The sequence below is a fragment of the Parasteatoda tepidariorum genome, chromosome 1 (assembly GCF_982258835.1).
Source record: "Parasteatoda tepidariorum strain Cologne lab strain chromosome 1, Ptep-v5.0, whole genome shotgun sequence".
Taxonomy (NCBI): domain Eukaryota; kingdom Metazoa; phylum Arthropoda; class Arachnida; order Araneae; family Theridiidae; genus Parasteatoda; species Parasteatoda tepidariorum.
In genome coordinates, this window is record NC_141755.1 from 72849450 (window position 1) to 73110619 (window position 261170).

The 261170-nt window shown below is 30.0% G+C and overlaps 2 protein-coding genes across 3 annotated transcripts; both read left to right on the top strand.

Moving 5' to 3' along the window:
• Window positions 1-46290: 46290 nt before the first annotated feature.
• On the top strand, window positions 46291-164496 carry tnc (tenectin). Of its 2 annotated transcripts, none has more exons than XM_087166577.1 (17): window positions 46291-46380; window positions 101833-101938; window positions 115415-115459; window positions 116663-116857; window positions 119522-119566; window positions 123165-123353; window positions 130503-130559; window positions 131438-131623; window positions 134091-134531; window positions 136647-136847; window positions 139177-146700; window positions 147479-147667; window positions 148221-154175; window positions 154957-154989; window positions 156159-156338; window positions 158809-158925; window positions 163975-164496. In XM_087166577.1, exons 2-17 carry the CDS (start codon window positions 101854-101856, stop codon window positions 164148-164150), a joined length of 15618 nt encoding a protein of 5205 aa, XP_087022703.1. In that variant the 5' UTR covers window positions 46291-46380; window positions 101833-101853; the 3' UTR covers window positions 164151-164496. The 2 variants fall into 2 exon arrangements, with proteins under 2 accessions (XP_087022703.1, XP_087022700.1); XM_087166574.1 differs by lacking the exon at window positions 46291-46380 and adding an exon at window positions 54604-55004.
• Window positions 164497-199792: 35296 nt separating this feature from the next.
• Window positions 199793-239972, top strand: LOC107436700 (uncharacterized). Its single transcript, XM_071179642.2, has 12 exons — window positions 199793-200071; window positions 213502-213585; window positions 219643-219831; window positions 221108-221419; window positions 223155-223343; window positions 226231-226314; window positions 227312-227500; window positions 228607-231468; window positions 233328-233513; window positions 234194-234619; window positions 236049-236555; window positions 239078-239972. The coding sequence occupies exons 1-12, from the start codon at window positions 200005-200007 to the stop codon at window positions 239191-239193; spliced, it is 5211 nt and encodes a 1736-aa protein (XP_071035743.2). The 5' UTR covers window positions 199793-200004; the 3' UTR covers window positions 239194-239972.
• The last annotated feature ends 21198 nt before the right edge of the window (window positions 239973-261170 follow it).

Here is a 261170-nt window from a genome sequence, read left to right on the forward strand (position 1 = left end):
ATGTTTCTAACTACATATAATAGAAAGTAGTGGTCATCTTTGTGAAGATTTTCAGAATCTTGTAATTTTAAAGTAAACTAAGATGATAAGGAATTTCAAAACTAGGCAGCAAGCGAAAATATAGCGATAGAAAGCATCCGTCACTTTTTTATGAGGTGTGGTTAGCTACACCTCATAAAAAAAGTAACGGATATCTTGATCTAGTGGTGATTTCCATAATCTTGTAATATGAAATTAAACTCAGATGAGAATAAAACTCATGATAAGATTAAAAATATATTGATTCTAAAGATGAACCATTATTCAAGATATCTAAGCTAGTGAAGTTTTCTTTTGTTTTGTGATGTTATTTATTTTATTTACAGTACATCTTAACTATTCTATGGCAATAATTCGGGGCATACGGTGCCCTGAAGTAAAACACAAAATTTAAAAGCAAGTGCAAGTATTATTACTCTCATAATATAAAAGTATAAAAACATGAAATAATTCATTTTAATAAATTATTTTTAAATTTTTTCCGGTAAATTTTATCAATTCCAACACATTAGACCCCACTTGGGCTAGGGTTCGTCCCCTGGAAAAGGGTTTCCGGGGAAATTAGACTCATGATAAATTTTTCAGAAATTTTTTTTACTACTTTTAAACCAACGTTTAGTTTAGTTATCAAGAAAAAAAATATAAAGAATAACAGTGATCTGTCCACTCCTGCTAGCTTTGTGAGTATTAATTGTCAAATTTTTTGATTTTCTCTTTTAATTCTTGTTTTCGTCAACTGGGAATTTCAGTTTGTTCAGTTTTTCTCTTCGAATTTTTTACTAGGTAATGATAAAATATAGTTTAAAGCATTTTAGCTTACTAATTTCTTTGTTTAGTCATCAAAGGCCGAGCCAGCCTTTATTCGATGTATATTTCGGGCTCTAAATGATCCAAAATATATCGAGGCCCGGATTAAAATTCTTCGGGATCGAGCCTCCAAAAGCAAGCCCGAACTCATCTCTACTATTGCATAGAGGTGTTCGTATAGAGAAAAAAGTTTTAACTTTGTATAATTATTAATCAATTAATTAGTTTGTTTTCAGAAATTATTTTATTCAATGAAATAGTATATATATATTCTTTAAATTTCTCTTTATTTTAAAATTCAAAACTAGTTTTACATTTCTATTGGGTTAAAATATTTAGATTTTTTTCAAATAAAAAAAAGGAGTTTACCACTGGAATTTATTTTAGTATTTTTCCAGTTTATTTCGTGATCATTTACATTAATATATGTACTGTTATTTTTAAATAAGGAATAACCCTATTTGGAATTAGGTGTAAATTCTAAGATTAAGAGTTAGTGTCGGAATGCATTTAAAAATATTGGCAAAGGTCAATTAATTTATTTTTATGTTTTTAATACCATAATTTGATAAAACACTAAAACACAACAATGATCATTAAGATCGTATAGAAAAAAATTAAATGAACAACTTTTCTAGTTCCAAATGGAGTTATTTCACTTTCAAAAATAATGACTCATATATTCGACGAATTTTTTTTTGTTCCTGTTAAAGAACTTACATAAGTTTTGAATTGATTTTTTAAAAATAATTTTATTCAAAAAAATATTAATTTCAAGAAACTTTTCTTAGATTTTAAGACTATCTTTGTAGGTTCTCAATTGCTTGGATCACACAGGAGAAAACAAATCGAAAAATAAGTTTATATTTTTAGAGAAGTTCATATAATTTTATATTTTAAGATCAAAATAAGTTCAAAATTTAAGAGTTTTCTGAAGACTCCATTTTTAAACCTATCGATGAATATAATTTTTATTTAAAAAAAAACTGTAATAATTCTTAATTTTTATCGAAATGTTGCACATTTCTTTCAGAATCAATCGACTATATAGGACGAAGTAATTTTTTTTTTCTGAATATTTTTTCATCTCTCGTTTTTTTAATTTAATTTACAAGATAAAAAGTTATTTTAGTTAAGTTGATACTAAAATGAATTTTAATTTCGTAAGTTTATAAAGCTGAATAACATTAAATATTCTGGAATAATTCTATCCCTTGACTTTATATTAAATAACAAACTAAATTAATCTCAACTGTCGAAATGGGACGAAAAAAAGTAAAAAAGAGAAAACACAATTCAAATGAATGGAATTTATAATTTCACTCTTTTTGTCTACATCACGATTATTCCAACAAGGTATCACATTGTGTTATTGCATATTCTCACGCACAGTTTTTCGTCATAAATAGCAATAAATTATCTTCATTTCTGATAATTAAACTATATTTCAAACTGTCGTAGCTAATTCCGTGACAAAATGACTAATCATAATCGAAATGAAATCTCGCAATCGATAAAAGACATAAAATCCATAACGTCATCAAAATATACCAGCATCAACGAATTTCAAAGAAGAAAAAAAAAATGAATTGTGAAATTTTAAATACCAGTTATTGTGTAGTAAAAATACGCCAATAAAGAGGCATTTTTAATGACGTCATTATGATGAAATTGCATGATTGGCGAATGATCTCACCTTCGCAGTGTGTGTCTTCTGCGTCCTTTAGTGGAATATCTGCTGGATGATCATGGCAGCACCATAGCGTATAGGTCAACGACAAAAAAATCATATTTATTGTTTGACAGTATTAAACTTCGAAAATGAATAGATAAATTGTTTAAATCGCTTGCAAGGAATCTTGACACATCCTTCAAAGAAGAGTGACATACTTTTACTCTTTCGATTCACAAATCGTTGTCAGGTTTAAAAATAACCCGTTTCGTACACATCGTTCGTATTCTCTTACAAAAGTTTGAAACGTTATGGCGAGATTTCAGTAGCTTGTAAACTTTTTGAACACTTTTTAATGTTTCATGTCACATTTATTTTTATTTTGAAATTTTTTTTCAGCTTTTAGAATCAATTCACCAAAAATATAAGTTTGTGCACTAAACATACTTTTACTCTTTTGATTCACAAATCGTTGTCAGGTTTAAAAATAACCCGTTTCGACCGCATCGTTCGTATTCTCTTACAAAAGTTTGAAACATTGTGGCAAGATTTCAGTAGATTGCAAACTTTTTGAACACTTTTTAATGTTTCATGTCACATTTATTTCTATTTTGAAATTTTTCTTCCAGCTACTGAAATGGATTCAATTCACCAAAAATATAAGTTTGTGCACTAAACATACTTTTACTCTTTCGATTCACAAATCGTTGTCAGATTTAAAAATCACCCGTTTCATACGCATCGTTCGTATTCTCTTACAAAAGCTTGAAACATCGTGGCAAGATTTCAGTAGCTTGTAAACTTTTTGAACACTTTTTAATGCTTCATGTCACATTTAATTTTATTTTGAAAATTGTTTTTTCAGCTTATAGATTCAATTCACCAAAAATATAAGTTTATGCCCTAAAAATATTAAAAATGTTTGATGAAAAAAATTGCATACTTTATTTATTAACTTTTAGTTTTTTTTTTCTTAAATGAGTTTTAAGTTATACACTATTATTAGAGTAAATATTTTTGAAAAACTAAAGCGTAACTTTCAAAGAATATTTTATTTTTAAGTATTTTATGTGCATGAAATTTCACATATCAAAACTAACATATTACAGAAAGAGATCTCTGAAATTACTAAAACTTTCTTGAAAGATTTAAATTTTTTATACAATCATGAGTTATTTTATACATATAAGGAAAACAAATATTGGAGTAAGGATTTGTTTTTGGAATAAACTTAGTATAGTTAATTTGGAAGAATTTAAGATGCGTGCATGAATATATATCTATATATATATATATATATATGCACGCAATTTTTACATTACTTTTCTAAATAGGTACACGAGTTACAAGCAAATTTCGTGATTTAATATTTGTTATAAGCGCTTACCCCATTGAAATCTATGCAGCATTGCCTGATAATTTTTAACATTTGTGTTCTGAGAATTGGAAAAAAAATATGAAAACCAAATACAAAAAATTATTAATTTTAAACCGAAAAACAACATAAATAAAGCACAAATAAAGTACAGAAATGAACTATAGTGCTTGTATCGAGTAGTATATATTAAGCATTTAATGCCCATTTCTGTACTTTATTGGTGCTTTATTCACGTTGTTTTAAGCATACACTATCCTTTTTTATGAATCATTCGCACTTCTTCTTCAAAAAAAGTATATGAATCCAGTATTTCTCTGACCGTCGTTGCTTCCAAAACTCCTTTAACAAAGAAAGATTAGGCAAATTTCTCATTAAAAGATTTTTCATAATTTTTTCAAACTGTGTGAATTGCCTTATGTACCAACACACAGGGTGTAAATAAAGCTCGAAGTAGTAAATAAAGTAATAAAGGGTGTAAATAAAATAGAATCGGAAATAGAAAGCATTCAGTATTTTCTTATAAGCTATCCAATGATCCAAAACGCAATTATTCTCCTCCACCACTGGAAGCAAAAGGGGGGGGTAACTTTGAAGTTTTAGACATGAACCCTTATTTTTTAATGAAGATTCTGATTCTCCAGGAAAAAGTAAATCAATTTGACTCATAGGTTGATGCATTTTGCTTTACAGGTGGCGCTGTAGCCGAGAAAATTAGAGTAGAGTTGTTTAACACTAGAAAGACTGAAATACCTATATTGCCCAAAAGCAGTCAAAATGACTGCATTGTGAAAGAATAACTAATGTATAAAGAAATTTGTTCAAAATTAATTTTTAATATTTTTGATGCTATTTTCAGTTATATAACAAGTTATTAGTAAACATAAACAATGAAAATACACTCTATAACAAAAACATCGACGCACCAAGAGGGAGTAGTCCAATTGAAACGAAAATTAGTGGATAGGAAGACAATGTACAGAAAAGTAAATTTCAGAACAATTGAATAATTTATTGTAGAGTTACAGTAACAAGTTCAATAAGGTGTTGACCCGCCTCTAGCCTGGATACAAGCTGCCACACGGCGTGGCAAAGACCGATAAAGCTCCCGGATGGTCTCTTGCTGTATTTCCTGCTAAATTCGATCCAATTGTCGAATGAGGTCATCAACATTCCGTGCCAGATGCAATCGCCTTCCCATCATATCCCAGAATGCTCGATGGGAGAGAGATCTGGTGATCTGGCAGGCCAAGGAAGAGTTTGACAAGCTTACAGACAGTTCATAGCAACACGTGCCGTATGCGGTTTGGCATTGTTCTGCTGAAAAACCAGCCCAGGGTGCTGCAAAAGGAACGGTAGCAAAACAGGTCTTAGAATGTCGTCAACGTACCGCTGTGCAGTAAGTGTACCTATAATGACGACCAAAGGGGTCCGGCTGTCAAAGAAAATGGCACCACAGACCATAATGCCTTGTTGAGGGCCGGTGTGGCGTGCAATAGTGAAGGCAGGATCCCCCCTCTGCCCTGTGCGTCTCCAAACACGTCTTCGATGATCGTCAGGACACAGTTGGAAGCGGGATTCGTCGCTAAAGACTATACGTCCCCAGTCGGCATCATTCCAGCCTGATCTGTTCAAAACATTCATGCATACGAAATTTCAAAGCAATCGGATGATTGCTTCTTGGTGCGTCGATTTTTTTTTAATAGAGTGTAATTATAAAAGTCACAAAATTCTAAGAAATTGTGTCATTATATACATCATTATTTTTGCAATTGAAATTTAAAAGCAGTCAAAATGACTTCCTTGGGCAATCCTTGGGTTAAGATGGTGGTATATCGAGATTCATCTGATTGAAAAAGAAAACAATAAAAATAAAAATGTTTAGGTATTTTTTTTTCTTCAAAATACTTAAAGAAAAAAAATCGCTAAATAATTTGAAACATTGTCGATTTTCATATTCTTAATGCAATAGATCTTGAGATTCCACAATTTAAACAGTTTGTACCCAATTTTACCCTAGTCATTTGACTGTATCCAAACTTTTTTTAATACCCTGTATATGTTCCATTTTTTAATTTTTCATAGTAACAGTTATTTACTAGTATTTTAAAACGAGAATCTTATGATTTAACGATTGCCATCAAGAAGTTGACTTCATAAGTTGTTTTCAGTTTGAAAAAATGGTGGACAAAGTTACTTCAGTTGTAATGGCAACATTGAAAACTAATTTTTTTTGCAGAAATTTTACTGAAGATGAAAGCAATTAAAATGTATCTAAACACCATGTGTCAATTCTTTAAGCCAAGAACCTAGTCAAGAGATTATTTTTTCTATGAAACTGGTAGAGAAGTACACAAACTATTTACTAGAAATTTCTAACTGCACGTTTTAAAAATCATATAATTTTCAGATTGATAACCTGTCGTACAAGATGAATGGCCGTCGATAAGGCACCGTAAAGGCAAGGAAACATTTCAAAGATTTAAAAAGATAGATGATTATTTTATCTTTGTATTTTATACATAAAGATAGATGACCACATAAGGAATTTAACAAACATTTCAATAAATTAAATTTCGGAATTGTTGACCTAATACTGATTCAAAATAAATAAATGAATAATAATAATGCGACTAAAATAATGATGATTGTTTTAAGTTTTATCATATGAAGCATCAGAATCATGAGATAAAATATCAGACGCTTAAATATGTAAATTACTCGATAAAATAAATTAACTTCGGAACAAAAATAATAAATTTATTGAAGAGAAAAAAAAAATTTGAACTGCTATCTAAACTAATTGAATAGTTTTCAAAATTCAATTTTCAAGAACAACTTTTATTTCATTTATTTATTTTAACTTAATTTTTTTAAATTTTGTGTTAAAAATGAGTTTAAATTGCGTTCTTGGCTATTTTGCGCTGTTTATCTAGATTGTTGAAATTAGCAAAATTTTCCAAAACCCTAAGAGAGCTACAGTAAAAGGATATGCTATTGAATATGAATGGAAATGAGTTTAAGGGAACAAATATTAAAATCTTTAACCCAACTTAATACCATATAGCTCTCACTTTCCAATGAGGGGACCCAGGCTCGAATCCCAGCAATGACATGTTGATATGAATTCTGCTACCCGTTAGCACCGACCACAATAATACGTAAAATACCATAAGTGGTAGACGAATCATGTGTTAGAATCCCATCTTCTTTGGGCTAACCGTGGGAGATTTTCGCGTTCATCTCCATGTCACACAAATGTGGGTAAGTTTCATCAAAAAGTCTTAAACAAAAGTTAGTTCGTCCCAATGCTTGATCAAGGGATTCTATTTTATTTTAATTTTATAACCTTTGTTGAACAGCCGCCCTAATTTTTGGGTTTACGCCTACTAATGCTCAACTCCGTAGCCTTGCAATTTTGAACCCTATCCGGAAGACGAGGGAACTCATGGATCATGTATTAGGGAAATTTTGCTTTCGTGGAGGACTTTCCGATGGAACTAACCCGCCTTTGCGTTTTATGGAGAGGAAAACCACGAGAACCTCCCGCGGTTAGCCTGACGGCAAGGGGACTCTAACCTATGATCCGTCTACCACTAAAGATACTTTACGTTAGCACTGGTCAGTGCGAGCCGGATGCGGAATTCGTATCGACCAGCTATCTCTGAGATTCGAACACGGTTCACCTCATTGGAAGGCCAACACTCTATCCCCTGAGCAATCACGGCTCTTCAGGGGTTCTATTTCATTTTATTTTTATAACCGCCATTGAACAGCCGACCCAATTCTTTTGGGTTTACGACTAGTAATGTTTAACTACGTAGCCTTGTAATTTTGAACCCAATGCAGAAGACAAGGGAACTCCTGGATTAAGTACTGGGAGAAATTTGTCTTCATGGAGGACTTTTTAAAGGAGCTAACCTGCATTTGAGTTACACGGAGAGGAAGACCACGAGAATCTCCCATGGTTAGCCTGACGGCAAGGGGACTCTAACCCATGATCCGTCTACCGCTGAGGATATTTCACGTCAGCACTGTGGTTGGTGCAAGCCGGATGCGGAATTCATATCGACTGGGATTCGAACCCGGTTCACCTGATTAAAAGGCGAACGCTCTATCCTCTGAGTCATCGCGGCTGTCAGGGGTTCTATTGTCTTCCGGGTTTGATTCAAAGATTACAGAGCTGAAGAATGATAATTGTAAACAAAAAAATGGGTCACCGCCGGTTATAAAATAAAATATTTCTCTTCGATTTGCGATATTTATTACCATCCATGATGTATTACAATGCGAGATACGTTCCAATCTTGTCAATGGCTAATCAATTCAAATGCTGTTCATCCGTCTTACCGAACACAGGGCAGACGAAAAATGTATTCAGTGGTAAACGCATCGTGGGTCAAAGTCCATCTGTTATCTAGCGGGTTTACTTAGTTTTTCTTTCCACTAACATTACTGCATGTTATTTACTCGAAAAATCTGCTACGAAGGCGAGTTAGATCAAAAGCTTCATCCAAGTGTTCTTTTGTCTCCCGTGCTGGATTCCAAACAACAAGGCTACGGAGTTGAATATTGACTAAGCCACAAATCCGATATGAATCGGCAGTTCAACGACTAAGATAAAATAAGATATATTTCTCGCCGTAGTTTCAATTACATAATTATCACTCTCAACAAATTAAAAACAAAGTTAAAAAAAATACAGGAAACTTCCATATTACATTATCCGAATAACTCTGTGGTGTGACAAACTAGGATAAGAGAATTTCGCGCATTATCAGTAAAACGGTAATACAATATTTCCTGTTTGTTTAAACATAACTTCTTACTTTGAAATCGACTTTTTTTTCACGATATTTATCAATACTGAACAGGAATTTTTCGTCGATCAAAATATAAATGAGAAATGACGTGAGATACTTGTTTAAAGTATTGGTGAACATTGTTTACTCATATCTCGACCCGCCTTATTCAAGGGCACACGAGAGTAGAACATACATTCTACATACAAAGCATAGATTAAACATACATAAAACACAAATAATGTTGAAAAATTTTGAAACATACCAATAATGTAAAGAAGAAAAATAATAAGTTTTTCAGAGGTCAGAAGAGTCAAAAACTTTTTTTCGAAAGTCAAAGCTTTGGGAAATTTCGAAAGTCTGAAAAGTTAAAGAATAAAATTTGTAATTCTGAAAAGGCAAAGTTAGTGCTCAATTGTATTTGGAATGTGATTTGAGATTGGTGAACATATAAAACGAAAGTGCTCTTGCTCACTAGATCAAATATCATGTGGGCAAAATACTACGAGATAGATCCAGACACACAAAATATCGTGTAACGAAATCTTGCGCTGTGTGATAATTTGCTATGTAAAAGTAAGTAAGTATATAAAAGGTTTTTTCCCATCACTAGATTTCGGATAACTGTAAAGTAAAATATGCGGATAATTCATCACAACTTTTTCTCTAAGTTCCTTGGATGTCAAAATTTTTCTTTTAGAAGTAAAATATATTTAAGCCATGATGCAAGAATATTGTGCGGCCATTCATTTAGTGGGTAGCCAGTTAGTCATTAAAATTAATAATACAAATCATATTTGAAAAGTAAACATTAAACATTGCATATTTATTCCTTTTAGTTTCACTTATTCTAAAATCTATATGTATGAAGCAAAAATCCGGCTAGTAGTCCTCTATGATTGCTGTTGTCTTATATTGCCAAAACAGACCAGTCATTTGCGAAAAAAAAGCGTAAAATTTTTAGTGTTGTAAGAAAAACAACGTCTGTCAAATTTTGTACAATCCTGAAATTTATAATCGATATAAACAATCAGACACGGTCAAAGTTACCAAACCGAGCCGTATAAGGTAATTAGGATGCTTAGATCAGAGCAAACCCTCTAAGCTTTTAACTTTCGACAAGATAGGTGTCTCAAAAAAACGGGGAAAACCGCTACTCAGAAAACATTAAAGGTTACGAATTTATGCGTCTGATAGACTGATGGAAAAAATTTGTTGGGATGGTCCTGACCAGCTCTGAGCTGTCAGTTTAAGCTAATTAAGAAGAATTTTTTTATGGATTTCTTATCCAAGTAATCAACTTTTGTCCATAATGTAGTCTTGTGATTCTTGCAATTAGTAGTCTTGCGATTTTAATCCATCTTACGTTAATATAAAACTTTTCATTAGTATTGGATCAAACTAAATTTTGACAGTTGCATTGCGTGAGAGGAACCACGAAAACCTTCCTTGGTTAGTCTGACGGTAAATGAAATGTAACCGATCTATCATAGGGGATGATGTCTTAGATTAACCCTGAGCAAGATTATGTAAATCAACAAGCTACAACTGACAATCTAAGCTGGGTCAAAAGAGTCTTCCACATCCATTTGAATGATTCCGATTTGTATACGTTAATTGCAAATATGAGTAACAAAAATATTTTTACCGCATTACCAAAATTTCACTGCAATCAAAACTCACAATTGTTGAGTGGACAATCTGAAACAGCTCTTTCCATTCTAATAACAACTTTTTTAATTGATACGTCAAATATTGATTGATAAATTGAATCATTAATGTTATGGATAATTGTGAAATTAAATTTTTTTTTTACAACGTTTAAAATATTCTGTACTCAGATTCATTCATGGCAGCATTCCTTCTTTACTTAATTCATTAGCTTACATTTTTCGACCTTAAGTAATCAACATGTGAAATCGAAAGTAAGTCCTGTGGTCGGTTACTGAACATGGGTACATATATTTGGAGAAAATTTCCTTTTCCTTCAGATCCATATCTAAATTGAGGAAGTGGCTTTCCGAATAAATGGTGCAGCCATCTGTCCGTTGGGCTCTGAGCTGAGACGTACTTTTACACTTGCGGTATTCTCTTGTCAAGCGAAAAGAGCACCTTACTAACTTAATTCTCAAAAGGCTAATGGCAATGGCTGGTGAGCTTGGACTAATTAAGTGTCGTTCGAAACAACAGCAGTGTAGAAATTGGTACTATGGTAGGCCTAATGAAAGCTTCACCCAATGAAAAAACATTTGACTTATGGAACTATTGGGCACTTATTATACCATTGAATTGTGTAAAACATTATGGGATGTTCTAAGTTTATGGACATCGTATCGTAATGTTTCACTATATGGGATTATTGAACTACCCATGGATGTCTCACACTACGAAAGTACGAATCATGTTGTGAAGTTATGTGATACATTTTATGATACGAAACACTATAAAACTATGGATCAAGCTGTAAAGTTATGAGGCACATTTCATGATTCATAATATTATAAAAAATATGGAACATACTCTGAAATTATGACACACATTTCATGGCACATAACACTATAAAACATACCGAAGACTTATGCGTCACACTTCATGATTCATAACACTATAAAACGAAGGGACATACTAAGAAATTATGCGACACATTTCATGATACACTACAAAACTATCAAATATGCTGAAAAGTTGACCCATAACATGATCACAGGACACACTATGGTTCTACAAAATTAAAAAAAAATATTTTCCAGATTAGATCAAAAACTATCAGTAGATTACCTTTCCTGCAATAAAAAGTCAAACTTGGCAAACAAAATCAAACAGATAAAAATAATTGCATTTTAATGACTTCGTTTAGTTAACATTTTACATCTAATACATTTTCATCAGCCTGCTTGTCTTACTCGCTATTTTAGGAATAAGGCGCGCCAATCCGACGAAACCGTTAAAAGCACCTTCAGGGTACAAGAAGTCAAAGTAATTAATTTAATTACCAAAGAAACTTCGCACTTTTAACGTGAGTAAAATGTTTATGAAATGATCAAACTCCCGTCGATTAAACTCACTTAAATTAATTTCCTTTCAGTGGCAACAACAGTCTGTCTTTAACAAATTCTTAAGCGTCTCGCAGATCGTCACCGATGGTAGCCTAATGGTTACTCGGTCAGGTCATAGACCCCATGCATTGACAGGGGGTCGCCTAGCTCGCCAAAAGTGAACGCAACTGGATTTTCTGACTGATCTTCACTGTCATAAAGTTTGCATAGAATTTTTTCTTTACTGTTCTCACACGGAATGGCTTTTTTAGCTGAGTGGGAGTTGACTTGACTTCTCAGATCGCCATTTCAGACCACCCAAATTTATAACTTAATGGCCGAATCCAAGATAACATAGTCCTCAGGTGACTATCACTAAAGATACTGTTTAAAGTTGTTCCACTAAAGATTTTGCCTTTATATACATATATATATATATATATATATATATATATATATATATATATATATATATATATATATATATATATATATATATATATATATATATATATATATATATATATATATATATATATATATATATATATATATATATACAACAAAATGAATAAATACAAAAAAGAAACACGAGGAAAATTAAGAACAACAATAAGTTTCATTTACTGCCCATAAGTTGCAAGTAAACTGAACTACATATGAAACAGACATATGAAAAAAAGGGGGGAGTGGAAAGAAAAATAATAATAATAAAAAAATAGAAAACAACAGGGGAAAAAAAGAATAAAATTTTTTTTTAAAAATCAGGAAAATAACTTATATAATCTTTTTATCAGCCCACACAATTATATCCGCAAAAAAGCCGATATAATCGTGTGGGCTGATGAAAAGATTATATATTTTATTTTCCGGATTTAAAAAAAAAAATTTATCCTTTTTTTTCCCCTCCCAGTTTTTTTTTTTTTTTTATTATTATTTTTCTTCCCCCCCTTTGTTCAGATGTCTTTAATTTTCCTTTGTTTTATCTTCTTTTTGAACTTATATATATATACATATAACGGTTGTAATTTGGTCGTTCGGTAGTAGCAATTTATTACAGTTAAGTTGAGTTTTATCCGTCTTTTCTAATTACTGTCCTCTGTACTACTGCTAACAAAATAATGTGAAAAGTTCCTTAGAGTTATATATTTAAAAAAAAAATATTAAATTTGCGATTAATTTTGAAATAGGTAAAAATTTACGTCAGGTTCCACTATTTTCGTTTGTAAAAGTATGCCGAAAATATTAATTAATTTTATATATATATATATATATATATATATATATATATATATATATATATATATATATATATATATATATATATATATATATATATAAGTTCAAAATGAAGAATAAAACAAAGAAAAATTATAGACATATGAAAAAAAAGGGGGGGGGGAAATAAGTTAAAAATAACAAACAACAGTTTATATATATATATATAAATAAATAAAAAAAAAAATGAAATTTTATAAAAAAACGGAAAAAAAGACGGAAAAAAAAGATATAATCTTTTCTTCAGCCCACACGATTGTATCCGCAAAACAGAGTGCTTTCTGATATTGTATCAATGAAGCCAAAGCAAAATATATTAATACAATATTGTGAGGAACACTCAAAATTTTTTTTAATAAGAATAACAATAAATAAAATAGATCACAAAAAGTAAAAATAACATGTAAAAACAGAAAATAAAATGAAATAAAAAGAAAAAACATTAAAAAGGGGCTATAAAGCGAGTAGCAAAATCAGATCAACTTACATGGACGAAAAAATTTTTCAAGAATGATTTAAAAATGTTTTCGCAGAAAGATTGCCAGATTACAAAATATGAAAACAAAAGCGCAAATTGAGTGTAACAAGAGGGTTTTAAAGTGTCGTTCTTACTGCACTGCTGAAGTGATTTATTAATATATTTTGCCTTGGCTTTATTGATACAATATCAGAAAGCCCTCTGTTTTGCGGATATAATCGTGTGGGCTGAGGAAAAGATTATATCTTTTTTTTCCGGCTTTTTTTCCGGTTTTTTAAATAAAATTTCATGCTTTTTCTTTTTTTACTTTTTTTATTTTTTTTTTTATTTTTATTTATATATATATATGTAAACTGTTGTTTGTTATTTTTTACTTATTATTCCCCCCCTTTTTTTCATATGTCTATAATTTTTCTTTGTTTTATTCTTCATTTTGAACTTATCTAATGAGTTCTGTTTACTTGCAGCTTAAGCGCAATAAATGAAACTTATTGTTTTTCTTAACTTTCTTCGTGTTTTCTTTTATTTATTTATGTATATATATATATATATTTATATATATACAAAATGAATACAAAATGAAGATAAAACAAAGGAAAATTACAGACATATGAAAAAATGGGGGGAAAAGAAAAATAATAATAAAAAAAATAATAAAAAAATAGCAAATCTAATGAGTTCTGTTTACTTGCAGCTTATGCGTAATAAATGAAACTTATTGTTTTTCTTCGTGTTTTTTGCATTTATTTATTTTGTTATATATATATATTTATTGAAATAGTTAAATATAAAATGAGAACTTCATTAGTTTTCATTGTGATACGGTAACTTCGTTCCTTACTCAACTAGAGCTTCCCTTCATACAATGTAATCTTCATGTAACGTAATGCTACTTCATGCTCTCCTTCATGTAATTTAAGTCTCTTTCATGTTCTCCTTCGTGTAATGTAATTCCACTTCGAGTTCTCCTTTAAGTAATGTAATCTTCCTTTATGTTTTCGTTCATGTAACTTCCTCTTCTTCTCATTGGCCCGACAGCCCAGGATGGGCCTTGGCCTTCTCAACAAGCCTATGCCAAGACATTCTTCCCTTAGCCAAGGTTCTCCAGTTAATTATCTTTAAAATTTGTAGGTCCTTTTCAAGGCAGTCTAAAAATCTTAGGTTTGGTCGTCCTCTTTTTCTTGTACCTGTTGGCCTGGCACAGAAAACTTTTTTGGTTGTCCTGCTATTCTCCATTCTTATAATTTGGCCTGCCCATTTAATCCTTTGAATTTTGATAAATTTAATGACATGAGGTTCTTTATATGCTTTGTAAAGTTCCGTGTTTGATCTTCTAAACCAGGTACATTCATGTAACTTAACACTTGTAATTTTCAAGTGTATTGAACCATCTCATAAATGAAGAGCTTAAAAGGTAAAAATGTATTAAGAATGGTATTGTATAAAATTTGTAAATTTCAATAAAATGGCTCTAAAATGTATATAAACATCAGAAAAATCACATCTTTTGACAAACATCACATCATTTGATTAAATCCACGCCTAAAAAGCATGAATTTAATCAAAACTTGTTTGTGGCTACTTTTCTATTTAGAGGAATTATTCTCGCCAAATTAGTTTTTCAGTAAGTAGGAAAAGTAACATTTAAGACGAAGAACATTAATCACAACATAAGTGTTAAAAAGTAGAAATAAGTGCTCTAAGAAAGCGTTTCAAAATTTCGTTTATACGAAATTTTTTGAAAAGCTTTCTTAGAGCACTTATTTCTACTTTTTAACACTTATGTTGTGATTAGCGTTCTTCATCTTGGATGTAACTGTGATTAGCGTTCTTCTTCTTGGATGTTACTGTGATTAGCGTTCCACTATGTAAATAGTGGCTTTGCTAAAATTTCTGGATGCAAGGGGCAAACTACTTAATTAGATGCTCTTGAAAAAAGGAAGACAAAAAGAAAAAAAATCAATCTTATCTATAAAAATTTTTTTTAGAAAAATTTCTTTTGAAAAATTTAATTTCACATCTTAAATTAACCTTTAAGTAAATGCAAGAGAAAATTATTCTATAAAAAATTACTACTTGCAACAATTTTTTAAATTAGGTGCAAAGAATATTTACAGCTCAATGACCTAAATCTTAATGATTAAATTTGTTTCAAAATAACATTTTATTCTTCATAAAAAATTTTTCTTCAACTAAAATTTATCTGCTAAGAACTTCTAATTTCTTAATAAAAATAAGAGTTGTTGATTTAAAATTACAGTGTCCAATCGTTGAATGAATGCCATTGCATTATTCCTGGTATTATTAAGGAGATAATACCATTCGTATCATTCAAAATCTTGATAACTTTGCCGGATCTTAATAACTTGCGGCACTGAATACGAGTACGTTGTTTATTATAAGGACACCTAAATGATTCCTAAACTATCCGTGGAGCACTTAGATCAACCGGAAATAATCAATAAAGTAATAAAATAGCGTATTTAATGAAATTGAAAATAAAACTAAGAGTAGCCAACTCTGATTCGGGCAATGAGTGAGTCAGCTGTTTCAATAAATAATCTTGATTCATTCACATTTATTCTCCTTCCTCCCCCCCAAAAAAACTGCATCTGAAAGATTTAACTGTATCTAAAGGATTTAAACTGTATCAAAAGAATTTAAATTGTATCAAAAAGAGTAGGCACCATTAAGCCGGCAAGCAAAATCAATGACCGAAATTATACTAACATAAATATTCCACTAGCAGCAATAATTAGCAGAACAGAAACAACACATTTATCAATGAAAAGTGGATATCGATGTGTAAAAATATAAAAAGAACACCAGTTTTTGGACATGGCTGACTAAGAACGTGAGAAAAAAAAGAGGAGAGATAAAGATTAAATAAAGATACTATTTTTTCGAGTTTCGCCTGCCACAGACAGTTAAATTACGATCAACTCATTTGACGGTTAGTTAGAATTACTATTAAAATCAATCAAAAGTAAACCACTTCATTACCAGCCGCCCTTTTTTTCCTGATAGCAGCAGATAAAAACAATACAATGAAACTTCTCATTGACAGATGAAATCAATTGCTGAAAGAAGTTGCAAATCAACTGACCCCCAATGACCCTCAGTGGCGCAAAAGGAAACTGGGAATTCCGCTCGCTGAATCTGCTGAAAGAACTTTCGTTGTGGAGGACTCGGGGAGATAAGTCACAGATTCTTATCAAATCTATTTCGATTCCACAAGATGTCTATTAGACGTGACAATTGGAAATTCGCCCACAACTAGACTTGTTCTTGTCGGGCATTGGTGTGTAATGGCGTCGACTAATGTTTGCGTTATGTATCAATCCTACAAATCCGCCTTAGAAGCGATTATGTTTTTATTATTCAGAGATCCTTTGATTTATTTTTTCTTTATGTTTGTTATCTGCGCAGACGTATATTTATAACGACTGATATGGACACGTAGGTCGCCCTATGTAAAACTGTCACAGTCAAAAAGTATTAAATAAAGTGGGATTATACCCATGCTGTTTCAGTCATTCACCCATAACAGTTTGGTAAGTATATTGGAGAACCAAAGGGTTGGAAAAAAGAGAAAAGTATGAATTTATAGGCATATAGATAAACACTATGCATATTTTTGAATCCAAAAATAATTAAATAAGTTTAATGGTAAATCAGTTCTAGAATAAGTTATAGTATACTAAAACAACATAGGTATAGGCAGGATCATGCCCTGTTTTTAACTAAATATAAATTTTATTTTTATACTAGAAACAAAATAAGAATAAATTTAAATTCTTGACAAATTCTTCAACGAAAAAATAATAACGGAAATGAAAATGAGAAAATCGACAAAGAGTGGACAGTCATCAGGAGATTGCTTTGCTATCCACTTAATCCCAAAAGCAGTTTCTGCAGATTGGTCAGTTACAAAGCTAATACGATCCATGTTCATGATGGGCTCTAATAAACACAATTCTTTAAAAAAATTGACGTTATTTTTAAAGAAAAAATGCAATAGCCACTTTTTTATATTAAAGAACTATTTACATTCACCGTTGCCAGGTTCAACTCTAGTATTGATCACAATAAAACGCAAGCGAGTAACTAAGAGCAAAAAGAAAGCTACAAAAATTCTTAAGTCATCGACTGCTTTGAAATTAAGTGAATGAGAAAGCAGTAAGCACTCAAAAAGAGATTTTTTCGAAATAAGAGGAAGCATCCTAAGTGAGAGTGAAAAGAAATGAGACTAAGTATATATTTTAATGTTCATATTGTCTCATGAAGCTCTCCGGTAGAGCAGTCTGTCACACAACTTATGGAAAGCTGATGGTGTCGTGAGTTCGATCCTGATAGCCGATAAAACAGCCCACGTGTAAAAGCAGCAATGTGCGCGATTGTGGCGTGGAAGTTTGTAGAGGGGAGTACCAGCCCAGGCGCTGTCCACGTCGTTTAAGAGAGTGAAAATTATGTAGCATTCCTAAAATTGTTTTTAAAAGCTAAAGCCGTGAAAAATAAGTTGATGATTATTATAGTCATATGTGTAGGTTAGGCCATGTTGGGATTTTAGAACTTCATAATAATTTTAAACTAGTATTTAATACTTTTTTCGCTGCTGAAATATAAGATTGTTTACTTTATATCATGTTTAATTTATACTTTTAGAATTAACTCACCAAAAAAAAATCTATAGCATAGCTGTAATTTAGAACTAAGAATTCCTAAATCATTTTAACCACTCAAATATAAAGTTGCCCGACAACTTAAATAACTGAGACTAAAAATTGACATTAACTGTTCGTCTGATCATGGTCCGCAGATGTTGATCTATTTATTTTTTGCGATCTTTGAACATGAAACCTATTTGAACAATTACTTTTCTTGGATTACTTTGGAGTTACCAACTGTGAATTATTTCGTACATCATGTCGAACTTTCTCATTAATGATTATCTAACTACATCAGCTGTCTCTTTTGAAATTCGAAAAGTTTTAGACCAACAATGCCAATGAATTACTCTTCACTTTTCAGCAACTGGATGCGACATTGGTCTAATATATACAAAACAAGAACAGTTTGACGTGTGAGTCGCTTGAACATTGTTGAAAACATGATATTGTATTTTATATTGTTACATTTTAATTAATTATAATCAATACTCATACTCAGCCTTTGAAGTGCAGAGAAATTTAGACCAAAATTTCAGACAAAAAGAGCCATGAAAATTGTGATCGAGTATGGGCACAAAAATTAGAAGATTCACACATTTCTATATTTTAAAAATTTGAAATTAAAAAGAAGTTGTTAAGCGAGACAAAAACTGTTGCAATTTTAGTGCTTTATATTATGAAAAGAAAAAGTGTAGAATCAATACCTCTGTAAGGAGTTAAAACTTTCATATAAGAGTTGATCCATTAATAATATTTTTTCAATAAGGCAATCTTTTTTAAATAACGTTTTGATTGTCTTCAGAATCCAATTTCATAACTTCACATTAGCATATTTTCTTTTATATACTGATAAACCCTTTAGTAGAATTTTACAGAGTGAATCTGCGGAATCTGCCCGGTGGCTGAACGGTAGCGCTTCGCGCTGTGGTGCTCAGGTTCCTGGTTTGATCCTCGGGCCGGGCAAGGTAGACTCAGCCTTTCATCCCTTCAGTGGGTCGATGAATGAGTACCAAGCATGCTTGGGAACTAAACACTGGGGGTTCCGCGTTCGGCTGACCACCTGACCGGAACATCTGCTCCTGCACCCCAGAGCCCAAGGTCAAGAAAACTGAGATGGGCACAGTAGGTTTTGGCCCTCTATGGGCTGTCGTGCCGCGGAGTTTTTAGAATCTGCGGTTATAAATCTAAATTTGTCTGCGACTTCAACGAAGTCAGTCAGATATTATTATTGCAAACGTTCAGCTTAATATAACTAACATGTAGCAAAATCACAAATATCAGGGCTTTAAAAATTATACATAAAAATTTTGCGATTTTTAAACTTAAGTTGAATTTTATGCAATGATACTAAAATAAATGATAAGTCCCGTTAATCTCTAGCAACAATTTTACCTTGTCCCCGATTGGGCTTAAAATTGGCTCAATATGGGTCCTATAAGAACATACAAGGAGGGACCAACATTGGGTTGTCTAAATTTTTTAACATTGGTCCAAGTTAATTATTAACAACAATTTTACCTTGGCCCCGATTGAGCTCAAAATTGATTCAATATGGGTCCTATAAGAACATGCACCGAGGGACCAACATTGGGTTGTCTAAATTTTTTAACATTGGTCCAAGTTAATTATTAACAACAATTTTACCTTGGCCCCGATTGAGCTCAAAATTGATTCAATATGGGTCCTATAAGAACATGCACCGAGGGACCAACATTGGGATGTCTAAATTCTTTAACATTGGTCCAAGTTAATTATTAACAACAATTTTACCTTGGCCCCGATTGAGCTCAAAATTGATTCAATATGGGTCCTATAAGAACATGCACCGAGGGACCAACATTGGGTTGTCTAAATTTTTTAACATTGGTCCAAGTTAATTATTAACAACAATTTTACCTTGGCCCCGATTGAGCTCAAAATTGATTCAATATGGGTCCTATAAGAACATGCACCGAGGGACCAACATTGGGATGTCTAAATTTTTTAACATTGGTCCAAATTAATTATTAACAACAATTTTACCTTGGCCCCGATTGAGCTCAAAATTGATTCAATATGGGTCCTATAAGAACATGCACCGAGGGACCAACATTGGGATGTCTAAATTTTTTAACATTGGTCCAAGAATGGCTTTTAATATCGGGTAATAACAATTCTATATAGGACCAATATTGATTGAAAAGTGGCTGAAAAATATCGTATGAAATGGACAATTCTGTATATGACCTATATTGACTGAATAATGGATATAAAATATTAGGTTAATCTAACAATTCTATATAGAGTCAGTATTGGCTCTTTTAACCCTTATTGAGTCAAGATTAATAAATATTGGTCCAATGAGAGGACCAATTTATTTTGCTGATAGATATGTTCCTGTAATCAAGAAACCAAAAAAAAAAAAAGAGTTCTTCACTTTTTGTTGTGTTCTCTTGATTCAGATTTCTAATTTTCATAGGAATTAAGTTTAAAGATGTTTAAAAAAAGTCTCAGAAATTTTTACCCACGTGTTTATTTGCTTTTTAAAGATGAAAAAAAAAACTTATGTAGGAAACGGCAGAATCAGCAAAAAAATCTAAGGCACCCACAGCCGTGTTGGAGGATTTCTGCTACCAGCCCGATAGTTAATACAATCCATAAACTTTTTACATGATTTTCATAAACTAATGAATGAATGAAATAATGAATAACTCCACATTTCTGTTAGATATCGTATCAACTTATAGATACAAGTCACAATCTATATTTTATTAAAAACAAATTAGGAAATAAATATATAAATATCAGGAGGAGAATTCTTACTTCTTACCATTTTAATTCTCTATAGATGTTCTTAACAGAGGCCCTATTTAAATACATGATAAAGTTAGAGACTTATTTTGACAAAAAGTAATATTTTATTAAACTGTCTAGAGTAGTAAGTTAAATAATTATATTAATTTATCAAACAAAAAAATTTCTATATTAATCCTGGATATTCGTTTTTAGCTGATTAATTCATCATAGAGTAAATATGATTAGTTAATAAATCATAGAGCAAAGCATATAAAAATTTTTTTGAGTTCCTTTAAAGATTAAACGTGCAAAACCTATGAGTATTACAGCTTAACTTTTCCTCCCACTTCTCAATAAATCCGTATAAATCGTGTAACTTAAAGAAGAAATGCAACAATGATTTATATATTTAAATCTAAATCTATCTGTCTCAGAACTGGGGAAAATTTATCTATATTATATAAAACACTGATTCGTTTGTACTATATTGTGAGAAAACCGACATTTCTTTTTCGTGTTGGCAACAAAGAACTGGAAAGTGAAATATCAAGTGATTGAACTGTTGTAAGTATGGACGCTTAAGCTTGCTTGTTTACAAATTTAAAAAAAAACTGCTTTATTTTGAGGGATATAGAAAATTTGAACAAACTCAGCTAAAAGTTGAGCAGAAATGAAAGATTAAAAAGGAACAATTCATAAAAGTTATACTGTTCTATTTTTTGTTTTTGGTTACTCAGATTTAAGAATGATTTAAAGTTATACTTTAATTTTAATGATGCTTCATTATTAGAGAGAGAGGGAGGAAGAGGGTGGGAAGGAGAGAGGGGGAGGGAGAGAGAGAGGGAGAGAGAGGGGGAGGGAGAGAGAGGGAAAGAGAGAGAGAGGGAAAGAGAGAGAGGAGGAAAGAGAATGGAAGAGAGAGAGAGAGAGGAGAGAGAGAGAGAGAGAGAGAGAGAGAGAGAGAGAGAGAGTGAGAGTGAGAGAGAGAGAGAGAGAGAGTGTGTGTGTGCGTGAGAGAGAGAGAGAGAGTGTGTGTGTGAGAGAGAGAGTGTGTGTGAGAGAGAGAGAGAGGAAGAGAGAGAGAGTGTGTGAGAGAGAGGAAGAGAGAGAGAGAGTAAGAGACAGAGGCAGAAAGAGAATGGAAGAGAGAGAGTGTGTGAGAGAGAGAGAGAGTGTGTGTGTGAGAGAGAGTGTGTGTGAGAGAGAGAGTGTGTGTGAGAGAGAGTGTGTGAGAGAGAGAGTGTGTGAAAGTGAGAGGAAGAGAGTCTGTGAGAGAGAAAGAGTGTGTGTGTGAGAGAGAGTGTGAGAGAGAGAGAGAGTGTGTGAAAGAGAGAGGAAGAGAGTGAATGAGAGAGAGGGGGTGTTTTTACTTTCATTTTCTAATCTTTTTCTAAGAGCTTCATATATTTCATGAGTTTACGTTAGAACAAAGTTTATACAGAGTAAACAAAATTAAAAAAAAAGCAAGATTAGCTTTAAACAAAGTTATGCGTATTTTTAACTCGTTATGAAAAGAAAAACGTCTTTTCATAAAAAGGTTTGGTCGATCCCTTCCTTTTCAACTCAAAAGGATTTTTTTTAAAGTTTCAATGTATTAATATGATTTGAATTATAATACATACTTAAATAAAAATTAAAATGTCTAAATTAAGTAACATGAAATGAAGGTCCAAGTTAGGCAGTTAAATTCAGTTTTATTTTATTAATTATTTGTCTTTTAGACACTAAATGTTTTCTTTTTCATATTTAGAAAAAAATAGAAAAGACTGCAAAGAAAATGAATTGCAAAATGCATGAATACATAGACTTTTTATTTTTTATTTTTCTCCGAATTAAAATATTAACGATCGTAACAACGAAAACTTGAAGAGTGTTTCTTATTAAGTCCAGATTAACCCCATAATTATTGTAGCACTCAATCAATTATAAGAATGCTGATTATTATCTATGTACGCATTTCTATTATGTGGCATCATAATCTTAGGTAACTGTTTATTAGTAACCCTGTAATTACTATTTTATTTTGTTATTTTGTCTAAAGTAATAATTTAAGTAGCTGAAAAAATTAGCTTTTCGTTAAATAATTATTTGGATTTATTTTGTTTGGCTGGCTTAAGTAATAATTTAAGTAGTGTTGAATAGTTAGTCATGCGTTACATATTTATTTAGAATAAATTTTAATTTTTATAAATATAAAAACTTTGCTACAAAGAGTAAATATTTAGATTGATTTTCGATCCTTGCTATGGTGCCGCATATTGTCATACCAATTATTGGTGACGGAGCTATATATATATATGTAAAATTGCATTACAATTTACAAATTTTGAAAAAATTACTGAAGCATTTAAAATATTTAGAAGCCTTTTCGTAGGGCATTTAAAAAAAATACAAATTTAGAATGGAATAAGTCAAATAGCTTTCAAGAAATGAAAGCCAAAAAATGCGACTTTTCTGAAGTTTAATTTCTCAGAAATTATTCGACAATTTTCGTTCAAACTTTGGATTTTGTCACTTAAAATCACATAATTTAAAATTGTATAAAAATTTGTACTAAGTACAACTCTGATTTTATTTGATTAATATTAAACTATTTATTTAAAAATAATTGAAAATAAGTACAAAAAATATTTTAATGAAAATTTCTTTAGGAATACTGTATCTCCAAAATTCGTGTGCAATAAAAGTTTAAAAAAACAACCGACTCAATTTTATTTCTTTAAATTTAAAAAAAAAATCGAAAGAAAATCTGAGTTATCAACAGTTATGTGCTTTTTCTCTCGAACTGAAAATGCTGTGCCTTTAATTCCAACCTTTTTTTGAAATATGAGATGGTAGAGAACATTGCTTAAAAAAGCGAAAACTTTGATCAAAAATAACATGTGTTTTATTATTTTATTACTAGAGTAATACATTAAGTCTTTTTCTGAACTTTCAGTTTCGTTGTTGCCAGAAGTATAATAAACAACAGCATTTATATTCACGTCGCCTCATAATTCAATGCCGTGGTAAACAAACCATATAAGAACATGATCAATTTTGATAAAAGACCATAAGTGAATATTTTTTTAGAATGTCGTGCCCTTTCGTTGAAAAGCATAAATAACGAATTAAACCCTGGCAATGATACTTATCAAAACGTTCAGTGTCAAGAGCCCAGAATGTAATTTAGAATGTTTTGTACGCTCCTCACGTTATCTAAGAAAAACTTTCACCCTTGCATTCTGTCACGGGATTTGTAACTCTTAAAAATTCTTCGATGGTAAAGTACAGAACAGACTCTAATGTATTAATGCGCCCACTCGCACAAAGTGCATTGATTGTTTTGATTAAAGTTTATGTGATAAATGAAGGTAATGCACTAACATATCTTCTGTAGGAAGACTTCCTAGGATTTATATCTTCGAACTTGGTACAAGCGAGCTGCAAGTCAACACCCAGTGACCGTGTATTTGGATGCAGAGCATTTTGAACCAAGTTTTTCAGACGATTTTTTCCACGGCGTAGGCAGACGATATGTTTATTTGAATTTAAGTTTTTTCCAATAAGTCTCAAACTAAATCGGAAGTGAAGAGGTGGTCTCATTATTTAACGGACATACTGACATATATTTGGTTTTAGAACAAGTTATGGAAATCGAAAGTGTCTTTTAGTGGACACACCCAACGTTATAGTCTGCAACTTGAGTCAATGGATGTAATGAACTTATGGATGAGACACATGAAGTTGGAAAAAAAAAAACCATTGGCAGTGAACATAAATAAATGACTTTACCTTGAAAAACCTCTTCAAGGTAAGGCAATGGCACATTACTTTTAGATAAATGATCGAAATGAATTTATTTATAGAGGTAAATATTATGCATAATATCTTAGTTCATTAAATAAATAACCAAATAAAAATATTAATCATCATTATGTAAAGTAAAGCATTGTTTTTAGTTTTTTGAAGTAATTAAGAGTACGGCATTTCCTTTAATAATTCCTAAGAATAAGTATTTCCTTTTTTTTTTCAAATAGTTTTTTTTATAAATAGTACAGTTAATATTTCTTAATGACTCCCTATAATAGAATAAAATATGCAATACGTATTGTGACATCGCGGCTATGTTCCTTTTTGTCTTGATCGTAATGTCGAATGTATAAAAATTGTTATGTTTTACATAAAACCTTAATAACTTCTAAATTATTAATCTTATTGTTGTGGGATTAGATTTTATTAGATTTAGCGCATGAATATGTTCAAAAACTATACCTCATTTGTCTAGTTGACAAAGTTTAAATTTTATCCCTTTTGACACTGCCAGCTTCAGTAAACTCGAGATGACAGATAAAACTCACCTCTGCGAAAGAGATTAACTTCAAATATTCATACAGGAGCTAAGCTGAATCTTTTAAAAATAATTACTGACTTTTCTCTAATAATTACCTTTTTCTTTTACCCAGAAACTGGTCTATTTACGTAAGATTTATTTTTGAAAATGATATTATGTAGGAGAAAGTTTTTCAACAACTTTTACGTAAAATATAGTTTTGAAAATTACGCTTTGTGCACGAAGCATATGTGTTCAAGAAGCATTCGATAGCATTTCTTTCGATAGCAATCTTATAAGTTCAGTTCCTTGGCAAGAAGTTGTAATTTAATAATAACTGTTTTTATGTAATATGCATTTTTGAAGACTGCGTGAAAATATTTCGATAGCCTTTGCTCTGACTTATTAATCATAGAAGTTATATTTCCCTAAGTCTTATTCTTAAATAAAATGGCTGTTGGAAATTTCGATTTATACAATTTTTTAATTTTTTTTACTTAAAATACTCTTTGATAATAATGACGAGTATTTTAATAACTTTTATTCTTCCGTAAAATGCATTTCAGAAAATTACTCTTCATGAGTAGAAATTATAGCTCTAATTTTTTTCCAAATTTTTTTACTTTCACGGTGAAAGTAACTCAAACACAGCTGGTTGTGAATGAGTATTTATGAAAATGTAGCCAAACGATATCATTGAATAAATCAGCTTTAGTCATTTATATGCAAATTTTAAACAAATCGTCTGCATAACTGTCGGAAAGTTGTATTTTTATAGTAACTATTTTTATGTAATATACATTTTTGAGAATTACGTAAAGATCTTTTAATAATCTTTATTCTTTCGTTATGGATCATTGAAGTTCTATTTCCATAACTCTAATTTTTAAGTAAAATGCATTGCCAAAAAATTACGATTTATACACTTTTTTAATTTTTTTCATGCAAAATACTCCTTGATAATAATGACGAATATTTCAATAACTTTTATTATTCGGTATAAAATTACTCTTCATGAGTAGAAATCATAACTTACTCTCACAGTGAAAGTAAATCAAACACAGCTGGTTGTGAATGAGTATTTATGAAAATGTAGCCAAACGATATCATTGAATAAATCAGCTTCAGCTAATAACATGTAAATTTTAAATAAATCGTTTGCATAACTGTGAGAAACGTCAGTTCTTTTCTGATGGCTGGTAGAACAAAATGGGGAAGGAGAGAGAAGATATTTGCAGAAACTCTTCATCAAACATTGTCTTCTGCATTTTAGAAAGGAAGGGATGGAGTAGCCAAGAGGTTGTTGAGAAGAAGTGAACCTGTTCACAATGCGTAGGTGGACAGTTTTGAACAGCAACGAATGACGAGGAAAAACCAGAAAAGATGCGATCATATTTTTTTAGTTTTGGTCACTATAAAATTGTTTACATTTTGATTAAGGATCGCGGAGTTGATGACCGCATCTTCAAGAAAAACGCCAAGGTAGATTGTGGTTGTTTTGTTTCAGACAGAAGCTCCAAAGCGATGAATAATAAACAGCTTATAGCTGCAGACGATCATAACTAGGAAAAGACACCAAGAAAATTGGAAGAAAAAAAAGTTTCTTAGAATAAAATGATCCTTCTGACCGCTGAGTTTATCAGCGGAGAAAAAGGTTTCCTTCATTTTTGTATTCTTGGGCCGAGTTCATGGACGTCATGATATCATCTTTCGAAAATAATATTTGTTTTGTTTTGTGGCGAAAAAGAATTACAAGCATACGGAAATAAAATGTCTAAAAATTGCTAAGAATTACTTCGGTTGTGTGAAACTATACATTGGTTAATAATTGGCAATATATGAATCATTAGTTTTCTAAACTGTGAATTATCCACGGCATCATACTTATTTTGCTTCAGATGATTTAAAATTTTATTTAAATTTTAAAATTAAAGGAAGTTGTTAGTGTTTGAATTTTAATTTTTTGTATTTTTAGATTAATTTATTCTTTCCTGGTATTGAGAATAGAAATGTTTAATTTGCCGAATTTTTCTAGAAACAAAATATATATTTATCTACATTTATATTGCAATTTTCATGGAAAGACTAAGCATTAGACATAATATAAATAATTAGATATTTTACAGCAAATAACAAAACTTTTTTGGCAATAAAAAGCCAAAATTTGGAAACAGTTATTTTTAGCTTAGCTGAAAAATATTAAATAATAGTTTAATCATTTAGTCTGTAGTCTATTCTCGAGACATTGTATTGAAAGATTCATGCAAAATTTCAAGTAATTCGAACTAAACTATTTTGAAATATTGGATTTAAAATGAAGGAAAATAACCCCAAAAAATTAGTTTTGAGTAAAAGGACAAAAAAAATGGCACAATTATCATTGTAATAACCAAAATAAATGCTTTTCTTTATATATCATCATAACTTCTGCTTGATTTATCACAGAAACAAATCTCAAATGGTTTTGGAAAGTGAAAATATCTTACTGAATAATAGCTTATACTGATTACAACAAACAGAAAAAAAAATTTCTGTCGAAATCGGCTTAAAAAAGGTATAATTGGATACTCTTAAATTTAATTTTAAAAAAAATGCCGAACTAAAAAGAAACTTACTTTCAGTTTTATAATATATAATTAAAAAAATGTCCTCATACTTCATACCATTTCAAAGATTTTCATTGGTTACTGTAGAATAATCAGGATTTATAATCAAATTTTATTGTATATATAATTTGTTTCAATTTAAGCGTGAGGTAGAAAAAGGTTTTAGTGTTAGGCTTAACATCTAAGCATAGTTTTATAATTGTTTTGGAAATGCTTAGTTTTCATAATTGTTTTCGGAAATGGTTTTATGCTTGGTTTTTAGGATGGATATAATTTTAACATTAATGTATGTTAGTTACATATTATATTTAACTAAAGATTAACTATTTTAAACCAAATTGTTACAATACAATAAAAGCAAATAAAAACTGAAAGTCATTCTTTTTAATGGTGAACGTTCTTTTTTAAAAACGAAAACCCTTCAATTCGTTTGCTGGACATCTTTCAAATAGTTTCAGTAAAACCTTTTATTCCCGAATTAGAGTTCAATTTGTATATTAAATGTAGAGAAAATTGATGGACAATACTTTTAAAATCTACATACATTTATAAAGGTCCTGGGAAAGAATCGGGCGTGTTTACAAATTCAGCATCATTCAATATAAACTAATTACTGTTATCAATCACTGAATAGCTGTAATAACTTCCAGATAAACATTTTAAAGCTATTTTTTCCCCATATAACGTCAATTTCGAGAGGAAATCAAAGTAATTTAGAATATTCCGTTGAAGTAAACTACGTGTGTGTTCTACAATTACATCACGCCCGGTAAAGGCGAGAGCTGAGAAGATATTTGAAAGCGATAAATTGAATTAAGAAAAAAAAATTGAAAATAGTCTTTATTCCGTATTATAGTTTTTGGGCTTTCTGCAATTATAGTTTATGCGTAACAAAATAAAATGTAATGTAAATTTAAGAGACCCCTCCCTTCTCGTCCGAACTCAACTGCCAAAGGGGTGCTGGAAGGGAGGAAAAATTCTAAATATGTTTTTAATCCTCTTTATGTGCTTTTAATCCTTTCACAAATAAACTGATGCATGATATTTACTCTACAATCTCTCGATCCATGTAAATAACAAGGTCGCCACCCCATCACAATTTAAGATATGAAGCGTACGGTGTTTTAGATTCTCTATCAATTTTTAGTGACAAAATTATGGCAATTCAATTTTGCAATCGACATTTTTTGATAGATAACTTTGAACTCTTTGGCCCTCATTGCGCCAATATTGATGAATCTTAGCTTAGTGAGGATTCAAAGAGCTTTTATTTTTCCGATATTGTCCCTAGATAGAATTTTCCGATATTTTACAGCCACTTTACAACCAATATCGATCCTATATAGAATTGTCAGATTCACCCGATATATTGTATCCATTAATTAGCCAATGTAGGTTCCATATTGGCCATTCTGGGACCAATATTTAAAAATCTAGACATTCCAATATTGGTTTCTCGGTGCATATTTTTATCGGACCCATATCGAGCTAATTTTGAACTCAACTGTGGCTAAGATAAAATTGTTTCTAGGGTGGTTAAGTAGTATAAGTTGATTGCTTTTGGATTTTTTTATAAGTATCTTTGTTTTTATACAGTTAACGTTAAGTGAATTTTTTTAGCGTCATCCAGATCTATCCTTACAGTAATAAAATTGTATTTTAAACATTTATACTGATAAACGTGTAGTTTTAAATTATTCGAAACCATAAATCGCATCATTTCATTGCCTTAAGAGTTTTGAAGAAAATTTCGTGGAAGTTCTAAAAATTATCATCAACCGTTATCTTCTCACAATCTAATAAAGCGACACCTTTATTTTCTATATTTTCTTAAAATATATTGTGCTGTCTAATAATACAATATTACCAAAAATGTTCCAAGTAGAAAAATACTGAGAATAAAAATTTTACGTAAAATCCAAGATGGCGTGCATAGAAGCCTCTTGTCTAAAACAGCGAAGTACAATTTTTTAATGTAGAGAGAAAATTTTTTAAATTCTGTAGATTTTTCTTGCGAAAAGTGTCTGCTTATGCCCATTTAATATTTTATAAAGGAAAAATCATACAATTTCTCTAACAGTTTCAAGAAAAAATAATTTTCAGGCGGACAGCAAAAGCATCGAATTACAAAAACAGGGTGCGTAGCCAAATTATTCACCAGAAAATAAACACCTTTTAAGCACTTTTCAAGTACTCAAAAAATATTTTTAAGCACTTTAAAAAATATCATAATTTGGCAGGGTTGGAAATTTTTGACAATTGACGTTTTTATCTTGTTTTAACAGTCATGTCAAAAAAAAAAAAACCCTTTTGGCATTGTTTTTGAAAATTATTAAAAATTATGGAATTTTGAATCATGTTAAACCAATGGCGTTTTCATACGCTACGGACTGACAATATGCCGAAATAGATTGGGGTTGAATAAATTGTGAAAACGTTGAATAGAACAATATGAACTGTGTCTTTTAGCATAATTCGAAGAGAAAATCAACATAGTAAAGGAAAAATCTCATTTTAAAAAAGGGAAAAATTAAGCACTTTTTAAAAGCACCCAATGAAAAAAGCACCTTTAAGGGCTTTTAAAAAACGAAAATCGAAAATAAGCACCTTTAAGCACTTTTTAAAAACGCTACGCATCCTGAAAAATATTCTTCGTAAAATTCACAGTAAAAAAAAACCCTCTTAATTCTATTATTTTAAAATATCTGAAGCAGTGATAAAAACCAATCGTCAAATTTACGACATTCGAAATTTAATTTTCTTCAATATAAAAACTCAAATCTATGACTTAAAAAAAAAAGGAGGAACTCAAATTAGTATAACAATGAAACTAACGCTAGTTTTATTTTCCTGCAAAGCATTTGATCATCGGGCAACAATTTCCCTCACCGAAATCAAAAATAATAAAATAAAAAATTCCTCATAGGGAAAACCTTCGGTCGAAAGACAGAAGCAAAGAGTGAAATCAGTATCCGAATATAGCCTATGAAGACCCCCTTTTCCTTCCTCAAAAAAACAACCTTTTGTAATTTTTTGAGTGTTTTACGGGCTTCGGTTTGCGACGTGAATTCGATGGAAGGAGACCTTGACGGCTGGCTGCTTATCCTGATAGCCTTGAAGAAGAAAAAGAGTGATCTATCAGTCGTCCTAAGCAGCATCTTTAAGTGAAAGTGCGTTTTTCATTAACAGCAAGCAACTCTTCTGCCGTATTTAACTTACCGTGATGAATATTATTATGATTCGAACGAACCGGAAAGTTATGTCTTCTTCTCTCGCACTTATCAAGAACAAAGACTCCCGAGTATTATGAGACACCTTATTACTTTCACTGATAGTTCTGTTGCTTCTTTTATTATCTAATCTGAATTGCAATTTGGAGTGCCTCTTTTTTCACATTTTTAGTCGCCTTTCCACTTAGATTGTATTAGAGATGTTTGTTAAAAGTATAATTAGTAACGTAACATCAAATAATGAAGAACAAATATTCCGAATATTATGAACCACCTTTTTTTCCACTGATATTTGCGATGTTTCCTCTTTTATTATATAAACTGAATTGAAGTTAGCGCGCCCATCTTCAAATTTCAGTCTCATCTTGAGCTTCCCACTTATTTCGTAATAGAGATGTGTGTTAAACGTATAATTAGTAGTTTCATCTGTAGTTCAGTTTTATCAAATTATATCCAATTCGCTAAAGGAAAATGTCATAAATCATAAACAGAGATGTCGCATAATTACAACAATCATATAGTTTTAAAATTATTGCCAAAATTAAATCGTAAAATTAATTACATTAGGGAACAAAACATTTAAGCGAGGGGAAAACAGAAATAGCTTATAAAATTTGACGAATCACTTCTGAGGAAAGCAGGATCTGTTGTATCAAAACCTGTTTGATAATCGGTTCGTACAGAGAGGGGTAGTGAGGCGGTTATAAGTAGGTAAAATTTCATATTTAATTTATCTTGATGAATATTGTGAATTGAAAGTGGAGGAATATTAAGTTCTTTTTCGAATTGTGAAGAACAAATATTTTGAATATTAAGTGTCACCTTTTTTTTCACTGATATATGCTATATTCCTTTTTTTATTTAATAAACTGAATTTAAGTTAGAGCTTCCATTTTCAATTTTTAGAAAAATCTTAACTATTAAAATGAAAAGTAATTTTAGTAGAAAACACCAACGAGAGTGTACTAATGTTACACTGTAAAAAAAAGAGTTTCTCTAAAATGAGCAAAAAGGTCTCAAAATTGTATCGAAAAACATAACAGTTGAATTTGAAAACCTCATGTATTCAAAATTGAAACAGCATGATATTCATCTTTCAGTAAAATGCATAGTCTTAAATGTGAAGTTTGAAAGGTGTATAATATAGAATGTAGAATAGAATGTAGAGAAGAATATAAAATTCGTCACTTAAGAGAATTGATTCTTGATGGGCTTGGCCTACTCGAAATAGAATGGAAAGAACAGTTGCTAGTGTAAACGAATGCCCAGCTTTAACGGCCAATCAGGATCAAGATAGTCGCACTGCGTCACTTGCAAGTATCCCATTGTGTGCAAATTTTTTTAAATTCACTTAAAAAGTTCTAACTATATGGTGAAATACACAAAAAGTAAAATTAACATTAATTGGTTTAAACTCTGGACATCTCTCCTGACGAAAGTAGCATATTTCCAAGATTGCAGCTATCCCCTGTATTTTGGGGGTTAAAAATCCATATACGTTGAAAAAAAGTTATGTTGATTCCGAGAAAGTACGTGTTTGTGTCTGATTTCGTAACTTAAAATATCGGCTGCATTAATTAAGTAGCATATTCGAGGTCAACCCCCCTCGAACCATCGAGATTGAGTCCTAGAACGTGAAAATCCGATCATTCGATCAAAAGTTATTTAGGTTGGTCTCTCTTTTTTTTTTTTTTGCTTTTTTGCCCTATGGTGGTTAGAGCATGGAGCATTTTACTACGAACTCAGAGGTCCTTGGCTCGAATCCCGCCGGAAGCCGACAGACAACAGTTCCACACATTTCTCCCTCCCCCTCAATTTTGAGACTGAATTTTGCTTAAAAATTAGTATGTGTTATTCCAATTTTGAATAATACATGGTGTTTTCAAATTCGACTATTAGTAATTTTTGAGCTATTTTGACGATATATTATATATAGTTAAAATAAATATATATATATATATATATATATATATATGTTGATTCCGATATATATATATGATGTATATATATATATATATATATATATATATATATATATATATATATATATATATATATTCAAAATTATTTCGAGGTATAGCTCCGAACGAAAAAAAATAGTCGAATTTTAAAACCTCACGTTTTCTACTTTGAAACGAAACTTATACTCATTTTGTAGCAAAATGCACCGTCTTTAAAGTAATGCTGAGAGAGTAATGAATGACGAAGATGTTTGCTAGCTGCCGGCTGTATTCCAACCGATGCTGTTATCAGCATAGTTGTGCAGTCCGCAAAAAAAAAAAAAAAAAAAGATACCCTGAATAACTTTCGTTCTAATGATCGGATTTTTACGTTCAATCTCAATGGTTTCTGGCGGTGATGCTGCAAATTATTTAGTGCTAACTATTAATTAAGTTGCGAAATCAGAGACACAAAAACGTACTTTTTCTGAATAAACATACATATTTTTTCACATATTTGGATTCTTAACCTTCAAAATATAGGGGGTAGCCGCAATCTGGGAAATATGGTCCCCATAGTTTGGTCAGGAGAGTGATCCAAAGTTCAAACCCCTTAATGTTATTTTCACTTTTTGTGTTTTGGGTCATATTTTAAAAACTAATTAAGCAATTTAAAAAAAAAATTTGCACTTACTTATAAAACTTATATACTCAAAGATAATTTCATGCAAAAAATATTTTTTAATAATTATTTATTATTTTTTATTACTTAATTTTATTGTGGATGAAAAAATTTTGAATTATGAGGTATAATTTTTTTTATACCATATTAATCTACGTATTTTTCTATTGCAAAATCTAAAATTTTGACAGATTTATTTGATAGAAGCCGAGAAAAATCAAAATTAATTATTTTTAAGAAAATAATTTGGTGACAATGAATAAATATTTAAATGGGGCGATTAATCTTTAAATGTGGTTAACTTTCGAGAGAGAGAGGAACTTGACTTACTAGCGCTTAGAGTAAGATTTCATTCATATTTTTTTCGCTGTTAACTGATTGCTAATCCTTTTTTCAAATTATAAAATTATTCGTAATTTAATAAAGAGATTTGAATAAAACATTTTGTTGAATAAGAATATTTCATTAACGAATGTCGAGTTGTATAACAGCATGTTTCGGATAGAATGTGGTTATACATCAGCTTTTTTTTAAATTTCATTTGTTAGTTTGTTCTTTCAATAATTCACACAATTTCAATAATATACAAACGTATGCAGAGATTTGGAATAATATGTTTATCAATTTCTTCAATTATTTTATAATTATTAATACGAATATGTAGTCAACATTTTTTACATCATCTTATATATCGTCTTAATCATTTGTTATTACCTGTCTGCGCGTGTTTCGCAGAATTAGTTTGCCAACTATTTATTTAAATTTTAACATTTCTCAAAATCTTATTCTTTACGCTACCACGTATATTATTTTCCATTATAAACTAATCATTTGTTTTAGTACTTTAATTTATGTTTTCCTTTAAAATAAAAGTTCTTTTTAAATTATTGTTAAGTTTTTATTGGAAGAAAACTTAGAATTACTGCCAGCTACCAGAGAATTAAATCTCGATAGGAAATTAAAAATATTCTGCTGATCAAAATTATTTGATGCAGATCAGCTGACTATTTACTAAGTATACTATTGTTTTCGAAAAATGGAGATAAATTATTGATTGTCTTTTTTTCTTATTTGTTTAAATAATGAAAAGTAAATGCATATGTGTGCACAGCAAAAAAATACAACAGTTTGCTTTGTTCTATTAAATGAACAAAAGACTATGGACATACAATTTTATTTTGACGTTCAAAGTTATTCTTGCCCGCTAACTTTAAGAAAGTTGCCCTTTTCCTTAAAAAGTTGAAAATATTTGCTTAAAAAGATGTTAATATTATTTCTCAACTTTAGCACAATTCAAAAAAATATTGTTATATCAGAAAAATGCTCCATATGCCTCGTTTTGATAAACAGCTACAAAAATAATAAAAAAAATTGTAAAAAGATTCCAAAACCATACTATTTTTAGAATCATCATCTCAAAAATTGTTCTTTTTCTAACATTAGGATTTTTTATACTTAAATAACCTATAATAACAGTTTTAAAACACGTTTTGAAGAAATTATGAATAAAAATTTTGATCTAATATTTCATAATAAGGAAACAAGAATATTAATGATTCATTGATAATTGTTTTATTGAACCGAAGTAGTTAATTTTTTTCGAAGCAATAGGCCTTGCAACTATTTAACTTTGATTCCTTGAACTAGGGGTCATCTCATGCATGTCATTCGACTTTAAAATTTCAAGTGTAGAATGCAAAAATTACAAGAATGCTTAAGCTGGCTTTATCTAATAATAAAAAATTGACAAAATCGTCTCGCAAAAGAAAATATCTAATGAGAAGAATGTCAGAGTTAAAAATCGTAACAATTGTTACTATTGTTTTATTAGGGGTATCATAAACCTAAATTTTCCTTTTTTAATTTTTTAAATTATATTTTTTAATAAATTAACAAAATTAGTGTGTAAATAATATCCATTCTTTTTACTGCAAACCAAGTTTATTTCGTATCATTCGCAAATCGTATAAAGTGTAAATTCTTGAGCTCCCGTGTAAAGTAGTAGGATATTTTTTGCAATATCAATAGTTTCAAGAGTGAACTCTTATAACTAAGGTAATAACTTCTTTAAAAATTCTAATTCAAAAAATTACTTATTATTTTACAAATGTTACAAAGCATATGCATTTTTTAAATGGTTATTTATATAATTTTCACATTGACTATCAGTTTTTCCTTGATGAAGCAAAAACCATGACCCTAGTAAGCAGCCGAAAACTAAATTATAAATTATTATCTTTTAACTTTTTTTAAAAAAATTCTCCAACCTTGCTATTTGAACTCTATCCTCTGCAATATGTTTTGTTTGAGTCAAAATATTGACATTTTTTATATTTTTTACCATTAACACACATCAACATAGTTTAAGAAATTAACATTTTTAACGATTTGTAATCATTTTTTAAGAACAATACAATACTTCGGCGAATCATAAAAAAATAACTTAGCACAATTCATGAGTTAGTTTATCCTCTACATACCCCCCACCCTCATTTTGAAATTCGTTAATAAAATTGATGAGTTTTCGTAAAAAGTAACAGTTACAAACCAACTGAAATAAAAGAACTGATCGGAAAAGATGCATATAAGTTTGCTACACTACACTAAATAAATTATATTCGATTAAACAATCAAAATATAAATTTACAAAACATTTATTTGCTTTATATAATTTTTAAATTTAAAAATGAGTAGTTTTATGGTATTTAGCTAATTTATGTTTTACAATATTTGCAAATTTCAAAATGCTTAAAAGGTATCCACTTAAATCCTATAGGAAGAAATTCAAACATTTTGATTCTATTTATAGTTTTCTACTAGTTAAGCCACAGATTATTAAACCAATGAGATCATCCCCAGGAACCATTAAGATTGACACTTAGTTCGTGAAATTGTGATCATTAGAACGGAAGTTATTCAGGGTGATATATATATATATATATTTTTTTGCAGACTGCACATCCCAGTCCAGGGAGAGTTAGGAAGCTTTGTATAGTGACCACTACATTGACACATCATAACACACTAATTTTACTGATTTCCAATTTTAATGGCACAAAAGTTTGCATTTCGGAAAATATGGTCCCAATAGCTTATCAAGAGACTATTCATTTTAATTTCACTCTTTGATATTTCGCTTCATCTTGAAAAATTTTAAGCGAATGAAAATGTGTTTCATGATGTGTCTACTATAGTATAAAAGCTGCCAAACTCTCCCTATTCTCAGGTGTACTTACTTAAAATGAATGAGTTAATTCCCCTTCCAAAAAAGAGTAAATTTTTCTTAACTCAACTTAAGTTGTTGCACCTCTGTTTGAGTCAAATATTTGCTTTTCGTTAAATAGAACTTGAGGTGCAGATATTTAAGCAATACTTGAGTCACTTTTGCTCATTTGGTGACTAGCAACATATTAGTTCGTAGTGACTGTTACAAGTTTATTCATTATTTAATTGTGTGTGAGCTATAAGCTAGAATTTGTCTCGTTTTATTTTAAAAAGCAAACAATGCGGATTTCAGGTTGCTGTGACAATATGATTGAACAACTTGAGTAAAAAAAAAGTGTCATGTTTTCTTTTATAAAATGAAGTCAGAATTTTTACTTCATTTTAGTTGAGAATGACAGAATATTAAACTTAGTGATAGAGTCTCGCAACTGAGTTACGTTTTATTGGATATTTATATCTTTACTTGCGAATGTGTCTTTGAATTTTTGAATAAAGAAGAATTGAAAGATCGTCTGAATAGAAGTGGTATTTCTGAAGAAAATGCTTTTTGTTTAAGTTGATATATTTCGTTGTTCTTATTTTCAAAATACTGTTATTTACAATATGTAATATGGGTGATTCTTACGAAATATGACAATTCACTGTCCCTTGCTTCAAGATCTAATACTATAATACTAAAAGAACTTTTTCTTAAAAAAATCAATGAATAGCATTGCTGTTAGCATTTTAAAATGACTTTGCACTAGCATTGACTGTTTTGTATAGTTAAAAAATTTAATTGAACTTCAAAATGTCATTTTCCTGGTATGTCTCAAACAATGTTTCCAATAATAACTAGCTTCAAAACTTCCCATAGATTTTTCAATGTCTAATTTTTTTCATCTCAACCGGTGTAAGCTTTTCTAGAATATACGTAGAGGGTATTATTTACAAAAACTTCGTTTAAAATAATTTTTTCTGTCAATAATTTGTTTGTCCCAAGAAAATCTGTCATTTCCCCGGCTACTTTTATTTAATAGATAGAGCCAGCAATCAATATCTTACGTTAATAGATTGGTTAGATGCCGTCCTATATGAACATGTCTTGTTGCATGAATAAGAAACCAATTTTCTGGTTCAAAATCCATTTCAAAAATTTTTTCAAGGTGAGCAGGTCTTTGTGTTGTCATTTTCCTGGCTTCTTTAAATCATTAATAACATAAACTACATAGATTTATCTGAGTTATTTTAAGAAATCCTGTTGTTTTCTGCAGAACATAAACGCCTTAGACCAAAATATTAAATTAAAGTTAAAGTTATATGCTATAAAATGGCGAATTTCCCACTATCCTGGCTGTCATTTTCCTGGCTTATGAATGTCAGGACATTGAAATGTTACCAGAATTTTGTTTTAACGAATTTTTTTTGTTCCCTCGAATTTTGAATTAGGAGGGAAAGCAAATATTAACCTAATACCAAGTTTATGTATGATTGTAATATGCTTGGATGCAATCAAAGTTATTTATTTATTTAATGATTGATTATTATACACAATTTTATTCTGTACATATCAGCAACGAAAATTTTTTTGATTATTTCTACAGTGGATAAAAATAATTAATTTAAGCAATTTATGGTCCATTTAACATAAAGGCTTAAGTTGAGTTACTTACTATTAACTTGAAATGACTGTTTTTTAAATGACTGGGTTAGTTTCATCTAAAAATCCACCACGAAGGCAAAATTTCTCCCAATACTTTATCTAAGAGTTCCCTTGTCTTCTGGATTTGGTTCAAAATTGCAAGGCTTTGGAGTTGAACAGTTGTTATCGTAAACTCTAAAAATTAGGTCGACTTTTCAACGACTGTTATATAAAAAACGCTAAAAGTATATTTTGAAAGTGATTAATACGTTTTGCAAGCCGGAACAAGTTTTTTCTGAGTGTTATATATGGAAGTAAAGTATGCAGGTACAAAAGTAAAATGTAACAACCTCAAGAAATCTTCCTTGAATCCACAACATGTATTTGAAAGCTTAATTTACAGCTTTGATTGGTTTGTTTTATAAAATATTTCTACATCGACCCTCAATATATTATATCGACCCTTGTTTTAAAAATTATCCGACAGAATTAAAGTACTTATCGTTTTTTAAACTAATCCGAATTGCATATTTATTTCTGATACTTATAAAATCTCCAAATATATTGTTACACAGTTCTTAAATAAGCAAATTCGAACATCAGCTAACAGATATGCAATGTGTCTACTTCGCGGTGCGTGCACCATTCAGTGGCGCCACTTCAGCTGAGCGGACTACCGTAACGAAAGGGTTAAGGGGTGATTACCCTGAAAGTATTCTATTACTCTGACAAGTTTTATCCCAAACTGAATTTCCTCTCTTTATAAAAGTGAAATAGACGAAAAAAATGCTTATGATTACGATTTAAACCACTGGAATTAAAAGTTTTATTCAGAAGTATGTACTGACAATCACTTAAATACCGTTCCGATGTATACAAGGCGTAAAAAAAAAAAATAGTTATTTTTATATCGTCTGTAACGCACATGAGAAAGAAAAAATAGTTTAAAATATTTAAAATTATAATAATCTAATGTTTATGAGTGAGGTATTATATTGGAAAGAAGTTTTTCGTAGTTTTCAAACGTATTAAATTTTTTTAATGTATATCTAATGAATAAAAATATTTTTTAGAATTTTCATACATTTTCTAAGAAAACGTTTCATAATTCATATGATTCAATAGAATCTGTATTTGCTGGTTACCACCTTTTTCTTAAAACAAGATTAAAAACAATATTAATGCGAACTATTCTGCAGTGGTGGCGCATTACGTAATTGTGGTATAAGCCTCTTTTTACCACTTTTATCGTCAGTTACTCATCTGTGGTAGAAAAAATAGTTTGAAATATTTAAAATCATTAGTTATCTACTATTTTTGAGTAATAGTTATCTAATATTTTTGAGTGAGGTTTAAGTTGTAAAGAAATTTTTCGCAGTCTCGAATTTATAAAATTTTTTATTGTATTCTTATAGAATAAAAAGATTTTAAAGCATTTTCACATACTTTCTAATAGAACTCTTCCTAATTTATATCATTCCTATCAATAGAATTTATATTTGCTTGTTATTTCCCTTTATAATAAGATTAAAATCAATATTAATGCGAACTATTCTACAGTGGCTGACCATTAAATAATCGTTGTGTATAAACAATGCTTATAGGTTAAGTTCAATCTTTTAATTCCATTATTCATAAAGAGTGTATTTCAGTAATCATTAAAATTAAGATTAATAAATCCTTATTCAATCATTAGAATCAAATCATTAACATTAAAATCGAGACAAGGGGAACGTGATGTAAAATTAATTTATTAATAAATTAAAAACAAAGCTTCCTCAAGAAAAAAAAAATAAATTGAAAAAGAAAAAAAAAACGAAATTATGTTTTCTCAAATTCCGTTTTTCTTTGCTCACTAATATATTAATTTAATTTCTACTAAGTAGTTAAATATCGCGATATATCTTACGCCATTGTATTTGTGTTGGTTAAAACTTGAAAACTTTTTGCTTTGCCACATAAATGGCTTTACAATAAGGCGTTTCAGAAAGGTTAAACAAAAATGTTAAAAACAGTTTGAGGAGCATGTTTTAAAGAGAAATTAATAAAGTTTCAGATAAATATATTCAAAATATATAGAAAAATTTTGTGGTAATGGAAAAAAGCCTCTTAGAATTCGAAAACGGTATACTTATACATATTTCTTGTGATTTTCCTTTTATAAATTATAAAGATGTCAAAATAAATTTCTTCCTTTTATTCTTTATTTTTAATACAATTCCTCTATTAAAAAATCGCTGCGTTATTTTTTTTTTAAATATAGATTTATAAACGTATGTAAATCTGGAGAGAAATAATCTTGATTCTAAACTACGTCATTTAAAGACGTAATTCATTTAATATTTTACGCAGCGTTGGCGCCCATTCGGCGCCTTGAATACGACATTTTGAAATGCTTTCTTTAATAATTTTACGTATTTTTTAAACTTTTCTCCAGAATGTTTTTATGGTAGTTTATTTTTAATCTAAAAAACACATTATTGCATAAAAACTTCATAATATAACATTAAAAGAAGAAAGAAAAAGAAAGCCATTCGGTGAATAAAAGAATAGAGGAATTATGTATTCAGTATAATATTGAATCGACGAATTATCGTTATGGGTTTTTAGTGAATCAGAGAATTGGCGAAATAGTTCATAAATATGTAAAGAAAGTGTACGTCTCAATTTTTTAGAATGACAGTCAAAAACAATAATTTTCCCGTTTTCTTTTTACCCTTTCTAATTAAGTAAATAAAAGATTCACTTAATCGAGGAGAATAAACTTATTACCGTCATTCGGAGCTTTTCAAATTACCGTGATGCATAACGAATCAACTTTAATTCACTTTCTCTGTTGTCAAAAGTCAAAAGCCACGCCATTAGCCAAGTTTTTACACGTCTAAGTGATGCCAACCACGCATAAAAAAATTGTTACTCAACGGATCAGAAAATAAGACAACTTTCAAACGATGTTTCATTAAATGCTTCACTTACTTCTCCCACAAATTATTTCAATTCATTCAGAAAAGAAGTGAAGTGAGATTTTTCATTTAATAAAAGAAATGCATTCGTATTAGGCATGATGAGCACGAACTATAACACTTAAGAATGATCCACTCTGACGCCATAACGACGTTTTTCTTGATGTTTCTCTTGGCCACACTGGCTTCAGCGCCCTCTAGCAACACTTAAAGTAAACAGTTAGTTAATTAAGTACGTGTGTATAGTTGACGCACTAAGGTATATTTTGTAGTGTATCGGTCATATTTTTATTTATTTCTTTACGGTCATATTTATCGACTCCTCTTCTTTATTAGAATTGCAGCCCAGGCAATGCCCAGGCAGCCTGTACAATGTTTCTCTAGACAGCTGTGTTCCTGACCATCATCTTCCAGTTCCATAAAGTGTTTAAATCATTGAAAACTTCCTCCATTAACTTTTTCTTTGGTCTGTCTTTTGGTCCATTATTGTGCACATGGGTTTCCGATGCACGATCTTTACCACTTTGTCAGGTGATCTCTCAATATGACCAAACCATGAATGCCTCTGTGTTTTGATGAATTTTAATACTTGATAAGAGGTCCCAGTTCATAATTTGTTCTTATTTTCCAATATTTATTAGTTAGCTGTATTTGGCCATAAACTTATTCGCATTTTTTGTCCAAAAATTAGAAAATTATTTATCTCTTTTCCAAGTCTCAAAGCCATATGTTACCATGGGACGGAGGATTGTTACGTAAGTTCTTAGTTTAATTTCTTTCGGGATCAATAAATTTTTTAGCAGATGATGATTCGAAAAATAGCATCCGTTCGCTTTCAGGATTCTGCAATTAGTTTCTTCTGAAATTGTACTTGAATTGTTTATAATTCAGCATAGATATGGAAACCTATCCACGGTTTCAAATTTAAAGTTATCAACTATCAAATAATCATTGTAATAGATGGCAAGTTTAGTTTTTTTCCACACATTTTTTGTTTTGTTCATTAAGCAAAAGACCAGCTATGCTTGCTGCTTCTATCAGTTTTTTTTGTCGATGCAATTAAAGCATTTCCGTTTCAACTCAGTATTACTATGTCATAAGCAAATGCACAAATTTGAGTTGTTTTACTAGTAATCAAGCCTCTGAGATGTGATTTTTTAATGAGTTATTCAAGTACTAAATTAAAATGTAGATAATGCATCTCCTTGTCGAAGACCCACCCACATTGATGTCAAAAGATTCTGAATATTTAAATATTACTGAATATCACGGTCATATGTATCGGTGGTTGTTGACTTTCACCGATGAATGTCGACAAACACCAAATACGTCGGTGAAAGATCGAATATTTCATTACATTCTTGTACATTCGGACCCTCACCGGTGTATGTCGACAATCACAGATATGCTTTGGTGAATGTCCGAAATATATATTACATTCGATTTGATATGAATTTATTCGTGGATATAATTACATTTATTCGATATTTTAACCCTAGACTGATGTTTTATTAAGGTTAAGTGCCCCTGCCCGGTATAAATTTTTCTGTTATACCCTACACTGATGTTTTTTTAAGATTAAGTGCCGCTGCCCGGTATACATTTGCCCGGTTTACCCTACACTGATGTTTTTTTAAGGTCAAGGGCCATTGCCCGGTATACATTTGCCCGATACTCCAAACACTGATGTTTCTTCTAATCTATCGTCAGTAAGTATTTAAATATAGAATAAATATAAATATATCAAATAAATATAATAATATTAACGAATAAATTAATATAAAATTGGATATAACAAATATTTCGGATATTCACCAAAGCGACTATGTGTTTGTTGACATTCACCGGTGAGAGTCAGAAATAAGGGTATTTAGCAAATAATTCGGACATACACAAAGCGACTACGTGAATGTTGACATTCACCGATGAATGTCGGCTTTATCCAGATTTCGGTGTTTCATCGTAACACACACACACACACACACACACACACACACACACACACACACACACACACACACACACACACACACACACACACACACACACACACACACATATATATATATATATATATATATATATATATATATATATATATATATATATATATATATATATATATATATATATATATATATATATATATATATATATATATATGGGTGATTCTCACGAAATATGACAATTCATTTCCTCCAAGATCTAATACTACTATAAAACTAAAAGAACTTTTTTTTGAAAGAAATTAATAAATAGCATTGCTGTTAGCATTTTAAAATGACTTTGCACTAGCATTGACTGTTTTGTATAGTTAAAAAGTTTAATTGAACTTCAAAATGTCATTTTCCTGGCACGTCCCAAACCATGTTTCCAATGATAACTGGCCTCAAAACTTCCCATAAATTTTTCACTATCTAATTTTTTTTATCTCAACCGGTGTAAGCATTTTTCGAATACACGCAGAGGGTATTATTTACAAAAACTTCGTTTAAAATAATTTTTTCTGTCAATAATTTGTTTGTCAAAAGAAAATCTGCCATTTTCCTGGCTACTTTTATTTAGTGGTTTATAACCAAAACAGATAGAGCCAGCAATCAATATCTTATGTTAATAGAATGATGAGATACCCTCCTATATGAACATGTCTTGTTGCATGAATAAAGAACCAATTTTTTGGTTCAAAATCTATTTCAAAAAATTTTTCAAGGTGAGTAGGTTTTTGTGTTGTCATTTTCCTGGCTTCTTAAAATCATTAATAAAATAAACTACATATATTTATCGGAGTTATTTTAAGAAATCGAGTTGTTTTCTGCAGAATATAAACGTCTTAGGCCAAAATATTAAATTAAAGTAAAGTTATATGCTATAAAATGACGAATTTGTCATTATCCTGGCTGTCATTTTCCTGGCTTATAAATGCCAGGACACTGAAGTGTTACCAGAAATTTTTTTTAAATGCTAATACTGTAAGGAGGGAAAGCAAATATTAACTTAATACCAAGTTTATGTGTGATTGTAATATGCTTGGATGTAATCAAAGTTATTTATTTATTTAATGATTGATTATTAGACACAATTTTATTCTGTACATATCAGCAACAAAAATTTTTTTGATTCTTTCTACAGTGGATAAAAATAATTAATTTAAGCAATTTATAGTCCATTTAACATAAAGGCTTAAGTTGAGTTACTTACTATTAACTTAAAATGACTGTTTTTTAAACTTCTAAGCTAATATGTCATTTTTCAGGCATTCATGGTTTGGTAAATTTCTATTTTATTTTTTTTCTCGAGCAAATGTCAATAAACTACACTGCTGTCTATAAGATATTAATAAGTGTAACTAAAGAAGTATACAAAAAAAAAATTAGATTATTCTGAAGACTTTAAATTTGAAGAAATTTTTGGTCCGAATTGTCATATTTAAAAATAATCACCCATATATATATATGTTTGTTGAAAATTTTTACCACATTACTCCATCTATGTAGTAGCATAATCAACTTCATATCTTTGATTTTAAATTTTAGTTCTATTATTCATAAAAACTGTTTCTGTCAAATTTTTATTTATTCTTGTTGTTTTGTTTATTTCATTCTGTGATATGATAAATTCTATTTTATGCAGAAAAAAGAAAAACTCTACTTTACTAACAATTTTTCATATCCATTCTTCTATTAAATTAAGAAGATTAATGATGCTTGTCTCATCATATAAATATGCATCCTATTCAAAGCAAAAATAAATATAAAAACTAGAAAAATAGTGAGAAATTAAAATAAACTTCATTTATTTAGTAAAATAGTTAATATTATGAACTTTTAATGGAATTTTTTTGATCGTTTTGTGTTTTCAATCATAATCTATTATAGAACTGTTTCATTTTTTCATTGTCGCATGTAGTTCAAAATCAAACTCGGTGAAGTTTGATATTACTTCTTTTGCTTTTATTTTTCTTCGCACACTGTAGAAATTTATGATAAATATTTCCCTCTAAATTTATGTAAATTCATTCTTATTAACTCTTCCTTTTCTTTTAATAAAAATGCATCAGATTAGGCCTCCAGAACGACTTTATTTACGCTATAAAAACTTCGTTGCCAAGCCTAACTGGGGGGCAAACGGGGGAAATATTTTCTACAATTAAGCTTCTTGTTTCGGAAAAAAAATTGGGTGTGTTGGAAGTGGATGTCTGAAGGTTTACCACCGGAAAAAGGAGGTATTTCGACGTATTTTACATACACCCAAAGTGCAGATATGCCCAATTTGGTCTCGAATTTTTTACAGAGTCGGAAAATAAAAATATTAAATATTGTTTCTTTCCTCCCCCCTTGTTCCATTATAGGTATACAAACAAACACAAACAAATTTACTTTTTTGTTTACTTAAAAAATATGGTGAAAATTTCATAATTACGTTAAAAAACGAGTAAAAAAAAAAACATACACCCAAAGTGCAGATATATCCAATTTGATATGGAATTTTCTATAGGGTAAGAAAATAAAATTATTAAATTTTGTTTCATTTCCCCCCTTGTTTCCTTATAGGTATACAAACAAGCATAAACAAATTGACTTTTTTGTTTACTTAAAAAATATGGTGAAGATCTTATGATTACGTTAAAAGACGAGTAGGAAAAAATAACTTTTCCCTATTCAGTGACCGTTAAAATTTATTCTTATTTACACGTATTTCAAACAATGACACGCGGCGGCAACAACAACAGGAAAAAGTTTCATAATATCATTTAAAAAATTTTCCCTCGCGATGGAAATTCATGTTGAACAAGCTTTCATTTCACTTGTGGTTGTTACAAACAATTGTTTAGAATCATTGGAATAACAAATACAGTCACAGTTATACTCGTGTAAGTAATTGATTTACATTAGTTTTATTGTTCTTAAATATCGTCTGGTTTTAATCATTTCATGACTTTTTTTTTTTAATTCGAAAAAAATGTAAGATAGAAAATTTGTTTTTGTTTGAATTTTCCTAAAGTAAAACATTTTTCTGAAAACTTGTTTGGAATGAAGGAATAATTTTGTATTCTCATAAATAAATAAATGTTTCTCTGAAAATGTGTTAAAAAGGAAACATTTATTTGAATTTGTCCATAAAAGTATATTTCACTGAAATTATATAAAAAATGCAAGATTTTGTTTGAATTTATCTGAATAAATACATTTTTCAGAAAATGCTAGAAGGAAATAATATGCACATTTAGTATGCAATTACATCAAGTATGCACATTTCTCAGAAAACTTGTCAGAAAGAAAATAATTTTTTGAATGAGGGCATCACTTACTAATAAGTAAATTTCTCTGAAAATATTTTAAAAATAAATAAGTTAGTTTGAATTGGTCTGAATGATACACATTTAACTTAAAACACGTTGAAAAAGAAATTCAATGTTTTTTTTTTCTTTTTTTAAATAAGTAGATAATTGGAATCTGCGAATCTGATCAAATAATTTCTCGCTGAATAGCATAAAAACTTGTATTTCTAAATTTTAATTTCTAAACTATTTGACCAATTTCGTTCTAATCTTAGATGTTTTCATTTAAAATTACGTCATTAAAAAGGATTTAAAAATTTCCTTAACTTATATTTTAAATTTTTTGCCACTATTAAAATAAATAATAAAAATATTAAATAGTTATAAATAAGTATTTTTTAATTGTAAAATTATCTTTGGATAATTGAGCTCCATAACTGTGTGATACAATTATTTGATTGTTTTCACTAGTTCTGTGATATATTTAAATATGTTAATATTGAAAACAACAATCAGGGGCCAAAATGTTCAATTATTCTTAGTCCTAAATTAACTAATCTAAACTTAAAGGTTTATTTGCTTATATTTGATAATTTTGAAATTAACTCGGAAAACAACCTATACTGAGAAAAAAGGTACATTTAAAATTACCAGAATACGGTAAAAATTACCTTATTTCTGACTCTATGGAAGCAATAACAGTAATTTTTACTGAAACGCTTTGGTAATAATTTTGGAAAATTAGCAATTAAATATGGTTTTATAACATGTTTTTGGTTTTATAATTTTAGAATATTTAAATTAATTTTAAATACAGAAACATTAAATCATTAATTCAATGTATATACAGTTGGACCCCGATTTAACGAATTCATAGGGACTGAAAATATTATTTGCTTCATTGGGGATAGTTCGTAATATCGGGAGCAAAATGAAAAAAAAAATGACTAACCTTATGAAATATTCAAGCATCTTTGACAAGCAAATATTCAAATAAATATAAATCTTACACTTTTAATTCAGGAACTTGAAATACAGCGAATGATTAAGCGCTGACTAGTTTGAAATTTTAAAGCATTTCGTGAGAAAGGTTGGCTTATTTCCTTGATTTATTACTTTAAAAAGTTCTTTTTCGACGTTATGACGAGAAGAAAATACTACTTCACTTGCATCTTGTTGTTTTTGGCAAGTTTTCACTGTTTCCAAACAGTACAAAACATCAGAAAAAGTACCAGTTTTCTCTGGAGATTCATTATCATCGACTTCTGAGTCACTATTCTTGTTTTCTATAAATCTACTTCATTAAAGGCCTGGTTTCTTAGGACAGGACGCCGTCAGCTTGAAATCAGCGCTTACCTCTGATTGGTCCATTTGTGAGTTTGATAGTATACGTCATCGAACGCTCATCTTGAACTACAATTGCCGTCCAACTCAACTGCAGTTGGATTACAACGTGACGTTAACCACAGAAGCAATGGCGGAAAGCATCCAACAGCACATTAAAATCAGCCAAGATTTTGATTTTGACATTAAACATAGCTTCTTCATTAAACATAGCACTCTTCATTTAGCTCAGCTATAATGTGTTTTTTCTTGGACAAAGTCATTATTTGTTCTCTAAAACACTGGTCGACAATAACAAAATCAATACAAATTCAAAATAAATATTTGTTTACGTTATTAACGCATGCGCAATGAGAGATAATGTCTGCGTTGGACCGACTGCTCACGCTGAGCTAACAAAAAAGTCTTTTTTTGGCGTCAGATCTACGTCAACTTTCCGCTGACGCCCAGATAAGGCGCTAGTTCTAAGAAACCAGGCCTTGAGCTAACAAACCAGTATTTTGTTGGCGTCAGCGTGACGTTGACGTCCCGCTGACGCCCAGATAAGGCGCTTGTCCTAAGAAACCAGACCTTAACTTCATAAAATTCATCAAATTGCGAAATTCGCTAAATAGGGGTTCGTTAAACCGAGGTTCAATTGCATTATTATTAATACTTAGATCATTATTAAATAAAACGTATGTTTTTTTTAACAGATCTTCTTCATTACTTCTTAAAATTCATTAAATTGCGAAATTCGCTAAATAGGGGTTCATTAAACCAGGGTTCGTCTGTATTATTATTAATACTTATAGCATTATTAACTAAAAAGCATGTTTTGTAACAGAGCTAATGAGAAGAAGAAATTAATTTTACTTTTGTATCGCTTATTACAAAAAACGGACGGAAGAAATTTCATTTTTCTTTCGCTTCTAGTACAGGGGATGGACAAAATAATGGAAACACTTTATAATTTCAGAATTGTTTAGAATATGCTACTTCCCATGCATGTCAATGATGTTTAAAGCTTTCAGAGGTTTTAGGGACCAGCAATAAATTACAAACCGAAAATAATGTTTTTGAACACCCTATTGCAAAACATATAGCAAGAGTGATGGTTATTTATAATATTATATTAAATATTTACACGAAATTTCATAAACCTTGCTTAAATATTTATGAATATATTCGCATTTTTATAAAAAGATCTAATTTTTTTTGTCTTACATTTTTTGATATGACTTTAAAAATATTCAACAAAACTTTTAAAGCAGCTTAAAATTAATTGCAAACCTTTCGGATTAAAATTTTAAAAAATTGGTTGAAAACTGCGCAAGATATGAGTAATTAAAGTAGTTGTTTTATGCTTCGCATGCACGGGAAAAATTAAAAAAAAAAAAAAAAAAAATTCTTAATTTTGTTGTAAATCGTATTTGGCAGTCCGACTTCAATATTTCAAAAATTGAAAAGGTTTCAACCAATTTTCTAATTAGTTTTCGTAATCGTTAATTTTTAAAAGAATGCTCAACATAATAAGGGGTTTTCCACATATTTTACTTTGTACTATTAAACAAGATTTAATAAAAATGACATTGGCATTGTTGGGGATCATCCCCCATAAAATTATCTTTTTTTGCGCCTATTTTCTTTCCTTATTAAATCAAATTTCGGTGTATGAACGTTTATTGTAAGATATTATTTTGTGTTATTTAACTCTGTATTATGATATAAAATAATATTAGTAGAAAATCATTATCATTTTAAGTTTCTATTGTTTTTGAACTTTTTAAGTACAAAAACTACTTTGAAAATTGCTTGAAACTTTTTACATTTTTAATATATTCAAATCAGACTTTCTTCGTTAGTTGCCAAATACGATTCTTTATAAATTTAAGAACTTTTTGCCTAATTTTTCCCGCACATGCGCAGTATAAAAAACTATTTTAATTACTCGTATCTTGCGTCATGGTTTTAAATGACTTTGCTGTGACCATGACGTCATGGTTTGCGTCATGGTCACAGTTTTAAATGAATTTTTTTTCTTCGAATTTTAAACCAAAAATATTGTTATTAATTTTGAATTGCTCTAAAAATTTTGTTCAATTTTATAGAATATTTCTGAGGTTACAGCGAAAAAACACAAGACAAAAAAAATTAGCTTCCGTAAAAATATCCATATCTCCATAAATATTTAAGCTAGGCTTACGAATTTTCGTGTAAATATTGCATATATTGACCAAAATAACAGTCACAAGTTACAAATATATTGCTAAATAGTTTGGAATTCTGTGTTTCAAAGAAATTTTTCCGTTGGTAATTTATTGTTGGTCCCTCAAACCTCTAAAAGTGTCAAACTTCATTAATAAATTTAAGAAATCGCATAATATCAGAATTCTTTAGTTATAAAATTATTCTTTAAGTATTTCTGGAGAAATGCGAAAAAAATGTATTAGTACAGAAGTGTTTCCATTATTTTGTCCACCCTCTGTATTTGTTTACGTGCTAATGCTAATAAGTGGTTAAAATTTCAAATTTTATTAATTTCTATTTGGCGATAATATTGTGATAAATTCGCGTATAACAAGCGATTGATGCGTTTATTATTATTAGCCGCGCAGTTATATACCGAGAAAAAAAAAGTATGGTCAAAATTACAAGAATATGATGAAATTTACCGTGTTTCTGGCTCTATGGGAACACTAATATCGGTAATTTTTATCGAAGTGCTAGGGTTATGGTTTTGGTAAAATTAACAATAAAATATAGTTTTATAATATGATATAGAATTCGGTAATTTTATCCTGATACCATAGAGCATTGCAGAAAAACCATCCATTCAGTTAAATTTACTTTTCGGTTTTTTATTTTCTGCTAAATTGCGTGGTAATAAGAACTATAATTTTAAAAACCAAAAACCTTTCCGTTAATCCGTTAACATATGAACTGAAAAATTACCCCAAAATAAATGGTTTAATACCGTATTGTATTGGTTTTTTATTACAAGAAATATTTTTTTTTTTTTTACGAGGAATGTCATTGCCCTACAGTACAGGTTTTTTTTTTATGGTTGAGACAATTATGATGTAATTTACACTGTTAGAATTTTCATACCAAAATTGCGATATAATGACAGACAACAATCTGTTTATCTAATTAACCGTAAAGTTCACACTTAAGAACATTATTTTACGGTCTTTTAACCATTTACAACCAGCATGTTTTCGCCCCGTAAAAAATTTACTTGTACATGTAAGTTAAATGTGGTTTAATTAGTTCATAAGTGTTTGGTAATGCAATTTCTCCATATCAATATTAAAAAAAAACCCGGTTTATATCTGTTTCTTATTGATTATGAACCGAAAAAGGATTTGTAAAGATGGTACGAAAAACGTCAGTTTTCATAATTGTTTATTTATAGCTTTTTTAAAGATCATTTTCTATTCTGTTTTATTTTGATCGTTGAGAAATTTAATATAAACACTGTTAGAATTTTTATTCTGAAATTACGGTAAAACAACTGGCAGCTGTCTGTCTATCCGATTAAGCATAAATTTTACGGTTAAGAGCATTGTTTTTCTACCTTTACGGTTTTAAAAACCGTTTACAACTGGTACGATTAAAAAACCGGGAATTGGTTGAAAATCGTTGAAAAACCGTACGGTAGCAAAAAACTATACTGTTTTGTAACCGTAGTTTTTAAACCATAAAAATGAAACTTAACGGACGTTGGAGTTTTGTGGGTGCTGCGCCATTTATGAGCAAATGATAGTTCGGTATTCTTAATAGTTTAGGATCACCGAATTAAGAGGGGAGGACCTATAAATCCTATTTATTCCGTTAAATTTACTTTAAAAATTTGTATTATTTACTAAATGTTTGGTAATAAGAACAATAATTTTGAAAACCATGCAGTCTGGTAATTTTCCCAGAATTTTTTTCTACGTGTAGAAATCAGTGTAATGTATATAACAGAGTAAAAGTTATGGTGGCGAGACATATTTTTTAATGGCGCTATTTCATTTTATAACTGGTTTTGAACATTTAGATCCCTTTTTGGGTTTACAACTATATTTGGGCTTATTCTAAACTCCGTAGCCTTGTAATTTTGAACCTACTCAGAAGACAAGGAAACTTTTGGCTCAAGTATGAGGACAAACTAACCTCTGTAGAGGATTTTCTGTTTTCTTCTTTCTTTTGATGAAGTGAAAAACCACAAAAATCTCTAACAGTTAGTCCGATAGAAAGACCCATGATCCGTCTACCACTGAGGATATTTTACGCCAGCACTCGGGAGCAGAATTCGCATCAACCAGAAATCACAGAGATTCGATGGGCCAAGTTGCTGTGGGATCGATGACAATTTGCTAACTCGATATTTTCAACGATATTACCAACAGTTTGCTTCGCCAATATGATAATTTCTATTTTTATCGCATTCTGATAACTGAAACTTTACAGGGTTATTAGATTTGAAAACTTTATAATTTTTCCACATGGGTAAGGTTAAGATTTTTCTTCATAAAATGGCTTTTCGAAAAGTTTGATTTTCTAATCAGATTACAATTTTAAAGAAAACATTAATATTTTTTTTTATTATTATTTATACATTAAATATCTTAAATGAACTAATTAATAATGTTAAAATTTTATCTACTCAGAATCATTTATTTTACAAAAATTTTTCAATTTGGGGTAATTTAAAAGAGAAATTAAATTTATTTTCAACAGTTGATTATAATGCTTGAAAGATTATTATTTATTCAGAAATGTGGATAAAAAATAAGTACTGATATTCTTCGGAGTAATAGCAATTAACCTATTAAACAATTATATAATTAAATAATAGAATGGATTTCACAGACTCTGAAAATCCTTCCCGATTTATTTAACAGAAAAGAATAGGAAAAAAAGCACACATTACTGATGAAAATATTCAAATTGGAAAATAAGAAAAAATTGAGGAAAAGTCATAGGTTGAAATATTACTCAATCAAAAATGTGTGAAAGAAATGAAAACAGAACTTAATTGGTACACGCAAAATAAGTAAATTAGTTAATAGGATATATATTGACTAATTTCAAAACGCAAAATAAAGAAATCGAATTTTTTTTTTTTTAAATTTTGAGTTTTCAAAGGAAAAAAAAATAAATAAAATACCGAAGTTAAAAACAGAAGCAAATTTATATTACTTCTGTTTTGAAATGCGGATAAAAGTTATCAAAAACGTTTCTTCGGAAAATAATACGTTTTCGGAGAGCATTAATGAGAGTTAAAGCATCCCAAATATGTGATATTGAGATTCTGGTAAATACGTGCAACAATTAAATAAATAAGTGTATTAAAAATAAGAAAGGAAATAAGACAACGAGAAAAATAATGACAGTTTTGAGACTACGATTAAAAATAAATAACTAGAAAAAAAAACATTAAAAGGAGAAAATAATAACAATAGGAAACCTACAGACTCTTAAAAGCCGGATCAAAAATATGTAAAAAAGAATGAAAAGAAAAATGAAAATAAGAAAATGTAGAAAGTTCCCAAACATTTAAAATCCCGACCTAAAATATAAAGACAAAAAAAAAAATATGTATGTGCCCTTTGAAATCACAGACTCTTGAGATTTCAATAAAAATAAGTAAGAATTAATAACTATAATTTTTTTGTTTTATCTTCATATTGAACTATATATATATATATATATAAGGAAAGAGAAGGAAATCCACAAATCTTTGAGAGTCCGATTCAAAATATGCAAAAAAATTCGCAGACTCTTGAAACCAAAATAGGCAAAAAAAAAAAAAAAAAAAAAAAAAGAATGAGAGGGTAGACGAAGGAAGGGAATCCACAGACCTTTGAGACTTGAATCCAAAATATGTAAACAAAATTCGCAGACTCTTGAAACCAAAATAGACAATAAAAAAAAGAAGGGGAAGGAAGGGAATCCACAGACCTTTGAGACTTCATCCAAAATATGCAAACAAAATTCGCAGACTCTTAAAAGCAAAGTAGGCAAAAGAAAAAAAAAAGAATGCGAAGGAAGAAGCGGGATGAGAATCCCCAGACCTTTGAGACTCCGATTTCAAATGTACAAATATAAATGAAAAAACAAAGAACTAAACTAACAAAACTCATAGACTATTAAAACCTCAATAAAAATAGGTAAAAAAGAATGGGAAAAAAAAAGCGAAAATAAATTCCAAGAAATTTGAGACTCTGATCCTAAATATTTAAAAATGAAAAAAAAAAAAAAAAAAAAAAAAAAAAAAAAAAAAAAAACAGGAAACTAGAAAAGAAACGGAAGGAAGAAATTCTTAGACTCTCGAAATCTCCCTAAAATATGCAAAAAGGAATGAAGAAGGAAAAAAGTCGGAAGGAAATTCGCAGACCTTTGAGACTCCGATCCCAAATATGCAAAAATGAATAAAAAACAAACAAAAAACGGAAGGAAGAAATTCTCTTGAAAATCCCGATCCAAAAAAAGAATAGGCCCAGAAGAGAGAGAGAGAAAATAAAAATCAACAGGTCCCCATCGAGTAAAAGAAAAGTCTCATCCGACCCTGACGTTTCTTGCCCTTTGAGAAACCATCTCAGACACATCTCATCCAATAGAGAAGCCAGAAGCCGAAGGCGGGTTTGCTTGCTATTTAAACCTGAATCTTACATCTCGTCATAGTTTTGGCCCTCTTCTTTTCTTCATGCGAGTCGAAGATGAACTTACTCTCGCTCTTCGCTTTCCTGACCCCCGTGTCATCTTTTCAGTGATTCAAGTGTGCCATATCTTTAATTAATAGAAGATAATTAAGTGCCAATTCTTTTAGAGGACCGTGATATCTCAAGGACTTTACCAATACAGTTTGAATACTTATTATCCAATTTTTTGATTCCAATTCCGTGAGTATAGATTTATATATAATTAGAAAGTAATTTATTGTGTTGAATCGATTTCATTCGAAGAAAGCTTCTCTCTTGCATTGATTTAATTTAAAAATTGTCTCATCATATTAAATGAGTTTGACTGTTTTATATACTGTGATTTTCTTTTAAAACTCCTATGTGGTTTAATTCAAAAGTAAGTTCATCAGAAATAATTTCTTTTGATATAAAAAAAAAATATATCCAATATCATTTTGTTTAAAAATAAGTTTTTAAGAAGGGAATAATATCTATAGATTAGAAGAAAAAAATTTAATATGATTTTAATAAAAAGTGAGTTTTTTAGGAATGCAATAATTTCCTTTGAGAAGAAAAAATGTATATGCTATATGATTTTATTTCAAGATGAGTTCTTAGGAATGATATAATTTATTTTGATTTGAACAAAAAATATACTTCGTAATTTATTCAATCGAAAATGTTATGATTTATCGTAATTATTGAATGTTATACATTTAGAAATGATTTTTAAGGAACGAAAGAATTTCTTTTAATAAGGAAAAATGTCATTTGGTTTCATTTAAAAACGAGCCTTTAGGGATGAAATAATTTATTTTGATAAGAAAATAATATATCCTATAGGATTTTTAAAAGTGAAAATTTTGAAATGAAATCATCTCTTTTGAAAAGAAAAAATGCATATCCTATGTGGTTTTATTTCAAAATGAGTTTTTAGGAATGAATAATTTATTTCGATTTGAAAAAATATATTTCGTTATTTATTTCATTTAAAAAGGATATGATTTATTACAATTATTGTATGTAGAAATATGTTTTAAAGAACGATATAATTTCGAACTTTTTATGATTAAAAATTAAAAAAAAGCTTTTAGGAAAGCAATAATTTTTTTATAAGAAAAACACATATCCTATATGGTTTTATTAAAAAAGGACGTATTTGGAAAGAAATAACTTTTTTTGATTAAAATAAGCAAATCATTTACGGTTTTATTTAGTACGGAGTTTTGAGGAATGAAATAATTTATATTGGTTTAAAAAGTACGTTTTATAAAGGAGACGTTAAAAAGGAGAGGATTTATCGTAATGACTGGATTTATTACTATATGACTAGAAAAAAACTCATAGTGTTACATTGGTTTTATTGAAAATTGTTTGTATTGTATTAAAAAAATTCTAACCTGTTAAAAATTTAATGCAAAAGTAATGTTTGCTGGCCAGTCAATATATATAGAACAGTTATAGGCATTGGTTTTCATGTATATAACTAAAAATATGTAGAGATATTTTGCTGATAGAATTACTATGCGTGTCATATAGTCATTTTAATTAGATTCAATTTTTTAAAAATTAAAATTGAGAATATGACATTTTGAAAAATATTTCTTAATAATTAGCAATATTATATTATTTTCTGTTATTTAAAAATGAAACTTCTCTTTAAAAAATCCGGTAAAAATTAAAGGCGTTAAAGTAATAGTGTTTATTAAGAATTAGAAAAAAACTAATGTATGATGTAAAAATTAATTTTTCTCTGCATATTGTCTTAGTCTTTAATTTTGTAACCTTTAGAAACGGTTTTTTTCTGTTTTTGAAATTATTTTCAGTATTAAAACAAGCTTTAAATATTTAACTTTTAACATATTCTGTGCACTATTTCTACAATATATAAATATTTTTAATTTTTTTAAGAACCGTAATTTAATGCAAGTTTTTAAAATTTAAACATTTAAAGTGGTGAAAGCAAAATCTATCTTTAAAAATGTCTGCATTGTTAGATTAACTGTTTATACTGCGTATGAAATAATGTTGATTATAAAAGATCTACGAGGCACTCAGAGAGGATTAATCACGGGACTAAAAATGAGATTTGCGAGAAAATAATATTTCATTAGCGGCAATTATGCCAAGTATAATATTCTGGAAGCTCTATAATTTTTGCAAAGAGCTTAAGCCAAATCCTATTAAATTTCATCGGTAAAGTAGTTTTGAAGGTTAAAACTATAAAATATTAAGCCAAAATAAATTTAGGTTCATTCTAAGTATGCTACAGATTTAGTTCATACACTGTAAAAAATTCAGGATCAAATTACGTACCGGCACTTTGACTGCATCATTCGTAAAATCTATTTTTATCTTAAAATATAATATTTTTACAGTAATATTTATTTAGTTAAAGTGTTTCAGTGATTTCCTGATAATTATTAATGCAAAAATTACTGTATAACAGATTTTTTGCTCCTTAACATGTTCCGGTAAAAATGAATTTTACGGTAAAAAGTATCGTAATTTGATCCGGAATTTTAGTTATAGCGTAGTGTTTTCCATTTATAATTTTTTCATGGTTTATCTCATACATAGCTTTTCTCATAATTTGTAAATACAAAGCTTAGGTATTATTTAGTCATATGTACGGATGCCATTTACCTTTTTTAAGAAAGTCAAAATTATTAATTAGCTAATTAAGTATGTTACAGTTTTTTTTCATAATTTGTAAATAAGAAGTTCACGTGTCCAATATATGGATTCCATTTAACTTCTCCGAGACAAACACTGATTAAGTATTGTTACCGTTTTTTTCATAGTTTTTTTTCATAATTGTTTCATAATTTATAAATGCAAATTTCCCCTAACATTTCATCCTCTGTGTGAATTCCATTTCTTTTTTACCCAAAATTATTTGCTGCTTATTAATATTTTTTTATTTAATATTTTTTTAATCAATGCCGACGACTAAATTATAAAATTACCAGTAAAATAAAAGTTTGTTTGGCAACAACAAGTTATAAAAAAATAGTGACGATTTGCGATATATATTAATGTAATGTAACTAAAATGCTTACAGAGCCAACTTGCTTTACATTCGAAATTCTTCCTGAAGCGTTGAAAAAAAAACACATCCTTTTGTTTTCACGCCTTGATATTTTATACCCGATGGAAATTACGGTATAAAATAAAAATTTGAATAAGTCTGAAGGTTTCTTTTTTGCTCGCAGAATTTCACCACTTTTCCAGTGTTATCTTTCACCTAATTATTTCAAAAATATTTCCTCTGACATGTGAATACAATATTATGTCCCGAAAGAAATAGTTTACGGCAGTTAACACACTTAAAAAAAGAGGGTCTTTGGCGTGTCTCTATTTTATAGGTTTCTCTCAATCCGAAAGTCGTTGTATTAGAATAAGAGACAGCTCAGATATGGACGGAATTATGATGTTAAATTTAATAAAACATTTAAACTGGATCTAAGTTCATTCGATCTAACCACTAGGAGGAGAAAAGTGGTACAGATCAGCTGAAGATAAATGGCTTCCTGTCCATCTAGTCAGAGGGAGGATGGATCTCGAGAGCTGAACTTGACAACAAATCATCGAGAAAAAAAATGGTCATGAATCCAGCTGAGAAGGCTACTTTACTCAATAAGTTTCGAAAAAAATATTATTAGCACTATTTTTTAATGAGGTAACCGAGAAAAAAGTGAAACTAAGGATTTCATGAATCATTATTTTTCCAAACATGCCCGATTTCCTTAATTACCCTATTAACCAGTATGAGCAATCAGAAAAATCGAAAAGAAAACGAAACTTTTTCGTAATGAAATTCTCCATCTGAAAGAAGTTCTATTGAAAAAGAGACATCTTAGATATGGACGGAAATATGATGTAAAATGAAATTAAACATTTAAATTGAATCTAAGTTCATTCGATCTAACCACTATGTGGAGAAAAGTGGCACAGATCAGCTGAAGATGAATGGCTTTCTTCAATGCTTCCTGTCCATCCATTCAGCTGGAAGGATGGACCTTCGAGAGTTGAACTTGACCACAAATCATTTAAAGAAATGGTAATGAATCCGGCAAAGAAAGCTACTTTACTCAACAAGTTTCAGAAAAGAAAAGATTATTAGCAATAGTATTTAAAGAGGTAACCGAGAAAAAAGTGAGTCTAAAGATTTCATGGAACATTATTTTTCCATGCATGCCCGATTCCCTTAATTACCCAGCTATCAACCTGGATAACCAATTAGAAAAATCAAATAAAATTAAAATTCTGAAGAGGAAATTCTTAATCTAAAAAAGTTCTATTGAAAAAGAGAGAGCTAAGATATGGACAGAATTATGATGTGAAATTAAATAAAACAGTTAAACTGGATCTAAGTTCATTCGATCAAACTACTATGAGAAGAAAAGTGGTACAGATCAGCCGTAGATGAATGGCTTTCTTCCTGCTTCCTATCCATCCATTCAGCTGAAAGGATGGATCTCGAGAGTTGAACTTGACCGCAAATCATCTAATGGTAATGAAGCCGGCAGAGAAAGTTACTTTACTCCGCAAGTTTCCAAAGATTATTAACAGCTAATTTTCAACGAGGTGATCGAGAAAAAAGTGAAACTGGGGATATAGAGGACCATTATTTTTCTAAACGAATCCAATTCCCCTAATTACCCGGTTGTTAACCTGGATGAGTTAATCAGAAGAATCGAATAAAATGAAACTTTCATTGATGAAATTTTCAACCTCAAAGAAGTTCGTCAGAAAAAAAAAGTCAGCTCAAATTCAGACGGAATCATGATGTTAAACGAAATTAAACATTTAAACTGGATCTAAGTTCATCCGATCTAGCGACTGTAAGAGGAAAAGTGGTACAGATCCGCTGAAGATGAATGGCTTTCTTCCTGCTTCCTGTCCATCCATTCAGCTGGAGGATGGATCTCGAGAGTTGAACTTGACCGCAAATCGTCTCACAAAATGATAATGAAGCCGGCAGAGAAAGGTACTTTACTCAACAAGTTCTGAAGAAGAAAAGAGCTACATTATCAGCACTAGTTCTTTAACGAGGTAATCGAGAAAAAGTGAAACTAAGCATTTCATGAATCATTCTTTTCACGAACATGCCCGAAATCCCCAATTACACGCCTATATATCTTAAAAGAAATATCAAAAAATTGAATAAAATAGAAACATTTACTGCATTATAAATTATATGCATGAAAGAAACTGATTTCAGAAATGTAATGTGTATTTAAGTTTTTTTTTTTAATTTAAAAATATACATGACAGTTGTGATGTTATTTTCTTTCATGCAATTCAAGCTTCTTTTTTTTTTTTTTGATAAACTTATGATTACTACTTTTAGGTTAATATAAATTTTCCTTTATCTAAACTTGACGTTGGTTTCCAATTTCTTTGTACTGAATTCCAATTAATCTCGAACGCAGTTATTGTTTGTGAATACTTTTTTATGTTTTCTGGAATTGAAAACGATGTATCTCAAAAATTATGAGGTATAACTTTTTGAAATTTGAAGTATATAACTATATATTACTTTATTTTGTTTTAAACTGTAAATGAAAAAATATTTTTCGAATTTGATTGAAAAAAAAAATAGGAAAGAAACAGAAAAGTGCAAATTATGCAATTTTGAATTCAGACATTTTTTAGAATTTGTCAGAAAAGTCTGAATAATAAGTAGTTCGAAATACAAATTAAAGTATGGATATTCCTTTTAAATTTATACAAAGAATCCATACTTTTAAAACATAAAATTACATAACAATCTTTTTTTAAATTTTCTTAATTTTTTCAGTGATTTGTAAAAAGTATGTGACCATTTTTTCTATATTTTCTAAACTGTACAATGTCTCAAAACATTCAAATGTTTGAATGCATTTATCAAATATTTTTCTAGCACCCATTTAAATAGAATAAGTGAATAAACTTGAACAAAATACATATTTATTAACATGGTTTTGTATTATTATTACTCATTGTTTGAATTCAGCATTTCATAATCATTTAAATAATCAACTTGAGGATTCTATGTTTCTCTACTTCAGGATAATATCTAGTTTTTGCTTAATCGAAATAGTATGTCACGTGCTCATCGCGGTAGATATTTTTCAAACCTAATTTGAGTCTAAATTTCTGTGGATAGTTGCCAAAAGTATTATTCAACAAGTGATTGTAGAATTATAGATAACGTAATTTTTTGGGTTTATGTTTTTTTGGTACAGAACAAGAAATACCAGAGTGGCCAAGAGGGGCAAATCAGAGTAAAATGTATTTCCAAGCGTTATGGAGAGGTGGCGAGGAACTGATGTTGTAAACAAGGGAATTGGCACTGATATGGATTCAATCATAAGATTCAATGACATCAATATGAACCGATGTAACTGGGGTGGAAATAATTTTGGCTTTATTGAAAATGAATTTATGGCCAAGATTCCAACAACGTGCAGCAATTGATGATTTTCGAATTCCTGATTGTTTACCTTGCAAAGTATAAAGATTGGATTTCACGTTCCTCTGCTTTGATTGATGTGTTGTTCGGTGAAACATGCCGGTCATCAGCCATTAACCTGAACTTGGTTACAATTGTATCAGGTTGAGCCATGAATGTGGTAAAATCACTTCATGGTAACTTCGAGTCATTTTTGATTAAACGGAAACCTTCGTGAAATCGCTATGCGACTCTTTGCTCGTCTCAGCTTTCACGGATTTTTTCGGTGAAGCGTTTATTTAATATTTTTCTTTTTAACAGTGTAAGATCGGAGCCCATATTTATGATTTTTCTTTTTTGAAATTTTTGAACTCTTCAATAATTCAGAGCCAAAACGTTTAAAGCTGACAAATTGTATTTTAATTTTAAAAGCTAATTAGTTTTATATAGCGTCGTAAGTTACTCTGATTAGCAAGATGTTAACAATAGGATAAAATACAAAACCAGGCAAAAATTCCAAAAAAATAAATAAATAAATAAATAAAATTTTTTATTTGGACCTATAATGTTTTAGTGTTAAGCAAAAAATTTAAAATACTTTGTTCTCTTGCAAATTACGAAAAATGTATGCATTAATACTGCAAATTATTGGTTTTATGTTCTTTAAGAAATGAAAAACGGACAAGAAATTTTATTATATGTATTTTTGAAGATTTACTCAGAAAAACATGATTTGAACTCTTAGTAATACTCTCAAGTTTTTTTTTTTTAATTCCATAGAACCGTTTTTAAGCTACGCAACTCATGATTTACAAAAGATTTTTTTTAATAAAATAAATAAGTATTTTTTTAAATACTAACGACAATTATTCAACGAGAAAAATTTTAAAAACAAACAAACAAAAGAATAACTAAAGGTTCAATACCCTGACGTATTTTCACACATTTTTAGACTTTTATGCCAATACTTAGTAGGAAAAACATTATATCTTAAAAAAAAAAAAATCAAGTTGAAGGTCAGTCAGAGATAAGTTTAAATTTTTTTCCGTATGAAAAAAAGGTTATTCAATACACGAATAAATGAACAACGAATAAATTTGCAACGAATAAAACGAGTCATAAACTAGAATAATCATAAGCGAATAAATTTGTAAATTTTTGTAAAGGAGTTTCAGAGTTAATACTGCGTTTTCTATGTATTATATTCTATTTAAAAAAAATTATGCTCACAAATAAATTACTGATCTATGGAAGTGTTAAAGATTGCTTAAAAAATTTTTTTAAGGAATTATTGGCAGGTGTTAAAACATTGGTGAAAATTTTTGAATTAGAGCATTTAAAATTATGGTGGGTATAGAAGCACATAACAATTTTAGATGCAAATAAGCTAAGAAAACTATTTATTTAGTTGTAATTAAATGAGTAAGTTTAGTTAATAATTCAATTAATAATTAATTGAGTAAGTTTAAATAATAATTTAGTTAATAATTAATTGATAACAGTTAATAAGTGTTGGTTTCAGAAAGTAATGAGACAGAAAGGTACGATGCTTTTTTTAATTTTGATGCACAAAAACAATTTACTGATCTACTAAAAAAGTGGGCATTGCTTAAGAAGCATTGCTTTCGGATTTTTGACAAGTAGTGTATATCATTAAGCTATTATTGGAAAAATCTAAATTAGAGCTTTTTAAACAATAGCGTGCATCAAACTCAACTCGATACAAATAAGTTTAAAAAAAAACTTTTTATTTTGGAGAATAGTTAATAATAAAGTAAAGTTTTTTTTTTTAAATGTAATCAAAAATTTACCCATCCTTTTTTTTCTTCCTTTTTTGATGCACAAAAACAAATTACTGATGTATTGAAAAATTGAATATTGTTTAAAAAGCATCCTTCAAATTTTCGACAAGTAGTGTATACCATTAAGCTATTTCTGGAAAAATCTAACTTGAAACTTTTAAATGTAGTAGTGTGCATCAAATTATACTAGATGCAAATAAGTTAAAGATCTTTTTATTTTAGAGAATAGTTAATACTAAAGTAAAGGTTTTACGAAAGTAAACAGTCAAAAATGAACCCATCATTTTTTTGTTTTTTGTTTTCTTGCACAAAACCAAATTACCGATGCATTGAAAATTTGAACATTGTTTAAAAAGTATGTTTTCGAACTCTTGACAAGTAATGTACATCATTAAACTATTTATGGAAGAATCTAAACTAGAACTATTAAAACAATGGTGTCGAACTACTCTAGATGCAAATAAGTTTTTCTTTTTTTAAAAAAAAACTATTTATTTTGCAGAATAGTTAATAATAAAGTGAAGGTTTTCCGAAAGTAATCAGACAAAAATGTAGCCATCCTTAACAATCTTATCAATCTTAATCCCAAACGGCATACCTCATAAAAAAGAAACCCTTTGAATTGGCTGTCACTCAAAATACAAGGAAAGGACACGTAATATCCTGCAGATAACACACAAGAAAAGAACACACAAGAAAAGATAACACATTAGAAAAGAAAACTCATTTGCGTGAACGCAATTCGGTCAATAGCAAAATTTCACTTTTCAATGCGTTCAAGCAAAGAATAAAAAAGAAAAATCTTACCTTATCAGAGGAATGAAAAAAAAAATGCTTCAAAGACGACGCGAAATTAAATTTAATCATCACAATTTTGTCGCCGTTTCTATCTAAGATTTTTGTTTATTTCCTTTCTCTCTTTTTTTAAAATCTACAATTCCCTAGCAAGTGAGAAATAAATAATTTTGGAAAAGAGCCAAGACTAAAAAAATATGTTTGTTCTTAGTTCAGTCAATGATTGTTTTTAATTCAAATCCTTTCAAAGTACGTCTTTGTACTATGTCACAATAATTAAATGAATGGATTCAAAATGCAATTATATTTCACTTAATCAGTGATGGAAAATAATATGGTAAAAAAAAAAAGAGTGTCACGCATTTAATTATTGAAATTATAATTCAGTCTTCTTCTTTTAGTGATAAAAACACTAATTTGAAAAAAAGTTCTTCGACTCATATGTATGAAATTATATTATCAACTCAAATGTATGAATATCATATGTACGATATTTTGTTTCGTTACTGAAGAATAAATAATATTTAAAAAAAAGAGAATTTATTCACTTAAGTTATGGCAAAATAATGAAACTTTATTTTGATATTAAAAAATATGTAAAAAAAGATATTTTTCCGCAGAAATAAATATAGAATAATAAAAATTTAATTCCATTTTATCTAATCATTGAGGAACTATATATATATATATATATATATATATATATATATATATATATATATATATATATATATATATATATATATATATATATATATATATATATATATATATATATATATATATATATATATATATATATTATTTAAACATATGTAAAATGTATATGACAAAGTCTTAAGTCAAAAATTATGATTCATTGATGAAGATAATTATTCAGAATACAAGTGACAAATACATTAAAACCTAGAATACAAGAGTAACTTCTTATTGAGCTTTTATTACATCATTTTTCAAATTTATCGAATGGGGAAATTAAAGAGCTAGAATAAAAGTGTGCTTAACCAGCTCAGAAAGCATAATTTAACAATCGAATATAAAACATTTACGCTAAAAATATCTCAGGTATTTTTTAAAATCATTTTTTTTTTGCTAGAATCAACGAAGCAATGAAGTTAATTTTAAGATACACCTTTTAGTAAAGCATCGGACTGAAACAATGATGACCTTGCAGTCGATTACCGAAAATCTTCGTCCAAGTATTTTAATAAAATTTATGGCAATGACTTCTCAATTTATTTTTTCAAAGCCATAAATTTCTTCCCCTTGTTTCCAATTGTAAGCTATCGATACATTATAACTTACGTCGGGTTTTTAATCCCTTTTTCACACCACGATACTAAAAATCTTTGATAAAAGCCTTTCTACGCTGACCTTCTCTAAGCAAAGTCAAGGTTTTCTCACGGCTAGCCTATCGAGTTAAAAAGCCAGACGGACTCTTCTTTTGGGCCCTCATCCTGTTGTGGCGAAATAAAATAAAAATATAAAGATTCATCGCTCCGAGGGGGACATCTATAGTTACAGCTATGCAAACAAATTTCAAACAATACCCCGAATAAGAAAAATAAAATATAAAATAAAACATACCTCGGTAAAGAAAAACAACTTTAAAAAATAAACAAAAAGTGCAAAAATACATTTTTTTATTTCTTATTTTTAAAGAGATGGAGGTTTTTATTTCGACAATTCATAGTCCGGCAGCCGTAGTAGGGGTGGGGGTGGGGATTGAAATGATCACAGGGCAAGATTCAGAAACAGAGGTCACGGTTGATAACGCCCACGATTCCGAAAGGTAAGATCACGGGCAAATGGGGAACTCAGTTGGAGAGAGCCGTGACCACATTCACCTGTGGAATTCATTCTCTCTTCTGCTCTTTCTCTCTCTCTGAGATGAAATTAGAATTCATATTTTCTTTTTTTTTCATTTTCCATTTTCTTCTCGGTGACTGTCTGTCTCTGCAATATATATATATATATATATATATATATATATATATATATATATATATATATATATATATATATATATATATATATATATATATATATATATATATATATATATATATATATATAAAGAAAACGAAAGTAAGTTAATAGATAATATCAAGCGCTAAAGCTGCTTTAAATATGATCACTATAACATAGCACAATAAAAACAAAGAGAAAAACGAAGAAAGTTAATAAGTTTTATTAACTGCGCATAAGCTGCAAGTATATTGAACTCATAAAATAAGCTAAAATATTGAGAAAATATGGAAAATGATAAAATAAAAATAAAATGACAAGAGAAGAAAATTATCAAAAATAATTTTTCAAAAGTATTTTAAAAAAATATAATTTTTGAAATTTAGAGAAAAAAAAAATTCAAAATCCGGAAAACAAAACAAAGAAAATATATAATCTCTTCATCAGCCCACACGATTATATCCAAAAAAGGAGTGCTTTCTAATATAGTATTAATATAGCCAAAGCAAAATATATATCAATACAATAGTGTGAGGAGCACTCAAAAAAATTGAAACGAAATTAGAACACATTAAGTAAAAAATATATACGAAAAAACAAACAAATATATCGAGTAAAAAACAGAAAATAAAATGTAAAGAGATTAGAGAACAGTACACGAAAGGAAATTTACATAGTGAGGAGCGAATAAAATGAACTTACGCGTACCGGAATCTTTCAAGAATGATTTAAAATATTTTCGTAATAAGATTGCCAGATCACAAAATATGAAAACAGAAGCATAAATAAAGTGATATCTTATGGCGCATTCTTACTGCAATACTGAAGAGCGTCTAATTTGTTAGTTACCTAAAGAGAAAAAGAAAATTATTTAAATAAAATAACATAAGTTTTCTTCCAAAAATCTTGAAAAGAAAAGAATATATTGATACAATATTAGAAAGCACTCCTTTTTGCGAATATAATTGTGTGAGCTGATGAAGAGATTATATTTTTTTCCAGATATTTATAAAACTTCTTTTTATTTTTTTAATGTTATTTAATAATTTTCTTCTTCTCTTTTCATTATTCTGCGACATTTTCCATGTTTTTCTATATTTCTACATTTTGAACTTATATATATATTAATTTATATGATTAAATTTAAAAAAAAAATTTTATTTATTAGAATCGTTTAGGAATGTAAAAGTGCATTTAACCAAAGTTTATAATAACAGTAAATATTTTAACCCACTGACGGTTCTGCACGTAAAAAGTTGCATTTTAACCTGCAGTCTTCTCTGCATAGCAAAACCGGTTTTCCCATGTTAACTGATAGGGGATCTGTGTGTAGGGGAGAAACATTCTCCCTATTTTGCCCATTTCCTTAACCGCCAGTGGACCTTCATAAGCAAAAACATTTTGTAACGTGAACAATTAATTAAATAATATTATGCATTTCATTTATTCACTGATATTATTAAATAATTATAATAGTTTACTATTAGCTACGCTATTATTATTAGATAATGTGATTAAACTAAAAAATATGTTTCTCTTTTAAAATCATTGAGGAATGTAAAAACACAATTACACAAAGTTGATAATAACAGCAAAGATTTGTTTTTGAACTTATTTTTTTTTAACAATTCATGAATAAAAACATTTCTTAATGCGAACATTGAATTAAAATAATATTACTTACTTCGTTTATTTACTGATACTATTAGATATTATTAATGACAGTGAATTTTTTATTTATTAGCATCAGCTGTTTCTTTCTTCAAGTACAGTTATTTCTTTATTTCATTGATCAGACATTTATTTTATTTACCATTATTAGCAACTGCTTCTTTAATTTACTGATATATGCTATTCAACTTTAGGTAACAAAATATTTGCCTAGTAGGCTAACGAGCCCAGCTAGCTTTACGAAATCAAGATGTTACCCTAGACAACATTTAATTGTTAAATATCTGCTAAAATCGGAAAAATTAGCCTTTAGAATATTTCCACGATTGCAAAAATAGTATGATAATGCGTCATGCTAACGTGTTTGCAATAAATAAAAAATGTGCAAATACAAATACTACAGTCAATGAGTCGAATGACCAGACCAGCACGTATTTCTGTATAACAAAATTATAAACAAAAACATTTTTCAAAGTTCCATCCGCATCAAAATAGCAACTTGATCGGTTTTCGATCGAATATGCACCTTTGCAATCAGCAAAAAATAAGTAAGTAAAAAAAAGAATTGCTCAACTATTCGGTATTAGTTAACATCGCATCGAATTCGGAATTCGACCTTTCATTTCCTCAATGAAAACACGCGACACGGCAGTCCTTAACTATTAATCGAGAATTTACTCAGTTTGATTTCTTTTTTCGGTGCTTTGAACTTCTTCCCTATTCGACGTTTCCTCATCAAAATTTTTCAAGAATAACAAAAAATTCATAAAAAATTATTCGATCGGTGAGAATATACTCGACTTCCTTGCATAATTTATGGGCTGAATCCGATGTTTACTACTATTGTCTCTCGAAGGGTCATGCGGAAATCTTATTTTCAAGGCGAAAGGACCAATCTGTTTTTTGTTTTTACTTTTCCTTATGCGTTGATCTTCTTCTCCGAGCAAGTCTGTCTCCTCCTGTTTGCAAAGGGTCAGGCAGAACATACCAAGCGATTTTTTTTTCTTGGAAACTTGGGCGACTCAAGACCTCAAGAAGTCGGGCAAGGTATAATTTGCCGCTGAGAAGGTAGAGTTAGAAAGAAGAAAAAAAGGAAAGAAAAATTCTTCGTAACACTATTCACTCTTTTAGTCCCGTTTTCGGCAGCGGTTTTCGTTTCGTATACTCGACCTTTAGTTCAAGTTCAAAAACGAAAAGACTATCTCTTCACTGTATCTTTGTCGGACAATGTTGTACTTGTATCAGTGTTTGATTGTTGAACTTATTTTTTAACAAATGAGGTTGCTGTTTGTGGATCTAACAAGAATTCATTCCTTTCTCCGGAATGAAGCATTTCATGAGTCGTTTATTTTCAACCCCCATCTCATTAGTTCTAAACAGACATCACGTGATATCGGAAAAGCGAATCTGAAAGACAATCAACCGTTAATTCTTGGGATTAACTTGTCTTGTAAAAATTCCACAGGCTTTTATTCTTTTTTTTTTCTCTTTACTTCTTATTATTCTATTACAATGCTGGGTGAAGTTCAATCCTGACTTACTTAGATTTTTGACCTTGCGACATTTCATTTGTTTAAACAATCATTCAGTACAACTTAATAAAACTTGCAAGAAATTGTTTATTTAGTAGTATTTTTTCACTTCACGTTTATTACACATTTTTTCATCTAAAATACTCAACAGTATATATATATATATATATATATATATATATATATATATATATATATATATATATATATATATATATATATATATATATATATATATATATATATATATATATATATATATATATATATTCCGCCAAGAAAGAAAAGGATACGCTCCAATTAAATATATTGAATTAAATAACTATTTGAAGAACAAATTTACGTTAATCTATTTGGTAATTTGGTAAGAACTAATTAAATAATTTGAAAATTAAAGCGATTTTTTGATACATATAGTAACAGAGTATTAAAAACAACTTTTAAGTACTTTTATACTCGATAATATATGCGGTCTTTCATAAATTGATCATTTTTAAAATACTATAAATACAAAAATATACCTTATTTCCTGAAAAAGCTAATTAATATATAACTTGTTTGCAGCGTTACAAAAGAACTGAGAAATTCCATCATTACACGCGTTTTTGCTTTTAAGAATTTTTATTTGATGTAAAAATAACTATTTCAAAGCTTTTATCTCTCAAATATTATTTAATATTTCTAGAAATATTAAGCTCTTAAAAGAATGTTTAGAGTAATATAATAAAGAAATAATCATGAATTTAAAATAAACAATTTCTTGTACTTTAAACAAAAAAATAATAAATATATGCAAATGAAATATTGTTTTGGCAAAAATTTTGATAATTGCTGAATCATTCGCAATATCTAAGAAAATGAAGAATGCGAAGAGTAATATTTAGAAGAATTGGAGTAGACTTAGAATAATACTAAGAGTAATACAATAAAGAAATATTCATGATTTTAAAATAACCAATATCTTATTACACTCAAAGTAAAAAATTATAAATATATACAAATAAATAATTGTTTTGGCTAAATTTTGATAATTGCTAAATTATTTGCAATATTTAAGAAAATTAAATACATAAAACATATAGCCTATAGTACTATATAGCCTATAGTATAGTATTATTATATATAGCCTATGGCATAGTATTATTATATATAGCCTGCAGTATAGTACTATTATATATAGCCTATAGTATAGTATTATTATATATAGCTTATAGTTATGTACTTATAAATGTATACTACCTAAGTTAATTAAATTTATATTAGGCAGTAATTCATTTATATTTAAAATATAACTAAACAGCATATACAGTAAATTACAATTTGTTTCAAAAAACAAATATTTCTAAAAAAATTATATATTATTTTCTTACCTTCTACGAACAAGAATGAAATTTAAAAAGATTTTGTTACATTTAAAATTTATGAAATTGAATTTTAATTTTAAACTAAATGTCAATTTAAAATGAATTTTTTTAACTATTGTCAGAATTCAATTTACTTTACATAGTATAGCTATTTTACATAGTATTAAATGGTTGTGGATTACGTTTGGAATGTTAAAATGCATTAATGGTAACATTTACAATGGAAAAAATAGTTTTTTCTGTTGTTCGCTCTTGAAATGGTTTTGAATGATAACTCCATAAAAACGGTTATTTCTTTTAACAAAAGAACACTTCGTGTTGTTTTATTAATGCATCAGTATAATTTAACATCTCTTTAGCAAGACAAAATGGTCACGGATTTAGGCTTTATGAACACTTGCAGCTTTATAATTACTCAAGTTTAGTTTTCAAGATAGTAACTTAAAAATTTAATTATCTTATTTAAGTATTGTATTTCAATATAGATGTTTTCTACATTTAGTAATATAATAATTTATGAATTATAATACAATTTAAAAGTTATATTATTACATTAAATTATATTATTATAAATAATATAGTTTAAATAATATAATTTAAGTATTTTATCCCATTATAAATGCTTTCTACTTCTGCAAACATATTTTGTATAATGAAAATTAATTAGATCACTTAACTAAAATTTTGAAATTTCATTATATATATATATATATATATATATATATATATATATATATATATATATATATATATATATATATATATATATATATATATATATATATATATATATATATATATATATATATATATATATATATATATATATATATATATATATATATATATATATATATATATATATATATTTGAGACAATTAAGCAAAGAACAAGTAAAATTCATAGATCTTGAAAACTCCAATCCAAAATATGCAAATATTCTCAGACTCTTCTTGAAACTAAAATAGGCAAAAAAAGGAGAATAAGGAAGAGGGAAGGAAATCCACAAATCTTTAAGACTCCGGCTCAAAATATGCAAACGAAATTCGCAAACTCTTAAAGCCAAAATAGGCAATAAAAAAAAGAATCAGAAGGAAGGGAATCCACAGACGTATCCAAAATATGCAAACAAAGTAAGCAGACTCTTAAACGAAAAATAGGCGGAAAAAAATGAATGAGAAGGAAGAAGCAGGATGAGAATCCCCAGACCTTTGAGACTGCGACTTATATATATATATATATATATATATATATATATATATATATATATATATATATATATATATATATATATATATATATATATATATATATATATATATATATATCGAATATAAGAGTTAATGGTCTTAAGAATTTCTTGAAAGTTCTTTCTTTAATAATTCTTACATCTAAAAACAGTCACGCAGTTTTTTTAAAAAAATTTTATATGATGACGTCACATGGAATTTTGTCATTTGCATGCTGACGACCTTCGAGTGTCCTCCACCCACGCATATCAATATAAAAAATAAAAGGGGGTGAAAAGCATGTACGCCCCCTTCTCTCCCAATTGAGAAAACGTGACCGATGACAATTACACCCTGAATACTCAGAAAAGGTAAGCAGTAGGTTTACCGACAGTGGTCATTAGGGATAAATTATCCATCATAGCAAATCAGCAGACGACGCAGAATGGGTTGTTCCAACATTTTCCATCCGAATTATAATCCTAACCTGTGTTCCATCTACATCCTTTCTGGGCTATAATGTATTACATTATATTTTGTAACAAATTTATTTGAATTTGCAATTTTTTTCTTTTCCTTTCCTACTATTGAAATGAAAACTTAGCGTACAGAATTCGACTTTTTAAAGTTATTGTTTTCCACACAATAAGTATTTAAAAAACTGATTTAAATATAATGAACAAATATGTTGAAAATACGACGAAGCTTACGAGTTTCGTATAAGTATTAAGATCGTTATTGTTAAAAAAAACTTTAGCTTATGCTCTATTCGTAAAATTAACTTCAAAATGGGAGATATTTAAATTATTTAATATGAAAATCTTTCATTTTAAAAATATTTTTTAAAGAAAAATGGGAATTATAGTAGGGGAATTTTTTTTGTTGCTCACTTTTTATCTGATAAATTATGCGTCATAAGGTCTGCTAGATAAACAATAAATAATAAAACATTCACACAACAGCCCTAAAAAATGATTAGACATGCCAGCATATTGTTGTGCGGAAATATAATACTATTTTCACAAAGGGAAATTTTTGTAAATAAATACAAGAAAAATAACGCTTACATATTTATTTATTTCTCTTTAAAATGGTATCACACAAACTCAGCGACGGTAGTCGTTTCACGAAGAATCGTACAACGGAGGAAACAGTAAATAAATATTCTTGGAAAAAAAATCAAAACCTTATTGGAAGCTGTTAGAAATTTTCAGTCGAAATATTGACGCATTAAGTTGCAAAAAAAAAAAAAAAAATCAGCAAAAAAATTTTAATACAGCCGTATTGTAAGTGCGAATATAAGTGTTATGTAAAAAAATGGGTTCTGAGTAAAAATATAATTCATGGTAAAGAGATTTGTATAAAGTATTAAAAGTGGTCTCACGCAAAAGCATAACCTTAGGAAGATGAGTCTTAAATCTCAAAAGGGACCTAAGTAAAGGTATAATGCATGAAAAATAAGTAAACAACAATAAATAAAAAAAACAGCAACATCAGATTATTAATAATAACTTTATAGAAAAAAACTAAAAAAGTAAGAAAGTGGTAAAAAGAAAAAAACCATATACATTTTAAAATAAACATCAAGAGTTAAGTATTTATTCCACAGTAACTAAAAAAAAACTCAAAAATAAATCTGCCAACAAGATTCCTACTAAATAGAAGAAAAAAAAAGCATAAATAAATGTCTCAGACAAACGGCGATTGCCCTTTCTTCCTTTCTAAAAAGAAAATAGTAATAAAGAAAGGTAGATAGAAATCCTATTTTTCTTCACTCTGATGCATGTATTTAAAGCGGATGGTCAAGCATGGAGAGAGAACGCTCAAAAGAAAGTGAAACCACACCATCCTCAGTTGTGTGCTTTCTCCATTGTTATGCTATACTAGGCTAAGAGAGGCGTAAAAATAATGGAGCACTGGTTTATTGGGCTCCGTTTAAGCAGGAGGGAGAATTGTTAATTTACATCAGGATGGGCGAGAACTTTGATTCCTAACTTCGATTGTGGCATCACAGTTCACGAGTTTTGATCTTTTTTAATATATGCCGGCCATGAAAACGGGGTAACTGGATCTTGTTAATTCAGGAACAGTCTTTTTAAAAGCAGCGAGACACCTGAATTAATTTGAAAATTTATCTTTTAAGCATCTATTAGAACGTATATTGTACAATTTGTTATTAGAATGCAAGACTAAACTATCTTTGATAGGCTTAAAAACTTCTAACCCCTTAATATTGTATACTATACTATACTATACTATACTATACTATACTATACTATACTATACTATACTATACTATATTGTTTTATAACTTGACTCTAATTTTAAGAACCATTGAACACAATAGTAGGTTTTAAAATTAATTGCTTCATCGTTGCTCGAACCTGAATTAAGTGTAGCCTGTTAAGGGATGAAAATTTGCCTTCTAAGCACTTATTAGAACGTATAATGTACAATTTATTATTAAAATGCAAACTTAAACTATCTTTGATAGGTTTAAAAACTTCTAATCAGTTATGTTGAATTTTTTTAATACATTACGAAATTGAAATTAATTTATTTAGCTCATGCAATTTCTAAATACCAATTAAAAAAAACATTTACAATTTTACACTTGAAAAACAAAACAAAGAAGAAAAAAAAACAATTTTAACGTTTTTATTTTCCATTTTTTGTTGTATGTTTGCAATGTAATTGTTAATTTTATTTTGGTTTAAGGTATACTTTTGTCTGGTTAAATATATAATTATTTATTTTTTGTCAAATTTATAAGAATTTAATTTTATCCGTAAACATATGCATTTTTCTCTAGTGGAAGATTCCATCATAACACACTAACAATTATAGACAAAAAAAAATTGCATGATTTCGTTAAAAATGGCTCTATTTAGTATGGGACTTCAGAATTCATGCAAATGTATTTATAATCAATAGAAGTAATTTTTTTTATAATTATGATAGAAGAGATGCTGCTGTAGAACACAATCAGAATTGTTTGCTTTGTTTTGTATACATATTTAAGCATATTACTCATAAAAAATTCATATTTTATTGTAAAATTAATATATTTTATTAAATAAGAAATCAAAATTATTATTTTTCATGGAATTCAATTCATGCTACTATTTAAATAAAAGAAATGATAATTCTTTCCTGTAATAGACTAACAAATGGTAAAACAAATTTTTACCGAAGTTTCTAGTAATTTTGCACATTATAACTGATTTAATGTCATTTACTTTATTTGTTACTTGAGGAATTAACTTTGTCAGTTAATAATGAATTTTCATATCAAAATTTACGACCATACGACTATTAGATATTTTTATGAAAATTAAGAAGAAAAAAAAACGTTACATCGGTGTTTACCATATTGGGGTTATTTTTGTTAAATGTTTATTTCTGCAAAAGGTACCGACACTCTGAGTACTGGTAATTTTTCACAGAGTATCGACGTTTTTTTTTAAAAAAAATACTAAATTAAGGTCAGCTGATGGTACAATTAATTTTAATATTCTGCACGTGTATGATGTTGCAATAATTAACTTTAATATTTTGTACTGGCATTTTAGATTCGATATACTAGTTGTGTGCGTTGTTGTCCCGCATTGGACTGAAAGTTAGGACACGGTTCCCAGCAGATCGCCGAAGTCAAGCATCACTGGCTACGGTCAGTGTGCGGGTGGGTGACCACTTGGATCAGTCTGCGTAGGGACCGAGAGTGTGCGGTATTGGTCCTCGTTAAACTATTCTACCGTAAAATGCTCGACTTCGCGTGCAGATCGATGGGCTACCGAAGCGAGAGTGCCATCCCCTCTGCAGAGGATCAAAAATGTGATGGCATGTCTTCGGATCATCCTCGGGGATGTTTCCTAGACCGTCGCCAATAGCCCATTGTGCAGCTCTAGTGCGACGTAAATGAACTACAACAACATCGTGTGCGTTGTTATTACCATTAAAAATTCTTCAGTTTCCTAGAAACGTCTAATGGCATTCCAAGGTAGTTAAGGAAGTCAATGGCATTGATCTCAGTTCATCTGAAAATTAAAAAAAATATAAAATAATAATATCTGTATTGAAAAAAAGAAAAAAATACTGTTAACTATTTCTTTTCTTCGCGGAATATCCAGAACATTTAAATATATATTTATAAATAGAACAGCATAATAAATTTTTCTTTTGGAAAACATATTCTCCTAATTAAATCTACGATTGGGTTTAATCGGGAACTATAAAATGTGAAAGTGCGTGATAACCCCACTACTATTTAAACTAAAACTGCAGCGAAAAACAAGGAGTTTATTTCATACCACTTTTCCATGTAATTTGCCAGTCTGACAGTCTTGCTTTCTGGTCTCCGCTATAAACTTCTTATTTATCATTATCTTAAGGAACGCTGAAGGAAAAAGAGAAAATTAGCGAATTAATCGATGATTCGCAACCTCGAACTCATGACCCTCTATCGTGCAGTGGCTGTGTTGAACTATCTCGCATACTTGAAGGTGGGTGGGCTGTAATTTATATGGCTGCCGTTTTTGTCAATATCTGAATTAATGAAATAGGGGAAAACCATCTTTTGCTGATTAAAGAATAATAAAAAATATTGCATTCTTTTACAAATCGTATTTAATGCAACGCAAACGATTTTTTGGGGGAGTTTTTATAAAAGTGCTCTTTTAAATCAATGTAAAACTAAATTTATAAAAATGTAATTTTCTAACTTTGTATTCATATTTTTAAAAGGAAAATCTGTTTAGATTGCATTGAGAGAAAAAAGTATGGTCAAAGATAACAGAATATGGTGAGATTTACCATGTTTCTGGCTCTATGGGGACACCAAAAACTCGGTTATTTTTACCAAGTGCTGTATTACTCTTTTTCAAATTTTAAGTTGTTAATTATTTCTTTTCAACATTTAAATTATTCATTTTGAAATGTTTATTTTTCACTTTTAATTGCTCATTGCTCTTCTTACTCACTTGCGGTGCAGTCAACTATGATGCAGTGAACTAATTATGGATTAATTTCCAAATAAGCCATATGTAACATACTCTGAGTAATGAAAATTTAAAAGGTTAAAAAAGCTCAGTCAAAAATTTATGTATTTAAATTATTATATTTCTATAGTTATATATTTCTCGAAACTCTTGACTTTCTTTCATTCAAAATTCCGTATTTTGTCGTTTGAAATTTCAATTTTTAAAAATTTGTATCTCCCACAGTTCAAAATAATACACTGTCTTAAAATTTACTTTTTGCTTGTAACTATCTTAGAATAAATGGGTTTTGTAATTGTGTACAAATATTCTTTGATTGATTAAAGTTGTCTCAGAGATATGTCAAAGTAAAAAGAAAAATGTTGCCCAGTCGCTTTTCCTTATCAGTTCCATATATATCTCCATATTATATACTTAAATCCGTAGCAACAAAGGCTCATTTAAGCAGAAAAAGTACGTTTTTGTAGCATATCGGATCATTCATACAACGTTTTTGTAACATATCGGATCATTCGCGGTAAAAAATCGGATCATTTGATCAAAAGTTATTTCGGTGTTCCGTTTTTTGTTTTGCCACATTATATATTAATAAAAAGCTCTTCACACATGTTCTTATGTCAGTGTTCTTATGTCTTGCTCACGTCATGGTCTATACAGTGGTAAGTTTGGATACAATTCTACTAACAAAAGTCATATCCAGTTAAATGCTCTAAATCAATGTTTATATTTGCATTTTTCTGGCGAATTTTCTGGTATTTACTTTAAAAGACCTTATTTATGGCACTTATTTAACTATAATATATAACTTTAACTTTATTTATAATATTATAACTTATTATGTAAAATTAATAAAAATAAATAGAACAATATGCCGGCCAGGTGGCCGAGCGGTTAGCGTGCCTGACTGCGAAGCCATAGGCTGCGGTTCGAATCCCGCTCTGGGCATGGATGTTCCTCTCTCTCTCTCTTTGTGTTGTCCTCTGTTGTGTGTGTATGATGTGTGAATGTGGCCCACCCTATAAACGGGTTTGTGGCAGTGTGGCGTGGGCAATGTTGCTCGCCTCCGTGACTTTGGCTCACAGGTGCCCACTGGGTAACGCGAAATGAGCAACAATTCTGGCATAGTACAGGCAAAGATACAAATTCAGTGCCTGCCATTGGAAAAAAAAATAGAACAATAGGCAAAATTAAATAAATAAATAAATAATAAAAAAATAAAAATGAACAGATTACTATATTCATAAAAATATAGCTCTTTTTTTAAAATAAAAAGAGAAGTAGTACAAAGAAATTAAATAAATAAAAAAAAAGAATAAAACTTTGTCAACAAAAGTAAAATTCGTTTTGTAAATTAAAAAAAAGAAGACTAGAGTAAATAAATAATAATAAAAATTTTATATTCACGTTTTAAATTAACATTTTTTGATTATTTTATGTGACTGTTTCTAATGATAATAAATCACCAATCTCTTATGATTTGTTTCTGTAAAAAAACTAAAGGTAAGAGAGGCAAAATGGTCTTTTGAGTATACGTCAATTTACAGTGTCTTCAAAGTCATAGATACTTAACTTTGGCGATTAAACTTTTCTATTTTTAACATGTAATGCTAATAAAACCAGCATAATAACGATTTCTTTTATTTCCATCGCAATCTTTTGCTTATTTTGATCTTTCTCATTAATAAATCGGATGAGTTAAATTCAATACAAGTATATCACGAAAAAACATGACTTATGATTCACAGCCTTAAGTCCAGTCCAACTGACCGCTCACCCACATCCTTTCCATGTTTGTATAGGTCAGTACCCCTTTTTTTTGCAGAATTTCACTTTCTCTCCTTTCTTTTGAGCGAAAGCGTGGAAGTGTTTCCTGTGGAAAAACTCCGTAACCGTGACCGCCAAATACATTTAATTTTTTTTCTATCCATCTTTTAATGCTCCTCCTTTTCTATTTTTCATACAACCACCAACCAAGTCTGATTGACAGATTAGTTGGGTTATTTATATATAAAAAAACGCATTTCCCCCAAATACATTAGGAGAAATCTTTTCCGATGTCTATAAAAATAATATAAATCGTTCAATAACTTTTACTGTCCTTAAAAGTCTTACGATTATTCTATATAATTCCGAGTATTCTTTAAGTCACTCCTTTATAGAAATTATTTAAAGCGTACAATCGTTTTCATTCATTGGCTCTAAAAATCTTCTGTTGATTGTATGAATTCCTTTCACTTTCTATTATTCTATGTTTCTTTTATTTTCTATTATTCTATGTTTCTTTTACTTTCTATTATTCTATCGTTTGATTTATAAATATAAATATCGTTTGATTTATAAATATAAATATCATTTGATTTATAAATATGAGTATCGTTTGAATTATAAATATAAGTATCGTTTGAATTATAAATATAAATATCGTTTATAAATATAAATATCGTTTGATTTATAAATATAAATATCGTTTATAAATATAAATATCGTTTATAAATATAAATATCGTTTGATTTATAAATATAAATATCGTTTATAAATATAAATATCGTTTGATTTATAAATTTCTTCTAACATTGCATAGAACTGTTTTCTCAATTTCTCTAATTTATTGAATCGTTTTTTTTTTTTGTAAATATAAGAGATATTCTATTTATTATGATACTATAATTCTCAAAGAAAATTTACAATCGTTTTCATAGTTTCCAAAAATCTTTAGCTTATTGTATAAATTCTTTGTTTTCTATTATACTAAATATAATTATTTTGATTTCTAAATATTACGTTTCGCATAGATTTTCTCAGTTTCTTAGATTCTGATATTTTTTAATGTTTTGTTATTATTATTAATATTCCATTTACTTTATGACACGGTAATTCTATTTATTTATATAACGTGAATCATTTTCACTTTTTCTAAAAATCTTCCGTTCATTGAAAGAATTCTATTTATTCCTGTTTTTTTCTTTCTTCTTCTATTTGTTTGTGTTTCTTATGTTTAATTCTTTGTGTTTTCTATTATTCTATGAATCTTTTGGCTGATAAGCATTATGTATCACGTAGAACAGTTTTCTTAGATTCGTGAAATATGCAATTTATTGAATAATTTTTTTTATTATTACCGATGCTATATTTCTTACGATATATATAATTATTATATAATTACATATATATCATAAAAATACATATAATATATTATAATTCTATTTATTTTATAAGAATCATTTAAAACGTACAATCATTTTCATTGTTTTTAAAAATCTTTAACAGATAGTGTAAATTCATTGTATTAATCACACTTATTTTCTAATTTTATCAATTTAAAAAAAATTATGCGCAATAGATTTATACCTTATTTCTTGAAAAAAAATATATGTTGTCGTTATTGCTACTGCCACTTGACGAATACCAGCAAGCCTGTTCTCAATTTTTCTCACGCTTACCAAATATTATCACATATTATAAAATCATATTGTTATTAATGTTAAAACACAAACTAATACTGATTAACTGATTAAAAACACAACTGAAATATTAAAGCACGAACCTGAACATAATTAAAACTCAACTCTGTTTGAAAAAACTACTAATACTAGCGTTAAAAACGTAACAACTTTTAATTAATCTTAAACATAACAGTTCTACCAAATAATAAACGTCATACTCAAGAACAAATCAAAAACTGAAAAAACATCGGTGGCGTAACTGGATCACTCAAAATATACAACAATAACGAAGGCGCAATTAGATCACCCATCGTTTTGTAATTTATTATCGTTTTCAGATTCCAGAAAAATAAATTATCCAGTTCATCGCTTTTAACGTCTACTAAACTACTTTGTTACTAGTCATAACAAAGTTTGTTTATCTTTAGTGAAATCAGTTCTAATGCGTTTCGTTCAATTAAATAGTTCGTGTGGCATCGTCAATGTATTACATGCATTGAAAGAAATGAGCCAAATTCTTGAAAAAAAATGTGTTTCAATACAATTTTTATTCTTAATTTTAATGGACAATTAAGAATTAATGGACAATTTAATTTTAATGGACAATTTAATTTGAAATGGAAAAAAAAGTATATTTTATATGAATTTATAAAATGTCATAAGAGAATTTATAAAATGCTATGCAGGTCTGTAAGCTCGGTGAAATTTAAAATCTATTTTGTATTGTGCAACGTTTCTCATACTTAAGTTTGTTAATGCATAGTGAAGGAGACGATAAGGAAATTAATGTTAATCGGGCATTGAAAGAAAGGATCTAACACATTGACAAAAAAATATTCATGTATGTAAAATTTTATTCTTAAATTTTATTTTTAACTGGAAAAATGCATGAAAGTGCATTTTATGCTATAAAAAGTCGTACAAAAAGTTATGCATGTCAGTAAGTTCTGTGAAATTAAAAATCTATTCTAAATTACGTAACGTTTTCTTATATAAAAGTTTGTTTATGTATAGCGAAATCAGCCCTTATGCGCTTCGTTCATTTAAATAGCTCGCGCAGCATGGTCAAATCCACGAGGTTCAGAGACGATAAGGAAATCAATGTTAATCGTGCGATTGAAAGAAATAACCTAAGACCTTGACAAAGACAAGTGAGAGTTCTTCAAGGCTTGCTTGAAGGAAATCGAGGCGATATAGGTAAATTTTAATTTCTGACTCAACCTCGCTCTTCCACTACAAAGAGAATAAAATAGAAATAACAGCGGTTGACCTGAGACGTCATCAAGCCAATGCAAGCAGATGGTGAAAGTATGAGGAAGAGGGCTCTTCCAAGCAAACATCGCCGCCGGTTAATTGAAATTAAAAGGAATCCGTTAATTTTAGTCCAGGGAAGAAGATTTTTTTGTTTGCTCTTCATTTGTGGAAGCGAATACTTAATAAGGAAATGAATTAGGCGAAAAAATATAATAGTTTGTGCACTGCAAAAAATTTTAGATCAAAATACGGTAAAAACTACTGGCATTCAAGGTGACGGTACTTTTTACCGTAAAATCCATTTTCTCTGCAACATGATGACGAGTTGCAATTTAAAATATTTGGGCTGATATAAATGAAATGACAACGCTTTTCCGGCAAACAAATTTATAAGACCGAGGGTCACCTCGAAATATAGAACAGCCTGAATTTCTTACTCAAATATATATTTATAAGACTCTTAACAAATTTTATGGCTAGAGTCTATTATTAAAGTAGGATTACATTATAAATAATTTTAAAAAAACAATAATCAATGTTAATTTTTCCCTAATAAACAAAGTAAAAAAATTAAACAAAACGGAAAATAATATTATAAACCTATACATTTAACATAATTCAAATGATTATACGATGTAAAAAATTCCGGTAAAAAGTACCGGCACTCAGAATGCCTGTCCATTTTTTTAATCGTAAAATCCATTTTTACCGGAATATGGTACGGTACGAAAAACCTGATATACCGTAATTGTTACAGTAATTACCGTAAAATCAATGAATCACTATGAAATATCACTGTAAAATTACGGTAAAAAGGGATTTTATGGTGAAAAGGAATTTTACGGTAAAATGGATTTTTCGGATAATGAACCCAAAGTGCTGGTACTCTATACCGTAATTTGATCCCAAATTTTTCACGGTCTCGTAGAAGCATTCAACATTTTTTTAAAAGATGGATTCATTAGAATTAAATTCTAAACTAAAAATCTGCAGTCAGGAGTGTCGTGTGAGAATTCATAAGAAGAATTGCGGAAAGAATTTACAGGAAAATTGCAAGGAATTAATAATTGAAAAGTTTTGAAAAAATACGGAATAATTTTCACAGAAAATTCAATAATTTTCAAAAATTAAGTTTAAAAAAAACTTTTTAAATTACTTCTAAGATTTCAGATATTAATCTTTTAACGGCTAAGAATAAAAAATGAATTATAAACCGAACCATTTAAATGTGATCGAAACAAGTATATAATCTAAAGCTCTCCGTATTTTAAAATCTTCAAAATTCGCAATTCAATTATTCGCAAGAAGCAAGATCCCAAAGGGCTATGTTTTAAGATTATATATATTACCTAAATACTTATAATATTTTAAAACTAAATATTAAAGCATAAGTTATAAAAATAAATATTAAAAGTATTTCAATTTTTATTTTAGAGTCAATCTAGGTCTAAAGACGTAACAAAATTTGTAATAAATCAAATTTAGTTAACAGGTCAAAATACGCTATTTTTGATAAATATGTGTATTTTACGTGAGTGTTGCTCCTACGGTAACAAAAAAAAAAAAAAAATGTCTCACAATGGTCTCCCTTTTTTTTTCTTGACTTATCAAAGAGAGAGAAAAGGAATATTTCGTTGCGTTAAATTCTAAATTGTTTTGAGTTTCAATTGAAAGGTATTTTTCTTACGTGGAAAGGCATTTTTCTTGCAATTTAAAAGAAAAGCTAAAGTTGCTGTCCGTAAATACAACTTAGCTTTTTAACATTCGTAAGATTTTCCAAATTTAATCAACTGTCCACTTCACGCTTAAGATCTTCTAAATATTATTATTTTTAGAAAATGATTATTACTGATACGAATTTCAAATCTATTTTTCATTGCTTGTTTATATTTATAACAGAGTATTATCCTTCCCTTTGTTTTGTTGATTTGATTTTTGTTTTTAACAAACTGTATTAAATGTGTAATCAAGTGTTAAAGCATTTTGTTGGTTCGCGAAATCAGTGAAAGAAAAGAAAGACTTTAACAAAATAAAATATATTATTATTAGCTAAGCCATGAATTCTCATGGTTTCCATAAATAAGGGAAACTCCACTGTTTTCCAACATTTTACCAGCAATATAAATTCAAGCAGTTCACAGTTCAAAAGAGCATCCGGTAAGTGTAATTCCCCCCCCTCCTTTTCCTAGGGGTTGGAGGGGGTCATGGAATTCAAACACCCCTAGTACCGCCATTACCGTCGGCGCCCACAAAAAATGCTTCTTAGAACACTTGAAGGTGTAAATAGTACACCGGTGAGTACTGCCGACTAAAGAACCCTCACAAGAAGAGGGCTGGGAATATATTGAATGAGTGTGCAACTAGTTCGTCTGTAATTTTTAGACGAAATCTTAAACAAATTACAGAGGAACTAGACAAATCATCATGATTTATAATGATTTGTAGAAATTCCTAGGTCTTTTATTTATTTATTTTTTCATTTACTCTTAGAACTTTATGCTTTGTACATTTTTTTAAAAAAAAAAACCCAAAGGGGAATGATTTCTAAAAACGCAAAGCTTTTTGTACTCATATCACTATGCATTTGAGTTTTATTTTATCATTCCAGTAAATGCTGCAAATAAAAAAGAATTATTATAATTTATTAAAAAATATTAAATCATAAATTTTACAAATTATAAAAAAATAATTGATGAATTGTATTGAAAAAGGTTTGAATCATAAATGTTTGAAAAATTTAAAGGGATTTATCATATTTCTTAAAAATAACTTCGAAGCTTAGATTAGACAGACTATAAATAATTACTTTTAATATTTTACGGCTCTAAAACAGTTGAGAATATTATATAAAACAGAAGACGAAATTATATGAAAAATTCGAAAAGAGTATCAACGAAAATAATAAGATTTGAAACTAGTAAGTTCAATAAAATGCTTTTTGAAACCATGCATTTTCATTTTATAATACAAAAAAAAAAATTCTCATGAAGTTTTAAAAAAATATTTGCATTTTATGTACTGTACACCGTAAAAAATTCTGGACCAAATTACGCTTTAATATACGGTACGGGTTCATTATGCATGCATACTGAGTAAAATCCATTTTAAAGTAAAATACATTTATACCGTAAAATATTGTCCCATAGTTTTTGCAGTTATATTTATTTAATGAGAGTGATTCAGCGATTTTATAGTAATTATTACTGGAAAAATTACAGTTTTTTAGATAAAAAGGAATTCCGGTAAAAAGGAATTTTACGGTAAAAAGTGTGGCTGAGTGACACTGAGTGTCGGTACTTTTTACCGTAAGTAGATCCGGATTTTTTCACAATGTATAAAGAACCGAACAGTTCTTAAGGCTCATAATATTTCGTTTTTTAAATATGATAGTCAAAGGAGGAATAATAATTTTAAAATCATTTGATATCACTATTAAAGGATTTTAATTTAAAAAGCCTTGAATAACTGGGTTATATTTGATTTTGAAATGATCTTTAATTATTTATAAACTCTAAGTTCAGATACAATATGATTCAACAGTGGAAAAGCTACAACAAAATCAAAAAACTGAAAATTTGCCAAGAAATATTTTATCGACAATCGAAAAGAGCAAATGAAAAGCATTTTTTTCGTGATGAGGTAAAGCCTTAATTTTCAAAACACATAACATTTTCAGCTTTAAAAAAAACTTTTTAAAATAGCATTTAATAACCCCAGGCCTAATCTATAAATACATAATGCGCGTCGTGGTAGTTTTGTTAGTCTTTATCTTGGCCAAGGTCTTTATATATATATATGTTTATTTGTTAACAAAACCTATAATAATTATAAAAACATCGCAGTGGAAACTTTAAGGTAAATCTAAAGACTTATCAATTTGTTTTCATCGCTGTTATAAAATAAATTAAATCTTTTATATGACTCCGGCCTCTAATAAACGCCATCAAAGAACTACATCATAAAATAACTGTATGGATTGACAGGTGACGAGCTGCTGTCAATTTTGTGAAAAAGGAAGGAAGAAGGAGACGGGAGGAAAAAAAAGCGCATGACAAACCCAATATCCCTCTAATCAAAAAACGAACTTGAAAATAAGAACGAGTTATTTGTAAGGTTGATGACACAGTGAGATAGCAACACTTAAGCTTCATCAGAAGAATAAGATACTAGACAATGCCCGAAGGAAGCACATGCCTTCTCTTTAACCTCACTTTCCATTTATTAACGAGATTAAATAACTCCTTAAATCATTAAACAATTTTGATTAAATCGCTTATTAATTCTCTTAATTGTTATTATATTTGTTATATAGTTTACGAAAAGGAATTCTTGAATTTTTATCTCGCTTTATAATTTTCAATAGTATCGTTTGCTTCCCATTCACAGAAATTATCTTTTGCTTCAAGTTTTTGAATTTTTCTCTTGCTTTACATTTTTAAAATATTTTTCTTGCTATTTTCATTTTTCAAATATATAAATCTTTTGCAATATGTCTTTGGAGTCTTTCTATTAGTTTATTATTTTTGAATATAGATCTTAGCGATATTTTTTTAAATGTATGTCTAAACTTCTCGAAAATGTGTCTCACAAGATATTGCAAAAGTTCTTAAACTGTTTTAATTAATTGTTATGAGTTCTGAGAGTAAACCATTAAACTTAACTTGATTTGAGTCTGAAGGTTGAGATTTATTACAGCAATCTACTTTTCTGTACCATTTTCTTAGTTAGATGTTACTTTTTTAAATTTAAAACAAAAAATTTACAATATAAATTTCTCCAATTTGTGTTACTATAAATAGTTATATTGTTAATTCTAGCGAAACTCTAGAAAGGGAAAAACTCAAAATGTATTTATGTTATAATGTATCAAAATGTAAAAAGGTGAAATATGACTTTTGACATGGATATAAATTTTTCAATTTTTTAAACAATTTTTAGATATTGTTAGTAAAATTATCTAAGAAGTACATCATAATTCATTTAAGAAATAATATTGCACAAATAAATAATTAAAACTTTCAAAAGGGCACATATTTGGTAAGATTTTCATTAAGAATTAAAGACCTTTTGTTGAAATTCACATAAGTAATAACTTTTTCAGTTTGAAAACACAATAATGTTTACAACATCAAATAATGAAAGCAAAAGCAAAGGGAATCTAATTTTAATTTTACTGAAATAAGAAAAAAAGTTTTCAATACCTCAAATTTTAAGTTTCCTGTAAAGCTTACATAAATTTTTTTTCTAATTCCTCTTTGTACATTATTGCGTTACCTTTCTTGAAATTTTTCGTAATTTGCAATTTTTACTTGTACGTTTTCATATTGACAAGGGGGCTCCGCCTCCTACTCACTCTGCTCACCAAACCCTGTAATTGATTTTTAAAATCTTCGTTTTTTCTCTCTCATAAATTCATGTTGTTGTTTTTTTTAAATAAAAAAATATGATTTTGCCATTGAAATATGTAATTATTATATTTTATAATTAGAAGAATATAGATGTACGAGTAAATCTCGTACGTAATTTTTATTACAAGCTTAATAATTAATAGTTCTAGAACTAATTATTGAATACAATTTTTTCAATCCATCATACATTTTTCTATTGTATTTTCAAACTTCTAAGTCTTATAATGTAAAGCAAGGTTAAACGCCCAAAACAGTTGTGGCGACATTTAGTATTTTTTATTATAGAGAACGAAAAATACTTTGTATCTTAATCTAAAAATCGTTTTCTTTTTATTCATTATTTCATTTGAATTGAGTAATAAATTTCGAAATTTCCATAGTTTCCGTGCAATTAGGAAAATAATAGCATAAAATTGAACAAAAATCGTTTGGAAATGTATAAAATCCTTCTCACGTGCTTCATTTGAATGAAATCTTGAAGAAAATTTTTTTTTCTAACTTGAAATTCCAGGTATATTATTTACTTTAAACCAAAGAATCAGTTACCTAAATTGCTGAAGGGGGATAATTTCCATTGCATTCAGATAAAAAAAAAAAAGCCGTTCGTTGAGTTATCCATTCGAAACCATCATACATTTTCTCTTTTTTTTTTTAATAAAAAAAACTCTTAAGCAATGTGTAAATGATTGCTCTAGGTTCTCAAATCTAGAAAGGTCAAAATTCCAGCGCTTCATTATATTTTTGACATTCTATCCAAAAACTTATATGTCCCTAGGATATTTAATGAAACATCGTGTGCGTTAGTTCACTTTTTTTTTTTACTTATGTTTATCTAAAAATGAGAATTCAAAAAATAAAAGAAAGGAAATTTATTTTTAAAATGGCGAAATTGTTCTAGGCAGTTTATTGTATGTATGTTTATTTTACAGAAATGATAGATGTGATGTGATCATCACGATGCTAGAAAAGAAGATGATCGTATTTTTAACATCAAGAAACGCGCTCCCATCAACTTTCTCTCCTCCCTAAAGTTTTAAGTTGAAATTAATGAAAATATTACAAAAAACTGTTTTGCCTAAATTTTATTTTTTGTTTAAATTTGTTATAATTTTATTTTTGTTTATAGAACATAAATGTTTATTTTAGTATCGTCTATTCCATAAAGTCTCGATTTATCGAGTAAAAATCTATAGCAATTGAAACAAATCCATTGGCATTGGAATTTAATTTCATAATGATTCTATTCTTTCCGAAATTCTATTTAAAAAAAAACGCTTTTGATTGAATTTAACAATTTTATAAGACGATGTATAAAATGGAACAATAAGAAATGATATCGGAAAAAAACAACATAATTTAAAGTAAAATTATAATTTTATGAAAAAAAAATTTAAAGCGAAGTACTAGGCAAAAAATGAAAAAGTGACCACTCATTATTTTAAATTTCAATAAAAACAACGCTTAAATAAACAACGCTTTTTAATTCTTTTCTTCTTTATTGTGTTACGTATACGTATATTTGATCAATAACTGTAAACAAATTTCCCATTCAATTTTTATCTCAAAGCCTATTATTTTTCTTTGAAAATTTTACACGATCAAATGATAAACTGTAAGTGCATTATTTATCAAAGTGAAATTAAAAGTAACAAAAAGAAGCAGAATTATAATAAATTAAGTCAATACTCTATTTAGTCAATTCATTTTTAATGTTGAACGAAAACCAGCGAATAATTTTCTTTCGTGTGATGGTTTCATAAATGTCTGTGTGTTAAAAAAAAAAAGAAAAGAAAGAAAAAAAAAGAAAAAAAGAAGAAAAAAAAACAGATTTAGAGGTTACTTGAGCTGACATAACTTAAAGTTGAATCTTGTATTAAGACAATAACTTTTAAGTATTTGTGCAAGAGCAATACTCCTTAAAATATTAAACAATATAATGTTTAGCTACTTGATGTAAAAAATGTATCTAATTTATATAGAGAAGAAATGTTTGGAATTATAAACATTCATATAGTTTTTAAATATTGCCAATAAGCATGAAACTATATCAAATTGAGCAAAATATTCAAATTGGTACTCAAATATATTAAAATTCTTCCTGAAACGGGTTATTGCAATTTAAGTATACAAATGAATTTAAAACACTACGTAAATTATTTTAAAACAAAATTTAAACAAAGAATATCAATAAGTTTCATCATAACAAGCGAAATTTAAAAACTAAAACTAAGAAAAATACACAAATAAATTCTCATCTACCGTTCGCTATATAAAAATATTATTGTAATAAATAAAATCTTAACACCATTTAATGGCGTTTCCGGTACCAACCTTGTACAGTTCAAATTACTCGTAATACAAATAAGAGAAACACGAACTGCAGAAAAACAAACTGCAATAAAATAATTCAATCCATGGAATTTTCTACGATAAAATTAAATAAATTTCATATCAATATTAAACAAAAACTTGTAAATTATCTACTTCCGTGTGATGTTTTCTTAAGTGTTCGAATAAGAAACTGTTAAAAAGGTGCTTTTGTTTTCTCGACTTTGAGTCATTATGATGAACGGTATTATTTAATCACTGGCTGAAATCAATAGATGCCACTTTAACATCTTAAATGATAAAGTCTTTTCCGATATCTATTGTTTCATCCGAAGTTTATTACGGGGTTCAGAAAACTGGTAAGTGCCGAAATGATAATTATGGAGGTCGTTTTTTCAAACACAACTTGACAATTATTGTCAAAAAGAAGAAGAAGAAAAAAGAAGAATTCATTGAAACTCTAAAGAATTTGCTATGGTTTTTCGGAATTTATAAACAATGCAACTAAAGAAGCTTTTAATTAAACGGAAATAATGCGCAATTGTTTAACAGGTAATTCCAGATAGTTCAACCAACTTTATGCTTCATATTTATATATATATTTTTTTTAAATAAAACTTACCGCTGAAAAAGTGCAGTTTCGAAAAGTATTAAGGTATTGCTAAGCCTGTCAAATGTTCTATAAGTAAAAAATAAAATTAAAAAAAAAAAAAAAAAAAAAACACGTACTGACATGCAAGGTGAAGGACCGTGCGACATATAAGGGATAAAAAGACAATGGCGTTTTATCCAATGGAGCTCCATTTCATCATCACCAGCAGTAGTCAACTCTGTAATTATGCAAAGAATGGGAATCTCAGTCTCATACCTCAATTTATTTTAAGCAAAGAAAAACAAAAATTCTAAAAAAAGAAAAAAAAAGCCGCCAATTTTTTTTATGTATATTTTTCGTCGAGTATTTACTTCTCGGTTGCTTTTGCCTTGCCGCTGGACATGGCGGTCTTTTAAGGGTGTGAGACAGGAGCCGTCCTTTTAAAAGAAACTCTGTAATTTAAAGGCAAATGTTAGTTGTTTTCAAGTTGTGGGAGAATGCAATATTCTTAAGGTCGTTTACCTATGTCGCCTTTTGATTGATTCTCACGGTGCTCCATACACTTCGAACTTGATAGACAACTAAACACTACTTGAAATTTAACCGCTAAGTCTTTATATACATTTTCTATACAATGATTCAGAAGAAGTGGACAAAATGGCGAAGGTGGAACAAATCGTTGCAGGATTCGGTGAATAAAAGGACGAAAGCAAATTTTGAGTGTTTCTGATAAATTAATGAGTTTAATACGCATATAAGCAATACTTGAAATTTACTCGCTAAATCTTCATATACATTTTTTAAACAATATGGTTTAGAAGAAGCCAACAAAATGACGACGATGGAACAAATCGTTAAAGGATTCCATGAATAGAAAACGAAAGCAAATTTGGAGTATTTCCGTTAGTTAAACGCTTTTAATAGGCATAAAATGATCTGTTTAAATAAACGCATTGTATGATGTAGTATGATAAATTCATATGCAGACATATGTAATAAAATTAATAAAATGATTACAGCTAAAGTGTTAAAAATGATAATATAACAGCTTTTTTGTGTGTGTTTTTAGCATATTAAATATGTAGTGCAGAAGTTTTATCTTGATTAAACTATTTTATTATGAATTCCTTAAATTGAAACAAGAAAGAACGTACTAGTAAAAAAATAACAATTTGTTGTAGTTTTATATGAATTTTTTTAAAATTAATTTGAACATAAAGTTTATGAGGACACTAGATTACGAAAATGATGAGAATACTAGATTATGAGGTTTTTTAAAGCTATACATTTGCTAGGACACTTCATTTAAGGGAACACTGTACACTGTATGTCAGGCTGTAGATTTCATAAAAAGATAATATTTTTGTAAAAAAATATTTGAAAAACAATCTCATTTTTAGCTCATTTAATTCGTTTTGTCAAGACAATACAAAATAGCCTTAAATTAATATTAAATTAATATTTGCGCTATATATTTCAGATTTTGTCTCGAAATTTAGAGGTATTATCATTTCTGTAGTTGAGATTTTTTTTCTTCGATTTTCAATTTGATGCTCTCTTTTTTTTATATATATTTTCTTTGGCGATAAGTCTTTCAAAAAACAGAAATAATTGTTGACACCCCATCGGAGATCTCTTGTAGTATCTTTCAAGGGGAAAAAACACGGTTTTCTTTATAGGAACTCGACGGGAGATTTCCAAACAAACCCTCATTAGTGTTTCGAATTATTTAAGAATACTGTAAATCACAAAATTTTGATATTCGTAAACTACTTACCGGTAATTTAATTGGAATTCCAACCAATTAACGGATCAAACAAAAAGCAATGTTTCCTATTCCTGAGAAATGCTACAATAGGACAGTAAAATGCTACATTTACAGTAGACCTCAATTATTAGAGAAGACCCAACAGTCATTCTTGAGAACTTTTTTTAAATCTCACGCGTAATGGTAGAAAAAAGTTAAAGAGTAACCATTTTTTTTTAATACAATAGGCAATTATTTTTTATTTTTATACTTGTTTAGATTATATTATACAAAACTTTGAGCTTTGAATTAATGCCGCTTATTTTGCTGTTTATTTACTAAATATATCTACAGTGTAAACTTTGCGGTGTTTTCAAGAACGATATAATTTTCTTGTTATTTCCCGAAACTATTAAATTCTATTTGTTACAATATTACCCTACCTTTTTCTTTACCTACTATCTATGCCTTGTCTGTATGTCGTTAAAAAAATGTAAATGTTATGGCTTACTATATAAACAACGAACAGATAAAGCATTTTTATTTATTCAGATGGATAAATATGTTTTATATTGGATGAAATAATGCAATTAGAGACAATTACTTTACTGTTTCTGTTTCATTATCATTAAAGAACAAAAATTCAAAAATGAGCATTCATTTTGCGACAAGTAATTTTATTTTTTAAAAAAGAATTAATGATGTCTCCAATAGGAATAATTTTTTTTAACAAAATATAATGTATGAATCTATATCTAAATTGCTTAAAAGAATTTGTATTTTGTAAAATAAAGTTTAAACATGCGTTAAAACTATAAGACTAAGTTAATTTTGAAGAATGTAGCAATAAATTTATACTCATTGTGTCGTTGAAAATAGTTAAATATTTGCTATAAAGTGTTTTGTTGATTAATATCATAATAGACTGATTTCCAAGTTCAATGGTATAAAGGACTGCAATTTCGTAAATATGGCCCCAAAAGCTTAGTCTGGAGAGCCATAATTTTAATTAAGTTTTTGCATATTATGCTTTAAATTCAAAACTTTTAAGTGAATGGAATGTAAGTCATGATGCATAAATGTGGCAAGTGCGTGGTTAGAGCATCTTACTACAAGCCAGAAGGTCCCTGATTCGGATCCAGCCCTCTCTTACACCTTTCTCCCTCCATATTACTTTCCAAACAGCATTTTGCTCAAAAACGAGTAGATATGCTGTTTCAATTTTGAATACATGTGGATTTCAAATTCGATTCTTATTTATTTTGACATATTTTTCCTCAATTTAGAGAAAGCCACTATGATACAATGTGAACATCTTTGTCCGATTGCACCAAAAATTTACAATATTATGATTTGAGGTATCAATAACCGATGACCTCAGCCAATGTCCGATTTTTCTAAAATAGTAATAAACTTTAAGACACTCTTAGTTTTTCCGAAGTCTTATTTGCTAAAAAATATATCATAAAGTGCATCAAAGTTTACTGTTTACACGCTATGATCGATGCGTTTTCACAGTCACTTACACGATTTACAGTGCTGTTGTTTGAATACATATCTCAATTGCAAATTTGAAGAATAAGCTCTATTTTTTGTACAAATGAAGAAAAAGAATTTGAACATGACAAAGAAGAATTGAAAGTTTAAAATCGTCAATATTTTAGTTATTTTTAAGCTACAGCTTATTCGTGACATGGTCTCACGAATCCCAGGAAGTGATTTTTACTATTTTTCGACTAGATTCTACTGTCTAGACATTAGTTTTTATGGTTAAGACACTAGTTTTCGTTTCGACACCAAATAATACTATTCCCACACTGTATAACGTTAATAAGGTTGTAATGTTCACGCTATTTATTTCGAATCTGAAATTATTTCCCTGCTAATATAGAAATAACTCTCAAAATACATATACATTACTCGTTTTAGTATCAGTATAACTTTTTTTTTCCAGATACCTTTTCACAAAATAAATGTAAACAAAAATTTTATACTTACTTTTTTTCCATTAATTGTATCGTTGCTGTTAGATAGTTGATGTCTCCACTGATAAATCATACATTCATGTACGATGTACGCGTTACTTTTGCTTATATCAAAACTGTCAGCGTAATTATTTAAGTAAGGCTTAGATATATAGTTTGTATACATGTTTATTTAAACTAGGAATAATTTTTAACACACAAAAAAATTTAGTAAAACGAATGCCAGAAATATTACTTTCCTTAATATCACTTTACTATTCCAGAAAATGAAACTATTACTTCTTATACTTTCCTTCTATTCATCAAGTAACGTAAAGTATCATATATGATAGGTACTTATTATTGTAAAATTTATTTTTTCGTGTAAAATTTTATAGATTAAAAATCTGATAATCCGTAACTTTTACAGTAATACAGCAAAATCACTGAACCTCTGCAATTAAATAATTATTACTGAAAAATATAAGGTATAAAATTTCACGTTGAAAATGATTTTCACAGTAAAATTAAATTTAACGAGTGATGCACCCAGGGAGGGTAATGGTACTTTTTACTGTAATTCGATTCGGAATTTTGTACAGTGTGGGGGTTAAGGAAAAAAAAACGCTTACAAATCATAAGTTTTTGAGGAGTTAAAGACATGTTGATTGTAATATCTCGTAATATAGTTGTAATAATAGTCCTTATATAATTCTGAAGTTCTTAAAACAAATCAGTGAAGTTTAGCAAATCCCCTTTTGCAATTCAATTTTTAGATGATAAAAAGAGCTTAGAAAAAAATCGAATCATTAATGAATGAAAGAAATGCACCTGCCAAACTTTTGTATCTCATCCCCGTGACCCTCAACAGCCTTGATAAATCAAAGAATAAAGTGAGAAAAATATTTTTTAATCATCGGCACTTTTATACCATTAGTAGCCTCGGCTACAGCACGCTTGTCAATAAATTTTGAAGTTGAAACATCACAAGATTTCGTCATTGAATAGAAAGGTGTTTATTTTTTCCTTTGTCTCTTCTAAAAATAACTTTTTAAAAAGTATGTTTAAAAATAATTAGTTTTCGATGATACATTTCAAATAATTTAAAAATGAAAAAATAACTTTTTTTTAAATTTTTCTATCATTGAATTTAAGTCTGAACTATAAAATAAAATATTTTGTAGCGATTTATTTTCAATCTATAAAAAAAAAACTATTGATGTTAGTTATTTTTGAACAGTTTCTTAAATATTTTTTATTAATAAATGAATATTTTTTTTTAAATTTTTGATTATTAATAAATAAATACATTTTTCTTAAATTTTTGATTAATTATTAATTTATTAATTTTTCAAATAATAAATGAATAAAATAAAAAAATATATAGAGATGTAAAATACACTTTTAAACTTTATGGAAAAGATTTGCATACAGAGAAAATCCAGAAAACGTTTGAGATAATTATTACAGACTTGGTGTCAATTCAATACAATTCAAAGTTAGCGGCAAATTATACAGAAAAAGTTGCTCGCTATCTAAATCCAATGCTATATTTCCATAAAATGCCTCCTTAATAGAGAATTATTCTAACTTCCTGACGAATGAAACGTAACCAGAGTCATTAAAATGTCCTTCGTTTCTATGATGACTATTCATTTTATATTTAATATACCAAGTGATATCTACACACAAGAAAGTTCTTGATCAAAAGTCATTCAATGTTTTCGGCCTTCGTGTTTTCTGTTACCGTTTGGATTTTATTAGGCTTTAAAAAGTACACTGTACCATTCAGAACAGGCAAAATTTTGTATGCTTTATGCTAGATTACAGATAGACTGCATTTCTAATAATACACCACCAATATAATCGGTAGATTCTTGTACTATAGTAACTTCTATTCTTGTACTAAAAAGATAATAAACTGTAAGTTGACATGCTTTTAGTAAAACTACTAGAGAATATGAACTAGTGATAATTAATAGCATCAGAGGCATTTAGATATGTGCGGATGCCCAGGCAAAACTCTTTCTTAGATATCCCTGATAAGAGGAATAAAATCATTGAAGGAGGCTAAGTCAAAGCCAATTCAACTAAAAAAGACCAAATTTAAGATATATGTACCAAAAAATTTAATCGCCTATTTTAAATTCATTTTTATTTAAAGCTGAAATAAGTTAAACTAGAGAATTTCTTTTTTAAGTAAAAATGGGCATAATTTTTTCTAATTTTAAAGAATATTTAAAACTTCATTATTAAATTTATATGTTGAAAAATTAATTTCATAAAAATCATAGCAAAAGATTTATTGAAAGAAATACGCCTTTGATGGAATGCATGAAGCCCTTCGCTTTCCCCTCTGCAAGTCATTAAATTAAATTCAATTATCCTAAACTAATTCTCAGAAAAATTCGGCCCATGTTGAATCATGATATTGATACAAAATCATAAATTCTCTGTAACCTTATTAAGGTGAAAGATTAAACGTAAAAAATAAAATATCACGTACGATAATATGATTCAAATGAGCTCCATGTTAAAATTGTAACAAATTGGATTGATCTTATGCTTCAACACGATCCAATATTTCAAACACTTTACATTTTACTCGGAATATAGTGACATTAAATGCAATAACAAATGCTCTTATGTTATGCTTCAACACTATCAATATTACGAACTATCTGCATTTTACTCTCAGTATAGTGACATTGCATACAATAACAAATGCTTTTATTATATTAGGTTTCAACACGGTCCAATAATGCGAACAACTCATATATTTACTCGCAATCTAGTGACATTGTATTCAATGACAAATGCTCTTCATACATGCTTGAACACGATACAATATTTTGAACAGTTCACATTTTGTTCGCAATATAGTGACATGGTATAATTCTTCAATTTTTTCAGTAATACACTCAGAAATATTTGTAATTCTCTTATTGCTTTCCTTGCTTAACAAATATTGCTAAGTTGATGGCCGAAGAAAAACAGCCTTTTTTCATTCAATATATTAGATTTTTTTTACGAAACTCAAATTTTAACTTACCCAGCTATTCTACAGTCCTCTAGGATAATATTCGATTTGAAAAAAAACTTCAGCCAAAGACAGTGGTTCTTTTAAACTCAAAAAATGATATAGGGAATACCGGGCAATGACCGACACATCACTGCTTAATTAGGTTATTATACTATCGTGATTATTAAAAATGTATGCTTTTACATTTTAGAAAGCTAACTATAAAATAATATGAACCTAGTTGGAGCACCAAGTAATATCTTTCAACTAATACTAATAAATTACAATCATAATTATTAAAAGTGAGGGATAATCATGTTTCATACTTAGCAAGTTTCTTATTTGACATTACTTATTCGCAATCTAGTCAATGTGAGTAGTGTTAAATTATTTCATATTTTGATGGTCAATTTTTGGCATTGCATTTCCTGATTTGGCGGTAACACATAAAATATTAAAATGCAAATGTTTTAAAAAAAGTAAATAACAACGATGAATAGCGAAAAGGAGATCGTTGGTGAGTTTTTATTTCGTTTTTATTCTTGAAAGAAACTTATTTAAGTATTCAAAGCTCATAACATTTTTCTTCTTCTTAAGATAACATTCGAAATATTTTTGGATACTTTTTCTTTCAGTTTTGATGTAAGTTGATGATGAAGGGTGCGTTCAACCTAACCTAGGTAACAACCACTCCCCTCCAAATAAGAGGGTATGGTCAAGTCACCCAGGAAGCCCTGAAATTTCTTTTTTTTTTTTCTCTTTGAAGACCCGGGATCGTTAACCTATGGTGACCTTCTTATGGGGGCAGAGGTTAAGGCCAGTAAAAAAGGAGTTTTTTTTTTCTGTTGGACGATGAAGTAGCCTAAAATACTATATACTTGACATACGAATGACTTGTGAAAAATAAATAAATAAAAAAGTCCAGACTTGTGGTTACAGTTTTTAGACGCGAAGATATAGTAGTGAGTTGTAGTCAGCAACCTATGGCCCGTTGACTTTATCTTTACGGAGTGCGGGAGTATAAATTAAAATTCTGATGCATAAAAAATGGTGAAGTAAATAATAAAAATATTTGTTTTAATTATCCTTATTTTATTGATGCTTTTTTGCTGACTTTGATGACTACGTAAAAAAAATTTTTAAGTAAATAATGACTGAACAAACACTACAATCAGTCAATGAATTCGTAATTTGAGAAAAAAAATATTTAAGTAAATAATGACTGAATTAACACTAAAATAAGTCCATAAATTCGTAATTTGTAAAAAAAAAATTTTTTACGTAAATAATGACTGAATTACACTAAAATCCCATAAATTCGTAATTTGTAAAGAAGAAAATGCTTAAGTAAATAATGACTGAATAAACACTAAAATCAGTCCATGAATTCGTAATTTAAAAAAAAAAATGAAATGATATGAAAGCAATATTTCATTGGTGATTTCTTATGTACTTTAGTAATAACATATTTATATAGCAAAAAGAAATATTAAAATAATTTAATTTCTTTTCAGCATTTTAATAATAGTATCGTTATCTAAAATAATTATGGCAATATTCGTTAAATATTTTTTTAAAAAAAATTAGTCTTCAGGGGCATAATTTGTAAAAGTTTATCGTTATAAAAAATAACATTATCAGAAATAAATTATTCTATTTCATAGTTTCGGATATTTTAATAATGGCATATTTAAGTTATACAAATGAAATGGAAAATAAATTGAATTAACTTAGAATTCACCTTAGAAAACAATCCACTTATAACATTTTGTAAATATTTAAAAAAAAGGAATTTATCTATTAGAAAAATATTTATATATTTTTTTAAAGAAAATTTTAAACAATTTATTTAATTTAAATTTTAAAAATTTTACTTTTTCTTAATTTTAAAAAAATTTAAATTTTAAAATTTAAAATTTTTTTTAAAAATTTTATTAAATTTATCAATATTTTGATAGTCATTTTATTCGAATAATCAAAATACACTGTAAAATTTTTGTTTATTCTTAAGTAACAATATAATTTCTAATTACAGTAAGATAAATACATATAAGTAAAGTTACTTTTTCAATGCTATATAAAACAAGAATCATTTATTTAAGAGGTATCTATACAATATTTCGTAAAATAAAATTAGTTTTTTAATCACTTGATGATATGATTTAGACACAATATGAATTAGAACAAAATTGAAATGAATAGAAGTTAAATATTATAAAATTATTTTATACGATTGTTAGACTTATGTCAATTTTATATGAGAACATAAATATCTTTATTATACAACTAAAAACAAACATGCATTTTATAACAACTTGAATAAAATAAAAAAAAGTAAATTTTTCTATGCAAATATGCAGTATACAATTTGCTATTCAAATTTGGTAACTGCATACACTAATTATCTCTTTCAAATTTTGAGAAAAATCAACAATCGTTCTAAAAGTTATCAAGCCAAATCTTAAAATATATCGTTTTAATCATTTATATCATTTTAAAAATATATCGTTTTAAAGTTATCATATTGTTGAACGATACAGCATCAGAAGTTAGTTAAAAACAAAAACGCATCGAAAAATGAAATAGAGATCTAAACAGATAAGTTTTTAAAATTTTAATGATTGTGTATGAAAAAGTTTATTTCGTACCAGACATTCTAATATATTTACGAACGAATTAACCAGTCTTATATTGCGTTTGTAGATTACAAGTATAGAATTTTAATTAACACCATGATTTAAAAAAAGGTAAATTTTCACCCCAATTATTTTAAATATATATTCACAAGTCCTACTCTTATGGATTAATCATTTAATAAAATAAATACCCACTTTAATCTATTTTTTTTTACTATTTGTTTCTTTAATAATCCCTTAAAATAAATGTTTACAGTTAAATTTTTAAAAAAAACTCATCTCGTAAATTTTTTATTCTCAGCAGCAAATGCTTCTCACGTTTCAAAGAAAATTGCTTATTTTTTTTCTCCATCGCCTTCTAATTCTATAGCTTTTATTTTAAGAAAACATTTCTGTAATTCAACAGCGTTTCAGGGGTTAAGGTTATTATTTCGAAATAAGAAATTACATACGCTTTGTTATATGTTTTCATTTATATCATGAACTGACTTTTTCGTTCAGGCACGGGGTTTGGCTGGCGACCCTCTTCGTTTTAAGTGCCATATAATAGATAAGTAATCTTCGCATCGCCAAAGGGTAATAGAATGTTTCTAACGCTAAGAAAAATAATCAGTATTCCATTGTTTTTATGTCTTTTGAACAAGTTAACGTCTGTAAAAGAAAGTCATAAAATACTATTTTATCTCTTTATTCTATATCTCATACTAAACGAGAAATATTTTAATATAGTTTATTATTACATTTATATTTCAACACATCGAATTCAGTTTTATTTTTTATAGTCAATTTTAAAATGTTTTCGTGTTTTAACTACTAGTTTGTGCTAATTAGATTGTTTACTTTCTTAAAAGCGTAATTTTAGATTTTTTATATGTCAAAAATTAGTAATTTTTGCTCCTTAATTTGCTTGATATCAACTTTGATGAAATTACTTTTTACCAAAGTTATGGTGTTAATAAATAACTCCATCATAAAGATTATTTTTTTTGATAATCAACACAAATATTTCGGTGCAAATAAAAAACTCGAGGAAAGATAGGAATACTTGAGTTAAGTATTTTCTGTATTATACATGTTATTCGACATATCGATTGTATGGGATATTTTTGATCGCGAAGATGTAAAGAATAGAATACCCATGAGAAGAGAAACTTATTAACGCGGGTATTAATTATACTTTCGATTATTAAAAAACGATGAATTAGTGAAATAATTTCTATTTGAAGATATAAAAACTAGAATACTTATGAGAGTATTAATTATACATTCTGCGATAAAATAGATACATTAAGAAAATATTTTCCAGGAGAAGGCATTAAAAAATTTGATACACATGAGAAAAGTTACTAACAAGCATTTTAATTATAACTTCCACTATAAAACAGATAAATTAATAATATTTAGGCATTAAAAACATTCTACACGCTTACTAGTTTTCCACTACAAAAATAAGTTTTTCCATAAATTAATTAAATATTTTTGATTTTAAAAATAATAAATAATACTATGAACGTGAAAAAAAAGTTAGTAACGCGTGTTTTAATTATATTTCTCACTACGAAACAAATATATTTCACTTTAAATTAATGAGGTACTTTTGACTCTGAGAATAATATGAACTACGGTGGATGCAAAGAAAATTAACAGCGCGTATGTGAATCATACTTTTACCCATATAAAAATTACTTTAACTAAAAATTACTGAAATACTTATGACTGTGAAAACATTTAGAAATACGCTCACTACGAGAAAAGTTAGTAACACTAATATTTTTTATACTTTTAACTGAAAAAAGATACTTTGCGTTATAATTAGTATACTTAATTTTGTACCTAAAGCGTTTTTAAATATTCTTAACATTACAGAATAAGATTTCTCTTATGTGTAACTTATTTTAGGGAAAAAAATAGTCCAAATTTTCCAATGTTTTGAAATTTACAGTTACCAGAATGAATAAATGACACGAAATTTTGCTGCAAGCTGTAAAAAGTTCCACATAAAATAACCGTGAAAAGTACTGGCGTCCTGAGTGTAGTATCCGTAAAGTATTTTCCTTTACAGTAATTCAGCGATTTTACAGCAAATATTACTGTAAAAATTACGCTATATCGGATTTTTTGTTCCGTAAGACTTTATGGTGAAATGCATTTATAGACTTTAAACAAATGGATTAATGGACTTCATGGTAAAAATGAACTTATTCTATGAGAAAATAAATTATTGCATGTTTTCCAGTGTTTTATAATTTACAGTATATGAGATTTTATCAGTATCATATTAGATATCAGGTATATCAGATTTTTTTTGTATCGTAAGACTTTATGGTAAAAAAGGACTTATAGATTTTAAACACGTACACGGACTTAAAACATGGATTTATGGTCTTTAAAAGTGAATTAATAGACTTTATGGTAAAGATGGATTTATTCTTTGCTAAAATAAATTAGTCCAGATTTTCCAGTGTATTACGATTTCCTGTTATATGATTGAACAACTAAAGCGAAAACATACTACTCACTGTAAATAAAACTCCTGACTAAATTACGAAAAAAGTACTGCCACCTTGAGTGCAGACTCCGTAGAATATCCGTATATTCATAAAATATATTCAATTACGGTGATTTTCCAGTAAATATTTTTGTATATAAAATTACGGTATATCAGATTTTTTTTTGTAAAACTTTATGGTAAAAATGGATTTTGCGGAAAAAATTGCCCTGAAGTATGGATCGGAATTTTTAACAGTATATATCAACCAACTTGCCTTGTGTTCTTTGTGAAAGCAATGTAATTTTGTGTGATATTTTGTTATTGGCAAACAAATTTATTTGAATCTTTTTTTATTTTGATTGCAGACATCTTTTCGATTGCCCAGAATGGGCTATTTGCTGCCCAATAAAATGGGTCCTTTTCTGGCACTGGCAGTCACTTATATATTAGTCATCCAATCAACCAAAGCAGGTATGTTTTTTTTCATTCTTTTAATATTTTATCAATAATACTGTGGAACAAATTTTTTTCGCATTTATACAAATACATGATCTTCTCTAATTTTTTAAGTCTTATATCAGTTTTTCTCCTAAGTCTCCAGATTTTTTTAAATGCCATTTTTAATCGGCATTTGTCGAAATGTTTTGTTGAAATGTAGTTTAAATATACTGGTGTCACGTGAATGTTATGTTGAATTATCGGGATAAAAAGTGTATAGGAATCTATGCTCGGAAATGTCGTTGTACGTCACTAGGGGCCCTTCTCTATAATGACCTTTTCATTAGCACACGAATAAACAATTAATAATTAGAAAGCGCCCCTAGCTGCGTATGACGATATTTTGGACATGGATTCCTATACAATTTTAATTATGATGATATGCTCTAATTTTCCAAAAGTTTTGCGACTCCCTGTTGTACATAACGTTTTTAAACTTGCATATTCCAACAAAAAATGGACGAAAATTGTCATTTAAAAAATGCTGAGGTTCAGAGAGAGAAAATCGATTGCAAATTTGAAATCAGTGACGTGAAAATATTTTGGATCCGTTAAAAAATCGCATACAAAAGAAAACCACAAAAATATTTCACGGTTTATTTAATCAATTACTTATGATCAAAAGTTAAATTCTAAGCCTTTTTTTCTCAAAACTACATTAAAATTAAATATGACATTGAATATCTTATTACCACATCTTACATGTTTTCATCCATCAATCAACCGTTACAATCAACCATTACTACTGACAAGCAATCATTATAAACCATTTTTACATATTTTCAGTAACTAGTGGGCTTTGCCTTTTCCTAACTAACTCTTGTCTAACTCCAGAACTGCTTACGCATTTCTTTTCAGATATGTTGCACATTTACGGACATAAGAGAGCGGAGCTGTAGAATATCCTAATTTTTCTGCTCTCAGTTTTCACTAAGCAGAATTATGCAGGGCAAAGAAAAAACTTTTTGACATAGAATTACTCGAACACTAATGTTCACACCGTTAACCTTTTCATACCCAACCAAATTGTTTCTGAAACATTTCTTTAAAATAAAGAATTTTGTCTAATTTTCTATGAGTTATAAGTATAAGAAAATCACAGAGTGCAAGTGGCGAAAGAAATTGAGGCTGTAAATTATAAAAAATTACGAATGTAATTTTCAGAAATTAATAATAATTTTATTATCATAAATTAATTTTATTTATTCATTATTTTGAAGTATAGATTTGATTCTGATCTTTCGCAAAGTTACGTCTAAACTTAAATTTACAATGATTATTTTTTTCCATTTGATTCAGATTTTTATTTTATATCGAAATTGCAATTAAAAATAAAGAAATTAAAAATAAAAATTAAAAATGAAGATGCATTTTATAAAAATTTTAACTTGAAAAAACGGCACAATATTAAAGAAATAAATGCAATTTTAATCTTGGACGCAAAACGTTGGACTAAATAATTATAAATAAATAAAATCATTGTATAGTTTTCATGTTGGAAGCAATTGTCAAAAAAATGGTGCCGTCATATTTTAAAGTTTTATTTCACTTCTTAAAAAAGATACTGTTAAAAGATTTTGATTAGTATTGTGAAAATTCAAAGAAGCACTTCAGTGAAAGAAGAAGCATGTTTTTTTGTTGTTAAACCAGCAGTCAAAAGGATTTGATAACACAAAAGCAAATAATTGACTAAATTGCTTAATATAATTTACTTAAAAATGAACAAAACAATATTGAAGTCACTATGAAGTGAGTATATATTTTCTAAATTAATCATCATTCTTTTATGCACTGCATTTTTTTATGATTGCATTTTTTTATGATTGTATTTTTTTATTTAGCAATTCATTTGCATTTCCTTTTTTGTTTTTGTTTGATAAAAACGATTTAATTTGATGTATAACAAAAGGTGTGACAAACACGCAGCCACCGGGCAAAAATGATGCCTGCCAATTAGTTAAAAATCAGACGCGAAGACTTTAATAGATTCAGAGGATTTTTTTTTTTAAATCTTTCTTTCTCATTTTCTGATCACAATAAAATTACAGATTGTTGAGATTTTTATTATCATTATAGATTAATAAAATCGTAATTAGTTTTGTAGTATATAATCTATCGCTATTTAATAGCGTTCGCTATGTAATATTTTTTTAATGAATAGAGCGATTCTTAGCCGAACGTTGATTTTTAATCGAGTGAGTGGACAAAAAGAGAATGAAAAACGGTGGGTTAAAGAAACGGGGAATTAATGGATGAGCACATAAAATCAGCGAATCAGAGAATCAGAGCAAATCAAGTGCGAAAGAAAATATGTGGTTTAAGTATTAAAATAGTCTGATATCTGATAGTCGAATATATCTGGAGATTGGTTTTGTCAGAATCTTTATAAATAAGTAGTAATGATTATTATTAAAATTAAAATTTTTATTATTTAAAATTTTAGTACTAAAAATTTTGATATTGCTATTACGTAATACTAAAATAAATTATTCGCTATTTAAAAACTCTATATTTTAAAGGATAGCAAATTCATTTTCATGGATTTGTTAATATAACGGCTAGTAAAATTATGACCTAAAATGAATCTTGAAAAATCTTAAATATAGCTTTTTCCTCATTTTTTAGGCACTTTATTTTTTAAGCATTATTTATTCTAACTTATTAGTTTCAGAGAAGTTAGGAAAACTCCTGTCGTCATAATATATGCCGAATAAGGTGGTTAATTTTTTTAATTATGAATGATGCCATTGCACTTTATTAAAATTCTGAAGCAGTCAGGCAGAAGCAGCAATAAAAAACAATAAACAGGTTTCTTTGAAGTTCATTGAGATTAAGTTAATTACATTTTCTAAGAATTTTGTGAAGAAAGTAAAGAATAAACATTGTTTCTAATCACTCTACTGTTAGTTCGTAATAAAAAAGAAAATTGTTATTCTACGTGATGTAATAAGGGAAAGAGAAGAGATTTATTTTTGCTTCTTAATAGTTTTAAAAAATTAATAAAATTCCTTATAAAGATATGCGTTTGCGGTCAACAGTTTGTGAGTACTATCGCAAATATTTTCTAGCAGTTAGCTCTAAAAATATTTAAATTTTTTTACCCATTGTACTTGAAAATGTAACAACTACATGTTACTTATGTGTAAATATAAACATTTTAAACTCTGTTTTAAAATGCAGTGATACGTAATCATCTATTTAATACCGCTTTTAAAATATTGCAACATTAACTTAACATCGTTTGCTCAATACGGATTTTGAAACAATTTTTACTTAACTAATTTTAATAGCATTTGTATGAGAGCATGCTTAAAAATAATTTCGCTACGAACTTAACAATTTAGACACGGAGTAAAAAGATATTTTGTAAAATTACCGTACGATATAGTAAGAACATTTCTGGGTCAAAAAAAAAAAACATTTCAATTAATAAAACCAAAATGTATAGTATATAAAAAAACATTATTTTGGTACATTTGTCGTTCGTTTTTTTTTTTTTGAAATTTCGGTTTTCAAAATTATAGTTCTTATCACCAAACATTTAGTAAAAAATGCAAAACTGAAGCGTAATTTTAGCCAAATCAATGGATTTCATGCCATGCTATAAGGTGTCATGACAAAATTACCAAATTTTACCATATTTATTAAATTTGATCTCAAATTATAAAGCAATATTTTATTGTTAATTTTCCCAAAATCATTACCAAAGCGCTTTGGTAAAAATTACCCATAGAGCCAGAAACATGGTAAATTTTACCATATTCCGGCAGTTTTGACCATACTTTTTTTTTCTCAGTGTATGGACTTTTTCAAAATTTAACAAATTTGAATAAATTCCCTATTTTCAAAATTTAACAAATAATCAGGACCTTAAACAAAGGTTAAAATAACACTTATAGTTATATTTTATATATTGTTTTTCTCAACTAACAAATGTTCTTCTTCTGTACTTCTAAAATAAATGCTCTTCTTTATTAAAGTAACAGCACTTTACACCTCATTTCTCTATTCGAAGAAGAAATACTTTGAATTTCGTAAGACAATTTTAGTATATCAATTGTTTGTTTTTGGAATTAAAAAATTTAAAACTTTTCCAAATCATTTGTTGAGTTGAATTTATTCGAAAAAACTAATTGCTCCTGCAATGTTTATATTGAAAATCGATATTAAATTATTTTTTCCGAAAAAAAATTACTAATTTTTAAATTCTTTTTGCTTTTGAAGAAGTTTTTTTTCAATGAAAAGGGAAAACTGAGCTTTTGTATTGTAATTCTTTTGGTTCATAGATTTTTTTCTTCACAAAAACTTGGTTAAATTAAAAAAAAAATTTAGACAAATACTGTCAATTCGGAAACGTTTCTGAATGATAGCAATCGTTTTAATTAATAATAAGCACCTAAGAGAATTTTGTTTAAAAAATACTTATATTTGATATTTTTAACTGTTATTTTTTCAGGAAGCAACGGAAAAGTAACTGTTAAACTATCCCCAATTAACCACATGCATGCGACAGTCATATTCACCTTTCCTTCGGAATAAAAGAAACGATTTTATTCTGTAAGGTATCTATTATGACAACCACTGTTCACGCATGTGCTATCCTTGTCACTAATGCTCCCATTTCCGTTTACAAAATATTTATTTGAAACTGTACCCTGCAATTTTCTATACATTCTTTGACTTCACACTTAAAAAGTTCGTCATTTTCAACGGATGCCAGAAATATTTTTGCAGACGATAATGATTTCTTCATTTCAACTCTTATGAATGAAAAAAAAAATCTGCGTAGTAAAAAAATTCATCGTTTGGAAAAAGGAGAATGTTTCTTGGGAATGTTGCTCTCCGATATTTAAATACGGATGAATGGTTTTTGACACTTTTTCACACGTTACTTTGAAAGAAAGCTGTCACTATTGTAGGCGGAAGTCATTTAACTATTCATTTTGAATAATGATGTTTAGAATAAACTTACTCATTCATAAATTGCAGTAACAGGAGTGGAAAAAAATAGCTTTTTTCTTGGTTCAAATTATCTTCTACTTTCTTGACTGCCGCTCTGGCAAAAGTTTAGAATTATATTTTCTTATTAATACTTTGGCAACAGTTGTTAAACTTCTGACTTGTAAACAGAAAATTATATTTTCAGCAAAAAAAATAATAATGACAGGACTTTTAAAAATATTGTATGCGTCAGTGGAAAAATTCCGCAGGTCATTGTCCGGTAAATATGTGATATACTTGGATCTTCTTTGAATTTTTACTCAGTAACTACTAATTAAAAATTAAAGCTTTTTCAACCTATCACACTGTTCCAATGGCGATCATTCTAATTTAAAGAAACTGATAAAGTAAATAATCCGTTTGTAATATCATATTTGAGCAATCAATGACTTATATTTTATATAAATTATACACTAATAAACAACATATCACTAATATATATATATATATATATATATATATATATATATATATATATATATATATATATATATATATATATATATATATATATATATATATATATATATATATATATATATATATATATATATATATATATATATATATATATATATATATATATATATATATATATATATATATATATATATATATATATATATATATATATATATATATATATATATATATATATATATATATATATATATATATATATATATATATATATATATATATATATAATATAAAAAATCAGAAAAATGTATAATAATATATTTTTCTGAATGTAGCAAATTTATTTATTGCTCATAATATTATACTTTTAAATTATTATTTTTTAATCTGTTTTATAGTGGTTTTGAAATGATAGTCAAATTGTTACAGTAAATTAGTTGCTGTTTGAAATTATTAGTTTGTTCTAGAATACCAAGAAAAATTTTTAGCAATTAAATGAGTAAATACTACTACTTTGTAACAAATGTAAGCATAATATAATGACTTTTAACAAGAGGAATTTTAAACTTTTTGAGCTCTTTGAATAATGATATTTAAAGCCATTAAATGTTACTTTTAACAGAAATCTTTCATTCAATCAATTTCTTCATTTATTTTCAGTTAAAATCTTTTATTTAAAAGATGTCAAAATATTATGAACGTTTTATTTGGAACAAAGAAGTTTGAAAAAACTTTGATCTAATTATACCTAACAATGTTAGTTTCAAACACCTTAGATCTACTGATTTAACAGAGATAAATTAATACAACTTAGCTGTAGCAGTTTTGAGCATGTAAATATGTTTAAATTTATATTTGAATAGTCTTATATGCATTAAGCAGTTTTTTTTTCTTAAAATAAACATTGTTTGAAAAACTTTTGCGCCATTATTAATAACTAAGTTCATTTGAAGCAACTTAGATCAAATTAACTTTAACGAAGATTATTTGAAACAATATTGATATAATTGCTTTATAACAAGTAATATTTGAAGCATTTTAGATATTGCTTTAAACAAACATTGCTTAAAACAACTTGTATGTTATTAGTTTTTAACAAAAATTTCTTCATACAACTTAGAACTAATAGCCTTTAGTAAAAAGTGTTTGAAACAACTTATTAATTCTAATTGAGTTTAGCATAGTTTGTTAGAAACAAATCTATAATTATTTCAAGCTAATATTTTTTTTTATATTTGTTTGCTTATTATTATAAAAACTTTGAAAATTTGTCCTAAAAAAGTTTTGCATTTTAACATTTAATAATATTGTTTAAAAAATCTACGTAAAACAATACTTTCAAATTTTGAAATCAAGAACAAAGCGATATATTTCCAATTTCATTGTATCGAAAAAAAACATTCTCAGTTATTTACACTATAAATAAAATATAATTTTAGATTAGTGAATTCTGTAAAAAGAAATTGTTGCTGGTTTAAAACTTATATCGTGCTATACTTTTTATCTACTTTTGTTTATGAAACAAAGGACAAATTATTAATTTCTCATTTTTATTCAATGCTTACTTGTTGTACCTTACCATATCTTTTTTAAACAGTGTGCTTTGTTACACTTTAATTGAAAAAAAAACATTACCCATATTTTTTTTCACCATTATTATATGTCTATAACTTTTTATATAAGCATAAAGCTTCCCATTTAATAGCAATTTCTTTCCTTGGAAAAGAAACTTCACAGTTACATTGTAAAAACATTCTGGACCAATTAACTGCAAAAATTACTGGCATCCTGAGTGAAACACCCGTGATATAAATTTGTACTGTAAAATTTTATACCGTAATTTTTACAGTAATATTTATTGAATTACAATGATTCCGAGATTTTACAGTAAGTATTACAGTTAAAATTACGGTATATGAGATTTTTTTTGTTCCATGAAATTTTAAGAAAAAAGTGGATTTTACGGTAAAAAGTAGCTGCACTTAGGGTGCACCATTTTTGTTCAGCAATTTGATCCGGAATTTTTTACAGTGTACCACGTGAAATTAGGAAATTTATTTTTTAAAAGAATTAATGTTTCTTTTTAATTTATGTTTCCCGTTTAAGAAAAAATAATAACCTCAGGTGTATTGTGAAGACCAGGCACTGCGTCTTTTTATGACTTTTGACCGCTTGAGGTCACGTGAGTACAGGAAAAAAAAAGTTCTTAAACAAATTTGAATGCCTCTCCTTTATTGCGCGATCGTAAAAATTCTATTTCTTTCTCATTCCAGAAAGCCTTAAAAAGCTTTAAAGCTTAATTTATGAAGCAGTTTACACACTGATTGAAAGTATACGACAAGCAGTATCAATGCAGCATGCAAATAAAACGTAAATAGCATTAGTTTTTGCTTTTGTCTATACAGGTGGAAAGTTCAATATTTTGACAGGAAGGAGAATATTTATTTATTCTTTTTTAAAAAAAAGGAAGAATTTTAATGTGTTACGAACATGATCCTATGGTAAACTCATCATAAATTCGTCTCACTTGTCTGCGAAAGTCAGTATTACGTTTTTACCAGCTATAACATTCCCATATGATGGTTGCACGATGATAGTTGCCAGCTTTATAATTTACCGCATTTTGTTAAAACCGCTTATTATGTGACTATTTGTTAATATTGGTACAATCTTGAAATCAAAATTTTGACCACTTACCTTTGACCATTGCATAAATTCGTCTCAATTGTTTGCAAAAGTCAGTATTACCTTTTTATCACCTATGACATTCCCATGTTATTTTGCACAATGATAGTTGCCAGCTTTATAATTTACCGCATTTTGTTAAAGCCGCTTATTATGTGACTATTTGTTAATAATGGTACCAATCTTGAAATCAAAATTTTGACCACTGCATAAATTCCTGCGAAAGTCAGCATTACCTTTTTACCACCTATGACATTCCCATGTTATTTTGCACGATGATAGTTGTCAGCTTTATAATTTACCGCATTTTGTTAAAACCGCTTATTATGTCACTATTTGTTAATAAAGGTACCAATCTTGAAATCAAAATTTTGACCACTTATCTTTGACCACTGCATAAATTCGCCTCAGCTGTGTGCGAAAGTCAGAATTACGTTTTTACCACCTATGACATTCCCATGTTATTTTGCACGATTGTAGTTGCCAGCTTTATAATTTACCGCATTTCGTTTCACTCGCTTATTATGTGACTATTTGTTAGTAAAGATTCCTATCTTGAAATCAAAAGTTTGACCACTTACCGACTACCTAGATTGGTCAAACTTCAACTGGAACTCATTATCTGATTACAGTATAAGTTTCAATCATTTTAGGGCGAATAAAAGCAGAGTCTATCGTCATTGTTATAGTTGAATTAAATATTGCGTGGACTTGACTACTTTCTGACATAAACAAACACAAAAACGTACTAATTAATTGGTGAGCGGGAAATCTAGAGCAGGATTAAAAAGACATAGTAATTTACCATTTCATAATTAGGACATAGTAATTTACCAAGACATAGTAATACCATAGTAATTTACCATAGGACATAGTAATTTACCATAGTAATTAAGACATAGTAATTTACCAAGATTTCTAAATTTTGCAAGCGAAAAGAAATTTCATGCAAAAATGCATGCTACCTTTTCCACTTGTAAAAGGCATGAAATAAAACACTTCTGTAGAAAGGAAGAAAGCTTGGAAATTGAAGGGTTTGTCCGGCGCGTTTTTTACATTTAGAAAACTAGCTGTAGAGAGTTTTAATTGCATATTTAAATATTACGCATATAAAACTCTTACTAATATTATAAAAAATAATTTGTACAAGTTTCTTTCACGATATTCGCCATAATGCGTGAGATTAATCTTCGGCATTTTCGAATGTTACAAATCTTAAGATTATACCTTAAAGCGCTTTAGTTCAGCGTTAGAATTACTGACTTCCTGACCCTTAGCACAGTGATTTATGTATCAATGATTGGTAAGATCTAATACCGGAAAATTTGTAGAAGTTATGGAGGGCGGATCTGGAGAAATGATATTATGTTGCTCATTTTGCCGCGAGAAATCTTAACGACCTCTGCCGCAGTTCAACGTCCTCGCATTCTAAACATAACGAAAAGAAAAAAAATAGATACCTAATTTCGAGGTAAAAAAAATAAGAATGTAATCTACACAGTTTCAATTCAAGTTCAATGTCACCCATACTAGGTATTAATGTTCCAGAAAAAAAAGGAAGTTTGGAATGTTATTATTCCATTGAGAGAGTTTAGAGAAAAGATTTACGGTTGAAAACAACAAGATCGATAGGTTCGGACCCGGGCTATTAGGCGAGATTCAACGCCATGAGATGGCATGATGCAATTCGACGGTGATTATAGGTATTACAAACTACAAAGTATCAGGCGATGCTCAATCCTGACGATTCGTTGCAAGCAGGAAGGGTGACTGTTTATTGACACAAAGTGAGCCTTAGTAAGGGTTAAACGAGGTTTAATTTGTGAAACCTGGTTGCTTGGTGTAGTTTGAACTTTTTTATTCTTTATTTTGTGTAAAATGTGTGTTGTGTGTAATGATTCGGGTCTGATTAAAACAGAATTGCACTAAATAAAAAAGTCTATATCGAATTACGGAAAAACGTAATGGCATTTTGCGAGCAGCATCCGTACAAACTGTATACCGTAATTTTTACAGTAATATATATATATAAGAACAGATTATGTAATTAACAAAAACAAATGATGGTTTCGGTATAACAAGCGCAATCAAGAGTGCGGAAAAAAAACTTCAGGAATACGTTATTTCAATATAAAATAAATTAGAAAATCATGTAAGCATGAATAATGTATAGTTAACAGAAACAAGCCATGGTTTTCGTATAACTACAAGTACCATCATTAGTGCTAAAAACCAGTGCAGGAATAAGTTACTTCAATATTAAGTAAAATGGAAGAAAAAAAGTTTAAGCACATAATTGAGGTCTTATAGTATTAGTTGTAGCGCTTAGCGCTCACAGGATTAAGTATTGGGAGAAGTTGACCTTCTGGACTTTTTGATAGAATACCTCAATGGAGAGGAAAACCCTGAAAACTTCTCCAGGTTAGCATGACTGGAAGATGACTTTTTTTTCTTCTTTCCTCCAATCCCTGAGCATGTACCTAGGTCATACAAAACCCTTAACCATATAGCCCAGGACTTGGCCTGACTGGAAGGGGACTCTAACCCATGATCTGTCTTCCTCTGAGGATATTTTGCGTCAGCACTGTGGTCAGTGCGAGCCAAGTACAGAATTCCTATCAACCAGCCAGTTCATATTTTATATTTTATAACCATCGTTGAACAACCGACCCAATTTTATGGGTTTACGACTGCTAACATTCAACTCCGTAGCCTTGTAATTTTGAACGCAATCCAGAAGACAAGGGAACTCCTGGAGCGAGTATTGGGAGAAATTTGTCATCGTGGAGGAACTAACTCGGAATGGAACTAACCCGCATTTGCCTTACATGGAGAGGAAGACCACGAGAACCTCCCACGGCTAGCCTGACGGCAAGGGAACTCTAACCCATGATCCGTCTACCACTGAGGATATTTCACATCAGCACTGTGGTAACTGCAAACCGGATGCGGAATTCGTATCGACAGGGATTCGAACCCGGTTCGCCTCACTGGAAGGCGAGCGCTCTATCTCCTGAGCCATCGCGGCTCAACCAGCCAGTTAAAAGAAACAGACGATTGTTTTGGTACAGCTACAAGTACAATCACTAGTGATGAAAAAAAGTACAAAATTCATTATTTTAAATTGTGATGCATGAAAGTTTTTTAGCTTCACATGCGACAAAAAATATTGTCTTAAAATGTAAAAAATCTGTTCAAAAATATTGTGAAATAGAAATTAAAATAGAAGTTTAATGTGTAACAAGGTTTCCCTTCAAAACTAGATAGCAAAGTGAAAAGTTTTTCCAATAGATAGCTCAACTCAAATCAGTATTACTATATAACTAAGAATAATAAACGTGTTTATAATTTTTAGTTACATCGAAACACTGATTTAAGTTATCTATAATTAATTCAAAAATCGGTCTTTGAAAACACACCTGTTTCATTCATAGATCCCTTCCCACAGACAAAAGTTATTGCAATGTTGATTTGAAATTAAGTGATGACACATAATTGGTCACGTCTTAATTTTATCATCATCGACTCAATTAGTCACTACCGATAAAAAGAAACAAACTGAAATTACAGAGTCAAGGTTTTGACCACGTGTGGCGGTCAAAGATCACGTGTGTGTGTTTTATTTTCTTTCTCAATACAATATCAACAATGTTTCTTTGAAAAAAAAGCTTGACTGGGGAAAGTAATAAAGGGTCTTTTTGACTTTTTTTTTTATGCAAAACTATTAACTATGTCAAGGTTAAGGAGGTCAACCAACAAGCTCCGAACTTGATGAGTTTGTGTTAGCTTTAAGCATAAAAGTTAATGATGATCTTAAATTATAAAGGGTCAATAACATTTGACTGGGAGGGTTGAAATTATAAAAAGATGAGCTTTATATCCTTTATCATTGTCTTTCACGATCTATTGTGTCTAATTTTGTATGAAAATTATGCCTTTCACTTTCAAATTCAAATGCTATTAAACGTTAATTTTCGTGCGATTAGGAGGTAGTTTTTCCTTTCCCTCACAGAGAAAAGAAAATTACGTTAATTCATTTTTAGTTGAGGAGATTTCTTAAGTAGTTAATTATTTTCAAAGGTAGTTAATAGTTTTTTATAATTTTATTGTAAAGTTATTTCGCATCGTGATACTTTGTATTTCTTTTTATGCATTAATTCATAGTTTTTTGTATTTTTTTTTTGGGGGGGGGGCATTAAGACATTATTTTGCAGATGAATGGAATTAAAGAAACAAATAGAACTGTTATTGCGTTTTATAAAGTAAATAAAGTTATTTGTTTTACCCAATTTATCACTCATTATACAATTAGTCGTTTTTTTCTCACTCTGTAATTAATTTATTGCATTCATGAACTTAAATAGATAATTTTCTCTTTCACTGATTTCACCATTTAACCCATACATAAAATAATAACTCCTATTGTCTTCCTCATTCATTAAATTAATCAATAATCTTACTCATTCAATACTTTAATCTTAATAATTCATTTTTTCATCAGTTTATTTTCTTCATTATCATTTAATGTAATTGTCTTGCTCCTTTTTATTTATTATTCCTTCGCTCATTTTTTTATTCCTTTAATTAATCAAAAATTAAATTTATCTCACCTTTATTCTAAAAATCAGTCTATAACTCAGTTAACTTACTCATTTATTCATACTTCATTAATTTAACGTTAAGTTTAAACACTTATTCATTTTTATTTCTTATCTTCTTCTTTTAATTTCGAGCCTACCAGACGTGATATAGTTTCTTTTTTTTTAAATTAAACAAAATCTTATGCTTACAAAATATCTCACGCTGAAATGCAGTAAATAGAAATTGTATCTTTGTATTATTTTTCACGTTACACTGTAAATTCCGGTACTCGAGGTGCTAGTAATTTTTACTGTAAAATACATTTTTATCGTAAAATTTTGCAGAACGAAAAGTTTGATGTACTGTATTTCTTTTATGTAATATTTACTGTAAAATCACTGAATCATGTTAATTGAATAAATATTACTATAAAAATTTTACGGATTCAGCACTCAAGGCGCCAGTATATATATATATATATATATATATATATATATATATATATATATATATATATATATATATATATATATATATATATATATATATATATATATAATTTTTTTTTTCGTGATTTGATCAGGAACTTTTTACAATTTAAGAGTTTTTTCGAAACTAGTTTTTAGATAAATCACAAAAAATTCATCAAGAATTGAATGTATAATAATTTAAATCAACTAGCAACAAACAATCATTTTAAATTTATATTGCTTTAGGGACTTTTTGTTTGTAGTAATGTACTGAAATTTTTTTTCCTTGCAGCACCATATGAGGAAGTTCCTGTCAATTTAAGCCATAGTGATAGAGGTAAGCTTTTTGCAATCATTTTCTTACATAAGTCAAAGGACAACAAAATAGCTAATAATTCAATCAAAATTGAAATAGGTTTTAAGCAAAATGGTTTATCAATTAGGAAAGGATCACTTCTTTATCATTTATTGGGTAACAAAACTAAAAAAGAGTTTTAAAATTTTTAATTAAAAATGATTAATGATGGTTTCAATTCATGTCCAAAATAATTTTACTTCTTTAAAAAATTAGAAATGAACTTGAATGAAAAAAAAAGTGCACAATGTTAAAAAGTGAAAAATCTCTTTATACTAAACAAGCACATACAATTATTTTCTCTCTATAGACAAATAATTGTACGTGCATGTTAGAGACAATTAGAGAGAAAGCTAATTTAATAGTAAACTAATTAAACTATTCACTTACGAAGATTTCAATATTTATCACGACGATGTGGTACTAGATACTTTAATGATGAATTTGCAATTAAATAGAGTGCAAATTGTAGTGATTATATAAGTAATTATTGGTAGGAAAAATAAATCCAATCTTTCTCTTCTAAAAGAGTTGAATTTAGTTCAATATGATTCCCGAAAACCAAAATTCTAATATTAAATATAAGAAAACTTTTCGTATGAACCGAGGATCCGAAAATTAAAATTATATAAAAATTATATTCGCTTAAAAAGTTCTAGAGACGTGGTGAAATATACAGGAAATAAAGTTAACATTAAGGAGTCCAAACTTTGGATCGTTCTCCTTACCAAACTATGGGGACCCTATTTCCCAGATTCCGGCTAACCCCTATACCTTATGGGTCAGAATTCTGAATTTTTGAATTCGCCTACTGTATACTATATTCTTAATGTCAGTTTTATGACAGATTAATTATGGGTACATCCATATCAGAACATTTATTCTATATCTGTATAGTTTAAGTTTTAAAAACAAATGTTTTTTTTTATTTCCAATGAGCTGCACAATCAGTCTTCCCGATGAGCAGATCTAGTGCGTTCTCCTAGGTGGTATCCACTCTTTCAGGACCACCACAATGGGTGAGATACCGATGGCCAAGTTAATTTTGACGTCTAGTTTCTGCCACACTAGATGGCAGCACCGAGACTCTATTTGGATGCTTAAGTGCTTAAAAACTAATGCAGTAGTAACAAATAATGTAAATTAAATGCAGTTAAAATAATAACTATTGTTTTTAATTTCCAGGCTGTTATTATATGAATAAGCTATATCCAAGTGGAGAAGAAATAATGACAAACGAGCCATGTCTGAATTGCACGTGCCTAGGAAATACGCTAATGTGCTATCTAAGGATATGCCCCTACGTCAAACCACTAGGAGAAGACTGTAGAATGGAGAGGCACGTAGGCGAATGTTGCCCACAATTTTGGTGCCCTGAAGGTAAGGTTAAAACTTGCTATGTACTCTGCTGTTATTACTTTGCTTTTATCACTAATATTACTTTGATATCACAACTGTTAGTACTTTTTTTGATTTGATATTACTACGGCTACTACTTTGTCATCACTGTTAACACTGTTTCATATTATTACTACTGGTCTCTTGTTGTTTTATTGAAACTAGCATTTTTTACTTTGATATTATATACCATTGAACGTAAGTTTGTTATAACTTTACAATACTGACACATAAATTTTAAAAAAATCCCATTATCCTATATCTTGAGCCAATTTGTATTAAAAACTCATTCCAAATCAATGCAAGATTTACAGTTTAAACGTTAATTTGTATTATTAACTCTCACAATCATTAAACTGTGAGACTAAATAACGTATGATTTGTATTTCCTCATACACGAAACAAAATAAAGCATACACGGTTAAAAAAATTAGCGTAAAAAGTACCGGCACTGAAAGTACCGTAAAATCCATACCATAACCATTTACCGGACATTTATATTGTAAAATGTTACGAAACAAAAAAGAAATCTGATGTACCATAGTTATTATACAGTAATATTTACTGTAAAATCCCTTGTTTGTTGCAATTAAATAAATATTACTGTAAAAATACGGTAATATTTACCGTAATTTTTACAGTAATATTGACTGTAATAAAACAGAATTGATGTAATTAAATAAATATCACTGTAAAAATTACGGTACAAAATTTGACGATAAAATGGATTTTACGGAGGCTGCACTCAGGTTGCCAGTACTTTTTACCGTAATTGGATCCTGAATTTTTTTTACAGTTTAGACTTTAAGACTGATTTACTCAAATTCACAAAAATGTCAGTTAATAACATCATCAACACAGTTTTGAAGCAGAACTGCTTTTCAATAACAATTTATATTCACTTTAGAGTTTGAGCTATTTTCTCGTTTTCGTAAACAGTAAAAAAATTCCATCAACACCGTTCACTTGCATAATTATATGAAAATATCGACAGCATTATTTCGAAGAAAAAGAAATCTCAGGGCTGTTATTTTTATATTCATCTCGAAAGGTAATTACATAGACATGCTGAATGCTTGCCGTGTCAGTTTGAATTCTGGGATTTAGTTGTATCTAAAGCCTGCCCCACCGAGGGAAGTAAGTGTGACTGATCACTTTGTTTATGCACAACAAACTGTAATTCAAGTGCACTAACTTCATATTTTTGGTTTATTCAAAAACAGATTATAGTTTCTCATTTCTGAGAATTCTCACTCAAATGTGCTCTTCTAAAACTAGTTTCTTTGATTGACAAGCAGTATTACCTATTTTAACTTTTTTTTTTAAAAAAAAGCTATTAAACAAAGCAAAAAATTAACAGTTGGCAATAGTTTCAGCACAACCTCGAGGCTAGGTAATTGCAATTGCTGTATACTCGGTTTTAGAAATAGTGGTACGTTTTCAATTTGCTGCAATCTTAATGAGGGACAGACGTACATCATATTACCTTACCAATTATTTCTTCTTTAACTTCGTAACGAAAAATTAGGAGTAATCTTGAACAAGGTAAAAGTTTTTGAAAAAGGTACACTTATATTTATTTCTAATTTTTCTCAAAACAAATAGCTTTTGAAAATATTAGGTCAGCAACTAAATTCCCGACTTTTTTTAAAAATTTTAACATTTTGCATGTCATTAAATGTTTTTCGCCTAATTTTTCAGATCATTTAAAAGTAGATGTCTTGTTTAACCGAAATCTATATTTTTGTTTGTTTGTTCGAGTTAATTTATGTTGTTTTTCAGAACATTGAAATGGAGTGTCTTGTTGTGAAACGGGACATTTTCGACACCTCCTTCTCTTTGCTCTAAAACAAAGTTCTATGGTCGCAAAAGCTGCTGGTGACATTTGTGTATATCCATTGTCGAAAGAACCTCTCGTAATTTCCATGCCAAGTTTAAAAATGGAAGTTTGACCTCAAAAGACGCATCTTATTTTGACTTTCAGCAGTAGCGCAACTGCCCCCCCCCCAGCTAGTTACACCACTGCTGAAAGCTAAAGCATGATGCAAAAAGAGACGTGCCCCGGGCGCAGCTGTAGTTGCGCGCCAAATTCAGGAAAAATGAATTCTAGAATAAAATATTTTTCTTCATATGAAACTTATGGGAAGGCAACTTATGATTTGTTTTTCAGATTTACTTAAAAATTGAAATGAATGGCTATTAATATTATACAATAGTTTGCTCTGCACGTAGGCTTTCTTTTTAAAAATTATTTTTGACAAATCGGGACATATTGAATAAAAAATAAAAATGCTTATCAATTAATCGATCAAAAACATCTGAGTGTAACAGAAACTACATTAATAACATACTCTTTTGATTTTTAAAAAGAAATTGAATTAAAATTTATGAATTTAACGCAAAAACTGAGGTTGCCCCAGGCGCTTTAAATCCTAGCTACGCCTCTAGCTTTCATTTGAGGTCGATGAAGAACGATTAAACCTACTTTTGCTCGAAATTCAAATGCAAATAGCACGAAAACTAGTGGAGAAAATTGAATGCTTTAAGCTTTAAAGTTCTTCTTTAATTGTCAACTCAATATTTAAATGATTCGATCTTCTTAGAATATTATATAACTTCCTTGTAACAATTCCTTTTTCTTTACAGTTTCTTCTCGAAATACAACGGAAAAACCAGACGAAGGCACTAAAGGTAAATAATATTTATTTCAATGAATACAATCACGTAACAAAAAATACTAACTTCTTACCAAGTCTGCTAACAATCTAGTTGTTTTTTTGACATTGGAACTGTGAGAAAAATAAAACACAGATCTGGAGATAGAAACTTGTAATATAAATACTCAGATTTAAATATATATTAAAGAGAAAAAAAACTCTCCGTTTTGACTACTAACCGACTGTTGGGGCATCAAGGTAAAAGTGTTTTGCATAATATTCCATTGTCGCGAACATTCTCGTCGAAGAATAATTGCTCTGAACACAACTTTCAAAACGGTATTTTACCTTCAACTGATAGAAAAAGAACGTTTTCAAAAAAACAACAAATGAGTGGATAGGAGCAGGTGATGATTTTTGTTTCGTTTAATATGCATGCAAAAAAAGAACGATTTATATGGTGTGTTTTGTGAAAATGGCAGATTCGAAATTATTTTTAACGGGCCGCATTATGCAATTTCCTTTCTTCTTCTTTTTCAAGAAAGAGAATATTTGCTTGTTTTTATGACTAGGAATTTTATGATTATTATTCAGAAATTGTAACACATTCAGTTATTTTTTTTCCCGCAATATGAAATGCATTGACTAAAAAACTAAAAATGCTTGCAAATGTTTCTTTTATTCCTCTTTTTTTTTTTAAAAAAAATCTCCTATTTGTTAACATAAATTCCTAAGAGATATAGCATTTAGAAACACTTTCCCTCTTTCTGTAGAACAATATGCTAAACGCAACATTTAATGTTATTATAATCAGCTAATTACTGTTGTTTAAGGCCTGCAAGGCCATTATCTACAAATTAAATATTTATTTTTCCAATGGCATATTAAATGTTATGTAATAAATTTACAAATAAAATAAATTTTTACTATTTACAAATAAATATATCTAAAATATAAGGGCAAATTAATCCGGTACCCCACTATAATAATGATACAACGATACAGATAATAGGAGACAATAATCTCTAATAGACTGCGATAGACTCTAATAGAATTCATTAAATTCTATTATATGATAAAGGTCTTTTTTACATGCATTAACTGTGCTTTCAAACTATTAATATGATTAAATGAAACTAAATCCGTCTAGAACATGCACTTTTATTGTTATAATTATAAAAGAACAGCACATTTTTTTTCTATTTAAATTTGGAAATAATTAGATAAAATGCGTATTTAACAAATAAAAATTTGCATATATTAAGCAGATTTTTTTTTAAATTGTACTTTTTTGGTACGCTTTGCCGGGCACGAGGGAAAAGTTGACAAAAAATATAGAACTTCGTCACCTTTTTTTTAATGTTTTTTTTATTTTATTTATTTTTTAAACAGATAAACATTAAATAAAATGAAAAAAATGAAAAAAAAAGTTAAGGAAAAAATTTATTAACCGAAAAGTAGCAAAAAGGATTTGCAAAAAAAAACAAGAAAAGAAAGGAGAGAAAAACTGTGATACATATCTTCAAATACATGTTTTGAAGAAAAGAAATAACTACAAAAAATTACTATTTTTTTCTACTTCATTTAATTTAAAGCAATATTTTTAATAAAAAAAATCTTTCTATGCCAATTACTATTCATCTCTGTACTGATCGTAATATGAACAATTTAAGCAGATGATAACGATTTTTGATGAATAATTTTCTACTTAAAAACAGAGACATAATTGAATAGCCATCGGAGGATGAAATCAAATACGTCAACATGTAAAATCATTGTTCTAAACGAGTTCGTCTCATGATGTTAACAAACTACAGTTATGTTCAAACTAAAATGATCAGCCAATTGTGTTCCCAAATGCTTCATGCTACTCTGAATTCATTTATCTTGTAATTCTTTATCGCTGATGATAATTTTCATGGTTGAAAAAAAATCATAGTTCTTTTTAAATGCTTTAAAATATTCACATTTATTTTAATGGAAAGGTTAATTACAAATAAAAGACAAATTTATAAGTAAATAGAGTGGTGTCAATCTATTTATTTATAGATAAATTATTAAGCACTAAAGAAATTGACAATTTAATATGTTTCTTTGTTTTTTTATCACTATTAACATATTATTTAGTATCTATGTTATCGGCAAAGTATGAAACGTCAGCATTCTATAAAATGCCTAGGCATTGTATATAATGCCGGATGTTTTCAGGTAAGGTATGAAATATGAGAAGTATTACATACTTTCCCTAGGTATTGTATATAATACCTAGTCATTCTGTAGAATGACAAATGCTATTTAGGCAAAGTATGGAGAAAACGTCCTGATGAGGTTATTATGTAAGTGATGTGCATCCCTCAAAAATAAAAATTTTATTCTGAAAAAATAATGAGAGTGCCATTAAAAAAATTTTATTCAAAATGCGTAAGGAAAAATGAAAGCTGTACAAAACATAATTTATGCCTTTCTTATTAAGGGAAACAAAATTTTCGTATAAAAAGCTCACATTTAAGTCACAATTATTTTCAGTTTAAAAACAAATATTGTACAAAATATCCATTTCATCATTTCATCACCATGGCCACAGAAGATTTTCTACTTTGCCGGTTTCTAATTTGGCATTCTATAGAATGCCTAGGAAATGTGTGAAGTATAAATCATTTCATACATTGCGGCTAGTTTTAGTGATTAAATACAATGCCTAGGCATTCTATAGAATGCCGGATTTCAAACTTTACCGGTAGCATATATATATATATATATATATATATATATATATATATATATATATATATATATATATATATATATATATATATATATATATATATATATATATATATATATATATATATATATATATATATATATAATCATAATTAAATTCCTCTAGGCATTCTCATAAGTGTTCTTTTTTTAAAGTATAATTCAATTCTAGCCAATATATTCTACAATCGTACATCAGAGATTATTTGCTGAAACGGCTAATCTAAAAATATATAATGTTAACAGTGCAAGTTTTGTGCAATGATTGCTCATGTCATTTGAAATAATTCCTTTTGTAGTTTTAAAAGTTTGAAGAATATTCCAAATTCTCGTTACAAACTATTCAAATTTGGGTACACGTTTTAACTCATTGTTGCGATAGTGCCAATATGAAGAAATCTGGATATTACAGAAAGCACATAATTAAATTTTAATTGATTATTTAAAAACACTATACAATCAATATAAAATCTTTTATTTACCCACAAAAAAAAGGATAAAAGTTTTCATTGAATTTCATATTTTTCACTAAAAAACTCTTTACTGAAAGAACAATCACAGAAACAAGCCAAGAGAATTATTTTTTAGACCTGCTTAAATCAGAAAAAAAACAAGATCTTATAAGAGAATGTCTCAAAGCATATTGTTTGTGCTATTTTTGCTTTAAAAAGAGTGCTTAATTTCTAACTACACCCATTTTTTAGAAAAAAAGGAGTTTATTGTATGAATGAATACGAAGTGAACTATTTATAAAAAAAATTTGATTTTCAACTTTTAAATAACATTGAATGCAATATACAGCAATTATCTGTTATTTCACCAATTTTAATAGGGATATAATGTCTAACACAGGATGGTTATTTTTATAGGTTGTTTCTTAGAAGGTAAATACTATGACGAAGGTGCACGTATACCTATGAATCCAGCAAATCCATGTGAAGTGTGCTATTGTATAAGGAATACATCTGTGTGTACCATGCAACAGTGTGAACTTCAAGTGGAAGGTTGCTTTCCGGAGTACAAGTTCGGCAGCTGTTGTCCATCTAGATATAACTGCAGTAAGTTTTCCACTAACTTGTTTAAACTAACTAAACTCAGTGGCGCGCAAGGCCTACTGAGCCCATCTCAGTTTTCTTAACCTTGGGGTGCAGGAGCAGATGTTCTGGTTGGGTGGTCAACCAGACGCGGAACCCCCAGTGTTTAATCACCAAGCATGCTTGGTACTCATATTATCGACCCTCTGAGTGGATGAAAGACTGAGTCAACCTTTGCCCGGTCCGAGATCGAACCCAGAACCCGTGACACGAGAGCATGGCACTAATTTTTCTATTCTATGTTATTGGCAGTATCAATTAAGTATTTCCGAAGTAGTGTAATAACATTTTTCAGCTACTGATGCTAATTAGTTGCTATTGTGTAACTCGCTCTAACGGCAGTAAGAATTTTATTACTTTGCTTCTTCATTTAATTCGGGAATCAATTAAGTACTTTAGCAGTTAAACGATAGTAATTTTTCTCATTCACGAATGCTAATTAGTTGCTGCTGTGTATCTCTGTCTAACTGCTGTAAGATATCTACACTCTATAACAAAAAAAATCGACGCACCAAGAAGCAATCATCCGATTGCTTTGAACTTTCGTATACATGAATGTTTTGAACAGATCAGGCTGGAATGATGCCGACTGGGGACGTATAGTCTTTAGCGACGACTCCCGCTTCCAACTGTGTCCTGACGATCATTGAAGACGTGTTTGGAGACGCACAGGGCAGAGGGGGGATCCTGCCTTCACTATTGCACGCCACACCGGCCCTCAACAAGGCATTATGGTCTGGGGTCCCATTTCCGTTGACAGCCGGATCCCTTTGGTCGTCATTAGAGGTACACTTACTGCACAGCGGTACGTCGACGACATCCTAAGACCTGTTTTGCTACCGTTCCTTTTGCAGCGCCCTGGGTAGGTTTTTCAGCAAGACAATGCCAGACCACATGAGGCACGTGTTGCTATGAACTGTCTGCAAGCTTGTAAAACTCTTTCTTGGCCTGCCAGATCACCAGATGTCTCTCCCATCAAGCATGTCTGGGATATGATGGGAAGGCGATTGCATCTGGCACGGAATGTTGATGACCTCGTTGAACAATTGGATCAAATTTGTCAGGACATACCGCAAGATACCATCCGGGAGCTTTATCGGTCTATGTCACGCCGTGTGGCAGCGTGTATCCAGGCTAGAGGCGGGTCAACACCTTTTTGAACTTGTTGCTGTAACTCAGCAATAAATTATTCAATCATTCTGAAATTTTAATCATTTACTATTCTGTACATTGTCTTCCTATCCACCAATTTTCGTTTCAATCGGACAACTCCTTCTTGGTGCGTCGATTTTTTTGTTATAGAGTGTATTACCTAGCCTGTTCACATGACTGAATGCTACTGCAATCACTCAAGTGCTTCAGTAGTAATATAACATTTTTTTCCCAATTACGAATGCTTATAGTAGTAACTGTCAATCTCTATGTAAATCTGTAAAATTTCTACTACTTTGTCAGTTTACTTGACTGGATGCTAATTGTATTAATCAGAATAATAATGCGAGTTTGATTTTCAAATGTTACGATAAGTAATAAAACTTAATAACCTTCTATTCCCACGATATAACTGCCAGGAATTGTTTGATTTACTCTATTATTCGGTTGAATAAACAGTACCAGCAGGAATTAAACATTGATATGAGCTCAAGTTAACAGTGCACGGAGAAAAAAAGTCTGGTAAAATTACCATACTTCATAGTAATGACATTTCTGGTTAAAATAACAGCAACATAATTCTGATTAATAAGACCAATACATGCGGTATTTAAACCATTTATTAGGTAATTTTTCCGTTTAAATGGTAACTGTATACCGGAAATTCTCTTTTACAAAATTATAGTCCATGTTACCCCACATTTAGTTAAAAATACAAATATGAAAAATAAATTTAACCGAATAAATGGTGTTTATACCATGTTCAAGGTATCAAGATAAAACTATCAAATTTTACCACATTTGCAAAATTTAATCACATATTTTAAAACCACATTTTATTGTTATTTTTACCTAAATTATAACCAAAGCCCTTCAGTAAGAAGTGCAGAGAATTTTGGCATTTCCGTAAAGTCAGGAAAACGGTAAATTAACTATATTCTGATAGTTTAAACCACACTTTTTTCACAGTGTGTAATAGAATACAAATGCAAATTGGCTCGTCCGTGTATAATTGCAGCAATATTTTTTTATAACTGTTTCTTTTCTCTTTGGCTGAATGCTGCCAGTGTTAATATTCTTTTTATGCAACGTTTTTCAAAGTAATCTGAGACAAGAGAAAAATTTGGTAGCTGTCAACCGCTCTTTGCAGACAAACTTCTAAAATTGCTCCTTTTATCTAAAATTGCCTGTGTTCAGGGTACATTTCCCTATTAAAAAAGTTAATTTATTTTAAATTCCATTTTACTCAGGAACTTCATAAAAAAATCATTCTCTAATAATTGTGATTGCTTAGCAAATTCGCCAGTAAGTGTAAACACCGTCCATCAAATTCAAACCGTTTTTTTTTTTTTAAAAAAATGAATAAAATGAGCAGGTTTGAGCTAGATGCACTAACGTGTGACTTCCTACTAAAAAAAACTTTGACAACACTTTTATCGGTTTCTCTCTCAAATAAAGTTGTTAAACGAACCAGCAGCTTTAGAAATACAAAACCAGATTCTTGTCAAATCTTTCTTCTTTACGCACCACCATTAAGAAAAGGAAGAAAAAAATCCTATTTGAAGTACATTTCTTTTTTTTTCTTTTTTTTTTAAATTGGCGTCTTTTATCAGAGTTAAAAAGAAATCGAATAGAAAAATATTTCTCGAACATTAAACATCATTATAAAGCAGGCGCCCAACTCATCCATAACATCTTTAAGCGGGGTTGAAGAGACGCCGCACACTTTCTCTGGCTGTTACGTCCCTCTGACCTTCCTTCCAGAACGGGACAAGAAGCCGTCCCGCTGGAACAAGACAAGAATCACAGTAATCATTTATCCATTTCACAAATCGCCTTCAGTCACTTTTGGATCAGTGATATGGACTTCCGCAATTCGAATCTATCATATCGGCTGTTAGAGAACTGTTATGAAAATACTTGGTGCCAAATAAGTAGTCAGTCATTTCAAAATGGAATGTTTGGCAAGGGTGTGGGAAAAAGGAACATCAGTTTCGCAGATATAAATAAAAGTATATTGGGTAACGGTTTTCCCAGAGCAATTCATTAAGGGTTCAAACCATTTATCTTGCGCGCGTGTGTGGCAGACGTGTTATTAAAGCACTTCTGAATCTATGAACATTTCGGCTTCCATTTCTAATCACTCTCTTTGTAAGAAACTGAAAGATTGACCGCATAGTAAAGATTAATTGAATTCTCAATTTTGTATACAAAATGTGAAGCTTTGTCATTTTTCTTAAAGAACTTTTTTTTCTTATTCTGTTGTTACAGTTTTTAAAGTCTTTTTCTTTTCTTTTGCAATGTACGTTTAGAAATTGATTTGGATTATTACTTCCTGTTTTAGAAAATAATTAACTTCGCTAAGCAATAAATTAAGCTTTCTAACATTTATGTCAAAAATGTGTCCGCTAACATGTAATTAAAACACTTCAATGTTGCTTAAATAGTGTTCCATAATTAATTACTGTCTTTTGCAGAAAAAGGAAATATTAATCTCATTATTATTCTAGAAGAAAAAGAAAAGATTAATCGAACTTTTTAATCTTTGTACACTCTACACCATTTTAAAAAGAAGCAGTTTACATTCTTAAGATTGAAAAAAAGTCTCGCAGCTATAGAAAACGTTTAGTTATACAGTACAAGGATATTTTATAGGCCTTTCGAAACATTTTCAAAGCTTAAATCGAAGAAGCTTTTAAAAGAATGATATAGACATCTAGAGGTCAGTTCACGCAGTCACATTAATTGTTATATGCCTATTTATTTTTGCTTGCTTATTCATTTTTTAAAATGGTACTTTACGGATAGCTTAATGACAGTTTTACTCATGCGGATTTTTTTTAATTATTTGACCAGTAAAGATTAAATTTTTAAGATCAAAACTTTTTAACTTTAAGCGTACTGACAATTAATATTTTTAACTTGAGAGGTTATTTATCTCAATATAACCTAAAAACATAATGATATAACACAATTTTCCATTATTGTCATTTTTTTATTGGCTAGAAAATCACACGATAGGATCTAGTTTTAGCATTGTCATCAGCATAAAATTCATCAAGATTTTGTTTTCCTATAAAATATTTTTTTATCCCTAATTTAAAGATATATTTACTTGTATTATCAATTTCTCTTATACTACTCTGATGTTATTACGTTCTTGATTTTTTCTCTAAATTATGAGTTTAGAACTAAAAGAGTTGTTTCTTTATTAAAACATAATTCTATGACATTATCCTATTACAGTGTATTTCGAGATGAACTTATTTAAACTTATTAACAACTTTACAATTAATATTTTTTGGTGCAAATCATGTTAACACTCTGTTATAAATCACAGTTCAAGAGATTCGTTAAATGATTAAGAACTTGCGAACACCTTTATGCACTATGTGATGCATGCACAAATTGTATATAATGTATCAACCTGTTTGGTGAGCGAAAATATTAAATGACGGTCGAGAATTTGATGTAACAATATACCTTTGATTCTAATTGTCATTTTTTAAAAAAAATGATATCTAATCAAAAATAAATATTCATGTTCACTAATAGATCTTAATAGCATCATTAAGGAAATGTTTGGACATGAAAAGTGGTAGCACAAGCTTATGCAAACAAACTCTATATGAGATAAAGTGACTAATTAAAGTATAGGAGGATAAATTAAATACTTTTTACTTTCGCGTAGAAAAAAAAACTGTTTCATGCTAAGCAACAACAATTATTGTGAAACGATAGCAAAGAAGGAGCTTAGCCCTCCAGATAAAAACTCATTGAAAATATTTAAGGACCCTAAGGTTTAGTGAGTTTTCCTCATTTATATAGCAACGGTGAAGAATGTGACAAAATTTCCCCGAATTGCAAAATTTCCTCTTAACACGGCAGAATATTCTCTTTGTTTGATGGCTGCCTGTAATTAAGAAACTGTAACGAAAAAATTCCTTTGAATTTTGAAAAAATTGCAATGTGTTGATCGTTTAGTTAAAAGGGTCTTGACACTACCACTCGCGGTTATAGGCCTGACATACCATGAATCTGACCACCACAGTTAACTACATTGCAAAAAATTCCAGGTCAAATTACGGTAAAAAGTACCAGCACCCTGCTTGAAAATTAATTTTACCATAAAATGTTATACAGTATATTAAACAGTAATAATTATTTAACTACAGCGATTTTGAAATAAATATTACTTAAAAAATTACGGTTTATCAGATTATTTGTAAAATTTTAATATAAAAATGGATTTTTAAGTTCAAAATTTACGTTACTGTTTTAGATTTTTAAATTTACAAAATAAATAAATATTAAAAAATTATTATATGAAAAAACACGATTACTGATTTTCATAATGAAATTGAACGCTTTAACTTTAGTAATGGTGGGAAAAAAAATTCTGAAAACTTACATTAAAGCGTGTACTCGTGCTATTGGGGTTTTGTTAAAATGAATGAAATGCTCAATAAATTTTTGAAGATTTTTAACCAACAACTTAAAAAAACATCAGTGCTATAAGTGTTTAAATTAATAGAGTTTGAAACCATCTAACGATTCGTAAATTTTTGATTTAATCATTTTATAACTATGAGAGAATGAAACTATTTATGAAGCCCTCCAGCTAAAAGGGTTGAAGAACTCTAATCTAAAATCTACAAGAAATCTGAATTGTTCAATCATCAATTATAATTATTAAATAAGAAAACTTAACTACCGCATTAAGATTAATTGAATTCTTCACTGTATAAACGTTTTCTAAGATCGATAATTAATAGTTGCCAAATTTTCTGCCTAAGGCAAAAGATATATATATTTTTTTGGTTAATGTATATATTAATGTAAGGTTTAATATTTGTCTTTTAGTAAAATAAATATGATTTTAAAAGCTTTTGAATATATAAAGAAATTAAATATATATAAATCAAGATTTCATAGCTATTCAGTAATCATTTTTCTTATTTAATAACCGGCGTTGAACAGCCGACTACCAATGTTCAACTCCGTACGTTTGCAATTTTCATACCCAACACAAACAAGGTAACTTCTGGATCAAGCATTGAGACAAACTAGCCTTCATGGAAGACTTTTTGATGGAGCTAACTCGCATTAGCGTTATACGGAGAGGAAAACTGCAAAAACCTTCCTTGGTTAGCCCGAGGTTCCTTGGTTGAAATATAAGAAGAAAAAAAGAATAAATCTGTTTTTTTTTTCTACCATGGACCTGATTCATTATAACTGATCTTGGAAGAAAAGACAGCAATTTAAAAAACTATTACTTCAAGGACTTTTAAAGGCGGTGTCCTCAACAATAAGAACAATGTCCCCAAATCCCATTAATGATCATATTCTCAACGGCGCAAAGTGTTGAACTGAGTAAAACATCAATATTTTGAAACTTACTCAATGCTTTTCACCCTTGATTATATATAAAAAAAATAAACATAAGAAATAGGGTATAGATTTTACAATCACTTGATCGTTTTATCATATGACAGACCCCTATCGTCTTTGAGTTCCAATATTCCACGCTTCTCAATTATCTTATGTAATATTTCCATTATCAGTTATTTTTTTTATAATTTTCATGAAAAATTCATTTTAGAAAAACAACTCTGGAAAAAAAAGTCCTCGGCAAACCTTAATTGGGTACTTACAACTCGAGAAGAAGTAAAATGATCATGCCTAACTATAGGATTTAAATCAGATTTAATTGGATACCTGTAAGCTACATTACGCGTATGCGTAAACCGATCAGGTTCAAACCTGATCGATTTTTTAATCGACAACTACCTACGATGACGTCACTTGCCTATGATGACGTCACTAGCAGGTATCCAATTGAAAATCTATCAAACCATTTGTGATCATTTCCTGCAGTCTCCCACGTAAAAGCTAATCATGGGACTGAATTATTTCATCTTTAATCTCTTCTTTACTAATATATCGTATTTTTCTTTGCAGCTGAAGAAGCGGCTACTACAGTTCCCCCTGGAATAATGGAACCCCATGAGTATGAGGGTGAGTTAAATTTATTTTGATATTCTGGTTTTTCAGTATTCATCGTTAAAAATTTTATATTAAATTCCAAAGAGGTTCTTGATGTTTTTTCTATGTCAATTACTAAATTAATATTTCATTGACCTTCTCAAATGAAATGTAAGATCTTTCTGTTTAATTTCTCTTTGTTATGCACTTTATTTGATAAGGGCTCAATCTTTTTAAAACTTATCCATTTTGCGCAAAGTTTTAAAATTTTTTAAAAAATTAAAATATGTTCTTTAATGTTACCCTTAATTTTAGTAAGATTAATTCTTGTAAAGCTTCTGTTATCACTTAAAAATAAATTTTTCACGAAACAGAAATAAAAAATATAATTTTAATAATGAATAAATAAATAAAAACAGAAAAATATGAAATTTTAACTTTCTACTAAACCTGTTACGGGTTCAGGTCAATTAACTCATACTTTAAAACTACCGTACTACTCTAAAGTTTTATAGTACGATCTCCAAAAGTATAAATACTGCTTAAAATTAACAAACTCTCACTCAAATGAGCACACTCTAAGTTGCTTAAGGAGACATTCTTTTGAGAGAAGTCCGTTGTTTGTCGCCAATCTGGTATTAACAAGGATAATTATCTCCTCAATAGATACCCAAAGGAGAGATAATTTCACAAAATTTACCTTTGAGCAGTAGATTAGTTGACAAAATTACCTCTTAACTACCCTGACATATTTTTGATTATAATGAAAATGAATTTCTGAAGGTATTTGAGAAGTTTCGTATATTTTTAATATTACGAGCATTTCTGTGGAATCTAAAATTAGTTTTAAATATACTTTCCAGTTTGTATCAATTAAACAAAATTCTTAAAAAAATTGAATTTCCTATTAGGCTGTTTATCTAATGGAGTTATGTACAAAGATGGTGAAATAGTTCCATCCGACGACAACTGCCATACGTGTTATTGCATGAAACATGAAGTGGTATGTGCCAATCAGAAATGTATGGCTCCTGCAGATGACTGCACGCCTTTAGAAATTGAGCCAGGGCAGTGCTGTCCAGAGAAATACGATTGTCGTAAGTAAACATTATTTTTTCTCAAATTATAATCAAAACATACTGGAGTCGTAACAATTTTCCATAATTAATGAATCGTGATGGCTGATGGGATAAAGAGTTTGCCTTCCAATGAGTTGAACCGGGTTCGAATCCCAGCGATGTCTGGTGGATACGAATTCCGCATCCTGCTTGCACCGATCACTACTAACGTAAAATATCCTCAGTGGTAGACAGATCACGGGTAAGAGTCCCTTTGCCGTCATGCAAACTGTAGGAGGTTCTAGTGGTCTTTCTCTTCATGTACTGCAAATGCTGGTTAGTTCCATCAAAAAGTCCTCCACGAAGGCAAATTTCTTCCAATACACGATCCATGAATTTTCTTGTCTTCTGGATTGGGTTCAAAATTACAAGGCTACGGAGTTAAACATTAGTAGTGGTAAATCCAAAAAATTGGGTCGGTTGTTCAATGACTTTTATAAAAACATACTTTTATTCTACTTTAATTGTATTCTAATTATTTTACTTTTTCACTGTCTTTTATTTTATTTTATTTTATCCGTCGTTGAACAGCCGACCCGATTTTGGGTTTACGACTACTAATGTTCAATTCCGTACCCTTGTAGTTTTGAACCAATCCAGTAGACAAGGAAACTCCTGGATCAGTACCCCCAGAGGTATTGATTTGTTATGGGAACATGGAGGACTTTGCGACTCGACAGATTTACCGTGCATCAATCACCATTAACTACACAGGGAGTGCTCGGCAGGAGGGAATCAAACCCACGAACTCTTGGGCAAGAGCCCAGTGCCCTACCAACCAGGCTATCCCGGCCTTTCACTATCTTTTAGTAACTTTCGAGCTATATTTCGATTAGTAACGTTCTGTGCATTTGGATTTGATTGTATTTTGTTGTGCTCGTGTTAACTCTTTTTGCTTTATTTTGCTCTTGAGAATCAAAGCTTCGGTTGGGCCTACATAGTTATAATACGCAACGAGCAGCTCGAAATAATGACGATTCCACTAAGCGATAACTCCGTTAAGATTTCAGAAGGTATTCGATAGGCCACTCCTTCGCAAAAGTAATGAGTAATTCTGTTGATACATCAAATATATTAATTAACCATTAGGGTTTCAAGTAACACTGCTACTTTTTGTCTAAAAAAATGATCGTTTTCTGGAATGTTAGAATGCCTTCTTAAATGTAACAGCAGGTGTATCACAAGCAGTATATTACACCAAGGCTTCCAAAACTGTTCGAGCAACGGTGCAATGTTTAATGCGAACCCCTGCTATTCAAATATGTAGAAATTTTTAGTTTTAATTAATTTAATTTTAATATAATAATCAGTTTATTCCTAATTAGGAGATAGAAGGATATAGCACAATGAAATTATAAACATTATGTTTAGGTGGATGTAGTTCACGTACTAAACTTCCTCTAGAAAATCTGGGTCAAAAAAATCAAATGAAACAGATTAAAATGAATAAGAAACAAAAAGGAGAAAATCCATAAGTATTAATTTGAACATCGAGTTGGTTGAATTAATGATTAAGAGTGAGGTTGTTTTAGCTGGTACAATTTTGAGATGTTTAATTTAATTCTTGAAAACTAGAGACTAGTGCTAAGATCTGCATCTAGACTGTTTCCTATTTTTGATGGGAGTACAGATTTGGAAGAGAGTTATGATACTCTTCCCTTGCAATGGGTCAACTATAGCCTGTCAGCTACTCACTGTCATTCTCAGTTCTTCTTTTTTTTATAATTTAGTTTTGACATTAAATTATATCGTTATTTATATTATTATATACATATAAATATATTGCCATTTATTTTCCTCTTGTGTTACTTTGCAGTAGAAAATTGCATTTTCTTATTGGTGTAAAAAACTTGCAGTTCTTCACGGAGAAAAACAACTATTTTTTAAATTTCCATGCTGTTTTTTAATAACATTTCCAGTAAAGAAAAAAAAAACAATTCTGGTATTAAGAGCCAAGATATAAGGTATTTAAACCTTTCATTTGATAATTTTTCCGTTCGCATGGTAACGATTCAACTGAAATTTTAGTTTTCAAAATTATAGCTCTTATAACCACACAATTAGAAAATGGAAAACTGAAAATTAAATTTAACTAAATATATGATTTTTATGCCATGCTCTAAGATGTCATGAAAAAATTACCAAATCGCAGCACATTTACCAAACGTATCAAACAGCATGATAATAAAACCATATATTTCGTTGTTATTTTTAACCAAAAGTTGATGCCAAAGATGTTCGGAAAAAGTTACCCTTCTTTTTGGTATTTCCATTGAGCCAAAAACATGGTAAATTTTACTATATTATGGTAATTTTGACCATACTTTTTTCTCAGAGTAATATTATTTCCCTCCAACTAAACATATTGCCATGTGAGTAAAAAATATTTCCTCACTCGTGGTAAAGAATTGCAGTTGTAAAAAGTCGTGTTTTCTTTTCTCGACAGCAAATGCTACTGAATCTGATGAAACTTCGACACCAGCTTGGTTGACGACACTATCCGAAAAGACACCAATGGGTAACGAAACTACTGCGAAAATCCCCACATTTGGTATCGCCGACATATCAACCTTCTCAACGCCTGGAATACATCTCAGTTCTTTCGTTACAACGAAAGATTTTGAGATATCGACCGTTGGAACATCCACTAAGATCCCACTCGATGAGAAGGCTGTTTCTGACGTCACCACTGCCAGCGTCGAAATGGATGCAGAGGTGGTAACAGAACTATTCAGCGAACTACCATCGGCTAGTAATATTACCCAAACACCCATCGAGTTGGTATCCCGGCCAAGAGAAGCAAAGATTACAGAAGTACCAGATGACATCTTCACCTCCAGAGCTACGAAGAGGCCAGTGATTTATCCAAAACGTGTTCCTGGAGAAGGTGAGGAATTTTTACTTTGTGTTACCATAAAATTTGATCACCACTGTGAATTTTTTAAGCAATATTTTTAATCTTTATTTGCTTGTAATATGAAAATATTCACGTTCGTAAACTTTTTCATAGAAGTATAGATTAAAAGGCATGTAAATGAGACTTGTACTATAACACGAATTTAATCAATTGTTGCGTACCAGGTAAAAAATTCCAGATCAAATAACAGGTAGGTCACAGGCAACTGAAAATGTAAAAAGTGGTAGAAACTCAGTTCATTTTAATTTACTTATCTCTTTAATTAGTCAATTGTAACTACCACTGGAATTTACATTTAAAATTATTCATATTTAAATTCATCTTTGCCTTCACTTTCAGTAATATACTGGGGAAAAAAAGCTATAAAAAATCCTAATTTTAATCTCGTTAAGAAAAGTTTTGAATTTTATTTGTCACCACGTTTTGCCCTTTTAGTTACCCGTAGCAATCCTGAATTACGACAAAAAGTATTAGAATTCCGAGTGCCGGTACTTTTTACCGTAAAAATTATTTTTATCAAAAAATGTTACCGAACAAAAAATCTGATGTACCGCAATTTTTGCAGTAATAATTACCGTAAAATCACTAAATAACGCTAATGAATGAAGATTACAGTAAAAATTATAATATAATATTTATGATAGATTTTAATAAAGTTTTTTTTTCTCTCTTAAATATTACTTTGAGACACATAATAGGAATAATACTGTTGTTTTTGACAAATATTTGGATACTGAAAATATGTCTTAAGAATGAGAATTACGAAACTCCCAACGTATTTTATTTCTTTATCTTTTTATTTTATTTTCATCTGTTATTTCCATTGCTAAAAAAATAATAATACTGTTAATAAAATCACTGAATTACATAACTTAAGTATTTAGTATGAGTATTTAACTTACTTCACATTTGGCGCAATATATCAGTTCTTATTTCTGTTAAATTTCATTCTTCTCTTAGACGATTGTCCCCTCCTTAAATTCAAAATATTTTGTTACGTTTTGAGAATATGTTACCTTGCATTAAATTAGGTAGTTCAAGGATTTTGTTTTTAATTTTTTATCTAACAGTAACAACATGACAAGAATATTTTTTTTTCACTTTCTTATATCAAGCGTAGCTGAACTCTAAAAATGTGCCCTTGGATGTTTCTTCCGTTTATGTTAAGTGATGCAACTCCGTAAAAATTGTAAAAATGTGGTTGGTGATCGACAAAGAGCAGTAATCAATCAAAAATTACCAAACTGAATTACTAAAACTAACAAAATATTCTTATTTCGTTCTTTCAATATATTATTTAAAGCGAATGTAGTATAAACATATATTCATGATATTAATATATGATGGTATCTACGAATGTATAGTTAAAATGCGAAATTGAATATCATTGAAATGATTCGTAGATTCAATTGCACCAGTAAATCATGAGAAAAATAATTTGAAATCTTTTAAAAAAATGTAAGATATTTATGTCGATTATTAAGTTTTAACTTAACAAAACTTAACTTTAAACTAAAATTTTTGAGTTGAAATAAGAAAAGAAATGGTTGAATGATAAAATGATTCGAGGCAAAACGAAAATTTGAATATCATTGAAATAATCTGTGGGATAATTTGTTAATAAGAGATTCAATTGCACCATTGAGTCATTTAAAAAAAATGTAAGATATTACTGTCGATTATTTAGTTTTAACAGTGATTCTTTTCCTTTATTAGCTGAGCTACAATTTTAATTTAAAATAGTTCCAAATAACGTAATGCCTATTCATGATAGCGAATATCCTTTGTTTAATTTACGTTTTTTTTTAAAACTAATAACATTTTTAGTATTAAAAACAAGTAAATTTTTAACATTATTTTTGATATTAACAATTATAATATTTAAATTATATATTATTATTATTATTTATTATTATTATTTATTATTATTTTTATGCAAATCTGCTAGATTTATACAACGAGAGAGAACTAAAGGGCAATATTTCTTGCTTTTCTCCCACTGTAATAAAAAAAAAACTTCCTAAAATATTTATTTTTTGTGACCATATTTCTACAAAAATAACCAATAAACATTTATTTTTACAGGTATTTGCCGTCATCAAAACAAAACATACCAGAGCGGTGAAAATGTGACCACGGGTGACCCTTGTTTGCAGAACTGTGTGTGCATTAACAGCGTCATTAAGTGTGAAAAAGTAGAATGTGACCTCAGCCCTCCAGAATCTCGAGAACTCTGCAAAGTGAGGCAGTTTCCAGGAGAATGCTGTCCCCGATATGTCTGCATCAGTAAGTCATATTGATCCTGCATTTTCTTAGAATTCTGTCCAGTTCTTATTAAGTTGCAAAAGAAGTTTATTTGTTTTTAAGAGTAACGCAATTAGTTCTCGCTTGTGGAGAAATAATAAAAGTGTTCGATGTAACGAAAGTCAGGAAGAATAATTGCATAATCCATAATCTCTATTCAAGGTAATATCATTGGCCTCAGTGCAAAATAATATCATTGGTCTCGTTTGGAAAATAATATCATTGGTCTCGTTTGCAAAATAATATCATTTGTCTCGTTTGCGAAATGATATCACTGGTCTCAGTGCAAAGTAATATCATTGGTCGTAGTGCAAAGTAATATCATTGGTCTCAATGCAAAGTAATATCATTGGTCTCAGTGCAAAATAATATCATTGGTCGCATCAGTAAGTCATATTGATCTTGCATGTTCTTAGGGTTTTGTTCAGTTCTTATTATGTAGTAAATGAAGTTTATTTGTTTTAAAGATTAACGTTACTCATTCTCGCTTGTAGAGAAGCAATAAAAATGCTCGATGTAATGAAAGTCAGGAAAAATAATTACATAATCCCTAATCTCTATTCAAAGTAATATCATTGGCCTCAGTGCAAAATAATATCATTTGTCACGTTTGCAAAATAATATCATTTGTCTCGTTTGCAAAATAATATCATTGGTCTCAGTGCAAAGTAATATCATTGGTCTCAGTGCAAAGTAATATCATTGGTCTCAGTGCAAAGTAGTATAATTGGTCTCAGTGCAAAATAATATCATTTCTTGGATCAGTAAGTAATATTGATCCTGCATTTCCTTAGGATTTTGTCCAGTTCTTATTATGTAGTAAATGAAGTTTATTTGTTTTAAAGATTAACGTTACTTATTCTCGCTTGTGGAGAAAAATGCTCCATACAACGAAAGTAAAGAAGAGTAATTACATAATCAATAATCTCTATTCAAAGTAATATCATTGGCCTTAAAACAAAATAATATCATTGATCTCGTTCACTACAATTTTTGAGAGATGAGGTGAATTAATGGGCTCCCAACTTGATCTTAGTCTTCAATGCTGTCCATAAGAAATAGTAAACTATGAGATACAAAGAGTAACAATGAACTTTTGATCCTTAACTTTTGAGCCAATATTTTTTCATTGAGAAAATGTCTTCCTTTTCTGGTGATTTCTTCCTTTTCTGGTAAGAAAATGTTTTGGTGATTGCATTTTTTTTTGAAAACATAACACTAAAAGTGATGTATCCAAAAGCATGATTTATCCAGGGATTATATAACGAGAGCCTATGATATTTAGTCTGTCAAATATGTTTATAATTAATATTTTTAAAATCACATATTTCAATCTTAAAAATTTTTAAGAATTGTAGTTATGCTAAATATTCTTACAGGAACAAATATAGAAGAACATACCAATTTAAAAAATGAATAAAAAGGAACTCACCAAAATTACTCAGTACATAACTGCTGTGACGGGAAAAGTATTGATTTACTGAACTCACCCCCCCCCGAACTTTTCCGAGAGGGTTGTCTAATTGCATCACTGACTATTCATTCGATATTTCACCTCCAACGGTAACCTAATAACTAACTAACTCGATTTAATGATTAGTACGTTACTTAATTAAAGTTATAATTAAATATGCACTGTTACTCACATTTTTTACTTAATGAAGGGAAAATATACGAGGAGAAAAATTTTAAAATGTGAAATATTTGGGATACGAATTGCTAGAGTGATTTATCATGATCCAAAAATGCGGACTGAAATTTTGTCAAGAAAATCATACAAAGAAAAAAAGCATCCGTTCTCGTTGATTTGATGACTGATCAAAAGTGATTAGACATTTCTTGATATTATAATGGACCAAGATACACTTTTACAAATGAGTTTTTGTGCATATCAATTTTTAATATATCGAACAATACATTTATATTTCAGAAAGAGAGGCCCACGTGCTTGCCGTATATTTTAGTGAAACAAAACCAAAATACAAAGTAATATGACCTGAGGAAGTACAACATTTATCATAATTTTTCAGATTAATAATGTTTACATGCTGTATTACAAAAATTATTAATCAGTCACCTCTTTAATAATACTCTACGCATCTTGGGTCTAAATAGTAGCCGTTTATACATTTTTTACATGTTACTTTACATGCCCAGCTCTATTTTAATTGCTAAAACCCTTCACACCACAAATTCGCCAGATATAAAACAGCTACCATAATATATGCTACTATGAATTTTATTTCAAAAGTGTTATTTAAAAACCTCAAAGAGTAAGTATTGTATTCTAAAATGTTGTTTTACATTACAGATGCTACAACAGAGAAAATGGATGATAAACCACTAACCACAACAGATGAAGATTTGATGCTTGATCAAAAATTAACTCCTTCAACAATAGATGCAGATCAGACTGCAACAACGCCAGAGGAATCAGATCATATAACACTTACCACATTAGAAATTACATCAATAAAGACGACTTTGAGCACTCTGAAGGTTACAGATCATTCTACAATCGGAGAAGTTAGAGAAACAACAACTTCGGCTGCCATTGAAGAGAGTTCCAAGACACACATACCTGAAACAGGGGCCGAAACATTAACAACTTCGGATGCCATTGAGGAGATCTCCAAAACGCGTATACCTGAAACAGAAGCCGAAACAATAACAACTTCTGCTGCCATTGAGGAGAGTTCCAAAACGCACGTTTCTGAAACAGAAGCCGAAACATTAACAACTTCGGCAGCCATTGAAGAGAGCTCCAAAACTCACATACCTGAAACACAAACTGAACTGTCTTCGTTAACAACATTAAAGGAGTCAGTCACAGAGAAGGAAGAGGGATTGATGACTTCAGTAAAAGTGGAAGAAAAATCAACACTTTCTCCTGAAATATCTACCTCCACTCAAATAATTGATCATGAAATGACTTCTATTAAAGAAACTCATAAGACATTGCCAGAATCAGACAGTACGCAAGCAATCTTAACAAAACTATCAACCCAATCTGATACCGAAGCAACTACGCATGGGTCACCTGAAATTGGTTTCGATGCAACATTATCTAGTACCAAAGCGTCTGAAAGTGAAACAAAAGAATCAAGTCAAATGACAACTGAAAAACTTGATGCTGGATCTACCGTGACATCTGAAACTCCGGTTATAACACATAAAATTGAAAGTGCAGCTACTGAGGAAGAGGTTCAAGCAACAACGCAGTTTTCTTCCGAAGCAACAACAGTCGAAAGTCATACTGTTAAGAGTTCAGTAGAGGAGATGGAAGGACAAGTTACAACAGTCAGCTCTGTGCCAGAAACTTCAGAAAAGATAACTTCAAAACTTGAAATTGCAACTTCAGTCACGGAGGGCACAAAAGTGGAAGAGCTTGAAGCCACGCATACAGGAGATACCGTTTCGACAGACGTCTCTGAAAAAGCTACAACTGAAGTAGAATTGGAAGATTCAAGTGTGAAAACAACAATTCAGCCCTCAATAACAACACAGCCTACCGAGAAAGTTGATAAATTAACCGAAACTCCTCCTTCAGCACTATCTGCAGAAATAGGTAGTGAAATAACAACATTACTTGTTAGCCAAGTAAGTGAGGAACGAACGACTGTTCAGCCATCTTCAAAATTATCTGAAGACGCTACATCCACTTCAGACTTAAAATCAGCAGAAACAGATAAAACTACTGACATTCCTACCGCGAGTGAAATTTCGACTGAGGAATCTCGTGTAACAGAAAAAACTACTGCTCAACAAACTGCCTCTACTACATTTTCAAAATTGGACACTGCACCAGAACTTGTTTCAACGCCTGTCTCAATTGAAACAATTTCTACTGAAGCATCTAAAGTAACAGAAAGTCAGTTTTCTGATGAAACCATTTTGAATGTCACCGAAATCTCAAAAAGTACACCACCTAAGGAAACTGACATTTCTATTACAGAAGTTCCTTCAGAATTTACTTCAAAGGAAACAACGTTGGGTACTACTACATCTGTAGAAGTTAAAGTATCAACTTTTGATCACACTATTGAATCGGACACCAAAACTCCTGAAACATCAACGACAACATACAAATCAACTGACCTCTTTACACTAGAGGCTGAAACGACTGTGAGTGTTCTTACAGAGTCAGAAAAAGAAATCACCGATGAAGTATCAAAAATAGAAGGCTTGACCCAAGAAGATAAAATAAGTACAACACATGCACCTATATCATCGACTGTATCATTTGAAGCAGATGAAGTTAAGTCTACAACTTTTAAAGCTGTTCCTGATATAACAACACATTTTGAAGAAAAGGAGTTTAAACTAACAACCGAATCGCATGAAGTTGCAGAAATAACTACTTCAAAAGAATCTCCGAAGACTCCAAGTTCAGATTTATATTCTACGGAAGCATCAACTATCAAAGAAATGGAAACAAGTACACTTCTGTCTGAAGCGGAAACTCCCGAAACGATATTAAGTACTACGGAACATGAAGAAAAGGCGACTGATGTAAAGGAGGATATTCCAAAGGTGTCAACAGTAGCTCCTACTACAGCTGAAAAAGATTATTCCATTGAAATTGAGAGTACTGTTACGAAATTGCAACCAACAATAATGGGACTGGCAGGTACAAAATCAACAACATTTGCATCTAGTGACAAAGAAACGACAGTGACATCAACAATAGGAGAGCAAAAAGAACAAGAACTAGATGAAGCAAAGAGTACACCAGTTTCTTTAATGGAAGCTGAAACTACTAAACTGCCTATGGTATCCACGATTTCTGGTGAAACAGCTTCAACGATGGGAAGTGAAATAAGTATAACTACCGGTGTTACACCTGCCAAACCAAGTAAGTCAACTTTGAGTGATGCGGCAACACTTATTACTGAACCTTCTAAAGTCACAATCAAAGAAATGAAATTAACAACAGAAATTCCTGCACATGAAGTTGAAACAACGTCGTCAGAAGCTGAAAGTGCATCAAAAGAAACGGCTTTTGATCAGAAAACCACAGACTCATTGTCAACCATTTCTGAGACATCAGAAACTGTAAAAGAACCTGAAGTACAGAAAGCTGCAACCATTCTTGAGGACACCACTACCAGTCGAACGTTTACTTCTGCTGAATTAGCTTCCTCTACAGTATCTGAAGATCTAGTGACGGTAACTGACAGAGAAATTAGCAAAGTATCAATCATGACTGCCGAAATAAAACCAATAGAAGATTTACAAACATCAAGTGAAATTGCAGACAGCGAGGTCGATAAACTAACTTCTGAATCTGTTTCATTTAAAGATACTACAGAAAAAACGGCAACTGAATTGTTTAAAACAACTGTGGAAGTAGAATCTAAATCACCCTCATTAGAAGAAACAACTTCTGAAGTTTCTGCTACATCTTTTACAGATGAAAGGGCATCATCTCCCTCGGTATCTTCAACAGAGGCAGAAGCACCCAGTATCGTTACTGAAGAGGAAGGAAAACCATTAACTTCGACTACTTTTAAGTCATTAGACGAAGAAACATCTGGTAAAGAAGTCACTGATTTCAGTACACCTTCTTCTGAAATACTCAAGACTACTGTGTCAAAAGAAAAAGAGACATCCGTGGTCTTCTCCACAGCAGATTCTCCAACAAGTTCTCCACATACTACAAAACTTGATGAAATGACCACATCAAAAATTCATGATCTTTCTATAGAAACAAAAGAAACTGGTGTAACTTCGATAAGTGATCTAACAGGTCTACCCGACGTAAAAGAACAAACATCAGCAAAGGAAATATTTGAGAAACCATCTACAATTAGTGGAAGTATTGAAACAGCTGAAGCTGAGACAACCACTCCTGCGCCAGTTAAAGTTACCGCAGAAAAAGAACTACTTATTACCGAATCTACATTGATGACAATATTGCCTGAAAAGAAGGAAACTACAGAACCAGAATCTTCTGAAATGTCAGAAAGCACAGCAGCTTCCGTTTTGAAAACAACTTCTGATGCATCGCGTTTTGAGGAAAAACAACAAACTGAAATAAAGTCAGTTACAGGCGAAACTGATATTATTGTCAGTATGCTAACAACCTTATCTACCCCGGAAAAAGAACTCATTACTGCAGGTACAGAATCTCAAACAAGTGTAACATCTGATTCATCAACACACATTCAGGCTGCCGAAGAAGAGTTTACGACAAAAGATACAATTGATGAAGCAACAAAACTGGAAGGTACTTCAACCGAAAAGTCCGCAACACGTCTAGCATCTGAATTTACGACCATACCCGACACCTCTGTTCAATCAACAGCATCAATTTCTACTAAATCAGAAGAAACATTCAGTACACCAGAAAAAGCGGAAACCACAGAATCAAAAGATGCAACAGAGTTATCTAGTACGGATTTTGATGAAATTAAAGAAAAACCCACTCATATAATCGAAGATAAAATTACAACATCTCCGGAATTCACGAAACTTGATCTTTCAACACTTGTTACAGATATTGGTTCAAGTGAACATGAATTTGTTTCTGAAAGTAAATCTACTCAATCAACAGAAGTCACGGCAACTTCTGAACCGAAAATCAGTTCAGAAGGCGTGCCAGCAACTGAAAAATTTACAGACACTGATACAAGTCCAGAAACGTTATTGTCAAAAACTGGTACTGAATCTCCCAGGGAAGGAACTGAATCAACAACTGAAAGACTTGGAACTGTAGCAGATTTGCTGCTTGTACGCGAAACTTCCAAAACTCCACATTCCGAAGTAGATACCGAGGCAGAATTTTCAGCTGAAACAGTAGCATCTGAACAGCCGTTGACAACATTCCAAATGAAAACAACTCCTGAAAGAATATCCATATCAACTTCGTCATCATCGGAACTTGACAAAGTCACAACTATCAGCTCAAGCACTCAGGAAGCAGAAATCGAGACAACAGAAGTAAAATTTTCGGAATCTCCTTCGACAAAACTTGGAACGACAGCGAAACCAACGGATATCACATCTGAACTTCCAATAGAAAAATCAACTACGTTAAAAACTCGTGAAGATGAAGAAGTCACTCCAACTCACGCTACAGAATTTGAAGGAGAAAAAACTTCCGAAATTGTCATGAAGGCATCAACTGAAATAAAATCTGCCAGTACAGCTTCCGTTGCTACAGATACGCAAGAAACAGCCGTAACTTCGAAATTCGCAACAGAAGTTTCAACTGCTGAACAAACAGTGCACACCGCATCAACTCCTGAAGAAATTTCGCGGGAAACAACAAAACTAAAAGTTGCCACAGAAGAAACAAGCACTCAATATTCGACTAAGATATCTGACGCCAAGGAAGAAACGGATTTCTCAGCAAGTGTTGCACTTACGGAACTTGAAACAAGCACTTTCAAGCCCATTTTAGATACTACGACTAAAAAAAGTACTACTGTTCCTTCACTAATCGAGGAAGGGGAAACGGCGACACGTAAAGAAATCTCGGACACGACCTCAATACAACCTGCTATAAGTACAGAATTAAAATTAAGTGAAACAGAATTAACTGACATCACCTCAGACGAAAAAGCAAGCACATTTAAAGATGCTCAAACAACAACGACCTCCCCAGTGCAGTTTGACAAAAAAACGACCGAAGAATTACTTGATGCAGAAATTACTACAGAAGTCCCTAAATCAGCGGCTAGTAGGACAACTATTGATTCATCTGAAAAAACTGAGACTACCAAACTAATTACACCCTTTATTGCAAGTGAAACCACTACCACGCCAAAAGACGAAGGAAAGAAAGAAGATAGTGCAGCAGAGCTGCTTAGTACTACAAAATTAGTTGATTCGTTTACCACAAAATCTGTTTCTTTGTCTTCCGAGACACAAAAAGAATTTACAAAAGCTGAAATCACAACGACTGAAGATTTTAAAATTAAGGAGCAGGCAATCCCGAAGATACCGTCAACTTTTGAGCCAGAATTCGTGTCTGCAATATCTACAAAAGAAACAAGAATACCAGATGAAATTAGTACTCCAGTAGAACTTACCACAAAAGAATTTGAAGTAACAATAGTGTCCGAAGATGATCTCCAAAGCAAAAAAACGTTTGCCGCTGATTCCATGGTGGTAACCACACCATCCAGTCTGTCCGTTGTTACCGAGCTTACTTCGAAACTATTTTCTTCAGATTTAGATAGGGCAGGCGCCATTGCTACTGATTCGTCCGATAAAGATATTTCAGTAAAAGATACGGAGAGTGTTACAGAAATTTCATCTAAAGCAACAACGGTTGTAACTTCAACAAGACTTACCAAAATTCCAGATGATGCAACCGAAGAGGTTGAATCCGAGAAAACCAGTGAAATCCTTGTGTCTTCGACAACTGGACATCCACATGAGTTTACAACAAGAGAGAAAGACGTATCAACAGATCAGGAAAAAATGTTTTCTCCAATAGCAGAGGATATTTTATTTAGAGAAAGCAGTAAATCAACGACAAAATTGGATTTGCCAATAATTACTACGATCTCTGAAAAAACTGCGTCATCTTCGCCTGAGAGTATTACTAAAACCACTTTATTTATTAGGCCTACTCAAGAACAAGATGAAACGGTGCCAGAAGATGTAAAATTAGTAAGTAAATTAGAAAGCACTACTACTTATTTAGATCAGGGTTCTACCGCAACATCATTACATATTATCGATGACAAACAAGCAGAAGTTACCATGGAAACTAAAAAGACCCCATTCGAGACTGAATTACCCACCGTAGAACCAGAACAGGCACAAAAATCAGAGTTAACAACCTCCATAACTAAAGAGATAGAAGAAGCAACTACAAAAGAAAAAGAAATAACTTCTACAACGCCACCAGAATTGTCTACTGAAATACATATGGATGGCGAAAAAACTTCATCGGAAGAAGAAATAACTACTAAAGCAGCCATACCCTTCTCAACTTCTGTTGAGGGAACAGAACAGGATAAAACAACAAAATCATCTACAACTGTACCCGATAAAACAAGCTCGACTTCAATATCAGTGACAACTGAAGAGGAAACAATGGAGGCAGAATTAACTACTTTATCAGATAAAACTGAAGATGTTAAAGAAAAAACAAGTGCTGAAACAATTTCCACAACATTTGAAGAATCCAAAACAACTACTTTAGTTCCAACAGATTTGATTTCAAAAAAATTAGCTTCAGTTGATGAGAAGTTTACTTCTGAATCTCAATTAGAAACAGGAGCTACTTCAGCAGAACCAGAAAAAACACACAGTGCTGAGATATCAACTACTTTTGCCCAAACGCTTTCAACAGTTGAACAGAGTCTTGCAGCTGAAACAGTCATTTCAACGGTTACAGCTTCATCTGAGGAAACTGAAAAAGCTGAATCAACCTCCTCCGCAGTAACTCACATATCTGAAACAACGCATGCCAGAACACCCGAGAAATCAGATACACCCTCTGATGTTATGAAAACAAGCACTGTGACTTTCGAATCCTCCACTAAAACGGAATTTGCTTCAACAGACGAGATAGCAAAAGAAACAGATTTTATGTTGCATCCTTCCAAAACAACCAGTGGTGTAGAAATCGAAAGTTCCTCCCCTACATTCTCAGGAAGTGTAGCTTCAGACATAACAACTGTAGAAGCGTCAGCTGTTACAGAATCTACATCTTCTACTGCTACAACATTTGTTACTGACTTGAAGACTGAAGTTGCTGAAGCTGAAGCCGCTATAACAACAACAACAGCCGCACCAATAACCGATAGAGTACTTTCAACCTTAGTGACTAAAGTTCCATTAGTGGAAGAAGACACAACTTTACCAACCGAAAAAAGTACGTATTATTTGTGCCTTTAGAAAGCATTAAGCACCCCTTACTAGTTAGTTTGAGGAAAAAAACGCGTATAAAGCTTATTAAATAGTATTAAATAGTTACTGTTTTACAAATTAAAATTAGTGAAAGATAAGGGTTGAAAAATACTCTGGTGTACGAAATTACGAGAATATGCAGGCTTGGTTAATTATCTCTAGAACTACTGGTCCAATTTTAATGAAATTTGATATGTACATATATTGATAATATACAAAGCAAATAACCATTCAACAATTGTAACACACAAGCATGTTAGTGCGTAACACTCGTTGCAGTCGGAAGGTATGAAACAGCGGCTGCAGAATAAACAAAAAAATGGGATAATAGGGGGTATGGTCCCCTCTTATATCTTGTATCAATATATGCCATGAAGGTATCAAAGGCAATTCTGCTCAATACAGGCCTTGCAACGTGATTTCATACCTGAAATAAGACTGTTTATCATTTCTTGTGGCAATTTGATTGAATTGTCCTGTGTGCAATTTCATACCTTCCAACTCCAGCGAGTGATACGCAAGATCATGCTCTTGTCTCTTGTATTACAATTGTTGAATGGTTATCTGTTTTGTATTGTATCAATGTATGTACATGTACCAATCAAATTTCCTTAAAATTGGTCCAGTAGTTCTTGAGATAATCGACCAAGTCTACAAATTCTCTTAATTTCTTACACCAGTGTATTATGATACATAAATATATATATTGTTTGCAATTATTTATGATTGAATTATCTTTATAGAAAAATGCACTGTGAATGAAACTGTGTATGAAAATGGAGCTCCAATACATACTCTAGAGGCATGTGAAAAATGCAGTTGCTATGACGGAGATATTCTTTGCTATAAAATCATCTGTAAATTACCCAAAATTGACTGCAGAGCATTGACGTTTGAAGGGGATCACTGCTGCCCACTCTCGTTTGAGTGTCGTAAGTAATTTTCATTTCTAAGTGTAAGAGCATTTTAAGAAAATATTCTAATTATTTTCAACATTATTCTATGCATTTTATGCACACAATTTTTAAAATATTTCATTATTGTTGAAGCTTTTTAATAAAAATTTAGCCCATTCATAGAAACAATTTTTTTTTTTTGAATTAATTTCTTAATAAAACCAGCTTATTTCTATAACACAGTGAAATTTGCGCAAGTAAGACATTTTGTCCTACCTAATACTTATGTTTAAATGCAAATATTCACATCTAAATATAAGACTGTTAATACATGATTCCAAATAAAATTGCCTTGACACTTTTTGATAAACGATAGTAATATTTATGCTTATAGTTTTTAGAAGAAATAATATTTACTTTGATAGGTTATGTAGTAAATCGGAGTTAGCATAAATATTTTTAATACATTATTCCTTTCTCAAAAATAATAGCAATAATAAATCTGTAAGTATTTTAAATTTAAGCAGAATCAAGTATTTTTTAACTTTAAATAATGGTTAAGAAAATGATAATTGTATTTATTTTGCAGCTCTGGATAATGGAACAACAGAAACAATAACGATTACAAGCACTGAAGCAGTAGAAAAGTATGTAACTACAACGATGTTACCAGAAAAAGTGACAATTTTGACAACTCATTTGACTCCTGAAACGTTACTCGATGCTATTTCAACGCGCACCCCTTCCATTACCACAGAATCTCAAAAAGAGTTGACCAGTGAGGGAATTGTTTCCAAAGTTACGACAAAGATTATTGATCTGGCAACAGGAACTACCTCTAGCAAAACAGAAGCAGAAACAACTTCTAAAGCTTCAAGCACCGAATCTGCCGCAGCAGAAAGTACAATGTCTCCTTCTTCAAGCAGCACTGAAGTATTTTCAGATTCCAAAACTTCTCTGTCTGAATTAGAAGATATTACTATTAGATCTAAGGAGGCTGAAACGACTACTGAAGAACCTTTCCCCACTTCTGCTAGAACCATGACAACCGGAGAAATTGGACTAACGACTCAACCTAAGACTTCTGAAGAAGCAGATGAAAGTTCTACTTTACAAACATCGGAAGTGACTAAAATGAAAGCGGAGACACAACCAGTCCCTGATATAATGCAAACGACAAAGGCTTTGAAAGATTCTTCAACCGCTAAGGAAATAACTGAAGAATTTAAAGATCAGTCAGATGTAAGTACAACCTTCAAATCAATTGAGTCCAGCACGTTAAGTCCTGTCACAGGGAAAAGCACCGAATCTGAATCAGCTACTACAGTAGAAAAGGGGGAAATAAGTTCCACTGTAGAAGAAGAAACCAAACAAACAACAATCGAAGAAAAAACAAAAGTGTTCGATATGCAAACAAGTAGCGAAGTAGTAACTGAACATTCAGAATTGGAGGCAGAAACAATCAAAGCTTTTGAGAGTTCCACTTTGGCAACTCCGAAGGCAGTTGATATCACTGAAATGGCTGAAACAACTTTAAAAACTAGCAGCTCAGATGTTTTCACAACTTCAGATGAACAAACGGATAAAACGACTCACACTGAAGCCTTATTAGATAAAAGTACAAAATTAGAAACAGATTCTAAAACTTCTTCCTTTACCACGCCAATTGAAGTTTCAAAATTACACGATGTGCCATCAAGTACTGTGGTTTCAAGTTCGGAATTTACGACGGAAGAAACTCTTGAAAGTGAATTAAGTTCTTTCACTCATACTGAAAAATCTGAAACTACTCGTATTCCCTTAACCAGCACCCTTAGTTCGGATATAACAAGCTCTGAAGTTCGAGAAACAGGTATTTCAAAGGAACAGACAACAAAAATGCATGCAGATGAAATATCTACAAAACAATTTACTTCTACAGAGCAGTCAATTGACGCAGAAACAGAAACAAAAGGCCAATTAACTTCAGTAAAATCTTTCGATTTGACCAAAGGAGAGATTACCACTGTCACGGAAGGGACAGAATCAATTTTAGGTGAATTGGGTAAGGGTGAGAGCAAACTACCTCCTACATCCATTTTACCAGAAAAACTGGAAACAACTCAAAAATTTGAAACAGATGAAACAACATTTGTAACTCAGACCATTCCAACAAAATTACACACAATTCCTATTAAGTCAAGAGGAAGATTGCCCTCTTCCACTGTATCGGAAAGTACAACGGAAGTCATTCAAGATACAACAACAGAAGCGAGGGCAAAATCAGATCTTTCAGCTGAAGCATTGGTGCCCGAAGTTTCATTGACAACATCTGAAAGAGAATCCCCTGAATCGCAAGCTACTACAGTTTCAGAGGCAGTGTCAGAAACAACAAGTATAAGGAGCATCACCGACAAAGTATTCACTTTCGTATCAACGAGGTTTACGGAACTATTTAGTGATACCACTGAAAAAAGTGTAGAGCTGGAAACTGAAACGAAACATACCACAGTTATAGATACAAGTACATCGAAACCAAGTACTTTTGCTGCCGATAAAGAAACGACATTTACAACAACGATAGTGGAAGAACTGGAATCGAAATCTGACGTTACTAGTAGACGTACTATGCCCGAAGCAACTTTAAGGGTGACAGAAACTCCAATAATTTCATCGACAATTGCTGAAAAAATTGAAGAACATGAAGTTAAGACTAAGCATCCTACAATTATGGAAGAAAGTACAACAAAAATAAGTTCTGCTATTGCCGATAAGGAAACAACAACTACTATGAGGACTGAAGAAGTAGAATCTGAAGAGGCAAGAAAAATTACCTTTGCGGAAACAACGCAGAAAGTAACAGAAGTTCCAACGATTTTATCAACGAGTGATAAGAGCGAAGAGCCTGATTCTAAAACGAAACCTACTACTGTAATGGAAGAAGTCACAGCAAAAACGAGTACAGCACTTGCTGATGACGAGACAACGGTTACAATGATGGCCGAAGAAATGGAATCAAAATCTGAGGAGACAAGCAGGAGCACCGTGTCGGATATATCACAAAAAGTAACAGAAATTCCCATGATTTTGTCAACTATTGAAAAGAGTGAAGAACCTGAGACTAAAACGAAACTTTCAACTGAAATGGAAGAAGGCACAGTGAAAACGAGCACTGCTCTTGCCGATAAGGAGACAACGGTTACAATGATGGCCGAAGATATGGAATCAAAATCAGAGGAGACAAGCAGGAGCACCGTGTTGGATATAACACAAAAAGTAACAGAAATTCCCATAATTTTGTCAACTATTGAAAAGAGTGAAGAACCTGAGACTAAAACGAAACTTTCAACTGAAATGGAAGAAGGCACAGTGAAAACGAGCACTGCTCTTGCCGATAAGGAGACAACGGTTACAATGATGGCCGAAGATATGGAATCAAAATCTGAGGAGACAAGCAGGAGCACCGTGTCGGATATAACACAAAAAGTAACAGAAATTCCCATGATTTTGTCAACTATTGAAAAGAGTGAAGAACCTGAGACTAAAACGAAACTTTCAACTGAAATGGAAGAAGGCACAGTGAAAACGAGCACTGCTCTTGCCGATAAGGAGACAACGGTTACAATGATGGCCGAAGATATGGAATCAAAATCAGAGGAGACAAGCAGGAGCACCGTGTTGGATATAACACAAAAAGTAACAGAAATTCCCATAATTTTATCAACTATTGAAAAGAGTGAAGAACTTGAGACTAAAACGAAACTTACTACTGAAATGGAAGAAGTCACAGTGAAAACGAGCACTGCTCTTGATAAGGAGACAACGGTTACAATGATGGCCGAAGATATGGAATCAAAATCTGAGGACACAAGCAGGAGCACCGTGTCGGATATAACACAGAAAGTAACAGAAATTCCCATGATTTTATCAACTATTGAAAAGAGTGAAGAGCCTGAGACTAAAATGAAACTTACTACTCTAATAGAAGAAGGCACAGTGAAAACTAGCACTGTTCTTGCTGATAAGGAGACAGCGGTTACAATGATGGCTGAAGATATGGAATCAAAATCTGAGGAGACAAGCAGGAGCACCGTTTCGGATATAACACAAAAAGTAACAGAAATTCCCATGATTTTATCAACTATGGAAAAGAGTGAAGAACCTGAGACTAAAACGAAACTTACTACTGTAATTGAAGAAGGCACAGTGAAAACGAGCACTGCACTTGCCGATAAGGAGACAACGGGTACAATGATGGCCGAAGACATGGAGTCAAAATTAGAAGAGACAAGTAAAAGTACCACATCTGAAACACAAAAAATTACAGAAATTCCTATAATTTCATCAACTATTGAAAAGAGTGAAGAACCAGATACTACAAAGAAACCAACAACTGTATTGGAAGAAAGCACTTCAAAAATGAGTACGACTGTTGCTGATAAGGAAAAAACTATGACAATGATGGCCGAAGATATGGAGTCAAAATCTGAGGAGGCAAGTGAAAGTACCACATCGGAAACAACGCAAAAAGTCACAGAAATTCCCATAATTTCAACAACCACTGAAAAGAGTGAAGAAACTGAGACGGAAGCGAAATTTACTACTGTAATGAAAGAACGCACTGCAAAAACGAGTACTACTATTGCCGATAAGGAAACAACGATAGCTGAAGATAAAGAATCAAAATCAGAAATGACAAGCAAGAGTACTATGTTTGACACAACCCAAAAAATGGCAGAAACTTCAATAGTTTCATCTACTACTAAGGAAATAACGTCAACAGTTAAGGAAGAAATGTTAAGTTCAACGATGAAAACCCCTATGGTTAAGTCAATTGAAGAAGAAATGGATTCATTTACTCGTGAATCAACACCACCAGATGTTGAAGTGACTAAAGAAAGCGAATCTGCTCAAAGTTTAACTTCTTTACTTTCCCTTGAGCCTGAAGAAACAACTTTCAAGACAAAGGAAAGTACTGCTTTTAAAGAAACTGTGAGCACCGAAACACCTGGAGATGAATCAAAGAAAACTCCAGTTTACACTTCGTTAGGAATCACAGAAGCTTCAAGCCTTCAAACTCAGGAACACGAAACAGTTTCTGAGAAAGAAGAAATTTCCACTATTAAGACAACAGAGCCTGAAATCACCACTAGCACCACTGGTCATGTAGAAAAATTAACTATAAGTACTGAGATAACAGAACCAACCATAAGAACAACCGACTTATCAGATCATGAAAGTACCTTTTCTAGTGAATTGTCTGTAGAACCAGGAAAATCAACGGCTGAAACACAAAAAGCTGAAATTACAGTATCGGAAGGACAAGAATCAAGGATTACGAGTATCGCTCCAGATAAATTTACTGAATCTGAAACCGAAAGCAGTTCAATGCTTACAACTGCTGAGCTAATTAAAGTGGAAAGTACCACAGCCCGAGATAAATTTACAGAAGAAACAAAAATGACTTCATTTCATGAATTGGAATCCGAAACAGTCACTTCAAGCTCATCATCCGATGAGTTAAAAACCACTTTATCAACTGAAAAAGATCAAACGACAGGAATTAGTGAGGCTAGTCAGTCGGTTTCAGAGATCACTAAAGAACCTAGCACACTAGCATCAGAAACAAAAACTGAAGAGAGAACCACACTAAAGATAACTGAGAAACCCATTTTTAAATCTGAGGATATAGCGTCTACTATTACAAGCCATAGCGTAGCCGAAACTGAAGCATCTAGTCCAGTTACTTCAAGAGAAACAGCTGAAGCAGAAGATATGGCATCTACTAGTGTAACCGAATCTTCAATAAAACAAACAAACGTAACCGAAAGCGTTCCAGAAGTAAAAACAACAGAATATGTAAGTACAGTTACAGTTAAACCATCTACTATTGCTGGTATTCCACTCATAGAGAGGAGGCTTCCCACCGACAGGACAGAGCGTCCACTCACTGAAGACTTAGATCAAGTCAGCAAGTCAACTATTATCAGCACGGTATCAACCACTGGCATTCCTATCACAATGATCAGTGAAACAACAACTCCGGAGAGTTTCGAGACTGAAACAAGAATTTCAACAACAGGCGTTCCAATTTCAACGATAAGCGACTTATTGCGATCTCCTACAACTTTGGAGAGTTTAGAAACTGAAGAGAGAATCTCAACAACAGGCGTTCCATTTTCCACACTAAGCGAGTTATTGCGATCTCCTACAACTTTGGAAAGTTTAGAAACTGAAGAGAGAATCTCAACTACAGGCGTTCCATTTTCCACACTAAGCGAGTTATTGCGATCTCCAACAACTTCGACTATTTTAGAAACTGAGACTAAAATCTCAACAACGGAAAGTCCATTACCAACGGTGAATGAAACTTCAGAATTCCCAACAACAGCAGATATTTTTGAAACTGAGACAAGAATCTCGACTACTGGAGTTATCGTCAAGAATCTAACAGAACGTGTCACAGAGGCTACTGAAATGCCGACGAAAGCTTTCAAAGCCATTGAAACGACAACGATGTCTTCCAGCACACCCGTGACCTCAACAACAGAAGAGACTTCCACACGTACGTTTCTTATTATTTGAATTATATTTCTTTATTATGAATTCTAGATAACTGTCACATGATTATTTGACTTTTTGACTTAAATGCTCATTTTATTTGATAAGTAATTCACGCACAAAAAACTACTATAAATAAAGATGAAATTCATTGAAAGATGGTATTTAACATATTATAAGGGTTTTTAAACCGTTACGCACGTAAGGCATCCTTTATATTTTTTAATGCTTCTCGGTCTCTATAAGCGATTAAGTTTCAAACTGGCCGGATCACGCTATTGGACGAAAATGACATCACTACTTGTGGGTACACATCGGCTGCCGTTGATGCTGTCTTAGAAAATTGTTCAAGATTTGTTTTTAAACAAGTTCATTTTTGATTTTCCTTATTTTTATTTAATAATTTATTATTTATTTTATTACAGTCTCAAGATATATAACTAAATTAATTTTCAAGTGTGTTTTTTAACCTAATATTTCAAAACATCCAATTTAAATGAATGAATTAAATGAATCTGGATGACCCTGCATCGAACTTCCTTTAATCCTTTGTCGCAGAATTTTTATTAAACATTAGTGAAGTTGCAATTTGACTTAGTTAATTATTAATTATTTATAGAAACTATTTTTTATTCATCCAGCAATAATTTGTTATTTTGCAAATATTATTGATTATTTGAGGGAATAAATTCAAAAATAGTAGGTTTTAAACACTGTGACAGTACAATTAACCGAACTTAAAGTTTTAGATGTATTAATAATTCCATTGATTACTTTTGTTTTAGGTTCTGTGACAGATTTTCTCTTAGATGAAGGAGGTGAGCATTTAAATTACATACTTTTTGTAACTGTTTTTATTTTATAATTTTATACTGTATAACCGACATTGAACAACCAACAACAATACCATATCAATAATACATCAACAATAGAATAGTATAGTATATCATGTGTAAATTTACAACTTTCAGTGTCTAACTTCGTAACCTTGTAATTTTACATCCAATCCAGAAGACAAGGGAATCCTCATTGGGACAAACTATCCTTCGTGGAGGATCTATATAATGATCCACTTATCCTGAGGATTTTTGACGTCAGCACTATGGATGATGTAGCCGGGAGTAGAATTTGCGTCAAAGCAAGCCACCGCTGGGATTCGAACCTGGGTCACCTCATTGAAAGCCGAACGCTCTATTCCTTGAGCTGCATCGGGGTTTTTGTTACTGTTTTAAAATCATTTCGAATAGCCATAAGAAACCAACTTATACCTCGTCTATGGAAATTACTTGCTTTTTTGCCTCAATTAGATCGCAAGATCTTGCATAGACAATACACAAGCTATATTACTGTTTTAAGATATTTTGAATTTATATGTAGTGAATCCGAAGTGCTAAGGTCTTATTGGTAAGGAAGTCAAGATCTTATTTAATGCAAAGTGAGGCCAAACGAGACAGGCGGTAGTTAAATGTTTAAGATCGTTGCTGTTAGATTGAGAAGAAAGGTTTGACCTTGCTGGGGGAGGGGGATTTTATAACTTTCTGGACAATATATTTAAATCATACTCAGCAGTTTCACGCGAAACTAAAGAAAACATCATCACATTTACTTAGATAACTGCAATATATCAATATTATTACTTTCTTGGTAAGAAAGGTTTTAACTGATTCCTTGTTACAACTAACCTCTATTTATGGATTAAATTTAATATGTAATTCTTTTAACATTACACGTATCTTGTGACAAAATAAAAACAGGACTAATGTTCAGAAATGTTCAGTTCTGAATATCTAAATCTGAAAACGAAATATGTTTCTAACGCTGAAGAATTAATGTTTCGCATTTTGAATAACTAATCCGTCTAAATGCTGCAAACTTTATCCTGCTGAAATAATTGTAAATTTTATGATGAAAAAAGTTATAAATCTAATGTAGAAAAATATAAATGCATTTATTAGCTGTTAAATAAGTTCCTTGTATTTCTTTTTAGCTTGCATATTTGATGGCCGCATTTTTCAATCTGCCGAACAGATTCTGCGAGATGATCCATGCGAGTTCTGCTTCTGTTTCCGTGGTGATATCATTTGTTTGCAACAAACGTGTCCACCTCCCGCTCCCAATTGCAATAGGACGGAGATTCCAGGATTCTGCTGTCCAAGATACGACTGCCGTAAGTCATATACTACTTTATAATCATCTTTCATGAGAGTTTTAAAATTATTGCAATCACGCTGATTTTACTGATATTATTATTTTATTTTACTACACAACACGAGTGCGTATATTGCGAAAAAAACAATAAAATGTCTTTTCAGCAATGTTAACATGAAACTGAAATATCAAACGAAGCTTTAAGAAAGTCCAAATTTAAGCGCAACTCATTTCCAATTAGATATTTCTCGCTTGGGTTTCGAAAAACTGAAGGAAACTATGCTATAATTCGGGCAGAAATGATTTGTTAAAAGCAAGCAGTTCTTGTAAATAAGCAAAACTGTTCTTTTATAACTATGCTCAGTAATTTAGGCAGGTGATATAATAGTTTAGAGCTACATTTTTATTTGCATGCGTTAGTCAAAATGAAGTACTTAAAACTGTTTTGTCAATTTGTAATTGTGTATACAAGGAAGTTCTGTAGATTATTCGTTCCAAACATAATTTCTAAGTAGCATTTTAATATGCATATAAACTAATCTTAATGTATAAAAGTTGAATGAAATGTTTATAAATCAATGGTTTCAAAGGATGCAAATTTTTGGAACTTCATTTTAAAGAGATTAGCTATCTGGACTAAAATAAATGCACTGTAAAAAAGGATATTTCAAAACTGTAGCAAAAATCTATCAAAATGGATCCGAAACAAATAATAATCGGATTTGGAGACTCCGTATATTCATAATTGAAACAGCATGTACTAATTTTTTAGAATTGATGCATTCCATTCGTTGAAAAGTTCTTAAGATACTGCAAAGTAATCAAAAAGTGATATTAAAATGACGGATCTCCTGGCTAAGCTATTGGGACCATATTTTCCTAATTTCAACACTTTGTACCATTGAAATCGAAAATTAGTATGTTATGATGTGTCATTGTGGTGGCCACTATATATAGCTTCTTAACTCACACTGGACTGGAGCGTACAACGATGGTGGTTAACGCCTCCTACTACGAATCCAGAGGTCCTTAGTTTAAATCATACCGTCGGTCAACGAACAACTCTTTCTCTCTCACTCTATTCTCCCTCCAAGTTCATTTTGAAACTAAGGACCTCCGGATTCGTAGTAGGATGCTTTCAATGGTACAAAGGGTTGAAATTTGGAAAATATGATCCCTATAGCTTAGCCAGGAGATCCGTCATTTTAATATCACTTTTTGATTACTTTGTAGTATCTTAAGAACTTTTCAACGAATGGAATGCATCAATGCTAAAAAATAAGTACATGCTGTTTCAATTTTGAATGCACGGAGTTTCCAAATTCGATTATTATTTGTTTCGGAACCATTTTGACACATTTTTGCTACAGTTTTGAGGTATCCTATTTTGCTGTGTAAATATCCAATGTGTGACCGAAGCATGCTCGAATTGCCAAACAATCCGGGAGTTGGCCAGCATGAAGTGAAAACCCCTTTAGTAGAATTTGAATATCCCTTGTTTACTTCATAATGAACAGGCAAATAAGGGTCTTGGTAAGCACGCAATCACATTCCACTATAAAGAGTCTGCTTCAAGGCTATCAAGGTTAGATATTACGAAGGTTAAAATACTCATCTTCAAACGTTCTAACTTTTTTGATTGTACATCTCTGATTTTTTTTCACTTTGTTTTATATTGTTTTGAAAGAAAAAAAAAACACCATTGTAATTATTTAAAAAAAGAAAATTGATTTCTTTCTTTATTAAATTGTCTGTCAATCAACACATTCAAAACCACTCTCATAAAAATATAGACTAAATCTCAGGGAAATAAAACAGACAGTTCATTCTAGAATGAAATAAGTCCTTCGCAAAGTTTTAATTCTGTTTGTGAGTTCAGTAATTCTCTCATTCAATATTGTATAAATTCCCTAAGTTTAGCAAATATATATGTTACTATTGTAGTTTTCGCTGCACGTAAAGTTTTTTAATTGTAGTTTTTTTATCAGTTCTATAATTTCTAAATCTCTTACCGTTTTGTGTACAGCTGTTTTGTTAAAAATAATTTTCAAAAAATCTCTTTTGTAGGAAAATTAATTAAAAAACAAATTGTGAAATACATTGGAAGGAAATCAAAAAATCACCAGATACTTCCATAAAGAAGTTTATCTTGTTGTTAAATATTAGCGATTTGTTTAAAAAAAAATTTTTGTTTTTTTGAAAACAACACAATAGTGTTGGATAAGTGAAAAAATTTTTGAATCAAAATTTCCAAATTTTGAACAATAAAATGAAACTGGGCATAAATCTAACAGAATTCTTACAATAAGTGTAGTATAAAGGACATTAAATTGATTATCTTTAACTGCATAAAGTTATCAAACTGAAGCACCTCGTATCTTTTGCAGAAGGTGAAAGTAGATTAATAGTATTAATATCAATAATCTGTAACTGTTTTAGGATTAAAAAACAAATTTTTGAACCTACTATATATTTTTCAATACTTACAGCTGTTTTAGTGACGACGAAGAACTTAACAGCCATTACCAGACGAAAAGGAGTCCAGCCAATCATCATTCAGAAAAGAATCGAAAAAAGATCTGTTAGACTTCCTACAGTAGTAAAAGGTAAGTTAAGTGCAAAAGTGCTGCAAAACAGTTGTTTTCAAGAAAACACATTTTATTTCATAGAAAACAACTGTTCCAAATAACTAACTTTTTGTTAATAATGAAATATATGTTTCTCAATAGCCGCTGTTGATTAAAAAAATAGCACTAATAGACCTATACAAGATTTGAGTAAAAATGGAACATATTTGTACTCTTATCTTTTATTAGTCAGAAAATAACGATGAAACAGTTTTTCCTTGAAAAGTAACAGCGAAACAGATATTTCTAACAGCTTCTGTTGACTAGAAAACAATGAAGAAAGAGTTTTTATATTTAGTAGTTGTATTTCAGTTTATTTTACTTATTGGTTAATATAACAATGAGACAGTCATAGAAAAGTTACTTTCTGTTGATATTTGTTGAAATGAATATTACAATAAAAATTTGTTTGTTGACAGTTAGATTTAGCTATTAATATATAGCTTTTAATATAAAATACTAGATGAGCCTTTTTTTGCCCTAGACTGTTATTCTAGTGATAAATTAAAAATTACTCGGCAGTTGCTGTTGGTTAGAACAATACTAAATATTTTTTTCTCTTCTGGACAGATATGTTGTTAAAATAAGAATGATATGATTAATTCTCGACAGATGCTGTGGATTTGAGCAATACGAAATAATCATTTTTCACCCAGTTAGATACGTTGTTGTTAAAAGAAGGATGATACGGTTAATTCTAAACAGATGCTGTTGGTCAGAACAATAAAAAGGAATCCGTTTTTTTCCCTCCTGAATAGTAATCATAAGTCAAAAAATAAAGTTGGAATATATTTTATACTCCAATCTGTTATGGGTCTAGAAATAATGCTAGGATGGTTAGTTCAATTGTTTTCTCGCTAGTTGCCCTTGATGTTAAAATAACAATGATACGATTATTTCTGGACATTTTGTATCTCGATAGCTGCTGTTAGTCTACACCAGTTTGGGACAATTTCATTAATCAAAAGTACGATTAAAATCTCTGGAGAGCCAAATTTCTTTACAAATAAAAGATATCGGCAATGCAACTCGTCACTGTTTCTCAAGAAATCCTTTAATAATCTTCATTCTAATTTATTAGTTATATGGTTAAGATAATTAAGTGGTTTTTAACCTGCAAACGACAAAGAAATAAAAGTTTTCTGTTAATATTATTAGAAATAATTAAAAACAACAAACCAAAATATTCCCATAAAAATATTGCTTGATTTAAATAAATTTAATTACCATAAAATATTGAATATTAGTTAGAGTTAGAATAAATTTTCAAAAAAATATTGAGTCGTTAAAATTCTTATTTTGCATAATTTTTACTTTACTTTATATTTGACTTAATTTTTCGTTTCCCCTTACAATGACTGATGTGAAATACTAATTCTGAGAACTGATGCAAAATAACCAAATTTTATTATATACTTTATTTTATCATTTTATTTTATCATTTTATAATTTTATTTTGTTATTTTAATAATTTGAAATAAATGAGAAAAATATAAATAATGCTTGATTTAAATGAATTTAATAACCATAAAATATTGAATATTAGTTAGAGTTAGAATAAATTTTTAAAAAAATATTGAGTCGTTAAAATTCTTATTTTGCATAATGTTTACTTTACTTTATTTTTGACTTAATTTTTCGTTTCCCCTTACAATGACTGACGTGAAATACAAATTCTGAAAACTGATGTAAAATAACCAAATTTTATTCTATATTTTATTTTATCATTTTATTTTATCATTTTATAATTTTATTTTATTATTTCAATAATTTAAAATAAATAAGAAAAAATATTGAGTCGTTAAAATTCTCATTTTACATTATTTTTGACTTCAATTTTCGTTTCCCTTACGATGACTGATGCGAAATTCTAATTCTGAGAACTGATGCAAAGTAACCGAATTTTATTTGTAACTATTGCATTATCACAGCTTTATAAATAGTGCATTCTTTGCGGAGCAATTCCTGTAAGTATCCTTACATACCTGCTACTCTTACATAACGATTGCAATTGTCAAGAAAGTCATTAAGAATAGGTTTAAGTCATCAGCTCAAAATGAGTTCTCGACTTGGAACCATTAAAGGGCATCGTTTAAGTCTTGTTTTTATTTTCCCCTCTTCCGTAATGAACATGAATGATGGCATAAAATGTATAGTTTGCACATACTTAATGATGATTCATCAAAAAAAAATTTTTTCAGCACTCTAGTGTTTACACAGTATTTGAGGCATTCAGTCTTTATTGAATTGCTTACAGCTTGAAAGTGAAATCACTATTAAATATTGTTGCGCACAGACAAACGCAAATAACATTCAGAAATATTTCTAGCAATTTTGTCTAGTCAGATTAATAAAGAAAAATAATCATGGTCCCATTGAAACCTATAAAGATAAAAAGCATGGCTACCGCGTTATAAATAGATAATAACTTTATTGATGTGTGTTTTTTTTATCCACATAATGTCATGAGTATGGTTGATATAAGTAAGCGATTTTTGTGGAGTGTTTATACGGCGATGTAATATCGGGTTATTATGCAAAAATGTACCTTAATAGCATGCATGGATGTATAATATTCATAAAATAGATCGCAGGGTTAAGAAAAAAACTAAATTGCTTTTGCTCAAGAATCGTTGATAGTTCCATACAAGTTATTATAGTCGGCATCATTAACAGCTACAGAAAAAAAAATAACTATCAAAATAAGGGATATAAATTGGAACTATTTTGGAAAGATGATATCAGTTGAAGAAAAGCAATATAATATATTTTATCTCCTAATTTGAATACCTGCGAGCAATAAAATATCTATAAAAGCTTTGCAATGTTATATAATTAACTTAAAAGTCATTTCTCGCTAGTCAACGGCCTTTTTCGAATTGTTTTTAAGTGGAGATTCGATTCAATTCAGAATTTATTTATTTATTTATTTCACTTTTAAATGTTTTAATTGATACAAAAATTGGAATCCTTTTACCCCTTTAACGTAGATGGGACACCGGTCTTCCTTTTATATACTTTTTTCAGACTCTCTATATACACGCAAAGATAAATTTTGGTATTTTTTAATTGTAAAATATAGTCTAATAGTAACTAAAAAAATTTTTTTAGATTATCGGAGTTATATTTTGCATTGTACTAAAATATAAAATGCAAAAAAAAAAAAAAATAGTTTTAAGTTTTTTCTATTCATGTTCAAAAATTTATCGATAATTGACTTTTAAAATTTAAAAAAATTTAATGATGAATAACTTTCTCTCTTTGATCTAAATAAGTGCAAATTTGAAAAATTATTGCTTGGAAGTGAGTAGTGTTCGGAAGACTTTTCCTTAAGCGCAGAAATAGACACCGGTGTTTCATGCCGTGCATCAGAACCATAAATTATTAAAGTACTAATTATAATATTTTTCACTTATTTTGACCTCAATTAATATGAAATATAGAAAAAAGTACGCAAAATAATTTTAACGAAAACTCTCAGTCAAGAGCTTAACACTAAAAAACAACTTAAAATGTCACCAAATTATAGAGAAAAAAAAGAAATAAATTTGTTTAATATAAATTTTTTAAACTTTAAAGAACAAAAGTTGAATAGCTGAGAAATTTTTTTCAGATTTTTTTTGTGATTTATTTATATAAAAAAAAATATCTCATTAAAATCATCTACATTATATGCCTTACATAAATATATTTCAGAGGCCTTTCTTTGAATTGTGTTTTTCAAAAGGTGAAAAATTAATGTATTTTAAACTTTATTTTTAAAATATAGATTTCTTGAAAAAGTGCGTGATGATTTTGTACGTCACTGGAAGTTTTCTTTCTTTCTTCTAAAATAATTTTATACATCATTTTGTCTATAAAATTTTATATTTTTGTAAATTCAATAATTTTTTACACTGGAACTAAAGTATCTTAATCGATGCATAATAGAAAAATGTTAAATAACCAAATAAATTGGACAAGAATGAAACGAATGGTAAAGTGACAGATAAAAAGTAGCGAACTTTATGTTGTACCAAATTTCTTTTAGGCTGATTGCAATTTTTAAAACGTGTTCGAGAACTATTCCTAATTTAGCCAGTCAGCATGCCGCTATTTTTTTAAAATAACTTCGTTATAGAAACACGACTTCTAACATTTTGGCAAAAACGATTATAAAATTTAAATACAGTAATCGAAAATGCATAAAATAAATATATTTAAAAGCATAATTGTTATGCATGTTATATAAAAAATATCTACAATGTTACACTGTCTTCTTCAGTGATATTAACTATTAAGTTAGAGTGCAAATGATTAAAATATCCATCACAATCCATGTTTTTTTTATCTTTGATTATATTTAACTTAAGTAATGTTTATTCGCAAAAGATCTCAATTACACTGATTTCAGATTTAAAACTATAGTATTTTCTAAAATGTTAAATTGTCTGTAATTAATTATGATAAATGGCAATTTGCTTTTCCGGTAATGATAAAATTAGTGGAACATTTAATCATTATGTTTCAGTTTTCTATTATGAATCGACGTTATAGTTCTACGTTATTATTTTTTTTTTTTTTTTTTTTTTTTTTTTTTTTTTGTAAATGAAGACGTACTTATTATAGTTCGACTCCCTGTTTTCTTTAAATGAAGGGTCTACTCATTATAGTTGGACATACTGTTTATTTTTTATTTTTCTCAAATGAATTATTACTCATTATAATTTGACATCCTGTTATTTGTAAACGAAGGCCTACTCATTATACGACGTAATTTTTTTTTTTTTAAATTGAAGGTCCAATCATTTTTATTCAAAATCCAAGTTTTGGTATTGAATGATACAACATCAAATTTTTGTAATGTTTAATCACTATTGTTCCACTTTCAAATTAGAGTTAACTGCTCATTCTTATAAATTAACGTCTAATCAACAAGGCTCAACATTTAGACATTTAATCTGAGTTGTTATAAACGCACGTAAGGGAAATTTCCTATTGTGTCTGGTAAACTTCATCATTTATTAATCAATTCCCTTTTTGTTTCAGGTTGTGACATAAACGGGACATTTTATGAAATAGGATCCACTGTGACGTCAGCAAGCTGGCCTTGCTTACATTGCATGTGCGAAGATGCGGGCAACATGCACTGCGATCCGCGCAAGTGCAAACCTGAGTCACCTCTCATGCTCAACATGAAAAACAGCCTACTAAAAACAAGATAACGAAAAGAAACGTTGATATTTATTTTTATTACCATTCTTTTTCTTTTTTAAATTCCTTCTTAAGCGTGTGAAAAAGCTGCCAAAACCTTGAGGTCGTTTTCTTAGGCGACGTAATTTAAGCTAAGCTGGTTTTTTTTTACTAAAAAAGCGACTTGCCAACGTTTTGCATCAGTTCCTGAAATGCTCGTCTGCTTCGTCTAATTACCGCTCATCAGTATTTCAGTAACAGAATACTATTTACACGCTTTGAATGAAAAATAAAAAAACTACGAAACCACCGTTATAAGCTTGATAGTTGCGAATTATAACAATGAACTGTCATCGAACAAACAAAAAGAACAATAAACTGCTATTGTTGCGTCGAGTTATTATGCAACGAACTACATTTTTGTGTGCCTATAGCGCTAAAGCCTGGAAGTTCTGAAATTCCGTCCTTCCTCTAGGAAATGAATTAATTTTTTTGGTTGAGAGTGGAAATGGAGATATATGAATGAAGATATATTGTTAAACGAACTCTAAACAATGGAGTAATCTCATTCAAATGTGCTGAATATATAATCTCTTATCCCAAAAAAAACTTACAGTGCGCTACTTTGTTAGCGGAATCGTAAGGCTTACAGCGCAGGTAATTTTAAGCCATGCAAGTAGTCAAGTGTTTTATTTATTTATAATTGAATGTAAATACAGTAAGGAGCACTTTCGTTTAACATCTTACTCAAATCATATCTTCATATGAGTCGGTATGATGATATCAAAACATGTCTTCATATAAGTCGTATAGTAAATTAGAGATCGCTCTGCTGTGATAACCATGTGGTGCTGCAATTTTGCTAGATTTGTTGTTTTTGCACTTGTTAAGAGCAAGAGAATTTTTAAAAATGTTAAATAAATTGCTCTATTTTGATTTAATTTTTTTTAACATAGGCCCAAAGAAGCAGAGTGTTTTCTAGATTTACTGTATGATCTGCATTACATGATTTTAATGCTTAACCTAACTTTTAAATCACCTATCTAATTGTTTTTCATTTAATGTAATATTAAAATTGTTTAATTTGCAGTTATTGCCTCTTTGTGCAGAAGTCTTAAGATATTAAATAAGTTTTACTAGAAAGCTTAAAACGTATTCAGTTAATAAGTAATTAATGTTAGATTCGTATTAGATTATAATAATATACTTATTAATCAAGTTTTATGGCTAACAATTTTTCATTTCTCAGTTATACTTTGAATTAAAATTATTAGATTTGAAATTATTAAAATTTCTTCATTGATTAATTACAATCTCTTTAGTTTTTTTTTTCACTTTGAGGAATAGTATTCCTATAAATTGAATTTTTTTCTCAATTAAAATTAAAATTTTAAATTTATTTCTTACAATTTCAATTTCTTACAGTTGAATTTTTTCTTAATTTAATTAGAATTTTAAATTAGCGCAACTGCAAAATATTATGTAGTTACGTTTGAATTATTAATAATTGTTATTTCTGTCGGCAATTATTTACTATCTACCACTATATAATTTGCGTAATTTTGATGATTAATTATTCTAAACCAATAATATTAGATTAATAACATTTACTATAATGATAAACAATATTATACATTTATTGCAATACTTATCATTATGTGTTCCTAATAATAATGATTATTAGCACTACAGGTCGTAAGTGATTATTAACAGCAGTAATGACTGTTAATTCTATGAAAATAATATTAAAATAACAATATTTATGAGTGTTATAAGTTTATAGCAATACTTACCAAAATGCATTCCTATTAACAATAATTACTATTAGCTACTAAGGTCAGGAGTAATAAATTTATAATACTATTTATCGATATGTGTTCTTAGTAATAATGATTGCTAGTTCTATAGCAATAGTATTTGAGCAATAATATTTATTTTTATGTTAAATATTATTATAAATTTATAATATTTTATGGCTATGTAATTAGTGATAATGATTGTTTATTCTTTCAAAACTAACGAGTTATAATATTTATTATATTTTTCTATATTATTAAAATCTACATTTTATAATACTTTTTATTATTATCTTTTTCTAGAAATAATGATTACTTTAAAGATAAATATTAATATAAATTTTTAGCTCTATGCAAGATCTGCTAATTACGCATGATCAGTTGTTATTTATTCCTTATTTTTTCTTGCTCACTACAAGTCTTTATTTCCATACATTAATTAAATTAGTATCTAATTAATTTTATAAATGTAGTGATTAATTTTCGTAATTAATTTTGTTTAAATTTTTTGTTGATGTTTTTTTTTAAAACTAATTCCACTTTCATCAAACTCAGTATAAATTATTTACATGCAATTACTTCAGTAATATAAAACTTGCATATTTTACAAATTTAGTTAGTAATTAATTTTATTATTCAATTTTTTTTAATCATTTAAGTCATTATTATTTATTTTTGATTATTAAGTAATATATTTATTTATTATTTGATTTATTTTATTAGTTAACCTTATCAGTTGAGGATTTTTTTTTTTTTAAATTTATGCCTAATTTTATCGATTTTGCAAGATAATACATATCTTCCAACTGCAAGTTTTTCAAGACTTCGCACATTTTTGATTTAGTAATCAGTTAAATTTTGCTGTTTAGATTTTCTTAATTGCCATTATTAATTTATTTAATTTAGTACTCTAATCATCTCAAAAAATAAAACTGGCAGTTGAGTTTTTTTTTTCAATATTTATTTTTGTTTTAACCATTCTCCAAGGACAATATATTTCTTTAAACATTTATTCACATTATAAGATCGAGCTCATGCCAATGGATAATTTATTAAATGATTGGATTTTAAACGCAAGTCTCCTTACCTGTGTATTATGCTTTTTGTTCCTGGTGTTATTGTGGTGAATATAGTATTAATGTTTTATTTCTTTCGGTTATTAGAATCGGTTTTGGTTTCAAGAAGGCATTTTGAACATGGTGCCATACCCGAACAATGCTACTTGATTTGTTTTCCCATTATGTGACTTTACAGTATTACAACAATTTTCACAGATACCAGTCATTTTATAATTAAAATATCTTTAATATTATGTGAAAAGTTATTTTTAAAAAAATTATGATTATTTTACTAGAAAAAAATAAAATATTTTTCTTAAGACAAAACAGTTCCGCCAACTAAGTTTACAATCCGGTATTGTACTTTAGAAAGTAAATACATGCACGGTGTTGCGTAATCATCTCTCTTAATGTTTATTTTTAACATCCCTGTAACGAATGAAGTGGTAAAAAAACATGTACATTAGTGGTCAAAAATTATTATTTAAGAGGGAGAAAAAATACCTTTCCAAACTATGACCCGTAATTATTGGGATGAGCAAGGAAGAAAGTAATCCGTTAATTATTTCAATTATTCTATTATAATAATTATTCTATTCTTAAGAATTTTGGAACAATTCAAAAAAGTATGTTCTCAACTAGTTTTGTTAACCTGAATAGTCAGTAAAACTATATTATTAAAGCTCAATTAAACTATTTGCTTACTTACACCTATGATGCGCCAATCAGAGTTAAGTTTAAATCGGTATAAAGTAATTTTAAAAAAATTAACAAAAACTTAATGATGTAAATACGTTTTATATTTTAAAGAACACGAGCAACTTTAAAATAGCAAGAAGTCAATGTTAAGAACAAATTACTTGAGCTTGCTAGAATAATAAGCAACAAATATGGATCAAATTTAAATTAAAAACGGATAACAAGAGCAAATTACTTAAGCTTGCTAGAATAATAAGCAACAAATATGGATAAAATTTAAATCAAAAACGGATACCAAGAGCAAATTACTTAAGCTTGCTAGAATAATAAGCAACAAATATGGATCAAATTTAAATCAAAAACGGATACCAAGAACAAATTACTTGAGCTTGCTAGAATAATAAGCAATAAATATGGATCAAATTTAAATCAAAAACGGATACCAAGAACAAATTAAAAAAATTTTTGCTTTTCCCACAAATGTTTAGTAACATTCCATTTTCGAAAGTTTTCTAAAACATTTATAAAAAATAATTGAATCAAAAATAAATTTTTGTAACTAGTATTTAGATTTTAAAAAAAAAAGTAGTTTTAATATATATATATTTTTTTACACTTTTAAGCAAATTCATTCCAAGCAATTTCATGTTCCTATTTGAGAATTACAGATGAGGTTAGATATTACGCATAATATATTTTATGAACATTATGGTGCCTTATTCTATTGTGATTTTAAATTGATTATTGGTTATAATGATGAAATTAAACATCATTGATACTGCTCTAAAAGAGAGAATTTCGGGCTTTTTTTTTAAGTGTACCGTTTGTTGCATATATTGGATACGATTAAAAAACGGAGATGTTTAATCCTTTTTAAGTTTTTTGGTTTGAATCCGCTTTATGTATTTGCATTCGTTTTACGAACGTTGGCGGATTTAAACGGCTTCAACAACTCCGATTCTTAACCGTACCCATTCATGTTGTTGTCATTGTGCTGAATTTCAGGGTAAAGAATGAGATGGTTGATCTCTGTGTTAAACAATGATTTCTATCAATTTATTTAAAATTTCAATCGTTGTTTTACGCAGAGATTGACAAAATATCTTAAATCTCATCCGATGATGAAAGTGTATGTGTTTGTGTATAAGTGTTGAATGTTATTTTTTTCTAAATTAATGTTATATGTGCGTCAGTTTTACAAAGGAAGCATTATTTAAATAAATTGTATACTTTGAATAAAACTGTCGTTTCTTTTTATTTACGCTTACAACATTTTGCATGGGTTTTTTTAATACACTCAAGATTATAATTTTTACAATATCTTTTAAAATGTTGAGTAATATTATTTTATTATCCAACAAATATCCGCGTGTTTTCATATATATGTTGCACTTTTTTTCCTGTTGTATCATTGATCACGTTAAATCTATAGAAAAATTAGCTGATTTCGTTACATTTTAAATAGCTTTCTTTTGTTTTGTTTGTTTATCATCAATGAAATTAACAAAAGGAATTTAAATTTTGAGGAAACATTTTGGAAAATATTGAGGAATGTTCTGATATAAAATGTTGCATCTTGTTTGATACATAAAGGCGAAAAAAAATATAATAATATATAACGAAAAGAAAATATAATGAATAAATTTGGAATTTATCCATTTGTTATCACTTTAAGTTTCATTACATTAAATTAATAAAATGAAGCAAATATGGAAAAACCTGAATACTGATAGGTTGAGTAGGATGGGGGGGAGGGGGTAAACGTTCAGTGAACGGAAAAATGAAAGAATAAATGACTTAAATGATGAAAGCTGAGGTAAAATTATTTAGTGAATGTATAAATGCAAGATGAAATTAGCGAATTAATGGAAAACTAATTTGTATCGTTCGTTGTTTAGATAAATAAATGAATAAATTAATGGAAAAAAGAAGTTAGTAAAATAATGGACGACTAAATAAAATAGTTCTAACGATAAATGAAAGAATAAATTCGTGAAAGATAAAATACATAATGGAATTATTGAATGTACGAATAACTGCAAGAAGAAGTTAGCAAAATAATGGTATAGTTCGTTATTAGGATATATGAAGGAATAAATTAATGAAATAAAGAAAGATAAAACAAAATTATTGGAAAATATGGAAGAAAAAATTAGCGAAATAATGGTAGGCTAAATTAAATAATTCATTGCAACAATAAATGAAAGATTGAATTAATAAAATATTGGAGTGCTAAATAAAAATAAGCCTACAAAATTTCTTCTATTTCATTTTTACAATAAATGCTGCTGAATTAAATTCCGTCATTCACTCCGTTATCAATTTTTATTCATTCTATCGAATAAAAAATTTTTAATATTTTATTTCAACTCCATATTATTTAAATAGCTCTAACTCCATCCAATTTTATTGCATGTAATGAACTTAACAATTTTTGTATGAAGGGGAAAAAAATCAATGACTTAAAAATAAAAAAAAATCGCACATAATCTCCTATGCAAACGAATTTCATTGAATTCGAACATTCATTTGAGTTATAACTTGAAATCGCATGGAATAATACGGTTAATCACAATACCGTAAAACTTAGATTTCGATTAACTTTGTTTTATTTGAATTAATTCCATTCAATAATTAATTCCACTTCATTCTCTTATATGAGATTCTATTTCATCTCACCTTTACCATATTCATTTCCAGTTCATTTCATACTACTGTGAGTTTGATTCAAATGTAACACAGTCTCAATAAGATTATTAAAGTACTGAAATAAATTTAAAACAGAAACACATTTAAAACTATAACATTAAAAGTATATAATATATATGAATAAAATTATGACCATATTACCATATATTACCATATTTATTTACCATATTTATTATAATTCCATCTAAGCAAAAATCTAGCATCATAAAGTTAATGTAGACAATGCACTTAAATTAAAATTATTTTTAATGCAAATTATTAAAAAAAAACACAATAAATATGGTAATATATCTCTGAGTGCTTTTTTCTTCCTTCTTTTTAAGATTTAAATGGTAGGTCTCTAGCATCAAGAATTGATTATCTTCGAATCCGTCGTTAACATTAGTACAAGTGGGCATTCGTCTTGTACCCTGCATTAATAGAAAATTTATAGCTCGTCCTAGTATTACTCTATCCAATTATTAAAGCTAAATTTTAACATTTTCATTTTCTTATAATATTTTCGTCATATCCAAAGTGACTCAGGAAATAGAGCGTTCGTCTCCCAATAAGGTAACCCATGTTCGAGTTCCAGCGGTGGTTGAATGATACGAATGCTGCTTCCAGCTCGCACTGACCACAATGCTGATGTAAAATATTTTCAGTGGTAGATGGATCATGGATTAGAATCCCCTTGGTGTCGAGCTACCTCTCCGTATATCACAAATGCGAGTAAATTTCATCAAAAAGGCCAGTGAAGGCTAGTTTGCCCCAATGATCCAGGAGTTCCCTTGTCTTCTGGATTAGGTTTAAAGTTACAAAGCTATGGAGTTGAACATTCATAGTCGTAAATTCAGAATCGGCATTTTCGGCTTTTCAAGGCCGGTTATAAAACAGAATAAAATATTTTAATCTAAAATGTGAACAAAAGTGAAAAAAATAAAATGATGGATTTAAATGTGTATACAAATTTAATTGCTCTTAGTGCTATCTAGAGATGGCTAATATTTTCTGGAACAGGTATTTGTCACCTGTTATTTAATCGTACCTGTTATAAAAATAACAGGTTACTTCCAAAGGCCTGTTCCAAAATACTAGGCAAACAATTATCTTGCCAAAAATTTATTGCTTGGCCACCGTAAGCGCATATATATTGTAAAAATGAAGAATGGCAACAGCGGTTATGTTTTAGTTTCAGTTTCGATTTTGTGATGTAAACATTATTATTTTGCAGAATAATACGATATGTGCGTGAGTGTAGTAAGTTACGAGTGTACTTATATTATCAATAAATATTGTTTTTGTTTTCTATGAAGATTTTATTAATGTTCATTCAGCAACATTCGAAGCCAACACACGCTATATCGAAACAGCCTGTTATTTTATCACAGGCTAGTATTTTGGAACAGGCGATATTTTGTCACAGCTAGTATTTCGGAACAGGCAGTATTTTGTCACAGGCTAGTATTTTGGAACAGGCGATATTTTTTCACAGCCTAGTATTTTGAAACAGCCGATATTTTGGAACAGGCTAGTATTTTGGAACAGGCGATATTTTGTCACAGGCTAGTATTTTGGAACAGGCAGTATTTTGTCACAGCCTAGTATTTTGGAACAGATGGTATTTTTTCACAGGCTAGTATTTTGAAACATATGGTATTTTGTCACAGGCTAGTATTTTGGAACAGGTGAAGCAGGTTAGTATTTTTGAACAAATTTGTATTCAGGAATAGGCAAGAATTTTGTGATAGCTTTGTCTACTATTATGCAGGTTAAGTTTATTTGTAGGAATGTTGGGTAAGCGATGACCAGTCCCCCTGCCCTTTTGATGCTCGGGCAAGGGGGAGGCGTGCTTATAATTGCATTTTCCTTCTTTTAATTTTTTTTTTCTGTGATGCAAAAAGTAGAAGCATTTGAATATTTTTTCTAATTTTTTTGATATTGATACATATTTCCTACATGTAAAATAGAAAAAAATTTCTTACAAAATACGAGTCTTATTGTCTCATTTTTTCTGTCCTTTGTCTTACTCTCTCTCTCTTTCACCTTTTTTTTTTCTTTTTTTAATGCAATAAATATTTTAACTTTTTATTTCGTTATTAGAAGGATGTGTTAAAATTGTTAAAACTATATTTAGCATGCGAATTCAAGCTATATTTAAACACTTTATTTTCTTTGTAGGCAAACTACAGGGTGGTCCCGAATTCATGGTACAAACTTTAATGGTAAGTACAGGACATTGTAACAATGATTTATTGTATAGGAATGTATAGTCGCAAGTGACGCGGTGAGGCGTAAACAGAAGAAATAACGGCCGAAAGGAAAAACAAAGATTTTATTGAAAGCGTTGTTGACAAGTGTCATGTTTACAGTAAGTGTTCAAAATTGCGTCCACCAGAAGCGATACATGCTTGACAGCGTCGGTGGAGCCATTGGCGTACACGTTCAAAGATGCATGGTATTTCACGCACACCTGCAGCAGCTACAGATATGCGAGCGACGAGATCCTCATCTGAGTCAACTGGAGTCTCAAAAACAAGATGCTTTAGATGTCCCCATAATAAGTAATCGAGGCTCGATAAATCGGGAGATCGGGGTGGCCAAGGGATTGGTCCACCACGCCCAATCCATCGAGCACCAAACTGCACACTACTGCCCTCTACCGGCAATGATACCAACCGATCACTCCATTTCTCTTTCCTTTTATTTCCCCTGTTTACGCCTCACCGCGTCACTTGCGACTATACATTCCTATACAATAAATCATTGTTACAATGTCCTGTACCTACCATTAAAGTTTGTACCATGAATTCGGGACCACCCTGTATATTATCAAACACTATATTTTTTCTCCCTATCTTTATCCTTTTTTACATCTTCTACTTTAAAATGCTGAACTTATGACGAAGCATGAAGGGTAGTTAAATAGTACTCAGAAGATAAAGTGTAGTAGAATATATGTAAATATTTAAGCAAAATATTTTATAAATGTGATTTAATAATGAAGCTTAGTTATAAAGTTTTAGGGGTGATTAAATTTATATATTTTATACATTTAATGAAAAATTCAAAATATGTTGTTTGAAATAGTGAGTTGCTCCCTATAAAGTAACTACGGCCTACATTTACTTAAAAATGCTCCAATCTTTTTGTCTCTTTTTTCCGTCTACTGTATTTACTGCACTAATTACAATTGGGGGATCTCTTCTGGGGGACATCTAATCAAGTAGTTTACTTTGAGAATCCGGACAACTCTTTACGCCATTGGTCCCCTAACTTTCGGACCATCTCCCTAGCTTTCGCTGCTATCGGCGGCTTTCTTTTCGAGGTCGAGATCGACCGTGACCTTCGAGGTTACGAATTGACTCTATCAATATTTTTACATGAAGGCGTGTCCTTTATTTCCCTCGTAGTTATTTGTTGTAATAATTCAATCAATGTTCTATGTGAAGAGTGATTTGAAATTGCGTTGAATTTCGTCCACTCGCATAGAAATAGATGTCCCTCTGGCATTGCCTATTATTTTGTTGCGTAAAAGATTTATTTACTTTGAATATTTGAAGAAAATAAATAATATACTATTTTTAAATGATAATATTCTGCAGGAAAGGGAAAAATCTATTACAGTTAATTTGGCGTATTTATTTTTTTTCTTCCTGTTTTGAATTTTCTTTTGACATTAAAATTACCATTAAGGCTACATAGTATGTGATATTTTGATATTAATGTGCTGATTGTTTTGAAAGAAAAATACAGTAGAACCTCGATCAACCGATCTTCGATTAACCGAGGTTTCTGTTAACCGAGGCAATAACGAAGTCTAATTTTTTTTTAACCTTTTTCTTCTTATCATTTCCAAAATGAACTTGGAAAAAATTCTACACATTTTAGTTCGTTGACCGTGTTACAGGCACTACTTCCCCACAAAATCCCTCAACTTCCAAGAAATATTACATTGTGAGAAGACAACATTCATGAATGCTTTGTTAACAGTGGTCATGTAACCCTATTGAATACCAGTTGATTTCCTTTTTAAATCTTTTTAGCTGTGAAACATAAGTTCATATATGCTTATTTTTATCATTTAAAAAACGTTCTATTGTTGTTTAGTTTAAAAGTATCTAAATTCGCAAGCACGGAAGGTTTTTATACATGGCTTCTATTAACCGAGATTTCTAATATCCGAGGTACTAGCGGTCCCAATTAGCTCGGATAATCGAGGTCTTACTGTATTATTAAATAATCCAAGAAAAGTTAAGAATTGTTAAAACGACTTATTTCTTTAAAAATTATGCTAAATTCGCATGCAGTTAGATTATTTTTAGGTATTAGGTTATATTTAATTTCATTTTTGTCAAATTTAAAATTCTAGAAGACAACTAAGCCCTATTTCTTTTCTTTATATAAAATGAAAAAATGTTGTCTATTTTGTCACAGATACAGAATATAATGTGCTATTCTTAAATTGTTTTTATTAAAAAATAATAATACACTATGTTGTATTTTAAGTTCAGAAATAAATTTTTTTTTAAATTTCTAATTTAGCTCAATATTAATGAAGTTCCATTTTTTTTTCCTCTGGTAGAAATGAAAAGATTCTGGTTATATCGTCAAACAGAATGTAATAGGGAACTCCTATATCCTTTTTATTTAGAAACAAGTAATAAATCTTTTCTCGGAGCCTAAACAATCGAGAATAAAAGAGAAATTTATGTGTAACTGCTTTTTTTTTGTTTAAAAAATAACTAGAAAAAACTTCACGATACTCTTAGAAAAAAAAATATGTATTTTCTAATTTTGTCAAATTAATAGAAAAATATGTATCTGCTACAAAAATACTTGCCAGTCTAAACTATATTTCTGACTGCTGTCAGTATGCGGGTGGGTGACCACTTGGATCAGTGTGCGTAGGGACCGAGGATGTGCGGTATTGGTCCTCATTAAACTGTTCTACTGTAAAGCACTCGACTTCGCGTGCAGGTCGTTGGGCTACCGAAGCAGGGGTGCCATCCCCTCTGCAGAGGATCAAAATTGTAATGGCTTGTCTTCGGATCATTTTCAAGGATGTTTCTCAGACCGTCGCCAATAGCCCATTGTGCAGCTCTAGTACAACGTAAATTAACTACTGCAACAACAATTAAATTATCTTTCAAATGTAAAAAAGTTGGAAATTTTTTTCCTTAGACCTGTTATTTTGGAACAGGTATTTGGAACAGGTATTATTTTGTATGGTAACAGCTGGAACCTGTTATTTGAAAATACCTGTTATTGCCCATCACTAGTGCTATCCAGGAAAGCAGGTGTGTACAGCAAATTGTGCAATTTTAATATAATTAAACAATTTCTAGTTACACTCAGTTATTATTATTTTTTTTAAACTTAAATGGAAAAAAATAATTTTGATTTATGAATCAAAAAATTCTCAACCACGTTTGAAATTACTATTTTTTTTAAAAATCTGTATATAAAGAATAAAAACTCTGAATTAATATTAAGTATTTAAACTTTTTTAAGCCTATTAAAATCATTTTAATTTCGGTTCATTCAGAATACTACCTCGAAGCGTTTAGAAAGGTTTAAATACATTGAAATTTTAATCAATGATAATTTGAAATAAATATAATGATATAAAAAAAATAATAAAAAATTTATTTTAAATCTTATACAATTTTAACATTAGCATGCACTGAAAAAAAATTTCTTCCCCTAACTATAAAGAAAAAAATAATCTCTAATCTCTATAATCGAATAAATGTATTTATTTTTACTAAACTGATTTGTTTGAAAGTACGATATGTTTTTGGAAAGCGCTTAGTTCCGTTTCCTTTTTTAAAAATAGAAAAATAATTTTTTCTTTGAAGAAAGAAATTTGATAATTTCCACGTAACAGATTTGAAAAAATAAACACTTTACTAATTTATTTTTCAATTATTTGGAAAAATATATTGCTTTCACAAACATTATAATTTCAACTTTCAAAAATAGAAGTAACACGGATTAAGAATTCCTATTTTTTATTTATAAAAACTTTCTAAGAAGAAAGAAATTGTTTAATATTGAGTAATAATGAAAAAGGTGCACATTTATGATATGGTGTCGCCATCTATGTTTTTACCATTGAAAAAAAAGGATTGTGCTAGTCAATTTTCAAGACAAAAATCTTGCTTTTAAAGTCTTATTGCAAATAGAACATGCGAAACATTATCAGATTTATTCTATACATTTATCTAAAAAAAAATTATAATAAGATGTTTATTTCAGTTTTTTTCTTCTTCTTGCATTTTACGTCGATTTTTTAAGCACTTTGAATCAAATTTTTAGTGCTGCTATCTATATTCTTTAAACAAAAATGAAATAATTATTTATAGGAATCATAAATTATTATTATCAACCACAGTAATAACATCACTCTTTAATCAATCATTTTCTCTCATTAATTACCTACATCAGTAAGCATGATTAGATTTAAATGTTTATTTGAATGATAATGAATTAATTCAATATAATTTATAAAACGTCATTTATCGCATAAAAATTATTTTATTGTATTAAATTAAAGTTTTAGTTATTCATCTGTTAAACCTCATGAAGTACATTCAATAACTATTTCCAATCTCTTCCAAAAAAAACGCCAGTCTCGTTTTCTTTTAAAACGAATTAATATGAAGTAAAATTTACAAGTGACTTTTTTTTTCTTTTCTTTTTTTTTTGGTATTGTCGTTGCATGCTTTCCTCATTTCATTATTTTCCTTGCTTTTGTCAGCCTCGCTAGATATTATTCTTAAATGTCCTGACAGTCGTAGTACCTATATTATACAAAAGGAAGAAATGTTGGCTAGAGCCCCTGAATTAGACCGACCGACTTTATCATCTATTTTTGGAGCAAAGAGCCACAATACTAACATGACGTTAACTTGCGAACTTGTTAGCTCCAATATTGCTTGATAGGTCAGCTCTGATAGTATAGGAGCCTTAATGTTGGCATTTTATTAAATAATACATGAATGTGCAAAAGATTTTCTCTTATTTATTGGAACTGAGACGAGCATTTTTTTTTTTTCAGAATGGAAGCTTGTCACAAAATTTTACATCGCCTATGCAAACATTAAAAAAAAAATTAATAATAATAATAATAATAAAATAAATAGGGTAAACTGACCAGTGAAGGAGCACTACCCAGTGAAAGAACATTTCATATATATTGATTAAAAATAAGAATTTGAAAGTTTTTTTTTAGATTGATTGGTAACAATAGCTTACTGCCAAACAATAGGAAGTCATCTAGCAATGTTTTGGATTACTTGGTCAAATAGACTTCTCTGGAAAAATTTTTGAATTTCTTATTATCTCTGCAACACCTTGTTTCTTTAGAAAAATTATAAGGTGAGTGTTTGTATTTAAATGTTTGAAGTGGAATTAATTGCATGTTATAGTTTTATGTTTCTCACTGTGAAAAAGAGAATTCAAAATATAGTTATTGAAGTTGCGTTTTATTTTTTTAACCATCATAGCATAATAAAGTACTAAGATAAGGGGGTGTTTATTCACTGGATCACCAAACGATGAGAAACCAGTGAAGGAACAAGTGTTCCTTTACTGGATTTCTTTCTAAGTTAATGAAAATAAAAGATAAAATTTAATTTTCTTGTACCTTTAGTGATGTTCCGCATCAAAAGTATGTTAAAAATACGAAAAACAACTTCTAACCAGTGAGGGAACAGGCATGTTCCTTTACTGAACATAGATTTCCCAGTGAATGAACAGTATGTGTTAATATGTTGGCACTTTAATTCTCAATTCATGATTACAAAAAAAAAGTTAACATTTTCCAAGTATTTATATGTTATAATTTCAAGAATAGGCTTGTTTTTAAATATTTGTATGGCTTATAAATTCATAAAGAGCATTAAAAAATAACCAAAACTAAGTGTTCCTTTACTGGGTGTTCATTCACTGGTAAGAGCTGTTCCTTCACTTGGTCTTCTTACTACTTACTTGTTATTTGAACCTCCAAAACTTTAAAACAATATTATGTAAGTTCGCTACAATTTTTTTTACATAATTTGCAATTCGTAACAAATATGTTGACACTGTCATTTAACTAGAATTACGAATTTTGAAATTAATATGATTTTTTAAAAGGCAAGCGAAGCTTAAGTCTTCCTTCACTGGTTAGTTTACCCTAAATAAATAAAAATTAATTGATAAATAATGTAAACTAGATCTTGCTACTTGTCTTACTTTTAATGGAATGTGCGTGTTTAATCTGTAGAGTGTAGTATTTTTGTAAACTTCTGTGTGAATACTTACTATTTTTTAAATTTGTTCAGCTCATGGCAATACCATTGGATCTATCATTAAAATAACAATTCAAAATGAAGCTTTTATTCTTCATGGGGATTCCACATAGTGATAAGCAACAGTTTTTTCCAAAAATAAAATATTACATTGAGCATATACGGGGTACCGAACTCCAGCCGAAGCCGCGGTTGGCGAATACTTTACCAACCACACTAAGTGGGCGGCTACTCTTGAAATAAATAAAATAACAACGCAAACAAATACGTAAAACAAAGTCTCATTAAAGAAATGCACATATTAAGACTAGTGTTGTCCGTAGATCTGTTAATAAGAAACTCGATGCATTGGACCAAGAACTTACGAAATTTGACAAGGATCTTTTTTTGCACTCCGTATTTTTTGAGAAATTTTTACAGTACATTAAGAAAAAAATAGCAAGACAATCTGTTAAACCTATACATCATGCGCAATCGAGACACCATAAATAAAATTTAAAAAAGTTTTTAGCATTTTTTTTTTAATATTTTAAAATGGAAATTTTATACAACCTATTTCTGTAGAGCCGTGATGGCTCAGGGGATAGAGCATTCGCCTTCCAATGAGGTGACCTGTGTTCGAATCCCAGTCAATACGAATTCCGCACCCGGCTTGCATCGACCACAGTGCTGACGGGAAATATCCTCAGTGGTAGACGGATCATAGGTTAGAGTCCCCTTGCCGTCAGTCTAACCGTGGGAGGTTCTCGTGGTCCTCTCTCCATGTAACTCAAATGCGCGTTAGCTCCATCAAAAAGTCCTACACGAAGGCAAATTTCTACTAATACTCGATCCAGGAGTTCCCTTGTCTTCTGTATTGGGTTCAAAATTACAAGGCTACGGAGCTGAACATTAGTAGTCGTAAACCCATAAAATTTGGGTCGCCTGTTCAACGACGGTTATTAAAAAAATATTTCTGTAGTATATTTTCAAGTTTTCCATGGGATCTCCCGTACTTAAAAGGTTAAATTTTTAAACACCGTGCTTTTTTTTCTTCTTATTTATCAAATTTCTTTTATGTAGAGAGCCATTAAATTTACACTTCGTCTTCCATATTGTGCTTTTTTAATTCCATAATTTGTTCCATTTAACACAATCAATATTGTATGGAAGCATACATAAATAAAAATAGAACATTCCATTCTTATTTGAGAAATATTACATTTTTGGGGCGTCTGGCACATAGGAATGGGGCCCGAATGGAATCCAAGCGTCACAACATGCGGTCAGGCACTCCGTTTTGTCACGGACCTTGTCCTATTTTTTTATTATTATTATTTCTACACTTGTGTTCTGCTTATGTGATTTTACTTTTGCTCGTAAAACACATTTATTGAGCCTATTTCCGTACTTTGTTTTTGCTTTCTTTTGTTTTCCTAATAATGTTTTTTCGAATACACCTAAACCACTAGATGATTGAGTTAAAATATACGAAATGTTCCCAATTTAGGTATCGTTTGGATAATTTTAGTAAAAACCTTATCATTGTAGGGAATTTTGTTATCGTGCTTAAAAAGGACCGATAGTTAATTAAAAACTTAAGTCATAATCAACAGTTATAAATTAATAAATAGTTTTGATCTTTGCAAAAAAAAAAAAAAAAAAAAAGAAAGACATAATTTAGATATTACTTTAGATTAGAAATTTTAAAAAGCTATAAATTATTTCGAAATTGAAGCTATTTGAGAATCAATGTAATTTGGCAAAAAATATACTAAATCAAAATTGAATTGATCATGTCAGCGAAATGAGTTGTTCTCGAAAAGATTGAGCTGGCGAAATTGCATCGGCCATATGATTTATCGGCGAAGTGATTGTCGGCTATATGACTCGTTTTTGAGTCCTATTAGAACATTATGACTGTCTGCACTATTATATAACCAAACCTTAGGAGAGCTCCTCAAACCCAGAAGATTGCTTCACAGTACATAAAATAATTCGTGTTACGCTATGTGATTTGTAAAGATAAATAAAAGTGCTGGCAACACAACATATGCATAAGAAAGTAAAGAACGATACAATGCAAACGTATTACAGCTTGTAAAAATTTAGGATATAAAATCAAAAACGCAATTTTTAGTTTTACAAAAAGGGTACGTTTACCAAACATTCTTATGTTCACCAAAATGGAAAAAAAATTATCCTTGCTAATCATTGAGTTCTAAAACAATCCTACAATTCGTGGGTTCTCGACACCCTCCCCTCCCTAGTCTATCCCCACACCTCAAATGCACACAGTTCTCACAACCCAGTCTTGCCCAGGTATTAATTTGAAAACAAGAGCTTTCTTCTGCATTTGGCGAGGTCCAATTTCTTTCTGGAGAAGTATTCATTTTATTTAATTTAATAACGGTAGTTGAACAGCCGACCCAATTTTGAATTTACGACTACTAATGCTCAACTCCGTAGCCTTGTAATTTTGAACCAATCCAGAAGACAGGGAAACCCCTGTATCAGCACCCCTAGAGGTATGATTTACTTTGGGAGCATGGAGGATTTTGTGACTCGACAGATTTAACGTGCATCAATCACCATTTACTACACGGGGAGTCTTCGGGAGGCGGGGATCGAACCCACGACTTCTTTGACCCTATTCCCTACCAACCAGGCTATCCTGGTCCTTTCTGAAGAATTATTTTATTTTATTTCATTTTATTTTATTTTATTTCATTTCATTTTATTTTATTTTGTTTTATTTTATAACCGTCGTTGAACAGACGACCCAAATTTATGATTTTACGACTACTAATGTTCAACTCCGTAGCCTTGTAACTTTGAAACCAATCCAGAAGACAAGGGAACTCCTGGATCAAGTATTGGGAGAAATTTGCCTTCATGGAGGACTTTTTGATGGAGTTAACCCGCATTTGCGTAACATAGAGAGGAAGATCACGAGAATCTCCCACGGGTAGCCTGATGGCAAGGGGACTCTAACCCATGATTCGTCTACCACTGAGGATATTTCACGTCAGCACTGTGGTCGGTGCAAGCCGGATGCGGAATTCGTATCGACTGGGATTCGAATCCGGTTCGCCTCATTCGAAGGCGTCCGCTCTATCACCTGAGCCATAGCGGCTCTCTGAAGAAGTATTGTAATACTTGATTCTCGACATCCTCTCCACCCTGATTTATCTCCAAGGAAATGGCCAATTGTAGAGGATGCAACAAGATACAATCGCCACTACTCAAATGGGCAGTTCTGACAACCCCATCAAACTCTCTCATTAGTTTGAGAACAAAAGCTTTCGTCTACATCTTGTGAGATCGAATTTCATTATGGAATACTACTTATTCCTCTTTGATCACTTCAGTAGCTTTCTTGTATTAATTCCATTATAGCTTTTTAAATCTAACAAGTATTCTTTTGACCATCTACCACAAAATAAATCGAGTAGAGGTTGTTGATACTTCCATACTTTAGATCGAGGTTCTTGCCTCACCTTATTGTTTGTTGGGAACTAAGTTAATCCTTTAAGTTAATCTTGAATTTACGTGGAAATGTGTTGCCTCCAGAACCTCAGTTTGGTCATCAATTCCGTATTCATGCGTGGTCGACTATTAATGACCACTTTAATTTTTACCAGAACTGTGATCAAATTTTCTTCTTCCAAATATGATTGCCTCATGGTTTTGCACTAACATCTTTTCACAGTTCTAACCATTCTCTCTTGCCGACCTTCCCAGATAGCCGCTGAGGTGCACTTCCAAAGTCCTAACTTATACGATGGTCTGCAAGAAAATGTTGGACCTCTGTTAGAACATTGCTGTTAGATGCTGTTAGAACATTCCATCATTTTCATGCAAACCATCGTATAAATTGGAAGTTTGTGCAGCGGCTATATGGGGAGGCCGGTGAGAGAGAATTGGTTGGAAGTGAGGAAAGATTCTTTTGCAAAACCATAGGGCAATTTTTTTTTTTAGTCTGTTCTGCTTACTTTACAGGAACCTCCACAAATAACTCTTGTTCTAATGATCATATTTTCAAGTACTAAATGTCACTTCTTGTAGTGAAAAGGATTGAATTGATGCGCATAAGCGAATTTATTACTCCTTATTTATTAATTCATTTTTGAAATCGTACATAGAAATGTACTTTCCCCGAATAAACGAAGCTTTTTTCAGACGGCTTTGTGTTTTTGATTCTCAAAAGAAAAAAATGTTTTAGAAAGTTGTACTGAGTAAAAAAAAAGAAAAAACTGAATGTCTTTATAACTTCGAATTTTTTAATCGGATTTCTTTTATTCACGACGTTCAAGACGTAATATTGATGGTTCAAGGGGATAATTAATAAGTGGAGACAATATTTTAAGTTTCAAAATCAGACACAAAAACGCGATTTCTCTGAATAAACGTATCTTTTTCAGTAGATTCTGATTTTTGAATGTCAAAAGAGAGAAAAAAATTAAAGTACTGAGCAAGGAAAAAAAAAAGAAAAAAAAGAGCGTCTAGATAACATTTGATCTACAGATCTGATTTTCGTTTGCGACATGGTTCAAATAAATATTAACTTAGTACAAATAATATTTTAAGTTATGTAAAGAGACACAAAAAAGTACTTTTGTTATATATATATATATATATATATATATATATATATATGTGTGTGTTTTTCTTTTTTTTTGGGGGGGGGGCTTTGGATTTGATGGTTGGCGGGGACAGTTAGCCGTTATCCTGAAAACGTAGTTCTGTTGGCTAAGTCAGGACAGCGATTGAAAGCTGTGATCCTTTATTATTAATTTTACTTTTTGTGCATTTCGAAATATCGCTTAAAACATTTAAGAATTTTTTTGCTAACAATTAACAAAATCGTTTTCTTGAAAACATATTCATTCAAAATGAATTTTTTATAATTAGGGGAGAGTCGGGTAGCCCCGCCCCGGTAGTCGGATAGGTTGTTATTAAATGATAGAATTCACTAAAAGTATATAAATATGTAATAAATAAAATAATTTTGTGATAAAAATGATAAATGAGGTTCATCTATTGTCAATACATTGGTCACTTTCATTTACACCTGAAAAAACAGTCAAAAAACATAATTTTTGTAACTGGGTGTAACTTTTGTCTATTTTTTTAAGTTAAACTATTCTTTTTTTGGTTTATTCTTTTTGCATTATTTAATTAAATGGTAAAACAATAGAAACATACAAAAATACTGATTATTACTCAATATTATACAGAAATATAAGCAATACTCCTTAAGTGGGCGGGGCTACCCGACTCTCCCCTATTCATTACGTTTTATAATTTAATACAATGGTCGAAAAAAGTAACTTTAAAACTATTCAATAAGCATATTTAAGGTCACCCTTTACAACTATAAAGCTCGGCCCTTAGAGTGCGAGAATCTGATCATTTGAACATAAGTTAGAGAGAAATAATTTTAATTCAGCACCTTTAAATGGTTTAAAAGAACGGCATTATAGAAACCTTTACTAAATTGCTTTGAACCTACTTTCTGAAAATCAGTGTTCATCACTAATGATAACATCAATATATAGTTCAGTAGATCTACCGCGATACGTCATTAAACTTCAAAGGGGAGGAGGGAACAATCAGTGAATTATATCATTAGTATTCGGTTCGTCAGCTTTTCTTTCAAAATGCATGCCCTTTACGAGATATATTTTCATCTAAAAGCATCGGTTTGCGGTGTTTTCATCGGAACCGTAACGGAAATGCATTGTTTCTTAAGAATAATATGCAATTTACAGGTTCAAAATCTGACCCGCCGTGTGAAAATTATTCTCGTACACAACTTGAATCAAAAATAATCGAATCACTTAAAAAGAAAAAAAAACCTTCGATTCGTTCGAAGAAGGTTTATTAACCTGAACCGGAAGTTGTATTTTCTTATTAGGGAAAAAAAAAAGAGTAACATGTGATGAGAGGATATAAAAAAAAAGGACGCCTTGTTTTGTATTGTGAAATAATTGTTGAGTGTCATTAATGATTTATAAGTTAAGAAGAAAGAATTTTTTTTTTTGGATAAATATTTGAATTTTCTTATAGTTAAAAACGAAAATAAAAACACTTTTAACTAAAAAAATTTAGAGTCCTTTAATAATCCTTCAGTTAATAATATTTATTTAAAATTCATTTCCGTACATGATTAATTACAATTAGAATTAAATTTTTGCTATGTCTTACAATTACCGTAATAATTTTCTTAATAATTATAATTGCCTTAATAACTTTCTTAAAATTTATAATTATCTTAATAACTTTCTTAAAATTTATAATTATCTTAATAATTATCTTAATTAACTATCTTAATTATCTTAATTATAATTATCTTAATTATTTTCATTAACTTTATTTATCTTGGTAATTCATCTAATACTCTTTTTGTAATTAACTTAATATTTAATAAATTATCTTAAATTGTAGCCATTTTTAACTATTCCTTATGAAAATCAATAATAATATTTTTTTGTTGGGCGCATTTGATTATTTCGGAATTAAAGGTTTATTTTATTTGTTTTGTTACTTACTCCATTCTGTATGGATTAGGTCTCTGACATAATTCTGATTTATTCATTTATGAATATTCTGTATTTTCTTCAAATTTTGTGTATTTTTGATAAATTCCGCCGTTTTTTGCAACAATTTGCATAAATTAGTTTTGTACCATCTTTTATCTTCATTTTTGAACTCTCTCTCTCCTTTTCTCAGTGAGTTTTTTGAGTTTACTCACACTATGGGTGGCTTAGCGATAATACGCAATTTCAGACATTCTGTTTTTCGGTTTACTCTGTGATAATAAATAAATTCAGAATTCAGTGATCTTTAGCCTCAATTTACGTAAGTTAATTTTTTCATACAGTTCTTCCATCTTCAATAAGAAGTAGTTAGTTAAGCTAGTTTTTTGATATAAGAATTTAAGAATCTAGGCTTAAATATATTAATTAGTTTGAGCTGATGATATTTAAAGTAACGAAAAAAATTTATTTTCTCTTAACAGACATCATGTTTTTTAGGTAAGACCAAAATAGACATGTATTTCTTAAGAAGATTCTTGATCCTCAAAATTTGAGTGGTAGCCCAGGGCCTGATCTAGAAATGCGTGAGTCCTGGGCTTAGAACTATCAGGGGCTTTACTTTAAGGGGTCACAATACCCAAAAAATGACTAAAATATCGAGAGAGAAAAATTTCTTGCTTATAATAAAACTTCAAACTATTTCAAATGCACTGAAAAAATCATCATCTCTATATCTACATTTTAAAAAAAATTATGAACGGTTTTAAATTGCCCTAATACAGAAACTTGCTCAGCCGACAGACTTTAATGTGCTTTTTCTCATAGATGATAATTTTGTGTTTTAATCTTAATTAAATCCCTAAGGAATTTTTTCTATTTAAGATAAAGCTTCGAAGTAAACTTTTTTATCTTAAGTATAGTACACTTATTTAAACTGTGCATGGAATAAGCATATTATGAGGTATTACAATTCTTACAGCATGTTATATATACCTAACAGGAATTTTTAACCTTTTTTTTCTACTTTTTTACGAAATAATCTATGGAAAATATTCTAATTGATATATCAACAAATGAATGCACAAAATTGTTAAGATTAATATTGTAAGCACTAAGAAAATAAATTTTTGAAAATATGCTAAAATAAAAAAGCCTTAAGGATTTAAAAATTTTCAATTTTTTCAATTTTTTTCAAAATTTAAAAAGAATTAAATAGTTTAATTACTTTTTGAAGATAAATTATTAATTATAAGTTAAATGAGCATGTAAAGCATCCACAAAATCAATGATTATACCTTTATTTAAAAAAATTGTTGCAAGGGTAGTGACCTCTTAAACTAAATTTATCAGTTGTTTAATAAGGAAGTGTTTTTAAATTATTTATAACATGAATAAATTACAGTGTATTAGTAAATTTGAGCTTATTCATTTTTTGTTAACTCATAATTCTAATAGACAATTCTTACAGAAAAACATACACAAAAAAAATTACTTGTAACATTCAAGGGGCCCTAGGCCCGGGCCTCACAGGCCTTATGATAAATCAGGCACTGGGGTACCTATAATTAGGAATGTGTTGACGTGATCAGGAATGATCATTACTGTGTTGAAATTTTGTGTATTTTGCCATATCTCTAGACCTATTTAGGAGATCCGAAAATTTTGAACATAATTTTAAATCTCGTTAACCAATGAACATTTCACCGAAAATACAATTTTAAATTATTTATATTATTTGGTCATTTAATTTAATAGTAGACAAGAAATTTCTTTTATATTTTAAGATGAACAAAATTCCCCTCATTTTAACATTTCAAACTTTGATTTCATATGGTAAAATACAAAATTTGAACGAAATCAATTGACTATTGTTTCTCAGAAGGAAAATTTTAAGAAAGCGTTTTGTTAAAATTTCATTTCTCAGGAATTTCAGAAGCAATTTTGTTCTAATTCCGCATCTTGTCATTCAAAATTACATAGTTTAAAATGAGATAAACATTTGTACAGTGTGATGAAAAGAAACGGACCACTCTGAATAACTTATGATCTAATGATCGGTTATTCACGTTCTAGAGCACAAACCTAATTGTTCGAGGGAGTGACCTTAAATATGCTGATTAATTAGTGAAAACGATATTTTAAGTTACGAAATCAGACACAAAAACGTACTTTCTCTGAATAAGCATGCCTTTTTCTCATTGGATTTCAGCTTTCTGACCCCCAGAATATAAGGGGTAATCGCAATCTATGAAATATGGTGCCCATAGTTCGGTTAGGAGAGCAATCCAAAGTTTGCATGCCTTGAGGCTAATTTTACTTTTTGCGTATTTCGCCATATCTCGGAAATTTTTTAAGCAAGTTAAAAACATTTCGCAGACAATTATAGAATTGGTTTATCCATTGAAAATTACAGGCAAAAAATTAATTATGCAAAATATTTATTATTTTTTTTATTATTTTTATACTATTTTATTAAATAACAGCCGGAAAAAATATAATTGCAAAGTATACAATTTTTTACATCATTTTAAAGTATACAATTTTATACTGTATTTTAAAGTACACAATTTTAAATGGTAAGATACAAAATTTGCTCGGCATCAGTTAAATAGTTTGATAAATCAAATTATGAAAATTTCGTAGATTTAATCAAACTTTTGGGTTAAATGTACAGCTCTAAAAGTCGTTTGGGTTCAAACTTTTTGCCGCACTGTTAACCGAACGTAAGGTGTAGTTTTTTCGACCATTATTAAATAAAATAATAAAAAATAAAGTTTTACCTGGAACTATCATACAGATAAACTAGTTCCATAAGTAAGTGCGAACATTTTTGATACACTCATATATTTCCAGGGATACGGAAAATACTCGAAAAATGAAACTACCAGAGTTCAAATTTTCGAACGCTCTGGCTAAATATTATACTATGCTCTATATTCTATATTCTATATGCTCTATATTTTACTATTCCCCATCCTTTGTGTGTAAAAAATCCGAATCTGCCGAGAAAAAAGTATGTTTATTCAATAAAATCCCTCATGCTGTTAAATTTGCTTGTTAGTGCGTGAACATTCAACCATTAGATCAAAATTTATTCGGGTGTATATGGGTGCTCGAGTATTTAGATGTGTTTGGGTTTTTTTCTTCTTATCAGATTACTTTCAATCATAAGTCAGTTTTATTTAAATGTTTCCCTTTAATGGTTTTGATGAAAACTTTAAGTGCTTTTAATTTAAAAGAATTATTAATGTATATGTGAAGAGAGCTAATTTTAAAAAAAGTAAGCACCTTAATAACTTATGACCCCGTGACAAGACTTTTGCATTTTAAGATACAGGCATAATACTTTCATGAATTGATTTTAAATATGCAAATTGATTGGTTTGAAAAATATTTTATACGAAATATATGTTTGCAGAAATCTGGGAAGTATGGTCCCAATAGATTTTTCGAGAGAGCGTTAGATGGTATGAGCTCTTTAATCTTAATTTTTGAATTTTTCGTCGCATCTTTTAAACTACTTAAGTGAATGAAAAATATTTTTTCGAAATTAAAAGTCAGTATATCCAACAACTACACAAAAAAAAGGTTTTTTTTAGGTATTACTTTTATATTCAACAAGATCAAAGCATTTTTATTTTAAAGGGATGATAACCTTTACATGATTTTAAATGATAATATAAAATAAAACTCGTTAAAATGGAACAAAACTGCAAAAAAGTCAGAGTCTTAAAAAATTTTATATTTTTGGAAGTATTAAACCAAATTTTCAAATTTTAAATTTTCTCATTTGACATGTTTTTTTATAAATGATGAAAAAATTGGCGAGCACAACTACTTTAAAATGTTTTTATCGTCTGTAGATTAAATAACGAAGACAATTTTTAGAAAAAACTTTTTTTTCATTATTTGCTTATTTGATTTATTTTATTTGAACCTTTGAATAAAAGCTTCAAAATTGAGAACATATTTTATTTTTTACACTTCGCGTGAATAACCTGAAGAAATATGGTGATTTTTACTCCAGAAGTAAAGTTAACATTAAGGACTCATATTTTCGACAATTCTCCTGGTTAAACTTAAGAATTCTATTTCTCATATTTTCCTGCTCTTCGTATTTCAAGACTCGAAAATCCGAAACCATTAAAAACAGTTATCTTTATTCAAAGAAAATACATTTTTTGTGTTTAATTTTGTAATCATCTTCTGCATATGAAATTGTAGAACATGCACCTTAAAAATAAAAATCAATTGTTAACATGAAAAATTTTTCTGATTTCCCGTCTTCTATTTTCCGTACTGTATTCCCGTGTAATGATTGAAGTTTTTGTTCGCAATGAATATTACGCTTACTTTGCTTTAAATTGCCGGCTATCACCTTACAAATAATATAATCTTTCATTTTAACTTGAAGGGGAAATATTATAGCTTAATATTAAGTAAAATATTCTACAGTTAATGCATTTTCAAAATATTTTTTTTCACTATTATCTTAAAACTTTTCTCAAGAAACATTATTGTATTGAAAAATTATTTTCCAGCAAATAATTTAACTTTTAATGCTTAAAAAAGATTACATTTTAATGTTGTTGTTATTTGTGCAAAAAAAAATTTGAAATTAGTTAATTATATATCTTAGAAGAAGAAAAAAAAACCGAATAAACTTTTGTTCAAGCCTTCCAAGCATCAAAACTTGCGTGCTTTAGGATCATAAGAGATTATATTAATGCAATCCAAGCAAAACTAATACACGTGTAATATATTTAGTCCTATCGAATACTTTCTTCGAATATTTTCTTCGTTTCTCAAGCAAATTCTAAAAACATAAAGAATAAAGTTTACTGCCAAACGATACCCATAAACAAACCCATAAAAGCTCAATTTATAACTTGTTAGATTCATGGACATCGAATCCGTTTCTAAACATTTCGAATGAAGATATACATAAATAAAAAAATAAGTAAACGATAAAAAATTATATTCCAAGTGGAAAGAATCCACTACTAATCTTGCACATAGGTCACTGCCTCCTATGAAACTATTCAACCATCAACCACACTTCTGCTCATCAAACAGTTAGTGATCGTCTTCAGGATTGTTATTCCAATCGCGACTTATTCGATCGTGAAAGTTGTTCTTACGTTATTCTAGTCACGTGTCGCGATCTGATGTATTCGTCTATGTTCTGAGTGAGTGATTTTTGTCATTCAGATCGCCCTGGAGGACTGCATCCTCTTCTTTCGATCTTTTCACTTTTTTTTATTTCCGGACTCTCATTATTCTTTTGTTCTGATTCCTCGGGTCGGTAATAGACTGATTAATTCTAATGACTTTAACCTAGTCTTCTTGCCATCTGTAGTTTTAGAACAAAATTTCAAAGAAGCACAAGTTGATCCACGAAATATTTTTCACAATATATATAGATTTTTTTCTTTCTCGAAAATTCATGTCTCAAGATTTCAACAAGTAATTTTTTTGCAGTCTTTGTGATTTGGAACTATAAAGATGCCTCCAAAAGCTGCAACTTCTAAGCATTTGGCTACAGCCAATTGAAATGCTTTATGAGTGTAAAGCTGACGAACGGATTTAAGTTATTTAGTGATCGCTAATAATTCCAAAGTGTAAATGCGTCCCTCCTATGCCTGGTCAAATTTTCTTGTTAAAATTATATCCTCTGACATTTTGTATCTGTATCTCTGAGATGAAATTGCATCTTCTTGAGATACCATGTCCACGTAAGTGTTTCTCCCTCTAGAGAATGCATTCTTTAGAGGTATTATGCTTGCGCCATGACATCTTCTTGAGATCATTACATCTTCTTGAGATACCATGTCTACGTAAGTGTTTCTCCCTCTAGAGAATGCATTCTTTTGAGGTATTAGTCCTACGCCATGACATCTTCTTGAGATTATTACATCTTCTTGAGATACCATGTCTACGCAAGTGTTTCTCCCTCTAGATAATGCATTCTTTTGAGGTATTATGCTTACGCCATGACATCTTCTTGAGATTATTACATCTTCTTGAGATACCATGTCTACGTAAGTGTTTCTCCCTCTAGATAATGCAGTCTTTTGAGGTATTATGCTTACGCCACGTTTTTCTTCGCGGAAGAATGCGCTTTCTTTAGATATTATGTCGATATTTATTCTTAAGATCTCTCTAAAATCGTAAATTCTTCTTAAAATTATATCCTCTAAGATATTGTATCTATATATCCGAGATAAAATTGTATCATCTTGAGATACTATGTCTATGTTAAGTTTTTCTCTCTCTGGAGATTGCATGCTTTTGAGGTATTATGTCTAAGCCGCATTTTTCCTTCGACCCTTTCTTTAAATATTATGTCAACAGGTGAATTTTTTAAGACACTATGTATTCTTTAGTTATTGTTCTCGGGAATATCCCATGGAGAACCAAAATATCCCAGCAAGAAAATTCCCAGAAATTATAATAATACAGCCAATTTACACCAGGATTAAATTTGAGATAATGGAGTCAGGATTATATTTGCAACTAGAATATTATATATTTAATGGAGGCATTGCATTTATCTATTGTAAATGGCAGTAAACTTTAAAAAATATCAGCATTGGGCATACTAGACAAATGTAAACGGCACAGTGGTCTTTAATCTTACAACCTTAAAAATAACCTTAACCTTAGAAATATTAAAAACATTTTTAGTCAAATTTATGCTTTCTTTGCACAGATTTATATCTTTAAATCTATGTAAAGAAATGTAAAAATATATACAAATATTACATCTTTATATATGTTACCTGCAAAGTATGAAATCCGGCATCGTATAGAATGCCTAAAATTAGCCGGCAAAGTATGAAGTGATTTATATTTCACACATTTCCAAGGCATTCTATAGATTGCCAAATGAGAAACCGGCAAAGTATAAAATACATCTCCCATTCGGTTTGAATATCACTTGGCAAGGCTCGTGACTTTTAACGCGTGACTTTCAGCGCGTGGCTCGTGACTTTTGACTCACAACAAAAATTATTTTTTTACTGTGCTACATGGAAATGGAGAAATTTAATGAAATTTACATGGAAAAATTTAATGAAATGTAATTCAAAATGTCATTCAAGCCTGCCATTTTGAAACAATTAGATTAATTTCATATTTTTTATATGAAAATTTTGTTTCCCTTAATAAGAAAGGCTTAAATTTTGTTTCGCATAACTTTATCATTTTCTTTCCACATTTTGAATAAGTGTTTTTCAATGGCACTCTCAGTATTTTTTCAGAATAACATTTTTATTTTTGAGAAATGTATGTTACTGTGAATGACCGAAATCGATAGTTTTACATTTATTCGATATTTTAATACTTACTGACGATAGATTAGAAGAAACATCAGTGTAGGGTATACCGGGCAAACGTATACCGGGCAGTGGCACTTGACCTTAAAAAAACATCAGTGTAGGGTGTACCGGGCAAATGTATACCGAGCAAATACATACCTGGTAATGGCACTTAACTGGAACTAGTATGACTGGACCTTTGGTAAACGTCCGAAATATATACTAGGTCGAGTTAAGTGCCATTGCCCGGTATACCCTACACTGATGTTTTTCTATGGTTCAGTGCAACTGCCCGGTATACATTTGCCCGGTATATCATACACTGATGTTTTTTTAAGAGCAAGTGCCATTCCCCGGTATACATTTGTCCGGTATACCCTACACTGATGTTTTTTTAAGGTCAAGGGTCACTGCCCGGTATACATTTGCCCGATACTCCGAACACTGATATTTTTCCAATCTATCGTCAGTAAGTATTAAAATATCGAATAAATGTAATTATATTCAGGAATAAATTAATTCAAATCGGATGTAATAAATATTTCGAACATTCATCAAAGCGACTATGTGATTGTCAACATTCACCGGTGAAAGTCAACAACCACCGATTTCGCTCATTCACAGTAACATGCACATCATTTACATAATAACCTCATCAGGACGTTTATTTCATACTTTGCCTAAATAGCACCCGGCATTGTATAGAATGCCTAGGCATTCTATACATTGCCTAGGCAAAGTATGTAATGCTTCTCACATTTCATACTTTGCCTAAAAACGTCAGGCACTCTGTACAATTCCTAGTCATTCTCTACAATGCCGGCGTTTCATACTTTGCCGATAACATAGATATTTATTTCTTTAGCAAACCAGTTTTAATAATATTAAGCAGAGTATATTAATATCAATGAAAATTTAAATATAGTGTAATGATTCTTATGCATATAAATGGACAGTATTCATATATATATAGATTTTTAACAAAAAAAAATATACAAATATTGCATCTTTATATTTATTTCTTGAGAAAACCAGTACTAATTACATTAAGCAGAGTGTATTAATGACAATGAAAATTTAAATATAGTGTAATGATTTTGATGCATATAAATAGAGTGTACTCATATAAAAGGATTTCTAATAATAAGTCTCATAATATACGCGAAATTAAGTAAAAAGTATTAAAGGTAATAATAATTTAAAATAGCTTTACTGTAATATTTTTAGCGCATAAAAAATGCCTTGATATATTTTTCAAGATCAAAATTAGTGCTATTAAAATTAATTGGAGAGTAATATTTTCAACAAAATTTTAAGTGTAGTACATATAATGATTATTTTGATACATATAAGCGATTTATACGTTTTTAATAATTAGTCTAACAAGGTTAACGAAATTAAGTAGAGTGTTTTAAAATTAATGATAATTATTGCACATAAATGTATAGATATGTAAAATTCTTGAAAGCGAAATTTTTATTCACCTTATAATTTTTATATTATATTATTATAATTATTATAATTATTATTAATATTATTACTATAATTATAATAATTATTGGTATAATAATTATTATAATTATTATTATAATTATTATAATAATAATAATAATTATTATTATTATAATTACAATTATTTATTCATCCTGTTGGAAGAATGGGTATACAGCTAGTAGGAAAAGTTATTATTTTATGAGGGAATAGTTTGCTCGGCACGATCTCTGCTTAAACTGATAAATGATAAATCTTCTATAGATTATACATAACATAAAATCTATTATTCCATATATTATACTATTATTGATAAATGATGTAATTCTGAATCTTAATGAGTGTTTTTTACAGTGTGTTTTTATTGTTAGCACTATAATCAACACTGTTACTGTTTATTTTCTCTTAATTTAAAATTTATTTTCTGAATTTCAATCACAAACATTTTTAAACGATTAATATTCAACAAGTGCAACAATATGTTATACAACAACAATAAGTATTCAATAAGTACAACATAAGTTTTTTCCATTTAAAATAGAAATTTGCGATAAAATGACTTGTTATAATAAAATAACATAAAAATTTTAAAAATCCGTTTTTCCAGCTAACTGGAAAAGAAAAAACAATTTTATTTTTTGACCCACATGAGCCACATAATTTTTCAAAACACGTTGTATTGTGATTATCGCTGGTGATAAAGTGTATAACGAAATTAATCTACGCAACGATTTTGAGCCTGACGAAGAATTTTCTGTCTGTTTATGATTTAAGGAGGTTGAAATTTTGAGTGGCGATAAATTTTGCTACGCTGAGCTCCAGGTGAAATTTGAGCAATCTAACTAATCGCAAAGTGGTCAAAATAAGGATTATCTATAAGTATTATTTATGAATGTGCAGGTCAAGAAATGCTCACTACTAGCATTACCATCCTACACAGTGCACCTAATCCATTGATACAGTTGAGACACCTGTGTTCCTCTTATATACTTTTTTCTGACGCTCTAATTACAAGCAAAAATATTTTGTATGTATTTTTAATTATAAAAATAGTCTAATATTACTAAAAAAATCTGCTGGATTAGAATTATATTTGCACTAAAATATAAAATTCCAAAGAGAAGTTTCAAAAAAGAAATTTTTCTGTCATATTCAAATATTTATGAATAAATAATTTTGCAAATTGAAAAAATTTCAATGATAAATAATGGTTTCTCTTTTATCTAAATAACTGCAAATATATGTGCAAATTTCAAAAATCATTGTTTAGTAGTCAGACCAGTTACGAAGATTTTGCCTTTAACGCAGAAAAAAATCCTGCTCTATTTCCTAATCACGAATTATTAAAATGCTGGATATAATATTTTCACTTATTTTGATCGAAATTAATGCAAGATGGAAAAAGTATGAAAAACGTGTTTAATAAAAAATCTGCGTCAAAAGTTTAAACACTTGAAACTGGTTGAAAAGTGGTCTGAAACTGGATTTTCGATTAATTATTTTTGGAAAGAATATAGCGATAAGATCTGAATGTAATAGAATTGATTGAAACTAGAGATGTCAAGCAGTACAGAGCTCCATTTATAATGTAATCACTCTAGCTAATCGGTCAGTTGTCGAAATTTCGATTAACTATAAATTTCTAGTAGTAATAACACAGCGATAAATTCTGCTTGTGGCAAGGCTGTCAGGAAGTAAGAATCTTTTAATTTGTCGTAAGGCTCCGAGTTCTAATATAGCTTAAAACACCCTAGTTTTTCGGAAAAAAGTCGTACTTTTTTTCTAGCGATCAATGAACTTTACAATAGTGTTTTGATAAATTTTGATTGCAGTGATCAAGAATTTACAGAAATTTGCATCGTCGTCAAGAACTGAGGTACCTTTACAAAACAAGCACTCTAGTAAATCAGAAAGTGGTCGGAAACTTCTTTTAATAATAATATCGTGATAAACTCGGCAGTCGTGATAAACGTGAACAGTCGGAAATTGATTGCTGATAGTATTGTAATCCAGCATGGAGCCTCAGTTAAGATTTGAGTGCTCTAGCCAGTTTTAATATGATCAGAAAGCTTTATTTGAGAATAAATTTCCTTTGATGTTAAATCGCTATAAATTCTGCTGGCAACAATCGGAAAATGATCGAATCTTGAATTGACATTGAGTACGGAACTTGAGAATGGTTTTGAGTATTAGAGCTGGTCGGAAAGTATTCTGAATTTTGACTACAAGATTCCATCGACACAAGCATTCACCCATCGAAAATTTATAGCAAAGGTGGCAAGATTCCATTGAATTAATAAAATTTCAATGAAATAGAAAGTATATTTATATTAAGTTAAAAGTATTTAAATAATAAAAAAATATGTTAATAATATAACAATAAAAAAAAGCTTTTACCATCCTAGTTTTTTTGTAAAGTTATCAATAATTCACACTTATAATTGGATACCTGCAAGTGACGTCATCGTAGGCAAAACGTGGCATTAGTTGATTTAGAAATCAATCAGGTCCGAGACACACGCTTGACGTCGCTTACATTTATCTAATTAAATTTGATTTAAGTCACATGGTTAAGCATAATCACTTCCGTTCTTCTCTTGTTGCAAGTACAGTCGGACTTTTATTTAACGAACATTTTGCGAATTTTTTTCGAGGAACCAAGAATATTTTGGAAATTTCTTCGTAAAATAACTTCCAAATAGCGAGGTGAATATTCTATTTAGCGAAATTTTCTTCTAGATCCACTTTCCCTATTTCCCAAAATATTTTAGAACATTTCAAACTTGATAACGCATTTTATGGGGGAAGTGATCTCGAATTGATTTTCTAAGTCACTTAAGTTTTAGAGCAATCAGTAAAATTCCTTTTCCTTTTTGTTTACATTTCAAGCGAAAAAGTCAGACAAAATAAACGGATTTTATCAGTAGCAATTAAACTTAAGAACGCACGTTGTAATGTGTGTTTAAAATTACTTTAGCTATAATTTTATACACAAATTTAGCTTCTTTTAGTTGAAAATGTGTGTATCATGATAGTGTAGCACTGGATAATGTTTTGCTCTATTCTTGCTTTCTATGCAGATTACTTTTATGGCTAAGATTTATAAAATAAATAGTAGATGCTAGTTTACAAGATAAAGGTGTATCGATTGTTATTTTAATTATGTCTAGTGTTTATGAACTTAAAACCCGTTTTGTGTTGCTTAAGTATCGTAAAATGTGATTTTCTATTTAACAAATTTTCCATTTAACGAACTTATTATCGGGATTAAGCAACTTCGTTAAATAGAGGTCCTACTTTACTTAATTATGCTACTCATTTAAGTTTCATTATTAACATATCTTTAACTCAAACATCGCATTATACTAAAGAAGAAATATTAAAGTTACAAAAAAAAAAAACAATGTGCAAGCCAAAAGTTCCCATCACGGAGAGAAGAAAGTTAAATTTTAATTAAGCGTCGCCAAGTGTGTTAACCATTCCACCATCTTTCTCTTCTTTCTCTTTGGCAACCCCGCTATTTCGGACAATTTTAAAGCTATTCTTGTAACTCTCAAACTTAAGTCAGATATCAGAAACTCTACTTCGGACTTTGAGATCGCTTTCACTTAAACCAAATTATTTCACAATAAATATAAATGAATTAGTAGGACTATTTACATAATAAAATATCCACAAGTTTGTTTCGTGCATATTCGTACATCAATAAAAATAAAAGTCATCTATATTGGAATTTATCGCAGATTTTAACTTATAAAAAATAAATCAATGTAATATTAATAATACAAATAAATTTAAAGAGCATTAATAATATGAATAAATTTAAGAAGAATACCGTTACATAAAAATATAATTAACCTTATATTGTAAATAATGAATCGAATAACATAATAGTATTTATTAGAGTTATGCAATAGATGGAGAAAAAAAACTTTAGTATCTATACCAGTGGTTACCAACTGGCGGCCTGCGAAGGCTTTTTTTGTGGTCCGTGCGTGAACTAAAATATATCAGTTGTAATTTTTTTTACGGACAATTTTCGTAAAAATTTTATATGGCTTTCAAATACTTTTCTTTCGTTAAAAAAAACCTAATTTCTTCGTTTCTGTGAAATTCAACATACCAACGGTGTAAGTGATTTTTTGGTCTCAGGTTCTGCATACAAGATTTTGCAATTATCAGGTTTTGCATCCAAGAAAATATTTATTCAAATAAAAAAATAATCGTGTATGTCGGCCGTTTTATTTCGTTTTTTTTGCATTTTGTGAATATAATTTATCATGTGCGCATCAGAAATTTTTTATATGTAATGCTCCTTCAAACATAAAAGAGTCCTATATGAAATTTTGATAAAGTTGAGGCCCGCCACTTGACTGGTGTTTTTAATTGCGGCCCCCGGTCTCATGTAAGTTGGAAACCCCTGATCTGATCTATTCTGAAGTAATTTTAGCGAACAAAAAGATAGTTTATGAATTCTGCATTCATTTTTCTAGCGAAGTATACTATTGAAATTATGTAGTTTATCAAAGTTAGTTATAATTAACTTCAATAAACTCTATTGTTTGTATGTGTCATAGTCTATTTGAATTATTCAGCTTTTTGAAAGCAGCCACTAATTGTCAAAGTTTTCAGTGTTTTCTAATCAAACGGACACTTTTTCAGAATTAATACAGTGAGCTTATATGTCTTTAGACTAATTAAGAAATATATCATTTATTGCCTAAATTGTCTGATTAATGTCGGGCAGCTTGCAATAAGCCCAGAGTAGCGAAGACTTACAGTAAATAGTCGAGGAAATTGTTTAGCGCTATAAGAATATGTGAATTTTATCAAATCGAATAATTCTTAACTCTTTTCCCGATTTACCAAAAAACTAAAAAATAATGGATAAATTGAAAATTCTGAAAATTTTTCCAATTTGCCTGACGCATTGCAAAGTGCCGAAGACATTTGCGAAGTGCCGTTTTTTTCTATTAGGCTATGACACGTATAACTAGAGGTTTACGAACATAAATACATTATAAGGGAGCTTAAAAATATTATTGAATCTAAAAAGAACGCGTAATTTTCAATATAAGGTACTAATTTAGGCATAATAGCATTGATACAGTTAAGAATAAAAGCCGAATATTTCAATTAGCCAACGAAACATATAAACAATGGATTACGAACATTAATTCTTTGTAAGAGATATTATTGAATTTAAGAAAAATGTTTCATAATCAATATGTATTAATTTGAGTCAAATCGCATCGATACAATTTAGAATACAATTTTTTTTAAAGCCTATACATTGCTTGTGTAGTATTGTATTGAATAACACTTCTGCATAATGTATAATATTTAGCATAATCTATTAATTTAAGTGTAATACCATTGTTACCATTAAAATAATATTATTTTAACTGCTATACATCTCTTGTAAAATATTGTATTGTATACATCTCTTGTATAATGTATAATATTTAGCATAATGTATAAATTTAAGTACTATAGTATTGATACAGTTAAGAATAATATAATTTTAACGCCTATACATCTCTTTATTACAAAGTTAACAATCACGGAAGGCATGTAAAGGAAAATGAACCAACTTTATATGAATAGCAAATGAGAAATTCGAAAATTCCGCGGCATCCCGGCTGGAATAGCGGATGAGGCAACCAACAGAGCATATCCAGTAGCTTCTTCATTTTTTTTCCACCTGTTGCGATCTTCGTTTATTTGTTTATTTATTTTTTTTCCAAAATATGAAGACGAAACGCGAATTGCTGACCCTGCCTATAAATGTGAGAGCGTTTCTCCAGAATCGACTTCGGTATCTTCGTGAGTCGGTAGTGTCAGTTGCATCTTCAACTTCAGTGAGTGAAAGTAGTAGTTATAGAGTGACGGGGGTGACAGATGATCTAGGATCTCGTATTTACATGGAATCAGTGATTTGCCTTTAAATATCAAAGGATTTTTTTCTCTCTCTTCATATTTGTGCTAAGTGTGCAGAAGTACATCGACCGTTCTGGATGGCTTTGTACTTTTGGATCATTTCTTATCTGTTGGCTTTGTGTCTTGGTTATTGTCAATCACAGGGTAAGTTAATTATTGTAATTAAATATTGTCATTAATTATTTTTTACTTTATTGAGTCATTTTACAAGTACATTAGAAACAAAAAATTATTTGCTTATTTCATTTTAGCTTATTGATTAAAAATTCATAAATTGTCTCCAGATTTTCATATAAAAATTTACAAATTCTCAAGTACTGTAATTATTTACTTTTGGTCACATTAAGCCATTTCACAAGTATCTAGGACAAAGTATAACAACTTATTTCATCTTTACTTATTGATTAAAAAATATATAAATTATCTTTAGGTTTAAATATTAAAATTTACAAATTTTTAACTTATTTTAAATTTATAATTGTCATAAATTTGATATCAGGAAATTTTATTTAGTAAAATTTATCATTCAAATATAAAAAATTATAAATTCTTATATTATTTTTAATTTATAAATTAAATAAATTTAATACTTTTATAAACAAAAATTTATTATTTACATATAAAAACTGATAAATGCATAATTCAATATAAATTAATAAATGTTTTGATTAATTTCTGATTAATTAATTTATAAAAATTAAAATATATTTAAAATTATTAGTTATTGTTGAATATTATTAATATTTAATTACGAAAAAATTTATAAATTATCATTGAACGCTAAATATGTAGTTTATTGTGAACAATAGAATATACACTTAGGAAATAGCAGGAATTAACACACTTTACAATGTGCAAGTATTCTAACACTTACATTCATAATTTTTCATTAAGATTTAATTTACATATTAAATTTTAGCGACATTATTTTAACTGATAAACCTAAAAATTGGTAGTACAGTTATTTGTTAACCATTTTTTTTCTTGGTGCCACACAAGACACTTTTCCAAAGTGTTCATTTGTAATATAAAACTTGTAATTTTTTCTGCAATCATAATTTTTTGACTAAGAAACATTGTAAAACATCTAAATATTTTAAGCATCGATGTTATATCCTCTTTTTATAAAAGCACTTTTTATATTATTACTTGCCTTCAGATTTGATCCTAAATAAGTTTAAATAAATATAACACATAAATATTCCCGTATTTATTCCTAATATTAAACAATCTAACACTGAACAACTCCTTCAACTTGACTACCTTTTCGATTGTAAAAAAGTAAAATATACCGAAAATGCTGCTTTCCACTTTTCATATTTGAAAGAGCAGCAACCGTAAACTACAGAGCAGAATCAATCGAACTTTTTACAAGTAAGTCTTGCTATATTATCTGTAAAAATGTATAATGATTATGCTGCTTGAGTATGAAGTTAACAGTGAAAAAAATACATAAAAAATGCGTACAAAATACAGTCCTCCGTTGAGAAAAAACGAACAAACTCCGTTTCCGAACAAAATTTAAATTTCGAAGTAATTCAACTTAGTTTAAATAAACAAGAAAAATACTTAAAGTGTTACTCACCAATTAATTTGTACACAAATAAATTCGAGCAAATTATGTGTAAAACGTTTTTAAAATATTTATGAAGTTATAGATTGTTTTGAACTTCTTTTTTTACTCTAAATTAAAGGACCGTTCCAAATTATCAGTCAAAGTGGTAGTCAATTGTCAATAAGTAAAAGTTTGCTTTAATTCACAAATATTTTTTATCCAGGTAGTTTTAGTAACATATATCATGAAAAAAATTTCAAATTTTTTTTTACTGCTCACAAACTAATTTTGCAAAATAGTTTTTACACCAAGAAAGGTTTAAAAGAGCAAAATTTTTAAGTTTTTCGTTCTTTTTTATGTACGAAAGATTAACACTTTTTTAGCAAACGATTACAAACGCATTTTCGTATTCTTTTCTAAACTTTTATTTTTTAAAAAATGAAATGTTTGTCTTGAGTTTAAAAAATAACAATTTACAAAATAATGTTAACCCCAATAAATATTTTTCAGTGAAATATTTTTTTAATCAAAAATGTTCTTTTTTAAAATGTAAAAATTAAACATTTTTTCAGTAAACGATTGAATTACGAGTTTTCACTATCGTTTTCTTAGTTCTTATTTAAAAACAAATGTTTCAGTACGTCTGAAAATAATGAGATTTCTTGGGAAATTATCGATATTTCGAGTTTAGTTATTAATTTTCCTGCTATAAGTTCCTTATTTTAGGAACGTTATAGACCACCTATTTTAATATGTGTGTTTTTAAGGTAAATTTATAAAGCTTTCAATTTCATTACTTTTATCACCAAAATGAATTCGTTTCAAACATTTTAAAATATAATATCGTTCCTCTGTTATGATTTTTTTCTATATTATTAAATTTTGCGCTGTTTATATACAACAATAAAAAAAAAATTTCCACGAGCGTAAATAATGCAGACGATTTTATTTCTTCAATAAATCTATTGAGTAAAACTTGTATATTCATTAAAGCTTTGTTTAACCCCACCACCAGTTAATATAATTTAGTATTCTAATTGATATATTTTAAGATACCCCATACTTAGAAGAAAATCAGTTACTTTGTTTTTTTTTATTTATTATCTATAAATATGTGTTTTATAAAACTACCATGAATATTTATATAAATAGTAATTATAGACCAAGTTTTTACAATAATTAACAATTAATAAGTCTCTAAAATAAATGCTCTTCAATTGGCAGATTTTTTAAAAAGAAAAGTGGCATAGTCTCGAATAACGAACGGTATCAATTTAAAGAATTTAAGGATAAAACAAATTCCGAAACAAAAGTATTCTAAAAAGATAATTATCTAAATCCCAAAATCTTTCTAACAAAAAAAAAAATATTCATTTTATTAAATTCTCTATTCCTAATAATGGACGAAATTTGATGAATTGTGATCGAAGCAGTGAACACAATAATAATTTAGAAACATAAGACGCATTTTCTTCTTTGAATTTTTGAAACAGTTAAATAAAGAAAATTATCACATAGGTTTCCTAATTAAAGTAGTAATTCTTATGAGCTTAAAAAAACATCACAAATAACACTTAATTTAAAAAACAAATTTCTTGTACTAGGTAAGAGTCTTCTTGGTTTGAAGGACACGCTTAACATTTGCCTATTAATTATTTCTTGTAATTTATTAAGATAAGGCTCACACAAAAGCGGACTTACTTTTGATCTTTTTATCCGAGGATTCAAACACTTTATCAAATCCTACAGTCTGTAAATTTTGAATAAGTAGATCAATGCTTAAATTTTTTTTTTTTTTAAATTTTTGTCTAATCACTTGAATAAAAAAAAAGCTGTTACCTACAATTTGAAAATTTTTTTCTTCGTGATAAAAAAATTTTTCATATTTTCCTCAGATTTAAACTACATAATTTCAAAAACAAAATGTTTCAATTAAACTAAATTTTATAACTTAGTTCTACACGATTTTAATTTAGTCATAAAAAGGAAATGTAATAACTATTGCATGAGCAAATTCTCTTTCTTCTTGCAAAAAACTTTTAACTTCTTCTGCTATGTTTTTATAATGTGTTTATAGATATTTAAATACTTTTAAGTGAATTTTTTCTCGATTATTTTTGCTTCACGTTACATTTTGCTGCTCAAAATCTATAAGATTTGGAATCTTGAAAATACGAAAATCTGTAGAAAATGTATGAGTAGTATAAGTATAAAAAACAAACGATTCAATTATTAATTCGAGAAGTATCAACTATTAAACTTATAGTAAGAAAGATTGGTCCATCTACTGTCACCTGAAATGCAACTACAGAGTTGAAATTTGACGTACTGATAGTACCATTTTGAGTTACAACTTTAACGAGAATTTTTTTCGAAATTTCTATTTGTTCGAGAATTATTGCAATGTTAATGAGTTTTTTCCCATTTCTTTTGCTTTAAATAATAATTATATCTCCATTGTTGTATATAGAGAGAGATTGTGTTCGATAAAAAAAACTCAGGAAACAAACTAGTGTACGTCATTTATCACTAACTCTAAAAGCATATACTCTCATTTATATTGTATTATATTATATTATATTATATTATATTATATTATATTATATTATATTATATTATATTATATTATATTATATTATATTATATTATATTATATTATATTATATTATATTATATTATATATATAAAGAGAGAGAGAGAAAAACCTCCACCATCTCTGTGTAACGACCTTCTATAATTACGACGATTTTTGGGAGGGGAGGCACGGAATTTTTTCCATAGAATTTGCGTTGAAGAAGATATTTAGGTGAGACCATTAAAACTTCTCTCAGCAACCGGACAGTCCTTCGCACCAAATGCGGAAAAGGTCAAATAAGGAAACACGAAAAAATACCAAAACAAAAATTTTAATAAAACAAATTAGATAGAAATAATTGTGTGAGACTCTTGTTTAGAGAGCTCTTTTCGGCGATCTCTGAAGGAGATCTACAACCTCATGATGCAGTCATGAAACAAGGCATCTCAAACAAACAAGTTTTGAAACTAACTATTTTTTTACGATTTAAAATTCAATACGAACTTAAACAAAAAACAAAATGTTTATTTATTTAAAATAGTCCTATTCTTTCATAATTGGTAAATTTTTTTACCCATAATTATATCAGTACAGGTCATTTACATTGACTCTAAATTTTATTCACGAATCTCGTTTTGATGACGCCACCACAAATGGCATTTCCGCACCAAAAAATGACACTGAGTAATATTAAATAACAATTGAATAATTAATATAACAGTTCTTTACCATTAATATCATCAATAACAACAAGAATCCATATTCTGTCTAATTCTGACGTGAAAAGTACGCATAGCAAACTAATTCAATTGTATTGGTTATTAGAAAGCGGAGTTTTCGTTATTATAAACTTTTCAATTGTTTTTCTTGTTTCCTGATTTTAACTATTCTACTACACACGTTAATGCAATTCTTTTCAACCTCGTCAAAATTTCGCACCAAATTGTTTTGAACTTGTGCAATTATATGCAATTCCATTTCTAGTGTGGGCGCATCCTTTCACTTTTGAAGAAAGTTAACGTAAAAACAACCCCTCCGTTGCATCAAATTATATGCATGTTATTCCAAGTTCAACGACCGGAAAAAAAATTGATTTTAAACAATAGTTGTTTCAAATCTTTTTGTAAAAAAAGATGAACGTGCTTATTACTTCTGCTGCTTTGAATTAGGTGTTCTTGTTCATAAACTTCTCAAAACATTTGATTATTTCCATTTAAAAAAATAATGAGGACAACACTAACAAAATGCTTAAAAATCAATTTATGTAGAATTTGTTGAACTCAAGGGAAAATTCTCTGAAAATATCAAAACATTTCTAACAAAATAATTTAATTGTTTAGGGTGAAAATTTTTGAATTTTTTATGTTTAACAAGAGAAAATTCTTTTCCATTAAAGGGGATGTAAGAAATTGTTAAGCTATTATTGACCCTACTGATGATTGATAATAGTTTGGGAAATGAAACAAACGATTGTGGTAATAGGTACTACTTCTATTGTTATAATATATACAATTTTGATAAGTTTTTTGCGACCTTCTTTAACGGATTACTTCCTAAGAGAGGTTAAGCTTAACGTATCCTTTTAAAGCAGTTATTATAACATCTTTAACCCTAACCTATTTTCTTTTGGGGTGGCTAGGGAGATGAACACTTTTTTTTCTTATGACGAATATTAAAATAGTTGCGCTTAAACGAAGTGGATCTTTTCTATTATTAGCTACCACCTTTATTATAAAATACATCAATTGAATTATCTCAATTTGTTATAAATATATTTATTTCATTATGAAAAATACTTTATTCTTACTGTTGCAAAATGCAAATGCTTAGAATGAAAGACAATACGTCACCACTCTTTATCTTAATTTTAAAAAAACATGTTTCCATAATCAAGCTATTTTATTTCTTTATTTTGGATGCCATTGAAAAAAATTTTTCAGACTGCGAGATAAGGCAATTAAGAAGGAAATACCATCATAAAATATAGATGATTGTAAGGTTTTTTTAGTAATGTATTTAAAATTATGCATTAACGGGAGAAACTAATGCATCTTTGATAGACAAAAAAAGTTTTTTATTAAAAATATACTCACTAACAATAATAATTCGATTTTTGAAACGAATCGAAGATGTATTTTATACTTTCTTCTCCTTTTATAAAATTACAGAATACCAAGGCAAAGCTAGTATAAAACATTAAGCTTTTCATGTTTAGATTTGAAATTTCATGTATTCTATACTTCTGTAGCAACAAAGGACATCACTAATAACGAAGTGATGACGAGCTGCGAAGGATCAGGTTATAGAGCTGCCGTCTTTCGATCAGGTTACCCAGGTTCGAATTCCAGTGAGGCCACGTCTGTACGAATTCTGCTTCCGGCTCGTACCGATTACAGTTGTGAGGTAAAATATACTCAGATTTAGACGTATCATGGGGTAGAATCCCAATCCCTTTGCCGTCTGGTCACCTGGGGAGGTTTTCGTGGTTTTCCGCACCATTTAACGCTAAAGCAGATTAGTTTCATCGGAAAGTCCGCCATGAAGGCAAGTTAGTTCCGAAACTTGATTTAGAAATTTTCTTGTCTTTTGGCATAGTAGAAAATTGCAAGGCTACGAAGATGAACATAGATTAATAAAACGGAGATGGGCATTGTTGAAGAGTTAACCGAAAAATGGGTTGACTGTTCAACGGTCGATTTTAAAATAAAATAACGAGGCGATAATTTGTTATTTATGCGTGTATAACTATATCATTATGCTTATGAAATTAATCTTATTTATCAATTATATAAAATAAACGATTTATTTATACTAAATCACCATACTGATCACTTTTACTGTTGCACATATGAATTTTTATAATATTGAAACAATCATATGCGTTTCGACACATTAATATTATCTCAAAGCATTCGTTCTTACAGTATAATTTTTTTTCCATTAAAATATTCTGGCAATCTTGGGCTACGTATGACCTTGACCGTAATCCATAAATTACGTGTCAAAATAAATACAGAAAAAGTTCACTATAACGACAATTCACAATAACAGACTAAATTCATGTTATAACGAACTTATTATTAGCAAAAGCACATAATAATAAAATGGCAATACCAAAGACTCGAGATTAATAGTGTGCAATAGCATTTGACGTCTTTGATAGCATTAAATATTGATTTCAATAATAAGCGGTCAAGGATGGAAACAAGGGAGTATGATAGATATGTGGTCATCAAAAAATGAATTATTTTTAAATGTAAACAGCATTCCGAAATTATCAGAATAATTTTCAAGATTAAATACTCAAAACGAATATTGTAAGAAGAAAATAAGGTGAAATTGCATTCGTTTTTCCATTTCTGAGTTGATACCAGATGATGTGGTAAGATCAAATTGTAAAAAAAAAATTGCTTCAATTGTAAAAAAAATTTCTGAGTTAATACTAGAAAAAATGCTTACAATTTTTCCTTTTTTCTGTATAATATTGCTCGCTTAAAGGTCGGAAAAGCGCATTATAAACAAAAAATATTTTTCTCAATAGCAGAAGGATACTAATCTTTGACTCGCTACAAGCATGCAATTTTCATATAGTGGTATTAACCTTTTTTGAGATATCCCGTAATTGAGAACTTTCCGTAATATGCCGTACTCGTTACATCGAGTGATAGCACATTATTACTCGTTACATTATATTTCTAAGTACTCGTAACATTATACTTTTAAAACAATTATTAAAAGAAATCCTTATTGGGTACAATCTACTAAAAGGGCAAAAATTCCTATTTTAAATATAAGTAAGTTTTTAAAAACACTAACTTACATTAAATTTCCTTAAAAACAACATTTTAAAACCACAAGTATATTAAAACTTTGTTTTTAATGAAATTTAATTACATGAAAAAGAATTACTCACGTATTTTTATAAACTTGCATTGTTTAATAAAGAGTATATAAAAACCAAACCCCTTAATCCAAAGAAATAATTTTCAAACCCTGCGTTTCTCATATTTTGATAAACGATTCAAACGGATGTTTAAATTAGTTCAAATGATTTTCAAAGAAGATTAATTACAATATTACATAACTGCAAAGAATACAATGAGACTTCTAATCAATTTCTTTCATAAAAACAAAGTGCATGTTTTAAGACAAAGCAAAGAGATTAAGATGCAAAAATGTGAAAGAATTTCACCCATTCTCAGAGCTTAAAGTGATTTTATATGATAATTTGATGTACGGAAATGAAAAGTATCTTATCCTTTCTATATATGATTGAATTTAATTAATTTTTTTATATTGGATATTTTAGAAGAATAAATTACTGTTCAATTCCAGAAAACTTTTCCCTTGTTTCGTTATTTGCAATTAATATTTAATTAGTTTCTCGTTAACTTAAAGAGTTAGCTTAAATTATAAATGCATACTTTTTACTTTTTGAAGAAATGGAACTTAAGTACAGATTTAGATTTATACTATTGGAAATGTCTCGGAAAAAAATCGTAAATAACGATTCATTTAATTTTTATTTTACCATATTCAAACAAAACTGTCAAATAACCATAAATAAGATGGCATTCAAACTTTTAACAGTAAGAAAAACCGTTTACTTACTGCTTTTACCTAATTCGGTTGTACAACCAGAATTTTATCGCCCCAACCAGGCCCACTTAATGAAGCCATGTAGTTCCTGGCAGATGGGTACATATTATAACCGAGAGGCGTAATTTGTCAATCACAGAACGGGGGTTCGTGTCCCAGCGTTGACACTTATTGGATTACGATATTTCCATTCACGCATAGATGGGAACACCAAGAAGCTGCTAAACTATTTGCAATGACCCATTAAATATCTTTTTCACCCTTTTGAAATCTAGTTGTAAATGGTTTAAAAAAAACTGTATAGTTTTGTATTCATGGTTTTTTTAACCATAATAGTTATAAGCGATTTCAAAACCGAAAGTCTCCGCTTTTCATACAAAAAAACATGAAGAAAACAAAGTCGGTCTGTTGTGTGACATGAATTGTAGTATCCTGGACCATTAAACCATTTTCTTTGGACAACATTCATTTAAAATTTTCATCTAAGAAAGTTTCAAGTAAGAAACATTTCAAAATTTTACACGATTACTAAGAGCGTAATTTTCGTTTTTACATAAGGTGAATGGCGCAGAGAATATACTTGCACTTAAGTACAACAAGCGTACCCTTTTTTAATTTCTTCGGACTTAAGCACGATTTTTTTTCTTCTTAAAATTAGGTAATTAATCTTAAGGAGAATGGCCTTCTGATTACTTAGTTCTATTTTCAAAAGTGAGTTTTGGAAGAATTTATTTTTAAATTAAATTAGCTGAAACAAATTATTCTGATGCGAAAAAAAATCAAAATAATTCCTGACACTGTGAAAGGTTCCAATCAAATTACGGTAAAAAATACCGGCACTCTGGCTGTCAGTACTTTTAACTGTATAATCCTCTTTTACCAGAAGAGGTTAAGGATCAAAATTTCTGATATACTGTAATTTTTTCAGTAATATTTACCGTAAAGTCACTGAATCACTCTAATTATATAAATATTACTATAAAAATTGCTATACAATATTTTACGGTCAAAATAGATTTTCCGGATGATACACCCAATATGCTGGTACTTAATCCCTTAATTTGATCCAAAATTTTTTACAGTGTACCACATTCCTGGAAAAGATTAAAATTTCATCTACACAGCAGATAGCGCTTTTTTTAAACGACGTGAATTGAATTTAATAATATGAAGTCGACGGGAAAGGTTAGAAATAATTTAAGTGAAAACCAAAATATTAATTAAATTTGATTTTGATTAAATGTGCCTTTAAGTATTTTGAATGGTTGCGTAAAGTTCAATTATTGATTTATTAAATATTTACCATTGTTTTATGTTGTACGAAGAATGCGTATTTAGCTAATTTATGGCAATTACTTAACAGTAATTAAAATGCTAAAAAGTGTCATATAGCCTGGTAATCACACAATAATCTAAAAGTGACTAAAGATTTATTTGAAACACTTTAGGGAATATGAATGATTACGAAAACAAGAAGAAAAAAAATTAGAGGTCTTCTGTGTGTTATTAGTTTCACCGATCTCGATTTAATCTGATTGTAAACATCGCATTAGATCTGCACTGTATAAATATTAGCAATAATCTGAAATACATTCTCAGAAATGGTTCGAAGGCATTAATAGAGTAGGCATGCATGACACTTCCACACTTATATGATCCGGGTAAATTGCATGGGAAAAACCCTCGTCTCCACACCATGCTCCTCGACCATGCACGGAATTTTTCGGCTCTTAAACCTCAATAATATGTATTTTGAATCATTACAACATGATCTGAGGAAATCTTATCAGATCTCTAGCCAAGGTCTCATCACAATGTATCGTCTCTAATACTGATGATTTTAAAAACATAGTTACAAAAACTAAATTCAAGTATGTTTTCCTTAAAAGCTTAATAATGTTTAAAAAAGACAAACGATTATAAACTAGTTTTTTTTTATATATATATATTCATGAAGATAAAACCATTTTGAAAAAAGTGGAAAAAATTACTATTTTTGTTATTAAAATTACGATATCGTCTGAAATATTTTAAAAACTCGTCTGACTTTCAGTGATGTTTAATAACCATTTCATGGTCAACCGATTGAGAATGTCGTTCGGTTCCGCATAATAGATATTCTATTTAATCAATTTAAGAGATTACAAGTGTTTTCTACAGAGTCGTGCATTCCATGAGCTTATTTTAGAAGAAGTGAAAAGAAAACATTGTTTCCACGTCTCAATTATTCTTTTGATGTGCACGAAAGATAGTAAAATATAGAGAATTGAGGAAGTAAAAAGAGAATTCATGAAAGTGAATTAGATGAACCGTGAAAATTATTTATTTGGCACTTTGAGAAGTGAACCGTTTCTCAGTTCATTGTTTATCTTAAGATCTCTTTTTCTTTTCTTTTTCAATTACATCTTTTCTTTAATAAGTAATGATAAAGCTTGTAAACCGATTTTTTTTTTACTGATTCAGCTTACACCTAATTTCACTGCTTGGCGCTCAAAAAAGGAAACAATATTAGTAACTTTCGATTTATTGATCGGATTTTTACAATGTAGGGCACAATATTTATGAAAGACCTTAAATATGTTAATTAATTTGTGCTGTCGAAATTTTAAGTACCACAATACCAGAAAGGTGAAGGTACAATATAAAGAAATGTACCTTCACTTTTTTTTGAATAAATCTGCAATTTTCGTGACAGATTTCACCCTCAGAGGAAGAATTAAGAGATTGAGCTACAAATGTTAAGTTTATTTTCAGCATATTTGAGAGCAAGATAATCTGGTGACAAATTTAAGCCACCAAGGAAGGATTGAAAGTTAGAGTTTCTGAATGTTAATTTTGTTTTTAGCATATTTTGTACCAAAAACCACGAATATTGAATTCAAGTGTGGGAAGATCCGATCATTATTTAGTTATTTAATAAAGTCATTAAATAAGGAGGTTTTAATTTATTCCTTTTTGCGTGTAGATGACACAGCACTATCGTAAAATCTAAATTTCAAATATTTTTTTATTTTTTACTAAGATTTCTATTTATTTATGAGATTAACTGAGATTAACATAGATTAACATAGAATAACATATTTATAAATATATCGCATTTTAAAGCAAAAGATCGAATGATTTTTTTCCGATTCTCACGGTCGTAATCTTCTATTTTGACGTCAAGATCGTTTAGAATGTACAAGTTAGAATGCTTTAAATCTTTTTCTGCAGCTTCGGAAGTTATGGATTCATGTTAAAACAGCGACCGCATTCTAAACTCAAAAGAAAATAATAGACGTTGTCACAATGAAATACAGAAACAACTAAACTAAACCGTGATTATTGAAAATTTCATCAAAAGAAAGCAAATGTACCAGCAAATCAATGAAAGTCTAAAAATGTTATTCTCATACAATAGTTGCGACTCATATGTTTTACGCTTAAAAGAATATTTCAGCATTAATTAATTTTTTTAAAAAAAAATTACTTTAAATTTATTTTTTCGCTTTTCTTGAGGCACCCTTTATTTTATCGCAGATTTATTTTTACCGTTTTGAATACAAATTAAGAGCAATTCTCATAATTTTTAATCTTTCACTTTTAACCATTTGTTCACAGAGTATTATTGAATTTAAAGTTTCAGAACTCTTTATAAATATATAAGTATTTGTCATTCACTGTTAGGAAACACCATCATTAACATTAATTTTTCCTTTCGCAAAAACAAATCGATTTTTTTTAATCTACAACTTACCAATTGACCGACATTAAAATGTTCGTAAGCGCAAACAAAAATAAATTTAACCCCATTCTTAAACACATTGTTTGGAAGTTTTCCATTAATTTTCAATTTTTTAACCAGCTTTTAAAAAATATATTTCAAAAGACATTTTGTATTATCATTACTTTTGGAACATTATTCGAAACATATTACATAAACAGGGATAAAATAAATAACTCGGTTACATATAATGCACAATAACTTTGTATTTCTAACTTTTAAGAAACATGAATATTATTATCTGTAACATTACCACTTTTGGCTTCAATGCAAAGCTGCAGACGCGTTACAAAATATTTCGCTAAAGACCTCAAAACACCTAATATTTTGTCCCACTTCTTGTTCATGTATTTTTTTAAGGATACCATATTCATTTAACGCGTACCACATTCATATAAAGTTAGCACATTCACAAAATCTTGTCTCCAATATTGATCGAATAGGAAGATCTATTGGATTCAAGTCAGGTGACTAAAGATGCCATTCTTGAGTGGTACGAAAATCAGAAAAATGTGGTTGTTAACCATTCTAGATTGCCTTTAGCTCCATATATATCACAATTGAAAACTGTTTTTTTTTTTAATTGTGTTGTTATCTCGTTTTTAAATCATTAATAGAAACTTTGAACTATTCGAATTCTATTAGTACTTTTTACTTACCATACTTTTGAGCATACAAATGTGAAACATGCAAATGTGCTTGCTAACTCAAATTCATATTGAAACAATACGCCACATTGGTGACCATATTACACAATGGTGACCATAAGAATGCATTTTGTTCTTTCATAATTAGAACACAATAATTAACAGGAATTTAATGTGGGTATCAACAAACACGTAACTTTTTGTCTGACCCATTGATTTATTATTACTTTTGTACTGTCATGAAGTTTTTAGAACATAAAATAGTATACTTTTATTTCTTTTTACAATTTGTGTTTGCTTTGAGTGATAATTAGGTTAATTAAACACTGGGAAAAGTATTTTATCTTCATCGGCATTTTAATGCTTTCTTTTTTTTTTTTTGAAATTTACATTTTTGTAGTAAAAATATGAGATTTATATTGAATTTATTTACAGGTCTACAGATTAATCCAAATCCCCGAATATTAAGAAAAGACGTACGATATGGAAGACCAGTCCTTGCAATGGCAAACTCTCCAAGTAATTTTTTCTTATTCAATTTATGTGTAAAACTTTTTAATTATATCGTCTTTTAGTTATTCGTAAGTATAATTTCGTTAAACTTAATCAGAATCTGCTTATCTACTTGGAAAATATTTAATCATATATTGTGCAATGTATTGTAACCTAACCTGACTTAAGAATGTAACCTAAAGTTGAAACAAAAAAGAATTCTATTGATACTTTTTAGTAGTTTCTAGTAGTTACAATCCAGCAATTCAAAAAATAAGCTGTGTTTATAACATAATTTTCTCAACCAAATTCGCATAGAAAAAATACTGTATAAAGGAGAATAAAATGTCTACTTAGATCTTGAAGAATTAAATAATCACAAATTAAAATGAACGGAATTTTAGTATAGAAGAACGGGATTTTAGTATAGTATAGAGTTCTAATCGAAATTATTCATTCAAAATTAAAAAATACTTACCAAGAAAATGATGAAAAATTATTAATAAGCAACACAAATTATATTATTTCAAGTAATTAGCTTTATTGTTGTTTTCCGAATTATATAAATTCAGAAATATATACTATTCTGTAAAAAGGAAGAATATTCTGTAACTATTACAGTTCTGCAAGTTCTGAAATCACATTTATTCTCTGGAATGAAGTAAGCAATGTTGACTTCACTTTAATTTGTAATGAATTGAAGGAGAAAAATAAATTTTCCGTAATACACACATCTGTAACAATATGCGATCACGAAATCGGAAGTAATCGGTTGCAAGTTTGTTGATAATAGAAAGGTAAAAATTATGGAGAAATTGTTCTTCAAATGTTGGGAGCGTTCTGCTTCAGACAGTTTTACCAATGTTCTGGGTCGTTTTTTTTTTCAAGTTCTTCGGCCTTTTCTTTAGGGAAATTTTGCTTCTTATCTGTTGCTAAAAAATGACGCCCTTTTCTAGCAATGTTTCTGATAGAACTAAATGAAAACTTAATAAATAAAATCCTGAAAACATACTATCCACTAGAGGGCGTGTTCAAGCGTTTTGATCGTGAATTGATAAAGCTAATAGCATTTAAATTATTTAAAATGTATAGGCTTGTAATATTAGTTTTCTGTTATTTTTAAATTTTTGATCTTGTTTATTAAAGAAAATTAACACTTGTTATTTGCTACTTTAATTATTTTATTAGGTAGTCTTGCTTTAATATTAGACTCCAGTGACAAAATTTGGTGAAGATCTTATCAATTGAAAATTATGTTTCTTATGTATTAAAGTTTATAAATCTTATTTATTAAGGAAATTTTGGCTACTCCACATTTCGGGGACATGTTTGGACTATCGCAAAGTTGGTAGCTGGAATGGCCATCTTGTTTAATCTATAGAAACCACAGTATTTTGAACTGCATCTCGATTTGTTTTTATGATTTAATTACGTTTTTGTGTTATGTTATGCAGTTTTTTTAATGTTTTAATGATATTTTATTGCCTTAGAACGAATTGACGATTTTCGCCAAGTCTCACCTCGAAGTATATTTTTCCGGAAATTTTGATTGAGACTTTTTAAATATTTTGACCATAAGATAAATAATGCAGAACATCCTTCAAATGCGATTCCCATCCTTGAAGAAAAAAACACTTAAAAACTTAGTGATGAGATTTTCGGGAAATGATTTTGAACATGGTAGAAATTCGTTCAAAGAATCTATCTCCCAGAGCCCATCCTTCATGCCCGAATGTCACTTGAACAAGATGAGGTCGAATGATTGCACAGTAGAGCATGAAAATAACGGACACAAATTCCATCCTCTCTTGATTTTAGATTTTTTTTTCTCAGCCTTAAGGTAATACAAAATAATCAGTGGAAAATGATGGTGAAGAGTTCGTCTTCGAAAATGTAACATTGTAAAAAGCCTTCATAAACTTTAGAAAAAAATGATAATGGTAAAAAAATTACTTTGAATAACTTGTGGATTAATAATCAAAATTTTATACCATCTTCGCAATCAAAATGCCGAATACAATTTGTAAATCATTAATTGCACTATGTAAGTAATGAAATTTCCATAACTTGAAAATTCCTCGAAAGCGGAAAAGTCGTGAATTATTAATTGCACTATGTAAGTAAAGAAATTTCTATAACTCGAAAATTCCTCGGAACCCAAAAGCTGTGAATTATTAATTGCACTATGTAAGTAATGAAATTTCTATAACTCGAAAATTCCTCAGAACCGCAAAAGCCGTGAATTGCACTATGTAAGTAATGAAACTTCTATAACTTGAAAATTCCACGGAACCGAAAAAGCCGTGAATTATTAATTGCACTATGTAAATAATGAAATTTTTGTAACTTGAAAATTCTTTGGAACCGAAAAGTCGTGAATTATTAATTGCACTATGCTAGTAATGAAATTTCTATAACTCGAAAATTCTTCAGAGCCGTGAATTATTGATGATTTGACTAAATGGAAAAAAACTGAATAAAACATGTTGTTATATTATGAGAACAAGCGCAATCGTTAAATGCAAACAAGACAAAAAAAAGTTCGTTAAGATTGACCCTTTTTCCCAACATTTTGTCATAAATATTCCGATATCCCCCGACAGAATAGACGTGTGTTTGAAGTGAAGACCTTTAGGGCAATATAACGATAAGCCAGGTTATGAAAATTTGGGGTAAAATAATTTGTTTTGGGGGGAAAAGACTACAATTTCCTTGCAAGTAAGAAGACGTGTCTGTACATTGAGCTGTTGCCTAGAAAAAATTCCAAAAAGTATTTATCTAGAAACAATACCAAAGAACTCAAAGAGGTGCTACTTGCATGACCATATACCTGTAATGCAGTTTCAATTAACTAAGCTAGAAAAAGAAATTGCTAACTTCCATCTCAAGGTACCATTCAAGGGGGTGCAGTTGGTAAGAAAAATGAAATAACCAGACAGTTCAATTTGCTGCAACAGGCAAAAACAACAAAAAAGAGTGTTATTTTGAATTTATACTTTCATATTTTTTAAACCATACCCAAATATATATTTAATTTAAATATTATTGGCTTCTTTAATATTATTTCCAGATAGGTACTTTATAGTTCCTCGAATTCACACCTTTTTTTTGGCCTGCATGTTCTTAAAATGCACATTTTTAAACTATTACATTTCCCCAAGCCCCTTAAAAATAGAGAATTTACGCAAAATTTCCTTCAAAAGATATCAGGATAAAAAGTTCAGAAAGTATAGCATTTTACTAATCTCTTAATGTTATAATTTCTTTAACCTCTTAATGGTCTCATAATTTTGAAGGTAACGGCCATAAAAGTGCCTAATTTGTTTATTCAAGAAAATAATATAAAACCTAGTATGCGTTCAATATATGTATTCATTTATAATTTTTGGGGGAATTTTTAGCTTACACGTTTGATAAGTGCTGACATTTACCTTAAAACACACTAGCTATCTCTAAACACATTACAAATAGTCTGGTACTGACATCTGGTGTATAGATAGAGAAATAAACATGATTCCGTGCATAAGAAATAGATTGTTTTAATCTTTTTGGCGTGTTCTTTTAACACTCCAGCCCGGAAATATCACGTGAAAATACCACATGTTAATATCACGTATTCTACATAATGTTCAACTCCGAAGTCTTGTAATTTGAACCCAACCCAGTTGACAAGTGAACTCCTGAATCAAGTATTGGGACAAACTAGCCTTCGTTTAAGATTTTTTTGATGAAACTAAACCGTGTTTTCATACTACATGTAGAGATACTCCATGAAAACGGTTACTTCTTCGGCAAGTGCAGTCTAACACATGATCTGTCTACCTCCGAAGATATTTTTTGTCAGAACAATGGTCGATGCGAACCATAAACAGAATACGTATAGTTCAGCCATCGTTGGGTTAAAAAATTAGATCATTTCATTGGGAGCGCGAGTGCTCCATCAACATCTCCTCTATGAAAAGAGGCCTTTGCATGGATTAATTTGGTTGTCCGAAGTAATAAACATAAACTGCGCATAGAGAAAAATAAGAAAAATGTCATAACGTTTGGGCAATCAAACTGCGCAGTGGGAGAAAAAACCTTATATACATTAACTCTTTGCTTACGGTTGGTACAATCAGTGGAGCAGAATGGCCTCATCATACTAATAATAAAAGAAAATAACAGAGAAACATTCCTTAGCAAAATAAAAAAGGACTTTAGGAAGGAACTTTAGGAAGGAACTTTAATTTTTATATTTTTTAATATTATTCCACAAAATGATACCACATACTATTTCATATGCTTTGAGACTGTCACGTTTATAGTTTCGCTTTCGCTTTTTTAATCACAAGCAATTCGAATTTAGTTTCAAAATAGCAATAATAGTCTGTTCATTGGTTGTTTTTAGTGACTATTCATTGCAGCTATTTCTTTTCATAATCGATGCAGTGAATCAGTTATGCGTGATTCAGAAGAATTCAGCAATGCGGATTTCAGCTATTGAATACATCCAGGCACAAACCTAGATATTAAGGTCCATAAAAAGTCAGGCATCGTTTACCTTTGTCACAATAAATCCTTTCTTTTCAAAAGGCGAGAAAAAACTCAAAGAAAGAGAAATTTTAAGTTTTTTTTTTCCTTTTCTTTTTTTGCACTTCTTTATTGATTTTTGATATCAAGTGAGAAAAGGTATTCATCAAAACTTCAACTAAAGTGAATCACCTTTTAAAACGGATTGACTTATTTACCTTTTGAGTTTCATCTATTTTTAAAAGGTAATTCTAAAATAAATTCTTAACATTCTTAACAGCAAAATATGAATGAATCTTGAATAAGTTGAATCTTAAATATAACTACGAGAAATAAAAATTGAACAACTTTTGATTGAATGAAGAAAGATTGATTTAAGAAGATTGATTTTGATATACGAAGATTAATTTTGATTTAAGAAGAAATAATTAATGCTCCTGGAACCCAAATACATCTCGGAAAAGGTGGCAAATGTTAAAAAAAATACAGCGCACAAAAAAAAGAAATATAATTTTTAAAAAAAACGAAACACTTGAACAACTTTTGTTTCAAAAATGTCATAAAAATATCTGCCAACCCTTCCGGTTTTCCCGAGAGATTTTATTTTCATATTTAAAGTAGTAACGAAACTCATGTTATTCAATTAAACTTTTTAAATTATAATACTAATTATAAATGAGTTTAAACGCCACTATATTTAAAATATTACAACAAATATATAGAAGCATTATTCACGATAGCGAATTTCTACCTGGTCAAAATATAAATATATTTTTGAGTAAGATTGTTTTTCGATAATTGTTTAACTACCACTTGGAAAATCCATTCTTGAAAGAAGTAAAACTTTCCAGGTAGACATATCTATATTATATAAAACGCTAATACGTATGTATCAATAAAACCGATGATATTTCTTTCCTCGCGTTGGCAACAGTTTTCATTTTTAATTGATAGGTTTCGGCGCGCAAGAGCACGTAGTGAGCATCATATGTCTAATCGGGTGAATTTTCACCGAATTATCAAAACAATTCTCACAAAATTATCTTCATCGAAGCCGATGCTTTACATCCGGCGTTCAGTACTATTTCATATTGTTTTACAACACATGATTTTAGCCCTCTGGTGGGAAAGACTTTAAAACAAAACTTATAACAGTTACTTTTCTCAACAACTGAAATTTAGAATAGTGTGATTAAGAAAAATATGTGAACTGTTTGCAATTTCAAATTAATATTGAAATGCACAAGCTTAGAATTTTTTACAGTGAAAAGTTTTCGGAACTTCAGTGTTCAAAAAAGTATACAAAAGCTAGACGTTAAGAACGTATCCAATGAGCGAGCAAAGCGAGCATCGGATTGCGAAGCAATCCGAAATGAACTGCCAAAGCAGTTCCGGGGGTTGGCGAGCGCCAGCGAACAGGGGGCGAAGCCTCCTAGTATATTTCAATTCACGTTTGTAATAAATATTTATGAAAGGTACAACTATTATGTAGTTTCCCCGCATCAGCTGAATTCGAGCTAGATGCGATTGATGCTATTTTCATCATGTTGCAATTAATCCTATTTTCATCAGGTTGCACATTCAACGGGATAGCAGTTGAAGATGGAAAAAATGTAGCGAGTTCAGAGCCTTGCTTAAATTGCACTTGCAATAAAGGTATATTACTGTGTTATCTTCGCACATGCAACACAGTTGTGGCACCACCCGGATGCAGGACTGTCCGCAAGACTGGAGAATGTTGCCCAACTCTCGATTGCCCCGGTATTTATATATATATTTTTTAACTTATAAATTTTCAAAATATTTTTATTAATCATGGTTTTAGTCGGGTTTGGCGTAACTTTCACGCACAATCTGCAACAAAGTAAACAGAATTCTCATATTTATGCCTTATCGTGTGAAAAATTAATTTTAAAACAGTAATATAAATTTATGTATTGAGAATTAGATTACTTTTAGTATGCTTTATGCAATAGGTTATAATAAAGTCACAGGAAATAAATAAGTAATTATAAAAGGTAGAATAATATCATACCATGCCGAAGGTTAACAAATGGAGAAAAAAAAGGACGGAAAAGTACTTCTTAAACTTAGTATTAATTTTGATATTTTATGTAAGTTTATAAAGTCGCTGATAAATGTTTCGAATTCTGCCGGCTTATATTTTAAAGTATTTATGTTTTCGTAACCATTTTTAGTTATCTAAAATACTAAAAAATTTGAATTCTTATCCTGTATTCCAATTTTAGCATAAAATGAGTATCATTTTTTGAAAAAAAATTACTTCAAAATCAACTGTTATTTATTCATTTAACCTTTCTTTAATATTAAATGAGACTAAAGCAACTCAATTCTTATAAGTTACTCTCAATATTTTTTTTCTTACTTATTTGCATAGAAAACTTGTTATTTTTTAATTTTTTTTAATTATTTTATTTTACACTTTTTTTTATCTTAGGTTCGTCAAGTTTTTAAAATAATTGTGCTTAATTTCTCTCAATATTTTTTCATGTTTATTAACCTTATAACGCTGACAGGCTTATATTGTCTTTTTTATGTATTTCTTTTCTGACTCCCTAATTGCAAGCAAAAATATATTTCTGTATTTTTTAAATATGGAAAACAGTTTAATAGTAACTAAAAAATCTGTTAGATTATTTGAGTTATATTTCTACTAAAATCCGAAAAATGCAGTTAAATTTTTTTTAAATCTTATTCGAAAATTTATCAATAATTTATTCTGTAAATTAAAGAAATTTTAGTTATGAATGATTGTTTTTCTTAGATCTAAATAAATGCAAACTTGAAAAATTATTGTTTGGAAGTGAGTCACGTTTGGAAGATTTTACCTTTAGCGCAGAAAAAGACACCGATGTTTCTTGCTGTATTTTATAGCCACTAGTTATTAAAATGCTAAGTACAATATTTGTCAATTATTTTGACCTAAATTTATACAAAAGAATGAAAAGAAGTATGAAAATTATAGCTATTTTTACAAGCAGAGTTTATTTATTAAATTGAAATTGAAAAATTTTAGATCCAATCAGCTCGAATTACTACCAAACAGAAAAAACGGTGGAACCATTTCACAAATTCCGACTTAGGAACGAAGGTGGTGACATCTTTGGACTACCTAGCTTTGATTCAAGAACAGAAAGATTAACAACAACTTCAGTGAATAAACCAGCTTCTATGAAACTGACGAGTCAGGAAAGTTCGCCAACGTTCACCGCTTTCTTGAAGAGCATATCCAAGAACAGGAGAGTGGATCCCGAAGAACAATCTCATTACATCCAAGAAGAGCATTCTGATTTTGATTCGCCTTCAAACAGAAATAACTCTTCGAATTGTAAGTAAACAATTAGTTAAATTCCCTATTGTTTTCTTTTTTTTAAAAATTCACCACTGCACCAATATTTTCTTATAATTCACAGCTGTCACCAGTACTCGAAATTTACCAGTGTGCCACACTATGTGTGTATTTTTAAAATGCCTCTCTATGTCATCATTATTTTAAATTTCAATCCTGTCACCATTTTGGAAAAGTCGCAACTTCTGAAGACTCATATCACCATTTTTTAAAAGTCATATTTCGTGAACAATGAAATAACCTTTTTTCAAGGCTCGTACTTTGGGAGCAATCTTATCGCCATTTTTTAAAAGTCACATTTTGTGAACACTCATATCACTATTTTTTATAAGTCACATTCTGTGAACACTCATATCACTATTTTTATAAGTCACATTCTGTGAACATTCGTATTATTATTTTTTATAAGTCACATTCTGTGAACACTCATATCACTATTTCTTATAAGTCACATTCTGTGAACATTCATATCATTTTTTATAAGGCACATTCTGTGAACACTCATATCACAATTTTTTTTAAAGTCACATTTTATGGACACTCATATCAACATTTTACTCTGCAGTGAATTTTGAAGAGTAAACTTATAAAAAAATAAATGTCTTTTTTGTCAAACAAGTTGACATTTGTGGCATGCGCTTTTGAATTGTTCTAACTGTAGATATAACTCCATTAGAACTAACAACAAAACGAGCGTTACTAAAAGTATCCAACCATTCTCATATTCCTGACAACGTGTTATACACTATACTGGTGACTATATTGAAAGGTAGTGCAACTTGGAACATGCATCTTTTTTGTATCAGCTGTAATTAAACCTGTAAATAAATTTTTATCACTGTTAAAAATTTTAAAATTATGTTATGGAGGATTCCACCTGCTCATGACTGATACCAATAAAAACATCCTGGAGCTCCCTAGAGCTAAAGGACGATAGAAAATTACACTTTTATAAGTGATAAAAAACTTTTATAATTGCAAGGACAAAAGGAGTTTCCTGTGTTCCCCAAGTATAATTCACGCCAATCTAGTCCAAATCATTTGCTCTCCTGTTTAGAACTGGAGAAGAGTGATCTCTTTGAAAAGCCTGTACTGATTCATGACCTTGTGTAGGTGAACGTTCTTCTGAACTTGATCTAGCTACGGATAGGATCAAGTAGAATTTGAAACAACACAACACGGTTAAAATTCATAAACTGGTAACTTAATCTAATATTGAGATATTTTCTGTAGAGTATAGTTTTTAAGCAAAAAAATTTCACTTAAAAATATTTTTTTTAAAAACTTGACTTTCTACTTGAGGAAAAACGTTATAAGTGCTAGAACAAAAGGAGTTTCCTGTGTTCCCCAACTATAATTCACACCAATCTAGTTCAGACCATTTGCTCTCCTGTTTAGAGCTGGAGACGAGTGATCTCTTTGAAAAGCCTGTACTGGTTCATGACTTTGTGTAGGTGAACGGTCTTCTGGACTTAATCTAGTTACGGAATGAACGACAATGAATGACATGAATGGCAATGAAAGCAAATGACATTGATAGCATCCTTAAGCAACTTAAGCTTGCTTTGTTGCAAAATGATAACAATTCTTCTCTGAATACTTCGCCTCTTCCTATTTAATAGTTCAAAGCTGATATAACTTATAAGGAAATTAATTTTATATAGCATTAATGCCCTTAGTTTATTTATCCTTAGATTGAATTCTTCTCTTACAGCTGACTGCTTAGTTAAGGGATACAGATATACAGAAGGCACAGCAGTGCTCTCGCCGACTAAGTGTGAATACTGTTACTGTATCCGAGGCCAGCAAATGTGCGTCAGACCCAAATGCCATCTGCACATTGATGGTTGCATCGCGCAGTACCAAAGTGGATACACGTGCTGTCCTTCACATTACATGTGTGGTACGTAATGTTTTCTGTAACCTCTTTTGAACCGAAAATTTCTTCCTATTACTATATCTCTTTGTTACTGAATTCATGGTGAACAAATATATCTCAGACCAAAAAGTCGTCTTTACTGGGGTAACAAATACCATCAATATATATTGCTGTATCGGGCAATACTAAAATGGCTACACAACATGCTATTTTGGTATGCAATCTGCCACCTTTATTAATTCTTGACTCTTTCATTGTTCTTTTGCTTCATCACCATCGTTAAACAACCGACCCAATCTTGGGTTTACGACTACTGATGTTTAACTCCGTAGCCTCGTAATTTTGAACCAATCCAGCAGACAAGGATACTCCTGGATCAGTACCCCCAGAGGTATGAATTGTTATGGAAACATGGAGGACTTTGAGACTCGACAGATTTAATGTGCATCAGTCACCATTTACTACACCGGCAGTCTTCGGCCGGCGAGGATCGAACCCACGACCTATTAGACATGGGCCCAGTGCCCTACCAACCAGGCTATCCCGGCCCCCCTTTCATTGTTATTGTAGCAATTTAATTTTAAAGAAAAAGGTAAGAAACAGTAGACATCTTTTAAAAAAAACATTTAATAAAAAGTAACACAATTTTAAGGCTAATGCTCTATTAAACTACAACTTTTCAAACTCGTTTCCTCAGTTTCATATTACTCTTTTTTCCCTCTGTAATTGCTTTTTTTAAATGTACTGTTACATCTGATACGACACGAATTCTTATCTGTTATAAACATCTACTACAAAATAACTGATTTTAACTTTGGACCTTGAAATTCCTCTTAATTGAAGCAATAATATACTTAAAGCAATTAAGGCTGCATAAGCTTTTGCCAGAGAGGAAGTACTTTGATTTCTATTTTAACTATTTTCAAGATATATCCACGTTATTCTCTATGTATTCAATTTTAGTAATAATTCAAAATCTGTCAGTCAGTCATAAAACCACGCAAACCACTATTTGGAATTTTAGACAGTTCAGCATGGTAATCGGTAGAAGTACTAAAGAAGTGAAAAACTCATCCGAATGCTCCATCACGTGCTGAACTACTTCCTCACGCACCTCTCGATCATAACTTGAGTATCGTATTATATACACTGGTTATCATAAATTAAGGAAAATTCACAAAAATCGCGATAACTCAAGAAATTACACATGGAATTTTATGAAACTTACCCACAATATACAACACATAGTAAGGTATTAAACAACATAAAAAGAAATTATCAGACATTAATAGTAGTATAGAAATTAGCACATGTATAAAATAAACAAATTGGAAGTATCGGTTTGCAATAGAAAAAGTACCTTTAATATGGAATATGATTGCCTCTAGAAGCAATACAGCACAAACAGCGATGTGTGATGCTTTCAATTATGCGGTCTATCAGTTCAATAGGAAGTGAGAGCCATTGCTCTTGTAAAGCAGTTGCAAGCGTGGCAAGGGTCTAAGGGGGCGGATTGATTTCAGATACACGCCTCCCTAGAGCATCCCAAACGTGCTCGATAGGATTCAAGTCCGGGGATCGAGCTGGCCACTCCATGCGAGTAATTGTTTCCTGTTGAAGATAATCATCAACAATGCGAGCTCTGTGTGGTCTTGCATTATCGTCCTGTAACAGGAAGCAATCACCAATTGCCCCGGCATATGGGCGCACATAAGCATCAAGGATGTTGTCTCGATAAACCTGAGCATTCACGGTTCCCCTTGGAAAGACATGGAGGTATGTGCGCCCTCCTAAGGATATGCCTCCCCAAACACAGACACTGCCTCTTCCGTATGCATCTCTTTCACGGATGTTTGATGGATGATAACGGGTCCCAGGTTCTCTCCATATCAAATAACGTCTACTGTCACTTTCTAGACTAAACCTGGACTCATCCGTAAAGAGAACAGGCCTCCATTGATCTGACGTCCAGTGGACATGTTGTCGGGCCCACTGCAAACGGTCTCTCCTATGGCGTGATGTGAGCGGCACGCAAATGGCTGGTCGTCTCGCATACAGACCACCTTCGTGGAGCCTTCTGCGCACAGTTGACGTTGACACCAACCTTCCGGTGGCTGCAGCAAGAGAGGATCTAAGATGTGTCGGAGTAGCGGTTCTATTCCTGCGTGCACTTAATGTCAAATATCGGTCATCGGCACTGGTCGTAACAGTTGGCCGTCCTTGACTGAACCTCCTAGATGCCGAATCTGTGGTTTGAAATTGCCTCCAAAGTCTATGAACCACAGATGGACTCACATTTAGCCATCTGGCCACTTCTGATTGACTCTGCCCTGCCTCTAGTCTCCCGATGGCTCTCCATCGTAGTTCTTCAGGCAAATGATGCCTAGAGGTCATTATTACGAATTGGCTATCTCAGATTTTCAATGTCGCAATCACAGTAAAATTTGTGTGCTTTCTCTCAAACTTGGACTTTTATGCTCCAGGCAGATGACGTAAGCCGAGTGCAGCGCCACTAATTTGCATATTGCAATTTTACTCAGCTACTCTTAGTGGACAACATATGCAAATTTTGCACGGTTTGGCTTACTTTTGAAAGAGTTATCGCTATTTTTGTGATTTTTCCTTAATTTATGATAACCAGTGTATATTCTAATGCTCGAAAAAAGTGGACTCTATCCCCATAATTGACATGACAGTATGCGGCACGATAGCACTATTCGCGTATAAAATTTCTACAGCCATTTTAAAAGGGATCAAAAGTAAATCTAAATAATTACTTCGTAGCTAAATTTTTATTTCTATAAAAATACTGAAATATTCTAAGAAAATACTTAACGTATAACTAACTGCTCAATACTACTTAAGCTATCATTTATCACCATGGAAAGCTTTTATTTGTAATTTTTTTCAGACACATCTCTAACAGATTTATTTGATGAAAAGAAAGGACATCATCCTTCAGATATTAACAGCCAATCACAAGCCTCCAACAAATGTAAGCATTGAAAAATGTTTATAAATTGAACTTTTTTTTAATTTTTATGATAGATTTATATTCATTTCTAATTCACAATGTTTTCTGATAGCTTCAGAAATTACTATTTATTCTTATTCACTAAAAATAATTTAACTTCATTATTTCTCTATCAATAAAAAGCTAAATATAGACCAACAAATTTATCTTCTTGTTTCAATTATCCATTTAATCTTTTTTTTCTTTACAAAAAAGAATGAAATGTGGAGACACGACTGATGAAATATTAATTAAAGTTAAAACTAGCATCTTCAATTGAATAAAAGAAATTAAACACGCTAATAAAATGTTAGTGTTGACGATTCAGAAAGTGCCGTGTTAAATAAACGTTAATATCTGATTTTAAATAAACTGTTATAATGTTCAAATTAAAACACGTTATATCACATGATATGTATACAATGTTATATAATGCAAAAAAAAAACTCTAATGCTAAAGATGCTTTTAAGAATTCGAAATTGCACTAAAAAATTATTTGTGATATTTTCTATAAATCATTAGTCATACCATTGCCTATTATACCTAGTCAAGATTTAATTATAAAAGTCATTTGAAAATTATTATTTTAATATTGAATCAATCTTTCATTTCAATATTTAAAATAAACGTGAATCAACCAGCATGAATGAAAAAACTTTTGGAAATAGTTTCTTCTTTAGTTTGCAACGCAATGAACCAGAAACCGAAGAAACTTTGCCATTTTTTTCTTCTTAAATATAGTTTTTGGTAGCCTGATAAGTATCCATACAAAACAAGGAAGACAATTTTCTCTTCAATAAGGGATACACATATTCCCTTGTAAATCTGCCGCAGTACCAAAAATGATATTTTAAGACTCTGATAGTTAAGGAACACTATTTATATTTCCATAAATATAGTGTCCTATATAAAGTTGACAATATAATATAATCAAATATACAACTTTTTAACATAAATATAATTCTTGCATTTCTTTAGTAACCTCCTGCAATGTGGATGGTTACGACTTTGACGTTGGTGTTGCAGTACCGAGCAGAGGACATTGTCAAACATGTTACTGTACTCAGCTAGGAGTGGTGTGCAGACGACTTGAATGCTCACCTACTGTACCCGGATGCACCCCCATCGTACCGGATGGTCACTGTTGTCCAACTCAATACAAGTGTGGTATGATTTTTTTTAAAAGTAGATTGCAAAAACGTTGGATTTTAAAAACTGAAAGGAAACTTCTTCACCTGCGAGAGTGTTTTCTCTATTGTTACAGATATAAACAAGACTCAAAATAGCTTTTCTTAAAAGTAGCGTTTAAGAGTCAAAAAAAATTTAAATGAAAACATATTATGAAAACCAGGATGATCTTTAATGACCGTTCATAAAGTAGCCTTGGCTCGTAAAGTGTAGAACCTTGGTTTTGTTCCCACCATTCTTTTTAGCTTTGATAATAGCCAGATTTACAATCTAAGGACAACTTTTAAATACACATACGTTATTCTCTTTAATATATTATATCTCTGCTCAAACAAACGTAAAATAGAAATTTGTCAACCCCTTAACCCTTTTTAAGACCGTGGTAAGTATACTTACCTCCAATTTTAAAACTCTACTTTAAACGATTTTACAATTTTTAATCTGGGTCTCTATTCGTTAATAACTTTAGCTTTGTTTGGAATAGGTTTGATTAAAAATGATATCCGTATACCAGTTTTAGAAAACGTATAAAAGGTTATAATATGTATGATTCCTTTCGCATGTATACAATATTTTGATTTTAATTATTCCTTCGCTCTTCCCAACTCTTCCCTTGAGAGGTGGTTGCTTAGAATTATTATTTTCTCCTCACATAAATAATTATTCGCAACATGAATATTTTTAATACATTTGTTACAAGGATTCTTTAAATTTTTGCTGTAAGCTAGTGTTGTACGCTGTTATAATGTAATCGTTTCCTTAGGTTTAGCCTTCAACATGCACAACGCCGTCTGTTGGTATTTTTATAGATAATTTTAGAAGTTATTTAATAAAATCTTACAGTTTTTTTTACCAATTGAACCATTTATTTTATCCTATTATCTTTAAACACTCTAAAATAATTTTAACTTTGCATTTATGCATTTCCTGAACACACTAAACCAGTTTCCATTACCTTCTTCCAATAGTTAATGTTTTGTAAGCAGTTTTTCAGAATGTTAACCAAATTATTTTCGAACCTATATTTTATAAAAATTATTTTAAATGCATTTTGAAATAGTAAAGTGCACCGTTTGTTTTTGTAGATCACAATAATGGAGATGAAATACCTGTCTCACACAGCACAGACGACTACGATGTCACAGTTCACTCTAGTACTGTAACAAAAGACGATGGCACTTCCGGGACAGAAGCATTCGAAGATTATACTAAGGCTCATGAAACAGTTCAGTCTGAGAAGAGTACATCAGACGATTCTGTTGAGAAAAGTACTGAAAAGCAAAAAATTACAGTTGAGTTATCTGAGGAATCCAGTATCGAAAGTATTTCCGTTATTCCGGAAGAAAATATCGCCGTACTTGTGCTCAGCACAGATAAGGAAGAAGATCCTGGTGGAATGGAGTCGAAAATTTCTTCCGAAACACCTAGTGAATCAAATGCCATGACTTTTAAAACTGGAATACCACCAAATTTGGTATTCAAAAAGAAAAACAAGCCAATCAGAACAACAACAAATTTCAATTCAGAAGAAGTAACAAGACCTCTTGAAAAAACTACGACTAAACAGGACACAACGACAGTTGCTGATAATGATTACAAGGAGCAAGATGGAGATTATACTTATGATTATTACGATCCTCATGATACTGTAACTCAAGATGCTTATGATACAACTGAGCATATTGCAGACATGAGTGAAACTGCATTTGGTGAAACGGAAACAATTGAAAAATTACAGGATAGCACTCAATACTTTGATACAAAAAATAAGCTGACATTTAAAAACAAGAATCCACAGTTGAAAAATCACCCTACAAGTACTTCACATCAACCACTAAATACAGAAGAATTGCATGATGTCAGATACACGGATAAAACTAGTAAATATGATGTGTCAAAGCCTTTAACGATAACAGAAGTAGATCGCTATACAAAACCGAACAAGTATACAGTGTTCAGTACAAATTCCGATAAGACTACTACAATACCTGAAAACCAAAAGCGCTTTCCAGAATTGAAGCAGAAGCACAGACCTCGCCCCAGTCTTACGCAAACCTACAAAACAGAGCAAGATTTTACCAGACCAATAACAACTGAACTAAACCTGAAAAATAGGCCAACCATACCTGACGAAATTATTACAACGAAACACTCACACCACACACTTTCGGGCCATAAAAACATACAAGCAACTCGGCCAACCATAAAAACTTCTCAATCAAATCACAAAGTGTCATCTCATCGAAGACATAGACCTGGAAACCCACATTTTATGACAACGGCATCAAAACCATCTTACACAATACCAGAAGATCTAGCAGAAATTTTGAGAACCTTAAGTCAGTCGCAGAAATCTTCATCAACGGAAATAACTAATTCACCCAATTTTTCCCAACACGAAAACTCAACCACAGATTATGCTCAAAAAGAAGATACCGAACCTCCGATTGCACCAGCAGCACCAAAACTCATACATGCAACTGATGGAAGCAATGGTGATTCAGCCACAACAGGACAGACTCTGCCGCCAACAAATCCCGTTTCTCCTGTTCTTAATTTCAATGCTCCAGAAATAATTTTTTCAAATCATGGGCCACTGACAAACAGAAAGCAACCTACTTATATTTATGAACCCGAGCTTCCAGTTATTATAAATAACCACAAAAAGACTTCTATCAGATTCCGACCCCCTATTCGGTCGAGACCCCAAACAACACCCACACTAGAAGACAGCTTTGTAGAAATATCTAACCACCGTCCAACTAACACATATAGACGCCCACCCGGCAAATTTCCGACTCTACCGGTTCCATCTGGTAAAATGCCAAATCAGCAAAGTCCAGCAGGTAAACTCCCGAATCAACCAAGTCCACCAGGTAAATTCCCAAATCAACCAATTCCACCTGGTAAATTCCAATCATATCCAATTTCAGCTGATAACTTTCCACCTTACCCGGTACCTGTGAGAAATAGACACGAAGAAGGTTTCTACAGAGATCCTCACGTTAAAAATCCCAATTATAAATCACATCATTCCAATGAGGGAGATGGTTACGAATGGTCTAATGATTATGAAGATTATTTGTACGAAGAAAACCAAGAAAACCAAAAACAAAAGAAAGTTTTTAATAACTATGGTACAAAACAAGATACTGAAGGAAGTGCTTTGCAAACTGATCCCATGAATCCAGTTACTCAAAAAACACAAATTACAACTGAAAAAACCGTTTCACCAAACATCGTAACAAGCACAATTCGCGAAGAAACAACAACCATTTCTCCGATTACTGAAGAAACTAAACCAGCAGAAAGAGTTCAGAAAAATGAAAAAACTGAAAGCATACAAGAAATCTCAACGCTGCCCGAAAAGTACAAAACTGAAACAACTAAACAGAATGAACACACAACTACACCAAGACCTAAATCCACTTATTATCTGCCACCTCTAACAACTACTCCTACAGATTTCTACACCACCAAATCTTTCTCTGGATATGTGACCAATAAGCACAGACTCACGGAAAAGCCAAGAACTGATTTTGAAGCAAAACTCTTTAGGGCAGAAGATGACCATAAAATTCTAGGGTCAGGATACATCGATAATCGGTTCTCTGACTATGGTAGTAAATCCAATCAAGATGACCATAAAATTCCAGGGTCAAGATACATCGATAATCGGTTCTCTGACTATGGTAGTAAATCCAATCAAGATGACCATAAAATTCCAGGGTCAGGATACATCGATAATAGGTTCGCTGACCATGGTAGTAAATCCAATCAAGATGACCATAAAATTCCAGGGTCAGGATACATCGATAATCGGTTCTCTGATTATAGTAGTAAATCCAATCAAAGATTCGAGGAAGAAAAGATAAAAACCTCAACACTTCCTCCCATGAAGTCCTCAGAGTCACCACAAAACGAAGAAGATTCCAAAGAAATCTCAGGTACAGTGAAACCTTAATTTTCCTAACCTCTTTCATTACGGGAACTTGAAATAACCGAAGTCGATTTTAAAACTGAATTTTCTTTCAAATACAGTATTCGTTTAACTAGACATTTGCCGAGTATCGCAAGGATGCTAAAGACGAGTTACAACACGCTAAATATTCTCAAAATTAAAATCAGGGCTTTTGTCGGCAGTACCTAAATCGTAATCTTGCGCTGTTAAGAATCAAATCTTCAGATATGATAATTAGTTAGTGCAGACCATGTTTCAAGTTACGAAATCAGACAAAAAACGTACTTTCTCTGAATGAACCTACATTTTTTCGAAAAAACTAAGATTCTTGGAGTGAAAGTTTTCAACTCGTTAAAAAAATTCTCGAGAAATGATGAAAAAATAAGTAAAAGAAGCAAGAAGCAAAATTAGCATCTAGGAGTCTAAGCTTTCTGCCACTCTCTTGACTAAACTATTAGGACCATGTTTCCCAGATAGTGGATTGGCTCCCTTCTTCATATTTTGAGGTAAAAAATCATAATCCTTTGACAAAAAATGTGTTTAATCAGATAAAGCACATTTTGATGTCTGATTTTGTAACTTAAAATATCGCTTGCACTAACTAATTAGCATATTTGAGGTCACCCCCTTGAACCATTTCGATCAAGTTTTAGCACGTGAAAATCTAATCATTAGACCAAAAGCTATACTGTGTAATACATTGTTTTTTTTTTTTTTGTACAGTGTCCCAAAAAACGGACCACCTTGTATAACTTTTGATCTAATGATTGAATCTTGACGTTCTAGGACTCCATCTTAATGGTTTAAGGGGGTGACCTCAGATATGCTGATTAATTAATGTAGACGATATTTCAAGTTTCGAAATCTAACTCAAAAACGTATTTCCTCTACATAAACATACCCTTTTTTCGTCGGATTCGGATTTTTGACTCCCAAAGGTCCCCAGGGGGTAGCCGCTATCTGGGAAATATGGTTCTAATAGTTTGTTCAGGAGAGTAGTCAAAAGGTTGGACCCCTTGATATTAATTTTACTTATTGTGTATTTCTCCATATCTCGAGAACTTTTTTAATGATTTGAAAAATTTTTCCACACAATTATAAAATTCACTTATCCAAAGATAATTCAATGCAAAAAATAAGTTTGAATCAATATTTATTATTTTTCATCATTTTGTTATTAATAGTCGAAAAATTTTTTTACATTATTTTAAAGTATCTAATTTTACATGGCAAAATAGGAAATTTGAAAGAAATTTGTTGAATAGTTCCAGAGAAATTGGATAGGTCGGTACTTTATTTACACAGCACTAGAGTTGCCCAATGGGCGGTCAGGGAAACATCCCCGAGGATGATCCGAAAACATGCCATCGCAATTTTAATCCTCTGCAGAGGGAATGGCTCCCCTGCTTTGGTAGCCCGACGACCTCCGTGCGAAGTTGAGCACTTTACGGTAGAACAATTTAGCGAAGACCGATACCTCGCACCCTCGATCCTTACGCAAGCTAATCAAAGTGGTCATCCACCCGCTTACTGACCGCAGCCAGTGATGCTCGACTTCGGTGTTCTACTGGAAACCATGTCTCCACGGTCAAATAGATATGGTGGTTGAAATTGATATAATTATCTTAATGCTGTTAAATTTTAATAGACAGGATTATAAAAATAAACTTGATGTTCGAGACTGATAAATAAATGTGATTTTAAAGATGATTTTATTTACAAATCTCAATTTTTTATAGCTGATATGGTCATGACTTCTGCGGATATGTAAAAAAAATTTTTAGCTAATTTTTGAAATTTTTGAAAAAGTGCATAATTTAGGTCCTGATATTTGTCATTTTTCAGATGTCTGTTTTGTTGATGGGAGGTATTATAACAGTGGAGAAATAATTGTCAAAAGCAATCCCTGTGAAATGTGTAAATGCTTCTATGGCCACCCACTTTGCCAAGTACAACAATGTCCAGCACCTCCAGGACCATCATGCGTCCTCGAGTATCTTCCAGGCTACTGTTGTCCTAGAGTTACTTGTGGTATTTTTATTTCCAATATTCGATTAATAGTTTTTCGTACATATCTGCTAAAGTTTAGACTTAACTTTTTTTAACGCTGTACTTACTGTTGCTTACTAGAAAACTTTTTTTACGAAAACAGATCGAAACATGCAGCTTAAGTAAACTCAAATCATATTTAATTTGTATTAAAAATTTATTATAAAAAGCTTAAATAAACTTAATGTTTTAGATTTTTTTTGATAATTAATTATAAATGCTTAATAAGCTCAATTTTCATTCAAAATAAATTATAAAAATATTAAATAAGCTCAGTGTATATATTTTTTTATTAAAAATATTATTAAAATCGAAAACAATTATTTTTAAGAAAATTTATTTCATTCAAAAATTTACTTTTCTATCTTGTTTATATAAAATGCTAAGTGCATGGAGAATTCAGGTCTAATATAGACCTCACTTCAAATTTTTTACTCAAGTCCAACCAAAAAAAAAAATTTTTTTTAATAGTTAACCTGCTTAATATCTGTTAGTCAGCTCATTATATTGTTAAATATTATAACAACCGATTAAATATTTTAAAATTTAAAACTATGCTTTTGCAAGGGGTCCATAATGTCAATACAAGTGTTCTGCTGACGTCAAACAATCTTATGAACTAATTTAAAGAAAGAAATTAATTCGATAATTTAAACATTTAGGGATACAAACGGATCCAGAAGAACCTCCAATAACAGCTAGTCCTCCAGAACCAACTAGCCAAGAAATAAAACCAACCATTGACGAATCAGATGACAAATGGAAACCATTGCCACATGGTCCTGTTGTGAGACCCTACGATGGAACCCTGAAGACGGAACTCTCGTTCAATGGAAATAAATATGTTCACCAGAACTCAGATTCACATGTAGAAATCATCACGAGGCCTCAAATATATGAAAACTTTTACACTGATAATAAAATCAAAGTCACAGATGCTCCAACACCGGAAACGACAACATCAAGCACGACGACGCCAATAAGCACGACGACTCCAATAAGCACGACGACACCAATGAGCACGACGACGCCAATAAGCTCGACGACGCCAATAAGCTCGACGACGCCAATAAGCACAACGACCATTGGTAAGGAATAGTGATGGGTGATATAAGAAATTTAATATCGCCAAAAAATATTAATATTTTGTGACCTATCGTTTTTTATACTTGAGTAATTAATATTATTTTTACAGTAGAAATACACTGATCGAAATACACTTTTACACAGATGAAGTCAGTCAATTAAAAAAAATATATTAAAACGGAACCACCAACACCAATAATGCACGACAACAGTTGGTGAAAATTAGTGCTGGATGCTGTCGGAATTTTAATACCGGGATATATCGTTAGGAAAATCAATATTTTATAATATGTCATTTTTTTTCTTTTAAAGTCCTATTACTTTTACAATCGAAACTAAACTTTTACACTAATATTAAAGTCGAAGTCACTAATTTTCCTAAACAGGAAATAACAACACCAATAAGCCCGACGACCATTGGTAAGAAAGTTCTGGGTGATATGTGAATTTTAATATCGTGCTATATCATCAGAAAATATCATTATTTCACTCAATAGCATGGTTTTTTTTATATATAAGTAATTTACATAATTTTTAACTTGACAATACTTTTGTTAGTGGAAGAAAAACATTTATTTGGACATTTTCTTAAAAATTCTTACTATTCTTTGCGTTAAAATATCAATGAATAATTATAAAATTATAGCAATATATTTGACAAGGAATTGAGACTTGACATTCACAATGGTAACCTTTTTAATAATTATTATGATATTATATTCCATATTCGGTAATTATCATCTTGAAAATAATCACTATGCTATCATTGTTGATAATTATCTTGTATTATTACAATTATTCATCGCAAGGCATGTTTTTCACAATATACTGAGAACGGAAATCACGACACTTAAAAAATATCGATTTTTTAAGATACATCTATCCCTTCAAACAGATAAAGGACGCGTCTGAGTAACCAATAATTTAAAATTGTAGTAAATTCTAAGTAAAATTATGTACAATTTTTTAACTAGTAAATACCTCTCCAGACCTGAATTCGCGATTACCTTAGCAGAGAAATGGCTATGTTGAGCCATCCATTCTCTTTGCATAAACTGAAAAAAGGATTAATTCGTTTATGGCCCCATTTAAGTGTCGGAAAACGTAATTGGCTGTATGGTCGATGCAACCAATACGTTGCAAGTAAGAGAAGAACCTTCCTAAAATAGAACGAATTTTTGGGTTTCTATAATAATTAACGTTTGTATTAATGTATAGTTATATGTCGCATATAAGAAGTGTTTAGTACAAATTTCATTCAAATTTCGTGTCTTCATATTCATTCATTTTCAAATTGGACACAGAAAACAGGTTGTGCCTTTAACTTTTGAAGGATAGTGTATATATTAAGTAGGTGATTATGTACACCACAATTCATACTATATATGAATTAGAAACATATGTGTTAAATGTGTTCAATTATTATTTCAGCTCAAACAACAACCGAATTAGATACTACAACCCTTCCTCCAGAAACATCAACAATTTTTGAAACAACTACAATAATAACAACAACATCACAGCCAACAACAGTTACAGAAGAAACCACACCTCCAACAACAGCGCCCATTCCAACAACCACCGAAAGCCCGACAACGGCTATTACAACAACAGAAATCGCAGTAGAGGATGAAAATAAAATTTTCAATTCTGTTTCAACTGATGATAGCAACGAGCTGCCTCGAAATAAGTCCTCCGAAATCCACGACAATTCTAGTGGCGTTCGTAAAGTTCTGGATAACTTGATCACATTGCCACCTTTTAAAGTCGAACTATCTCCAATAAAAGATACTGATATAAGCACCGTTTTGCCTGTGATACCAGCTCATCCGACAACCATCAGTCCAACTGAGTCATCAATTGGTGATTTAGTGACACTAGATGGTATGGATATTGGTAGTCTACCCACTGAACTAAGTGGAAATCTAAAGGTTTCAGGTAAGAATGATATGATCGAAAGTAACTTTAAATTAATAGGAAACTCTAAATTAATTTTATACTTATTGGATAGTAATTGTTTAGATTAAAATATTATTTAAGGCACAATTGCTGCTAAGTTGATACACTAACACTACTCTACAATACAATAATGGACAAGATACTTTCAGAGCCGGCCAGACGGTCGAGCGGTTAACGTGCCTGACTGCCAAGCCAATGGCTGCGGGTTCGAATCCCGCTCAGGGCATGGATGTTTCTCTCTGTGTGTTGTTCTCTACTGTGTGATGTGCGAATGTGGCCCACCCTATAAACGGGTATCTGTGGCAGTGTGGCGTGGGTAATGTTCTCCGTGACTTAGGTTCACAAATGCCCACTGGGTAACGTTAAATGAGTAATACTTCCAGCATCTTCCTAAGTGAAAGACGTAAACGTTCAGTGCCAGCCAGATAATTAGTTCATGCGAATTTTCATACTCAGTAATTAGGTTTTAAACTTTCAACGCTTTCACGGACCGACAATAAATTGCGAAAGAAAACAAGTATTTTTGAACACTCTATGCCAGAAAAATCAAGAAATAAGCTTGTAACTTATACCAATTACTTTGGCTGTTATTTGCAATAATTACATATAGTTTCATAAACCTTGCTCAAATTTTTATGGAGATATGGACATTATAAAAAAAAAACTAATTTTTTGTGTTTCCTTTTGCGATAACTTTAAAAATATACAATGAAATTAAACAAAATGCTTAGACCTATTTAAAAACAAATTATTGTTTTAAAACTTGAAAAAAATTTGTTAAAAATTGATATAACTATTTAAAGTAGTTCTTTTACATTGGGCATGCGCAAAAAAAAAACATTTAAAAAAATCTTGTTTATAATTTCGTTGTCAATCGCATTTAGCAACTAATAAAGTCTTATTTGAATTTCTTAAAAATTTAAAGAGCAATTTTCAAACAATTTTCTAAGTAGTTTTTGAATTGTGCTCATGATGATATGGGTTTTCCACAAATTTCATTTTCTAATATTAAACAAGATTTATTAAATATGACACCGATATAGTCTTTTCTTTCCCTCCTTACACCAGCACAGTTTGGTGTCCGGACGATTATTGTAAAGTATTATTTGTTATTAAATTTTGTCTTAAGGTAGAAAATGAAATTTGAGGAAAACCTTATATCATTTAGAGCTTTTTTAAAGAAGTACAAAAACTGCTTAGAAAATTTATTGAAATACATTAAATTTTTAAGATATTCAAATCAGACTTTTTTCATCAATTGTAAAATATGATTCACTACAAAATTATGAAAAAAAGTTTCTTCTCATTTTTCCGCGCATGTGTATAGTATAAGCTTTTTCAATACCTCTTTTCTAAAAAGGAGTCCATAAAGGAGGCATTTTTCCAAATTACCTATCTTGCAGGGAGATAAATCAGAAAATAAACGGACGGTAAATCATAGCCACCTAGCTCGACAGAAATACAGGAGTTAAATGAATCACGTGACTCTACCTTAACACGTTGACTACCACACGCGTTTATAGTGAAATCTCCTTTTGGTCACGTGTACCACTGTACGAAGCGTATATTCTGAGCTAAGTACTCTCACCGATATTTTAATAATGCTTGTCTCTTGTGGTCACAAGAAGCTCCGTTTGTTTCCATGCTATCATGTCTGTTTACACCGAAAAGCCGTTACATTATGACCTCCCTCCATCTATAACAATGAGCTCGCCCAGGTTTTCATGGTTTCTCGCCCAAGAACAATGTTTTCATGGGGCATATTAGGACCCATAATCCTCGTAGAACAATCCCTGACGTCTGTAAGCTACTTGAACATAGTTGCAGACCAGGTACACCCATTCATGGCAACAGTTTTTCCTGCGGGAGATGGTGTTTACCAACAGGATAATGCACCATGTCATAAGGTTCGAATTGTCGAAGAACATTCCAGTGACTTTCAAGTCATGTCTTGGCCCCCAAATTCACCTGACCTTAATCCAATAGAGCATTTGTGGTCCTACTTGGAAAACCAAATTTGTGTTGCCACGCTACCCCTTCGCAATATGAGGTAATTGCAGGACCAGTTGGTGAGCGTTTGGTACCAGATACCTCAGACTACTTATGAGCACCTTGTGGAATCAATGCCACGGCGGGTGCTAGCAGTTTTGAGGTCTAAAGGTGGTCCTACGTGTTATTAGCAGGGTGGTCATAATGTAATGGCTCTTCCGTGTATTTGTGTCCGTTGCCTTGCATCTGTTTCTTTTTTAAATTCATATTAAATATCATGATGTCATCCAGCAACTATTTCTCTTTGAATATAGTTTCTATGATTATTTATGAGGCCAAGCACTAAGACATATTTTAACAAGATTCATATAAGGTTTCGTAATAATTTTTTGGGATTTGACGAATGTTACCGAAAGGGGATGGAGCCCACTAATAATTTTTTTTAAAAAATAGAAATAAAGTTTTCTTACATTTTTAAAGAGATTTTTTTAAGACTTAATGTTTCATTTCAGGATGCAATGTTTATGGAAAATACTACAAAATCAACGACAAAGTTGCAGCTCTTAACGAACCCTGCTCAGAATGTATTTGTTCGGCTGATGGAATCTCCTGCAACGCCATCTGTTGACAAGTGGGATAGGATCTTAAATGCTGGCTGCTTCGATTCAACAAGTTAACATCAAATTTCATCAAAACGTGGATGTTTTATTACACGCACTTAAAAATGACTCGATACAGAAAATGATTCTAAAAATAACATTAAGGGAATAATATTTCATACTGAACTATTAAACAATGGGACAAATATTGGTTTTAAATTCATGTTGGTGTCCCACCGGAAGTCATTGAACACTTCTCATCTGTGTATTTGTTACTGTAAATGCCCGAAGTCTAGTAAATCCTATGTTTTATGAACAAACCTAGGATTTATCAAAGTGGCTTGGTAACTACTAGGCTTTAACGCAAAGGCTAGATAAAAGACAGGAATTAAATAATATTATAGCTGACTTCCGACTTTTACCAAGCAGCTTTGGTAAAAGCTAGGTTTTACTGGCAAAACTCATTATTTACTGGACTCCTCTCGTAAATCCTATGTTTTGCGAGTAAAATCGAAGATTTAACGAAGAGGATTGGTAAATACTAGACTTGGTAAAATGTCGAAATGAAATCATAAAATAGCTTACTTCTGACTCTTACCAAGCCACTTTGGTAAAGGCTAATTTTTACCACTAAAACCTAGGATTTACCAGACTTCTGGTTTTTACTGTAACACATCCTCTACCGGTGGTTTTAGCTATCGTTTTTCATCACCCATACAAATGAACTAATTGTAAATAATATTATGTCATCCATCGTAACTCGTGTATTTATTTTTATTATTTAAAATAAATTCTGTTTTGACATTGATGGCTGTTTTTCTTTCTTTGAATAAAAACAAACAATGTAATTTTAGTATACATTACGGTTACCGCCACAGTGTAGAAATCAGTTATTCTACAAATTATTTAGCTTATGTACAAATTAACGATAGGGTGATCCGTTAAAATTGCCAAAAAGTTCATTTCTTAAATTATCTATGTAATCTGCAATCTACCTAGATGATCTGCACATTATCTACTAGGCACTCATTCAAGTGAAAATAAGAGCTTTGTTGGAACAACATCAACGTTTCTACACGCTTAAATTAATAAAATTTTATTAATTTTTTTTTCTATGTAAAGACCAGTTTATATAGGAAAAAACTAAACTCATAACCTGTTTTTTTTCTGTATATTCTACAAATTATCTAGCTCATGTACAGATTAACTATACAAATTAACTAATATCCGTTAAAATTGCGAAAAAAATTATATCTTTAATTATCTATGTAATCTGCAATCTACCAGGATCAGTGTTTCCCAAACTTATGACTTTCGTGTACCCTTTCTAAATTTTTCGCAACGCTGTGTACCACTAATAAAAAAAATTAACGTATTTCTTACTATAAAAAAATTACAATAAAGTTACAAATCACAACTGGCTGTTGATACCACTAATTATTAACTGTTAACTCTGCAAAAAAATAACCAATAGAAAAGTACGTAATCATCAATTTTCATGGATAGCTTTATTTTTAAATAAAATTTTTTGAAATTTTCGTTTGTATTTCGCTTAATAACGCGAACCCCCGCTAAACTGCTCCCGTACCCTTGGGGGTACGCGTACCACACTTTGGGAAACACTGACCTAGATGATCTGCACATTATCTACTAGGCAATCATTAAAGCGAAGAAGGATCTTTGTTGGAACAACATCAACGTTTCTGCATGCTTAAATCAGCAAAATGTTATATTTTTTTATATGTATATAAAGGTCATGTTTTTATGGTTCAAGATCTTGGGCCAAGATTGATTGAAATTGATAGAAACTCGTTTTTCTTGGGGTTTGGATCGTAAAAATGATCATCCATCTTATTAGTCCAAGCTCATGGAAGATAGTATGTCCTACTTTCCATCCAAGTTATCTTTTCATAACAAATCAGTTTCTGAAGTTTCATAACGTCAGTGAGCAGGCATATGATCATTTATTTTGTTGTTCATTTTCATATATTCTAATCCAAATTTGGGTGGATCAATTTGTGTTATTATGATTTGATTTTATTTTATTTTGTAACTTTGCCTTCGTATAAAAATGATGCAGTGACATTCAAATACTTTCGTAGTGTCAACAAATAATCCAAGTCCTCAGATTTAAGAACTTTGACCGTATAAACTGGTATTAAAAAAATCAAATTACTGCAATCAACAATCAGCACATTATTTGACAGAATCAATTATCAATCACTTATACAAAGAACTATTATACAAAGAATCAAACGTTTTTAAGTATTATTACAATTAAGGAATTAATATAATGCACTTTTTTTCAATGTCAAAAGAATCAAGCTAATAAATATAATAAAAAAATCAGTAAATTAGTTGATATAATTAATTAAATAAACTTTTATTCTTTAGCCATACAATAACCGTTCGTGTGCACATTACCTAGGTAAATAACGGAATACACTTGATTCCGCTCTTAAATGGATTTCCCTATTTAATCTGTGAATTAAATAGGGAAATAGGGCTACGTAATGGGCATATTTACAGCTTACAAATTTTAGCGATAGCATAAGGAATTAGATACTTAAAATGGAAGGGGAAAAAAAGTGTTATATAACAAATGCTTTAATTGTAATGCAAAGAGTCGCGGTGGCTCAGGGCGTTCTCAGAACGATCAGAGCTTTCGCCATCCAATGAGATAAGCCAAGTTCGAATCTCAGCGATGGTTGGTCGATACGAATTCCGCATCCGGCTTGCACCGACCACAGTGCTGAGTGGAATATCCTCAGTGGTAGACGGATCATGGGTTAGAGTCTTCTCGCGTCAGCCTAACCTTGGGGGTTCTCGTGGTCTTCCCCTCCATGTAGCGCAAATGCAGGTTAGCAAAAGCCAACTCATGTTAATATTAATAATTAAATAATTAATTGGTTAAACATTTTATCTTTTATGGGCATTATTTAAATATACTTTATTGATGTATTTTTCTTTACCCTAACTCCACCTACACCACGTCATTCACTCAATCCCACCTTTTTAAAAAGAATTCCTTCCTGGTAATTACGACTCTCATATGCACTCAAATTTTATACTCATATCATAAAAGCATTTTCAATTGCTGATTTTATTTTATTACTGATTATATTATAAATCGGGAACGACGTTGGCCCACCTAATATGGTGCCCCTGAAAAAGAGGCCAACAAAATCGCTCTGTAATTGCCTGAATTAACGGATGTTAACACAGGTGGGCATTGGAGAAAAAAAAAGAAATATAAATCATTTGGTATTCCCTTCCCTTCATCTTCTCAAGGGCCTATTTCTAATGCGAAGTCATCATAACAGATGGCAGCACTAAAAGCTTTTGTAAAAGCACTAAAAGCTTCTTTATTTTTTTAAAGAAAAAATAAAGTCGTTTAATATTATTCGGTTAAATTTTTTTTTATAATTTTTAAATTTTACTCAAACTTTTCACAACCACGTAAAAAATTTCATAAATTTTTCATAAATCCACATATAATTTCATTTTATTTATATTTTGAAATTTGTTCATTACAACAATAATAAAAAAAGAAAAAAATTAAAACTTTACTTTGGGAACAAATTTAAGTGTTTAGAATTTTTCACCCTATCCTTTCTTTAAATTTTTCATAATTTCATACTTTTTTTTGAGAAATGGAAGTTCACAAGAATATTGACTTCTTTTCTTTTGCTTCATATAAATTATTTAAATATTATGCATAATTGTTTAAATAAAAACCATAATTCAATGCTCACGTAATTAAGGATACTTAGCAACAAAAGTAATTTTCTACTTAGTATCTATCCATCAGAGATGTTCTCCCAAGGTTTAAAAGAGATTTTTGCTGGAGACGTAGCACAGTGGGCCAGCATCCCAGGTTTCGTGACCAAAATTAGTATTTCGATAAAATTTGTTTCAAAATTTGGGGGGTTTCATTTAGGGGTTTTTATGTGCAGGCAAATTGAATTCATAGTTAAAATTTAGAAATACACTAAAAATACCCAAAAAAACGAAATGGCGGCTGAAATATGGTGAGCAAAAATTAAAAAAATAATATAGTGCGTTTGAATAATTAAATATAGCAATGAAAATATAATAATTTTCGTAATTTTATATTAAAAATGAAAAGCAAATTATATTTCCGAAGTAATATTACAAAATAACGCGAATTAATTGCAAAATAACGCGAAAACATGAAGAAAAACACATTATTCTTGTTTTTCGGTATATTTAGTTCACCTTTGCAGTACGGGCAAAATGGGGCAGGTTTTTTCGAAAGAAGAAACATCAAACAAGACTACAAAAAAAAGTTTAGCTAATTACCTCTACCTCGTGGAACTTTTTGGAACTAAGTTTCGAAAGTCATTCAAACATTGGAGAATGTCAAATGATAAGATATAAACTATAAGTTTGTCAAGAGTATTAACTAATCCAACAAATTGAAAAATTGTACTATAATTTCAGACTAATGACTCTGATAAAAAATGTAACAGTAAGGTGAAATTCCTATATATATTTCTGAAATAAAAATGTCAAAGTTACATTTAAAAAAAAACATTTTTTAACATATTTTCCATTACGTTGTACTCTCGTCGGTCCAAAAATTAAATTATAATGTTTGGAATGTTTATGAATACTTAATTTGGGCTATATTAAAACTGCCTGCACATATTTTAGTTGAAAATTTAATTTTTGACTTTTGGCCAAAAATCATGGTTTTCTGGCCCACGATGCATCGTTTTGAATATAAAAATAAGTGAAGTCAGAAAAGGATTGTTTTATATGGTATGTTTCGTGTTTAAACAATTCTTAAATATCCAACACGCTTCTAAAAAATGTTAATAGGAAAGTAGGCTTAAAGATTTAAAACATAATCTTTAGCCACTTGTTGATGAAAACAAATCAAATTTTCGAAGCCAATGTAGTCATTTAATAGTTGTCAAAACTTATGTTTATTTTTAGTTAAATCGAGTTGAGTATTCTAAAGATAAGCATTTCTAGGAACAAAAACGTTTTAAAATACATTTTTTCTTAAATTTGTTTTCTTTTTTTAGCAAATTTTACCTGTTTTCTTATAGAAAATTTAAAGCAATAGCAAATGTGCAACCAAGCAATATAGAAAAAGTGGAAAAAGAATAAAATAAATGTTTAAATAGGAAAGCATTTTCAGTTTTATATTTAATATGTTTAAAGAAGAATTTTCAGACGTGAAGCGTTTTATGATTCGAAAACTCGATTAGAACGCTGAAATAGAACATCTAAGTTGATAGATTCTCACATTTTTAACTTATGTAACCTAGAAGAAGTTAAAATCGACAGTATTTTTAAAATGGAAGAAATTAAAACGCTTCCGTAAACCTATGCTCAACATATTTTTTTTTCATCTCTAAAAGCGTGGGTGTTACATTGAGGTAGTATTAATAAAAACACTAAAATATTTATAATTAAATTTAAAAAAAGAAATATCTCCAACTCAAAATTTTAAGTATAACTATTTTATAATTTAATTTTTAATGATTTTATTACTTTTTTCAATAATATAAATAACGATATTTAATTTCTAATAAACATGTCACATTAAATAAAAGTAGTTAGTTTCTTAGAAAATAATTTGATAAAAACATTTTTTTGAAATAATATATTCTATTACCATGAGAACATCGATATGAATTCCATCACCTTTTGTCTTGTCATCGTAAGCGAATGAATCAAGCGTTGACGAAGTGCTCAAGACATCAAGCGTTGACGAAATCTTTATATTACTCAGGCTATAATATGCTTTTAAGCTTATTATACTTTGATAAAATTCAACTACACACACCATAATTTGTCAATGTTTTTGCCTATTTAAGATTTGTCAATTTAGTCAAATTAAATGTGTCAATTGATATCGGGTTATTTATTGTATCGATTACCATAGAGCTGCACAAAATATGAATGACAATCACAAATGATAATATTGTCAAAGAACTCATTTTGAACTATTTTACAGAGTCTTTTTTTTTATTTCGTATTTTCAAATGTATTGTGTGTGATCAGTTGCACACACAGATTATATTTGAAAAAAAGTAACATAAAAAAATTTTTTAATGTGAATTCCTACACAGGTCAAAAAAGAAATTTTTTATTTTAGTTACTTCTTATTAAATAGTTACAATTAATATAAATATATATACATATGACAGAATCACAATATTAAGTAGCAAAATCGAAAACGAATTCCCTTGCAATTTTCCATTTTCCTTTCGATATATGATGATGGACTATTGCTATTACGATGTTACTATTTATTCGCTTTCTATTTTCTTTTTCGTTTCTAATTTATGAAGCAGATGGTGGCAGGGTTCGAAAAAACTCAGAAATTTTGCCGGTCCCCAAGGACGGCTTGTCCAACAATGTACCCGTCCTCCTTTGAAACTAACCCGTAGCTTCTAAATAAATAAAAAATATAATTTTATCTTATTTATTACAAACATTTATATAAATTGCACTATGAATTAGTTGTTACTAGGATTACAAATACTAGGATTACATTATGTAGTAATAAAAGAAATGCTAGGTTACTAATAGTAACCTAGTATTTCTTTTAAGAAATAGTTTCTTTCTTTTATTAAATAATTTAAATGACAAAGGTCAAGTTATCTGGAATGTCAATTTATCCGAGGGTATTGCATTTCTTAAATGAATCAGATATGACGTTTGCCAGTTCGACAATCAAGCCAATGATTTACAGAAGTTTCTGCACAGAAATCTGTAAGGTGTTTTCCATTTAGGTAGATGTACGTAATGTGTCTTTTTTGTAAGTTCATTGCTGAAAAGCCCCTTTCAATCGCTGCAGTACTCCCAGACAGAGAAAACATTAATTTTAATAACAAAAATTTAAAATGTACCACGAACATTAACGGAAAAATGGCCGTCCGCGCGGACGTCGGATTCGAGAAATTCGTTGTCCGCGGGGAATTTTTGACCGCCGAGGACGGGCGGTTTTTCGAGCCCTGGATGGTGGTCTATAATTTCTCATTCTCTCCATCTTTTGCAATGCTTCATTATTGCACGCTTCGCCACTGACGGTATCTATTCCTAAATATATATCCTGCTAAATATTCTATATAAAAGAATTTATTTCTCCCATATTAAACTAAAAATAATTGATTGAATTTAATTAATGAATTAATAATAGAAAAAAACTGTATTAACATCAAGTGTCATTCACTACAAGTTCAAAAAAAGTGTATTTGAACTTGAGTGAAGGAATAAAAAATATTTCATTAGGGTTTGAACATTTGAAATATAAATATACATGTGAACTAATAGTAGGAATTGAATGAATTAAATAATTTAATATTTTGTAAAATAAATTAACCATTGTTTTAGAGGTGAGGTGAATGCCGATTTTAAATTCGGAAGTAGTTGCTGCTTTTTTTTTTCTATCTAAAAGATGTTTCTAAGAATTAAACGGTTTTTTTCTCAGCTCGCACGATCACACAGGAAGTGCTTTTTCCCATGAGAAAATCATGCGAGATGTTTTTCAGTTTAAACTTGCTTTTTGGAATTAATAAATAATTTAAAAAACATTTCCAGAAAGGAAGGTAAAAAATATATTTAAAAAGAACGTAATCATCAAATGCCGTGATACAAACTATACATTTATCATAAATGTGTGTAGTTCGCTGTACTCCCATAGATTCAAGTTAGTTGCTTGAATATTTCAAACGATTTGTATATAAAATGCCTTGTTATCAGTAGACTACCTTTATTTTGCATATCACCATGCCTTCTATTTCCGTAAGAAATATATCCTTATAGTAAATTTATCATAAAATAAAAAGTTTGTATTATTTTGATGTTGATTCGAATTTTTTTAAAACCAAATTAAGATAATGTTATTTGACAGAAGTTAAATTAAGCAAAAACATATCTGTCAAAAGAAGTTTTTTGTTTCTTTAGTTTATGTGGTGTTTTTTTTTTAATTCCACTAAAATTGAAAAACTTAAATGAAAAATGCATTTTTTTAAAAAGCAGAGCAACAGGAAATATTTCAGATGCTTTGTTTCATTATTCATTGAGACTTATGGGTGAAAGTATGGTGTTTATAGTTGATATTAAGACAAACACAGTTTAAATCTGTAAACAAAAATATTAAACGAATTATTAATATTATTTTATTTATTTATTTATTTATTTCATTATTATATCTTTTTTGTATTTGCGAGTACTTTTGAATATGTTTATGCAACTTCACGGTATGCCATCATATGTTGTTAAAATTTTATTTTAACGTAATTCATGAATAACGATTGTTTACTATATCTTTGAAGTTCGATAAAAATTATTAATTTATCATAAATCACTGTGGATATTGTCAAAGGAAACAATGAAAATTATTTTGCAATCAAACTACATTTTCTAATAGTCATTGCATCTTGAATTTTATGAAATTTCAATTATTTACGATTCCTTGTGAAACTCTTACACAACTATTCTGAAGCATATGAATTGTAATATAAGATCAATTCTCATAAGTTGCTATTTTCTTAGAAAATAAATTACTCGGGAAGGTTTGGGAATTTGTTTTTATTATTATTTACCTACTATACTACAGAATATATATATATATATATATATATATATATATATATATATATATATATATATATATATATATAACTGTTCATACCGACAAAAAAAAATAATTTCTTTTTCGCGATAGCAACAAAGAACTGAATTACCAAGGAGTGGGCAGTCATGAGCATAAGCATTTACATTTACATGTTTGCAAATTTCTGTAAAAAAATTCTTTTCTCGCGTAGACAACAAAAAGTTGAAACAAACTGAGGTATAAGTGGGGAAGAAATGAAAGGTTTTAACAGCAAACAGTTCATATCAGCAAACAAATCGGTTTATATATTTTTTCAAAAACTCCTCAACTCGAGAAGAAGACCACTGCAACACAAACACCTGAACCATGACTTCAACGCCAGGTGGCTGTTTATAAACAAGATGGCGTGTTAATATTCTGGATATTGCTGGCTTAGGTCGAACTCAGTTTCTCCACATTAGCTAGAATGTTAATTAACATAAAGTTAATTAAAACGACGTATCGCATTTCGAATTCATTAAGTCTAATTCTTCCTTCACTGCAGCTTTTATTTAAACTATATTTACGATATAGTTATGTATTTTATTGTAACCGTAATTATTTTTGTTTGTGTATCTGGCAACTTTTTTGCATAATAACATTGTTTATCTTCTGCACGGCTTCATGGCTGTCTCTGTGTTAAGTAAGAAAAAAAAAACAAATATTTCTTTGTGAAAGAATATAGAACAGGTCACTTAAGAGAATTCATATTTGACGGGCTAGCCTTATTTGAAATGGTATGGAAAAAACAGTTGCTAACATTCACAAATGCCACGATCAACAGCCAATCAGGATCCATACCTACGATCATATATGGCAACGTTACTGTTAAAAAGTAACGAGTAAAAGTACAAGTATTTTTAAAAAAAGTAACGAGTAAAAAGTAAAAAGTTCATATTTTAAAAAGTAACGAGTAAAAAGTACAAGTAAAAGTACAAGTACTAAGCAAAAAAAGTAACGATTTAAAAGTACGTTTCTAGGAAATCGAAAATTCAAAGTGACCTAAAATTTTATTGAATAATATTCTTATGCTCTTTAAAGTTTTTGCCAAATTGTTGTCATTTATTTAATTATTTTTAATTTTGAAAGTTATGGATTTAAATTTATTTTTAAATTCGAAGGAATATTATAATATAATTTTATACTATAATCGTATAATATAATTTTAAAATCAAATATAGTTTTAATTTCAAACTTTTTATGGCTTTGCACGAAAAAGAAATTTTATCTATTGATTCTAATTTTTAGTTTATTATTTTTATTTATTTAAATTACCATTGATTTAAGATTGTTTTACTCTTTAGAGACGCGTTTCAAAAGCACAAACGTAAACAAAGCAAACACAGGGTTTCAGATAGCTTTGTGATCTTTGAGCTAGTAAAAAATAATTGAATGTGCAGTATAAGTTGAAACAGAAGGTATTTAAACACGAAGTTAGCTGTGAGTGCATGTATATTGCACATTAATTTTATTAATTAAAAAAAAAACATAAGCATTTTTTTTCAATTTAATATTTTTTTTTAGAAAGCTTACCGAGTTTTAGAAAAAAAGTAACGATTTCGTTCGATATTTCCGTTACAAATACTTGTATTTTTTCCCTAAAAAAGTAACGAAAGTACAAGTAAAAGTACTAAATTTAAAAAGTAACGAAGTACAAGTAAAAGTACGTACTTTTTACTTGTTCCGGCGGTACAAGTAACGAAAGTAAAAGTACTGCCATATATGCCTACGATGACGTCGCTTGCAAGTATACAATTATACCTACCACTTTAAGCAGGTGAAATAATAATTTAGAGCAATATTTCAGATTTAAGAAAAAATGTTGGACAAAATAAATATTGAAAAGCAATTTATTTTAGAACGCAAATTTAACAAATAAAATTTTTAAAAAATCCCATGCTACATAAAAAGACAGTTTACTGCTGTAAAAAACAAAAAAATAAATTGTATTCTAAATTTTAAAAAAAATTCTGAAATTAATTCTACACTGATAGAAAGTTTGGGAATTGTTGAGCCATAATATCGCTAAAATTTGCTGCAACCATAATATCAGGCTAAGTTGAACCATATTATGGAACCACTTAAACTTGATTACATCATATTATGGTTCAACTTAAATAAAAAATATAGTTCACTTTGTTCATCGTATGAGAGTTAATCTAATTTGCTCCGCATCATGGTAGCAAACAAAATGCGGTGCCACGGAGGGCCCCGTAGCTTGATTTCTGTCTTGCAGACAAAAATTTGTTCTGCTGATAAATTTTCGAACTTTTCCATCACGTTGCAGATCAATACAGAAGTTTCTACTTTTGGGGTATCAGGTACCGATATTACAGTACAAAATTTAGCACATTTTTCTAAGAGTGAAATTCGAAATATTATTTACTCTCTCGTTACCAGTTCGTGGAAATATTAACTCTAAAATGTCAGAATATCTAGATTAGAACTTTCCAAAACAGTGTAACATGTGTGCAATTAATGAGATCATGAACGAGAAAGAAATGATGGATATAATGAGAAAAAACAAGTGATAAATGAAATAATTAATTGTCACAGAAAACACATTCCTTTAAGGAATTTTTTATGGTTTATGTGGAATATTAATAATGACTAAACAATTAAACCTCTTAAAACTAACGAAAATATATTTTTCTTCATAGTCTTCATTATCACAATTCATTAAAATTAGTTTTTAAATTTTTTGAAACTTACAAATTACTGCTGTTGAATTACCTATTACGGAAAGAGTTTCCTTGTGCGCTTTGTTCCATTAAAAAATAATATTAAAAAAGTGCAAAATAGAATTTTATTTTTTCCTTATTTGAGTAAATGATTTCCCAAAAGGTAAATATTCGGAATCTATCGTTTACTAATTTTGAACCACGGAGAAATAATTCTTAAAGACGTTCCTGAATATTTGCGAGAATTTATGATATGTAAAACCAACTATATAAGTATATAAAATTAATCGGCAAATTTTTCTTCTATAACATAAGGAAAATGTTATTGAGCAGTAAAGCTTATTACCGCAACGGGGCGCTGCATACGCTGTGTAGGGAAGTGTTCCCATTTGCATCATTTCGAAAAAAAATCATGCTCACTTTTTTATAAAGAATTTAATAAATAAATTATGCGTGTTTTCAATCATACTTTGCGTCAGATTAACTTGGAAAAGTTATAAAAGCTAGAGCCTATAATGTAGTTCCAATAAAATATTCTTTGATTTCTAGCGGCTCTGCTAAAAACCATTTATTACCAAAAGAGATTATAGATAAATATTTAAATCGTTGAGCCTATTTTAATAATAATGAAAATTTTATCAAGTTGTTTTATTCGAAAATATTCTGTTTCATTGATTTTTTTAACAATATTGCATTTTATATAAAATAATGCGTCTGATTCAATAATGTTCAATGATAAAAGTTTCGAAACTATTTAATTTTAGCAGCCTAATAGACAAAATCTGAATAAAAGGAATGAAAACTTTACAAAAATAACTTCCTTGCGTTTAGTTTCTTTTACATGAAAACGTTTAACTGTTGTTAGCTCTTTTCCCTCTATAGTCAAGTATTATATCATATTTGTATTTTAAATTATATTTGTGTTCTTAATTTTAAATTAAATAATGATCTTATATTAAAAAGCTATATAATAATTATTATTTTTAAACCTTAGGACTCATTTTGTTAAAGGTTGAGGAAAAGGCTTCAAGGCAGGGAAAGCCTGGTTGATAGGACATTAGGCTCGTGTTCGTGAGGACGTGAGTTCGAATCACGCCGACCGTAGAATCCCGTGTATTAAATGGCTACTGGTGCACTCTAAATCTGTCGGCTTCACAAAGTCCACCAAGTTACCATGACAAATCAAAACCTCTGGGGGTACTGAATAGGAGATTGATCTTTCTCTGGTTAAGATAAAAATAACGATCTGTGGATGAATGAGTCCACCTTGTGTAACGGGCTGTGACGTGTGTGTGCCTGAAGTTATATTATTGACTATAGATGGCGCCACTCAAAAACAAGAAGCGCACAATCTGCCTTAAAAATTCGTTGGATTTCTCGAACAGGTTTTTTTGAAATATTTTTTATAACCGTCGTTGAACAGCCGACCCAATTTTTTGGGTTTACGACTGCTAATGTTCAACTCCGTAACCTTGTAATTTTGAACTCAATCCAGAAGACAAGGGAACTCCTGGATCGAGTATTGGGAAAAATTTTGCCTTCGTGGAGGACTTTTTTGATGGAACTAACCGGCATCTGCGTTACATGGAGAGGAAGACCATGAGAACCTCCCACGGCTAACCTGACGGCAAGGGGACTCTAACCCATAATCCGTTTTACCTCTGAGGATATTTCACTACAGCACTGTGGTCGGTGCAAGCAGGATGAGGAATTCGTATCGATTGGGATTCGAACCCGGTTCGCCTCAAAGGCGAACGCTCTATCCTATGAGCCATCGCGGCTCTCTCGAACAGGTTCACTGGTATTGCAAGTAGCATAGGTAACAACAACGTAGAAAAAAAGGCTTTACTTTCATAATGGATCAAATAATTTTTACGTTACGCGAATCTTTATGACAACAAGGGTATAAATTTCGGTAACCTATGTCTTTTTTTTTAACCTTAGATACGGAGGATTCGATTTTTAGCAGCTGAGAACATAAAATTTTAATAGACCTTGCCAATCAGTAATTGATTTACATTTAAGCTAAGCTAATAAGAAGTGCAGATGCTATTAGTTCCGACTAAATGTCAAGCCCATCGAAAACCTCTTTTTTTCGGTAGTAAATCGTTCCAGTACAACAATTTGTAAGTTGTACGATTCTCAAAAACTTGTATTCTTATTTTTAAAAGAAAACGAATACTGTGATTATACCTTAGATTTGAGATAAAGCAGCGAAAAGAATGCTAAAAGCGACATTTTTTTCTGACTTTGATTTTTGTTTTTGACAAACTAAGACCTCAGACAACATTTATTATCTGGGTACACTTCACTTCACCTTTGACCAAGAAAAAAAAATCGTTTGTTTTTATTTTATTCTGCAAAGCCCGCATAAAACGTGAGAGGTCTGGAAAATGACAACCGAATGCAGACGATAGTCTTTCCGACATAACTTACCTGATAAGCAAAAGACAGTTTAATTGTCGATAGTGATTTAAGTATATAGTTGAACTGGAAAGAAAAAAAATAACTCTGAGTCACATTTCTCTTGCCACAACTGGAAAAAAAAACTAATCTTTCTTAGAAAGGCAGTTGAGGTTAAAGTGTTGCCTCCTTTCGTTTTTCCAAACATTTTTATTTCAGGGTTAAATTTATAAACCTAACCATTAAAAGCAGTTTTTGAAGTTAGAACAGTTACGCTTTGTATAGGAAAAAAGCTGTGAATATTTTACATATGAGCATAATTAGAACAAATCGAGATATTTTAACCCGGTAATCATTTTGAATGGCTCTTTTTACCATTTTTTATCCGGGAATAATTTTTAACGAATTATGTTGCTTAGGATTCATTATTTTAGTGATGTATTGTTGCATAATCATTTTTTATTCGGAAATCTCTGTGACTAACTATTTTATTATCTCTATAAATAATGCATATTTTCTAAGTTAATAGCTTTATCGAAAGTTCTAACGAAATCAAAGAAGATTCTTTTTCTAAAAACACGTTTCAAAATTATTCCTTTTTTAATGCCTTTTTATTTATTTGTTTGCTTATTTATCAGAAACTATTCATCCGATTTGGATTACAACTTTAAAGAGATTGCCTGACTAAGTTGTTTTTTTTACTAGCCTAAACAAATATGTTCTCGCCTGATTAAATATATTTTACGGATTACAGCCACTTTCTATAATTTGATGGTCATGAATATTAAACAATCGAAGAAATGTTGTATTAATCAAGAACAAATCCCTTTTTGTGCCTGATTTTGTCTCTTAAATTATTGTCAGCACTCACATTTGTTATAACATCCACTGGGTAGGTCAAAATTGACCGAAAATTTTAAAAGTCAATTAAAGAAGGAACTAAAAAAGATATAACGGTTTGCTGCTCTCTTCTTAGAAAACCAACTTTGTACTCACAAATTTTTCAAAATTATTTACAAAATTCGTTTACAGGTGGCTGTGATGACTGACAAAACTACAAAATGCTCCAACTGGAATATTTCTAGAATATCTGTTAAATTAGTCTTAAAACACGCACCACGTCATTGATGTAAACGGTTTAAAATCATAGCATTAAAGTTTTTTTTTAATTAACAACAGCATCTAATTGCAAACTTTGAGGCTGATTTTTAAATTTGGTAAGAATATATTCTGGTATCCATCCTTGGAAGAAAGATTCAAAATATACATTTATATCCATTTTTCGTTTTAATTTGTTCTTAAAATCGTCAGTTTTGCTCTCACTAAAATTGCAACCATTATTGATAATAACCATGTGTGAGTATGAAAGAATTTTTATACACTATATTATTTCGGTCTAAAACAAAATAGGTTATTTAGGTCTACTATTCTGTTTTAGACCTATATATAATAATCAATATTATACATTTTGTTTTTCAAAATACCAGATTGTGCATGGTAAAATTCATAGTAACCAACGTCCGCAGGATGACTAAGTATATTAAACGGTGATTAAAAAATTGTCTTGAAAATGCACTCCATACGCATTTTCATTGTTATTTTTTATTAAATATGGAATTTTTATAAATATTTCACAATATTCTAGTATAGGAGCCGCGATGGTTCAGGGGATAGAGCGTTCGCTTTCCAACGAGGTAAACCGGGGTTCGATCCCGGCGATGGCTGGTAGATACGAATTCTGCATCCGGCTTGCACCGACCACAGTGCTGACGTGAAATAGCCTCAGTGGTAGACGGATCATGGGTTAGAGTCCCCTTGTCGTCAGGCTAACCGTGGGAGGTTCTCGTGGTCTTCCTCTCCTTGTAATGCAAATGCAGGTGCCATCAAAAAAGTCCTCCATGAAGGCAAACTTCTCCCCATACTTGATCCAGGAGTTCCTTGTCTTCTGGATTGGGTTCAAAATTGCAAGGCTACGGAGTTGAACATTAGTAGTCGTAAACCCAAAAATTGGGTCGGCTGTTCAACGACGGTTATAAAATTATAAAAATATTATAGTATTGAGCCGATGAGGCTCCGGGGATAGAGCCCTCTCCTTCCAATGAGGTGAATCTGGTTCGAATCTCGGTGATGGCTGGTTGATTCAAATTCCTCACCCGACTGGCACCGATCGCTGTGCTGTCATAAAATATCCTCAGTGGTAGACGGACCATGGGTTGGAGTCCCCTTGCCGTGGGAGATTTTCGTGTTGTACCTCTCCATGTAAAGCTAATGTGGGTTAGTTCCTTTAAAAAGACCTCTATGAAGACAAATTTCTCCCAATACTTAATCGAGGAGCTCCCTTGTCTTCTGGGATTGGGTTCAAAATGACAAGGTTACGGAGTAGAGCTACGGCATTAGTAGTTTTAAACCCAAAAATTGGTTTACGTCAAAAGTCGTAAACACAAGTCGTAACAAAAAAATTAGTTGGCTGTTCAATGACGGTTATAAAATGCCTCTGTTGTTGTTGACGTATACCATTTAGGCGGAGGGGGTGCGATTGCTCTTGTTTTCCAGTGGCGCCATCTATGACCAAAAATTCGACTTCTGTCCCACCTGTATATAGGGTGGACCCATTCATACATCCATTCATTCATCCACTTATCGTAATTTTGACCTGAATCAGAGAACGATCAATCTCCAATTCAGTACCCCCATAGATATTGATATGTTATGGGAATATGGAAGACTTTGAGACTCGACAGATTTAACGCACATCTGTCACCATTTAATACACGGGGATGCTACGGGAGTCTTCGGCCGACGGGGATCGAACCCATGACCTTTGGAACATGAGCCCAGTTCCCTACCAACCAGGCTATCCCCGCCCCATAAAATGCCTCTGGTGGTACTGAACTGAAGATTAATTGTTCCCTAGTTTTGATCAAAATTACGATTGTGGCTTAAACCCAAATGTGGGTCAACTGTTTAACGACAGTTATAAAATGAAATATTCTAATATTCTGAAAATTACCCAATATATACCCAAAATATATGCAAAATTACCATAAAATTACCCAAAATAACCAACTTCACCCTTATTTCTTTCTTTTTTCTTCATTTTGAAAATGAACTTTCTAATGTTTACCATGTTTTGAGAAATGTTTCAAAAGAAAAGCTTTACATTATTAATATCAACAATATTTTTTTTTTATCCCTTAAAATTTTATTTTTATGAAATAGCTATTAAAAATCCAAAGCAAAATTGCCCTTGTAATCCTAGAAGTGTAGCTTATCTAAGGAATTTCCTTACAGATTTTTAAAAAAAAACAACGCCTCTGTTTTTTGGTGTTCATCTTTACGTTTGTTTGTATTTTTTTTAGTGCTGCCATTAGATTTTGAAACATTAAATTATGAAGGAGTGTCGAAAATTTTGATGAAACAAATAGCGATTAAAATTTGACAATTAATTTCCGAAATATTAACTTAAAACTTGTAACGAATGCAACGCGAAAGTAAAAAAATAAAGAAGAAAAAAAATCCATGCGGGACAATCTGCAGTTGGCAGAAATGCAACTGCCAAGTTGAAATTTGACGCGTGAACGTTATTATATCTGAACTGAAAACGAGTATTTTTTTTTCTCTAAAATTCAATTTTTATTTTAAAATAATTGCAATTTTAAGCACTTTTTTTAACTGCCTTTTTTTCTCAATTTTTTTCCTTTCCATTAAATAATTGTCAGACGTTATAAAAAATGAAATACCTGGAACGAGAAACTACCGTGATTACACTTTAGAAAAGCTGCAACAATGTTTGCAAGCAGTTGCTGGTGGTATGTCGATTGCAGAAGCTTCTCGGAAGTACAAAATCCACAGAAATACTATCTTTAATAAAATTCACCAGAAACACGTGAAACGTGCTGGTAAACTATTATTTTTCTTCTACAAAGATTTTTCTAATGAATTAATCAAACGATTTAACACAAAAAATATATTTTATAGGACATCAGGTGATTTTGATAGAAATTGAAGAGCAAGTTCTGTCATGTTCATTCAAGCATGTTATGTTCAAATTTATCAATATTATAAATTTTAATGAATATGTAATAATTATTATTTTTGAAATTTCATCCATTTCAATGTTCAAAAATGTATATAGTTTCCTTTTGTTTAAACTCAAATGTTTTGAAATAAATATTCTTTTTAAGAAAAAATTCTTTATAAAAAATTGTTTTTTAACGCTGAAAATTATTTTCAAGCTAATTTCTTTACATATCTTGATGTTTTTGTTATTAAAAATGTCAACAATTAACTTTTTTTAGCAATTTTATATCAATATTTTACTAAAAACATGATTATTAAACTGAATTCCTATCGCTGCACAAAGTAGCCCTACTTGGGGACTACTTTGTGCAAGGTATGTTTTGACTTATTATTTGTAAATATTACATACAAATAATGCCAATATTGATCAAATTCACTCGTCTGAGTCCAGTTATGAATACAATATCGATAAATTTTATTAAAGTTTGAATTTACATAGTTTTTTTACATGTCAAAGTTCAAAAACTGCGAAATCCTGCACAAAGTAGCCCCACATGACGGTACAACAAAACTGTATTATCTATGCAACTTTAAATAACTATTTATATGTAACAAGTAGTAGGTTAGAATATTCATGATTTTAGTGCAGGTATATGAATAATAAACTTCATATTAAACTTCAAAATAAACTGTAGCAGTTTCATTCTAAACTGAGAAGTATCAATGCGTAAATAATTAGTTTCATTGTAAAATAGTATACTGTAGTATTACTACTGATATAATAGTAGTATGCATAGTAGTAGTTTTAATGGTATAGTACACGTATATGTGGATGTTTTTTCCCCTCCTATTTAACTTCATTAACAACAAATACTTCTGTAAAAAATAACGATTTTATAATTCTTAGATTTTTTTTTCTCTTTCTTCATTATATAACATGCTAAGTAAAAACAATAGATTGCTAAACACCAGCAATACTTTTCAAAGAAAGAGTTTCAACATTTATATTTAATTTTTAACGATTTTAAAATATTTCGTCATAATTAATTTTAATGACAACAAACATGCAGATAAAAAACTGTGATCCTGAGTTTTCATTTGTCCCTGTCATATGCATTAAGATGTGAAAATTAACTTAATTTGCGTATTTAATTCGAGGTGTTCCTCTTCAATTGTGTTATCAAGACGTTTTCCCCTAAAAAATGAGAATAGGTTCATTTTTTTATTGTTTGTAAACTACTAACATTCTTTTATAAAATAGTTTCACTAACGAAATAAATATTCCAACCGAGGAAACAGTTGAACTTTTAATAATGGCTGAAAATACTTAAATAAATATTAACTCTTTTTCTAAAACAAAACTGAAACAAAAGGAGAATCAAATTTCCCTTTCATAAAACTAGATTTAGTCATGTAATAAAAATTAAGAGCTTTTATTTTTTTTTCTTTTCTTTCAAAAGGGCTCAGGTCTCTCGTTGAATATTTAAATATCCGAAAATATTATAGAAGTAACAACAGTTGGGTACCTGCAATTCTAAAAGAAAAAGTCCGCTGAAATAGCATGGTTGTCTATGGCGTATTAACGTTACAGCTACCAGGCTTAGTTTATTATCAGGCTGAACATATTTTTGAGTTAGGTTTAATTGGATACCTGCAACCGACGTCACTCGTTAGTGTCAAACCTGATTGGCTGTTACATCATGTAAAAATAATTGCCATCACTTACTCACGTGTGACATCACTTGCAAGTATCTAATTAATATACAAATAATAATAAGAAGAAAATCTTCAAGTTTTTTTATTTTATTTTTTATTAAAAATGTTTGTGGAGTGATCCTTTTGTTCTACGACAAACATCAAATATACAATCAAGCTCTCACCACACGTAATTTAGTTTCGCACTATCAGTAGTTTCCACAGATTTTCCAATATGTTCGTGTTTAGTGTTTCTGACATCATTGGTTCAGTGTATTGGGCGTGAGGGTGGCATTTATTTATACCCTTATTCACGAAACCACATATATCCTCGGACCTCTCTATAAACCATTGATTCCAGAAAAACGTGTACGCGAATTCATTGTGCTCCTCAACAAAAGCTAAGAAAAATCTTGCAAAGTAAATCCGTAAAATGTCTCGTATTAGGGAATAAGGGAAATCTTAGTAATTGTGATTGGTTTATTAAACAGGTCGCGCGATTCCCACAAAGAGCAAAGGGGAAAATGTCTTACTTTTAATTAATGCATACTTGAACCAAAAATAGATTAAAGGACAGGATGTGAATTTAAAAGTGCAAGAAAGCGTTTCGTTTTGAATAATAAATTAAGAAAAGGATTTACAGAAAAGGAATAACATAAAAAGATTAATTGAAGCTTTTTATGTTATATATACAGTGGTGGCCAAAAGTGTGGACACTTTTTGAAAGTTTCATGTTTTTCGACTTTGTGTGCTTGTAGAATATATTAATTTTCACTTAAATACAAAAGTTTATGTATCAAATTGAAGGTAATTTAATATGAAATTTAATAACGAAAACAGAATTAAAATATCTGTATTACAAAAAAAGTTATGCCTATTTTAGCAGAACAAACAAACATAAATCGGTTTGAATAAAGACGTGCTTTGTAATACAAGCGTACTAGCCAATCACAAACACTGTTCTTAGGACCAATCAAATGTCTGTAACTATAGTTTAGGTTATTTGGATGGCAAAAGAGTTATTGTTGTGGAAATATTTTGCGGAATGATGCATACTAGTACAATTAAATAGAGTATTGCTGTTTTTTAATTTTAAAGTCCTTTCTTTTAATTAAACTAATTTTAAACAATGTCATCAACAAGAAGAACTAATTGGACATCTACAAAAAGAAGCCGAATTGTCATATTGAGAGAAAAGGGCCTCTGTTATGCTGAAATTGCAAGACAAGTTAGTGGTTCAGTGACTTGTTCTGGTGTACGAAAGTTCTGTTTACGTTATGAGAAAACGAAATCAGTGGAAAATGAAGTCAAATCAGGCCGAAAAAAATGCACAAGTGCTACCGCCGATAGAAAAATTAAACGGCTATGCCTTCAAGATAGAAAAACTTTATCAGATGCCATTAGATGTGAAATGAATGCAGCGGGTATTGCAGTAAGTTCAGGAACAATAAGAAGAGGGTTATCAGGATTTGGACTACAAGCTAGAATTCCAAGGAAAAAACCATATTTAAATCAAAAGCAAAGCGAAAAACGAGTTAAGTGGGCAAAAGAACACATTAAATGATCAGAAAATCAATGGAAGCAAGTAATCTGGAGCGATGAGAGTAAAATATCGCTCTTTGGTAGTGATGATAGAAAATACGTGAGACGTAGAGTAGGTGAAGTACTTCATCCTGATTGCATTGAAGCAACTACAAAAAACCCAACAAATGTTATGATTTGGGAATGTATGTCTTGGCATCCTGAATGCCAAAAAATACATCGAAACTGTCCTGAAACCAAAATTGATACCTTCCATCCGGGATCTCTTCCCCAACAACGCACCATTTATTTTTCTGCAGGATTCAGCTCCATGCCACACAGCAAAAGTACACAAAGCATGGTTTCAAAATAAAGGTATAGATATATTACCATGGCCAAGAAACAGTCCTGATCTCAATCCAATTGAAAATTTGTGGCGACGTTTGAAAATTCTTGCTCGAAAAAAACGTCTATCCAATAAAAGACAACTTATTGAAGCTATAATTGATTCTTGGCACCATGTGATTACGAAAGATGAACTTCAAACAGTCGTTCACTCGATGAAAAGGCACTGTGAGGCTGTCTTAAAAAATAAGGGTTATCCTACTAAGTATTGATTGTGTAAGTATCACTTTAAAAAAATGCAAATCTAAAAGATAGATCTTACTATTAGTTGCATAATTTTTTTCGTAATACAGATATTGTAATTCTGTATTCATTATTATATTCTACATTAAATTAACTTCAATTTGATATATAAACTTTTGTATTTAAGTGAAAATTAATATATTCTACAAGCACACAAAGTTGAAAAACATGAAACTTTCAAAAAGTGTCCACACTTTTAGCCACCACTGTAGATAAAGAAGAAAGAAAAAAAAAGAAGAGAAAGGTAAAAAAAAAAGCTTAAAGGTAAAATTTCAATGAGAAAAACAGTATAGTCAATGCTACTAGAATATGGCTTGTATTTCTGGCTCTATGATAACACCAAAAAAGCTCGTTAATTTTTTACCGAAGTGCTTTGGTAATGATTTTGGTAAAATTCACA

Bases quoted from the DNA above. Each gene is read 5' to 3' on its own strand.
- tnc (XM_087166577.1), top strand. From the start codon at position 101,854: ATGGGCTATTTGCTGCCCAATAAAATGGGTCCTTTTCTGGCACTGGCA. The intron at 116,858-119,521 runs GTAAGGTTAAAA...TTTTCTTTACAG, and splicing joins ACAATTTTGGTGCCCTGAAG to TTTCTTCTCGAAATACAACG. The intron at 147,668-148,220 runs GTAAGTAATTTT...TTTATTTTGCAG, and splicing joins CCCACTCTCGTTTGAGTGTC to CTCTGGATAATGGAACAACA.
- LOC107436700 (XM_071179642.2), top strand. From the start codon at position 200,005: ATGGCTTTGTACTTTTGGATCATTTCTTATCTGTTGGCTTTGTGTCTT. The intron at 227,501-228,606 runs GTATGATTTTTT...TTGTTTTTGTAG, and splicing joins TCCAACTCAATACAAGTGTG to ATCACAATAATGGAGATGAA. The intron at 231,469-233,327 runs GTACAGTGAAAC...GTCATTTTTCAG, and splicing joins AGATTCCAAAGAAATCTCAG to ATGTCTGTTTTGTTGATGGG.